The sequence below is a fragment of the Vanellus vanellus genome (genome assembly GCF_965231255.1).
Source record: "Vanellus vanellus genome assembly, chromosome: 7".
Lineage (NCBI taxonomy): Eukaryota > Metazoa > Chordata > Aves > Charadriiformes > Charadriidae > Vanellus > Vanellus vanellus.
In genome coordinates this window covers 24,788,426-25,041,988 of record NC_138912.1, presented here as the reverse complement: position 1 = coordinate 25,041,988, position 253,563 = coordinate 24,788,426, and the positions used below count along the sequence as shown (strand labels likewise).

Genomic DNA, 253,563 nt, shown 5'->3' with positions numbered 1-253,563 from the left:
AAGTAAACACTAAGAGCGGCTCAAGTCCTAATCTACTAACCAGCTAACAAAACATTTATACTACCACCATAATTCAAGGAACACACAAGTGATTTTTAAACAACTGATCAAGTACTCCACCACTTAGCATATAATTCACAGTATTTCATTAATATTTGTACAAGATCTTGAAAGTCTCACATGCTAAGTGTCAAGTATTTTTTCCTCCAATTTCAAGAAATAGTATATCTGTCTTGTAACAGAACGTTTGCTGCTCTTTATCCTTATACAACTTCACAGTAAGATAGTTCAGGTTTGCTCTTCCTCTTTTTTTTTTTTTTTCTTTCTTTTCTTCCCACACCCTCATCTTAGGATGAAAATAGGGGAAGACATCAACAAATTCTCCATCCAAATTAATACCAGAACAATACAGCGAAACAGTGTTTGTTCTTACTCTCCACAATCATTTACAACCTGATCTTTCTGGTCTAGTGATAATCTAGGAGCCTTCCTCATTTTAGATGCCTTAATCACATAAGAAATAAAAAACTTTTAAAAGTTATCTATTTTATCAAATAAACATTTATAATGTAATATGGTCTATGGATCTCAACCAGCTTAGCAGGCTGCAAAACTGAACTCTGTACAAAGAAAAGTGACAGTACAGAGCCTGAAAGACTGCAACTCCCAGGCCATGCTGTGTTTTTAATTGTATACTACCAAAAAAACCCTCAACCAGCCAGCAAAAAGAAGATCACACAGAACAGCAAACAAGATAATTTAAGATTCTTGCTCTTTACAAATCTACAGAATGTTTCCTTCGCATCTAAGCAGCACTTTCGCAACAAAAACTTACAAAATTTCCCAAGTGATTTCCTTCCACTGGGTATAAAAATCACTTTGCCCAAATCCTGTGAGTTAATTCCACCTTTTTTTGATATCACGGAAAGCAAAAGGAAGAACAAGATTACAGGAATTTCCCTAGCCCTGACATCTAGGCAAGAGGCACCCCCTACCAAACATGAGGGGCATTTAAATGCCAGGAAATACCTTTCCGAGTTCTTGCCACTCCAGAGCACAGCACGATCAGCTGTTCTGCGGAGGTGGCACAGACACCCTGTCCAGCTGCAGGAGGCAGCTCTGTGGAGATGGAGCATACTTAGTGCAAGTGGGATCATCCAGCAAGTCATCTTACAACGCAGAATGCATGCTGGGTTTGTATAAAGTGAATTTTGCAAATCAAATCATCAAATACGAAACCGTGGGACCGCTTCAACTCCAGTTACAAACCAATAAACATGTGAACATTGAAACTGCCGCTCATCTGCCTCCTCTTCTATTAAATTACAGAGCTGAAAAAAACTACCCTTTTGAAGCATTATTTTTAAAAATTAGCAATTGGCAATCATTAAGTGGATAGTCTGAGAGGCCACCTAATGCATCAGCAATGCAGATTTGACAGACTGAGTGGATAACAGATCCTGCAGAGTTTCAACTTTCTAAACACGTGCAGGCCTTAAACTCGCACAAAATCTGTCCCACACAGGCAGGCTCCTCCACTGAATCCTGAAACACAAACAGTACACATGCAAACCTGTAACAGCACTTTTCCATGCTGCCTTGCTAATTAGCAAATCCTACATGCTCAAAACTTTTTTTTTTTTTTTTTACTCAAAACTAAGCAATTTGCCCTCAGGAAACCCACCAATTTTTACACCACTGGCAGAGAAAACAGTAACAGAGCTAAATATCTGTTTTGACCCAGTAGGACTGCTTTGGTATGGGACTGTAAGACGGGCACAGAGCCTGAGTCCCTCGGCATCGTTTCCAGAGGCGATGTGTTCCCTCCCTGCGCAGGCAGACACAGCCGTGAGAAATCACACCATCTCCCTCTCCCGCCAGACCCACTACCCCGAAAAGGCGCAGTGGCAGCACGGCCCCGGACCCCCCGACACCGGCCCCGGTCGTCCCCCCCCCGCGCCCCGCGGATCCGCCACCTCCCACAGCAACGCGTCCGCGCCCACCCTCCCCCCACCCCCGCCTCTGCTAAACGAGGCTTTTTTGCCCCCTCCTGGATCATCGCTGAGGTCGAAAATTCACAAAGTTCAGCAGCAAACCGACACAACCCGGCACGAAGACTAAAACCCTTCATCCTCTCCACGGCCGAGGGAATTACACGAGCGAGAAACACGCGTGACTCGGTTTCCCCAGGAAGCGGCCCGGCACGCCGCCCGCAGCCCGCCGGCCCAGGCGGGAGATGTGGACATGTGCCCACGGGAGACACCCGCATCGATGACGGTGGAGCGGATTTCGGTGCGAACGGACGGTACAGGAGGCTTCCCACCCCCCCACCCCCCCCGCCGCAGGCCAAGCCGCTCTCCCCCGACACCGCCGCTTGAGCCGAGCGGCCCCTCTCCCTCCCCCGCGGAGCCCTCCCGCAGCCCGGACCGCGCACACACCGCCCCCGGCCCCGCCGCGACGGGGGCAGCGCCCGGGAACCCGGCCGCTAGCCGGCGGGCTCCCAACGCACGGGCGGCTCTCCGCGGGATCGGTGCCGGGGACGGCGCTCCGCTAACGGGGCGACCCCCATAGGGAGGAGGGGGGCGACCCCACACCTCGCCCCGCCTCACCTGCTGCAGCAGCGCTAAGTGGCGGTGCCGCAGCGCCCGGCCCCGGGGCGGCGGCGGCGGCTCCTGCGCGCCCTCACTCTCTCCGGCAGCGGCGGCGGCAGCGGCCACCGCCACCCCCCCATCACCCGGCCGGAAGTGGCGGCCGGCAGCGCCAGCGCCTCCCGCGCGGCGGAAGGGGCGGGGACAGCTTCCGGGAGGGGCCGCGGCGGCGGGAGCGGGGCGTACCGTCCCCGCCGTACCGTCAGCGCGGTACGGCGGGGACAGGGCCCAGCAGGTCTCTACCGCCCCCGGGCTGACTGCGGCCGCGGCGGGCCGGCGGCAGAGCGCAGGGCCGGGTTGTTACCGCGGGCCTTGGCGACAGGGGCTCAAAGGCCGGAGGGGTTGCTGCCGGCTGCCTGAGGCTTCGTGGGGCTGCGAGCAGCTCTTCACCCCGATGCCCCTTCGTTACCCACCTCCCCCTCGCCCCCGGGGCGCGGCCGGGCTGCTTCGGCCCCGGGTTCGCGGGAATGGAGGTCCTTAATGTATGGAAGAATAGTCACAGCTCTTCGGAGCTGTGCAAGAGCAAATTTTTTAGAGGTCGTAAAAGAAGAAAAGACTAAATCTTCCATAATCCCAACAGAGATCAGCTGAACAGAGAAGCGAGCGTGTCTTGCCTTTCTAACTGAAAAAGAAAAGAATGTGCTTAAAGCAGGGTAAAGCAATCCTGGAAGACCCTATAGTGTATTTTTTTCTCCAGTATTTTTTTCTTTCGATCCATCATTGGGAAGTATCTCAGTACATCCTGGATGTGGGAAAGAGGTGGAAGTTTCTAACCACACTAGATAGAATTTTTGTTGATATTTTTATGAGAAATGAATAAACTCACAAAGTGATCCTGCCATCATTTAAAAACCCACTAGTGTAGTCATGAAAATATCCCCGTTCTTCATTTAAAGGCATATGTCAGGAGAAAACAGCAGAGGAAACTTGAGCATCCTCATACTGTCAATTTTTGTACCAAGAAAATGTTAAAAATCATTTATTTTCTTTTTAGATGCACCATTTTTTGCGCAGTTACTCTTTTCTGATGTCTGTAGAAAAAATAAATGGGAAAACTGGCAGCTGTCTGACAGCACTCAGTCATTTATCCAAGGTGATCCACAGCATGGATAACTTATGAAAGCTTCAACAAGGCACCGTGACTTCAGGAGGTCCATAACCTATAAATAATACAAATGGAGGGGATGGAAGGAGACAGACGAATTAGAAACAAATGACTGCAGAAATAAATGTAGTTTGTATATCAACTGACTGTGGTAGCAGCCAGCCCTTTGCAACAGCATAATGCGGTCTGAAGAACGTTCAGAATTTGCTTTGTTGATGATGTAATTACTATGAGGTCCAAGACAAGTCTAAGTTATAGTTTCATTTGAAGTAAAAAATGGGTGCCGTGTAACTCCATTAAGTTAATGACAATAGCCTTTTCAGGGAATTTGGCTTTGTATTCTTTCTTCAGAGAGAAAAAGTATCCTTTGCAATCCTTATGCATGTGCAGCTACAGCGAAACAAAATTTTGCATTTCAAAATGCTTGAAAGCTATGTCAAATTGTCAAGTCATTGATCGATCTAATGCAAATGCCCACGATTGTACAATCTCTATTGTAATGGGCTGTATACAATTTAAATAGATCAGATACTGGATATTAAGAACAGAAACAAGCAGTAAGAACTCCTGCTCGTTGCCACGTGCCCCAATACTGTTTCAGAGATGCTTATCTCTAAGCAGTCTGTTCCACCCTGCTTTTATTTTTTACACTGAATGATGTGTAGCTTCCCAAATGAGTTGCTGAAGTTGGAGGGAATGTTCCACTTTCTTTGCCAGTTTAGCAGCCTCTGCAGTGTAGGAATTAAGTGCAATTTGAGTCCTCGCAATGTTCCCCCTCTTTCCCTTTACGTGCTCTAGATGAAAAACTGACAGTTCTGAATTCATTAGTGGCAGACCATAGAACACAGACATATGAATCTGAAAAAAATAAATCAAATGGACATTGTTGTCCTGTTAATAATGGACCTGTTGATAAAGCTGGTTGAAAGTTGAGGTAATTTGGCTTACTCCAGGTCTGCATATTCATATTCAAAATAACTAGCACTTATCTGACAAGGGAAACAAAATTATAGGAGAGCAAGGCAATTTAGTTAAACAAGACTTTGTGCTTCTCTACTTTGTGCATTCTTCACTTTTTTGGCCATGAATTTTTCTTCACCCGCTGCCAGTCAATCATAACTTTTTGCACACTTCCAGGTGCCAAGTTGGTACAATTTACAATACATTGCTGCATTTGCTTGTATCTGAATAACTGGTTTAAGCTAAAAATGTAAAAATAAGTAAAAACTGAAATTAAAAGTTGCTGCCAAAATAACTGTAGCAGGCTACAGAGCTGTTTCATCACAGAACCGGTCACCGTGACAGTGTGTTAAGCACAGCCCTGGAGCTAACTCGCCTTCCGGGATCTCATTCTTAGCCTTTTCATGGGAGGTGCCAGGAAAGTGCTGCTTTGTTCAGAGTGCTGTGATTTTGTCGTGTACTTTTTTTAGTATAAACATGCACTAGAGCCCACCAGTTCACCAGATTGCAGGAAGGAAGCAAAAATGAAAGCAGAAGTTTCCTTATCCTGTTTCCCTACACTGTTTATAGCAAAACCAGCAGTCCACCTACAAACGACTTCCCAAATTCAGTCTCCAGGCTTTAGAGGTCCAGGTTGGAGAATAAGCCATAGTTACATATACACGTGAATCCAGGACTATCCGAAGCTTACAGGCCCTAAGGGGTGTTATATCAGCAACAGATTTCCATGCAGTCAACCCCTGGCCAAGAGTCACATCCGCAGTAGAAGTGGAGAAGACAAGCCTGGCCATGGGTCACTGGAGATAGCCCTGTCCCTGGCTATGGGGGCTACTGGGCTGGTTTACCACAGCAATTTGGCAACCTCAGCACTGGAGACAGCCTCAATGGGCAGTTTCTATCTGAAGGTATCACTGCTAATGGCATTTTTCTGCTCTGTCTAGTTTCATCATCTAACAAGTATTTTGAAAATGACCAAATTAGCTTGCACAGAAAAGTCATACAGAGCACAATTTAAAACTTGTAACTCTTAAATGAAAGTAGACATGCAGTAAGTTCTTAGCCACTGCTCTTCAAAGCTGAAAACTACCTCTCCTTCCTAACATTTCATGTTCTTTGAAAGGGTGAATTATCTAAATAATTTGTGCTTTATTTAACAAAAATTTCCAATAAACCTCATTCCGTCACTTTGAGTTATGTCACTTCATGCCATGTGACAGGAAGGCATTGATGTAAGTTTGACAGGCAGTGCCAATGCTGACATGACAGTCTGATGAGAATTTGTGACAAATTATATGCTACAGATATTTTTAAAGCTATTGCCAATAATAAAAAAAAAAAGTCTTTAAAATGTGTAATTACGCTGGGTGCATCTTTAAATTGAAAACAATTTATTCAATTAACATAGTTATATTGATTTAATGTTCAGGCTGACACTTAATAAAAAAAGAAAAAAAAGGAAATTTATATTGAAATTTCCCAAAAAGCTCCAGTTATAATATATTATATAGCAAAAGAAAATGAGATGTGTTAATGTAATGAGTTGTTGTTGGTTTATTTTTTTAAACACTCTCGCATTAAATAATACTGTTAGCATGTAATAACTTGAAATAACCTATCTCAAAGAAATCTCAAGACCATACGCAGGAAAAAAAGGCCCCAGTTGAACAGAGAATGAATTGCTTCTGAAAATTCTCTTCCAGGAAAGAATACAACATGGCAAGGGGGGATTCTTTCACTAGAAGTGCTAATTGATCTAAATCATGATGTTTTCTTTTTCTGGGTTTTGGAGTGGGTTTTTATGGTAATCTCATTTTTGTACAGATCAAGTCCTGCCTTACAATTTTTTTGTAATCTCTATATTTGAGTTGAAGCATACTTAGAACAGTCATGTGTGAACTTTCAAGCATCTATTTTATCTTCAAATTTCTTACTCCCATAATGGAAGAAAAAGGGACTGAATACCTAAGAACTAATCAAATTAGTGAAACATAATTATTTTTCAAGGCAGAAAATAAGCTGGGGAGAGGGGGGAAAAGAAAAAAAAGTCAACCCCATGTGATAATCAGAAAAAATTGTTCCACACATTAAAAATCCATTATAGAATCATAGCTACCTGAACTTCCATCCCGTAACATTTTCACTATAAAAAACTTTCTTCTTTCAGGGTATGTGAAAGAAGTTTGATTTTGGCCCAGTTTTCAGCAGAGAGATGGAAGGGTGACACAGCACAGCATCACTTTGTGCTAATAGCAGTATTTTCGATAGAAGAGCCTCCATGCATGTCCCTGTTTTCGACTGCTGCACATTTTCCTGGTAATGCCGTGTTGCGTGCTACTGGAGCACACCACGGCAGTTTACACTGCTGCCACCTAATACATTATTAGCCAGGGAATGTTTGATTTAGATTATTGCACCAAGCACTACCTACAAAGTAGTCACGAAGGCATAGTCCACTCATTACAAGGATGCCTTCTGCTGGGTGTTCCGAAATTAATCATGCATTAATTTCAACTGAAACAGCAGCTATTTTAAGATCACGTATAATTGCACAAAGATGTATGGCTTAGAGCTGTCCACCATCCCAACGGTCAGGAGAATGTCCAGATTCTTGGAATCTCAGAAAATCGCCTACTGCACAGAAAGCTGTGGCTGAGCCCAGTGCCGTGGGCAGAATGGCGGGCAAGGCAGAGAACGCGGGGTGGGAAGAGATGGTCCCGTTCTGTCTAGTGAGGTTACATCCTGTGGGTTAACATGGAACGGAGGTGGTCTGAAAGCCAGATTTCTGCCTCCTGTCTGTTTCAAAGACAGCTCCTGGCAAAGAAAAGTCAGCAACACAGCTTTACCAAAGTCATGCTCACAGGCTATGAAAAGTTTAGAAGATACTAGGAGCGGAAGGCCAGAGTTTTGAAGCAAATGGACGTGTGCCATACAAATGTTGGAGGCACACAGGGCTTGCAGATCGTTCTTCTGGAGTTCATGTTTTTCTGCTCAGAAGCTTTCATGCTGCAGATGAACTCTGAATTCTTACTCAGTGCATTTGAGGTAGAGGCCAATAAAAGTTTTACAGCTGAAAAGGGCCAGAATCAAAAGTGAGTATCACATTTCTGACAGAACTTGATTGGCAATAAAAGGGCTGGGCTTACGTTTAAAAAAACCTGCTAGTAAAGCCTCAGCTTGAGCCTCCACCCAGAAACCTGAGAAAAGTAAACTAAATTAAACAACTTCACCTGCTCAGTCTGTTAGTTTTCCTCATTCATGAGCACAAATCAACCACCTTAAAAAGCACTAGTTTACCAAAGGAAAAAAGATGAACAAAACAGGGAAACAAGGTAACGTGTTAAGGATGTATACATAGCACTTGAAGTATAACTTTTAATCATTTCTGCAGTTCTCTCCTGGATCTGGCCAGCTGGTTGCCTCACTCACAGCGGAGCCTGGCTGTCTCTCCCACTGCCCCCTCAAAATGAGCACGGCAGCGCTGTAGCTTGCACTTTCTCTTTTTTCCACTTTTTAGGCCAGAGCATCTACAGCAATAGGAACTAACAGCCTCTTTGCATACAGGAGGCTCTTAAACAGTTTCTTCTCTAAATCCACAGAATTTTAACAATTTGGGCTTCATGAGAGATTCAAAACAAGGTCACTCTTTTTTTTTTTCCCTATTAATTTTGCCTTCTGCTGCCGGAAACTATCACCTTGTATCAGGGTGATCCCTTACCCTCAGTACTCCTAAGCATAGTTAACTAGTCCAGACTTTAATACCTGGTTTCAAATGGCTCTCCATGATATGTGTCTTGATAAAATAAAACAAAGCAAACTCTCTCGCCATCATAGTAAATCAATGGATGTGGAATAAAGGTGGTTCAGACCTGATGAAGGGTTCTTCGCCTCTTTTCTACAGGGGATAATATCAGCAGCAAGCTTCTCCTCTTAGGTTACCTTCTCTTCTGGGCTCCTTTGGTAGAGGAACCGTGTTCTGCATGTCAGCTGTCAGGCTTATAAAGAGCATCAGCATTTTATGTGCTTTGCCCTGTAGCTCCATCACTGACAGCTTTGCAGCCACCTGCCAGGAGTCCCACAGCCTGCAGACCAGAAGCACAGGCACCCCTGTATTTGAAAGGGCCCACTGACACTACCATCTCACATGATGCGTCTCCAACCTGTAGCTCACCAGAACTTCCTATATGAACTAACTCAGTGGCTTACAAGTTTCACCTGTCAATCATTATACTCACATTCTTTGTTCTTTCTTCAACAGAGGGAGGTATCGTGCAATATGTGTATTGTATTAACACATTGGTGAAAGCAGGGACTGCAGTAGAAAAGATTAAATGCGTAACATACAATTAGGCTCAGATAATCTTCCTTGGTGAAGAAACAGTAGCTTCAAGAAATACATTTCTCTAGATCATCAGTGACAGGCAAGACATCATCATCTGCTTGCGTTTAACCTCCTGGTGACCACGTTGGTAGGACCCGCTGGTGCATTTCTGACCCTTTCCCAGCTATGTTTTTAAGCACCTCAAAGTAACCGGGAGGCAGTTGTTACTGGGAGATTGTTGCCACTCTTGCTCTGGACAGTTTTGTATTTTTCCTTATCGGGCCTTTAATTGCTTGTGATGAATGTCCAGATCTCGCTGACTGCCGCTGCTGCGTCAAGGACACAGCCGAGGGCAGTCATGGCCGTGTTTTGGTGTGTGTCCTGCAGGCAGGGGGCTGCCACCACACGAGGCCAACGCTCCGGGCGCCGAGGCTGGGGACGAGCCCCGGGGAGAGGACTGGAACCAGTAAGGACGCAGTAAGGCCCGGTTCAGTACATGCATCTGCTTCAACTGGCTGTGCCTGCCAGGGCCATGCACGGGCGAGCGGCCAGCCCTGGGGAGGGCTTCGGGGGACACCGCGGCACAGGGGTGGCACGGCTCAGTGGCGGGAGCTGCTGCTCGGCACCTGCCCCAGCCCATCTCCCGGGCTCCCCCGTGACCGCCCCGGGGTCTGGCAGCACCCCAGCGCACAGCGCTGTGTCTCTGCCTGGCGGGAGTGGGGTCTGTCCCTGGCTCCCGGCATGTCTGGGGAGGAGGTCCTGGGCCCCCAGGGACCCGAAGGCACTGGGGCAGGCACGGGGGATGTCCCCTCCCTTACAGAAATCGAGCAGCTCCTGAACACCGGGCGGCCTTCCTGCAACCACGTTGATGAAGTATGGCCTAATCTCTTCCTAGGAGACCTGTAAGTACAGCTTTACGGACACACCTCCACCGTACCCTCTGCCTGTTAGTGTGCCTCATAGGTGCGGCTTTAGACAGCTCATAGTTTTGCTAATTGCTGTCATTTACACTGCAGACAGCACAGTTTCCGAGATAAAATTATGACTAAGCTGGTACTTGCTTCTCAGTTGGCCCTTAGAAGCAATGAACGGGGCTGACGCTTCGGGGGAGATGCAATCGCAGTGCTTCTCCTGCTCTGTGAATATCTCTGCGCCCATCTCGATCTGTTTGTGTTTGTCTTTTCCTTAGAGTAACAGCTCACAACAGATTTGTTTTGTGGAAGATGGGTGTGACCCATGTTTTAAATGCTGCCCACGGCACAGCGTACAGCCACGGAGGCCAGGACTTTTATGGAACGACCATCGATTACTATGGTGTACCAGCCCACGACCTCCCAAGCTTTGATATTAGCCAGTTCTTTTTCTCTGCAGCACAGTTTATCCACAACGCCTTGAACACGCCAGGAGGTACAAAATTATTGTTGTTTGCATTTTTATGTGAGTTGGCAGCCTCTCGTACCAGGTCAGCGCCACGAGCTCAGTGGTGGACAAGTCACTACATGGTCTCTTGCCAGCTGCTGGTCACCTGCACGGTGGGTGGCGGGAGGAGGGAGTGCTGGGTACATGTGTGTAGCTCTAACTAGGTCCCCAAAAGTTGATGTGAGAAAAAGGGATGAACAGTGCAGGAGAGAGACTGGGGAAGAGAGGAAAGGAGGCACAGAAGAGAAAAGATATCTGTAACGAAAAGCTGATTCAAAAAGGGAGATGCAAAACCATACATTTAAAATGGACACTCTCTTTTGAGACCCTCTTATGGCAGCTGTATTTGTAAGAACAAATTAATAAAGAGACAAAAGTCCTGATTTCTACAGCCACCAACTGTATGAAGAGGCTCATGTATTGCAGATGAGCTTCCTGTCTGAACAGGGCTGTGTCCCTGAGGAAAAGATTTACCTTTACCCAAGGAGATTTATAGCGTGTTGCACAAGAGACTGAGCTTCCTGGCACTGGTGCAATAAAATACTAATTAATCTGTATTACATAAAAGACCATTTCTTAGCATGAGTAAACTGGCATTAATGGAGCTGTCTCAGCCTGTATCACAAATTCTGCCTTCAAAAGAGAATTACAGTCGCAGCAAATTGCCTTATTATGCAATGGTACTAGGCCAGTCATTTTTCTCGGTGGCTAATGTGTTAGTGCCATCCTTTCAGGTCAGATTTTAGCATTCTTCTTCACCTAAGTGAAGACTTCACCCATTGAAATGAGTGGATCTTGCTCACAATAGAACAACTTCATTGCTTCAACAGGGTTTTCTTTGATTTACCAGTGTTTCTGAGATCAGGTTGGGATCTTATGGCACTTCTCGTATGAGCGTAACAATTGCAAATTAGACTCGGTTGTTAGCATTTCATGTGATCCATTGGAAGGGTAAGAAATACTTCGTGTTTGTGGTGTTTCTCTGACCAAGCTGGAGGAGGCAGAAGGGGTTTGCCTTCCCTTTAAATTAAACTTCATCCACTGTACTGCTTCTCTTCTGTGGTTATAATCTATTTCTTAATATTTTTTTAACCAGCTAAGATTTTGGTACATTGTGCAGTTGGAGTAAGCAGGTCAGCTTCCCTAGTCCTAGCATATCTCATGATAAATCACCACCTTCCATTGGTTGAAGCCATCAAAACAGTGAAGGAACATCGATGGATTTCACCCAACCGTGGCTTTCTGAAGCACCTGCGAAATCTGGATGTTCAGCTACGGCAGAAGAAGGACTGCTGAAAGGGCAAACCCATTTACATTCACTTTTCTGAGTTTCGGCCTTCATAGCCATTGTGCATATACAGCTTCCTATGATCAATGCACATTGAAAAAATGAAGAAAATTGTGCATCAAAGAAAAAAGCCAACAGACCTGTACATGGATTAATTCTGATAGCTCAGTTCCTCCAAGACCAGCACAGCCAACATCAGCACCATAAGCACTGTGGGCTGCAGAGCTGCTGTGCCTAACGTGGTGCTACCAGATCACTCCACTGGAGTGGTTAAGATGGACCGAGTTTGTTCATGGTTTGTGCTAATGCCAGAGGCAGGTTCAATAACTGCATCTAGCTGTAAAGTACATTTGAGTCCCCTTTCCTGGGGAGTGTAACATAACCAGCTTCCGCAGTTTGGTTACATTTCTCATGTGCATGTTCTCATAAGAAACGCTTTTGGTGTTTCAGGCCTGGTGATGTGGCGAGGGCAATTTCTTAAGACCCCAGGCACTGCTACAGAAACATGCTTCTTTCACTGATCTGTTAAATATTGCGGTGCTACAGGAAGCTGTGAGACCCTGAAGACCCACACCAGCAGAATGAACTTCTGTGCAGCTCTCTCTGAAGTCTCTGGGTCAGCAAACCCACAAAACTTTTCTTGTGTAAATATGTTTTCAGCAAGATAATGTATATTATGTAGTATATTGAGGACGTTAAAAAAAAAAAAAAAAAGACGTCAGGTCTTCAAAGCATTTTGTAAGCTTGAACTCATCAGCTCACTCCTTCCAAATTATCCCAAATCAGTTCTGTGTAAGTGGCTTCAAATCAGCCCTAGTTTAACATCAGATAGGAACTTAGCTGGCATTGATGGCTCAGCTTAATTGATACAAATTAGTTTTAAGCTGTTTTGAGGACGTCACTTTTCCTATCACCAGTTAATTGGTACTTAAACCAATGTGAGTTTTAATACAGCAATAGCATTTGAAATTCATGCTACCACTCTGCCTGAAAATAAGCTTGTTACCTTGTGGTGACCCATGAAGTGTTAATCAAATCTATTTTTGTCCTTTACTACTGGTTTGATTTATTGATTAGCTGACCTTATAAACCTACCCTGCCAGATTAAATAAATGCATTTCTGCTTGTTTGTTTGCATTTGAAGAATCAGTTCTGATAATTTTCCTCTCTGCTGGAAGAGACCTGCAAGGTTATTAGAAGACTTAAATAACGGTGACTTGTGAGTTGAACCTCTACTCTTCTAGACCCCCAGAATTAAGGATACTCCTTGATTCTTGGAGAGCTTGTGATGTGAATGCTGATTCTGCCTAGCACTTACGGCAACATAGAAATCCCTCCCTATTTCAATGTAGACGGATGCTTTGCAAAATAAGCATATTCATCCTTTCAGAGGTCTGTTTGACTGTTCAGATTTTCCTAAATCTTGCCAAAGAGCTCCACTGACAAGAGAAAGAGAAGACATTGTAGTGTAAAAAGATCAAATAGAAAATCCCATTTAAAACCCAAGAGTGCTAGGACAATCTTTATACCTCACAAAGCAGCAGAGTGGTGGAGGAGGAGCTGGGTTTGCTTTGAAGTTCTCATTAGAGTTAATAGGGATTTATAGGAGTTAATATTTCATTATAATCTATACTTCATTCACGTTACAGTAGGTTTTAGTCTGGAAGCCTTTTGAAGACATGGCACTGAAAAAGCTGAAATTCATGTGAGTGAAATAATGCATCTTAATGGCTTTAGGCTGGGCAAAATTAGACACATGTGAGCAAGATTAATGGAACCTCCCATCAGGATAATGCTTTGCGTGCCCCTGAACATCTGTCCCACAAAGCCACAGCTGTGAAAGCTGCTCCTGTTGTAAATTAGTACCTGCTCTCGGAGATACTGCTCATCCTGGGAGAGTATTGTTTCACCAGGGTAGAGAAGAGAAGAGCACGGAGCGAAGCTGAGTCAGTATGGCATCCATGCCACCGATGACACGATAGTGATCTTGTACAGCAAGACTGACTTACCCCAGTGGAGGGAATGAATTAGAAACTCTTTTCAAGGGCACTGGCAAATCACAGAAGTGTTTTTAATCTGTGGAGTGTGTTGCCTATATTTCCTGCCTACCTGTATTGCTTCCTTCCTTATATACAGTTCAACTTTGACTCCAGATCTGCTCAGGGAAAAAGAGCCCAGTCAACATAAGCAAAATAGGTAGAATTAGTCCTGTAACATCATAAAACAGAAAACACCGTGTGCTGTGATGCGCTAGGAGGAAAAGAGACCTTCTCACCTGTCACTTATGCCACCCATAGTTCAGGTCATGATGTGACATGACATCAGTGCTTTATTGTTTTCCACTATCAGCAGGAAAACTTATATTTCAAATATTGGCTTGGCAAGTCAGACTAAGGAACAAAAGAAAAATACTACCTCACCAGTGGCACTTTGTTCAGAAAATGCACACCTGTCAACAGGGCCTACACAACCTGGGAGACTACCGGCACCGAATGTTAACTCCTAACTGAGGGAGGGTCCCATTTTGAAAGATACTTAAGTACCTAAAGGTAAGCGGGGGTACGTGCTGAGCTGGCCAGAGCACCTAGGCTCGCGCAGCAGCGCCTGGACCCCGCAGGAGCTGTCAGCCTGATGAGGAGCCATTTACCTTCAATCTCCTCTGTAAGAAACAGACGCACAGGTCTTCTGCCCCAGGTTTGCTTTATCGTGGGGTCTCTCCTCAATCTGTTCTTATCTCCTTTATCCCTTTTCAGCTTTTTTCGTGCTTAGCTGAAGAATGCATCTGACGAAGCCCGCAGCAGAGTGCATACAGTTCAGGACCGAGCTCCTCCCATGGGAAAGGACTATGCCAGAAAGAAGAGTTAGCCCTGCTCTGAAGAGGATCTGTTTGATAACCAAGTTTTTGTTCTTTTGAGCCACCTTACCAAGTGGGTCACGCGGGCTAGTGGCAGCTCAGCAGAGGCTGCAAGTGTGTGTCTGGGAGCAGAGAGCACAGTGAAAGGGACCATCACAGCTACAGCTACGGCAGACTTAAATATGCTTAAAGCAACCACAAACCCACAGCGTCACCTGTAAATGTAAAATTCCAGTGGAAACTTCCCATAATTTTATTTTCCAGCACAAGAACTGAGGGCATCAGATGAAGTCAGTAGATCAGTAGAAGCCGGGTCTGAGACGAGAGAAGGGAGTTTAGGTGAGCTGTGTAACGCCTTGCCACAGGACACCGCGGGGGGTCAAAGCCTGTAAATGTTCAAGGGGTAACTGGAAAACTTTATAGAACAGAAATCCATTCAGGGTTATAAATACTTAGAAACTCCATCCAGATCTGGAAGTTCATGACCTGCAGCCAGCTGGAAGCTGGGAGAGTGTTAGAAAGCAGTATAATTCCTGCTTGTGTGTTCTTATTTTCTGTAGGCATCCACTTACAGCCGCAGTCAGATGCAGCCAGATAGTGGGCTCGATAGACCTTTGGTGAGGTCCAGGACAGCTGCTCTCATGGTCTTTATTTTGAACTCACCCTTAATATGAGCTGTCCCCTCTTTCCTGGTAACTTATTATTAGAACTGGGTCACATGAGGCATTTGGGACCGTGTCTCAGTTGCATTGACCAACATTTCTTTCACGGGGAAAGTTCTGTGCTGGCAGACACAGCAATATAGCTTACGCAGGGAGAGGAGTAGCATTTTTTTTGCATAAGATTCGCTTAATGCAGGCTTTTTCATTTTTGTGGCTGTTCCCCTTTCCATCAGGGATGTAGGGCTGAGCTAATCCAGGGAGGCGTCAAGGCGCGTGCCGTATTTAGAGACGGCCACCTGCTTGGGAACATCAAGCGGCAGCAGAGAGCACGCTTCAGCAGAAAAACTCCCCTGCAGATTCTGCAGCAGCCTAAATCTGCTTGTGGCCACCAAAGAGGTATAGCCCGAAGGTGGTCAGACCCCGCCAGCCTAGGAACGCTCGGGGCCCAGCCCTCCCTATGCCCAGGAACTGCCAGATATTTTGGACAGCTGCAAGGTGGAATTAAATCACATGGGTGGAGGGTGGCCTAATCTCTACATAAGCGATACGTAGGTGTTATTTGAGGCTGAGCTGTTCTGAAAGGCTGGGGAATACAGTACTTGTTAACATATGCTGTCCGAGTACTTTATTTAGTTAGGGTTGTTAAACTTCATCGCCTTAAAATAGACTTGAGATTAGCATAGAAGAAAGCAAAAGGACTATCCATTAAAGAGAGAACCTACAGAACAGAATAAAATTAATTGAAAAGAGAATAAGTTTCTTTATTGCTTTGCATTATTTTGTAATTAGTCAACAAATGGATTTTATAGATGCTGCAAACATTTACCATATAAAGCACAAGACAGACTCATGATCCTAAGTAGCCTTAAAATAGAACTATGCTTGTTTTTTACCTTTTTCTGTTTATTTTTAACTAGAAGGGAAATTTTCACATAAAAAAAAGTATTCTAATATTTCCTGTTTGAATGACAACCTGATTTGCAGTTGAAATTTAAAAAAAAAAAAAAAAAAAATAGGTATTCTGAGTGACAGCAGACTTCACTGTTTATTTCCAAAACTTGTGTGGATGGTTGTTTCACTCTGGAGCATGGAGAAAGCACACAGTCATCTGCACTCAACATGCCGAGTACCCAATGTTATGCTAAAACAAGTTCTTTCCACCAGCAGCAGGTTGCAAACTTGTTGAAGTAGCTGGAAAGTACAATTACAATAAATGAGAGAAGCAGGAGGAACTAACAAACCTTTGGCTAATTGCCCATTGATTACAGCTAAAAGCGGGCATTCTTTTAGCTATGAAAAAGCAAAGCCTAAAAATGAGCTAGGTGACTTTGGGGAAATAAAACCAGGTTTTGCAAACGCAGATTACAAATTGCAGCCTGCTTCCTAATCTCACCTCATTTCCAATCAAGAGCGTGGCACCCTGCAGATGAACCCTGTGCGCAGGGGCTGCCTGCCCACAGGTGGGCACCAGTGGGCACCTAGAAATGTGGTTGTGCAGGTCTGGCCCTGAGTGGGGAAAGGCAGGAGCCAGCACAACATGCAGCACTTCACTGAACTTCTGCCTTGGTGATGAGAGTGGGAAACCAACCTTTGCCTTTCCAGTTAAACCTCGTAACTATACTTGGAAATCAACTTTTTTACTTTATTAGAACCATTTGGAGAAATAAGGATTTGCAGAATTGAGGCCAACAAGTAGTAAAAGCAAAGATTTAAGACTCTATAAAAATCACTGAAATTGTATTGTCTTAACACCATCATTCAATTTCAGACATTCTTCTAACTGCAGTTTTAAGACCTCCTTTTAAACCCTGTAGGTATATACGCTCCAAATTATTCTTGCATGTTTATTTTCAATCACATTCTGTCTCTTGGGGAAAAGGAAAGAACGGTGGGAAAAACAGTGTGTACATGTAGTATGGAAAAGGTGAACTTTGAGAACATTCAGCTAACAGGAATAAAAACGTAAACAGGTTTGTTTGCTAATCCAACAGCTGATCACTAATACTGAGGTTAAGTACAAAGAGTTACAGACTGCAATCAGTGAAATTGGAAGTTTATCCAGTGCTTTAGATGGAATTTTCTTTATTCTGCCAACGTCAATAAGACAAATATGAACAACACCTGAGAATAAGATTTCATGGGGTCTTCCTGAGGTAGAAATGGGGAATAGAGGATTTGCATCTAGGGCCCAACCCAATACACAGTGAAGTCAATAAACAGAGGACATTTCTGTCACTGAGCAAATCTGTGCCAGTGCCAGGGCTTGTGCCAGAGCCTGAAGCATTACCATGAATTGTCACTGCTTGTTTCTGTGGAACCAGTTATGAGCAGTTCCTGAGGAGCCACTTGGAAATTGAAGGTCAATCTAGAATTGAAGCTGTATCTATCTATCTAGATAATTTAGTATTAAAGCTGTATCTATAAGGGTGGGGAGACACTGGAACAGGTTGCCCAGGGAAGCTGTGGATGCCCCATCCATGGAAGTGTTCAAGGCCAGGCTGGAAGGGGCTTTGAGCAACCTGGTCTCAGAGGTGTCCCTGCCTATGGCAGGGGGTTGGAACTAGGTGATCTTTAAGGTCCCTTCCAACCTAAACCATTCTATTATTCTACGATTTTATAAGAAATATTTCTCCTTATGACTTTATCAGAAATTTGATGCTCAGCCTCTTTAAATGAGTTAAATATCTCTAGTAAAATAAAGTAGGGATGGTTGACTTTACCTGATGTCTTTCATCCCAGAGGACTTTGAAGTGGTCAACAAACTGATTATTAAATATTTGTCTGGCTATCAGCCATTGCTGGTATGCAAGGCCAAGGCCAAGACCCTTTGGGTTGAAAGGTAAAATATTTTTAAAAGTGCTACATAATAAGCAGCTGAGGCCACAAGATGTAAAATATACTGCAGAAATCAAACTTCATGCTAATTTTGAGCAGGCAGGTTTATCAACTGGAGTCTAGCCAGATTAGCAAGGCTAATACCACTCCAGCAAAGAAACGTCACACAGCTGCAAGATGGTTACAGGGTATGCTAAAACCCGAGTGCGTTCTTTCAACATACGTATTTCACATCCAATTGTAGGACTTCATGAGTTATCTCATGAAGTGAATTTTTGTAAGGTGGTTGGGCTAGTAAATCCCCATGCCTTTGTAGTCAAATAGAGCCTGTAACACTTGTTAAATTTACAGGAAGTTATAGGCAGGAAACTGTCTTTGCAGAAGTGAAACGACTTGGGATTCTGCATTTCCCACATCTAATTTGAATATATTCAGAAATCACAACCTTTTACCTTCTTTTACTACAATACTCTTTTTTTACACAACAAGTCTCAGTGTGGTGAGCACTGCAGAGAGGAACGCATTACAAGGCAACAAGACATGTTGAGTTGTTTTCTGTCGTGAGCTTTTGTATATGACTCTCCACAGCTCCATAGCCCATAACACGTAAGACCAGAGGAGGCTTGGTGTCACCCATGCACTGAATGCTGCACATTTTGCATGGGGAAACAAAGGAGACCAAACTGTCCGTGGCCAGGAAACGCATTATTATAGAACACCTGCAGAGATCTTGGTTGACTTTCACCTTGGTGGACATTTCTGTACCACCTCTGAGTACATTCACAAGGCCAAATGCGTTGTCTCTCTCCTGGTGGTAAGCTGCTGCTCTAACACAGCACTTTCATTAAGCGATCACAAATTACTTTAGCAGCATTAACTAAACCTCACTCAACCACTTGGGTAAGCCTAATTATCCACTTACAAGCATTCTTTCCATTGGCAGGTGGGAAGACAGCAGGATCCTGAAAGATTAGGGGTAACCAACTATGTCCAAATCAGTGGCAAGGATCACACGTGGCCTACTGGTAATCATCAGAATGTATCTTCTGTAGCAGGAGAGGGGAAAAAAAAAAAGCAATTATAAAAGTGAATGATGCTGTATTTTAGTAATTGGAGAGAAAGTTCTGAGTTCTCAGTTGGAAACCACGGATTTTTTAAGCTTTTCTGTATTGATTCATCAGAATACACAATACAAGAATTGTTACTTTCTGCTTTGAGAAACAGCCAAAAGCTGCAAAGAGCTATCATAGAGACATGCCAATTGGCCACTTACAAAGCCTAATGCCATGTGTTTTCCTGTCTTTCTGGACTCAGATCTCTAGTAACAAAAAGCAATTCTTGATTTATGAAAGGGATGAATGTAATACCCTGGAGGCTACTTTATCTCAGCTGCTGTAAATTGGATCTCAATGAGATGAGATGAGATGAGATGCGAGTAAGGCAGAAGTATGAACTTACACAATCTGTGACCATGGCACTATTCCGTGCAGCCTGGAACAGCACTACACGTATTCATTTCTATTTTGAAAGGAAAATCTTCATTGACTGTATTCTTAGAAAAAGGAGATCTGCTCTGGAGTCCCCAGCATAAGAAGGACATGGACCTGCTGGAGCGTGTCCAGAGGAGAGCCACAAGGATGATCCAAGGGCTGGAGCACCTCTCCTATGAGGAGAGGCTGAAAGAGTTAGGGCTGTTCAGCCTGGAGAAGAGAAGGCTCCGGGGAGATCTTATTGCGGCCTTCCAGTACCTAAAGGGGGCCTACAGGAGAGCTGGGGAAGGACTTTTTACTAGGGCATGTAGCGATAGGATGAGGGGGAATGGCTTTAAACTGGAAGAGGGCAGGTTCAGATTAAACATTAGGAAGAAGCTTTTCACTTTGAGGGTGGTAAGGCACTGGAACAGGTTGCCCAGAGAGGTTGTTGAGGCCCCGGGTGGACATGGTCTTGGGCAACCTGGTCTAGTGGGAGGTGTCCCTGCCTATGGCAGGGGGGTTGGAACTCGATGATCTTCAAGGTCCTTTCCAACCTAAACCATTCTATGATTCCCTTGTTCTGGCTTACCTTACGATCTTCTGTCACTTTCCTCTAGGCAATGCTCTCCGAAGAGCTATCCAGTGGCAAGCAATTTCATCAAGCTGCAGGATTTACATATTGAACTGAGACACAGTATACACCTACGTAAACTCTAAACTCTTATGAAATAAAAAAAGATCAAAGTGACAGGGGGAAACGTCAGACAGACAATCTGAATATGAGATAAAGATGAAAGGAACATGACCTAAAGCTTTGGCATCAAACCCATCTTTTCTCTCTATTTAGGGGCTAGAATGTTACTGAATTTCATATGCTCCTCAGTTATTTGGTTAAACGGAGGCAACAAATGTGCTAGATACTCCTCTGGGATACATTCCTGTTTTGTCGTCCATTCTGCTCATTGAAACTCATAAAACTCAACTCCAAGAGAAAATAGGCCCCTGTTTAAAGTTAAAGCTCTTAAGGATATCCCAGGACATAAAAGGATGCTAACCTGTTTTGCCGCATAGGGATCAGCAAATGAAAAGGGGGAAAAACTGTTGTAGTCCAACACATAGAAGTCATCACCCAGATAGAGGACAGAATATTCCCACCCTGGTGACAATAGATGCTCAATGGCCAGGGACTTTCCAGAGGTAACTTCTTCCCGCCCTCTGTCTAGCTCTATCTTAGCTTTACGGACCTGAGATTCACAGCAAAAGTAATACATTTTCAGCCATAAAGTAGCCTTCTTTTCATGCTCAGAATTCCCTATTCCCACCAAAATTCTTTTTACACAAACATCACTGTGTCTCTAGCACTGGTGAACACAGAAAGAGACAAGTTCTTTAATTTCACAGGAATATTTCATAAAGGAACCGGTCTTTCAACACTACTCTGCTTGTTCAGAAGACAGGTTTCTCCCAGTGCCCTCACAAAGGAAAGGGGGCTGCAAAGATAAAATACTAATCAGACTTTTGAAATGACTGCCCAAATTGGCAAGCTAAGCTAGACCATCCTCGGGTAGTTTTCATCTCAGAGCAGGTCCTGGAAAACAAATTGTAGTTTTAGATTGAAGTCCTTGACTTGCAGAGGTAAGATCCCTGGGGAAAGTTGCTGGTGGCAATTCCAGCATCTCGGCAGAACTATGTAGCATTTTCCCAGAGCTCATTTGCTTCATGCGTGCGTTTCCGTACAAGATAACGCAGCGCAACATCGGAACACCAACATTGGGGCCAAATTAATCCTTGGGGATTAATCCCACCAAAAAACAGCAGTGCAACCCAGGGCTGAATTTGTCCTCCTATTTCCAAAAAGAGAAGCCTGCCAAGGACGGCATGGCCGAAGAGGCACACAGAGCTGGCAGGCTCTCAAGTGTCAAAATAGAACCAGCGTAGCCGTCCACGTACATCCCGTGCTTCATAGGCGAGACAGAGACAAGGAAAACAATCAAGTTGCCTGGTGGAAAAAGCGGCTTCCCAGGATCGCTCTAGCCACGGTGTAATTGTGATCAATCCACATTGGCAAGTATCAGCTTTCCATGTGTGTTCCGCCTAACGCAGGCTGCCTGCAGAGAGCAGCTCGGGCAGGCTGATGCATGCTTGTTATCGCTGGCGTAAATATCTCTGCCTTGTGTTATTGTGGCACAAAACAGCTGGACCATTTGAAAATCATTTAAAAAGCACTATAAAATTAGGGCTCCAGTGCTCTTATTTTATGACTTTCATGCGCAGCCATTGCCTAGAGAGAAATTATCCTCTTTATTTTCAAGGCTAAAGGTTCTTTTAACATTCATCAAAATCAAAGTGCACCCTTGATAACACATTGAGCTGTTACTTATCTAGTACAGACTCTTTACCTTCTGCATAATATCACATTTGAGATCTCAGTTCTTCATATACAACTCATTTCATTGTGTCTGCTGTTGCTTTCACCAAATGAATTTGCATAGTTTCAGGAGAGGCTGGCTGATGCCCTGAAACATATTCTTTCCATAATTCCTAATTTTTTTTTAATTTCTAGAACAATAGCCTGGAGTGGTTTTGTTACTGATCCTTCTATAAAAATGGTCAATTACCTCTCCTGGCAATGGATTTGCACAGACCAATTAAGCACTGTAAGTGGAAGATTTTCAAGGGCATAAATAGTACTTAGGTGCATAACCTGATAGACTCCCCTTTTTGCCTTTGAAAAATCTCTACCTCGTATATATATATATATATATATATATATATATATATATATATATATATCAAGTCTTTGATATTTTTCCTTTTTTCCATTCTTGTTTTCACAGACAGCTTCTTTACCAAACTCAGGAAAACGGTGAGTGAACCAAAGCAGCATGACAAAATGCAAACAGTACAAAGGGAAAGACACTCTTTTTAGAGATAAAAAAGAAGCACAGCTGTATCGACCATACTTAAAGCTCAGATCCAAAGGGCTTAGGAAGAGACACTGCATGAAATTCTCAGCCACAGAGGTTGTGAGTGGGCAATGGTAAGGTCCTGCACATCCTCTGTTCCGCAGCTCAGGAAAACCACTGTTTTCCTCTGTGTTGTTTAACCTGCCTTAGGCTTCTGTAAGAGACTGGTCACCTTATTATCCAGACATCAAACACAGTCTGAAGATAAACATTTAGAAAGTCATAACCTTGGCTCTGTTCTCATGATTCCCTCTTTGCCCAGGATTTTGTCTTTATTCCCTCCGGGGGTAGCGGGCTGCATTCCCGTGCCAAAAGGTGGCACACTTTCAGATCTCTGCAAGGGGCGCTGGTTGGTGCTAATAGATCCCACTGCGAAAGCATGTGTAGCCATGTAGAGGAGCTGTACAGTCGAGATGCAGCATCCTGCATGGAGGAGATGTAACCGGCCAGAAGGCAGGCTGTGTGTGTGTGAAGAGAGCCTCGCCACCATGCCAGCACCTCTGGAGTTTGAATCTTTAACCATAGAGGTGAGGTCTTGCCTGTCGTCGCCCAGTTTGCGATTCACCAACAGGATGCTTAAGCTAACAGGGGGACAAGACGGAGTTATTTGGTAATCACAGTTGTTTATGACCCTAGGAAGGCCGAAAACGGGACGGGCATGATCAGCAGAACACGGTACAGTCTGCTGTCACCACGGATGAAGAAAGTGGGATAGGTATTTAGTACATCAGGTTAAGAAAGCACTTCTGCTCTGTGGCACGTTTTTCTGTTCCCATAGTCGGCAAGCCAGTAACCACCTTCCTGGGTCTGACGGTGCCAGAAATCGAAAAAAGGGCCCAACTGAGCTGACCTAGTGCTGCGCTCCTGCATTTCAGACCAGATTTCACCTTTTGGGTTAGGACTGATCCACCCAGACTCAGCCCTTACTTATGGCCATGAAAAAGAGTAAGTGGCAAGAGGAGAGTTCAGTGTAGCCCTCTCAAGACGTGATCCAGCAGCAAAACCATGATTATGTCACCTGTGCAGGAGCTTCCTCCCTTCTGAGCTCACCTGCACATATCTTTTTCCCTCTCAGATATATACACCTCACCCAATAGAATAGAAATAGAAAATCCCTTCCACCCAGAGCTTTCAAATTCCTGGACAGCCCTGAATTTGCCTTTGTTTTAGGGATAAACTGCATGTGCTGAGAGGTTTTTCACTATTGTCTTCACTAAAAAAGACTGCAAATTAACATTTGAAATTAATGCTTCAGTGCTGAAACGGGAGGATTTTCCTTTCAAGCATAGAAGGGGAACAGATGTCTATAGAGTGTTGTTTCCCCTATACACACATACCTGCCAAAGCCTACATATGTAAAGGGTATGTGCTTGCTCACCTCATGTTCAGAGCAGGATTAAGCATACCTTGGAGGTGCTTTTACCTAGATGATCAGTTTTTGGAAGCCTGGCAAAAGGACCCTGGTTGTAGGATGTCCTGGAGGAGGCAGATTCAAAGTCATTTTGTGCTCTGTTAAACCTATTCATTTTCAGGAAGACTTAATCTACCTCTGAATAGCTAGCAGGTGGGATGCCGTAACTCAGAGATGGGCAACCAAAGGGCAAAAGAAAGCTCCTGGATGCTGGCAGTGCTCTTGTAGTGTTGCCAGAAGCCGCAGAGCTTCCATCACTCACTTTGCTCACATGATGAAGCTAATTCTGCTGCTAACTGCAGAACCAAGCTGGGAACAAAGTCATTTTACCAAAAGGAGCAATATAGGGAACAATACCTTAAAAAAACAAGTAGGATCAGAATCCCGAGGCAGAAGGTGTGAGGGCACCGTGGTCTGTGTTAGCATCATCTCGTGGAGCAAGGGTGTTCCTGCCCAGGTGATGGTCATCCATATCATCAGTTGTTTTTTCCTCACTGTCACAACAGTTGAAAGTTGCTTTAAACATTTTTCTTTTGCTTCTTCACTCTTGATCCTTTGTCATCCTCCTTGCTGCCCCTGCGAAATGAATCTTGGTTCATAGAGAAAAATCTATTCCCTGCCTGGGAAGCAGATGCTGGGTGTTTGGTGCTCCTGTTATAGAATTCGATATTTGGTAATGGATAGTGTGGACACCTCATTCATAGGAGATGTGGAAAAGATGCCAAGGCAGCTTAGAGCTGGAGTTAACCTGGCTAGTCAATCATTCTCCATCAGCCCAGAGCAGAGTCTAGGGGAAGCCAGCCTAAGGAACAGGACAACTTGAGAATGATTCTTCCCCTGCGCATCTTCCAGCTTTTGGCCTTCAATAGATCGGCTACTTCCTAAACCTCGTGTTGCTTGTAATTACTGCAGACCGGACAGGTGGTCTGGTCCTCGTAAAAAACCTCCCCAATTGCCTCCCAACAAGCACCCTGCCTCCCTCAGCCCCAGGGGTCGGCTCAGGCTGGGGGGAAAGAACGGCGAAGGGAAGCTGAGCCGGCGGGCGCGGGAGGGGGCTCTGGGACGGCTGCCGTGGCCCTGAGGCTCTCTCCCCGCGGCGGGCGAACCGCAGAGGTACTGACTAATTTTCCCCCCTGCCTCCTTCGGAGGTGAGCTGAGAGCCGGCCGGCAGCAGCCTCCGCCCCGCCTTTCCCAGCGGCGGCGGGAGCGGCGCGGTGCCGCGGGGACACCTGGCGGGGAGCGGCGGCGCGGCCGGGACCGGGACCGGGACCCCACCGCCACCCTTCGGAAGTAACTCCTACTGGCTAATAAGCGCCTGTTAATTTTCACGGACGCCCAATAACCTTTGCAGGCTTTCTTCAGTTTTGATTTTTAGAAGGATGCAGGGGAAGCATCGCTCTGGCTGGGGAGGAGTAACACCTTTGGTTAACTCTAAGCCCCCAGCCAGGCTGACTGCACTTTCCAACCCAGTTTCCATTCTCCTAGAGGGTTTCTTTCCTTTAAGAAAAGTATTTGAAGTGAAAGCAGCTGGGGAGAAACCATGAAGAGCATGGACTCCTCCATCCAAGCCTTCTTTCAAAGCTCCCCCAGCTCCTGCGAAGGGCTCAGCCCTGGCTGAGAGTCCCCTCTGTGAGACCCGTGTGACTGGAGGGTCAGTTTTCCCCTGGAAAACATGCAGGAGAGATGCTGTCCGAGGTGACCACCACCACTAGCCCACAGCCCGGTCCAGCAGCTCGTTGCAACAGGTTGCCAGTGCTCAGGCATGTCCTCCCACCTGTATTGGCCCCTTGTGCCTCCCTTTCTTCCTGAAAGCTGGAGGACGGGAATGTTTGCACTGTCTTGGCTCTTTTCCTACTATGACTGGAGGAAGTGGGAAAGGGAAGAGAAACATATTTGGAAAGTGAGAGAATAAAAGACTATAGGAATCACCCTGCTTTTTACTTTGGCTGATTGCATTATGTCCTGGACTGGTTTGTTCAACAGATTTTGCCAGTGGAGCAAAACCAGGCCAAACTGCAACATGCATATGAAAAATGAGTGCTGTTACAGGCTTTTCTTATACAGAAAACCTGCATGGGAAAGGATACAGCGTAGATCATTTGATGTATACACCCAGGTCAATACCAATTTAATTCATCTGGTACATTTCACACTTTTCTTCCATCCAACCAGTGCAGTTTCGTGTCTATCAGTAACAGCTCCCTGTAAGAGCCAGTCATGAGTATACTGTGTATTTTTAAATCATTCAACATTGCTTTCTTCTGCCATCTTCTGGCAATATGAAAAACCACAGCATTTCGGTAACAGCAGTGTTGCTGTGCTTGTCTGAGGTAAGGATTGTCAGTAAATGCAGTGTGTAATTAGATCAGTGGGAATAATTGGAAAAAAATATATCCCTTCTTGCTTATTTGACAGCTTGCCTAATTCTTCCAGCTCTACCAGTTGACCTAGTAGCAGTGGCTCGGTGGTTATCCCAGGACAAAATGTCTGTTTTGTAGTCCTTGTGTTTTTTGAATGTCTGTAACAGCAAAAAAAAAGTTGCACAATGTGTGAGGCCTTATAATTTTATGACAGAACTTCACTAGGCGTACCATAAATATTTTGAAGAGAGGCCTTTTTGCCAGTTTTGCTCTCGGCTCTTCATAGCTCCTTGACAAAAGACATCTTTGTTTCCTATGCAACCACAGGAAGATCTTGTCCGATAGGTGTGTAAAGCTTTTCCTTCTACTGCAGCAACTATTTCTTTCTGATCTCTCAGCGTAAACACTGCAAATCATGCCAAAGCACCTTACGTTATTTGCTTAATTCTAAAGCAAAATGTTTTCGGTATTCTGTTAAAAAGATATATAAGATTTAGATAAGATTAAAATCTGGTTTCTGGTTTTGTTTTTTTTTTTTCCCCCTTTTCCTGCAGTCATACAGAGGTTCTTGGTAAATGACTACTCATGATCCCCACTCTCCTGTCACAACAGCTTTTCCCACGTAGTTTTGCTAAAAATATGAGAAATATGATAATTAAAAAAGGAAAAATCCCAAAGGAGAAAATGCCAATATTTTTCCTTAAAATAAACTCAAAATTCAAAGCCGGTGACAAAAAACTAGTCACAAAATTCCAGCCTGCAAAGAGAACATAAATAAAAGCTGTTCAAAGCTTTGTTCATTTTCACTAGCACCAGCAAAAACGAATGCTTGGGATGCCAGGCATTGGAGAGAAAGGATGTTAATGCTATTTATAGCTCATGGATGGTTCCCATTACCATTGTACCTGAGAAGCTCACAATCCTTAACATATTCCTGCTCACAGCAACTTTCTCAAGCAGAGGACAGCCTTTCCAGGGCTGTGCTGGAGGCACTGGGGTTTGCTTTGGGAAAACGGACTGTTACATTTGCAGCCTGTTCCCAAACTGTCTATTACAAACCGCCTGCAGCAGGCACAATCTCCGGCAAGGCTGCACCCCTCCCTGCTACCCGTGCTTGATTCACCCCTCCGGGGAGCCGTGAGGCTGCTGCTTTGCTGGAGGCTCTTCCTCCCTCCCTCCATCACCCTCCCAGCTTTGGCATTGATCTACAGTCCACACCAAACCTCAGCAAGAAACAGCGTCAGAAAAACAACAGCAAAAAACCTGACAAGGTAAAGGTGAAAAAAAAAAAAACAACTCCAAAAATTTGCTGTCACGTAACAACCCTTACTCCTGCCCTGCCTGACCAACTGCAAGACTCGGGGGGCATCAAAAAGGTTTCTGCAGCGTGGGGCAGCACCACTGGCTCCTCACACAGACAGCCCAGCAGCCATTGGAGGGGAAACTCCTTCACACAGGCCAGCAAATGGCAAGACAAGCTCTCCCAGTGACCCTGGGGCTGGACATCTTGCAGAGCAGCAAGTGTGTTCCCCCTGCCCTTGGCCCCTCATCCATCACCTCCCAGAGAGGCGGCTGCACGACCCACAGCCCCTGACTGGGCAGCTCCCTGGTTGCTTTGCACTCTGCTTTACCTGGTACCCCAGTACCAGGGAGGAGCAACAGGAAAACCACACCCAGTTTTATTTCTTCAAATTCAAGGTAAGAAATTAGGGGCAAATATTCATCAGACACATAATCAAAAGTTTGCGAGAGAAAGTATACCCCAGTTCTAGGTCTAAGCATCTCCTCTTAGCTGTTTTCATGCACCTCATCAGTGGTCAATTCCTTTGACACAAACCATCACTCTACTTAAAAGATAACTTTAAAAAAAAAAAAAAAATCTCAATTTTAAAGTCAGCAATTAAGAACTCTTAAAAAAAAAAAAATCCTGCCCTGCCCCAACAAAGCTGAGAGTGTCCCTTGAAAGCTCTGCGATTTGCCTGAAAAAACTTAAGTGCCAAAATAGATCTTCCCTTGTAGAGTTTTGAAGTCTTTTTGCTCGATTCCACTGCAAAGAGTTTGTACAGCTTTGTCAACCTTAAAAAAAGGTGCCTTTCTCCTATGTACCCTTTCAAGCAAGGCAAGGCAAGGAGAACACTTCACTGCTTATGTTAAAAGCACAGGGAAAGACAGACAGCTCAAAGATACCACTGCCAAATGACTGAGGAATATCAAAACCCCTTTACTTGTGCCTTCAAATATTCTGAAATCTTGCAAGCTTGACAGCATTGTCAATTTTGTATTGACAGCAGCTGTCAGAGAAAAATCATTTGAGGAGTAAATCAAGGAGAAGAAAAAAAACGCCTTTAATCCACAGTCACACAAATCCATACTGCCTGCAGAAGGGCAAGAGCTTTGGAGCCCCTTTTAATAGCAATATATTAACATCCTTGTTTGTCTTTCCCAAAGCTTGCAAGGCATTTTTTTCCCCCCGTCTTGCAGAGTCTGGAGTCTTCGACATCATTTGTGTCAGACCTGCCCATAACTTACACCTATGGCCAGCCCGTGACACCGACGAGATCTCGGCGCAGCGCTGGCGGGGACAGCGCTCACTGAACTGTTGTCAGTACCAAGGTCACTTTGTTTTTCTTGCTCTGGCTGGAGCTCCTCGGCCCTCGGGGCATGGGCTGCCCAGGGCAGCTTTGTGTCCCCGCTCCTCACAAGCCACAGCCTCTCTGCTCCATTACTGGCGTTATGTAAGATTAAAGCGAAGTTTCTACTATTAGAAGCAGTTAGCTGCATGGTGACTGCGTGCTCGCCTGGTTACAGCGCATAGCACAGCTATGGCTGCTGGCAGCAGGACTTAAAACTGCAGCTATTTTAATTCAGGGAGAAGCATGAGTGCAGTCGAGATGTGTCAAGAAAAACAGTAGTTTTGGGGTTTTATTTTTTTTTTTAATTTCTAGCTGTGATACCCTGGACAGGAGTGCCCCTGAAGGGTATTAAAGGGGAAAGCATCACCCTAGGCTTGACAGATATGCACAACCGAGCTGGAAATTATGGCAGGAGCCTGTGGAGGGCAGCGCTGCCTTGCTGGGGATGGTGCACTGAATTGCTCAGAGATGCCAGCTGCTAAGGTAATACTACTTTTTTTTTTTTTTTTTTTTTAATCTCCTTTGAATCTGAAAGCCGCAGATTTAAAAGCTGTCGTCCTGCCACAGCGTGTCACTGCAAGCGGGACTCCCCGTTTTTCCACCCGCAGCCCCCATTCTCCAAGCATCCTTTCCTGCAGCGTCAGCCCTGTGCGTGGGCAGCTGCCTCTTCCTCGGCTGCGTCGCTCTTAAACGGGAGGCCTGGGGGCGGCAGGCTGGGGCTGGGGGCAGCACAGAGGTTCTCCCCCCTTGGAAAGACACGGTCTTGGGAAAATACGTGCAGATCCGTTACATTGCAAAGGAAAGGAAATGCTCTCCAGGAGCATTTCCATGAGCTATTGATAACATCCTCCCCCCAAAAACCAGCAGGGCACAGGTGAAGCTCCCACCACCAGCCTAAGTCCTGCTGGCAGGACCATGAGCCTGGCTCAGAAAGCTCTGGCCCTCCTGGGGGTTTGCCTTGCCCAAGGACAACCATGGCTGTGTGACCTGGGATGGGGCTGCTGGAGGGAGCTGTGTGAGAGCGAGCGCTGGGACGCCTCGCTGGGGCTCCCCACCTCTCAGGAGCCCATCTGAGCTGAGACACTCAGGCTTCATCTCCACCTGCGCCACCTCGCAGCTCTGCCCGTGCCTGGCCACACCACCCCCTTGACTTCCCACTTCACCCGGGACCTGCCTCACCATCCTGGGCTCTCCTGGCCATCCCAACCCCTGGCTGGGGCTGGTTACCCTCACCTGCCCTGCTCTCTGACTGCTCCCGCTCCTCAAACAGCTTCGCGTGTCCCTGCTGTCCCCCAGGTGCTCGCAGCTCCCATGGGGCACTGGCAGGCTGTCCTGCCCTGCAGCAGTCCCTCCAGCCCCACGGGCAGCCCCGCCATGGTGGGGCTCATGGAGGAAGGAGCCTTCTGCTCTCCAGCCCACTGCAGGCTCCTCGCAAGCAGAAGCTGGCACCTTCCAGCTCGGTTTGGAGGAGTCAGAGGCCCCCAACATAAATGTACAAGCCCGGTCGTGAGCAGAGGTGTCGGGATGGAGAGACCAAGCAGTGAAGAGGTGTGAAGATTCAGAGTTTCTCCCACCCAGTAAAACACGGCTGCCGGCGTAGGGCGAGGGGCATCTGCGAGTGGAGCCAAGCCGAGGGGGCAGCCCTGGAGGAGGCTTGCAGGGCTGCTCCCTCTCCTTCCTGAGGCTGCGGTTAGAGAGAGGGCTGTGTTTTCCAGAGACCTTGATCTGGCATCTTTCCCGGGTAGTAAATTCTCTTAAAAACTGAACCAAACAGAGCTTTAATTGTACATTCTGCTGTTCTCTTCACTCCGGAATAATGGCCATGGCATTAACACAGTGCTGCATTGAACACATACCCGCACTGAGGCTGAGGGACTGATTCTGCTTTCCATTATTCAGGGGCACTGCCTCTGGTGAGGCAGAGCCGGGTTTAAACAGCGAGCAGGAGCAATGAACTTCTACTGTTCCCTGCTGTTTGAGTGTGGGCAAAATAAAAGGCCATAATATATGATGCAGTCAGCCAAGAAAGCAATATTGCTCTGCCATGTGCATGGTCTACACTGAGACGAGTCCAGGATCTCATTTCTAAATTCCCATAGGTGCCTCATTTAAACCATCAGCCATAACCTGCTTCTCATTTTCAATACCACTTGGTATTAGAGCTGCAGTGAACTGCTGGTGAGAGATTCTAATTCCTGCAAACAAGCCCCTGTAGGCTTGCAAGGAAAACAGAGAGTTCCCCTCTCGGTTGCCTGCTAAGTTCCCATCTGGCTGTTTTAACTTTGCTATTGCTTTTAAATGTGCCTGTTTCTGCACACGAGGCTTTCAGCTCTACCTCAAGAGACTCCTGGGTTCTCTTAGCATCGGATGATGGCCAAAATGTAGAGACACAGATTGGGTCTTCTTAACAAAAAGGAAGATCAGATTTCACATTACAGTATCCGAAAGATTAATTCCACTTACATGATCATTTCCCCGTGAACCACACTTCTTTCCATCTGGATTTTTCCATCAGGAGGACAAAGAGCCGTAGTGTTAAGCGCTACCTGAGAGAAAAGAGCAGGGAGGGTAGAAGATGAGTGCGGAGATGCTTGCTGAGAGGAAAGAGAAGAAGAAAACAGAGCAGACAGCAATTTCAAACACATTGAGAGACCTTTTAATTTTCCACGTGAAGTACATTCTGATCTCATGCTTGGGTATTTTGGACCATTTAGTTTCTTGGGTTTTGATTTAGGTCATTTAGGATACTGCAGGAGCTTTCTGTATCATGTTATCATTATCTAGTGTTTGTGTTATTGTAGTAGCCACAGGTCCAGCCAAAATCAGTGCCCTGCTGTGCCTGAGGCTATCAATAATCTCATGCAAGACCTTGTTATTGAAAGACACCCGTCCCCGTGCGGGCCACCACCATAACCACAGGCAGAGCTGTGGCAGCTAGGAAGGTGCTAGCAAAAGGGACAGAGGACAGATGACTTGGGGCCCAACTAAGGCCCTGCCACAGGCTCCTTCTGGGACTTCAGACAGTCATTTAGTCTCTCTGCAGCTCAGTTCAGTGTTTAGGAGACGAAGTAACCACCATGGCAAAATGGCAGGGGCTTTCTCCTGTTACAGAAGTGAAAACTGGGACTAGGCAAGTAAGTGGCTGCTCAGTTAGTTTGTGTTCATTTTTAGTTAAACAAAACATTTTTTCCTCAACCAGGAAAAAGCCACTTCATCTTGTTTTAATATTTTAAAAGATTTTATGCAACGCTAAAGTAAAATTCCAAAACAAAACTAACTTTGAATAGAAAAATAGACATGGTCATTTTTTTTTTTTGAAAGAACAAAATGAACTATTTCAAATCTACAATATTGAACTGTTAGCTTTTTTTTTCAGAACTTTGCTGAGTTTTCTTTCACTGGAATCTGCAAACGCCACACAAATCTGTTAAATGCTTTAGCCAATTCAAGTCAGTGGGGGTTGTGTGTTTTATTATTTTTTTTTTTCTTTTCTTTGCCAAAAAAATCTTCAGTAGAAAATGGCAATTGTTTCCAGTGTAGAGAAAAAAAAAAGAAAAAAAGAAAAAAAGAAAAAGAAAGGAAAAGAGTATTCAAGCGACCAGATAGTATCAGGGAGATACAGAGCTCAACTAGGTTGTTGCAGATGAGGTCCTGGATCCACCGAGTCTCTCCGGAGCTGCACCCAGCCGCACGCAGGGTGCGGAGCCACCCGCAGCCCGGCACTGCTGGCCCCACAGCCACCTCTGCCCGCCAGGGAAATCCAAGCCTCTGTGACACCTAGAGAGGTGACATAGGCTCCACTGCTCAGACATGGAGCCAAGGAGGTCCTGGCCATTTGAGGTGCTCTGGGTGTTTGGGAGCTGATGCATAACGACAAAACAGTTTTAAAGCTTGTGCTGCCTTGTATTCTCCCAGGGAAAGCAGGGAGGTTAATACATCTGGACAGTCCTTAACATCTCTATCCTATCTCAAATGTCTCCTATAGGTAGAAGAGTTTGAGGTTTTTGTTGCTGCTGTTTTGTTTTTAACCAAAAAAAAAAAAAAAAAAAAAAAAAAAGAGAAAGATAGAAAGAAACAATCTAATGAGAAGGTCTTTAGGTACTGCCAGGCTACAGTTTAAAAGAAAAGTAATCCTACCCAACTTGCATGGTCTAGACCTCTGCAAAAAACGTTAGTGACCTTGTGAGACGGAAAATTTTTTTCCCCAATTACAGGGGCTCCTGCAGTCACTGGCTGTTTCCAACTAGAGAAGCTTCTGAGAGCCACCCAGAGGGAGAAGCTTAGAGAAATGTAATCAGTGGCAGCACTTTTGCTAGCTTTGCAGTACCTTAAAGTAGAAGGGGGGGCGGGAGGGGGAACCTTCAGCAGAGTCTCTGGCCTTCAATTAAAAAAAATCATATTACTTTCCTCATTAGTCCAATCACCTGGTATAGCTATTTCCAAGCTTACCCTGAAGGCCCCGCAGAGCAACTCAATTTCAAGGCCAGCACGGTGCAGAACAGAGTGGTGTGCTCGGGAGGAGCTACTCTTCGTGCTGACACCAGGAGCTCACTTGTCTGGCATTAGTCATGTGAAGCAAACGATGTTGACACACCTTCTGGAAAGAGGATTGCTGTATGAAAGGGAGCTCTGTTGCATTGCAGCCAGTGAGGAGCCAAGGCTGGAGTTGCCTGCTAAGTTTCACCAGCACCAAAACAACTCAATTCTTGGAGGCCAAGAGAACCTCCTTGAAGTCAGGTCTTGAACGAGAGACCTCGCAATGTAATTTTCTCTGCTAATCATCTCCATTACTCTAACTAGCTGACAGTTGGGGGTACTAGTGGATGAAAAGCTGGACATGAGCTGACAATGTGCACTCACTACCCAGAAAGCCAACTGTATCCTGGGCTGCATGAAAAGAAGTGTGGCCAGCAGGTCGAGGGAGGGGATTCTGCTCCTCCGCTCTAGTGAGACCCCACCTGGAATACTGGGTCCAGCTCTGGAGCCCTCAGCACAGGAAAGACATGGACCTGTTGGAGTGGGTCCAGAGGAGGGACACAAAAATGACCAGAGGAATGGAACACCTCTCCTGTGAGGACAGGCTGAGTGAATTGGGGTTGTTCAGCCTGGGGAAGAGGAGGCTCTGGGGGAGACCTTATAGTGGCCTTCCAGTACTTAAAGGGGGCCTACAGGAAAGATGGGGACAAACTTTTTAGCAGGGCCTGTTGTGATAGGACAAGGAATAATGGTTTTAAACTAAAAGAGGGTAGATTTAGAATAGACAGATGGAAGACATTTTTTACAATGAGGGCAATGAAACCCTGGAACAGGTTGCCCAGAGAGGCAGTAGATGCCCCAACCCTGGAAACATTCAAGGCCAGGTTGGATGGGGCTCTGAGCAACCTGATCTAGTTGAAGATGTCTGTGCTCATTGCAGGGGAGGTTGGACTTGATGACCTTTAAAGGTCCCTTCCAACCCAAACTATTCTATGGTTCTATGATTCTATGACAGGCTACAACAGAAGTTTAAAGCAGTGGGGGCTAGGACAACCAAAAGTTTAATATACATCTGCTTACCTCCACAACTTCAGCTTTTAAACATCTGCAGTGAGTGAGAGTCATCCACGCTCCTTGAAAATGAGCCTGTGGTCTTATGAATCTCCTGGTGTAGAACCTGTATTATCTTTTTCTTGATTTCCTTTTACTGCTTCGGCTTAACGTTCTGTATCAGTGAAAGTACAAACAGGTCATCATGACGATGCTGGCAGTAGCTCTTGAGCACAGTGCATGACTTTCGCAAGGCAGTAAAACTTGTAGGGCAAGGCACAATATCTTTTCTCTGTGCTGTTCTTCATGCTAATCTGTGCTGGGATTGCACAACATACTCCTTTACCAAAGCTCTTGGCGTTACATGCCCTGAAAAATTCGTAGGGTTTTTATCCCTATATTCCTCTCTACTTCCCTGCAGTTCTTTTCCTTCATCACTAAAAGGAAAAAGCAGTCAGCTTTTTTTCCATCTCTCCCATCACTTTTATTGTGCTTTCCATATTTTGCTTATTAAGTAGTTACCCTAGGGAAACTTCCCTTTTATTGGAACATACAAAAAGCTGTAACTGTTCTTAACATTTGTGGGGAGGAGGAGGGAGAAGGGGGCAGGGGAAGCAAATTTAGGCTGAGGTCACAGAAATATATGTGGTGTGTTCAATAATTTGCCTTGCATCATCTCTACTTGATTTTCCATTAGCAGCAAGATATCCTCCCTTGCTTTCTGCTTACACCCCAAACCAGCCTACACTGTTAAAAAGAACGTACCTGGATATTTGGACGTAGTTGTTGTTGTTTTAGGAGCAACATCCATCTGGCTGCTGCTGCTGTGGGGCAGGGGACGGACTAGATTACTTCCAAAGGTTCCATCTGCACTTGTTTCCTGGAATTGCTGAGCAAATAAACCCGAACTCTAGATTAAGGCATTCAGACATTACAGCGAAAGCTAATGCCACATCAGAATAAACACAGGCCACCCCACTTTGGGAAGAGTTCTAGTGTGGCTCCCATGTTGATTATGGCTTTAATAACAACAAGCAACCAAACAAAGCTCATCAATGTGCTCTGGGGGTGAGAACAGCAATTCAGGATAATGAGATCCTGGCAGGAGAAATGCTCCTCAGGTCTCAGAGAAGGGATTGCTTGGATACTTTGAACTTTTGCTCTCGATTGAGCTCTGTTTCAGGCTGGACTGAGCTTCCTGGGTCTAAACCACTAAACAGCATTGCAAAAGAGATGCCCATATCCCACCCCATGATCCGTGAGGGAGCAAAACAGTCCTAGATGGGATTCTTAACAGGGCAACAGAGCCAGACCTTTCAGCTCTGTAATTTCCCAAATTTCAGATGCTCTTCTCTTCTTACATCCCAGGTAAGTACCCTACCCCTCAGATGAGAGAAACAGCCTCTCTCTGGAGGCAAATAGCTATCACGTTATTTATACGAAGTGGAACAGCTCCCAGAGGAGAGACTGAGACAGACAGACGCGAGTATACCAGTATATCTGAGTGTTCAGGGGTATCCACCTGAGAGAGAGAAAAAAACTGGTTCAAATTCTTTCCATTTCTATTTATATATGTACATACATATATACATGTATATATGCACGTGAAAATTCTTTCATATGTATACATGTGTGTATGTATATACGTGTGCTTAAATACATCCCTATAAATGAAAGAAAATTGTACACACGTACATTTTATATATGTATATACATACACTATATGAATAGATGTCTTAGATACGCATCCTAAGATTTCCACCTTGGCCCTAAAAGGTTAGTAAGTGTATGTCAGTCCAATAATTCATTCTTTCAAAAACTTCCAGTTTTAACTAACGAGAATCAGGTGTGCACAAACACTTTGGTAACTCTCCAACACAAAGTACAGGAGCTTTCCTGTATACACTCATCAGTGCTATCATAACAGAAATAATACCTGCACCTACGAGGTTCAGCCAGTGCTGCATTCGAGTGGCACGGGATGTTCTTTTTCAACAGTGTTACTTGACAAGAAATTAAATCATACCGTCTTATGCTGCTGCTTTCTCAGGGGATGAATTACATGCCCGTAGAGTCCTACCACAGAGTCAGTCCTGCTCTCTGGATGCTTTTAGCAACACCTGCAGGCCCTGCTGCACACCAGTTATAATAATGTACTGCTATTTGGAGGGTAATGAACAGGACTACTTCCTAGGGAACATTATTTCTGTATGAAAATTTTCTCTTAATTCATTTCAGAATAGCTGTCTCTGATACAGCCTGAGTGCGTGCGAGAGAGGAGCGAGATGCCTCACACCAGAGACTCTTCATCTCCGAGTAGCAGCGCAGGGAGCAGAGCTTCCTATGAAACACCAGCGCTATCAGACCTCCAGCGGCTCTTTTGGTTCAGAGGAGGCTCTGATAATCATGTGGACCAAGTCTGGCCAAATATTTACCTGGGAGACGCGTAAGAACACATGGTCCTATCATCAAGCTGTTATTTGTCCCTAGGAGGAGGAGCAAGGGGTGGGTGGTACACTGGGGAGCAGTTTCTGGGTCTGCAGGAGTGTTTTTGCGATACAACCTTCCAAAACCGATACCATAAGTAGCTTGGATGTCATGGGAAATATGACATACAAAATGGTGACTTATCCATAATGTGTCTGAGTTGGGTTTTCTGTATTCTGTGAACCACAGCGGATGTGGCAGGGTAAGAATTATTTGTATTCTAGACAAAAGTCCTTAAAGGACACATCCCAAATTGGCGTCAAATCTGAGATGAGTTATGTGCCCTGTGCTCTAAGGCAGCAGAGAAGCACTGTAGCCCTCACGCTCAAATAGGAGTAACAGGATCAAGAGCCAGATGGAGGAGGACCCAAATGAATTATATAATAGGGATTTTGCCAGTCTGAATCCAAACTTTCTGTCAAAGATGGTAAAACCGAAAGTATCAAACAGGAATTTTCATGCAAATACCTTATTCTTGTGATCACTTCTAGTTATTCCCATTTCCTTTTATTTGGATTACTGCAGATCACACAGATCATCAGCTCATTTTTCCCAACTCCTCCTCCTCGTGAATATATCAGTTAAGGATCACAGTTTAGTGGAATAACGTCAGTCCCAGTTTATGGTGGGAAGGGGGTAGAACATGGCTGGTGAGCATGATGCAGCCGCTTCATGGCCGAACCAGGAACAAGGTGCTGCTACGTCTGTGTGGGTTCTCGCTCTTGTGACCTACGCACACTATGAATGAGATTAGCTCTAGAACTTGCTAAACAACCATTTAAAGGAAAATTTCGACCACTTTATGCAGTAAGCCATGTTCCCAGGGATTAACTGCTGGGAGGCATTTGCTTAACTAACAGTATCCCACCAGCAAGTCTGTGCTCTTGCTGCTCTCCACAACCCCATATCACATTTTTTGCGTGCAAAGCACTATGGGCTTCTCGAAATTTGCTACTCTGTAAACAAACTGCAGTTCCTGCATCCTTCCTTAGCGGGAACAGGCACTAACTTTAAACCATGCTATTTTAGCAGAACGTGAGGAGCGTTGCCAATAAGCCCTTCATGTCTTTCAACAGGTGGGCTGCTAGGAGCAAAACTACTCTTCAAAGCCTCAACATTACTCATATCCTTAATGCAGCAGATGGGCCATATAGCATCAACACAGGAGCCAAATATTACAAAGATCTGCAAATAGAGTACTACGGAGTAGAAGCATTTGATGATCCTTCCTTTGATTTAAGTATCTTCTTCTATGATGCTGCCAATTTCATAGGCAAAGCCTTAAACACTTCGGGAGGTAAGAGGGAGGCAAAGAGATGCTTTGGGAGGAAGTTTTAGGGTGAGCCAAATGGCTTCTCCTTGGAGTAACGGGCAGCAGCAAAGCTCAGATTCAGCATACGGTTCGAGAAGGCACACACAGAACTGCTGCGGGAAGACCGGAGAAGGGCGCCTATGCCATGTGCTGCAGGGAAGGTGGCCATGGCCAGGTTCCTGGGAGCTGGGGAGGTCTGGCCGCCCCAAACCCAGCAGAGTGGGAGGAAGGGCCAATTCTAGGAGCAGAGTGAGAAGGAAGGGCAGAGGTTATGGCACCGTGGGTGCTCCCTCACGGGTCCATCCTGCGGGAATTGGCAGGATCCGTGCGCCTCCAACACACATCTTGCACTCCAGCGGGGGCTGCAGCCCAGCGACCCTGCCCCGGGTACCGCAGCCCTGCGATGATGCACTCGGCTGGGAGCAGCGGCACTGCAGCGCTGCCTTAAGTGCTTCACATGCTTAAGCGCTTCGCAGAATTGGAGCTTTATTCAGGCTGTCTATTAAGCTAGACGAGCAGCAGAAGTTAATGAACTAAGTCAAAAACTACGAGCCTGACCCGCAGCCTGCCGAATTTTTGTCAGCAGAGTTTGGATTATGGCCTAGTTATCATAATTTCCATTTGTTCCAGAGTTTGCTCTGACTCTGACTGCCTGCAAGATCTGCTGCTTTCACTAGAGTGCTTTATTAAATCCTCAGTTATAGCTCACACTGGGCTGCTGAGATACAGTAAATTATGAGTCCATTTTTACAGGCAGACTATCCTACAGAGTTTATGGGACTTGTCAGTGATCAGTCAGGGCTGGGCCAAAATTTTCTGCCAAAACTGATTTTTTTTTTTTATTTCACAGAAAACTATACTAACAAGTTTAGTCACAGAAAGCTGCTCCTTCCATAGAAAATTTGAACTATTTTAATCTGAGGCCTCAATTAGATGCATGAGGTCAGTATGAAATGCCACCTTGCCTGAGATACATGGCACGATCTCATGCTAACTGCCCACGAAAACATGAGTATCCACTAATCATCACCGTTGTTTTCCCAACTTGTTTCTAGTAGTTTTGTCCTCCCTGTGTCCCTCTTGCTTTAGAAACGCTGAAGCCCACTCACCTTGCTGTGCTTCGTCTTTTGCAGGTAAGGTGTTTGTTCATTGTGCCATGGGGGTGAGCCGCTCTGCATCCCTAGTGCTTGCCTTTTTAATGATCCATGAAAACATGACACTCGTGGATGCTCTGAAAACAGTGAGTGCTCACAGAGACATCTGCCCAAATTCAGGGTTCCTCAGCCAGCTCCGGGACTTGGACATTAAACTGAATGAAGAGAGGAAAGGAACCAGAGCATCTCCTACTAAAGAGTTGTAAGAGAGTATTGCTGGAAGAGAGAAGACAAAATGTTATTTGAGTTTCCTATTATCTCTTTTAAATGAATTGCATTTGTAAACTAAGGACACAAGTTGATGATACACCATATGTGTGTGATTACTAGAAGTAGATTTTGCCTGATCTTTCAATTTTGCAAAGCCCTCCTAGATTATATGTACGATTGGTTGTATATTGTATCCTTCGCTCTCCACCTTAAAACATTGCTCTCTCCTGGTAAAAAGGGAAAAAAAAAAAAAAAAAAAGATATCAGGTTCCACTTCAGAAATAGCTGTGTTTCGGCAACTAGTGAAGCTCATATTGCTTTATGAAGTGTTAGGCTATTTGAGGTGAAAGATGGCATATTATTTATGCTACAATAATGCTTAGAAGTTTTCTTATGAATCAGCCCCCCACCCCTTTGCTCCCCGGATCTAAAACAGTTTGTGTTTTGAGACTTGAATCTGGCACTGGTTAGTTCTTGCTTTTACAATTGGTGGAGCCCCTGAGTTGGGGGTAAGAGGCTGTTTAAAGGCAGAGCAGCTGGGAAACAACACAAGCCACTCTCGAAGCAATTATTCCAGCTCTATTTATAGTTTTTTCCCTTTAGCGGTTGATCAGATATAGTTTAGTCCATAAAAATACCTTTGTTTGAGAGGGCATTCAAGTACTGTTCATCTTCCCTAGTAAAATCCATCCAGGGGATGCTGTGGAAAAAGCTTCTGAAGAGGAAGGTGGGTTCCCAGCTGAGGTTCCAAACAGCTGCATGGGCAGTGGGAGCGGGAGCAGGAGCAGGAAAGCATTTGACAACAAAGTTCAAAGGATCCCAAATTTGCCTGACAGTTCAACATTATAAAACTTAGGATTTTCTTTCTCTAAAATAAAGGTCATTAACATTGCAACATCATGTTCTGTGGCATTTGCTTTTGTGAGGGGACTCAAGTGAAAACTGAAGGGACGCAGGAATGGCAAGGGAGGTGCTGACAGGCATCAGGCTTTCATCTTTGTGTCTCTGGGCCACCATAAGAGCACTCAATAGCTACTGTCATCTGACGGATCAGTGCTGCCTGGAAACTATGTGAAGCACATCTGGCTCTGGGTTCCCAGCGGACAAACATTCGCAGCACAAAGCAGCTCAGGGATGGCAGTTGTTTGCATTCCTAGTACCAAACTCAGGAATGCAGAGGCATGAATGCTCCCCAGCATGCAAGCGGGCTGCCCAAGAACAGCACAGCAACAAGGGAAAACATTCCTTGCCATTCCCAGTGCTGTCTACAGGGCAGATTTCTGCCTTCAGGACAGACAACTCGGCACCTTTTGTAATGCTCCTTGGCAATATCTACATCTGCGATGTGGGCCGGGCCATAGGAGTGAGAGCACAAAGCAGAGCATTTGGCACTGAGGACCTGACCCTCGCACCGGGGGCATCTCAGGGGTTTTTGATTTGGACTAATGCTGTGGCTTGGACATCCCTGAGCAGCAGGAGAGCAGCGCTCGGAACTTCTTTGCTTTAGTTCCCTGTGTAAGGAAACCTGCTGGTGAGCTCTGGGGCTGCTCTGCAAGGTCATAGGATCATAGAATGGTGTAGGTTGGAAGGGACCTTGAAGATCATCGAGTTCCAACCCCCCTGCCATAGGCAGGGACACCTCCCACTAGACCAGGTTGCCCAAGGCCACGTCCAGCCCAGCCTTGAACACCTCCAGGGATGGGGACTCAACAACTTCTCTGGGCAACAAGGTCAACAAGAACAAAACGAGTAGGAATGGTCCGCTTAAAAGTACGCTTCAGACCCAAATCAAAATTCAATACGCACTTCTCAGTTACCGGTCAACAAACTGATTTCAACTTACTTACAGAACAAGCAGGGATAAAACCCCAGTGGCTCTGGCTCCAGAGATGCCCCCAGCCCTGGAGCCACATTCCCTTATGCCTCCCACCTGTAGGAAATCTCTCCTGGCCTTTGGGAGGACTGAGGCCAGCCAGCCATTTTCGGCTGCGGGGTGAAGGTCGCAGCTGAAGATGCGCTCGCTGGGGGTTGGAGACCACCTGCAAACTAAACGCATTTCACGCAATAAAAACACATCGCAATTTTAAAATACTGGTTGGGGCAGCTGGACAACCCGCACCTCGCTCTGATGATAAACAACCGCGAACTCCGCGGAACCACCCACGCAGAAGGGGATTCCTCACGGCTGCGGTGTCACCCGCGCCCCCCCCCCCCCCAAGGCGCGGCACCGGGTGGCGCCGCCAGGTGGCGCCGTCGGCCCGGCGCGGGAGGGGCGGGGCGGGGCGGGGCGGGGCAGGGGGGGGTCCGGCGGGACCGGAGCGAACGGCGGCTGCCGTCCAGCCGGCCCCGGGCCGCAGCCCCGCGTTGGTTCTTTTGTTCCGAATTGGGGTCAAACCCCGAGGGAAAAGGAGCAGCCGGGGCGGGATGGGGGGTGAGGGGTTTGGGAGTGCGCCCGCCCTGGCGCTCTGTGCCCGGGGGGGTTCGGGCACAGCCCACCCACACGCGCCCCCTTCCCCACGATGGACCCCAGCGGCCCCACCGGCACCGTGGCCGGCGTGAACGGCGGCAGCCCCAGCCACGCAGGTGAAGCTGGACACACGCACACCCGTCCCGGGGTACCCCCAGCCCCGCACCCATGCACATGGCTGGGGTGGGACCCAACCGCCCCACTGCTGCTGCTGCAAGGATCCCAGAATCATAGCGTGGTAGGGGTGAGAAGGGACCTTCGGAGGTCATCTAGTCGACCCCCCCCCGCCAAAGCAGGGTCACCCACAGCAGGTTGGACAGGAATACATCCAGGTGGATTTTGAGCATCTCCAGAGAAGGAGACTCCACAACCTGTTCCAGGATGAACCCCAACTGCCCACCAAAAGCCACCCCCCAGCTGTGCACGTTTGGGGTAAACCACAACTGCCCCTCCAACAAGCACACGGGGTGAAACCCCAGGTAGCTGGGGTAAACCCCAACCAGCCCACCGCCATTCACATCTCTGCTGCAAACCCCAGAATTGCCACCAGCACTGGCCTGCCCAGTGTCAACCAGCACAGCCCCAGCAGGGCTGGCCGGGACACATCTGCTGACGCCACCTGACGAACGGCCTCTTTCAAAACAGCCTCCCACCGGTGCTGCCCTCCAGTTGCCTTGCTCTGGCTGATGGCTGCAGGTCCAAAGAGGGTAGGGGATTGTGGTTTATAATTAACACAATCAAAAATAGACTTTGAATAAGCTGAACGCAGAGAGGCTAGAAATCTCTTGTGCAACTGGCACATTAGGAGGAAACTAAGTGGTATTATTCAAACAAAGGTAATCCAAGACACCGCAGCGCGGGAGCTTCGACTACCAGGCAAGTACTTTTAAGCTTGTTTACAAACCAACCCCCAGTGAACTCAATACACGCACTGAGCAGCATGAACTTAACCACAGCCCGCTCCGCAAGCAGCGAGACAACTGCAGAGCTAGGCCAGATTATCCTCTCTGCTGTCGTACTCAGAAACTCTAATATTTGTGAAATTCTAGTTTGCTTTCCAGCTGGATTCCCAGGCTGAGGATCCCTCACTGAAAAACATGCTTAAATTCAAGAGGTTTGTTTTGTTAAATACCAGCCCGGCTGGTATTTAAATTTCTTACAGATCTATCTCTAAGATAATAGCCATGAAACACTTATCTGAGTTTCCTTCCCAGCTGATGTTCACAAGAGCCTTTCCTGGGAAGGGAGAAACTGGCCAGCCAGTTACACTGGAGAAAATGTGAAACAGACTATGAATAAGATGCTGTGTAGCTCAAAAACAAAACCTGCGGGGGGGGGGGGGGGGGGGAAGGGGGGGGATTAAGAAATTTGAGAGGAGGGTGAGGCGGGATTCCCCCCCCCCTTTTTTTTTTTTTAAATACTAACTCTTTATAGTTTGGGGCTTCTATGGATTATTTATAACTAGGGTAGAATTTTCAGACAGAAATGGGATTTTTAATATCAGCCGCCTTCCTCAGAACATTTTTATTAAGGAAACATGTTTGTATGGCTGTGGAAGCCATCGGGATGCTTGGAGTAAAAGAGTTCAGAAAGAGAAGACTGGGTTAAATTAATTCCTGCTAAATGCTTACCAGCAGACTCGCTGTCTATATGGGGAGCTGGAGACAGAATTGTACCAGGGTAAAAAGGATACTGTGTCTATTTATAGCACCGCCTTCAACACCGTAGGAATTCAAAGGAAAACTCCAACTCAGCACAGTCTTCTCATCATCTGCTTCTGTCAAGATTAAATCAGGGCTGAGATCACTCCCTTCCCCTGCAAATCCCTGCTAGGAAGGATCTGTTCCTTCCTGCAAGTGAGGGACTGCCATGGTACAAACCACCCCAGAGCTCATGGGGTCTGAGCTCTGGGAGTTCTCACCAGCCAAACCGCACCTCTTTCCTCCTGGTGGGCAGAGGAAGGGGAGAAAAAGAGCCTCATGAGCCTCAGCACTTCAGCAAGAAAGACCGAAGGTGTTTCACCTGCTCTGCACCCCTGCTCCCCATGCGGTCCCCAGCGCTTCTCCTTACACCAGATGCTCTGGGGCACTTGTGAATAAAAGGGTAGCATAGCTCCAGTGCGCTCCCAGTGCCAGGCAGCAGGGAGGGGAAGAGGAACAGGGTCCTGGCACACAGCCATGGTCACTCATGGTGTCACTTACTGAGATGAGCCCCTTACCCTGCAGGGGCACGTGCCACTCTTGCCACTGCAGGGACATCCATCTCTGAGTGGGCTCCGGTAGGTGTGTGGGGCACCTATTTATCCGTAGAAATTATCTCTGATGTTAAGAGTACAAACGAGAGCAGCCTTAGAAAAGGTATTAGCAAAAACCTGACCACCACTCTAAAAATAAGGCAGGCTCCTGGCGTTCCTTAGCTCCACTCTTATTTCAGCGTCGTGGCGCCTCAGATCTTTCCTTCTCATCTTCCACCTCCCAGTTCCTCTTTAATAAGAGCTGCTCTTTCGTTCTTCACAGAGCACTACCTACTTTACTCTCTCCGTGCTCCTCTTTTGTAATTCTGTTATCAAGCTGCCTGCGAGGTGGGGAGCAGAAGGTGCAGGACTTGGTGCTGCCTTTGAGGTACAGGTAATTATTATGTGCATCTGTTACTGTGGTTGCTGCCTCAACAGGTGGAAAACATGCTGTTCGCTGATAGATTTGCAGCACTCTGTGCTCCTGCCTTGTCTTTTCTCTAAAGCCAGTCGTGTGGTGCTCCTAAGATAATAAACACAGCCTCACTGCTGCCACAAAAACCCCTGGTAAATATATTTTTATGGGAATGAAATATTAAAGGATTTGAACAGTTTTTCACTGAAAGCAAAATATGAGCAGTAAGGTTGGGTAAAGATTCAAAGGCTGGTTTGCTTCCTTTCCCTGGGGCACATCAAGGCTGTACTGTTTGCACTTTAGAGATGGATAGTGGGGAATTACTTAACCCAAAATGATGGAAACAATTCAGACTATAATAATACACCATGAGAGTTTCTCACATTACATCTATTCCCCATACTGCGAGCTATATTCTGCCTTCAGATTCACGTGCACAACTCTCATTGGATTCTGGAGGAACTGTATTTGAAGCCAAAATGCATTCCATTGTCTTTCTGAAGTCTCTCTACGGTTTAGTTTCTAAATCCTGAGCTGAAGGACTGGGGACAAAGCTTGTCTAAACATTTCCCGGTGTCTGTCTCTCCGAGATTCCCATCTGCTGCGGTTTATTTTGAATTTCATCTTCCTACTTTCCTGAAAACACAAAGCAGAAACACACGTTTCCTCTGCCCTGGAGTGCAGGAATCACCAAATTTCCCAGCAGGTTCTCTCACAACATACGGTGGATCCAAGTTTGTCTAAAAATTCTACAAGCCCCTTGTGGAGTAGAAAGGGAGGAGACCAGAAACGTGGGCCAAGTTTCTGAGTGTTATGAACACCCCCCATCCCCCAAAGAGACTCTGTATCCTGTTTCCTCTCTCCCAAAAATTTCACCTGGCTTTGGGTTGCATTAGGAGAAATACACGTTGCTCAAGTCCAGGCTCTAAGTCTTCATTTTGTGCTTCCTGCTGACACTACAGAGACTACGAGAGCCACGAAAGCTGAATCTGACCTGGGGGCTTCAAATTTACCACAATAGCAGAGCAAATTAAATGGAGAGCGTGTTAAGCGGCTTGGGAGATTGCTGTTGACCAACAAATCTTCATTAAGTTCCCACACCAAGCTGTGCTGCACCTCCGATGAAGCTGATTATTGTGTCTCCATCTGTGTTTCAACTATTTCTCTACCAGGCTTAGAACAAATTCAAACTTGCTTTAGGTCTAATTAGACACAAACCACAATATTAATCCACCTTGCCCCACACATGCACCTAGTTAGGAGGTGCTGCTGCATCGTTCAAACAGGCCAGGTTCCACTCCGGTCACCACCAGTTACTTACTGCCCTGGTTTTCGCTAGCTCTTTTATTTGCTGCCAGTGTCTCAGAGAGACTTTGTTCACTGTTTTATGGGGACTTTCTGAATTAGTGGTTTGCATTACCAAGCACAACATCTGAGATCAGTTCCTGGCACTGCTCTCCAGACCTTGCAGCTCCAGAGCCACCAGCACGAACTCCAAGAGTTCATACAACTCGCACCTCCCCACAGCAAAGCCTGTGCTCAGCATCACAGCAGCTTTCGCGGGATTAGAGCAAAGCCCTTTTCTGATATTCATGACTGAAGGGAGCCTACCGCAACAGGAGCCTCCGACAGCCTTCCCCACGGGCCACTGCTAGAAATACAGCTCTGCAGGCAAAACTCAGATGCCAAGCTACTCTGCTGTATGGGCTTTAAAAACACTCTGCCCAGTTTAGACCAAACAGAGAAAGGTTTGAGGAAGAAGTGCAAGGAAAGCAAGGGGAATTAAACAGCAGTACTGAGAGTTATACAGCTTTAGCCTCCGCAGCGTACATGCGGAGCAGGGTCTTCTGCCACAGAATGCCCTTGCCTTAAGGTAAGGACAAGAAACAATTATTAGCTATTTCTCTTCTGAATACAAGGTAAGAAACAAAAGGTACATGCAGATACACCATGAATGAGGGAGTTAACCTTTACTATTGTTCTTTGCCAGATAACATTTATGGTGGCCAAACTCTGTGTTGGCCATGGAGACTGGCCATACCCCATACCACGTTGTCCTCGGAATCAGACAACACTTGAAAAACAGATGGGACTCAACCTTTTTTGTATCAAAGAGAAGGCATCGATTATTAGGGTTTCTGCAGCAGCACCTCAGCACGCAGGCTGTTACTGGTTCCCATAATCGGGCACTGCACAGCAACCTCCCCTTCACAAAGCTGCCTCTTGTGTCCGTCCCAGGCACGACTGAGGAGCGCAACCACAGCAGCAGCCTTTTGCTGGGATCTGAATTGTGTTTTGCTAGTGGTTAATTGTTTTCTAGCTCGAGAAGAGAACCTGTTCTGTTGTTTTTGTGCCAGGTGATCTATTACATTGGGGGTACGTATTTTTAACTGCTAGTTTGTTTTAGAAATATGGTAAGAGTTAACCTAAAGGACAAATTAGTAGAAATACCTGTAATCCCAAGAGCTAACACAAATGCTGGGAAATTCTAGACCTCAAATCAGCTGTGCTACAGAATATGATGAGTTCTGATTTTTTTTTTTCCCCTTCAGCAGACTTAGTAGTGAGATTTTTACAATGAGAAGAAAGCAATTTGCTTTGCTGACTTGGATTTCATCTCCTTCCATTGCATCTCTTAGACTATACACACATCAGCAAGCAAGTCTCAGCTCTGTTCAGTCTCAGTCTGACCTCCGTACTAACTTGATTTATTGTTTTTAGTTCTCAAATAGTATATTACGTTATACCCCGAAGGGTCTGATTAGAACTGGTCAGTATTTTAATGATTTATGAGGGGCATCTGGGACTGCACGGGTAGCATACGTGTTGTGTCACTGCTATAAGAGGAGTCTGTATCGATCCATACTAGTGTGCTCCAAGACAAAAGCGTGTCAAATTCCAATAAGCTTTAGTTCACAAACCTGATTTGACAGGTGGCCAAGCTTGCACTGGGACTGACCGTAGTTCTCATGGTGGGAATAAACCAAAACAGCTGGATTTCTTCTAACCATTGCACTATGAGAGGATTTCCATTCCTTTCCCTTGTTCTATTTCTATCTTACAGAGCTTAAGGAGGTGTTTATCCTTCCCAGTTCTGTAGCCAGAAACCTGGGCAATAGGAGCTTGCTGTTGCCGCTGTGGTTTATCTTTCTGCCAGAAGATACTGGTGAGAAATACAGGCTACTGGAACTAGCCTTAGAAACCTCTCAGAGTCCTGTGATGGCTATCATGTTGCTAGAAACTCTGAGATCAGAGAGGCTGGGGTGAGAGTAAGAAAGATGAAGAAACACTTAGAAAGACAATGTAGTTGTTCTGAAGTCGTAATGTCACTGCGTTTAATCAGGGATCATAGAATCCCAGGTTGGAAGAGACCTCGAGGATCATCTGGTCCAACCTTTCTCAGCAAAAGCCAAGATCTAGACAAGATGGCCCAGTACCCTGTCCAGCTGCATCTTAAAAGTGTCCAATGATGGGGAATCCACTGCTCCCCTGGGGAGATTATTCCAATGGCTGACTGTTCTCATTGTGAAAAATTTTCCTTGTGTCCAATTGGAATCTCCCCTGAAGTAACTTGTACCCATTACCCCTTGTCTTTTCCATGTGACTCCTTGTAAAAAGGGAGTCTCCATCTTCTTTGTAGCCATGCTATTTTTTTTTTAGGGTATCTCTAAAGAAGGACTTTGCAAGCACAGGAAGAAGGGTATCAGGAGCACAGCACGGTGATATATAGGGTTTCTGCATCTTTGGTTTGATTTTGCAAGTTCTGAATTCTGTTTTGAGCACCAAAGCCAAAATCTGTCAAAACATTCCTAGGAAACTTGTCCCCCAGCATGGAAGTTCAAATTTGACCATGATTTTCACCTCATAGTGTAAGCTGCCTTTGACTCACTAGAGGTGGGCACAGCTTTTGACCTAAACTAAACTCTTTACACTGGTTCAGCTATCACTACAAGTGTTTGGTAGCACACTGCCCCTGGGTTGCCTCCCAGCTCAGACTTCTGGAGAGATGTAGAAAAGTCATCCAACTTACCTTTACCATCTCCACCTGTGTGGTAGGAACAGCAGTGTCTTCCTCACAGGCTCACTGTAATAACAACTATAAAATGCATTTCTGTGCTCAAGAAACACTAGGGAACCAACCACCTACCTCCTGCTGTTTCCCATCTTCCTTCCTAGCAGGTTGCTCAGCCCTCCTGCCACGCCAGCGTAGGGATAGGTGTCTGCTGTCTCCTGTAAGCTGGGTAGCATCGAGCTATCTTCATAGTGGTGGTAGAGACCACAGGGCAAGAACAAAGAGCAGTGAAGCTGTCAATGCTGCCAAACAGAACAGACCCAAAAAAAGAGCAATATATTGTTTTTAAGATAGAAGAACATACCAGAGCTAGTCACAGGGGAGAAGGGCTTTGCATTGTGCCATCCTTTTGGTTAAATCCTTGGGGCAGAAACCATTCATTTGTAATGGGATTCTTTGAATTCTGAAGCCTGATGTTTCCAGCACTGGGCTGGAGGACACTGCTATATTAGTTATTGTTAAAGTAGCCTCATTCACCTTCAGATGTGGCCTGCTAAACTCTGGTGGGGACACAGGGCACACAACTGGGGTTCTGTGCAGGGCACAGCACAGGCTGTCCTTGGTCTCTGAACAGTTATTGCTGAAGCAAGAAATAAACATGACTTCTGCCTCAGATAATTTTGGAGGTGACCTGGGAAAGTTAGATCAGGCTAGATTAAGAGTATGCAACATGGAGCGAGCCTGAAGAGTAAAACCACGGCTGAGAGACTGGAAACAACACCCAAGTGACGCTTTGTCTTTCATTAAGCTAGATGCAGTGTGCCCAGCAATCCATCTGTGGTGCTGCGTTCAGTTGGAAGTGAGATGTCCAGATTGACATCCCTTACAAAGTAGACAGCCTGCAAAAGAGCATAGCAGTCAGGCTGCGTGGCAGTCGCAGTGTCACCCCCAAGAGCCACAGAGAGGGAGCAGAGAATGTACCCTGCGGTGCAGAGCACTAACAGGCTCTGCATCCCACACAGCCACAGTGCTGAGGCTGACATGCACCACTGCAGATGTGACCCTCCAGTCCACTGGATCTGCTTCAGAGAAACAGACTCAGCACATTTCAGGCAACCTGTGAACAGACCCAAGCTTGTAACTCTCCGCGGGGTCACACTGTACTGATGTCATCCAGTAATGGGAGCACTGCGCACTCTCTGCAACTGCAGGCAGCAAATATTGGTAGAGTGTTACTAAAAGTCATGAAAAAGCAACTAGGATTTGTGTTGTTCAGGGAAGGTTAAGGCTCTGGAGTGGTTGTACCGAGACACCAGTGTCAGCCAGACAACCCAGCTGGTTACTGGCAGCTCCAAGAGGAAGTCAAAGTGGCACACACCACTCCTGATTTACAGCAACCTGCATCAACTTCCCAGCCTGTCTTTCAGAAATGTTTCATCCTTTGAGTTTTTCTTCTGAGGGTGCTTCCAGAAGAAAAACCACTTTACCCATTCAGAGTATACCAGCTTTCACCTTGGACAAGTCATTGCTGGAAGCAATAGAGATAAAGCAATGTAACAACCCTTGTGCATAGGAGAAGAGCCAGCCTTACACAGGAAGAACTGAATTTTAGGCAAACTTGTCACCAAGTTCTCAAGAGAGACTGAAAAATATCATTACTGAATGGAGGAAGGAGCTACAAACTGTCAGAACCGATCATTGGTCAAGTCTGATGGCTGACGTCCATTGCAGAAGAACCTAGCAATGATGTTTGATCTAGGAGCAGTAGCCTGGCAGGGAGCTAGAGAGACTCAAATAAGGGCATGCTGTTGCAGTGACAAATAGCATGGAGATGTGGCACTTGCATTTTCGACCAGCTACTGTCTTTGGGTCATATGCAGTGTGTCTGATTCTCTACCAGATCAGGTTGGGTTAATGCGTAGAAGGATGCACTTGGCAGCTGAGAGGACAGGCGTACCGAGGGGCTCCAGAGGGCCCAATTTTGCAGCTGAACTTCTGCGCTTGCAGCCAAAAGCCCTGCGTCTTTGCTGGGACTAGGGCTGCAGGGGAACAGACTTTCCTTTGCTTGCTTGCCAAGAGCCAAGTTCAGGTCCTTAGAGCTCTACAGTGTTCTTGCTCCAGCTGGTGACTTCATGAACACCTAGTGTCGGGAGGAACACAGCTCCCCGCACAGCTTTAAATGTTTGTGTTTCCCTGCATATGCCGATGACATCATTGCCACCTGAGGGCCTGAACTCTGGTCTTGGCAGGTAAAACCCTTTTGGGTCACCTTACATTTGGGGTTCTTGCTCTTGATGCATATTTATGCAATGATTGCTAGATGGCTGTAATTAAATGACTGTAAAGCACCACCTAAAACACACTAGTAATAAATTCTTAATAGCTGATGCTATAACAAGCGGTTACCAAAAAATATATCGTAACATGAAGATTGTTAACGTTGTCTGGGCCTGTTTAATGCACAGCTTTAAGTAGTTACAATGCACACTATTGAAGTGGCATGTAAAATTTGTAGCTGGTAAATAAAAGGTCCAATTCAGCAACAACATATACCCAAGCTTCAATGGTGAAAAAGCTACAGAAAAACTTGGGGTGGATGAACTATCTCCTCTGATCTCTGCAATGCTTCCGGTGGTGCTACCTATCAGCCATGGTTTCTGTAAAGCATACTCCATGGGCCCACCCCTGCCTGCTGCAGGCCCTGCCCCTGCCTCTCTCCTGACTCAGAAGCATGGTTAGGATCCCGTTTACATTAGCAAAATGCAACTGTCTCCATAAACCCCTTGGTTTTGCATTCTGTGAGGAAGGGGTGGGTCAGGGAAAATCCATTTAGCTGCCCATGTTTTTCACTTCTCTTTTATCCAGTCAAAGTTGCAGTGTGGGCAGTATCTCTACAGAGATGATTTCCCGTGGCCAAAGAATAAAATAAATATACATGCAAGACCCAGAAGAAATAGCAAAATGCGAAGGTGGCCAGGCTTTGCACATTTGGTACCACATTGCTGCACATGAAAGGATGGCTGCTTCTGTCTAGCCACCATCAGGAACCACACCCGTGGTTGGTAAATACAAGTGTACTAACCAGCTGATGACAAGAGAATATTTTATACTACAGTTACAGACAAAAATGAGGCCACCCTGCCTCAGGGCCTGCATGCTGATGTACCTCCTGAAACAGTCAAGATCATCAGGTCTGAGCCCTGCTGGCTGGTCCACAGACTTGCTGTGAAAAAAATTAGACATTTTTGAGGCTTCTGAGGCCTGGCAACCCATAACAACAGTGGAAGCTGTGGTAAATTCAGCATATTTGAGAACCAGGACGCGTTGATTAATTTCTTCCTTACATTTGAGTAGTGCTTTGCAGCAAAAATGTCGCTGCTGATTTCCCTGGATGTCACATGGAGAAAAGTTCTACTTGGACAGAGTAGGTCATGATCCCTCTTCAGCTAGGACAGAAAATTTGGCACCAACACAACACTGAGCAGGGCGGGGAAATAATCTTATGTTTTCCTCTTCCTTGTGCTGCTCAAAGCTGTCCAATACAGAGATTAATTTAGGTAGTCTGCTCCTCAACATAGGCTCTGCATGGTCTGTTGAGAGCAAGGCTATCTAAATGGATTTTGCTAAGTCACACCAAGTGGGTGCCTTACCCTAAACATATAGCTGGGTTAAAGTTGTGGGTCTGGAAGCCTCTACTAAATTTGGAAGTACTGTTCAGATTACATCCTCCAGCTGCTGGTGAGATTTTCTTACAAACAGTTGGCTACTCAAATACCTCATGCCTCCCCGGAAACCGCCTCTATCTCAGCTTTCAAGTCCAGCCAGCCCTACCTCAGTCATCGCTGTATTTTATTCATACCATCTATATCCTGTAGCACTCCTAGCAATTGATAAATTACAGCTCCAGAAAGACTACTGGGTTAAAGACCAAGGAAGAAAGAATGATGACAGTAATACTTGTCATTTGCGTGGAGTTGTAGCAACACAAACCCCTCTCTCAAACATATGTTATCTTGGAAGAATCTTTCCAAGGGATAGGCTTTCTGAGAAACATTTATGACTTTTGAATACATGATCGGCATGAACTTGACACGACCTACTTTGGCCAAGCCCTGGGCTTCAGCCTGGTCTTTTACCACCACAAATCAGTCTATTTGAAATGCAGTCAGACTGATATCTTCACTGAGATGACAAGGTTACAGCACATGCCAGCTTGAGAAAAAACAGGATGTAGAGCACTTTTTTTTTTCCTCAGGATTTAAAAATTCAGAAATACTTTCACTAAAGCCGGAGGAACATGGCTACGTTCTACCCATACACAAAAGCCAATACAATGCCTGGGATGGTTAAAATATTCATTACATCATTGAATTGAGAGCATTACCATCTTTGTGTTATATTCAAATCCCTCTTTTATCTTGGCATTGGAAAATGCAAGGAAAAGCAGAAGATATAAGGGCTTTCTACTAAATATCCTAGACACAAGACTTGGGTTTTCCTCCTGACTTTCCACAGCATCATGATGCAAGGTTTTACGTTGCCCCATCTCAGCTTTCACACCATCTTCTCAGCTTGATCTCATACCAATGTAATGCCAGATTGTCAAATTACACTGACTTCTGAGTTTGTTCTTTTTTAATGAAACACTATGGTATTGCAGAAATTGCATAAAAGGTGGCACATGTTTCCAAGGTCTGAGACACCTGTCAAGGGGTACCTGTCTGTAAAGGCCCTCTCCTCAGCATGGCACTGAACAGCACTTACTGAGTTACAGATAAAGCTGTAGTCACTGAATTAACTGAAAAACAACCAAAGCATCCACAGTATACGCAGTCCACAGGGGCATCCACTGATGGGAAAATAGGAAGTCTAAACATTCAGGAAGGAGATACCCTCTGTGAGCTCTCACAGGACCACTTTCCTTTCTTCCTGGCATATTTCATATATAAGGAACCATTGACCTTGCCACTCTCATAGCCCAACTGCAACAAAGCCACTAATGGGTTTCCAGAAAGGTGGCTACAGATGCAGCCATGGCGTGGTGACAAGTACAGCCTGTGTGACACTCTAGGTCACTCCAGATGATCAAAATGACCTTCTGCTCTGTGATAGGCCTCTTTGATTGCAATTATCCCGCTAGTCATAATTAAGGACATTCTATTACACAGTTCAGATACAATTACAGTTGTAGTACAAACCAATTCAAAATTAATCTAACGGTAAAATTTCTCATATGTGATTGAATAATTACTGCAATACAACTCCAGTAGGGCAAAATTTCATACGAATATCATTCAGAAACTGGCATTTTAAAATTGTATTGCTCATTCATATGACACACATCACAGAAACAGATCCACTACAAAAAGCAAATATAGAGGAATTGAGCTGAGAATCATTAAAAACATATTTTTAAAATGAAGAACCACATTATTACATATAATCATTTTCTTTTCACACTAATTTTTTTAATCTATTCATGCTCCTTCTAAAACATTACACAAAATTTTAATCATAGCATTGTTTTCTTTAAATACGTGCACTTCAGTAAATGACACTTGCATGTATAAATTTAGTGAGCTAAAATGTTAGACTGATGCTAGAACTGAGCAGTCATTTATTTAGAAAAAAAATTACCTTGTTTTCCTGTAAGTTAGCTTTCCATAGAAATTATTTTTTTCAGCGTATTCATTATTCAACCTATTAGTTGAATAGTCCTACAGAGACTTCTCTGCTTTTGAATCATTCACAGCCTGTTATTTCGAATTATTTCACATTCCAAATTTGAACCCCAGTCCTTCATTTTTATTGGACGCAGAGTTTACATGAACTGATGCTGTTCTCCAGTTAAACAAATGTGACCAGAACGCAGATGGAATAAGTTTTGTACACAGCATCAGAGCTCATGTCTGTGTTTCAACAGAAGTGAATTACTTAGCTATTATACAAGATCAATATGAGCACAAGCTGAAAGTCATCTTAGGATAATTCGGAAGAAGCACACCTTAAAGACCACTTATAAGACACACACTTATAAAGACCATGATTTTACAACTTCCAATATCCACGTAGCACATAATGCCTTCTTCTGCCAAGCCCATGCAGTTATATTCCCTTCTGGAAAGACAATTAAAAAATAAATCTCTGAAGGACTACTTTTCCTAAGGTGTGCTATACTTCAGAGTTGTCCACCCAGCTGTTACAGGGATGGAATTATGGATCTGGAAAGCACAGCTTCCAGAAGAGCCATGTGAGTTACTGCCTGTCCCTCCCCATCTTAATGACAGCCTGAACACTGCAACATTACCAGGACTTTTGGGCAGTGCCCTGTAATTCTCCCGTGAGGCTTAGAAAAGCAAGGCTGACAGCATCCTTCAGTCTTCTAAGGCTAGGTAATATGAAAATCAAAGTATTTATACAGTAGAGAGGGTGACAGGAAGGGATAACAGGCAGTAGTAAATAAGAAAAAAAGAAACCAACAAAACAGTTGAAAGCAACTTTATAGGGAGCGAGAAGTGCCCTAGAGTGGTCATTAGCCACACTGCAAAGAACGAAATACATCAAAAAAGGGGAACATTTGCTGCAGATATTATGAGGTAGGAAGGACTGGAGGAGGCTGTTATTCTTGAAAGTATTTAATGAACTGGCAGATGGCCCTGTGGTCAGGACACAGGAAATGCAAGTCCCATTTCTGCTGCAGACCTCCTGTGTGGGATCAGAGAAGTCACGCTGGTGTTTGAGATCAGCAGTGGGAGATGAGCAGAACTGGCACAGTAGGCACTGGGGTGGCCAGTGTCAAAGAAACTATCAAAATCGATAGGGAATGTCTGTTCCAGTATGGGAATTCCTCCGTGCCTCCTCTTGCATAAAGTCATCCAAAATGGGCAAGAACATCTGCTTTTGTTTTCACAGTAAAAGCTGACACAGGAGGAGATATGCACATTTGGGAGGAGAGCACATTCCACAGTGGAGCTTTTTGTAATACAAACAATATGAGAGCATCCTGGGAACATCATTAGTTGGTGAAAACTTACTGTATTCAAGAAGACAAGGCTGCCTGTGGAGGTGGCAGAAGAAGGTGTACTGACAGAAGAGGGGGTCCTTCTTGGCAGCCGGGTGGCAAGGCAAATCACCCAAGTGCACAGCAGAAGGGTGGCTCCTAGTCAACGTTCAGTGGCCTAACACTGACACAACAGTCACCGCTTCCCTCCTTCATTTCTGTGGACCTTTAGGGACTTAGTTTCTCCATTTTTCCTTCAGCAAAACAATGGATTAATATAAAGGTGCAACAAGCTCCCAAAGCAGGCTAGTCTTCAGACTCTCTGTCTTTGTGCACAAAAAGACAACTGTTTTTAAACAAAATTACACCAAAATGTGAGCTTAGGGCTAGTGAAAATACCTTGATGGGCAATTAGGAAAACAATTCACCACAGTTAGTGGTTGGAAAGCAACTGCCAATGGAGGTGCTTGAACATGAATACAACCTATTTGTAAATAACAGAGTTGTTCAGCAGAAAGATAGAAGATTTCAGGTTTGCAGTCCTGGACTGTTCTAGCCCAAACCACCCTTCTAATCATTTATGCAAAAGACATTCCACAGTCAGTGGCAGAGGAAGATTTTAACTCGTTGACTCAACTTCACCCCTGTGCTAGACTGATGCTTCTGTTCTAAAGCTGCCTGAGTTGACAGAGTTCCTAATATCTCTGTAATGCAGGTACTCAACTAAATCTTAGAACATGGAAAAAATATATACATTTTTAATAATTTCTTAAAACATAACGCTGGTAAAAATAGAGCCTCTATTACCCTCTTCAAAAATCCTCCCAGCAGTTCAAATCTACAGCTAACACAAGGAACCACTATTTCAAAAGAAATGTACCACATAGGAACAGAGTAATTCCAGAGATAAATTGAAGCTTAAAAAGAGTGTTTCTTCTTGTAATAAAAGTACTTACTGCAAGATAAGAAATGGGATAGTTCTTGGAGGGGGCAGAGAGGAGAGGAATGCAAATGAAACAACCTATTAAAAAATACATTAATGCTCATATAAATGGCAGCTGAAATCACTGTAACTTACTCATGCAGGTTCTTTCTACCATGAACATTTGTCATCAGGACAACAAGTATGGCTGGCAACTACCACTGGAAAGAACCAAAATTCTCCTGTTGAAGCTGACAATTAAGAGCTAACCAGTGAATAAGATTTTGCATGACCAATTCTCTTCAGCTCAGCTCATTGAGCAAATTATGAAAGACAAATCAGATAAAGTACATACAAGCAAGTCTTAGTTATGTGGTTAAAGGAAAAGCTCAGCATACCAAATTAGTAACTTGTTTCTATACCCACTGCGCAGCTACACTTACACAATACATTTTCTGTAGCATTCTTTCCATTCGAGAGCAGAACTCTCGTGCTGGCATATTGAGGACCCGTCTGTTTCACTGCAGTAATAATGGTGTCTAGAATTCCAAATAGGAAACGGGAAGTTCATACTGCTATGAAAAAAAACTTTAAAAAATAATCATGGAGTTTTAATCGACTGTTTGACATACCTAGAAAGAAGGGTTGAGTAGTCGGGTCAAAATAAGGCTACCGAGGTCCTAAGCCTAGTAGTTTGAAAAAGCTTTAGCTTCCAATTTGCCATAATAACATGAAGCACAGGCTTCAAAATCATTCTCTGAATCACAACACAACACAATGAGCCACTGGAGTCTCGTCATTTAGATTACAACAGTATTCCCAAGTCCAGTCATGGTCTCTGCTGTGATAAGCATATAAACCCACGAGAAGACAACAGTATCTGCCCCAAAAAGCTTACTACTGTAACTGCGGGCAAGCTTTGTGAGGGGGTAAGGGAGGGTTAGAGGAAGAGAGGGTGACCCCAGAAACACGTCTGACTGGTGGTGAATGTCTGCACTCCACCTTTCAGGATGGCCTGGGACTCCCTGTGCAGCAGGGACTTACTGCGCCCCAAGATAAGAAGTGCCTCAAGCAGGACACCTGGCAGCCAGCGCAGCGCCGAAACACCATCCCTGGAGGAGCTGCGGCGCCTGCTCTGGACTCGCGGACACCCCACGGGGCACGTGGACGAAGTCTGGCCAAACCTTTACGTGGGAGACCTGTAAGAGAGAGGGAAGTGTTGAAGGTGTTAATGTAACTCTTAGCCCCCACCTTAATTCCCCCAAAATCTTCCACTCTTTATTTAAAAAGAGAGCTAGGCACTAATTTGGGGACCCCTCATGGCAAATCTAAGTGTTGGGTAAGGGTGAACTGTGCACAGGATGCTGTAGCATAGAGGAAAGCCATTCTAAGTAACCGAAAAGAATATTCCTCCTCCTGATTTCTCCTCCTGCATTAGTACAGGAGCCCCACGCTGTAACAGCCTGGTGGGCTGTGGTGTTGGTACTGCAGGCAGTCATGCCAGAGCTAGGTAAAACAGGAGCAACCTTGTTTTCTCCTCACCTTGCCAGATGGCATCAGTCCCCAGAACTGATGGATGCTCAGCAGAGGTGACTTGGTGAGAAAGCAAACCAGAAATCTCTTGGTTTGTGCAGAAATATCACCGCCACCACCTTTTTCTTTTTTGTCAGTTGAGAAGAAGAACCTAAACTGATGTTTGGGAGAAAAATGCAGAAAATTTAAAAGTCACTTTCTTAACGAGCCACTTCTGTCTCAAAGCATTTTAGTGGACACTGCGGACCCGAACAACCTGTCAGAAAATAGCCACTACAACTTTACGTGGTTTTAACAAACTGCCCCATCAGCAGCATGTTCTACCCCGCATTGTAATGTGGCAGGCAAATATAACCCACCATCCTCCTTCCAGGTACGTCGCTCGTGACAAAGCACAGCTGAGCCGAATGGGCATCTCCCATGTTGTGAATGCCGCTGCCGGGCGATTTCGCATTGACACTGGACCCAAGTTCTACAAAGATCTGCCAGTGGATTACTATGGAGTAGAAGCAGAGGACAACCCGAACTTTGATCTCAGCATTTACTTCTACCCAGTTGCTCAATACATAAGAGCAGCACTGAATTCCCCAAGAGGTAACTAGATCATCTGTGCATGTTACATACCTTCTGCACAGGAGCCAAGTGGGGCACGTTATCAAATAGTATTCAGCAAAAACCAACCAGCTGCAGATGTGCGTAAGAAAGGAGTTACCCAAACCAAGTAGCATCACGCCTGCCTCCTGAACTCCCACAGTGAGTGGGAGTTCCTCTGAAACAGGGAAGGATGCACTGAACAGTCTTTCAAAGGGGTTATCCCTATGCCTAGTGCTATTCAACATCTCTGCTAGCAAAAGACAAAATAGCAAGCATCTTTTATTACCTATACAGACACACTGACCTGGGAGGAGGCACATACACTTGATCTTTTCAAATTTAAGATAAAAGCTGGGATGGGGTAAAAAGACAAGGGCAAGCATCATATTTGAATAAGATGATTCAACTATAATGCTACAAACTGTACAAGTCCTACAAACACAGGATAGGGAAGAACTTTTTGGGAAGCAATTCTATAGAAGAGAACCTAAGCAACCCCACGAGCCAGGAGATAATGCCATGCTGCTGCTAGAAAGAGTATAACTTTGAAATAGGAAGATAACCCACAGAATCCTTGGACTTGCTAAACACAGGCCAGGTACAATGCCAGAGGCCTGGGGCTAGTGGGGGTCATCACTATTAAGGACAAACCTTCACAAAAGCACGTGTCCACTGTGCCACAAAACTGTACAGATGCCCACTCAAAAGTGATCTATTAAGAGAACAGTTATACGCTCGGTAAACTGTTTTGCTTGCATTGTGGTGAGCTCTTAATATCAACAACCATCCTAAAATATTAACTACCCAGCTTAGTCATATGCAGCTACTTGATCTGATCTACACATCTAGTGGTCTACTCCGTACAAGCTAGGAAAGGGAGACACACAACTGAAAACAGTGCCCCTCCATGCTAGATACCTCAGAGTGTACTGCTGTTTGGATGGCTTGATCCATCCCATTAGAAAGTGTTTGCCTTGGTTAAACTGAGGGCTGCATTTTGGATTTCAAAACCACTCTCATATTTGGGGAATTTGGATCTGCACCCATTTATATTACAGCACACACTACTTGCAACTGAAGTAATTATTGGTGATGCTCCAGAGAAAGGTAGGATCCAAAATCTTTCCGTGCATGTGTAAAACAAAGTTCCAAACCAATTGACAAAAGACAGAAAACAACAGATGAACCATGGTGGCCGCAAAAGCAAACAAAACCAGTGCTTTGCAAGATGCATGCCCAAATACTGAAAGTTACGAATGTAGAACAAGTTAGGGCTCAAGGCAAACACAATGAACTCATCATGTCTAGAGTGCATATTTATCCCTACTCCCATGCTTTTAGGTATTGCTTTACTGAACTCCATATGGAAGCAGGGTTCTGGGAATGGAGACAAGGTGAAATTCAATCATATACAGCCCAGCTGTTGCTGACATTCATCATTTTAAGGAAAGAGCAACAGTTTAGAAAATATATAAACAAGATGTTCTGGAAGCGTAATTTCCTGAGGTACAGAAATTTAGTGGCTAAATACCCATGACCTGTCCAGGGATGAGACAGGGAGGGGATTGTTATTCACCTCATTTAGAAGAGGAGAAAAAGCGGCATTTATTATAAGCAGTGATGCTGAACAAGAAATCATACCAGGTGACAAGAGGCCTGTTCATATTAAATCCAGGATGTAACGATGTACTTTTGTTTGATTGAGAAATCATTTAAGACTGCCACTTAACTATTACAAGCAAATTCAACATTTTTTTAAAATGGAATTAAATTATCTTTTTCACCTGGGAGGATAAGTCAAAGTTAAGGCCATATGAAGCACAAACATATTTAAAACTATGAATCAAACAGTCATTCGAATTAAGTAAGAACTGTTACTCCCATCATTCTTGAAGCAGAATTCTGATGCTTTACACCACAGGTCCACAAAACTGCACGGACAAATTTATTCCAGGTTTCTACCTTAGCTGAACAGAATACATCTTTGGTGATGTAAGAAATTTATTTTTAAGGCAATTTCTTCAAACCCGGATGCCAGAGCATGAGCAAAAGGAAGCTGGGGAGCATGCACTCACATGCTTCTAATTGGGAGCTATAGTCTTTTAGGAAGGTTGCCCTTCTCCTCCTGCCCACTATTGCTATTCCTGTCCCAGCGGTCGATGGCTGCAACACACCCTGAATGACTTCTTTCACCATCGTACAGATTGGGAAATACAGGCACTACTGTTGCAGCCATGCCACGTAAGCATTATTTTATGAACCCCGCTTCCTTGGCTGCCTTTCCTTCAGCGCGGCCCTGCTGTTCCTGTGCCCAGGTAACAGAGCTGTTTGGGAAGGCTCAGCCGAGAGCCAGCAGACGCACAATGCGTCCCCATCCCCGCAAGGAAAAACACGGTGTCAGAGAAGTACTGGCCTGCTCCCTCATGCTCCTCCTTCACTTCAGGAAGGGGGCAACACCTTGAATACCAATCTTGCCCCTTTGCATGGCCGTCTGTGCAGTTTGCATATTCCCGGAGAGCAGCAAAACCTAGGCGTAAATCAGCAGGGTTTGGTACAGCCTAGTGGAAGAGGGAGGGAAAGAGGACTTGAGAGCACAGATGAAAGCATGCCACAAAAGATATTTAACTAACACCGTATAGAGAGAAAGATTCCCAAGTACAGAGCTGCTCCTTTTATTGACCTCCAAACATGTTTAATACAGGCAGGTTAAAATCGCCCATTAACTTCCTGAAATTGCAAACCCTCTCTAAGGCATTTCCCTTCTGCTTCACTGGAGCAAAGGACAAGCTAGGCTCCCTTCTGCTGCTGCCTTCTCGGTGGTGGTGGTTATGAAAGAAGCTTAACTTAGGAGAAAAGGGTTCTCTCTCCCGACTCTGCTGTAGGTGTATTACATACATCAGTTTAACTTCCCAGTTTTCAGCAGATGACAGCCCTCACCTGTTCCAGGTGGCGTGGGAAGCAGGGACACGCCACCATTTAAAGCTCTCCGTAGGCTTCTGGCTATTTTCAGCTGCGGCAAAACAGCCACTTGGTTCATCAAGAAATAGACACTTGATTCCGCACCTGGCTACAGGACAGTGACTAAAATGTAACAGGAGATGAGACAACCACGGTGGATTGGTAAGAGCCCCTGGGGCCAACTAGCCCAGCTGGACTCCCCTCCTGGAGAGCAGCATCATTCTGCTGGATTCAATGGAGCGAGGGCAGCTGGGGTGTTCACTCCGGGTGACGGTCTAGAGCCTGGTCTTATGCCAAACTGAATCCATCCTGCAAGAAAGCAAGGGCTAGTTCAGGACATTTAGCTCAGTTAATGATGAGTAGCAAAAGGACAATAAGATATTTTGTGTTTTAATGACTAATTTGTTCAACAACATTGAATTTCCCAACTTGAATTTGGCCAACAAAGTTGAATGTGCAAACTTTATCCCTAGTGAAAACCCTTTGATGTCAGTAGAGTTACAGCAGGCATGAGCTGGATATAATATCCATAATCCGTTGTTAAAAACCAAGTGTTATTGTTCTGCACAAATCCCAGCCAGATGACAGTTATTGTCTGCCTCTGCAAAAAGTAGCTTGAGATGTGCGGTGCAACATTTCAAATAAGGATTGCAAGATTTAATAATGCCAGAAGCTAAGTGCCCCCACTTCTCCTCAGTTAATCCCATTATTCCTAAGGGATCCTGTTACACGCTCAGAGAGAAGGTTGCAACATGGCCCCGCAATGTGGGATCAGTCCAACTTCTCTTTGCACTGTATGTTAAAACAAATGGGGGTGAGGAAGGCAGAGCTGGAGGATGTCGGCTTGTGGCATAGATCCTGAGGTACAGAAGATCTGGCTGTCACCCCCTTGCCCACCCCGTGGCAGGGCCATGCACCCTCTGTGAATGCCGCTTTCCCAGGCGGTGGTCCAGCAGGCAGCCGGGAAGCCCAGCCCTGCTGCTGGGACGGTGCATCTCAGCTGCCTCCCGGGAGAGGCTGATGCAACGCGCTGTTATCAAGACCGCTGCAGGCAGCCCGCATGGCGCTGACGTGCTTCGGGTGCTGGTCAAATGCAGTATATCATGGTGGGTTCAGACTGTCACTTAACCCATTTAAAGCTACTGCTAAGAGGCAAGGGTCTGAGCCTGCAAACAGAACCAAAGAGCAACACAGCTTTTGTTTCCTGACTCAAGTTTAGCATTCAATTTGTTTGCTACAAATAATCACATAGTAAATTCAAATCGGCTTTCATTAGAGCAATTTTACATTAATTAAATCATTTCACATGACTGATTTATCTGCAACAAACAGTCATTTTATTGTCAGTGTACCAGCATTTATCATAACCTCCGTGTGTGGTGAAACAAAGGCTAAAAATGCAGAATAGATATTGCACATGTAAAAGAGATAATATACTCACATCCTCATGGGAACAAGTGTATTCGAGAGCCATGCAGATTAGGTCCAAGGTCAATAGTTGGGGCTTGTACAGGTCTTTGCTGAGACACCTTCTAAGGCTAGTTGCTGATCTAGGAGGACTTTTGAAGTGCAGATAAGCCAGAGAAGCAGAGAAGAAAATTCAGTGCGTCTTTACTCACCACCTGCTCTTCTCAGCCACAGAATTAGATATGAAACGGTAGAGAGCCAGCCTGTACAAGCAGGAGCCAAAAATTTGTTCTTTCTGTGCCCCCAACAAAAACACATCAGGCCACATTTAATGGCAGCTTCCATACCTGTGCTCAGCTCAGTCTTCAGTTCCGGACTGCCAGTGGGGCTGAGCATTTTCCAAGGCAGAAGGCTCCATCTGGGTGGAAAAAAAATGGAAAATAGACCTAAGAACAATTTTACAGAAATTAAGTTCAGAACAGCAAGTCTCCTGTCCTCCATCCAATTTCTGACCAAATTTAGATTGAATTCCATAATATTTAGTGATTCAAAATCAAATCTGACATCAAGGACATCTCTTTTTGGTTGGGTTTGTTTTGGTGTCTTCCCCTTCCTGGTGCAGCTCAAACTATAAATAGAATTTATTTTTTAGTTGTAGAGTGCTAGTAGCTTAGAAGTTTTCAGACAAAACCAAGAAGGTGGTTCTGGATCCAAGAAAATTTTTCAGAACACGTTATTCCTTGGCCTCTGTTATCTGGGGTGTGCATTAGGGCGAGTGTCAGGATTTCCCCAGTCCCTGCCGCTACATTGCAGTTTGGCTGACTGCAAGCTACTAAAGCATGTATTTTCCAAAGACTTTTTGGACTTAGCCCTATTCACAGCATTTCTCAAAGAGAAATTGTGCTCCTGACTCCTTTATGCTCCTCTGAAAAAGTCTCAGACTTGGGTTATTTGGTTCTGAAGTGCCTCCTCTGGGGAATATAATACAGCATACATATCCCACAAGGTTGGTGTGAAAGCTAATGATAGGGCAGCACATTCAAAAAAAAGTCTAGTGAAAATTCAAATGAGCATTGCCTTTTAGCAAGGGTGCAAAGTATTTCTCCACATTCCCATAAAAAGTAAGACTTCACTTCCAAGAATCCCCATGGAGTTAATGGAATTGACAGATAGATGTAATTTAACTTGAATAATGGCATCAGTATCTCAGTAAATCCTGTGAGGGTGTATCTGAATGGGAAAATACAAATAGAAATCACTTGATCTTCTAATTCTGCAAAACTGACATTATGTTGGAAAAACCTCTTCCTTCCCCCAAAGGTTTCGTTGCCCAGTCCAAGTCTACTGTCACAAGAGCTGTTTTTGCTGCTTCCTTAGAGCCTATATTTGTCCCTTTATTTCTGCTGAAGACAAGTCTATCTTTAGGGCTGAGCTCAGATTTCTCATGCCAGGATAATGAAAGGTGGCTGCGTCACATACATTGTGGAATTCAACACTTCTCTCAACCTGCTGGCCAGAGCAGGTTTTTACAACACATGCTCGCACTCTCTGAGCATGTGGCTATGCCATCATCATTAGTCAGAACTGGAACGGTTGCTAAATACATACTCTGTCACAAACAGAATGGGATTTAAGATGAAAAGCTGTGCACAAAGTACCCAGAATTAACACCTGGGGACATGGGGGCAATCAGTCTGAGGTTTTTGGCTGGATCTAGGCTGATCATCCAACAAGGATATTTTTGTCTCACTCCCTGGTAGTACAGAAATTAAGATGCTGTAAGCTCAAACAAAACAACGACCTAGCCCTGAAAAGCTGTCCGTTCTTTCTACCCCTCCTTACATTTTACAGAGAAGCAGCATCTGCGATACTTTATTCCATCTCTAAAGGAAGAAAAGCAACACGGGATGGTTTTTACTGATTTTCATCTTTTTCTGCATATAAATTGTGTTGGTTTTAAATTGTATTCTGTGCAGCTATATAGTTAGTAAACAAGGGACTACAAATGCAACAGTCTAAAAAAATTAAAATAAAAATTGCAGAAAAATATTTCATTTCAAACTTATGAATGTTTCCAGTGAAGAAATGTTCTGAAATTTTTGTGCTAAAAAAGCAACATTTTTTCAGCTGCCTTAATGGGAGACAGAGCTGTCCATTAGGTGGTCAGAAGTTCAAATCGGATTCTAATCACTGGTTACTTCAGTAATGCCCAATTGCTGAGCCTTGGTCTCTGTGAAAAGCCTAGATCTGATTGCAGCAAAGGACAAGAGAGTTTGAAAATCTTCAGCCTATAATTGAGTAGAACAACAGAACAATTTTTTTTCCAATTAAAAATTTCTCTTTGGATCATATCATTTTTGTTAAAGTTGAAACATTTTACAATATTCACAAGATGCAGGTTTTCAGGTTCTAGAATGAGCTCTTTGTTGACATCCAGAGGGAAAGGACTACACACCTGAATTCTTCTATCTGAAAGCAATCCTTTGGACAAAATTTCCTTTAATTTCACATAAGACCATTTTAAAAAACGTTTATCTCCTTCCAGCATGGGTCAAAGACACTTCAGAAACATGGGAAGAAGTCATGATACAGAATTGCCTTTCTCTGGCTGCTTCCATTAGTGATCACAGCAGAAAACTCAAAAGCAGAGCAGAGGGAAGGAGGGAGCTACACTCCTGCGTCCCTGGAAGGTCTTCCCTGAGGCTCACTTATAGCAACGTGGAAGGACTCACAATATTACTTTTAATGAACTCTTAATGAAGATGTACACCTCACGTTGAAATCCCTGGAGAACTCAAAACATTTCATAAATTGTTTTTCTAATGATCACCTAGTACAGAAGGGTAGATAAACGCATTAGGGAAGGATAGAGGCTATAGATATACAGCATAGGCTATAAAAATAATAAAAAAAAAAACATGTAAGTAAGCTAGTGCAAATGGCATATACAAACAGGAGCTGTTTTTAATGGTAACACCCATTTTCTCACATGCTTCCAACAAGGTCTGGGCAACAGTCAGCACCCTCAGAAAGCATCACTGCCCTAAGCAAGAAAAATAAGAGCTTGTGGAAAACCAGGAGTGTTCCTGTAATAGCAGCAAGCACTCCTGTGCACTGCACACTTGAAACCCCAAGTTTCCAGGCCCTCTGACAGCAAACAACCTGCCAAGGCTGCTTCTCATAGGATGGTCTTCAAGTATGAAGGCTTGAAGCTTTGCCTGCCAGTACATCGCTCCCAACAACACATGTGAGCAAGCAGGGACACCATGGACGGCAGGCTGGGCGGGAGGGCTAAGGGCATGCCATGAGGCTCACAGCTAAGCCCAAACAAGCAATCACGGATCCTAGAATGCAATCATGAATTTTCTGTCCCCAGCCATTAAAAATCCCTGTTCCCCAACCAGCACCTCACCGGGTCTGCTCGGCAGGGCTGAGCACAGCTGCTCGCTCAGCCCCAGTATCAGCACCACTCCCATCTCTGCTCCAGCAGGATAAACCCCACCATTTGGCCTCCTAACATATTTGCAGCACTCTCTCCTTTTTCCAGGGAAAGTACTAGTTCACTGTGCCATGGGAATCAGTCGATCTGCAACTCTTGTCCTCGCTTTCTTAATGATCTGTGAAGATATGTCCCTCACTGACGCAATTCGGGTCGTGCGCTCACACAGAGGCATCTGCCCCAACTCCGGCTTCCTCAAGCAGCTTCAGGAGCTGGACCTCCAGCTACGAAGGGGGAAAGGCAGAGGAGCAGAGGCCTGTTAGTGCCGAGGGGGCACGTCTGCTGGCACTGGACCAAGAGACACTGCCCTCACTACAGACAGTGCAAGGATGCTGTCAGGACTGCTCTGCAGCTGCACTGAGAAACTCCTTGGGAAACAGCTGAGCGTGAGCAAGGTGGTACGAGTTTGGTATGTATTTTTTGGATAAGCTCGCTAATTGAAAAGAAAATTAAATAAAGAAGGATTCAAACTGGCAGTTTTGCCCACCTGGGCCTGGTTATTTAACTACCCGTTGGGCGGGGCATAGGGAGCAGTTGGGTTTTCATGCAGAATTAAAAGGCAGCACAGTCATCTTGAAAAAAAAGACTTTTTACTTGCTTATAGTTGCATTTATATGGCAAGAGGGAAAATGGCTAAACTAGTAAAAAGGAAAAGAAAGCATGAGGTTTTTAAGGAAATCTTTAACATTTCACATCCAGCTGGCACAGGGCGAGACTTCAGGTTTCGCAAGCTGACGTGTTCCTTTAGTCTGACATGGTGACACGAGTCAGGATCCAACTCAGACCTTGGGCTCTCTCTATTACAAGCCACAGAGGCTCTTGCTGGGACCTCCACAAGTCCTTTTAGCTTCAAATCTATGGCAAATACTCAGAGCTTAAAGAGACTATGAAATCCTCAGGAGCCGATATGGGAGGTGGCAGCCAGTCGCTGCACCCTGGGGCACGGCTATTGACAGGCTGCCTGCTGGTCAGAGGGAAGGCAGGTGTCCCCTCGCACGCGTAAAGCAAGGGGCACACTCAGGGCATGCTGCTCGCTGGCGGACCGCAGGGCAGCAGCAGTGCCAGACACAAATGTCCTCCTCTTGGCTTGCAACCCAGTGCTCCGAATCACGTTCCCCAAATTTCCCTGTTTTAACGGAAAGCCAGAACCTAGTGTCATCGTGTCAGAGCAAAAATGAGCAATGCCTCCAACAAATCCAAAGCAGCAGCTCTGCATTTCGATTACTCTTTTACGCCCAATTGGCCACATTTAATCTCATGAAGAACTCGAAGCAGATATTTGCTTCAGTGCAATTACAGCCACATACAGAACATTGGCAAATGCAAACAATATAGAATTTCCACTTGACGGCAGATTAATTTGGTGTGATGTTTTCCCTTGAGAGGTCTTAAAGGCTTGCAGTTCTGAAAGTACCCTGCAGTTTGTATTTATAGCACTATGGATGTTGAATAGAAAGAGAAAAGCATATACTCATTCTGAACTGGTTTCTTTTGCCTCCATACATTAAAAAAATTAACTGAGCATAGCACACTTCCACTGCATTTCTCATAACGCAATATGGAAACATGATTTCCCCGCAGAGCCCATAGAGAAATTCAGGTGGTGTTTCCACTTTTATAAACATAGTAAGTAAAACACAAGCAATGCTATGGACTAATTTCCTCTCAGGGAACAGAGAGATGGGTCTTCCCTCCAGAAAGGTTCCCATCCTTTGAGACTGGAGTAAGTGGCCAGAAGGGAGTTCATAGCTAATGATGGAAAAATCAGTGAAGTTATAGCTTACACAGGCCTTTTACTGGCTGCTGCAGCAAAGAGATTAGATTTCAGTGAGCATGGTGGTTGAACCACTCCTGGCACTTGGGTCTCCTCCGCCTCGGTCTGTCTGGGGATCATTTTTTATTGCAGACCACGCTCAGGCTCTTTTGTGAGTAGTCTTTTCAGTTGCCTTACTAACCACTCCCTTCAACTCTCTAACTCAGCCTATGCCAAGCCAAATGGCACTATATTAAAGCACAAGGTTATATATGAAACACAACCGGCCAAAATCTCCATGCATTAAAGCCCGTCAGGACAGCTCATAATTCCCAGCAAGTTGCACGTCTGGAAACATCTGGGGTTGCAGGGCAGAACTGAAAGTGAACAACTTAGAGAGACTGAGTCTAAATTTACCCCAGCTGAGGGCTGAGAGCTGCTGCGGGACTGTTTCAGCTGGCCAGGGACAGCCATAGATTCCCCTGCCATGCGTGACTTGCAGCTGGGAGCAGTAATTCTGGCTGGAGCTGCAGCCTGCCAGGAAAGGCAGGGCACTGGCAAAGCAGGACTGCTGGCTGGATGTCACTGTTACAGGTGTATAGTGGAGGCTTCCTCTTCAACCGGGGGGAGGAAAAAAAAAAAAAAACAAAACAAAAAGACCAAAACCCAACCAACCAACCAACGAAGAACAAGAGGTCAAAACACTGACCCAAAGTCAAGAAAGTAGCTATCCAACCCTAGGACGTAAAATTCCCTTTCTAGAAGAGCCTGGGCTGGTTCCAGCGCTTTGCATTGCTGTGAAGCTCAGACAGTGGGAGGCAGGTCCCCCCCCCTCCCTCCAGCAGGTGACAGTACCTGAGCCCACCGTTACCTTCCCTCTCTGGGAGGGCTGCAGCATCATGGAGGTGGCCCGGCAGGGACACAGCTGCAGGCTCAGTACTTGATGACAATTAAGCAGTCCTAATCTCTGACCCACACGTGTTTCACACTGAGATGGCTTATTGCCCCTGTTCTTAGTTAAGCAAAAGTCTCTTGAAATTACAGCTGGAATCAAGACCAAGAAGATGAAAACAATATTGGGGTTGGTCCCAGGTATATCTTGTGCTACAATTTCCAGATCCAGAGTTGTTGGCTCTTTGCAAGCCGCCAGCTCAGCCCAAGCAATGAGGAATAGTTTCTTTCCACCACAGCCCTCCTCGCTAGCGACACAGCGCTTGGTCCTGGTGTGCAGCTGCCAGTCGTGCCGCTGCTGCGGCAGGAGCCCCACTCGCTGCCCTGCAGGGGCACAGCCGCCACAGCACCAGCTAGAACCACACATTGCCTGGTGCCCTGCCTAAATATTACCTGCCAAAAGCAGTGTCAATTGGGGCTGCAGGCAGGGTGGAAGTGATCAACTTGGCAGATTCAGACATATTACTGGACAGAGCAGCATTCATGCTGTCACCTTTTCCATTCCTACTTCTTGCCCAGAGCAGAGCAAACACTGAGCCTTATTTAGAAACACCTATCCATTCCGTGTGCTTATAGACAAGTGACCTCCAGCACCGTGGTGGAGCCAGTGCACTTCCCACACAGCAAATCTGTGAGGGAGGATGGATCTTGTAGCCCCTTTTTGCAGTGAAGGCACCTGGAGTTTGCCTGCGTTGCAGCAGGGTGTTTGGGGAAGCAGCAGAATTGCTCTCCAGCCTCCAGAATTGGCACAAAAGCCTGCGAATAGTTTTCTCACATAAGATATCTTGCCTTCACCAGCTTTTCCTCCCAGACTTTCAGCAATGATAAATACAGAGAATATTGCTGCGGGCATGTCTGCACTGCATTATTTATCCTTTGGATTTACACTTTGGGTTTTATTTGTAAAAGGAAAGTAGGACCATAAATCTGCTCTGCAAAGAGCCAAGGGAAGAGAGGATAGAAATTTTCAACAAGTTGCATGGAAGGAGATGTTGCCAAGGACAGGTTTCCCATGGAAAGAAATGCCAGCCAGGATATTGCCCAGGTACACACCACATGTGGTGGTGACAGCTAAGAGCATCAGCCTTTTTCTTGCAGGTGCATTAATTCATGCCTCCATGCACAGGTAGCTTTGGGGTTGCTGCAGCAAGGATGGCCCTCCTATGGGACCTTCTTAAGTCATAGCTTTTGTCCATTTTCTCCTACCAAAAAAAAAAAAAAAAAAAAAAAAAAGGAGAAAATCTGAACTGGGACCAGAATAGGCCACAAAGCTAAAAAACTAGGTGTGACCAAGAGTAACTTGTCAGGGTTGAGTAACCAACCACTGGACAAGCCGAAGCTGATCACTTTCCAGAATAACCATATTGTTCATGGCCTTCAGTGTATACACAGCTGCTCTTTGGACACAGTGCCCTAAGTAACACGCAGTGCCTACAGGCGAGGATGCAGCCAGGCAGTCTCACAGGCAGATGCCCTGGTTCTGCGTTACCCCGGCCTGTCCCACTTTAGCCAGTGGCTCCCACTTCTGCTTTAACTTCAGCACTGCCCACCAAGACCCCGTGACTTTCTTCTGTGGGACCCTGGTGTCTAGATTAGATCTGCCCAGCTCCTGCCAGCCCCTCCAGAACTGCAGAGCGCTGTCAAGTCCACTTGCCAGATGTTATCCTGCTCCCATTGTTTTTCATGTCTTGTATTTTCCTGATAACAAGGCTGAGCTATGTGTTACTGGGGAAAGGGGCTTCAAGATAGCTTGTGCTTTGCAAATTTACTTCACAGTCTGAGGTTCAAAGAGTATATATATGCAGCCCCTGAAGCCAAGTCAAACAGGAATCTAGGGCCCGCGAGGCTTTCAACAGTTAAGTTTTCTTTAGGCTACAATTATTTTGCTTAGAAACTAGACCCTTGATCTGTTGCAGGAGGCTGCAGTTTAATAAAGTCAAACAATTTGCTCTTTGCAATGTACTATTTGCGGTACAAGTATCATCGAGTCATCCCGCTCCCCCTCACTGCTGCCTCCTGGAACCTTGGTCTGTTTATATACAGAAAGCACTCTCAGGAAGCACTCCTAAAAATACCCAGCAATGTTAGCTAAGGATCTGGCTTTCTCTCTCCTCTTCCTGCGTCTGCCTCCATAATATCCTTCCATCATCCCCATGCTCAACAACCCCAGCTGTTCAAGCAACCTTATTCCTGTCTCGCCCTCTACAAAATTTTCTTTGCCTTTCTCCTCTGCCAGTAGCCATTCTCCACCCTGTCACAGAGTGCATTCCATGACACTGCCATGCCACATCCCATCTTAGTGTTTTCTCACTTGATAGCTAAATTACAGTGAAGCTCACATCGTCTTTATCAAATCCTTGAGTACACCTGCATGGGGCTGTCCACTTTTCAGACAATAAGAAGGTGCCAAGTCGGGGCAAAAATAGTACCAGAAAAAGAATAACATCTTTTACTAGACTGCAAAACAAGATGCAGTACTCTCCACAGACTAACTTTTGAAACCACTCTCAGGGAAGCTACCCTGCAGACAAAGCATCTCCCAATGGAAATGCCATTGCAAATAAAAATATTTTCACAGTAGTACAAACAGAAAATCTGCATAGCAAAAAATCCAGCCAGCTGACAAAAACATCAGTTATTAAACTTCAGGCAAAATTCAAAAGCAGGTCTGGGGTTCAGCTCTCTGTCTGTTGCCTAAGATGTGGCATTTTTTGTGAGGGGAGACTCTGCCCACTTGTCAAGGGAGAGGGTCTTCCAGTTGCTGCTGGAAGTCTGATCTTGCTTATTGCCAGTCATCCTCATGACCGCAAAGATCTTCCAGCACATTTGGCAGGCACCCAGCACAGACTGAGATTCATAGCAGCGCAAAGGATCTCTGATCCTACAGTCTGTCCACATATCACCAATTGACTTGAAGAACCTTTCTCTTCTGTAGGTGTTCAACAGACAGACCCTAAAAATGAAGGCTCAACAACTCCACTGTTGTAGTAGACAAGATCTACCCTTGTGGTTATTCCCAGGGTAAAACTCTTCTGAAAGGCAGTTGCTGCTCTACAAACCCTTTTCTATGAAAACAAGGCATCTAATTCATCTAATTCCCCCTAATTCTGTAATAATTATAATTCATCAATTCATCTAATATTAAATATCAACAAGGAAACATTCACAAAAATTTACAACCAAAATGATTCAAAGCCCTTAAGATTGCTTTTGGAGGACCAACAGTTCTTAGGCAAAAATTCCCTAAACCCGAGAATCATAGAACTGTAAGAAGCGAGACAGTGATAATTTTTGCACCAAAAACATTTAGGTTGCTTACAATAAATAAATAAATAAATAAGTAAATAAGTTCTTTGCAAAAACCCCACCCGTCATTGGAAAACCATCAGCCAGCGAAGAGCGAGCAAGGAATTATTTGCTCAGCTCTGGTGACAATTGGCTGTTACTAGAGTTATTCTGACACATTGTTTTGGAGAACATCTGTTTCCACTCTGACTCCTTTAACTTTCAGATGTGAAAAACAAAAGCTCATTTTCATGCCATGTCTCCCATCTTCAGCTGGCAACAGTTGTGTGATTATGAAGTTATTGTTATGCTGCATGATCTGTTTGTCAGTTTATATTTTCCTATCATATCTATTTTTAGCTGCTCATTAGTATTACTTGGAACCTCTCCTATAAATCTTAAACATTTATAGCACATCTCGACGATTCATCAAATGGAGCCAACCTCCAAGGAAAGGAAACCCAAACCACTTCCCCCTGCTCAGCTGAATGAGATTCAGATCCTTGTCTTTTAAACTTCAAACTCAACATTTTCCCATCTGCTCTTTATACACAACAGCCCTTTTGCCCCGCACCAGTATTTTATTCTCCATTCATAACTTTTTACTTCCCTCCAGAGGTTTCCTGATGCTTTTGGTCTGCTGGACTCATAGAAGACTTGGATTTTGGAGGGTTTCCCCCTGCCACTCCATTGAAGGGGAAAAATAATCATTCAGCAATGAATGGCCACTTTTCATTACTCATTCACAAGAGAGACACAGCAGGATCCCAGGGCTGGACTCAAAGACACTTTTCTTTGCCATTCCCACAAGAGGAAAACAGCATTTTATCAGAGACTATTCAAACTTAGGCTATTTGGAAAATTGAATTTAGTTTTTACTCTCTGTTCTATTCACTGACTTGCATTTCTAATCCTCTATGCGTGCCTGTATAACTATCAATCAGCTGCACGATCTTTGTAGCTATGACCATGCCTGGAGGTACCAGTACACATGATTTGGCCAGGTCACCCATGCAGGGAACATATCTAAAGCATTCAGTCTATAGAGGCCGATGACAAGATGATTTCAAGAAATAACAACTGGAAGATGTTGCCTGGCCAAGAGCTTTGCAGAAGAAAATCTCCGCTTGTGAAGAAATGCCCCCTGCTTCCCAGCCTGGCAGCGCTCGGCTGCCGGGAGAGGCTGTGTAGCATCTCCTGGCTGCTGGGACCAAATACTGCCACAGGCCAGGAAAGATTGCTCTCCTCCTCCTCCTCAGCTCTCCTGGGGGAATCCCAGCCTTGCACGCTCTGCACATTTGAAGGCTAAGCAATACATTTGTCAGATGCAACTGTTAATTGTCTGTATGTAATCAGCTGATACCCAACTGGAACACACAACTGATTAAAAATCAGACTGACCATCTTTTTCATTTCCTACATATTTGAATTAATCAAAGGAGACACCATATAACAAGAAATGAAAACTGTACCAAGGAAAAGAGTCCTGGCATGCACGTTAGTCTTACAGAGTGGTTTTCATTTGAACAGCTCATCTGATCAGGCAGAATAGCTGTATGTTGCTTTTCAGGGAGGTAGGGAATGCTTGGGAGAAGACAGCAACAGAAAGTATTTAGATTTTTACAACCATAGTTGCTTTCCATCAATTCACACAATTCAATTCACCTGATGTTTTTTCCTACTACCAATTTTCATGGAAGAAAAAAAAATATCTCAGTTTAGACTCAGTTACGCCTCCGTGTGGTTATACCCTGATTTTACCATCACTGTAACCTCCAGCAAGTCCTCCAGTTTCTAACCCATCCTGCTTCACACCAAACATAGGTCAACTTACCTGCATCCCTGCTGTCCCAGATCCTTTTTGTCAGATGTCAAGTATCAGTGCCATAGCAGTCCATCCGGCCAGTCACCCAAAAGCATTTCACCAGATGAATACTAATATGTCTTTTTCAGGCTAGTCATGTTGACGACAGTCATCCCAAGGCTCAGAAATGCCTGCCTGCCCATAAAGGTGCCGGCTTGCTAAAAAATAAAGAAATAAGTTTCGGGTTACATGGAAAAAAAAATCCTGGCAGGCTAAAAATTCTGTATATTCTACTAGTTATCCCATGCAACGTACTGCAAGAGCACTTCTGGAGTGGTGTGATTGTACTGGCAGAATAACACACCACGGAATATCAGCTCACAATGTGGAGTAGACATTTTGTTAAAAAAGCAAACTGTGCAGCCACAATGACTCAGAGATGAGAGATTACAGCAGCAAACCCAAGCAAGTCCAAGAAAGCACGATCATATCAGGATCCCCTCCCCACCCCAGCCACTTTTCCCATGAAAAGAAGTATGCCAAATCCCTTACAATTCTTTCAAATTAAAACATAAGATTAAACTGAAGATTGACACAAACTACAAGGTTCAAATCTTATCCAGATTTCCCTTAGCACTAGACACTTACAGACCTGGGATCTTAAAGTTTATTATGGTAATAGTAACCTCGGATCCAAAATCACAGCTAGACTCAGACACGCATACAAATCACCCCTGTTATCTACCTAAGCAAGAACTGCCTTTCTGCCAGCCCCAGATGTTCAGAACACCTGTATCACCCACCCACCCCTTTTCCATTGTAAGAATGTCTTTATAAAGCACGGGATTACGATTATTATTATTATTATTATTTGTCTTAAGGTTCATTGCTTTCATGATTTTCTTGACAAGGGCAATAAACATATTTCTCCCCCTCCTCTCCCCTGCCAAGGAAAGCTGAGATTCTCTGGTAGACTTAGGAGTGCGTATCATGTTATGAGACACGGAAAAAGCTTCGAGCGCTAGAGTACTGCCACCTGGCCCACCGCAGCCATGTCCTTGGGCTAAAGCAGCCGGGAGCACATGCTGTTTCATTTACTTGGCTATGCCTTAAAATGAGCAGTGCCAGGGAAAGATGTATACATACATATATATTACAGCATCATCAACACCCATGACACTGGGACATTTAACAAACCTCTTCACTTACCAGCAGCTCCAAGCCCTGCCCTTCCTTTGGGAAGGAACAGCCCTCTGTGAGCTGTGAGTCATGCTAAGATCACTACTCAAACCGAGATGATTCCCACCAGAAAGTGGAAATTTGACCAGGCCCTGTGTTATCACATTCGCGCTGATGGAACAAATCTGTGTCTCAATTTGAAAGGAATTGTTTCCTAACAGAGCCATAACCAATCAATTCTTTTATTTATTTATTTCAACATCTGGAAAGCTCATATAATAATAGGATTTATACAAGGCTTTAGCCTTTCGAAGGAAGATTTAGCTACATTAGCCCATAAGATGTGTGGATTGCCCAGTTTTGAAGCTATTCTTTCAGCAGTGTTGCATGCACGTACTCAGTTTGGCTGCAAAATCAGGGAGAAAGTTGCATGTCACAAAAAAGCAAAGATTATAAAATGAACCGCTGCATAGTGCAAAGGAACCCACTTGTAACAATGGAAAAAACATCATTATTTGGTTTTGTCGCTAATGGTATAAATACTCCATAGCATCGAGAAACATAACTCAGAAACAGAAAACACTTGCAATCCACACCTAACACTAGCAGGATGCAAGAGACGAGCCCCACCACACGGCTGGGACCACGAGCTCGCAGCAGGCTGGAGTGGCAAGCAGCCCAGTGTGGGCCAAGCCACCATCCCTCTCTGCTTGCCTTCAGACCTTCTTCAGATGCTGCTGCTCACCCCCGTGGGGGCAGAGGGATGCTTTGGCCCTGAGCATAACTGCTGCATTGGCTGCAGGGTGGCCAAACAGGGGGAGAAGAAGGGGGCAGTACGTAGCGGGGCCACGGGAGGACAGGCACCCCGAGTCGCTCCCCTGAGCCGAAGCTCATCTTGTCTAAAGGACTGAACTCCCACCAAAGCGCTGTGATGCTTCGCACAGGTTGTTTCTCACAAACGTTAATATGGGCCTGAGGTTTTCACTGTTCTGTCATGGCTGCCCGAAGGATTTAGAGTTCAGGCTGAGGACTCTTAGTAATTTCTGCCACAGCAACACAGCAGGGCTCTGGAGACACCGACGGTATTTATAGCAGCCTGAAAATTGTACCTCTTCTCACCAACTGAACCAGTTCCCTGAGCTGAATGCTACAGCTAATTGAGAGAAGACTGTCATACACCATCAGCTAAATTTACTGCTGGTCCTCAAGATCAGGTTGTGCTGACTGCATTGTGACAGCAGTGTCTAAAGGGAGGTCATCTTCATTTCTAAATTTTCCCTCTAGGAACAAGAGTTTCGGAAGAAACAGCATCTGCGCTGCTAGGTTTCTATTTATAGGCTTGAACTCTGTGATGTAATCTTCCTTTTTGTTTCCAAGGAAACAATATTTGATGTATTCTACTTTCAAGTTTTGCTTCCTTTAGGTTTCCCCCCCTGCTCTCTCCCTCCCTTTTTAAAGAGATAAGTCAATAGGTAAAACCTGTACGTACTTATCTCTGCCGTGCAGCATAGTTCTCTCTCTCTAAAACCAGGCTTATTCATTTCACTAAAAAATTCAAGACATTTCAAAAATATGCTTAGCAGTAATTTTACACACTGTTTATACATATTACTTTTCTGATAATAAATGAGCTATAATTGCAATAGGCAGCAAACTCCTATTGATAGCTCAATTTTCTCAAAAACTTCAGTTCTGTAACTCAGCCCCAAGTCCTCTTTGCTTGGAAACATTTTTTGAAATCCTCTCACTGACCACCCATCCAGCTTTCCCACCATTTCAGTCCTCAAGCTGGGGCTCCTGATGGGCAGTCCTGTCCCCTGGGACTCCCTTTCTGGTGGCAGGGCGTCCCCTGGCACCTCTCAGCATGCTCCTCTCTGGCACAGGGCAGTTTTCTCAGGTCTGTTGTGACTCTGAGTTCATTTTCATTCACATGAAAATCCTCTACATGAATGTTCTTTTAGAACAATTGGCTGTCACTTCATTGTCTGTAAATTAGGAAAAAGCAGAGGACTGAATCCATAATTCATACTGAAGTCAGCATCTGTAACAGTTGGATTAAAGTGCATTGAACAGATTCTTGGAGAAATGTGACTGCTTTGGAGTCCTGATGGAAAAGCAATGGGTCAAGCTAAAAGCTTTCTTTAAAATCCTCAGTGCTAGTGCGTTTATATGGATGGGGTAAAAGGTGTGGGAGAGACTGGCTGATTTCACAAAAAGGGACTACTTTAACACTGCATAAAAATTAAGAGTATCAATGCTCATAAACGCAGTTGATTAATTCTGACTGGGCAACACACACTCATTTGTTACTCTCCTGCCTTGCGCCTCTGAGACATAAACCAATGAGCTGGGCTGATGATATTATGCCCTACGTACAATGAAGTTACAGCCAGAATTTTTTTTAGGACTACCCATTTTGGAACATGAACAGGCAGGTAAAATCCCAACCTAAATAAGATGATGTGGACTCAGTAAGAGTTTGTGCGGTGAAAGGTAGAAAAGGTGATAAAGCACATGCTGGATATACAGTCAGCAAATATTACAAATTTTGTATTATCAAAGAAACTATCAAAGCGAACTCGGAAATTATCTGCAGTCAGCATGTCCATTTGGGTCATACGGGTTGTAGACTAACATCCCTCAATTCCTGTGTCAGCTCAAAAAAGGCCAGGCTCTTTTTTGAGGTATCTGATCTTGATTCAGAAGCTCCAAGTCATTCTGCAAATCTCTGACTTGGCAACAGCAAGGGACACGGGATGGGAAGTCTTACATGATCTAGACCTCTGCCAACATCTCTGGCTCCTTTTCAAAAATTCATCACAATTTTTCCTCAAAACCCTAAAATAAGGGTTTCCCACATTACATTCCTACTGGAAGCTGCTCCAGGAAGCCACTTCTCTCCTCCTTCCAACCTCAAAAGCATTTGTAGTCAGTTTTGTCCCAGAGGATCACAGTTGTTATCAAGTCTTCGTATCTCCCAGTCCAGTCATGGCTTAATGACTTGACAACACAGTCTCCTTCCTAGTGGTTACTTCGTCTCCTGAACAACCTCAGTAAGAATCACATTTGACAGGAAAGGGAACAGTAGCAAGCTTCAAGTGTTTGTCACTATGTTTTGTTAGTTTATTTCTGAAGTAAAGCATTCCTGGCAGCTAAAATGCAGAGCACACTTCATGGTCTGACAATGCATTGCTTTAGAGATTGTGGTTCTGTAAAGAAAGAGCTTTTATCAAGTTTGTTCCCTTCTCAAAGACACTCCTTGGCACTGGACAGGTCCAATTGGGTCTCAGTAAATCAAATGCTCATTTGATGTCAGTGAAACTAAGATACAACTGCTGTTTTGCTCCAGGTTGTCAGAAAGCTTTTCAGTAATCACTGTCAGCCAGAATAGATGCTCAATTGTTCTTCTTTCCTGCTGCAAGGGGGGAAAAACAGCAGCTTGCTCTTCCTCAATAATTCCCTCATATTTCATTTTTAATCTCTTAAGCAAATTACAAGTGAAGACCTTTGATGTATGCGCCAGCCAAACTCATTCATTTCTCAGTACTTGCTGGACTAGAGAGGATCTCCCGTTCTTATGCATGTGGATGATAATAACAACTTCAAAGCCCCCAGGCATGTGTTAGCTTTCCCTGATTTCCTTTCTAAGTATGCGTTTCATGGGCCAACACCAGTTAAGACCCATAAACAGCTGCACTTGAATGCCATCTATTAAGGCAGTCTTGCTATCTCTCATAGTGTAACAACTCTATTTCTACTTCACAGAACTACTCGGTCTGGCTTTTGTATTTTTCCTGAAATGGAGTACCTCATTTCCAACATTTACGGTGTTCTCAGCTTAAAAGAGTCTGGAACCTGATCAAACTCAGAGCAAAAAGCCATTAAAAGGCACTTGCCCTGAGGTGGTGTGGAGCATTTCCTGGTGGATTATAAGGCATTGTTTTGCTGTTGTGGGGTTTTATGACACAAAGTGTACTTGATTACTTCTAGGAGGATGGTAGGTCGTAGCCATATGGTACCACAGGACCAGATGTACGGCAGAACAGCTGCACCTGAGCAGTGGTCGGGCAAACTTCCCCTAAGCTTGCGTAGGAAAAATAAAAAAGGGACATATTTCAAACCAGTTAATGTTATAAGTTATAGTTATCATCATTATTTAGTCTGTGGAACTCATTATCAGAACACTTGTAGGCAAAGAGCATAGAAGAGTTAAAGAGAATATCGGATAGTCACATAAATAAGAAAAACCACCACCAGAGACAATTTACATTGGAAGAAAATAGTTTTGGAAAAGCTGTAAAACTTCATGCTTCGGGCTTCCAGCCAAGCTTTATCTAAGGCGGTGGAGTGGGGAGATTAAACAGATTTTCTGTGGGGCAGAAAATTTATCCCATAAGCGGGGAGCACAGATTTCACGTACTTTCCTTTAAGGCGTTTGTTATTGACCACAGTCAGCAGTACAGACCCCGGACTAATGGCACCAGCATGGCAACTCTGGCATTTCTCTGTCTGAACTGTCAGCAAGCCTGAAGCCTGCACCAGGAGGACAGCAAACATCAATCCAATTTCTGGCTCTGAGCTCTATTTAAGTCTAGATTTGGCACTCACCATGAGATTACTCTGATCTGAACCCTACACTCAGCATGTCTGGACAAAGCTTTCTGATCAGTGTTACATACCGAGTATCTATTATTTTTGTTTATTTTTTAAAACACACTATGCTTAGGGAATAGGTTGAACCACACATTTCTGGAATCTCTGCAGCAATATGTTATTAAGGACATAGAGAAGTAGAAGAAAAAAACCTTCTTATCCCAGTGGACCGTAAGAGTAGAAACAGACTGTGGCAGTTTCCCATAATGTCGTCAAGAGAACTTAAGTGCAATCCTGTGCGTGATACTGTAGTATATCAGGGACAAAACCACCTTAAATTTTGGCAATGCCATTTTCTTTGTAGGGCAGTTTAAATGCTATGACCAATTGGAGGAGCCCAATTTTTGGACTTCAAGAGCACGCCAGGATGCCCTGCGTAGCACTGAATGACGTACTCGCTGGTTAATACTCTCTCTGCATAGCATTTCCCTGGTAGGTGCTCTTCTCACAGGGCTTCCTCTTAGCACCGACTGAGAAACAGGGTGGGTGTGTGTAAGTGGTTTGGGCCCCAGACTCTTCCTGTTCCCAGCATTCTTTGGTGAAGGGAGGTTACAAGAAAGCCCTCATCCCTTATTTTCCACATTACTGTGCCTTGGGATCTATACTCCATTTCAGTACAAATCTCCCAGAACGTTTTTTCTGCTGACAGCGAGAGAAAAAGCAGAACAGCGAACAAAACACCTTTCAGAGCCCTGGCCCCAGCCTCCCCCCACAAGCCCAGGAAACCTCGTTCAGGACTGGGGTCCTTTCTCCCTAGCCCCCAGGCAGCTTGCTCCATCCCTAGCCTCAAATACTGTCTTATAAACACAGCCACTACTGCTGGGCTATTAGCCCTGTCAGAGACATAGCGAGAGATACACCAGCCAGTAAATTTGACTCCTACCAGGTCAAATCCAAGTTACCCTCCTGACAATGCTGCCTAAGAAGCTCATAAAATGGTATTTCTACCTGTTATACTACTTGGACAAACAACACCAACTGTTATCTACAAGAACACTTGCTTATTGCCTAAAAATAAAAAAACAACATAAAAAGTAACAGACCATAAGTCTGTAATTTCTGATGGACCTTTCAGGTCCATTGTTTTCAGGATTTCAGAAATGTTCCTAATGTGTTGACTTAAAACCTCCAGACACTGAAATCCTTGCCCTGTTAAGCAAAGATGCCCCTTTGATTTGATTTGCAGAATGGTCTCACAAGTCAACATAATTCTGATTCCCCTGCTGATAGGAGCTAGAACAACCGATGTCTAGCTGAAATGAAGTAATGAACACAACAGACAACACTTATTAAACAATCAAAAATAAGCATACCTCCAATATTTTCTGGTAGTCCTTAACTGGGAGATGAAGACGTTGGAACAAACGCAAGCTCAAATGCTAGGTTACACAGGGCAGTAACTGTCCTTTTTGTTTTATGGGTCTGCAATGCCTGCCTCAGCAGAGCCCCAACCCTTGATGGGGGCCATTAAGCAAAACTTCAGTATAAAGAGAAATTAAACAAGCAACGCCCAGCTAGATACTCGTGCACGCAAGGTATTGTCAAACAAGTTTTATGTAGTGCTGCTTCGACGCCAGTTGACTTCAGCAAGAATCAAGGGCATGCAGCATTTTGTGGGGAGGGTGCACAGTCATTTAAAACATTTCTCTCTATCTGCAGTAATCAAAACAAGTTATAGCCACGCTACAGCTATATGTCTAGTTTGAAGACTGCTTGTCTGTGCAAGAGAGAACCATCTGGATTTACTTTACGGTTAACTTTAAAATATATATATATAAGGTTTCTTAACTTTTGCCAAACAACTGGAAACATAATGGTTTCTGCATGCTGTTAGCATCTCAGTACAGCTGCAAATGTCCATTAGGACAATCTTATATAATTATATACTTATTCTTCCCATGCAATTGTTAAAAACCCAGCTTTTCCAAATAATAGCATATTTTGTAGGAAAGAGGAAATCTTCCAGTCCACCAGGTTGGAATGGGGGAGGGAAGTCTTCTAAAGCAGAACTTTATTCAAAGCTTTTATTTTAAACTAACATAGAAATTTCAAGCCTTAGAAAACAGAGTGTCAGATTTTTCCAACTGTACCTCTAGTGTGGTCTGGCCAGAAATCTATCATTTCTCTCCCTTCTTCTTTTCTTTACCCAGTGTTTGTGGAAGAAATTCAGTCCTTCTAAGAATTTCTTTTAAAAAAAAAGCTTTTGTTTTTTTCCCCCTTCCCACCCCCTCACCCCTAAATGAGACTTTAGCTCTCATCCTTCCAAGAGCTCCATATTCTGTGCCACACAAACTGCCAACTTCAAAGCTGGTCAGTGGCATTTTTTTGAACCACAGTCTTGCTCATTCTGCTTGGGTGTCATCTTTTTTCCCACCTAAGCCCTTCTGTCTTCTATCTAGAATATTAGCTCTCCGGCACAGAAATTGCCTCGTGTCTGAACAGTGCCTGACGCCGTTCTTGGTTGGCCCTTTGATACTTTCAGAATACACATGAAAAATAAAGGGACAATGAATTTTGCCCAGGGTTATGTTCTGGGGCTGGTGTTTTGCTACGACAGGCAGGTGGGGCCAGTGGGTGACCACACACAATAGCTGATCACCGACGTTGGGGACCTGCACGCTGAACAAGGGCAGGCTGGACGCACACAAGGGTCCGAGAAGGGGGAGTGATCTGCATGTTCAAAGCACCATCATCAGCTTAGCCAAGATTTTCAGAAATGACCAATAACATGGCAAACTTCTAGGAGCCCAAGGCAACTATTCAACTTTCCAGAGGGCAGGTGCTCACCTCTTCCAAAAAAACAGCCTTCCTGCTGTGTTCCCCACGTGTCCAGGCTCCAAAGCACTCTGAGTCATTGGCCACTTTCAAAAACACCTCAGCAGCTAGTATTTTTTACTTAACAAAAGCAAAACTAATAGAAACACACACAACTGGTCCCCAAAATAGAACATTTTTCCAGGAGGTGAACGATCCCTCCCTACACGTTCCTGGGACCCTACAGAGAGAGGGGCACAAGGGCTCATATTGTTTTGACAGCCAGGCAGACAAACAAATACTTCTGTTTCAGCTTAATATTCCCGGAACTCAAAATGCCAGCCTGAAAAAACAATACCACAAAACATTGTCGTGCCATCAGTCTGACATCAGAAAGACAACCATGGGGAGTGACAGCCCAACAGAAGCAACAGACCACTGCCCATCCCGGCGCCGTGCCACCCGTGGCACACAGACCTTCCATCGCGCACCTTACAGAGCAGCCTCCTGTCGCCAGCACTGCCCGTCTGCTGTATCATCTTACCCATATTCCCCCATACTGGGTCACCTGCAGGGATAAAAATAAAACAACCGCTGCTAGTTTCTGTTATATGGCGTCTGTATCTCCTCCTCCACAAAGTTTCTCTGTTATCAGTATAGAATTAATTTGCACAACAACCTTCCAAGGTAACTTAGAAGGCACAGCAGGCTTCTAACATCTAAGCTCTTTCTCATTTTAAGAGCCTCTATCTGAATAATTGGCAGGGAGGAGCTTGGCTGCTCTGTAATACAGAAACTTGGCTGGAGCGATGCTGTTAGCATGGAACAGCAGCAGATCCAATGCCCAAAACTTGAACTGAAACTGCATGTTATTACTTCACATCTGTACTGCAGTATTAGCCCTGGGCCACGACCAAGCCTAGTCCTGGTCCTTCTGGGATGAACTTTTGTCTTTTAAACAGAGACGGGATGACAACAGTGGTTAGAAGGATTTGAAGTAACATTAGAAACAACTGATATAGTCAGGAACTTGTGTCCCACTGAAAATTGATGGCACCTATGGTGGGACTTGGATACTTTGGAAAAAACACTTGGGCAACCTGAAACATTGGTCATTTTTTGTGTTCACAGAAGACTGTTTCTGTTCCTACAAGAGATGAAAAACGTTCTGCGGTGGGTATACATCAACAACTGGCTGCTTTTTGTATGCACTGGGGTGAGAGTGGGGAGCACTGTGAGCCTGCAAGATAGGCAAGCAGCACATGCAGGTCTGCTCAGAGAGATCATTTTCAAGATGGTTATCTCAACAGAAGGGGTCAGGAGGCCCCAAAAAGCAGGTGCAGAGACCAATGGGCTAGTTCCTGGTATCACGTGCTTGTCCTGACTGGTCTCTTTGCCTCCTTCCCCCACTCCCAGGCAGAAGACAACAGATCTGAAGAATTTCCCCTGAGAAATATCAATACTCGTGTCACAGCTAGAGCTTCTTATGCCATTGCAAAGCCTGGCTCCCGCAGCACCAAAATCCCATTACTCCTAATGAAGTTGGCAATGCTGAGGCATGGTTTGCTGCAGAACAAAAGTTTGGGGAGAGGGTATTGTGTACCAGCTCCTCAGAGGTGATCACCAATCCCTCTAGCAGACAGCCCCGTGGGCCATGAAGCTCACCACTCTCCCATGGACGGAGTGCTGGAGTGGAAGAGGTGTGGCTACGACACCAGGGAACCCAGACTTGATCCTTGACGAACCTGGCTTACTACAGAAAGTTTTAGACTTTCTGCAATAGGAAGGCATGGAGCTTTTCAAGAAAACTTTTAAGGAAAGTAGGGAGTTTTTCAAAGGTTGGAGAGTGTACCTCCACCTCTTTTTGGTGAGCTGCGCAGGGATGAGCACCACATCCCTTTCTCAGCAGAGAAAGGCATTTCAGAAGTCAGATGGATACAGAGAGTGGCAGCGCTGGAGAAAACCAAGAGAGCAGGCAGGGGATGGTAGCTTTCTGGTGGTGCACATGCAAGAGATGAGGATTTTGTCAGGATGCCACCTCTCCCATTGCCCGTTGTGCCAGTGCCAAATCACTTGTGCACAGCATGACAGAGAACAGCAGCGCAATGCTGCTAACCCACATAGCGTTGGGCTCAACAAGGAGGTAAGAAGATAAAAGATGAGTTTTGTTTTATTATAGTCGACATGCAGGCATCACGTTATCTTAGTCATACTGAGGCTAGGTAGCTAAATTGCCAGGTTTAATGTTTCAGGTCACATCAGGGAATAGTTTTACCAGCAGATGTAAGGATCGTCCTTTGGAGTGGGTAGCACTCAAGGTCAGAGTCAGCAAATCCTCCTCTAAAAATAGACTCTAGTTGCAAAGTTGGTAAGATTTCTTTTGTTGGTTCTGCCGCACTTCACAGGACCCAGCTACCTAGAGCAGCTACCTAAGCTTACAGGTAAGGTAAGCAATATACATTTTCTGCTGTACTTCTTGTGCTCCTTTGCTTCCTTTTATAACCTAGTTTAGTAAACCAGGGAGAGGACTGAGACCAGGCAAACTTTCTAAGGTAACTGATAACTTCATAAACTTGTTGCAGGAAAAAAAAAAAAAAAAAAAAAAAGCTTAAAACTACTGCAGAGACAGACAAAGATGTTTTGAAAATATAACATAATTTTTTAAAAAACAAAGTGGCCATGTCACAGAAATTCCTTTATAAAATAGGAAGTTAGGTGCCAAAGCTATTATCTTAGAGATAATTTCAATTTAAATTTTAAAAGTTAGGAATAAAAATGCAATTTTTCAAGCTTTTGTGACATCTGTCCCAGAATATTTTGCTTATTCTTCCATAATTGCTCCACCCTTCAGTCAAATCTAACTTTTCCAATTGAATTACAATTCTCTCAGATGACGCTGTGTTTTAAGTTTCTTTGGGCACTCTCATAATATTTAATGAAAACTCAGCTTAATCTGTTTTAAATTAACCAGTTCAGTCAACAATAAAGAAAGAGGGCAAAAATAAGTTTTTAAAAAGTCATCTGTGGCTTAGAAATTCATTGAAATAACTGGTTAGTTTTGAGTATTCACAGCAGGAGGGTCTGGGAAATTATTGCACAGAGGTTACGATTCTTCTGGCTTTAAACACTTTAAAGACGAATGCATTGGATGAACTCTTTTACAGTCCCTCAATGCTTCAAGCATAAGAATGCAGAGGTAAAATAAAGCAACTGAAGGAAACGACAGTTTTTGGTGAAGACTAGGACAGGAACAAGGAACACAGGATGGTGTTATTCTTCTCTTAAGTATCCTGCAGGTACCCCAGGGATTTTGGGTGTACACCACTTTGCTTAATTCTTTTAGGGCGCCTTTAGAGAAAGATTTTTTGGAAGGATTTACTCCTTCTCCCTCCCAAAAAGTAGTTGCACAAAATTAATTCTTTTTTGGTCTAGTGTTAGGGAAAAAAACCCACCCAAGGAGCCTTTGCGGCACCGTACCTCATTGCAGCGCCCCGGGGCACAGCCAGCGCCCGGTTACACAGGAAAGCAAACAGCTCTTCACGGCTGTTGCCGGTGTTTGGAGTCTGAGCGAAATGTTGTAGGGATGGCATATCAGGGAACACCATTTTAAATTCATTTCGTTAAATCACCCGACAAAGCAAGCTTTTGCTACTGCAGCTAACCAACTCTCAGCTCAACTGATGTACTGCAGTCATGAACAGCTTAGAAACCAAAGCACTGTTTACCCTCCTCCCAAGTGCAAACACTGCGCTCCAGACAGCGTGTGCATTGGCTTCTGCAAGGAGAATTTTCCAGTTTATAAAACAGCCCTCTGCTTAGTCATACTCAAAAAGGGTAAGTACTTTTTCACCCTGAAGGGAGGTATGTATCTGGCATGCCGGCTGGAAACGGAAGAACAAAACATTTCGTAAGAATTCAGGAACTTGCTCAATAGGTCCCCTCTTGCTATTTCTGAAGACCCTCAGTCATTAGAGTTGATTTTTGCCTGCCTTCAGCACAGAGAGAGTGCTTCCCTGAAAACAGGTTAGTAAACTGGATTCAAGCCTTTTGTACTTTTTTTTTTTTTTTAAAGTATAGAAAAACTGGTATTCTCCATCCTTACCTTCTTCAGGTACTTCCCTCTCTTGTACACACTTGTTACAGACACCGTCTCTCCCCAAAGGTCCAATCTATGGTAGTTATTGAACTGAAAGGAGTAAGTAAATAAAAATAAAAGCATTATTTTTGCAGTTGGAAGCCAAAAAGGTCTCAGGTTTGGACCCCCTGGAAGATAGATGTCCTCTAATTTCAGTGGTGTAGAATTCTACCTGACAAATAAAAACATTAAAAGAAGTCAGCTCTCCATACAACACCAGAAGAGAAAATGGGAATAATTTCTCAGTAACAAGCACTTCATGCACAAAAGTGGTTTCTTAATCATAATTACAGGCTTTTTTTCCCCCTTTATTGTTCTTCTTTCAAATTTAGTGTTCATGGCAGTAGATAAATTCACTCCTCAGACTTGAGGGTCAAACCACTGGCTAATTTCAAGGGCCCCATGTTTATCTCCTACTGCACTGGTGTGTACTGAAACATCATTACTTCTGTAGACTTCTCATGACAGGCCCAGAGCTGACAGATAGTCTGCTTTGGTTATTTTCTTTCCCTTTCTTGGCATCTTGAAAAATAAAAATAAAAAAAAAAACAAACCCAAACCTTAAGATATCACAGCTCCACTCCTTTTTCACAGCTGTCATCAGGAAAGAGGTAGGAAGCAAAATCTAAAAGCATCAAAACAGGAACAAGATTAAAATCTGCCTCCACATTTACAAATAGGCTGTATATTTAGGTGTTTGCTGGCTGCTAAAAACCTTCAATATTCAGCTAAACCAGAAGAATTTGAGATTGCTTTGTATTTTTAGGGAGAAGTAGGTTTTAGACAACTCTGAGTACAAAACCGAGGCTGGTACACTTGTGCACACCAAATTAAATTTAATAAAGCCAGCATCAAAAGCCTCACTAGCACAGGTGATTGATGTCATATGGGCTGGAAGAACTCCCATGAGCAGGAAACATGGGTGGTAAAGAATTTCAACTATTCTGCTATATAAATACGGACTGAAGCGGGCACTAAGGCAAGGCAGCCCTGTGCCCTGTGTCAGGCAGGATAGAACAGCTAACAGGATTACAGTGTTCCTTCTGAAGGAGAGGTGGAAAATTGTCTTCTGTCTCCATCTTTCTTCCCACCTTTTATTTTCTCTCTTTACTTGTTTGTATCAATACCATTGGGCTCTGACTGTACTGGGCATGTGTAGCTTCAGGCACACAAACACAGCTACAAATTGGCAGGCAGAGTATGTACGCTTGGGACAACAGCAGTGATGGAGGAACCCCCCTGGGTCAGAGAGGGGGACAGAAAAGAAGGGGAGAAGGTACATAGGTCCTTCCAAAGGACAAAGGCAAATGCAATCCTTTTCTGTGCATGTCTGCGCTTTTTTTTTTTTTTTTTTTTTTTTTTTTTTTTTTTACAATCTCTACAGCTGACTTGTATCTTAACTTCCAGGCATAAATCTTGCCAAATTGTTTGCATCTTTATACACAGTGCTAAGGCTTGCACAGCACATGGAGCCAAAAATATTAAGCAGCACAGTATTTTTTTTAATGTAGATAATGACTTATAGCTTTCAGTCTCAAAGTACTCAGAAACTTCCACCACATCTGGAAAACCAGCATTAGAAACGTACACACCACCACCAGAGCTCTGACGTTCACCTCTAGATATGAACCTCAGTTTCCCCTCCCCCCATCTGTGGAATTACCAAACTGTAGAGCTCATGACTGATGTTTCCAAAAGCATGAGCTAACCCTCTACAAATTTTGAGGTGCGGGAGGCACATCCCTCCAGTTGAACAAATTTGAAAAGGAGCCACTATGGTCTGTGACTTCCCAGGACTTTCCTGGAAATTTTGGCTTAATTTGGGTAGTTCAAGGGACAAGGCGCAGAAAGAAAATTTTTCACTGCCATATCACTGCTCCAGCCACTAGACTGTGCTCCCTCTCCAAATTAAAAGCAGATAGACTGGCAGATTTCCCTTTTTTTTTTTTTTCCCTTGCACTTTCTTTCCTCCCTCCCCGTTTTGTTAAAAATAAAATAAAAAAGCTAAAGAGCTCTATAAGCAATTCCATTTGGCAGCTGTAGAGTGGATAGTGAACATAAAGAAGAGATTCCTTTGCTGTGCCTAATGCATGCTGCTTATCCAAATTAGCCACACAATTACTTCTATCAATGCAAAAGTAGTTTAATGTTTTTTTTCTCTAGTGCACAGCACTTGAGAACGACTTAAAATGCAGTGTAATTTGCTACAGTGTATGTCCTGAAGTGGCTCGCTAATGAAAAGAGGATTAACTCTCCATTATTCTGAATTACCATTTTGTGAAATCACTAACAATATTTTCATTTATATACATATAACCCAAGGGGGAGAAATATTCCAGCCATCCAAGTGATTAACAAATAAAATTCATTAGATAACATGCACTTTGGTCTTATTTATTAAGAGAAAGATTAGGGTATAAAAATGCAGATGACTGAATTTTTATCATCCTTGTTCTGATAATACACTTCAGTCCATGACAGCATAATTGGTGAGCACTGGCAGTTCAGCGTTATAGTCCCATGCTGGACTGAGAAGCAGGACAACCCACAGGATGTCAGGCTCAGCAGACGAAATCATGCAGGCTTGAGCATCATACTCCAGTGCCACTGAGATGGACCTGGCGCTCGGCTGCCGCCCACCACTGCAGGGTGGGCGCAGAGAGGGAACAGAAAGGTCTCAGCAGCCTGCGCAGACTGATCTCGGCACAGGGCAGCAGAGAGCGAGAGAGGAGCTGTGCCTTGGGCACAGGGCAAGAGCGGGATGAGCCGCAGATCGCCCTGCCTCGCTGGAAGGGAATTGCTGGCCCCAGTGCATGGCTCCGTTCCTCACTATGCCCCGAAGCTGGGCTCAAACCTTCCAGCCAAGGAGAACCTCTCTGGGACAATGGCTGCTCCCACTAGCTGACTCTCTCTTCATTCCTTCCCCACGAAATAAGAAAGGCTGTCCCGTGCTGGAGCAGCACTTCCAGGAGCAAGAGGGGCTCAGAGCCTCTTATGCAAAGGACATGAGGACCATCCCTACCCCAGAGGGCTTTCACATCCAAGGCTGTGTGTCCCCAGCACAGTGCGCTGCCTTGAAGCAACCACCAAACTAGTACGGGAAAGCTGCACTGGTACATCATTCAGCCTGCACTAATTAGTCTATCAGGCAGAGCATTTTAGCCCAAGTGAAGCACTGCAAGGGGTGGGAGGCTGCTTCAATGAGCCTGTTCAGGGGAAAACCTGCAGTCTGCCTGCCATGCCACTGCGCTGGGTGAACACCCTGCAAGGGACCGTCTCCCCTCCCCAGAGGTCTGCAAAAAAATCTGAGCTTTCCCTGCTTGGGCTTGTGCTAGACAGTCATCCTTATATAGAGAAACAGTCATCCTTATATCCACAACAGTATTAAGAACAACCACAAAAAAAAAAAAAAATTCCAGTCCACTTTTTTTTTTTTAAAAAAATCCAAGAAGGCAGGCCAAGGGAACAGTCTTCCCACAGCTCCCTTTGGTGTACACAGAGCAGTCATTACTAGATGAGGTTAGACATCCTTGGTTCCTGCAAAGACACAAGCCTTTCCGTCCTCCTCCCCGCAACCCAGTGCTTCATGGCAATTAATTCCAGAGCTCAAGCAGCAAGCCAGCCCCTTTTTTCCTCCTTCCCACCCCTTCTAGTTAAACTCTAGTTAAAATTCTTACTTAGTCTAGAGTAGCATCTGAAATACAGATTTTATTAGAGGAACTTCAACTGATGCTTTCCTGTGCTCTAATTCAATTTAAAAATCCCTGCAGCAGATAACATTGGCAAGGCATAAAAGAACATAGCTTGCTTGAAAGTTCAGGGAGTGTATGGCTTCCCAGGACAGACAGAAACAAGTATTTCTCAGCAGAGGTCTAACTTTCAGACTGCTAACCAAGCTTCAAACTGAGACGGTGTTACAGTACCACAAACGATTGTTTGCAGATGTAATTGCCCTATTTTGAGGTCTGCAGCCTACAAGCAGGACTATTGGTGTAACAAATCAATGTGCTGTGGCCACTGAGTGTGATTACAGATCACATTGCTTTCTCTTCTTCCCTTCATTTCCTCCCTTCCCTTGTTATGGAGCAGTGAATAAAAGCAGAGTCAGTCCTTCAGCATCAAGGCAACAGGCTCTCAGTTAAGATAATTCCTTACTAGACAAATAGCAGCTCTTATCAAATTCTAGATAACAGCCTATTCTCTTCTAAAGTCAGACTGTATTAGATTTGTATCTCTGACAGTCTAACATTATCTACTCTGTTGAGTCTGCATGCAGAATTAGCATAATTCTGGCACAGGAAGGAAAAAGAGAATGGCTACTGGGGGCACGAAGATGGGACTTGGTGCTACTCAGAGGCAGGCAAGACCAAGAACAAGGTAAATTTGCTAGAAACTAGAACTCTCAGAGCCCTTTACAAATCTCAACAGAGGACCACTTAGCTGAACACCATCATGTTTTAGGAAGCTTGGCTGAAAGATAGATCCCCTTGCCAGTGTAAGCAAGCCAATTTTTGAACAAAGGTGTACGCATACCAAGCAAAAACTGACTCCATAATCTTGCGTAGCTTTGGAGTAGGAAAACAGGAATCATTTCGCTTTTTCAAGTTTTGTGGAAAAACAGAACATGACAGGCATAAAAGCGCCCAAACTGAGGAAACAAACCCCATGGGCACATGGGATGTCATTGAAAAATTGTCATCCTGCTTGCAGGAGAGCTCTACAACAGCTGCACAAACGCACTAGCCAGATTTCTGTAATTAAAAGGACACAAATGTCACCAGCGGCCAACAGCAAAAAATTTGTGGGAGCCACTACAGGATTTGTTGCCTGCAAGAATGGTGGATTTTGGCAGACTGTACTCACACACTTTCTAAGATCAAGCCCAACTCCACATCTTCTTGTTACAAGTCTCCTACAGAACTGCAAGGTTCAACTTCTCCCTTCAGGAGGCCGAGAGACAGGAGCAACTGCTGCCCTGAGACATCAGGCAGTCCAGCGGGAGAACCAAGACAGACCCAACAGGGAGATGGAGCAAACAAGAAAGTCTGCAGCAGAAGGCTGGCGACACGGAAAAAAGTAAACTTGGTTCAGAGGACAAGAGGGAAAGATGGTTAAGTGACAACTGGCAACAGGGTAAATAGGAGGTCAGGTATGTAGCTAGTGCCAAATTCTAGTTCCTAGAGGTTTGCTGTAGCTTAAAGATCAGCTGCACAAGCAGTTTAACTTCTTGCTGACAACCTGCAGAACAAAACATGCTTTGCCTTCAGAAATGTGCAAATCCATAGAAGAAAACCAAAGGAGACATTACAACAACCATACCCCTGACAATAATTCTTCTCCAACATTCTGCCTGGATCTTTGACATGATTATTTGTCTGGTAGTGTGCAGAGTTTCCAGCACTGTTATTTTGGACAGAAAAGCTCTCATGTACACCCGTAGCACTTGTCAGTCGCTCCCTTGTTTCTTCTTTTTTTACCGAGAATACATGTATGTACTGTACCTTAGATCTCCCCCTGCAAAATTTTCTTCAAGTAATCAAAAAATTAAAGTGAAAAACACTTGACCTGAACACATCCAACAGTGCATGTGTGGGGATACCACAGGACAGCGCAGTGCCACACCTGAGCTAAGGAGCGCAGCATCACACTCTTGCAGCTGTACTGCAGCAGCTGGTAGGGTTGCCGCTGGTGCAAGGGTCTCTGTATCACACATATTTCACTGGACTTTTACCCAAGATACTTCAGCTGCAGGGAATTAGGAAAGTTAAACATGGATGCAAAAGACCCACTTGTCCAACTGACAAGAATATTTTTGCAAACCTGTAGTTACTTGCCGTGTACTAAGGCAGTGTCTTCACAAAGGCATGGATGGGGGAGGTGTCAAGACTCAAGTTAGTCTCTGGCCTTTAACTTCACTCACCAGCTTTGTGAAATCTCCAGCCTGCCCTCTGAGCTCCCACTGTTGAATCCACAGCTGAGGGAGGCAAACTATACAGGAGAAAGTCTACGTCAGGGCCGCAGCTGAGGAAATGACAGCAAGCAGGAGAGAATCTGGAGCTTCAAGAGGTGTGTAAAGATGACACCAAAGGATTCAATACTAGCCAATAGCTCAAATACATGAGACACCAAGGTTGTCAGTTCTGAGCAATACAACTCTGACAGCATGACCAGGCAAAGGGTGTTGGTTTTGGCAACATTAATGATACTCTGATTTTAGCTACAGGATAACATAACATCGCTCCCTTCTATATTTTCATCAGTGCTTCTTCCTACCCATTTGGCACGTATACATCTAGGTTTGAACCAAAAAAGAAGGAAGTCCTTGAGCCCATCCTAGCTAAAAATATTTTGTCAGTCAGTCAGTGGTGCTGCAAAAAGGCAAACTCTTATTCCTGCACAAAGCTTACAAGGTTCAGTGTGCATTAAGATCCTGAAGGAGTAGACAAGAACACCCAGGATCCACCTGAACGGACATATTTAATCTCTCTGCATTGCTGAAAATCACATAAAGAAGAAGCCTTTAGGAGATTCACAATTAATGATGAAGTAACATCTTAAATTTCCCCCACTCAGTTCCCCTAGCTGCTCTAGATCCCTTGGGTCCGGCTGCTAGACCTAACATTTTTACCAGTGGATTTTCTAGGAAACTAATTCCCAGTGGAGATCAAACTTCAGTGCTCACAAACCTTTGTCTTTTGCTCCCATTGCTGGTGAGCTTGTCCAACAAAGCATTCCTTGCCTAGTTCAGGGGAGGCAGAAATCCAGGTGCAAGTCTGTGTCTGCCACAGAGCAGGTACATCCATATCATACCATGCCCAGCTCAATCACAGCAGGCCAGTGTTGCTCTCAGCATCCCACAGCTGAAGCAGAACTCACTTGCTTTGTTCTTAACGTTCTGTTTGGATTGCATTCCAGTTGCTGGCACATCCTGAGTGCACTACTTCATGGACAAGATGTCATCAGCAGGTTTGAACGCTGGGAAGAAAAACGCATACACAGCAATCAAAGCAGATCCTAATGAGGAATACTGTACCCCAGGTGCATTCGAATTGGAGCGGCTCTTCTGGAAAGGATGCCCAAAGTACACTCACGTCAATGAAGTCTGGCCCAACCTCTACATAGGAGATGAGTAAGTGCACACAGTACCTCCCTACATAGCAGATGAGCAAGTGTACATATTACATCTGTTCTACATAGAAGATGACTAAGCTGTACTAAATACAGCTCACCAATACAGCAAGGTGTTTATTTCCTCCTCCTACATATTCATTAGTATTTAGCGGTGATGATGTGATTTGATGAGCTACTGACAGATGCCAGAGTTCAGAGCAATCGGAGTCTGGCACGGCCCTTCGGGATATGGGCACACAGTGTTGGTTGCTGTGTGGCAGGGTCTACCGGTAAAGACTGAGCAACAGGAGCAGTTGTGGCACCAGTGTAGGCTGCAGAGGTTGAAGGTAGTCACGAACTATTTTTAAATGTCTCATTTAAAGGAGTAATTTGTCATTTATTTCCAACTGAAAGTCTGGCCACAGTTACACTGACAGAAGGGCGTGGCCTAGATGTGTTGGACCACAGCTTGGGTTGGTTTAAGCCTAAAATGTAATTCTTGAAAAGTGACTGAAGAGGCAGCTCAACCCGCAGCGACGTTTCCGCATTTCCAAGCCTGTGCTTGTGTACATGTACTCTGCATTTCCAAATTGCTCAAGAGATTAAAATAAACAGAACCCCGTGGAAGGCAAAGCTGCAGAGATGCGTCTCACTGATCAGACCAAGTGTGATTTGGAAAAAAAACAAACCCACAAAACAGACTTAGCTCTGCTGAGCACAGGACTAAGCTAGAAACAGCATATTCTGACAAGCAGAGATGACTGCTGCAGCAGGGAGACATGCCATCAGAAAATCCCCCAACCCAAACCATGAGCAGAGCAAAAGAGCTTTCCTTACCCCTTAGGCATTATTAGTCCCCTTCCCATTCTCCTCTACACCCTGCACTAACATCACATTTATTTTACATGATCACTGTATGGCACAAGCAGGAGCCCCGCGGGCTCCAAAGTTCTCAATAATTTTTTAAAAGGTCCTAAAATTCATCTGTTGCCAGCTTATAAAAGAGGAAAGATATACAGCTTTGAAAGTTACAAGACTCCTAATATCATCAACCAATTACTTCTGTGGCGCCAGAAGTAACAGAAAGACACACAAGAGTTCTGGGCATTAACCAAGCTGGGGCCCCCAACTTTAGAGACAGAAAAAAAAAAATAAAAAAATTAAGCTTTGGGAAGAGCCTAACCAAATGACTCGGGAACAAGGAAAAGGGCGTTGAGTTGTCCTCTTCCCATCCAACCCTGCCCCTCCTGTTAGATTTATCCAACTCAAGATTCAGGGTAAAGAACAGCCTCTTCTGACATTTATTTTCTTTGTCCTTGTTCAAAAATAACAGCAGAATTCTTCTGAATGAAGTGTTAGAATAATTTCCCTCTTTTCTCTGTGATAACACTACAGCTCTGCACTCTGAGCCAAGGGATCTGATGAGCCAACAGGTCTTTGGACAATCAGCCTCCAAGCCCAGAACACCAGCCACTGATTTTTCCTAGAATCGTTCCTGACGCAGTGACTTGTCACACCTCATAATTTAATAAATGCTGGGAGGTGTGACTCTGAGCACAATACATGCCTGCCCTTAGTACAAACAAACCACAGGAACAGAAAAACAAGCTTCTTCAGAAATACTTTGAACTACACCCACTTGCGCTGGGCAGTATATTTCTGCAGGGGACCAGTCTAAAATCAGGAGGAAAAGCAACAGTGCTTCAAGGGGAAACAATTCCCCCACATGACTGGGACAAAAGAATGAGAAAGCCAATGGAGAAGGAAAAAGAACTGAGGATGCGGGGTGGTGGTGGTGGTGGTAAACAGAAGTAAAACTTCTCCAGCAAACGGGGCTCCCTGAAAGAGGAGCTATTATCAGCTGGATAAAGGCAAACATGACATTCAGTAGCAGAAAAATATGAGATGAGAACTGGTCTGCAGGCAAGACGCAGCTTTTATTACCAGAATAAAATGTCACTTCAATCAGGCAAAGCCCAGGGACCTCTGTGTCTTTCCTAGGCCAGCTCCACATCTTACTTCTGACCAACAGCTTCCCCCTTCAGTGTGGCAGGGCATTTTGTATTGTTTTATTTTAAGATCTTGCTGTAGCACTGGTCGCCAAAGAGCTGCCATGGAGACATGAACAGATGTTGGGTGTATTTGCATCCTTAGCCATGCTAAATTAAGGTTGATCTTGAAAGAATTTAGTGGAGCTCATCAACAAAATCAAGTGAACACACACATGCAGAGTTTATCTTCAGAGCCTTCACATCTGTGCTTCATTCCTGCGTCCTGCATTTACAAGGTTAACAGGACTTGTGACTGCTTATGGAAATGCTAATTAATTACCCTGACTACGTAACCACATCTTCCTTCTAATGCAATACAGGCTATCAAGGAGCCCTGTGAGGCCACTCAATCCTTTTGTTACAAGGCTTTGCTGCAGATGTTGCCCAGAGGCAATGAAATCTCCATGAGCCTGTCAGGCCCAGAATAATCAAAGCCTCAAAATATAACATGCTGTGTTCAGCTCCAATTGAAATTTTCCTTCAGCAAGTTCCAAGGACTTTTAAAGACCAGACACTGGAACTTGTAGGAGACAGCCCAGTGATAGGAATAAAACACAGTTTGCCAAGGTATTGATTCATCAGCTACCAGGATTAGTGCTTGCATGTATCCTCCTCATGTCTAGAAGCCTTCTAAAGGGATAGACTGTCTTGCTCCTTTCACTGGTCACCAGGTTACTCTGATGGGCAGTCTTACTGGCTAATCCCAAACCTGCTTGGTTCATCACAATCACATGGAAAACCTCTGCCAGTTATGCAGCTTGTAGTTTTCTTCTTGTGGCTCTTCAGTGATCACCTTGTTACCTGAGATACCTGTGGTACCACCTGTTCGTGGTACCACATTTCTGAATTTCAAAGAATATTTTGGCTGAAGACAAAAGCCTCTCAAGATTTTGTTTTCCTCTTAACCATCATCTAGCTGTTACTAGGATTTAAAGCCTGATCACAATTTCAGGTGTTTCTGTGTTCTCAAACTACTTCCAGAGGAAAAGAAGTCTTCTGGAGACTAATTCCTTACTGATTAAATGTGAAAAAAAATGTGGATATGCAGCTGAACTGAGCTTGCACTTCAAGAAAGCTCTGGTCTGTGTTTGGCCCAGTACAGCTCCAGGGCTTATGGTCTTAAGAACTAGCACAGGTAAGCTTCAACAAGACACATGAGTAACTTGAACCTACAGATTGGAGTGTATGATAATTAAAATACATAACTAAACTTTAAATATATGCTTAACTAAAACTCATCCTCTCCCCTTTCTCCAGAAAAACAATACAGCAGGGCTTTTTCCAAGTGACGAAGTAGAGAGACAATTTATACTGATCTAGAAGAGATGAGACTCACTCAGGGTAGCAAATAGTTACCTCCCACGGTTTAGCTTTATGAACTCCTAGCATCTACACCAGTATTAATCACGCAAAAATAGGAGTGTATGCAGATTTAGATTATAACAACACTCTTGAGGACACAGTTTCAACTCTGTTAGTATGAGAATCTGCCAACTGTAACAGCAGTTTAACAATCCAGAAAATCAGATCCGTAACACTAGACCATAAATCTCTTAAAGCAGTAATGGTTTCCAAGACAAGTAACCCTCACCCACAAAACACCCCTGTCTATAGGTGATTTCTAACACTCGGTGAGTGGCTGAAGCCAAGACCAGGAGCTGACTGACTACATCACGTGTTTGATGCCTTTGCTGTATAGAAAGTGGAGAGGTATTTCTTGTATCTAGGTTGCATCACTTACAAAAACAATATTCACCATTCGGGGCTGGAAGAAAATGGACTATTAAGTCTTTTTCTACCACGTATTACAAAGACCCTGTTCAGTATTTGCAGTGGTACCTAAAAATCCTTCTAATTCACACTGAGCAGGAGGTATCTGCAGAAATGGGGCAACACCTCAGAAAGAAAAGGGGATACAATGCTACCCTATCTCTAGATTCCCTCAGTGCTGGAGTTACCGAAGGAAATTGGGTCAGCATTATGGGAAATTCTCACATCTCTCCTCAGGAGGGAGAACTGCCAGATTTTCTTAAGAAAGTGTCAGTATTGCCTATATTCAGGAAGCTTCTTTCTGACACTGACCATCTGGTAAATTAGCATTCTGCATCAAGCTTTCCGTCAGCGTTTAAGAAAACGGAAAATTTTGAGAGAGACAATTCCTCTTCTAGTAACATGTTGCCTCAGATTTCCTTGTGTTTTGTCAATCTGGGTCACGTCAATCTGTGGGCTTTAACAGTCTATACTGAAACATGTTTCCATTGCTCAACCTTTGCACGAAGCTTAAGAGACTTGGCTCTACTCCGAGCTTATAAACATACCTCTCCTCTGGTTGACCACTACCAGCAGAAAGGTGCTGACTTACCTGTGGCAGGAGCTGCTCTGCCCACAACCCCATGAGGTGTTTTGGAGCATTACTTCCCTTCCTTTAGATGCACTTGGGTTTTCATGAGCCGCCTCCTCTTCCCTTTGTTAGCTGCTTTTTATATACTTAATACTTGATGTGGAGGTGTGGGCTGCAGTGCCTCTTTTTCCCTCTCTTGCAACTCCAGTGGTTTGGGCATCTTCCTGATGGAACCAGCTGGGACTAAAGCTTATTATGACACGATTTTTGAAAAGAGAGAGAAGGGATTTGGTACACTGGAGACAGCAACTTGAAAGGACGGATTTTCTTTCACGTTATAACTACTTACATTGTTGCTTCGAGAAGAAGGCAGAGTTTGCTGCAGCACTCGCTTTTAATCCTATGAATCTCAGCTTTAAAACCGACAGCAGGCATAGTTTAAGTCTTGGACAAGCCCTTTACTTGCCCTTGCACAACTCAAGAGACGTAAATAGTCTTTTGGGAACCATCTGGAAACGTATGACATTTTTGTTTGGGTCAGTTCTCCTTGGAGATAGTCAGTTATTATCAATATATCCCTACGTGAAAGTGATTTCATCTCCATTTTTCACCATTTAGGTGACTTTCCCATATCAAAGTGCTCCCCCTTGCCTGAGAACTTTAAAAACATGTTTATGAGTCCATCTGTCCTACAGTAAATGCAGGGTCTGATTCAGCAAAGCGCCGAGCTTTTGCTTAACGTGCTTTGCTATAGAAAGGAGGACTTCTGGGTATGCTTAACTTTTAGCTTATGTTTATGCACTCTAAATTGAAGATCTGATGAGTTTTTACATGGGACCAATCTGCCCAGTTCACCTCTTACTAAACTGAATTACACTGAAATTTTCACTGTTATCTCCCAGTGCCACACTTCACCTTCTCTGCATAGGAACACATTGAAGGCAGACACTGGAGACCACAGTTGCATTGAGTAAAAGGAAATCAAGTGCTAATAGCACAGATGGTGGAGATATACAAAATGAAAACAATTGCAAGAGTACTCAGATGCTTATGGCTTCACCTACACTGGTATTTGTAGGAAATTGTACAATGGCTACTTAAAATTTAACCATAATCACAAAAATGGAAATAATAAATTTCAATTTATTAGGAAACAGCAGCACCCAAGGACAGAAAAAGGAATATTGTTAGCTTGACTATTAAACTCGGCTAGTGAGCCAATTGCAAGGGAAAAAAATCTACGCCATTTCTAGCTGAAAGTGAATTAGAAATAAGAGTTGTAAATCCTCCAATAATGTATATGATTCATATACTGCTGAACGATCCTATGCTATTAGTCACCTCAACCAGTCAGATATTTGCAGATATTTATGCTTGATTTATTCCTTCCTTTCATCTCAAATATTGGTACCTCAGGCATGGTAAAAACTGCAAGGAAGACCAAAAGCGTTCCCCCTTGGGACATAACCAGGAGTATTGTGAATGACAACACACCAAAAAAAAATTAGGCTCTGATTAAAGCAAACAGATAACGAGGGATACTTCCACAACAGCATCTACACTACAGAATCTGTTGAGGTCAGAAAGCAAGCCAGGCCATCACACAAAGCTGAACTCCATCACACTGACGACTAAAGCCAGTCCAAGCAAACACATCAAGGGGCACAGTAACACTTCCATTTACAGGCATATGGGTTCCCCTACACGAGGGCTTAACAGCCTGTTTCTTGCTCTCTGTTAACTGGCAATCAATCTGCTGCAGACCCAGCATGACCTCAAGCTTAACTGCCTATAGTATGGCAGTGTCAAAGTCTCAGCACAGGCCATTCCTGCCCAATGATATTTATGATCAATGGGCAAGGTAAAAAGACAGCTGACGGGAGTGAAAAAGCAGATAAGCCTGGGTCAGTATGACAAGTGGTGGTCCAGCTGGGCTGTCTGCCTAGATTTTGTGGAAAGGTTTTACAAGAAAAGAAATGAGGAAAGTTTTTTGAAAGAATAGTAGAGATCTTGTATGAAAACATAATTATAAAGTGCAGGACTGGGGGGGGGGATGGAGAGAAAGGAGAAAGAGCATAAGTACTTCCTGATCTACATATCAAGTTTGAAACTAAGGACTCTCGCTCTTGAAAAGTCGTGTCACTTCAGCTTTCTTCAAAAGACGCAGATTCTAAAGCCAAAGGCAAGCACCTCTTGCAGTCCAGTGAACCCTATTTTGTATTGCACAATAACTGTTTCCTCAGATCTCTACAAAACATTATGAACCTTAGAAAAATCTTAGAAACCTTAGGAAAAGCTTTCCATAGATCATATTGTCCAGGGTATCTGCTGGAAGAAAAATACCTGACATCCCTTTACAGATTACATGCAATAGCTCATCCTGCAGATGCACAAGCCATGTACCCACAGGACCTACACTGACCACGCTCCACTTAGCCAGGGCAAATGTGTTAGGTCTTGGTTCAACTGACAGGTTCTATAACACCTACACACATCACAGTTTGAGTATCTCCAGGGAAAACATGGAGATCTTAACAGTTTTGAGTGCTCAACACTGAGCATTCATTTTCTGGAAGTTTTCTAGATTAGCAACTCAGTAGAAAGAAGAAAATGTGCATCTGTATTATAAAGATTGCATCAGGCAAGGTTACATTCAGTCCAAAAGGATATCACTGAATCAGTTTACATATCAACTGTAATTAAAAGGCAGATTAATGTTTTGAAATCAGCCTATTCCAATCATTGAGGAAAGCCGTACAAATTCTTCAGTGCCACAAACAGTGGAGTAGATAAGCCTCCAAGTATTTCCTCAGTATGCTTACAATTTACTTTAAAAACAAGGGATTGCACAGAAGATGATTTAGTTACCTCTGAGCATTTACGATGGGTTTTTTGCAACGGCATTCAAGATTGAACCATCGCTGCTTCTCATTCCCTTCCCAGCCCAAGCCATGGGAAACACAGTGAGCTAACAGAGTAACAATGTGTATATTCCCACACTCCAACAAGCCAACGGCCAGGCAATGCTGATGCAAATTGTGATGCAAAATGAACACCTAACTGCTTTGCCTTTAGTAGATTAAATAAAAAGGAGGGGGATTAATTCCATCCTGGGCCCCAACTTCACAGTATGCGAGACTGGGAGGTGGAGGGGGAAGTTCCCAGGAGCTTGGCCAGACTGAGCCAACTGCTTATGCAGTTAGTGAAAGACAGTATTCCTTCTTTCTGAATACCTATTGAAACACTGGGGCCACTGAACACTTAAAAATGAGATCCTAAGACACAGAACAAGGCTGTAAGTGCGACTGTCAGAAACAAATACATTAGATGCACCCACTGTGTCAAAAGGCAATCTCCTGAGAACCTAATCAAGGAAACATGAAAATTGGATTTCAGATGAATGTAAGTGTCAAATGTTAATGATTGTCATGTGACCTATTGTTTGTCATTGTTCTTGCTCGGAACAACTTCGTCATTTACTTCAAATGCTATTTATTAGCCTGAGCAGTGCCTGCAGAAACCCAAGTTTGGCAGGATCTACAGTCCATCAAAAACCTCATTTTTCCACTGACCCTAACTACACTACTGTCCCACATGCTTTTCAGCACACAGGTCTCCACTTGCAAGGGTTCCAGTTGAGCACAGATCTCTGACCTGAAACCATCAGTCTTTCCTGGATTGTTGGATATACACTTTGGGACAAGTCTGGTGAATGGAAAATATATTTTCTCTACCCCAGCACCAGGGAGGCAAAACAAAGTAAGACTTAATTTGAAAACAGTTCACCTCAAGCACATCAGAACCAAGTAGTTATTCACTGCACCTTTACTCTTGGGCCAGGACATTTAATCTGTTTTTTAAGTACAGGCCATCCTTATAGTCCAGAATTGAAGTGCCTTTGCTGGCAAAGCGTATAGAGCATATCCATCTGAAGAGAATCACAAGTCTTCCAAAAGGAGGGAGAAAAAGAAACATCTTTCTAGGTAAATCACTGCAACGAGAATACAAAGGGAAGGAGTGAGCATTATTTAACCTGAGGTGAAGGCGGCAAGTCACAGCACTAGCAGCAAGATGCTGCTGGTTCTCTGTTCTCCAGAGTCTCCCGAGGTTAGGCAGACATCACCACACTAACTGGAGGGTTTATTTATTTTTTCAGTCATCACACTGGGGACTTATGACATTATTTCATAGCAAAAATGCCAGCAGGGTCAAGACATTATCATTCCTGACCAGAAAGGAATTTCTGCAGGGAGAATGGTCAACTCAGAACAGCCAATTACCATGACCTTAATTTAAATCAGGAAGAGCAGAGGTGAGACCTTCAGTATCCATGTCCCAGTTAAATGCTCTGATCACTAGGTTCTTGACTGCTCAAAGGGGGATTTTGACTTTCACAGAAGCTGGGAAGGTGGAGTCAACTTCAAGCTATTCTAAGCTGTCACCACCAGAATTATGAAACACAACAGGTAGCCCACCACAACGTCCTGTGTGACAGCAGCTGCATTTACACATTGAAATGTTCAGGAAACATTCATGGAGAGAGGTATTTTTTGGTTGGAAAAAGCTGTTTCACATCATGCACTAATTCATTTATGGCAGCATTAGTTATGTGAAAATATATTAACAGAATAAATAAAGCTTATGCAATTCTCTGTAAAAAGCTCAGTAGTCTTCCCAGGCACTAATGAAACTTGACAGCTTTTCCAGAACAAAACTTTCCAAAATGAAAAGCTTTCTGCAATGTATCAAAAAAGTTTTTACATGCCTGTCCACAAACTGCACTTTTTGAGGAATTTCGGGCTGCTGGCAAACACTTAGAGTGGGCATTGGGCACACAAAAATCTAAGATTTCCTCTCCTGTCTGCCTTCCCTTGTCTAAGGGAAAAAAGGACAAGAAAAAATTAGAAAATTGGGCTAAATATACGACTTTCAGCTTTCACCGAAGGCTAATATTCAATTTCCATATCTAGTTCTTCTTGCTTTAGACCTCTGGTTTAATCAAACATGACAGTAAAAGGAAACCTGATAAGGAGCTGTGACCACAAAAGGGTGATTTTTTAAATTATTTTTATTTTTTAAAATAGAAATGGAGAAAAAAAAACAGTAACTTCTTTTAGGGATAAAGAGCTTCTTTTTGAATCCCACGTGATCTTACTACTCACATATCACTGACTTATTACTTCTGCAATATCAACTGATGGGACAGAAGGGGAAAGCAGCATTTATGGGTCCTATTTCAAGTTCTGCCACTGATACGCTTTTATGACTTTAAATAATTTCTTCAATTTCTTTCTGTATCTTAAATTTCTTCTTGTACAAGATGGATAGATACCAATATTGCCTACATTACAAAGGTGCCAGGAAAATACATTCGTTTTTAAGGTGCTCTGAGGACTTGTGAGAGATAATTATGAACTCCAGAAGGATCATTCATTCTGAATGACATCATCTTAAGATCTTTACAATGGTAAATGATGCATTTTTGAAGCATTATCAGTTTCATTAACATTTGGAACGTAACAAATTAGTGATTTTTTTTTTTTTCTGGCTTGCTGAGTGAGCAAGAAGCTTCTTCACTTACATGACAGCTCTTGTTTTAACAGGAAAACTGCGTTAGATCGCTACAGCCTTGAGAAGGCAGGCTTCACCCACATCCTCAATGCAGCCCACGGTCAGCGGAATGTGGACACAGGACCAGAATATTATCACGACATGAATGTGGAGTACCATGGTGTGGAAGCAGATGATCTCCCCACTTTCAAGCTCAGCCAGTTCTTTTATTCAGCTTCTAAATTCATTGATAATGCGCTTCAGGATGAAAGAAGTAAGGAGGGTGCTGAAAATGGTTAAAAACAGTACAGTTACTCCATGTGATTATCAGCATAGTTCCATGTCATTCAACCTTGTGGGAACGAAACAATACAGTTTCATGAGTACAGTTTAACAGAGAGTTAAAACTAGTATCAGAGAACTAGTTTAAGAGAAGGTAGTGATGTAACTAGGACCTTTCTCACTGCAGAGCTAGTACCAGCCTAAAAGTCCCTTACCAAGCACTTTTATCAACGTCCACATCACAGCTTGCATTAAGGTCTCCTGTCTGATAGAGGTTTTTTGTTGTGTTTATGAAGGAGTCAACACAACATCACAGACAATCGGACATTGCATAGGTTCCATGAATTAGCTGTCTTTTCCTCAAATTAATCCCTATTAAGAAAGGTTTAATGAATATTGGTTGCAGAGTGGTGGGAGTGGAACACAAGTGCTCTGCAGAGATTCCAGGCTGTCACTCCACAGCTTCATGCTCTGCAGCATTAGATTCACTCTACAAATATAAAAACCACCTTCCCACCTGTCCATCAGATCTACCCCAAGCTATAGCAGATTTATCTCTCTGCCATCTTCCAAGCTGCAGGGGACCGAAACAACGCTGACAGCAGAGATCTAGAAGCATTTCATTAAAACCTTTATAATTTCTCAGCTTGATTACTACAAGTCATTATTTGCTGACCTCCAGCAGCATTCTATCAGAATGCTTTACATTGATGTGAAGTGCTACAGCCTAGGCCTCACACTGCCCTTCAATATTACTCCTACTCCTTCCCCCCGGCTTTTTTTTTTTTTTTTTAAAACATCTTGACAGGATATTTTACCAGAAACTAGCTGAGAAACTTAAGACTTTCCTGCTGACCTACAAAGATCTTAATATCAGAGGATCACATATCAATTTTCTAGCCTCCTGTCAGCTTCTGTTCTTGGCTGCTTAGCTCAGCTGTAGACAGCTACTACCTGGCTTGCCCCCAGTAGCCAGCCAGGTCTTAAATTTTACCCTTTCAGCAAGTACAGTCTACAGCAACAGTCCCTTCCCTTGTTCAGGTGAAAGTCTTGAAAGCAGTTCAGTTTTAAAAAATCAAAGTCCTAATAGCAGGCGAAACTGCTTGAGGAGCTTACTTGCCTGTGAAGAAAGGTACCTGGCATTTCAAAAAGTAAGTTTGAAGCACTGCCTTTGGGAAGGAGCGGATAACTACCATGTACCTGTGTCTAGCCATGGCTGGAGGCCAGAGGTCAGTATCAGACTGGAGTAGCTGAAATAAGAAATGCAGACTTCCTCACTTCCATCACTCTCTTGTTCCTCTAACACCTTTGTCTGCTGCACAGAGGTAAAGAAACAAGCATAAGGGAAGCAGCAAAGCCTAGATAAAAAACTTGCATCCCAATAAATACTGAGGCAGGGAAGTAGGGCAGGAGGGAGGCGGGGGGTAGTATCAACCTTTTTGTTTCAAAACCACATCAAAGTCCAGTAAGTTCTGAGACAGTATCAAGCACCAGTCCAGCACTGAAACACAAGACCAAATCAGAGTGACTGGATGAACTTCTACAAAACAAAACAAAACAAATTTATCTGGACTTAAGTAGGTACTACCAACTGCAATCATTTCTGTAGCTGTGCACTGCCTGCCACATTCACATGGTTTCTAAATAACACAGCTAGAGTCTTTTCTGATGGAGACCAATAAAATAAAGAATTACTGTAACACTCATGAAGAAAAAGAGCAAGCTCTTAACTTTCTCATAAGGGAAAAGTACACTGAATGCACATCTCCTACCCCAGCCAAAGATATGCATAAAGATACATATGCATGGCCCAGGAAGGGACTTAAATGCATGTTAAATGCATGACAATAGCTTTCCAATACACATTTACAGAACAACAGAGTGATTCCAGAAGCTAAACTAAAGGATAGACAGATTTCTCTTACCTTACAGGAGTAAAGGCCAAAGGCAAGTAACTAGTGCTGTCCTCCAACAACATAAAGGCATTATTTGTGAAAGTACGTCTATTGTAGACAGGTGCTATGTATTTCAAGGGCCTAATGAAACAATTATTTGTGTGCACCTTCCTAACTGACAAATAGCATCCAGATTCCTAAACAGGATATTATAGCAAGTAACCAAGTACCTATCTCCAGTGGTAATACACCATGAACTCGGACTTTAGTATATGGCGCTAAATACACCATTACACTCATTTGCAACTTTGTATTAGAATGGAGCAAATGCAAAGAGATGGAAAAGGGGAAAACAAAAAAAAAAACATTTTGACTTTTGTGACCAGAATGTATGTATTTGCTTTGGCTGTATCACATTGTTTGGGATGTGACCTTCAGCCAGCCAAGTGATCAAATTCATTGACTAGATGTCTTCATATAATGCATTTTGCTGGGAAGCTGCTCAATAGTCAACGTTGTTGAAACAAGCTGTCAGGCAAATGAAGAAGCCTCTGTCTTTCTGCAACAGGCCAGAAAGCTTGGCAATTTGGATGCTGTCAAAACACAGCCCTAATGCAGTATTTCTGACTTAAACATTCCAAATCTTTGTGATGGAGAAGAAGCTTCCTGATCAGAGCAGAATTTGCAGACTTTAAGCACAGGTAGATGGACTTAAGAACAGTGAAAGTGGCTCAGTTATAAGCGTTTTAGAGGCAAACTCAGACTGTTCACAATTATGCATGCTGTCATACAGCTGTGCATAAAGACTTCCCAAAACACGCAATTCAGATCATAAGACAGCTTAAAATTTATACCAGTGAGGCTTGATTAACCTGAAAGGAACACATTATTTTAAGAGGTTTTTAAGTTCCCTTCTATGCTACAGATTTAGTACTCATTCCCTTGGTGTCTTAATTCCACAGAACGTAGAGGGGAATAGCATTTTTCTCCTCACGTGAAGATGCCATGGGAAAAAAAGAATACACTAAAGACTGAGAGGATAAAAGCAATGCGACAAGAAACATATGAGACAGATACGAAGATCCAGGGTATTTGACCAAAGACACCCCAACATTCATCACTCCATCTCACTCTGGGAAGAGTGCCGCATCTAGACAGATCTTCAGGAAACACAAGCCCAAGTCAAGTGACCAAAACAGTCACAAGGGACCTGTCACCACTCAGCCAACCTCTGGCTCTGTGCACTTGTATTTTATATTCAGCCACACCTTGAAGTATATAAGTGGCCAGAATCAAAGACTGCAAGAGTGGACTCCCTTCTCGAGGAAAGAGGGTTCATATTGGTCTTTACATCAGAAAAGACTACAGAAGAGACTGAAGAGACTACAAAATAGTACAGAAGGGACACAGTTCTTCATTTTGCTGTAACAGGCAGTTAGATCTTGAATATTAACACACAGGGAAGGGCATATTTCATTTTCCTAAAACCAGGAGGCATTTCAGAAAATTGTACAGCCATTTTTTGCCTTTGTGAACACAGTATAAAACTGTACATTTTCTCCTAGATCCCCTGCATTTGCCACCCACACAAAGCAAAGCCTTCCTTGTCCTATCACGTATTTTATCACCTCAACAGCAACCCATTTAGAAGGTGGGAAGCTCTAAAGAGAAGCATGAAGGGCTGAACAAATGAGAGTTTTCATCCGTTTCAAATATTTGCAGTAATAATAGAGGGGATTATCATTTTCCAGGAGAGGAAGAGGCACTTTTAGTTATCAGAGAAACTGGAATTTTGCCAAGATGCCTCTAAGACTATCTGCTGGGATTAGGATGCAGACTGTAACCATTAATCCTCTAGAGTTGGCAGCTCTTGATGCATCCATTACACAGCAGTGCTACTTGTGCCAAGACATCCTCTTGTGCCTGGAAGCAAAGGAGTTAATCAGCAGGAGTCACGGCTTTGCACCCAACACTTCTCACTAGGCATAGCTAACAGAGATAAACTATTATTGGCCCTGATAGGATTTTTTTTTTTTTTTTCCTGTGGCAATTCAGCTTAGCAGGGTGTTAGAGAGAGTGCTCCAAATCTACTTCCTTCAGCAGTTCAACCCTTTGTGAGACCCCCTCAAGGGCTTTGAATCATTTTTGGAAATCTTTTGAAGTGTTTCAAAACCTGTCAATCAGACCTGAACCCACTTACTGTTCTCTTCCTCCACCTCCCCCAGACACAGCAAATGGGGAAGGTTCTACTTTGGCTTACATCCTTGCTAGTACCTGAAGCCTTTCTGCCTCCCGAAGTCCAAAGTTAAACCACGCAGTGTCACAAACCTAAATCTTGAGGCACATTTATTCAGAGATGAAAACCATCAGCAGAGACTGCATTCACAATATAGGAGACACACCACTGCTGCAAGGAAATGATCATATAAACCAGAGAGCAGGTGATGGTGGGGAAACATTACTTTCATTCAACATGATAGGGTAAGGGTGATGAGACGGGAGATTTCTAAAGAAGCTTTTGTACAGTTTAAGAGGTGGTTTCTTTCTATTCCCCTGGTTATGTGCCTATTAACTGCTATGGCCCTTCTTATCCTCTGCCCCCCAAAATATCACCGAGCCTTAAAAAAGCCTTGTTAGCTATATTTTACAAGGGAAGTACTTAGGCATGAAGTAATACAATCTAGATCTTGAAGGATGTTATTGTCAGAACACCAACCAGAAAAAAAAAAAAAAAAAAAATTTGGTTAATTTTTGTGTCCACCTGGTAGAACAGAAAGTCACGTCTGTGTACTCCATTCATCCTCATGGAAGGATATTTCAGCAGCATACCAAACCCTCCCATACCCTTATGCTTTGGTCATTATGCCCAAACACAGAATTACATAGAAGCTGCCTGTGAGGCATGCAAACTTCGGCTGCAGCAGGGCTTGCCATGTTACTTAATGCAAGGATGCAACCCTCAGGCAGCCTCTGCAGCCTTTCTTCACAAATAAATTAAAAGATACCTGGTTTAGGATTAAATGGGTAATCTCCAATGTAGATGATTGTTCAGTTACTACAGTAATATTTACAGCCTCAGTTTCCCCACCTGTAAAAAGATGGGCCTTACAGAAGTGCTGGTAAGGGTAGTCAAGCCACCAAACAGAGCAGGGGCACTACAGAAACATTCACTGTCAAAAAAAAAAAAGTTTCATCTATGCATCATCTCTCTCTGTTTCCACAGACAAGGTTCTGGTTCACTGTGCTATGGGTCGCAGCCGGTCAGCCACATTGGTCTTGGCTTACCTGATGATTTACAAGAAGATGACAGTGGTGGATGCCATTGAGCAAGTATCAAGACATCGATGCATCTTGCCAAACCGGGGCTTCTTGAAGCAGCTGAGAGAACTGGACATAGCATTGGCACTGCAGAGGAGGAACACCAAAAACAGCCTACCATCTGGTGATGACAAGAACAGCACCACAATCTAGTATTGTTCCTGGCAGGGTTGTGCTACTAGAAAAGAAACTCCATAAAAGGAGAAGAGGGGAAGGTGTAGTTAATTACACAGTCACAAGGATAATTTGTTAGTTGGAAGGAAAAACAAAGTAAATTCAAATGCTGTCAAGATGAGAAAGAAGAGAAGCCAAATTTAAACCCATCTTAGAATGTTCCAGCCTTAGAGTTTTGTGTGACATGAACAAATAAATTTTACCCTCTGTAAAAAAGCTTTTACAGCACAAAAGCAGACACAACTTAAAGAAAACCCTCTTCTACCCGAGTACCTCAAAATCCTGATCCTAACACAGGCACATGGTCTTTAAAAGAGTGGAGCTAGGCATTCCTGAAGAGATTTTGCAGGGAAAACACTGGGATGGTAGCAGCACAAATGAATCGTGAAGTTTAGTCCCAGAGTCCTGAAGGATTTTGTAGGTGTTTCTTCTACAAACAAAGCAAGACCCTGGAGAAGGTCAGATGCATAAGCAGATACAACCATTCCAGGAGATATATACACTAAAATTTCAGCAGTTTCAGTTTTAATTTGTTTTTCCTAAATGCTTCAACTGCCTGAATTTTAAAAGGTCCTATACATTCAGTATCCAAGTCAATTTACTAGTCCACACAAAAAAAAAGAAAATTATGCCTTGTGACTAGTTTTCCTGCACTTGGAAAAACTAACTGCTAAAACAATAAACAAGAAAAACAATGTTAAAAGGAAGTTCAACACTGAACCTGTGCAGCCCTAATAACCCTCTATATAATCATGGATTATAATCAGTTTTCATGAGATTTTAGTTTTGAATAAAAGGGCAAGAGACACTGGCAACACTGGATCTACTCTTCTGCCTAAACTTATTCAATTTACTCTACCTGATAAAAACCATCAGTAACTATGTTTTGACACTATGACACTTGATGACTGCTGTAACTGGAATAGGATTTGTAGCTGATTTACACGCAGAATTGTATTCAAACAAGGTTTTCTAGGGCCTGGAGATGGGTATTTCTTTTGCTGTCTGAGACTTGTGCAAATATACAGGAAAAATTTTAGCTTCCTGTGGCCCAACTGCTTTTGGTGGAGACAGAGAGCTTTCAAACAACAGCCTCCCAACTACTGATAGAAAGCAAAATACTAGAAGTCTTAAGTAGTTCCCATTGATTTTGTCCTGCACAGCAGATCAGGAAATTGGCACACGGCAACACTGACATAGCAATAGAAGAATGTATTGACAATTTCCAGAGGACAAGATTCCAAGCTTTGCAGAAACTACAAGCTGCTATTCTTGCATGGAGATGAAAAATGGCACAAAACTGATTTCTCAAGAAGTAAATCAACAGAACCCTGTATTCCAGTGTTTCTACACATACTATTCGAAGGCCTTAAATATGGCCTAATTAAGTTTATTTATTCTTACTTAGTAGATGAAGAAAAAACTACCAAGAATTTAAATTACTCAACTAAAGTTATGATAACGCCAAACCTGTGATCCTACCTTGTATCTTCTTACAAACTCCCTCCCTACGCCATGAAGCTCAAAACAAGAGGTTTTTATCAATGCATACCCCAGAGCTTCACTGTGGAAGAGCTGACTTATGCAACTATATAGGTCACAAACAATACTGGAAATACATAGTTTTAATACAGAGAAGTATTAAAAGTAAAGGGAAGAGGAAGAAAAACAGAGTCCTAGGTCTTTACTACATTGGTCAGTTTGCTTGCTGCTGAAGGTGTCAGTCTTTACAGAACAGGCTGTATTAGAATCACCCTCAGCACTACAGATACTGCCAGGCCCATTCTTTGTATTTACCACACCGTATATAAAGGGAGTTAGTTTCCATCAACTAGCCTGCCTGATGGACAAACTAAACAGCTTATAAAACTAAAACACTGAGACAGTGACCTAACATGAAAGTTTTCTATGTTTAGAAGCTCGGTTTCTGCTTATATCACACAGCTTCTTAAAAAGTTAGTAAAAAATTGGTTATATTTTGTCCACTACTAGGAGATCAGGTAGCCAGAGGACGACAACACTTACCATCCCTGTCTTTGCTAAAGGGCTAGAGCGCAGTTTTCAGGAGTACTGTGATTTGGCAGCTTCCAGAGGAAGTAGGTTCTGCTCCAAAGACAAGTGTCTTCCCTAGAACCAGGTCTTGCCTGAAGCACTCTGGTAGTATAGCTATGCCAATTAACCAATTCTGAAGTAAACATACTACTTATTTACTTTTTTCCCCCTACCATTCTCCCAGAATCAAGTAGACTAAATAAGAAAAAGCAGTAGTCCTGGAACATGTAGCTTCCACAAAGTAGGCAACCCCTCCAAATTGCTAACTAGGTAACTAATAAGCATTGGCAGCACTGACATCACCTATAAGCCAGGTGTGCAAACAAGTACACGCAGAATGAGGCAAGTTTATTTCCTTCTTGCAAATCACCAATGGTATGAAGTACCCTATTAGTCAAACCGAAGACTAAGATTGCACGGGCATGGAAGCCTCCTGCATTCGCAAGAATCATCTATTGCAACCCTGTGAAGAATTCTTTTGAGACACTAAAGAGTTAATTCTCAGCTAGGATGGTGCTAGAGCACAGTCAAAACTGACACTGCAACAGACACACAATATATACAACAGATACATCTGTCAAGGAAAAGACAGTCACCTTATAAAACAGAAATTTTAGTGCAGTAACGCAATTCACAGCTGAATAGTCACTATAGGAAAAGATGCAGGAGAGCCACTTGTCCTCCTGAAAGGAATTCAGTTCTGAGATAAAAAAAAAATAATTGGAAACTTGCCTGATGTGGACACACAGTACATTACCTTCCACCCAAATTTTAATCCATATATTGCAAATACAGAACTTTTAACAGTACGCTGGAGTCAGGAGATGCTTCATTTCAGGTTAGCACATACTGAAATGGCAAGAAGGTCTGACTTGCCTGTATGTTACAGGCTTGGTAACCTGAAACTAAACAGAAGTGGATGAAGACCCAGGTGCCTTTTTCACTCACTGCAAAAACATATAAATGAAAAAATCATAAAACATAGTGCTACTTTGAGATGCGATTATTCAACAAAGATACAAGGTCCTAGTTATACACACTCAAAGGCTGCATGTTAACTGTGTTGAGTTCACCTTCCCTCTTCCTAAGCATAAGAAAAGGTGACTGACTTTGTGAAGACAAACATGCATGTAGTTTAAGTACTATGAATACTCTTTGCATTCAAAAAGCAAATAAACAAAGATCTTTGTCCTGTTGTGCTCTCCTTGTCAAGCACTCTGAACTCCTAAAACACAAGCTACTCCAAATTACCATCTGACCAGCAATTTTAGCTCCCATTTGGACCCACTATTTTAGACTGCTGCCCCATATTATATTTTAACAGGTTATGCGCATGAACCTGCAGCTTACATGTCTTGATTTGGCACCACCACACACTTGAAGGGTTTTATTTCAAGAAATACACATTTCTCTGACTTTTGAGCATATAAAATATCACCTACAAATGTGCCTTATACACTGGAATGGGGACAGAATTTTCAATCAAGACGACCCACCCTTTCACCTTAGCTAGCAACCTCCTGCAGCGTCAGTGCGCTAGAGGGGGGATTCAGTGGCAACATTCACATTAGAAGCCATTTTGAAAAATTCTTACGATGATTTTCTCTGGTGCAGATTCACAGGCACACAATTTAAACTCGGTCCATTCACGAGCTCCACGTATAGACAGCCTTCTTGATCTTTACTGACCTTCTATTGCTAGATTAGAAGTGTTCATATATGAGTGTATGTGTTTGTGTGCGCGCATATACATGCATATACACAGAACTCAGGGGTTCAACACAAGATTTGCATCATCTTGTAAGCCAGCAATAATGACAAAGGAAGAGATTACAATTCTCTCATTAAGATACAGTTCAAATAGCATGTCTGTTACTATAATACACCCTTTTACATATATTAACGTTTTCTATAGGAAAGAAGTTTCATACATTAAATATTGACAACCTTGTAATGTATTAAATACATATTTATTCAATATTTTATTAAGATTATTAAAAAAAATAATCTTAGATACTCTTTATTTTCACAAAGTGTATGCAATTATGATGAGTAACCTACATGTAGGCTCTAACAGCCTAATCCAAACCCCATCAACTTTAATGGGCTTTAGATCAAGCATGTGAGAGCACTGTAATAAACATGGTTCAGGAGGTAATTCCCATGCAACATCAAACTATGACAAGACACAAGAGGCTAAAAATGGCTCATCATAATTTATTTTATGTTAAAATGTACAGCTTGGGGGGGTGTCGTTTTTTGCAGTTTTTATTTTTGTTTCTTGGGTGGTTTTTTGTGTGTTTTTTTTTTTTTTTTTTTTAAGTGACTGACTAAAAAGGTAACAGATAAATACAAGAGTGTCACTGGGTCCTATTTTTACATGTATCAAGCCTCTTCTGTTCGGCCCTTACAGTCACTCTGTACAGGTACAAAGGCTACAAAAAAGGAAGCAATATAAACAGACACAAATAACTTTTGCCTTTTTACATGCGATCTGTAAGCTTAGTTTGAGCTATTCACACGCTACTGCTCTATTTTTTCCCTTAAAAAATAACTCCAATATTTTATAAAGATAGAAAAATCTACAGATGGAATGAAAATGTAAAGTTAGAGGCATTTCCATAAAATAGCAACTTTACACCAAATTCACTACTTTTTTTTTTTAAATCCTGCCAAGTATTTAGACATATATGAAAATGTTTCAAAACTTGACAAATAAACACTGAGATGTTTCAATCAACAAAAAAACATAACAGTATTTATAAAACAGAAAGCTGCCTTTTTTCCTACCCCAGCCCCAAAGAAACCGGTCACAAAAATGGAAAAGAGTCAACTTTACACTAAACATACAGCAATAAAACCCTTTGAACTAACCAAAATGTGAATAGCTTTTGCAGCTTTTTTATTATTTTTTACAAGTTTTATAATTAACAAAAATATAGTTCTGTTTTTTTTTTTACCCCTCAAACTAGGGTAACCTAATCAAGGCAAAAAAATTAAGAAATGGCTTACTGTTAAGCACAACACTTGTACAGTACTACAAAATGCACTGTCACTAACAAAGACATTAGCGGCATGCGGAAGTGTCACCTTCAGAAACAAAATAATACAATAAAAGAACTGCTAAAAGGCATTTACATGTGGGGAAAGGAGAGAGAAAAAAGCTCACGATCCAGTACTGTCTGATAGTTTTGGAGTCTATTTATCCACATTTTTAATGGGAGCAGGCACATAAAATGGCTCTGAACCATCAGCTGCTGCGTAATTGCAGTTCATAGAAAGAGTTCTTCCTTTCCAGAGAACTTCAAGCTCAATGAAATAAAGAAAAAATGGAAAACCACCTAATTCCCCCCAAAGAAAAGAGAAGAAAAGTTAAATCCCACAAAGCTAAAAAACCAAAATGAAACAAAAAAACCAAAACAAAACAAAACAAGAAATAAAGAAAAAAAGAAAAACTTGTATAAGGCTTTCTGCTGCATACAGCTTTTAAATGGTGCCAACAAATGTTTTTGCATTCACACCAATTGCTGGTTTTGAAATCGTACTCTCCAAAAGATACTTGTGCAGATCAATCCAAAATGCCAGTTTGGTAGTCTGTCTCTCCAAAAGGCCTACCTTCTCATGTAGGATCCATTAAGAGACTGTTTAGACATGCCTGTATTCATGTAGCCATGATGCCCCGGAGGAGTGTACATCATGTTACTGTGGGGTGCTGTCTGCATTGGTTGCTGTGCATATGGCTGAGTGCCCATCATCCCCATCTGCATCTGCATAGGGTACTGGGGCGTTTGATTCATATAACCATGATTACTGTGATATCCACTATTCATCATCGGCTGGGACATACTATAACCATTCATAGCATTAAGGGTATTCATATTCATGTTCACTGAATTGACATTATAAGCTGGGGCTGGCATCAAATTTACACTCATGTTCATACCACGCTGCATTGTTAAGGTCCGCGCAGGCCCTTGCATGGCCACAGTCTGTGAAGCACGCCCATAAATTTGTGGCTGATGGGCTGCAGCAGCAGGTGGCAGGGGCGTGGATTTGGTTCTCACAGAAACATGACCTTTGCTGGCCATCTGAGTCTGCAGTCTTTGGGTGTGGGATATTCCAATATTTGATGAAGTCATATTACGCTGCAAGAGGGGAGGTGGCAAATTCATGGGAGGAGGAGTAAGGTTGGGGGGAGGGGTCATGGTAGCCTGTGCTTGGGGTCCTCCAGGAACAGCATGTGGAGACTGAGAAAGCTGAACGAGCCCTGTATTACTTAAGGGGGTGGACAAAGAGGCACTGTTTGCATAGGAAGTTACAGCAGCTGAATGGCTGTAAGGCAAAGAATGATCCATAAGCGTGTTAGTTAACTGTTGCAGTTTGGCAAGGCTGAAGGTGGCAGATGGCTGTGAGTAATGCCCCGCTCCAAATTCACTCTGCCCCATTCTTTCGTATAATCCAATGTTGGCATTGCCAGACTCGGGGATTTCGGTTAACTGCATAGGTGGTGTAAAATTAGCGGCCATGCTGCACTGGGACAACTGTTGGTTGCTGCTTGGAGGCCTTTCAACAACACAACCTTGGGGAGATTTTACATTACAAGTGGGAGGAGAATTGATGTTTGTTTGTTGCATCATACTGCAGCTTCCATTAATGTTAGACATCTGCTGTGTCACTGCACAGCTACTCTGTGTTAGGTTACTAGATGTAAGGCTACTGTACGAGCAACTGTTTTGGGAAGAGTTGTTTCCACAGATACTACTACCCATTGTAGAATCATAACTGCTTGGGTTTTCATAGTTTTCTGTTGTGCTCTCAATGCTCCCTAAGTCACTAAACCCACTATCCACAACTTGTTGCGAGTGATCAGAGACTGAGGGAACATCCATCATTGGGCTGGTCTCCATGTTCTGTAGAGACGGCACAGAAATGGCACTTTGATCTGGGCTGATCTGAGCATAGCTGTTCTCTAAAGGAGCAACGTTTGGACTATTAACAGAACGAACTGACTGGCTGGGATGAGAGTGCACAGATGAAACTGGGCTACTGTGATCAGACTGCTGACAATCATCCAGTGTAGTCATTTGGGGACTTTGGTCATTATGGGCATAGTTTTGCAAACTCCTACAGGCCTCTTGAGTCTCTGCACAGTCCTGAAACGTATCTTCATGTTCACTTGCTTCTTGGGTTAGAGACTGTACTGCTTGAACCGTCTCTGAATCGATCTCCATGCTCTCAGTACTCTCTCCCTTGAAATCGGAACGTAACTCTTCACCAGCTTTTTGGTCCTGTTTGTTATCTGTATGATCATCATCAGATTCAGGCACCGGGTCTGAATCTGTACCAAGTTCTTTCTGGTCACTTTCACACTCGTCAGCTGCAAGGTCAACACCACAATCCATCAAGTCCTCTTGATTTGAGTTACCAGTTTCAACATTTACGTCTAAAAAAGATTGCTGTGTTTCCATCATTTCTTTGAAAGCTTCACCAGGCAATTCTTCTTTCTCCACTTCTGTTGAACCCATGTGGCTATCGTCTTCATCATCTGCATCATGATCCTCATTGTGAGAAGGTTCTTCATCCTCCTCCTCCTCCTCCTCCTGATCATCCAAATGCACGGACTCCTCTTTTTGCAGAAACACCACTTCTGCTTTGTCTTTTTCTTGATCTTTTGAATTGGTTCCACCTTCTTCTACACTCCTTTCTTCTTCCCCAGCTTTCATCATATCATTTTCTTGTTTTTCAAAGCATTCACTGGGTGGATGCAGAGGTTCAGGTTCTACCTCTTTTACCTCAACATCTGGTGGTGGTAATACTTCAACAGGCTCTTTAATTGCTTCCTCCATAACATCAGGAACTGAGCAGGGCTTGTCTTCAGCTACTTCCTTTGGTTCCTCCACCAGCACCTGATAGTCAGGCTCCATAGGAGTCTCAGGTGGAGTGTATAAATTAAGCTTAAAGCCAGGTTTTCTTTCTTTGCTTTGCCTCCATTTAGATGGACCACGCTTAACTCCCTTGGGCCAACCCTGCTTACTCTTTAAAGGTTCAAGATTGTCTTTAGTGCTTTCTTCCAATACAGCTACATCCTCTGTATTATCTTTGGGAGGCAATAAATAGAGACAAAAGAAAAGTCTTAGCTTGCACAAACTAATCAATATTTTCAAACATAAACCCAAAAGTAATTTATCAATTCAAAATGTATTAAGAAACTCTGGAACAAGAGTTTTAAACAGATCTCAGACCACAACAGAATGACATAGTATCTACAGCTCAAACACACTTATGCAGATATGTAAAGTTGTTCTTGTTTGGTGGCCTTTTAACAGGGACCATCAGAACCACCATTTATGCACTAGAAGAATCCCAGACATTTATATCACAAGACATGTAAACTAAAGCAAAAATATTGTCCAACTATAACCTGTGATTTTAGAATAAAAGTATGCCATTACTTTATATAGACATTGATCTAATGCGTATTCATCTTTCCTGACAGTAATAACATGACTCTGAAGTTTCCTGTTTGACCAATCTCGAGGACAAGCCATAGTAAGCATATAATCATGCTTTAGTACCAAAACTGAAAAAAAAAAAAAAAAAGTTCATTCTAGTATCTCCTCATGGGCAGCATATTATGACACAGCTCACAATACATGGCAAAAGCCAAAAGATAATTGAAATTAAATACAGAGTGCGTCAGAGCACTAAATTTATCCATTGGCTATAAAAAACCACCTATTCACTGCTCCTCTCTCCGCAGATACCACTTACATATACGCCACAAAAAAGGAGAATTCTCAGGATATGATATGCTGTACTTGGGCGTGCAATGGCTTCAGTGATACACTTTTGCCAAATTCTGCCTCTCACTGTAGTGTTATCACACTCCTACAGTAGATTAATGTGATTAGATGGTCCACGGGCAAATACACAGTATCAGTTTAGTTAAAGCAGTGCAAACCTGACCACTGGGATCTAGCCAGAACACTCTGAATTTGCTACTATTAGTTTAATTCATTTCTGTTGAGAAGCGGGGAAAAGTAGTAATATGAGGAATGTTATGAGGAACGACTGAGGGATCTGGGGTTGTTTAGCCTGGAGAAGAGGAGGCTGAGGGGAGACCTTATCACCCTCTACAACTACCTGAAAGGAGGTTTTAGAGAGATGGGAGCTGACCTCTTCTCCCTGGCGACAAGTGATAGGACAAGAGGAAACGGGTTCAAGTTATGTCAGGGCAGGTTTAGATTGGATATTAGGAAGCATTTTTTCACTGAAAGGATTATTAAACATTGGAATAGGCTGCCCAGAGGTGGTGGATTCACCATCCCTGGAGGTGTTTAAGAAAAGGGTAGATGAGGTGCTTAGGGACATGGTTTAGAAGTGGTGGTGTTTTTATCAGGGTAGGTTAACGGTTGGACTCGATGATCTTAAAGGTCCCTTCCAACCTCACTGATTCTATGATTCTAATGGACCTGTGTACTGATTTGTAACAGCACCAACATTCATAAGCATGGTTGCTCCAGTCACACAAAAGCTGTTTAAAATAGAAAAATCAGTTCACGATTCCTCAACTGAGGGTTGCAAAGATTAAACTTCCCATACAATTATGAAAACACTGAATTAGTACCCACTGGCTTTTTAATGAAAATATATAGACCTGAGAATCCAGCCATTCATTCTGGAATTGAAACTTATAAGCATAGTTTGAGAGCCAAGAGGGCAAGGGATGACTATACGTTCAGAATAGCTCATCAGTAGTTTCACCATCCATCCATTAGCTTCTCTGCCAGGAAATATCCTTGAAATCAAACCAGATAAGCAGCTTTGAAAGAAAACAGCTGAAACTATCCCTCTCTTTTGGAGGGAAAAAAATAGGGACCCTAGCGCTGAGGGCATATTGTGCCCCAGAAACAGTAAACATTTCACCAAATTACCAACAATGCTGAATAGAAAGGTATTCGTCTAAATCAAATCTTACTTTTTGCTAGTATCTTTTACCAAGGATACAAAAACAAACCAGGACAAACAGTATTAGACAGTACTTCAGTGATACCCCTGCTCTGTTGAATGTGAAATGTCCTGTTATAGGGACATAAAAGTTGGTTTTGGCAACATGACAAGGAGTGCAGTGCTTCAGACTGGAAAATATTTGTTTTCTGAACACAAAACCAAGATTATAATATTAATGGGTCAGGAATAACAAAAGAAGTGAGCACAATAGAAACAAAACAAAAACGTCTGAAGCCACCACTGAATTCTAATAAACTACGTGAAATTAATGGCTCCAGTAGCACCTCTAAAAAGAAAGCATTATCAAGAGCGTAAAATTTTAATTGGCTAAATGTATCATTAAAAATTTCCAGATTCATAACAAAAATAAACACTTCCTTTGAAGGCCACCTGACAAGTCAATTTTGTAAAGATATAAGAACATTTTCAACTTACTTGTACAATTGTCATCACTCCTGTAAAATCGAATATCTTTCTCTTCCTTGTTCTGCTCTTCCTCCTCTTCCTTCTCCTGTTTCTGCTGCCCAGGTTGATACTCAAAAGCTTTTCTAATCACAGGCTTCAAGTCATCATCTTCCCCATCCATTTCACAGGTAGGTTCCAGCTGTGGCATGGGACGCTCTTCATCTGAGTTATCAAATGGTTCATTCAACACCTCTGTTGTTTCAGAAATTGTCTCTGTTGTAACACTACTATTAATTCTTCTGCGTTTACGGCCCCTTTTCTTTTTCAGTATGAAAGGTCTCTGAAAAATAATTCCACAAATATAACTCTTCCTGCATTCCTGTTTGTTAGCTGACTCTAGACATAAATACATTTTTGGAACCTGCTTTTACAATAATCTATTTACCCATTCAAAAAAATACCTTACATTGCATCGAATTCAAATGCAGACAGAATCTAAAAGTAAAATGTCTAAACAGATTAAATACGTATGTATCTATACATGCAAACAAACCTTTCTGTAGGTAAAAATTAAGACTAGGATTTTCTTCAGATTGTAGTGACTTTTACCTTCTTCTATCAAATAATATTCATAGAATATTACATAAATTGTACTTACACATTTTTCCTCTGTAGATTTACAACTCCCAAACAACCTTCACCAGTATCAAAGTTTATTCTTCTACATTTCTGGTTTCTGCTATTTTAGAAATAATGTATGCATATAGAAAAATAGATAACAGCAAAGGAAGTGAACCTTCACGTGGGTGTCAACCATACACTAAAAGAATCCTACAGTTGGCTGCTATAAAGCAAAAGCTGTTCAACAGTTTATATTTCTATTCTTATGCATTCTCACAGATTTATAGTTACTTTTAAGTTTACTCATCTAAACTATAAACAAAGGGACACTCCAATTCCCTAATTCTCACCAGAGACACCTAAATACAGATGCTAAGGTGAGTGCTTGAAAATTTTGGGATATTTAGTTTACTTATTTAAACAATTCGGATAGTTGATTTTTCAACAAAATTAAGAATTATGTGAACACTGCAGTAACCAGAATTTAACATTTAAATCTCTTGGAAATTAGAAGAATATGGGTAAAAACCCCCAACTTTTGTTTTAACAGTATTTGCTTTTGAAAAACACTATTCCCCTTTAAGGAGTTCCTATATTAAAAACAATAAAGAGACAAACCCCACAAGAAGGACTCCATGTTAAAAATAAAAAAGGAAGATCCATTAAAATATTGAACCAATACCAATGCCAAACAGCAGAGGGCAATCACTAGTTTAAAAATTAACAGGAAATTCTGATTTTCTGGGTCACTAGTATTTCACAGTTCTGTGAAAAATCCAAGAGACAAAAAATTGGATGGAGGGGATAAAACCGAAGACAGTTGTCATTTCGTGTCCAAACAATATAGAAAGGATTAAAACAGTCTAATATAATGTTTGTAAAAAACTAGATTGTTAATTCAATGATAACGATTTGATTGATACCAGAGCTGAATGACCTTAAACCAAACCATTGAAGTAACACACCTTTCTTTTTATGGCCAACGACTGCGGCTTTGTCAGCCGGGGAGGTGAACTCTGCTGATTCTCATCCCCGCCATCCTCCTCGCTGCTTTCCTTAGATTGCTCTGTGGATTGCCCTCGCTCCCCCACCACTGCCACACTTTCTGGAGATCGCAAATATTTATTTTTAGATTGTACTTTTGCAGGTGATTGCCTACTATTAGTTCTCGTGGAGAATATTTCTTGCTCTTCCTTTTCCCAGCAGCTAGCTTGTTCCATCAGACGCTCAGCCTGAAGGGTTGAGGTTAAAATAACGGGTCACTGAAACAGCATTTACTTAGCCATATCCTCTACATCCAGCTAAAGAGTTACAATAAGTCAACCCTGATTAGCACCGCTAGCTAACCTAGCAACAACATTTCAGCTGAATCATCTAGTAGCTCCTTTACAACAGTTAGGATAACAAACCAAAGAAGATTGCATTTCATGGGATATTTAGCACTATTAATGATGCAGCGAATTGATTTAAGTCCTTTACCACTACATTACATGCCCACTGACATGGATCACTTTGAGCAAGTTCATAACACAAAGAATCGATTGACACTGTAGCCCCTGAGCTCTGCACCAAATTTGATCTGATTACATGCTCTTCGACTACCTCGAGTGATAAATACAGCCCCATGACAAGTGATTCATGTTTTAAGTTTTCATATTCACCCCCCTAAAGTTACCATGTCTTGCTGCCCAGCTTCCAAAAATTGTGCATTACAATAATATCAGTACCATCGATCATTAAGCAGTGGTCAAAGTTAAAACTGTGCTACTTAAGACAGCCTAATGTTGAATATTCAGAGTGATGAAATCCAAAGGAAGGGAAATTCAGAATAAGAAGTTTCTGCTATTACCTCCTTTTCTGCTTCTCTCTCTTCTTCAGAAACTGCAGCATTAGAAACTAACAAAGGAGTCCATCTCAAGCTTTCAGGATCTACTTCATTGATACGTGGATTTGCTTTCAGTTTCTCCATGTGACTTGAAATCAGCTTTTCCCTTCTAATAATTACAAATCTACAATCCAATAAACAGTAATTTTAGAAAGTGATCACCTAAAACAACCTTCCTACAGTTTAAATCATTTTGCACTGCACATCACAATAGCCTGTGAAAATAGATGGGTAAATAAACGAATACATCAAACTAAAAATACCAGTTGACACATATAGGTAACACGTTTACACTACCAATTGTTGACTAAGAAGTGAGAAGTGAGTTTATGAAGTGAAGGCTCAATATCAAACACCACTAGGGCAACAGAGAGGAAAGTAAAGGTTTTATAGTTGACTACTCTAAATTCATGCAAGAGGTTTAGTGTTGGCACATCAGTCACTGCCAGAACAATTTCCAATTTTAATATGATGTACAAGCATAAATACAAAACACTGGATCATCAAGTAAAGAGTGAGAAAGTCGTTAACATTACAACTGAACATGGCAGCTAACTGGACAAGAAAGCAAGTTAGAAACATCGGTTTGTAACGAAGCATAAAAATATACCTTAGTCCTATGCTGATGCAGTAGAAAACAACTTTCTAATTATTATGAAATGAAGTAGCATACCAAAAGCAGGTAAAGACTAAAATAATAGCACATTATGCTAATATACTAGCACATATCCCAAAGTCTCCTGTTACAAAGAATTATATAATTTTAGAGAATGAAAAATATGTTGGTTTTCTTAGCAAGGATTTCAAATGCTGTAAAAATCAGGTAGGTTAAGTGATAACATTGCTTTTCATTGAGAAGGCTTTAAAAAACAAGCAAACAAAACCAACAAACAGACAAACCCCAAAACCAAATACCAGAACGAGGGGAACCCTTTTCACAGAATTGTGACAAACTTCTACTTCACTACATGTAAGAAAAATTAACAAGATGTAGGAAATTGGAAGCCGTACCCAAAGAGCCTGGCAGGAATTTGAAAGATGTGATTTCTTTTCCTGGCTCAGCCACTGACCTTCTGGATACCTTTTAGCCAGGTCAGGTCAGTTCGCATCCCTGTCTAAGCTTTACTACCTGTGAAAAAAGACTAACTGACCTTGTTCATAAAGTATTTTGAATGCTACAGATGAAAAAACGTTATGTTCTAACTGGGTGTCAGTATTCAAGGCCTACAATAATTTGTGACAGGGCAGAAACTGCATGTAAGTAATGAATACATATTTGATTCTCCCTTAAAATGTCCCACCAGGTTGTCCATAAATAAGCACCCCAGAAAGTTAAGGTTTAAAATGCAATGACAGCACTCCTCTTACTACTCTCAACACCATCCTGTAAGCCAATCTTCTTTTTGAAGACTTGCATTCTTACTACTTCAAAACTTAGTAGTTTTGAATACCAGTGCACATAAAAGATGCTGAGGCTTAGCTATTCCTAATCTTAATTTTATTTTTTTTGGCAACCCACTGTTTCTAAGGCAGTTTTGCTTGATTATAAAGTTCCATGATTGGAATATCCAGAAAGAATTAAGAAGCTCTTCAGAAACATAAATACCACTGAACGTCATTTAAGGCATTTTATGGAAAAATAAAAATAAAAGGCCAAACTACAGAAATAACCCACTTAAAATCCAAAATACCAATCAAGGTCATTAAGAAAGAAGGTGTTCACAAAACAGGAACTCACCTTCCCAATGCACTAACTGTCAACATTTATCAGAACATTAAATAGACACTTTAAAAAGTCATTTGCATTCCCAGTACCTTGGGCAGGAGGACTTCATGTAGAGTTGGTCAGATCCCATGGCTTGTGTGAATTCAGTAACAATTGAGAAAGGGGGTGTGGAGAGACAGACTGCCACCCACAAACCCAAATTGTTCCCTCACTGGTATTCAAAGCAAGATATTTGCAAAACAAGAGTCAGGAACTTTACTTACGGAAGATGATACTGAATGAAACAAAATTCTTCACTGAAAATATTTCAAGCTGGCTGCACCCTTCTAATAACCATTAACATGAAAGAGGATCCAAAAAACCCACCATTTGTTTAGGGAGAAAAACTCTTTATGCAAGATCCCATTAACAAGACCCAGCTTTACGGACTTCTTCAGTAAGATGGTTATCATTCATTTTCAAGTCAGAATTTTACACAGACATTTTTCACATCAACTGTTTGTAAGTAGAAAAAGTGAATGTTCTGTCTCAGTATTTTTATTTTTTTTTTTAAACACAAGATTCACTGACCTATCTTCTCTTTTATCTATCATGCTATGTTGCTGCAGCGTTGTAGCAATATCATGTGGACACATTCCAGTAGCTCGACTCATTCCTTTGATGCTGATTTGTTTTTCGTGGTGGCAGTTAAGGTATTCTAATATGACACTTTTCCAGTAAGCCAAGTATGACAGACGACCCAGATCAGACAATGGCTTTTCAGGGGATCCTGCTTGACCCTCTCTTCTAGAAAGTAAATAGCCTAGAAGGAAAAGAAACAGACGACCTTATTGAGCTAACAAAACTAAAGAATTTTAACTACCCCTTAAGAAAGCTGGTATTAAGAGAAAGATCAGCGTGACTGATTACATTATTGGTAACTCTTGCAATTAAAGATATCCTACTCACAAAAGAGATTGGTTTCCATCATTATAGTGACATAGAAAAAGATTAAATCCTTGTAAGAGAACCTCATCTTATGTTACAAGAATCAAACATTAACCAAAACCCCCCTTCTAATCATAAGGCAAGGAGGAAAGAAAAAGACACACGTTTCAGAACAGGTCTCATCATACATGATCTCATTTAGAACTACAACTATCTGGCCTTCTGAGAAACTTTTACACCTGAGTCACATCACTGAAGCCAAGAATTTTCATAAGAATCTCAAAAAGAAGTGTCATGGGTAATATCCGTTAAGTCAGTTTTCTTCAAGAAGCCCCAGGTGACATAAGTTTTTGATTAAACAGTTAGTTGTTGTATTTTAGACATGACACACAATTCACAAGTTGAATCACTAGGAAAATTACTTAGAAGAAATGATTAAGAAAAAGTCTCCCTTAATTCACGCTCAAGAACATTCATGCAATTCCAGTTTGCAGTCTGCAAGAAAGTAACTGATCAGCTATTATACAATACAACGTACATAGAATATAAAATTAAGGTTGTGTAACTCCTTTTTAAGTCTCTTCAGCTTTAACAAGCTTTTACAATTTAAAGTAGAACACACCTGCTTGCAGAAAACAGAAGTCTGGTATTTGCCACCATTAAAACTAATTCAGGAGAAAGAAAAACACAACACAATTAATAAAACATATCCTTTCAGAGTAATTCATCACTCCATGATACATGTTCTGCACTATGCCTTTACAAACACTACCAAAACATGGACCTTAAACACCAGGCTTACAAAATGCTTATTCCACCACAAGCATGGACATCATGCTTATGGAACTACATTACTCAAAGTCATTTGGAATCCACCAACATATATTGTTATTTTGCTTTCCAATATTCTTAAATACTTAAAAAAAAAAAGTTGGAATCCCTCCTTTTATTTTTCAAAGATTGCTTTAAAACATATCTAGTACAGCCACATCATATTTGCTAAACAAATCCTCTTGACTTCTTCACAGAGTTTCTCCTAATCGAGTTAGATATAAATTAAAAACATACGATTAACATCCAGCTTTGAGTGAAGTAGTGGCTGTTTCTTTATTTTGCTGTATGCTTTACCATATACAAACATCTATATTTTTTTATACATATAAAAAATATGAAATACACATATACGTGTATATTTACTCAGCCTGAAACAATGATCTTCCCCTTTTGGGGGGCAATACAAGAAGTCACAAGAGAGTCTGGAAAACACATATGCACTGGTCATCATACTCTGACCTCCTGTTTGCATAAAAATGTTTACACAGAAAAGCAGACATCCTACTACATTCCAAGTGATCAGTAACAACACAGATACTGAAATAACTAGTGTACCCTTCATATCTATTAGCACGATTTATGATAAAATGCCAGAATTTCAAGAGGAAGACCATCCGACATCTGCCTACTTCTACATAGCACAGATGCCTACATAAAGCCTGCCTACAGCTGCATGGTACCACTGGAAACTCATCAAGTAAATTTATTCTGTTTTACAGAAGAAACACTACCTTAAAACTTAAGAAAAGGAAGGTGTTTTAACATTTGAAGTTGCAGCATATTATATTTTTTTATAACTAGATGATATATCTTAGTACTACCTGTAACTGTTGTTGACAGGAAAAGCTAACTTCACATTCAAAACCACATTGCAACCTGAACAGTTTGAAGGTAAAGAATTGTTGTTTTACTTCCAACCACACAAAAGGAAAGGTATAGCATATAGCCTATTCTGCATAATTTTAGACAAAGCTTCACTTGTACCAGGAAAGAATTTTGGATCAGCTTGTTTACAACATAGAAAAACAAGTTTAATACTAAGACATCATTGCCTATAGAAAAACATGCAAAACTGCAGCAGTACAAGTAGTGAGAGAAGTCTCAACAGAGGAAAAAAGAGGGAGAATAACCTATATCCATGAGGATAATATACAGTTGCTTCAAGTAACTTTACAGTTTAACATACCAACTTCACATTCAAGAAAACTGGGTGCTAATAGAAAGTGTTTGTAGGCTGTTTGCAAGACCTGAATTTCATTCTTGTATTTCACTATAATTTAAAATTACTTTGACAAGAACTTTATTCCTCCACTTCCATTTTTCCTCACCCATAGCAGCTGTAACTATGCCTCCTTGGTAAGCACCTTATGAGGCTTAATAAGAAACCACTATCAAGAGTTTGGAATCATTAGTTCGGCAACCACAAGTAACTTTAGAGTTTTACTAGTTGCTCATCAGATCCTTCCAACTGCTGGGGATGTTGAGATTAGTTCTTAGTGGTCATTTTCACATGTTTTTACTCTACAATAAAGCAGTGAAGCTTCACCTGCATGGCAATAACATCTGTCAGTATTCTTCTCCCAGCATACTACAATATAACCTATACTCACATTCTGTAGCATCAAAAATGTAAATCAGAGGTAACAGTCTCAGTTACATGTAGTAAGCACTGAATGGAAAGTTTCTCTTAACAGATTCTGTGATTTGAATTATATCTATTAAATTAAACTTACCAAAGAGATGCCAAATAATTGATCTAAGTTGCAGGTAAATAAAAAACACTGATCTTGGTAGTTCGTGTATCTATCCTGAAGCATCTGAAATGAGTAATATATGCCCCTGTTAAACAGATACCCCCAGTGTCATTGTGTCTTAATAATGGATAGCCTCAAAGTGGAGACCTGAAAGAACTTTCTTATAGTATAATCCCTGATATGAGACCATGAACAACAACACCACCCAGAGGAAAAAATATAGCTCCTCCCCACTCTGCCCCCAAGCGTAAACAAGTCAGACTGTATGTTACACACATAACCCCCACCCCCACCCCAACAAAATAAAAGAACTAATCTAGAAAAACAAAGAGTTGTCTGTCACATCTTCTGGGCATATGAGTGATAGTATCACAAAATTAAATTGCCAAAATACCATTAATGATTTTTATTTCTTGCCTTATCTCCAGCCTTCACAGTGAAGCAACATGCCACGTGCAATTCACAGCCTTTGATTTTTGGCATGCAGACCTCCCCAAAACCACTAAGGTTTTACCTTATTCTAGATTTTAAACAATTAGAAAAAAAATCAATTTGAGAAAGGGAAAGCTAATATAATATATATGTATTTTATGCCTTCAACACAAATTAAATAGATAATCAGACATTAAACCATACATTTAAAGAAACTGACTTCAGCAGTATCTTGTCATTTCGATCTACAGCATTCCTGGCATGTAATGCCCCTGAAACAGTTACAGCAGAGTCCACAACACACTTATATGAAAACAACAACTTTAATACATGTGTGTCAGTCTCCAGAAATTTTCAGTTAGTTAACTCCTTATTTTGTTATGCTCAGTTCTGTCTCTTAAAACAAATTAAAACAGCGTGAGATCAGAGGTCCAGCTTGATAGTACCCTCTTCTGAGAGTGGCCAACAGAAAAAAAACATCGAAGGGACAGACTACAACATGCAACCATCTCGTGAAACTCACATGCAAAGAGAATTAGTCTGGCTCTGTCCAAACAAATGGAACCTGCTAGATATGGATCATCCCCACACTTTTTGGCATTTTCTAAGAACTTGGTAAGATTTGTTAAGTATCACTGTCTTTTTCAAGGAGCGCAGAGTCTATCTTCTTCCTCCATTCACTGCATTTACCTATGTGTACTAGCCTTTACTGTCATGTCCCCTAATATGCCTGGGACAGATGTGAGGTGAACCAACTTGGATATCTCTAGCTCCCTCCTGAAAAATCTAAAAATCAGGATCGTATCAGCCCCCTCTCAGTCCTATGGCAGGAAAGCAGTTTTATGCATACTTCAAGTTACAAACTGCCATAAGCAGCTATTTCATTACTAAGTCCCTTTTATCTCCAAACCCCCAAGACATATCCTTTCCCTGCCATACACATTTCCAAACTTCACTACCTTAGCTTTCTAATATTAAGCATTTAAAACCGGGGAGTGATTTATAAGGCACACATGATTTAGCTTGAGACAGCTGAATTGAATTTTATTATCTATTGAAAAAATACAGACTTGTCCTGTTGCTTTTAACATGGTAGCAAAGCCAAGCTAGCCCTCAAAGGTGTAAGAAAAGAGAGATGCAGATTACGTAGAAGCCAGTGGCATAGGAAGAAACAGCAAACAAAGACATTGAACAATTGAATTGGTATACTGAGAAAGACCAAGTGAACACACTAAAACTGACAGAAGGAAGTCAAATGAAGTTTGAAGATATTCTTTAAGGGCTCTCCTACAATTTGTGTGCTCTCTATACATGCTTTATATTCTATAGCAATGAATGAATCAATTTATTGTTTTATTTCTGACGAATGGTCAAAGAAAAGAGATCTAGCTTTTAAAAGTTCAGTTTCTTTGAGTGTGTTTAAGACTGACCACAATCATTATAAAGCCATTAGGTTTTCAAGTAAGCTAAGTAATTTAACTTGATTCGAGTAAACCACAAAAACAAAAACCCCAGTCTTGTTCTCCCTTCCCTCCAGCCCATTTGCGATCTGGATGTAGGTGCCTGAATTACACTTGTCTGTTTGCACGCAAGAGAGCATGGCCACACTGTGGCTCAGTTACACACAGAAGTAGATAAACTGGTATGCATATTGCACAGGATTGAATGAACACTTCATTAGCGGTTTCCTATTACCTGACAAGGATGAGAAGTTAGATAATATAAAGGTTTCGAACAAGTATTTTTTGATATAATTATATTTACTATTTCTATTTTTAGAAAACTTTATATCCTGGAACAATCCTAGAAATGCTGTGTTTTATACTAAATACAAGGATTACTTTGTTTAGCTTAAGAGTAAGCAGTAATCGGTTGGTTAGCATCCACACTTGGGAAAACAAAGAATTGTAACAGAGTAGGTTCTAAGAAGGTGAAATAGAGGGCTATATTTGGATTGTAAAGTAAGTACACTAGTTCTCTTTATACGGAAGTATCACAACATTTCTTGCAATCTCCAATGAGCAATACAACTGTACGTTTTACTGAAAATTCAACATAGCCAGAATACAATCCACCCAGAGCATCCCGAGGCAGTTTCAGTGCCATCTACTCTGGCAGATGCCACCAGTGGAATCTTTAGTATCATTTCCTGGTTCTATTATACACATGCTCCCTTGGAGCACACATGCATGTGTATAATGGAGCATCTGACAGATCAAACTCAACACACACAATAGACACTGTGTGACATGCAACGGACACTTTACTGATCCAATGTAATTCCTCCACTTCTTGAACTTCACTGCTTACGGGTAGGCAGCTTCTTTGAAAACAGTGCCACAGAGAGGCCCTTTGCTCTTATAGGACATCATATATGATGTTTAACTATTGTTCTGAAAATATCTTTCACCTCATTACATCGCATTGCAATGCACTGCATTGCCTTCAGCAGAAACAGACAGAATTAGCAAAAACATACCTGAATGGCAAATACAGTACTGAATCTCATTCTGTACCTGGACAAGTACTTACAAATTCCAGTTCCTTTCTCCTATGCTACTAGCAACAAATCTACATATTTGATTTTCACTTATGCCGGTTAAAAATTAAAGCAGAGTCTTCAAAGTCGACCCTGAGGGTAGAGATTCACGAGTCCTACATTTCAGCTAGGACAGATTTTCTGTTTGCTACAAAACGTTGGAAATAATAGTTTACACTGAAAAATGTAAGAGAGGTTTATCTGAGAGTCTGTTATCTAGGAAGCAGTTTTATGTATCAATCACACAGCACACTGGAGACAAACACAGTTCTGATCTTATTTAAGCAGTCATGTTCAGTATCACTTTCTAGGAAATCAGTAACATTAATCTGTCTGAAAAAGAAAGTTACCAGTACTAGTGAAGAAAGTTCGTTATGTTCTTGTAACTGAGACAGAACTCAGTTTACCAAAAACCAAAAAGACAAATATCTTAAAATCAGGATGCGTACCACCAGGTTATTCCAGAGTCCTCATCTTGGATCATCCTAGCTGTTCATGAGAACACAACTCTTCACTCGAATTTTGTAATTCAAACTTAGATCTTCACTTCGTTTTGATCACCTGCAGATTAGATTGGCTTTTACCTTAAAGAAAACCTGCAGTCAAATGCAGTGTTTCTTTCAAAAACAGAACCCCACTGGTGGCAGTTTAATGCAAGAAAAGAAGCAGAGATTTGCTCTAACGCTTAAAGCTCTCGAACAGGAGCAACTCTTACAGAGCACAAGAATAGTACAGAAAATGCAAAGTAGCAGAGGTCCCCAATTTAGAATAACTCCTAAGAGTCTTTCAGCAGTAACCCTGCCACCATAACCTATTGGACTTTGAAGAGCAGTGGACTTGGCAAATAGGAAATCTTTATTCTGTTCATCAGGGTTTCATCAAGACAGCTTCCTCTCATGCTTTTTTTAGGCTATCGCCTTCCATGCTTTCTAGTAAAATTACTTGATCATCATCATGGTACCTTGCTTCAAAGAGGGAATTTCTAGTGTGCATATTTACTTCATTTACACGGAAGAAAAAGACTCTCCGCCTTTCAAAGTACAAAGGATCAAAATTTAAGAGAAGTGTAATTGCAAAAGCATTAATTTATTGCTTATGTATTAAAATACCCACAAAACAGATGACATTATATTATCACATCTGAATGATCTTCCAATCATTTTTGAACCCAGAAAGTCAGACAGTATTCTTGTACTACATAATGACTGAGAATCAGGGTGGGGAATAAACCATATGAAGAACCAAATTCAAATCTATTAACCTTGGCTTCCAAAATTGTCTCCTTTGCCCCTGTAATTCACCTCAGAGCAAAACACAAAAGCAAACTTAAATGGTTCCAAACTTGCTCAAGCCTTGCCTGCATAGAAAGCCCATTTTAAAAACAGATTTCAACTCACAAACAGGAATGACATAGCTTAGAACAACTGTCAGGTTGTCAGCTCTCAGAGTATCATGAAACAGCTACTGAGCTGCTACAACATACAGCGTGTCATAAGAAGGTAAACTGTCACCAGCTTCAGTTTGCATACGAGACATGTCATCTGTATTACTGGTATTTAGCAGCTGACTTGTAAATGGCTTAACTGCCTGTGAATCAAGGACAAGACAGACAACAAAGATAGAAGCACTGTTGCCATTTTAAGGGACATGCTTGCTCTCCAGCCACATACTAAGGCCACTGCAATCACATTAATTTCAACAGTTACACAGAATCGCTGTCAATGCACAATTAAACTCCATTTTGTCTTTCTGAAGCTGTTCAGCTATAGTAACAAGAGTAATGCACCACTGATCCTATAAACAGGCTTGAAGAAAGCTGCCAGTGTTGAGTACCACATCATCAAGCCCAGTTCAAAATGCACCTATGCAACACAGGCCACAACAAGGTCTCCTTGGAGCCTTCTTTTCTCCTGGCTGAACCACCCCAACTCTCTCAGTCTGTCTTCATAGGAGAGGTGCTCCAGCCCTCGGATCATCTTCGTGGCCCTCCTCCAGATGCACTCCCAACAGGTCTGTGTCCTTCTTATGTTGGGGGCTCCAGAGCTGGACAACATGTCTTGTGCTCTTTTGCCCTTCACAGCAGACTCTTCCAGGAAACCACTTACCAGTTCTCTAAACCAGGTAAAATTCTGGGCCTTAGTCTGCTAGTTCCCTCCTCATTTCCATCAGGATCTGAAACCCTACGACCTCACAGCCACTACCACTGACCAATTAAGTCCTCTTTATTTGCAAGTAGCAGATCCAGCAAATCATTTGCCCTAAGTGTTCCCCCTAACATTTGGACCCCAAATGCATGGTGCACCTCTGCACCATCTGTACAGATTAACTGCACTGCAAAATTGGAGCACCAATACATGCAATTAAGAATTTGGATCATATCAGTTATTCACCTCCTCATGTTATGCACTTAAACAGTCAGCAATGAATTCCACTGATCCAGTCTATCCGCCAGTGAAGTGAGATCAAAAACATCACCACTGACCAGAGCTGCTGGAGGGTAGCAAAGGGATAGGAACAGTGTACTGATGTCATGAAAATGGGAGTCAAATATGAGCAGGTTGCTTGGATCGTAAGCACAGAATTTAGTCTATTGATCTTTCTCTAATTTTAGACTGAATGTCACCTTCACAGCAGAAGTCCATTTAGATACATACACAATACATCAGAAAAATGAGAAATTAATCCTGTGCTAGCAATCTGGACTTCAGTCTGATTTATAAGGATAATAGCTTTTCCTCATGCATTGTGTAACTTAAACCCGCCAATCTCAGGTTCATAGTTATGCATGCACATCACAATCAGACATATAAACATTTACATATGCTTCCATACACAGCAAATGTATCACACCACCACTGAAGTAACTCTGATACAGAGACAGAATCGAGTTACTTATGAAAGCTTTCCGGATACACACTTTAAAGATGCCAATGCACTGCTGAAAATCCTGAGTAGACAAGAGAGCTGTAACAAAATTAAACTACTGCCAGAAGCTGGAAACAGCTTGAGATCTACTTCTCAGAGGACCCTAGTCATAAAATGGAGCCTTTCTGAAAGCTGTAAGCAATAGTTCGTGCTCAAAAGATTGCCCTTATGTAACCAGCACTGTTCAAATCCTACTTGCATTTTGTTATTATTTGTGTCAGAAGAAAAGGTATTAATGAGAATCTGTCCAGAACAAAAGAAGCAACCAGTGAACTATTTGCCCTTGCATGTTCTGAGTTTTTCTCAGCCTCTTTGAAGACCCGCCCCCACAAATGCATTACCAGATTCGGAGAGATGGAATCAAGCACTTTTCCATTAAAATTTGTTTTGTTTGAAACATAACCAAGTAAAGTAAGTCCCTTAATATGGAAAGGAAGAACTCCTAAGTTTTCATGCATTGTTCTGTGTCAAACCAGGGATCTGAAAGAACAGTAAGTGCTAGTAACTGTTTTTAAAATACATTAGTATCTAAAGTGAAGATTTCCCTCAAACCAGCATTTCAAGTTATCCTAAGAGACTTCCTTTTGTCTTATAAGACATTAAATACTTTGTTTTGAAATTACATGAACAAGTTGTGAAGACACAGGTTCAAAAGGGTAGTTTGAAAAAGTCGAAACAGCTGAGTATTCAGACAGGACAGCTCAATACAGTTTGGTCAGCTTAGCATTCGAACTTCAGAGGTATGACCATGAGTGTAAGGCAGAAATAGGTAAGGCAAAAGTGTGCTTATTAAGACTTAAGATTCCTAAAACTGTAATTCATGTTACTGTTTTTTCCATAACTATTCTGTGTGCCTCTGAACTGTTCTTATCTGTGTCAATGGGAGGAAGGTCAAAGATAGAGGACCTTAAATAGGTGTTAGTACCCTCTTTGAAAGCACTTTTGAGGCAGCTTCAAAGGACCCCAATGACAAGATCCACACAAACACTATAAAAAAAAAAAAAAAAAAAAAAAAGAGGCAGACTAGCTGTAACTTGAGATGCTTAGATCAGTGAACAACCTGCTACATTCTCTTTTCTTCTTTGTCTGGCTGAAGAAAAGCTTTCTTCGTGATGAACAGAGCAAGCCAAAGATTCTCTCATTATTGTTACAAGAAATAATGCCAGCTCTCATTCCTCTCCACATCCTCAAGTAAACTCAACCCAGGGGGCCCAAAACCTTTAGTTCCTTTATAGAAAGCTTCATAGAAGAGGTTAGGGCTAAACAAATGCCCTTAGTGATGGGAAGGAAAGGTAAAGATGACTGCATTACAGTCAGACCAACAAAAGGCACCCTCTGAGTGAATTAATTGGCTAACACTTATTTTACCTGTGCCAGTTGCCAATAAACCCCTCGAGTGGAGGTTCTGTGTACCAAGTGGACTACTTATAAGCAGTGTGAAAGCATAAGCAAGAGAAAAGGAATTGAAGTACCCTTATAAAAGCAAGACTTGCACGCACAGAGGGCATCAGCCCTGACTACCAATTGGATGAATAAATTTGTCAGCAGGTTAAGTAGTTCAGAAGATCATTAACAAGGATGGATTGTACTTGATTTTATAAGCGATATTTTATGTTATTATTTAGATTTACATTTTTGAATTATTATTAAGTTATTATTTGTTATTAAATGACACCGAACAGTAAATTGTTTATACAACTGTAACTGTTGAATGAATTTCCTTTAAGAACTGCCATTACCTTCTGGTGTTAAATGTTGACAGCACATGAATACCACTGTTAAAAATGCATCAAGCATGCTCATTAGAAAATACCACCTGTTTGCCACCTTATAGGCTCTACATACTCCTACAAGACTCAACTGACAAGGAAGATGGACTAAAAAAGCTATGTCTAATATAATAAGTACCAAACATGCTCAGAACTTTTACACGGCAGAGGCGAACCAGATGGCATCCATACCATTAAGTTCCAACTCTCAGCTAAACCGTATTATAGTTTGAGAAAACCCACAACAGTTTATTGTCTTTTAGATAATTATTCTGTCACCCGATGACAACTCCTCATCCGGGAAGTGGAATTGGGGAAAAAACAAGGAAACCCAGCGGCTGCAATATAAACAGATTTAATAGAATAAGACTACGTAATTAACATTAATAACACTAAAGAACCAATATTGACCCCAATACCAATATAAAATATACAAGGATTATACTTAGCCAATACTATCAGTAGGATGCTGTGCACTCCCAGCAAAGGACAGCAAATGTCAGGCATTGTGAGAGCTATGGCTGCGGGAGGTAGGGAAGGCGTCAGGGGTCTGTCATCGGGGTAAGAAGTTCTCTAGATCACCACCATCAAGGGAGAGAGAGAACTTCACAGCAAACTTTCTAATTTCTATTGAATGTGACGTTCAGGGTATGAAATAATCCTGTTGGCCAGCTTGGGTCAAGTGCCCGGGTCTCGCTCCTCCTCATTCCTGCACCTGGAGACCTCAAAAAACACTAAGACCTTGAAACCCACATACCATAGCTGGCTATAAAGTAAATATTATCACAAAATCAGACATTAGAGTCTTCTACAAGTGCAGTTTTCCCAAGCATTAAAAGCGAAATTAGTCCTGTGTTTCTCAAACCAGGACAAGCGTTAACCTGGCTGTTAACATAATTCTCCCAGATTCATGGCTCCAGGAAATTGTTATCACATTTGGAATGTTACAGACGCTCTGAACCAAAACTAGATCAGGGATGGTTTTAACAGTTTTGGAGTATAAAATCAAGTTCCAGAGCCCAAGAGCTTTTCCAATCATTGCTTTGTTCATACCTACAAAAGACAGCCTAGTAGTACTAAAGAACGTGAACAAAAGCAAGATGGGTAGTCAGTACTAAGAATTCAAAAGACATCTAGGAAATCATTCCAAATACTGTATTTGCTCAGGTAAGTGGTCATGACACACATACTCCATAAGACACAACAGAAGTGAAAACTGTGTTTGTCTTACATGAGCAGCAAAACATCACTGCAGTTCACTAAGATTTAGAAGAAAGAACTAACAGATGAAGAAAGTTATTAGGGAATCTCATGGTGATACCTGGTTAGCCAGCAGATACAGAAAAGTGTGATAAAAAAGCACACATTATCTACCAAGCACTGAACACAAAAATCCATTTATTACAGCGCACTTCAAAAAGCTAAGCCCAAGACATGGCACTCTGCTAAATATCTACTGTTACTCTAACCAGAAGTAAACAAGGAAAAAAAGTCTTCACAAGAAGTTAGAACTGCCTGATAAAAGTGATGGCTCTGGAAAAGAAAGATATCCATTAAGAAAGCCTCAAGGTTGTCACATTGTGGTGATGTCTCACTGTGCCTCAACAATGGGGTGACAGGCTACAAAATACACATTTTGTCCACTGACTTGCTGCAACAGAACTACACTGCAGTCAAAAGCAGAAATTCCTGATCGTTAAAGATGCACTACTTAATTAAAATCTGTTTTCAGCCACCAGTCTTCAGCAGATGGCTTCTCCTGTTCACTAATGCCCTATAAAGACAGCTTTGTCCAACAAACATTTGTTTTCATTGTTACCATGTTTGGCCTTGCCTTTTAGCTGTTTTCAATGCTATCTGAAATAAAGATGCTCTTCAGTTAAAAGTCTTAGCTTCTGTATCTGAAGCGACATGCCTGATTTCTTTTGCAGTTCTGATAAATGCACAGTGTCTTGAAGCTATATACAAGCAATGCCAAGAAATCCCAAGAGGCTGATTTTCTTGGAATAATCTTAAATCAACAAAGCTTGATTCAAAATCCATCTTTATTCCCCCCTCATCCAAATCTCAGCTTGACAGAATGTTCCTTATTAGTTATTTAGGAGAGGCCAAACTCATGCCTTCAGGTCAGCAACATAATCAATCATCAAGAAAAGAACATAAAATAAGCAGCAGCATTCAGGTTCCCTCACAAATTCACAGCTCCCACAGACAGCAACTTTCAACTCCCTCTTAAAGAAAAAAACATTGAAATACCTGACTTTTTTTCTTTTCATTTTGACACAATACATTTGTAAACACACCAACAAAACTGACCAGAAGATTGACAGTGTGTTCTGTATTCAGGTACACAAGTCAGTCAGTAGTAAAAAAAAACAAACAGAATGATTTAATAGGGGCCACCAGAGGTAATAAATGGCACAGGACTCTTTTACACAGATCCTTAAATTTGTGGTATTGACGTCATAAGTGTAGTTTGAGAATACATTTTTCCAATAAAGCCTATTTAAAAAAATCCTGTTCCTCTCCACCCTCAGCCTCTCATTCTCGCCCTGAGCAGTAACAAAACAGTTCTTTCAAGTTTGTAATCTGAGAAAGGGAATGCTGAAATACTCTTGGTTAAAATAAATTTTATCTTAAAAAAAAAAAATATGGTCCCACTTCATCCCCGTCTCAATTCTGTTTACAGAGCATAGCAAAGTATAACTGTAGACAACTATTTTTTAAAGCATGTTTATTCCTAGATTGTGTTCCTGCTATATTTCAGTATTTGTTACAGCAAACTGTAAAACATCTCAACATTAGACTTCAGAAAAGAACAGTGTAAAGGGTGTTTAGAGAAAGAGTTAATCATTCCACAGACACCCTTGTTTTTCAAATGTTATTTCTACTTCATAGACATATTTGATTGCAGTATTTCTATATTTAAAAAAAAAAAAATCCTTCTGATTTTCTTAAAGTAGTTTTTGCAAAATACTACTTTCTAGCCAATGCATTACTTTCCATGACCAGATTAAGGGATTTAGAGTATCATTTCTACATGAACACATACCAAAAAAGTACATCCAACCCCTTACAACCCACTGCAACTTGGGTCTAGCTCTAAACAGCAGGCAGGTATCACCAGAATTGGTTCCCAGCAGTTTCATAAGCATACCAGAACTTACATGCTGTACATGTGAACACAATTCCTCTGGTCTAATAGAATCACCGAATCATTATGGCTGGAAAAGACCTTTAAGATCATCAAGTTCAACCATTATCTAACTCTACCAGGCCACTTCTAAACCATGTCCCTGAGCACCATATCTAGATGGCTTTTCAATACATCCAAGGATGGCGATTCAATCACTTCCCTGGGCAGCCTGTTCCAGTCCTTGATAACCCTTTCAGTGTAAAAGTTTTTCCTAATGTCTAACCTAAACCTCCCCTGGCGCAGCTTGACACCATTTCCTCTTGTCCTATCAGCTGTAACTTGTGAGAAGAGATCAATGACCACCTCTCTACAACCTCCTTTCAGGTAGTTGTAGAGAGCATAGATTTGCTCCATTCCAGTATCCATGTTTACCTTTTTTTTTTTTCCAGTCTACTTTGTTTTCCAGAAGTTAATTTATGAATTAGTATAAAGAACACAAGTTTTATCAGTTCAAGGTCTGTGTCTTGTTTCCAACTGAACAGAGTTTTAAATCAGTTACCCTCCCCCCCAACCTGTTACTACACAGCAAATCTACACAGACACTTAAAACAATACAAGCTAAGGCTACACAGCAAAGAAATTGTGTGAATTTATCATAATGAAAAAGAAAACTATGTCTTTTTATTACTTCTGCCCTCTTTTGCCCTTTTAGTGCTTCTCTTAACAGTCTGTCATTGTTTCTATGTTCACATATTCTTAAAAGAAGAAACACTACAATTTCCATACTGCAGTGGCTTTGCTCACTTGCTTCATTCCAGCTTCCTACCAAAAAATTAAAGCCCTTCAATAAAGAAAATTTGTCATCTTTCCCAAAGCTCTTCGTTTACTGACATAATATGTTCTCAGAGCCACTGTAAAAATGTCAGGCAGCATTTTTACTCTATTCCACCACTTAATTCCAACACATTTATTACATTTTTAAGTTACTCATCTTCCAAACAGGGATGACATTTTCTCAAATGCTAGTATAATCTATAGCTATATGTTGCCCTAAATGACAGGCCACATGTTAGCCCATTACTAGTTTCAAGTTTTGTTTAACTTGATTTTTTTTCGATGACTGCACAAACATGGTGCTTCACAAAGTCACTGCTTTTCAGGTTTCCACAGAGGAGTAACCTAATTTGATGTTAAAGCAGAAAACCTAGAAACACTATAGCAGGAACCAGAGATACGAGAGTTATGAAATCAACCTTTTCATATAGCAACACTTCCAAACCTTCTTAACATACCAAAGCACCACAATGCCAGTGTGGAAGACTGAACTAGAAGAGCTCACTGTCCAAACTGCAACTAGCCATGGAAAGCTCAACCCGGACTCCTTCTGAAGACATGACAAAAACCCAAGACATAGTAATGGACATGAGTGAGAAAACAAAGCCCAAAATTGTCTAAAAGGAATTCTTATTTTCAATCAAAAATAACCTTTTGTCTGTATCAGAAGAGAGAGCTTTTAAAGTATTGGAGTCATGAGGAAGTCTGAAATAACTAGTTTACCCTGAAAGAGAAAATGTTGTTTGAATTGAGCATATTCAGAAATAAACATTTTTATTTTTGAACTAGATTCATGTTTTTCTTCAAGATTAGCAGAAACCAAACCTCCTCCCTTACACAGAAAAATTGATTTTACAGGCTAGACCAGCTCTTTACCAAACTTGTAGGGATAACAAAATTGCACTAAAAACCAGAAGAAAATCTCATACTTTTCACAGTCTCCATAAACTGCACGCAAAGACCATCCCAGGTTTTATCCAATGCATTTTTTTCAGCTTATTTCAAAACTGTCACAAAACTGCTGGCAATAAGAAATAAACCCATTGTCCCCGTTCTTATCAATACAGGTTTATGTTACCTGTCAAAGCTTGTGGGACAGCTTCTCTGCCTAAAGTAATTATTTGGACTCAATCCACAGTCCTTACCACGTCTGCAGGACTGAGCCCTAAGCAATGAAGATCTTCCACATTGCCACGGAGAGATGCAGATCTTCTGAAACAAGTGCAAACTGGAAAGAATTCAAGAATGCACTTTACAAAAGGTATCCATCCTTTTTGTGCCTATTCACTGCCCCAACACCGTCCCCTTACTTCTCAATGAAAGTGCATACAAGATCATTATGTGATCTGGGTTTAACAAACACCTCCAAGGACATCTGTCCTTACTCCCTACCCACTTTTAGCCCAGAATATTTCACCGATTCAGCTTTCGCAAACAGGAGCCCTTAGACAGTTGCATGTGGACGAGCGATTGTAGGAATTTGTAGTGAAGACAGGACTAGAACTGAGATCAAAGAAACACACTGTAGTTCCAGATCTTCAGACAAGTTCTGCAAAGCTGTAAACAGCAAATGAACATTCCCACCCCACCAAATCTTGTTCACAGGCCTTTACTGAGCCATTTCCCATTGAGAAGCAATATAGGCTAATATTGACTTTGAGCAAAAAAGTTACCAATTTATAAATATCAGTCACGGTACTGACCTCCTTTATCAATTGTTCTCATTCTTACTCATGAGAAGCATTTAGGAGGAAAGACATAACTTCTCTTTAACAGTTTATTTTCCGTTTACTTGTAAAGCCAATTTTCTGTCCTCTCATCCCTTAAAAACTTGCCTTCCCTGGTTCTATACCTAAGCTGTTGCGCAAGTGTTGCTACTGCTGGTACTCTGCTGCTTCTGCAAATCAGGAATTGAAGATTTACTCACCTGTTTAACTGGAACAAGAAAAAAAAATACTTGGGACCAAGAAACAGATACCAGATTTGGAGAAATGAGCAAAAAAGGACATTAAACAGAGTCACTTTTCCTATACTAGAACACAACTCCTCAAGTAATATAAATTCTGTTTCTTTCCTCCACCACCAGACGTGCGCATTGTCCTTCCCTATCCCTAGCTCGTGTCTCACAAACAAACCTGAGCTACACATCCCAGAAGGGAATCAGGGGTTAGTTCAAGTTAATGGGAAAAAAAGCCATTAAAAGTTGCATGCAAGAAATGATACAAAAGGTCAAAAAGTCAGCACTGACTTTCCCAAACATACAGACAAGTGAAAAAAAACCCCACACACTCAAAACAAAACAAAGAATATATATAGCCCAAACAGAATCCCAGCATCATTAAAACAGGTTTCCTCTCTCAGCAAAAATAGTCGTTTCACAATGAACAGATGAACACAACGAAAAGAAGGAATTCTGAAGGGAAGGAAGAAACTGCTACAATCAATTGGACCAGAAACACTCTCAAGATAAATAACAAAAGGCTATCCAGGACTTTGCTCCTCAGCATTGAACCCAGTTGTTACTGTGATGCAAATGAACCATCAACATACTAGACAGCACGGTTAGAAAGGTTTATCTTAATAGTCACACGTGTTTTTTTCCTCCAACTGCTGCTAGGCCTCCAGCATGGAATTTGCAATCCAATAAACAGAAATATGGCTCCGTGATGAGATGAGCTTTATGAGGAAGTGTGAATCAAAAGATTGCTTTAAACTTACAGCAAACAAATACGAAATACTGCAGTATTTCATTCTAGTAATATTGAACTCTGTGTAAGATATGCCAAATAAGGAAATACTCATTTTTTGGCACTGCAACCTAATGAGTAGAAACAGAAAGCATATGAAGATTCTAGGCTTTGTGAGAGCTCACATCAAGAAATACTTCTTGTATAGAGAAGCTGCTGAAGTTTATAAAAGAAATGGGAGCACACATAGAGGAGCAGCTACAACACTGTAGCGTGTGCTTGCACTGTCAAAACCACAGCAGCAATGCAGGCTGAACTGACAGAGGACAAAGACTCGCGCAAATGCAAGTATATATGATCCTTGTGACAGGAATAATAGCTGTGTATCACTACAATTGGACCCATATTCAGAGTGAAACAAACCCAGAATGGAATCTTATACAATAAAAGCCTGCTCTCTGGTTTATTTCTGGATCAGCTTAAGCTGGAGTCTACTTGTCCAAAATTAAATTTACCGCAAATACAAAAGATTCATGCAGACATTAATTATTCTCTCCCAGGTACAACCCTGCAATCACAATCCAGTCAACCTCACAGAATACAAGAAGAACAAGGAAATGAAAACAAAAGAAAAAGCACAAACCCAAGAAGTTTGGCGAGAATTATCCTGTAAAAGGCAGGAAGGTATAAATACAAGAAGCAAATTAAGACCCTTATTCATTTTCAGGAACTGCTTTTCTACATTTAGATACACTCCAAGCAAAATTAGGTTCCCTATATGAAAAAAATCAAATGGTGTTATAATATTTAATAAAGCATACTCAGTATAAACAAAACGAAGATTTCACATAAACCATTTTGTCTTCAGTATAACATGCTTCTAGAAAATAAAACAGGTTAAACTAATTTTGTCTTACAGTACAGTGAATTAAGCAAAATGAGGCAGTATCAAGTCTGCAATTTTATAAATCAACAGTTTCACTGTTTGATAAATATTTAGAACTTAACTTTTTTCCATTTCTAACAACCCAACAAGTCTCTGTAATAGTCAAAACCCATAACTTCCCTACTACAAAAATAATTAAAAAAAAAATCTTACCCAACTTTAAAAAACAGAACACATACAGACACATATATTGTGCTTTTTAAAACAACATTTCTATTTAAATGACCAATGACATACAGAAAACTACACATGAAATTTTTGCTAAAGACAATCAGGCTAGAGAACTCAGGCATCTTACAGCACGCTGTCTTCTCATGAAAGTTAAAGTACCCTTCCTAAAAATCCTTTTGCCATATGTGATATTATAGATTCCTGAAGAGACAAACCTGGCATACAAAGAGACATACAAAGCTGTATGTTGATGTCTACACAGTAACAAATAAGAATATTATCAGTTTCTATTTGAAATATAGGTAAGTTTAAACATAGTTAGTAAAAAGTTAATTGAAAAAAAAAATTAAAAACACACCCAGTGGTCAGAAAACAAATACCTATTTTCCTTTTGGCAAAATAAAAATAATTTATTTTCCCTTGCAAGCTATGGCATGACCACATAGACTCATCTGTAAAGACTAAAGTAGTTCAAGACAGAATAATACATCACAATCTGTACAAATGCATTTCACTTACCGAAAAAGAAGCAAATTCTGTACCACAAACTACATTTTCACCAGTCTGCTGACAAAGCAGAAGTTGTATAGCGGCTGAAGGCTGCGTTCTTTCCAGCCTTTCTAACTGTCAAGTGTCTAGATATATACAAAGCAATGTGAGCAGCCAGGCACTTGCAAACAGTTCTTGAGACCTTCCCTTTTGCGGTTTGTAACTATCATTTTCTGAAAATTACTTGCTCAATTACATTTTTATTATTTTAGTCTAAAACCTGTTCTGGTTACTGTTATAAGAGAGACAAGTACCAGTGACTACTTCACAGAATTGAAAATAGAGCAGTTTAGACGCTCTACCTGCGTGACAAATGAAGACTTAACATTCAGAACATTAAATTTATCTTCTAATAACTTCATGAGAATGTGACAATCTAGATAATGTTACTGGCAACAAATGTTTTAAGCTATGATAAACCTGCTCTGTTCAAGGTCAGAATAATAACCGGGGTTTTGTTATGTCCCATCTTCTCAGGCCAGTTAGAACGACTTATTCTCAGAGACCACAAGTGAACAGAAAGGGTGACTTACAAAGAAGACGTTAGTCAGTCAATTACAATACAGGAGGTAGAAACAAATAAAGTAAAAAATTGATTTTGAAGGTTTTTTGTGAGAAGATAGATTTTGGACTCACTAATCCAGATGAGGCTACGGCTGCCCCATTTGATGGCATTCAGCCTCGATCCTGCAAAAAGATATAGATACAACCTAGGAAAACAAGCCTTGGAGTTTTACCTTCCTTTCTACACCTAGGGAAGACCAGTCACAAGCAGTTCTCTCACTACCCGTAATTTAGTTCGCACCTCACTCTCACAGCAGAGCCAGACTTTCTCAGTCACCTCTTGGTTCTTCATTCTGTTGGAAACTGAGACAGTCTGACTCCCAGTTAGTTAAGGAAACCTCTGTACAGAAAACCAAGGCAAAACACCGTGCAAATGTACAAAGGACTGACTGTGTGCTCCCAAAGTGGGCAGTCTATTAGCTACAGCAGAAGCTAAAGCTGGTCTCTGGACTATGCCCAGCATGTATATATAGCTGCAGCCTACACCTGTGATATGAACACATCTTCAAAGAGAAAAGGCGTAAGAATAGCACCAGATAAGCTTCAAGTTAAGGATACCATTAGGTCATGTGGCAAGTTATCACGGAAACCCTAATGACTCAAACAACCCGATGTACTTCCAGATTTTTCCAGAAGGCTGAGGGACTGACTCTTCCAGATGAAGCAGCACATGGCACAATAACAGACAGACCACAGATCCAGAGAATCACAGCATATCCATATCCAGACCTTCTGTGGAATCCACAGGTTTCATAGCTGTGCCATCAGTTTTGTAGACATAACTACTGCAAACGCAACCAGACTAATGTTTGTTAAGAGTGCTTTTTTTGAAGGACAACAGAGTAAAAACCAAATAAAAAGCCTAGAAGCACTTACCAGATTTGCCCAGTAAAAGTTCCCCACCTCCTTTTGCAAGAAGAGATCCTAATCCTAAAACAGGGCCAATTTCTACCTTAGTAAACTTAAAATTCAATCTGTGGTTCCAGAAACATGCGGTACTTCTCATTGCCTTTCCTAAAAGGTTGCAGAAGGCGCACAATGGAACAGCTGTTGTGTTCCGCTCCAATGATGGCTACATTTCAATGGTGGATTAAGTGGTCCAGAACCATCCTTACCTAACTCACAGGGGTATAGTGAAGACTGTTTATAAAGCCATGCAATGATGAGACATACTAAGTATCTTTATGAACCCTAGTGTAGTCATGCTGGGTAGAACACTACAAGTCACAGAACTTAAACTCTACAGTTACAAATTATTGTCTTTGCCCTGCTGTTATACTGCAATGTATTTTTATTTGCATTTTAATGTTCTTGCATACACCTTCCGGGCAGGAATCCTATTACCTTAACTATCTCTATTGTCATGGAATTCTACGGTGCTTTAAAAAAAAGTAATAGTGAAAACTAACCACATACAACGTACACCAATTCCTTTATCGTCCTCCCTATAAATTACAGTAGGAAGTTGGATTCAGTAGTGCTGAGGACACTTAGCTAGGAAGTTTCTTTGGACGATTTTGTTTGGAGTTTCACTGCAGCTTCAAGAATTGGGGGATAACAAATCTATATTTAAAGAAATGTGCCTGAAGCTTTCTAATAGGTCACACAACTCGGCAAAATAAAGCAGCAAGTACACATACAGCCATGAGCACTTACACTTTTTTGGTAACATTTTCCACTATGGAAGTGATGAACACAAAACCCAAAATACATTTGTTCTATGTAGCAATTCTTTAGCTAAAACAGTTCTTTAGCTAAAAGAAGGCACAAGTTAGAAATATTAGAATGTAGAGAATGCCTTGGACTAACACCTTCTTATCTTTAATCACAAATAATTGCCTCTTATACTAACTAGCAAGGCAAACTGGAAGTAATTTAGACAATTCATTCAGAGTAATAGCTTTGTGAGCTAATATTACTGCTGAGAGATTCATTCTCAATTTCCTCTAGTACAATAACAGAGCAGCAGTAAGTTTTTCACTTCAGGTAGCTGTTCTATCCTATGTAAATATAAACAGAAATCCTATTATCTATTGATAAAAACAACAAAGTACGTTAAATAAAGTTTCATGTTACAATTTCTTGTAACAGCCATCAGCTCCCCGGATCACAAGTGTAAATAAAACACTTACTGAAATCAATGAGGAACCTCCCAAATCCTTGCCTTTGGTATTGGGGCATGATCATTATGCAGGAGACATTGTACTTCTGCTGGCAAAGCTTTTCCTGTGGGAAGAAGAAACAGATCAAGTATGTCAAAGCACTGCTGAAGTGGGCAATTGCCTGCACCTGCCACTGTCCTTGTAAGATATCCCAATAAGGTGAACAGATGCATGAAGTCAGTACCAATGTCAAATCATTCCACGTTAATACTTAATTATAAGAAGGAAGTACCAAACATACCCTTCAAAATATTTATTAGTTAACTACTCAGCATCTTAAAATTTAAATACATTGTCTAAACAGCAAATTGAAGTTTAAGTGCTGTAAAGAAGGAGGACAGGAGAAAGAGGGAAATATTTTCATAACACGTCCTCAAACCAGGACATTCATTGACCATTCTGTTAAGGATATAAAAGTGGAAAATAATATCCATACACATACTGAAGTTGTATTTTCTGCAATTGCTACACTAAGTGCCTGCTGGCTTCCATCTTTGTTTTGTCTTCTCTCTCTGAATGAATATGGGGTCGGGATGAAGGGGAGGAACCCCATACCTATAGAACTAAGTAGTCTTACTTGAAGCATACTAACTTTTTCAAAGCTGAATGCTTCTCACCTGAATCCAAACTGAGGCAGAAAGCTCAGAAACCAGAGCTCTTTCAGACAGAATGAAGTCATGTAACATACAGCCAATGGAGGCAAATATTACACTGATTGTTTTAAGACAACACAGGGAAGAATCTAAGCTAGGAAGCTATTGTAACAGTGTAAGGTTATAGGTTCTTTCAGATTTATTGATAAAAAGGAAGAGTCTTGAAGCCTTGTTACCTTTAAAAGATTACACACACAAAAAAAAATTAAAAATCCCCAAATCAGCACTAGGTAGTTTTGAGGGAGACCAAATAAATCAACAAGAAATATCCAGGTCAGCATTAACTGACAAGAAGTTGTGGCAAGCACAGGGACAGTCTGAGAAACCACCTATCACTTCAGCCTCTACAAGTGACACCAGACCAGTGATGACACTGACAGGATCACATGCCAGTATGTTGGTTTCCCAACATTTCTTCAGATGTAATAACAGATATCCATGCTGTATTTCACAAGGTTTCTTAGTTTCTATGGTATTGTGAAGAATTTTCTCTGTACAGGCTTCTCAGACTCTCAAGACTGCCAGTACAAAGTTCACATCCTGGCAACATACTTGTAATCAGGGAAGAAAAGCTAGAGCATTTCTGCCAGCAAAAGTACACACGCATGCTTAAAAAAAAAAAAAAAAATGGTGCAGAAGGCAGGACAAAATTATTCAGTGAATAATTTCAGTACTTCAGAGTGGAATCTGAGATGAAGTTTGTTTTTTTTTTCTCTAAGTTTTGGTAGATAAAACATTCACAATCATCAGATGTGACAAACAGACTAGCCAAAAGCACCAGGGGTGAAGTGGGGAAAGAAAATGCATCCTTGCAGAAAGAAGGAACATCAAGAGACACTCATCTTAACACCTTGTTGGTTTTGGCTGTAGTAGAGTTAACTTTCTTAATTTCTTCTTATGGGGCTATGTGAGGATTTGTGCTGGAAACAGTGTTAATAATATAGGGATGTTTTCGTTATTGCTGAGCAGTGCTTATGCAGAGTCAAAGCCTTTTCTGCTCCTCACACTGCCCCACCAGCAAGTAGGCTGGGGGTGCACAAAAAGTTGGGAGGGGACACAGCTGGGACAGCTGACCTGAGATGACCAAAGGGATATTCCATACCATAGGATGTCATGCTCAGTGTATAAAGCTGGAGGAAGAAGGAAGGAAGGAAGGGGAGAATGTTTGGAGTGATGGTGTTTTGTCTTCCCAAGTAACCATTACGCGTGATGGAGCCCTGCTTTCCTGGGGATGGCTGAACACCTGCCTGCCCATGGGAAGCAGTGAATGAATTCCTTGTTTTGCTTTCCTTGTGCTTTACCTATTAAACTGTCTTTATGTCAACCCACGAGGTTTTTTTTCTTCCTCTTCTCCCTACCCTATGATGGATGGGGGGGTGTCAGTGGGAGAGGTAGGCAGTGGGGTTGGAGGGTGGCGGGGAGAGTGAGTGAACTGCAGTGTGGTTCTAGTTGCCCACTGGGGTTAAACCACAACATGCCTGCAGTACCGTAAATAAGTATACTAGAAAATACTTACCTATATCAGAGTTGACATATTTGTACTTCCGACTGGCATAACAGACAGAGCAAATTGTGCCTACACATCTCACTGTTACTTTAATCTCAGCAAGGCCCACATCTCAAGAGGAATTGGTCACACCCCCAAGAGATCACTATAAAATGCAGGTACTCTGACATGATTTTTAAATTTCTCCGAAGTAGTATCTTCATACAAATCCCTTCTTAAAGAAAGAAAATTATATACTGAGGGAGGTGGTGATACCAGGGGCAAGAATTACTGAATTTCTGAGTAACTATACGAAGTCATCACATTTCTTATGGACAAACTGACTACTGGAAGCTCTTCCTGTTGCAGACATATGTAATTATATTTCACCATTAATTTTGGTCATCTTTTTCAACACAGTCTACATAAGTAGTGTTTTTGTCTATAGCAGCCATCTATTGTTTTAAAATTTGAAGCAAAACCACAACCTATAAAGATATCCACTCTAAAGAGGGCATCCACCATAAAATTAGGCACTGCCTTCTTACACTCAGTGCAACGAGTACCTGCATTAGATCAGACTGTACACAAGAGATTAACTCAGCTGGCCATTTATATCTAAATAGCCACCCTGAACTGCTAGCAGTAAAACTATGAAAACACACCAAGATTTCAAATAACTGTCGACTCTTAGAAGTTAGACTTGGTACACTACCGCAAAATGGTAGGGGGAGGAAAAAGGTGTAATTTTCAACTGAAACCACAACACATTCTGGGGGAAAAAAAAAACACCAACCACCACAAAACAAAAAACCCAAATGCCCCACAACCAAACCAACAAAAAAACCCCAATGAATGTGGCACATACAATTTCTGAATTTGCATCAGTCTCTGAGACCAGAAAGTACGAGTGTATTTGAAACAATGCACACTATACTTGAGATTTATAGAGAAGACTTCAAGCTTCTGAATTGTTTTTCTTTGCTATTGGCACAAATATTAAGACTGAGAAATTACAAATGTTCAAAATAACCCCACTTTTTTTTTTTTTTTTTTTTTTTTTTTACCTTGGAGAAATATCCAACTAAATGGCAGCCTTTCTCATCATTTTTTGTAAGGACATAGAAGAGGAATGGTTCAACATCATAATACAAGGTTTTGTGGTCCAGAAAAAGCTTAGCTAACAAACAAAGATTCTGACAATAAATTTTGCTCACGTTCCCATCAACCTAGAAAGCAAGACAGATGCAGTTATTTCCAATGCCACCAACATGTTAGGAAAAAACAACTTCTTGAATCAATCACATATCCTAGAAGGAAACACGAACAAGATGGTGTTACAGAAAAAAAAACACATTACGGTTCAGAAGAGAAATGCTCCAGCTTCTTGTTAAATACAAATTCTCCAGCTAGTACTAATTACTTTGCATTTGTAAGTATCCTCCGAGGATCTGGATTTATTAAACAAAGTAACTTCATCTTTTAATTGTTCAAGTGAGACTTACCTCTTTCCCTTTGTTTCTGGAATGAAAATGAATGACTGGCAGACAACAAAAATTTACTAGTTAAAACTACATTAAACTGTAGTTTGCTAGAAGGCAGTGGTGTACAACAATGAAAGAACACAAAACAATGAAGTGTATTATGTTGAATCCTAAAGGTGTAAGGCCAATGAATGAGCTGCCAATTACATAACAATCACAGCAACGTTTCAGATAAATTAGACAAGACAAAATTTCTATAGTAGACTAAAACGCTATTGAACAAGAGAAGTAAATTCTCAGGCTAAGTACTACAATTAGTCTAGGTATGTTATGAGTGTAAAGAGTCAAGCTGTGACTCAGACAGCTACAGAAAAGCCAGACACAGATGCAGATTTCCTAGATCAATTAGCTACTCCCTGAAAAGGAAGGCTCAGTCAAAGGCAGCAGCATTTTTGAAATAATCTTCTTAATGGAAAGGTTTGCTTGTACTTTGATAAAGTCACTAGCTGGATTTCATTCACACCATGCCAAAAAAAGAAGACATACTCTATTCTAATTTGTTTTTAAGTAAGAATCCTAGTTACAAATCTGAGTAAAACCCAACCTTTTTGGATATATTTAGGGATTTCAAGGTGACTTCAGTAGTATAGTTGCATTATCTGGATTAAAGAAAAAACATTTAATGGACAGCTACTGCTCCTAAGGGCTTCAGAATAAACTTGCATATAGTACTCAAGAACCTATAAAATACATTGAGCTCTCATCCAACTCCATTTGTCCAGATACTTTATACTCCTTTTCACACTTATTAGCATGTATGCAAATCAAACACAAACATTAACCAAGTGTAAATCCTCACTGGCTAAGCCATAAGCTTGAAATCCAAAGTTATGTAAGCGATCTTTTCCAGTACAACATTTGTACAGAAATGTAAAGAAGTCCTTAAATTGCAGGCAAACACAGCTTGTTTATCAGTTTTAAATTATGGGGGCACAGGGGGGGGCGCGAAGGACTGCAACTTCAAAAGCAAGCATCTGTCAAAAGTTAGTTCCATACAGCACAGTAGTAAACGATGTCAAAGTCTTTTCTCAAATCTGTCAAAGTCACACTCTGGGCAGAGGTACATAAATCTTAAATGCAAAATTTATTTCTATTTCTCCTAAAAACAGAAAGCACAAAGGAAACTACAAACCCTTCATTCCATCAAACAGAAAATGGGTACACAGAATTCCTGAAAGTATCCGTGAGGAAGGACATCAACTGATGAGTAAGTTTCTACAGTTATCAGAGTAACAACTGACATTAACCTTTGAATTAAAAAAAACCACTTTATTACAGAAGTCTTAACATAAGTGCTCACTGAAGCACCAAAAATAGAGAAAGGGAATAAAAGCAGTGGAGAAAGAGTCAGGTGACTGCTTTCACATGCACATTGTTTTCCATGTGTTTTTTGTATCGATTCCCCATCCACCTCCAGCCCCCTTTCTACAACCTGTACTTTACTTTTATTTTTAGGAAGTTTTTGTTCATGTGTTGCCAGTAGCTAATGAAAATAAACTGGAAAGGAGGATTTGCCTGTGGTATGCTGCCCAGCTCTTAACACCTGCTAGTGGAGAAAATCTAAGTTATTTTGGACTGACTAGGACAATTTTGTTTCTTAATAGGAAAAGAGTTAAGTTTGTTTACAACTTAAGTTTTTGCTGGCAGATCTACACTCTTTATAAAAACTGCCCAAGTCAGGAAGGAAGCAATCTTGATGCAGATAGCTAGGGTTTTTTTTTCATAGCACAAAAACAAACAAGTGAACCAAATATTAAGATCTTTTACTAATTTAGGTGAGGACTTCCAAGACTGCATCTACCATTGTCTGATCAGGTAATGGCAATGACCAAGCACAACAGACGTTGATACAATATGAAAACACTAGTTTCAAGTAGAATCTATCATAACTTCTTCTTAAATGCAGGTATCAATATACATACACATCTGAATACCGCAGTTGAGAAAACAGCCTCAAAAGAAGTCCTAGCAACCCCAAAAGTCTTTTCTGTTAATGCAATCAGTAACGATTCTTGAGACATAGTAATGGAGAGGGTAATGCATACATGCAGTAAGTGCAGGCATGCTGTTTGAAACACAGAATTCTATCGTCCAGGATATCCTTGCAAACCCTAAGCTGTAACAGAAACCATCTCCCAAGAGAATAATTTAGATTAGAAAGGATTACATATCCAAAAGCTCAACTCTGCACTTTCTAAATTATAGGCAGAGTGTTGTGGCCAAAGTTGGACTCAAGCTCTGTCACCCAACCAGGATGTTTCACGGCACGTTTCTCAAACATTCAAAAGGAAGGTAAATGCACGTAGTAGCTACATTGGTATTTTTAGAACAGTACACAAGAAACTACTTTGCTTGCTTTTATACCCTGGAAGCTTCTACATTATGATGCATATTCTCCCTACACCCAAGATACTCAAATAGCCAGAAATGGTACTTTTGCTGAGAAGGTAAAGGCAAACCAGTCAAAGAGCTTCTATTGTGGTCCCCATCCAAGATGCATGCTATACAAGTATCTCAAGAGGTTGGGTAACGCATGAAGTACAACTAAAGAAAGTCCTTGTGACAGAACATGGCAGGGTAGAACAGGACAGGGAAAATGGACTTAGTTTTGCAGTATAAGAATCTCCAAAGAAGTACTGAAGTATGTTAAAGTTTTCACTAGTTCTACAACTGGTCTGTAATGTCCAGATACTTTCAGAAATTTAGAAACTTTCAGAAATTTAGATTTTGATATACCTACCTCAAATACTGAAAGGTCATTTCTTCTGTAGATTTCATTGGCTGGAGGATGAAACCAGCCACATTTCTTTGAATGCCTTAACAAAATGTTTTTACTTTTCATGTATTTAAGACAGAATTCACACAGGTAAAGCTTTGGTAATCTGTATGAAAATTAGAAAGATATTTTATACAAGAAATTTGTTAAATTCAGTAAACAAAAAAGTTACCACAAAATGAAAGGCCCTCCCCATTTAAATACAAGGTACCATGACTAAATGCTGCTTAAGTTTAAAAAAATTAAAAATAAAAATCAATCACATTAGAGTGAATGATTAAACATACACATTAGGCATTAGAAAAGGAAGGTAAGAAAATATCAGATTCAATCAATCACAATGAACCTAATTCAATAGAGTTGCACTGTGGTCAGCTGCTTTTGTGGTTCAGCCTCAAGCAGATCCCAGTTACTTCCCCCTTCCCACATTCCACCTAAGCTTTTGCTGTTGTGTATTAAAGTAGGCACACTGGAGTCATACCTCAAAATTTCACCCTTCTTCCACTAAAGAAAAGGAGGCATGCAACAGAATACAGAGAATCTCCTTGCCTTTAATTATCCTTACTTTGTACGTGGGGAAGGCTAGGAGATGACTTTTCTTTCCACTGTCTTCAAAATATTTGGGTGGGACAGCAAACTGTAGTAGTATTGTACTCCCACCTAAACTATCACTTTATTTTAACACAGAAGCCCACCCAAACAGTTTGCATATAGCCAAAAGTCTCCCTTCCACACATCTCCATGACACAGGCAACACAGATGATTGTAGTCCTCCAGGAAGGATTCAGTTCAGACTACATACAAGTACCCATATGCCCCGTGTAAGACAATGTTGACAAGGATTCTACATACCAGAAACTGCTCCTTTTGGTGAATTTTATGGCTATTTATCTTAATTTTTAAATTACTGAAGCAGCGTAAGACTGCTGCAGAAGTTAATTAGTCTACAAAATTTTAGAGCAGAGAACAACCTTTATCTGCTCTGAAGCTACTGGCACATCCTGGGATCACAGCCACTACTCCAGAATTCTAAGAAAGTTTATCAACAACAAAAAGTAGTTTGAACAGTTCCATGATGTAATTCCACTGCACACAGAGCCAAGAACCACACTGCCTCCTACAGATGCCATCCCACGGTTGCCTCATACTAATAATTATCCATCATTATGCCTCTATCTGGGATTAATTTACTTGATGGAACCAGTAACTCTCTTTCACAATATGATATAGATTGAGGGAATAAAAAAGAACTGAGATAAAATATTAACACTATAAAAGCAATGGTGATAAGAGGAAACAGAAATGCTCTCTACAGTTTTTTTAGCCCTTGATTTTTGTATTACCAATTCACTATTTATCCCTCATTCCCATCATGCAAAGATGACAATATCTAGGACTGAGACAGAGGGAGAGAAAAGCCATTATACAGTAAGGCAATGTAAAGACAGTTTGGAACAGACCACATAATGTGGTTGCTTGCTATAGTAGTAGAGCTTGATAAACATACACTTCTGCAAATCTCCAGGTGCCATAGATCCAATGAATTCATAAAACATTTCTTTTCAGCACATGCAAAAAAATCAGCAGAAATCTGTTGAGCACATATACTAGTTTGTGCTCTCTGCCTGACTCCGAGGTGCACCCTGGCAAAGGAAGCCAGAAACGAGATGCTGTTGCCACAACTTGCTCACCTTGACTTTATTTATCTAGCATATTCAAACTTCTCCCTGGTCCCTAGAAAAAGGAGGTTAACAAATTCTGGACAACAAACGAGATTAACTGCTCTAAATGGCCAGAAGTTGGACATACCTGGTTGCAATTGTTTTAAAAAACAAACAAACAAAAACACAACCAAAAAACCCCACCCAAACAAAACCCAACAAACCAAACAAACCACACGCAAAAAAACCACAAACCCAAACCAAAACCATGCCAATAAACAATGTAAGATTATGTTTATGCAGGACTAGGAAAATTAATCTTCCTAATGTACCTTTGATTAGAACTAGTTAAGAAAGAAGACAAGACAAATCCTTGTTCTCACTTATAATTACAAAAGCATATTTACTTTTTAAAGATGTAAATGATAAACAATTACAAAAGAGTAAGAAAACTACAATTATCATGTTAGTAAAAATTCCAACAATGTATGACAATCTCGACAACTCACTACCTTGCATATTCCTGTGGGTAAGGTGAAGAGTACCAGGTCTGAATCTCATATTTTCCAAACTCAATCACTGAAGGGTATCGTCCACTTGTTTCACCAGTGGTTTTACACCCAATTTTCTGTCAGGTTCAATAAAAGCAATATCTTAGTTACAGAAGAAGTATAAGGAAAGTTAGCTTTGTATCATCAATTTCATTCAGTCAAGGTGTGAGAAACCTGAAGTATTCAAACCAGCTGCTTAAGTTCTTCCATTGTGGACAGAGAACAGCATTTGCAAACACCCAAATATAAGCAGTGAAAATTTATTTCAAGGTGCCAAACAACTAAACATGAAGTTAAGTGAGCAGTGCTTACAAGTAAGTGCATACAAATAGATGGGGCATGGCCCAGCCAAATAAGAGGCTCAACTGCCTCATCCTCTTCTCCCACAGCATCTAGTGAAGAACTTCTCTACAGGTCTGGTTCAAACTCAAAGCTGTCCTTTTGTCAAAACACTGAGGGAGAAGGCATCAGCAGAAACTTTCTAAAGTCCTTAGAATTTACCTCACAGCAGCCACCAGTATACAACCACACAGTGATCTAAACTATTATACTGAAGCTGAGCTGATCAGAAAATGACTGCTAGACTCTAAAGGGCTGGTGAAATACAAAAAAGGAAGAAAGGTGGGGAAAAAAGTAATTTCAATGCCACAAATTTTAGAAATTTTGCCACCTAAAATTTTTGGAACACATATGAAAGACAAAGAAAGGAAGACATGGGAACTACTTCCACAAGCAACTAGAAGTACAAACTAATAAGGAAGTTGAATCTTTAAACTTGGTTTGAGTTTGTTGGTTAACACACTCTGAATTAAGACTATAAAAAGGTCACTGCATTGACACCTTGTACACTAAATCTGAAAAAAATTGACTTCCGTTACCAAAAAAGTACAAGACATACTCATTTATGATGCAATTTTATAAAAAACAGCAGTTGAAACATTACATGCACCTCCCTTCTGACCCAGGTTCTCAAAGACACTGGTTGCTTATTTCATAAACCCGGAAAAATAAAAGTCTGTTTTGCTACAGGAAGATTCAGCTGTCATGTCCCACTTATGGAGGGGGGAGGGGAGGTGATACACACACACACAAAAAAACTAAAAAACAAAAAAAAACCCAACCCCAAAACAAACAAAAAACCCTCAACAACCAAAACCAGAAAAACAAACCAGCTCACTCTCCACAAGCTTTGAGATTGCCACTATATACCCTAAATAGGAGCATGAACACCAGCTGGTATAAACAGTTTTAGACAGATTCAGCTCAAATATTTTCACTGCTAGAAAACTTCTACAGTACTTAAAGCGTGTTAAATCATTGGGTAAAATGAAATTATGAACTCACTAAACCCAGTTTCCTACAAAACAGTATTTGCTGAGACAGACTTAACTTTTCACCGAGGCTGCTTTATCTGCAGAGGAAAATCATCAGGCACATTCTTACCAACTAACATCCTCTTAGTCCTGAGCAGGATGCCAGCTATGCTTAATCTCTATGCTTAATCAGTGGTGGGCCTGTGTCCAAAACACTCAAGTATATCTTTCAAAATCTATGCCAAGTGTCACTTATCATCTGACCCATTCCAGTGTGACGCCATGTCTCCCATCTAGGAGAACGTAACCGTACATACAGTGTCTCCCAAATTAAATTCCCAGCAAGCATGACACATTGGATCAAAAGGAATATATTAAAAATGAAGATGAATAGACATATGAACTGAGTTTTTATTTACAGAAATAACTGCATTTTATGCAACACAACTCTTACCTCCAGGGAAAGTTCTCGAGCCTGCTTAAATACTTCCAAATCCTCCTGTGTAACAGTGTCCTTGCTTCCCACCAGAAATACATCCGTGTTTTCTTGTTTGATGCTTAGTTTGATTTCAGTATCTGTTATTTAAAACCAGCAAGAAGTTTATTCAGACATGAAGGTTACAGGTGCCTTACCAAAGTGATACTCCTAAAGAGGATTTTAGCAACTATGGCTGTTATGACTCCCCATTTTAACTAAATTTGAGATTACTACGTAACAGACATGAAACCTTCCCCCCTTCCTAATTTGTAGTTTGCTGTTGCATGAGCTACTTTTGGTATTCGCTTGTCTGTCTGTATAAGCCTTTACAGTCCAGTTCTACTAAATTAGTTTTGAACCTCATGAAATGGAATATACTCTATCACTAGAGCTATGCCACTTGATAAATTCCAGTATACTTTACAAGGTAAAAATAAAAATAAGAGAAAAAAGGTTGCCCTTAGAAGTTGGAGACCAATGCTAAGCTAAGTCTACATTCAAACATTATAACTATTTCTTTTCTTAGATAAATAATTATTAAAAAAGGTAGTTCACAGCAGTACAGATCAAGTGTTGTGGAGGCTGTAGCAGCATGGATTTGTTCATGAAAAAGCAATGGAGCAGAGGGAAATGAATTGAAATGCCCACCATTGTAAGCACTGACAGCACACAATCATGATGGCAGCACTACTGCCAGAGAAAGGGCAGGGGAAGAATAAGGAAGTAGCATGAACAGTGGCTACTCATGCGGTACTACACAGCCATAAGCAACATTATGAAGGCATCTGGGGCTCCTAGTATCACTACAGATGAAAAAAAAAACAAAAACAAAAACAAACAACCAAACAATAAAAGGGTGGTGTGGTATTAGTCAGAAAAAAAAACATTTTGGAGATTTAGTCAGCATTAGATAAAAAGTCAAAGTTTCATTGCTTTTGTATGAAAGTGAAGTAAGAACAAGAGAAATAGCTAAGACCTATGTGACAATATAAGAATTTTGGTTTTGGACGGGACGCAGGTTTGGTTGGCGCTTTGACCTTTGCTTACCATCATCCTGATCAGGTTTAATCCTTCCGTCTGCCAAGCTCCCCTTCCCTGGTGAGGGGGTCCCCATCTGAGGGGTCACTTTATACTTTAACCTGCCTAGAATCCTGTGCTTTTTAAGGAAAGTTGTTCTCTTGAGGTGAGCAATTGCTTTAAAAGCATGTCCTCTAGACACACCCCATCCAGAGGTACAGGCATGAGAAATAAACCTATTCCTGAACTCTTTCCTTCCATAGAAATGGCTATTAGATTTTGATGTGGAAGATAATTCTGGTTTATGAAGCAAATGCTTGGGTGGCACATAGCTTGGGTGTCCCTTTTTTCGAGACTGTCCCTGAGTGGTATAGATATGAGAGAGTCCATCAAAGAGTCCCTTTAGCTGACTGTTATTAGGAAGACTACTAAAGGAGGGTATGCTTGACTGACTGGAAGAGCTTTGGGGAGAGTTAGAAGAAGTGGAAGTGCTGGATTTTTGCGAACTGGGGCTCTGACCAGAGATGGGGGTTGGGGGTAGAAGTGAAGAAGGTGGAGGTTTTAGCTTTTGTGTGGTACCTGTAGCCAACACAAGAGAAGTGCATGACTGTTTCTGAGAGACCTTTTTCCTTGGACGATAGTGCTTTGAAAAGTCTATTATTTCACCTCGTGATCTGCGACCATCAGGTGATGGTGTAAAGAACTTAGTAAGGCCATCAATGAGCCCTTTGGTTTTCTTGTTAACTTTAAGTGTAGAGGCAGATATGTAGGTGGAGGTGGTGGTGATTTTGGTGGTGGCACCAGGCCGAGTGGGGTCTGTAACAGGCAATCTGCTGCTTGAATCCTTCACAGATGCAGCATGACCAGATGAAGGTGTGGTACAGACTTTAGTCTTTTGACCCCTACCAGGTGACCCCCTTCCTGTGAATGCATTCACGGATCCTTCATCACTGGTTACAGACCTATGCAAAAATTTGGAAAATAAAAATCAGCATTAAAAATCTGTAACTACTGCCAAATAGTACTACAGTTTATAAAAGTTACTTATGCCACTGTACTTAAAAATCTTTCAAGAAATTTAAAGACATATACACTTTGGAAATACATCTCACACTATGACATAACATCCAACTTTTTTTTCCTCCCTTCTTTTTGTGCCCCCTGCCCCATTTTCTTTAAAAGATAGTCCACAGTACATATAAATAGAAGCAGCTGGGATAGCAAAATCTCCCAAGTATACAGCCTCCCTCCCTACTTTTAAGCATGACAAAGGTGTGCTCCTTTGGAGAAAAACATCAATACAGTGTGTCTGAGTAAAATAAACTCTATGATGATGGAGCAGTTATTGTACACACAAAGGAGATGCGCACATTCAGTGTTAATACATTACTGCGTATCAAAACACTGAAATTCAGACTACATTTGCGTAAACTGTAGAGAAAGTTTATTAGTTCTTTCAAGCAATACAGTCAGTTTTCAAGAAACTGCTATGTCTTCCATTGAATTATGTATTTCAACACTAGTTCTGAAAATTACTGTCAAAGACCTAAAAGCAAAATGAGGTAGTTTATGAAAAGCATTAAAACAAAACCAAAGAAACAGACTCTGTCTTCTTCAGAAATTGTATAACAGCAAATACAAAAATAGCAAAGGAAAGGAAAAAGCAAAATTCTAAGACCAGGAAGAGCTGTAAACCAATCAGGCCTAACATGGAAGGTGTTAAGAAGGAAAAGTGGTAAACGTCACTTAAATACTAGGAAGAAAAAGCCCATGCTGGAAGCTAACATTTGTGACAGCAGAAGTACAGGTTTAGCTGGTCACTACTGACTGAAAAGAACAACAACACTGAAGGATACACTAAAAAGTATATAGAAACAGAATGTTTAAAAATATTTGTAGTAAAAGAAATAGGTATCAAGAGGCGTGATCAAACTGCAAATCCAAACAAAGCTATATTATTGCATCAAATGCTTCCATTCCCTTTTCCATCCTGCTCTTTGAAGTTAGCTTATTTACTTTGCAGCAGAAAGTTTTCTTCCACAGATTTTGCCTTCTTAATTGAGATGCTGAAGTAATTAATTCCAACAGGTCACTTCTAATTAGAGATTGAGCAGCCTGGGGCCACCATCTGGTTTACTCAAGGGCCCACCAGTTTAAGAACTATCCCCTTTTCCACTCACACATCCTTAAATTTGGTTAGCTCCTAAGAGGCAACAAAACCAAAAACTTAAGTCTTTTGAATCCTTTGGTGCCATAAGCTTATGTCCATCACAAGATCTATTCTCACTACCAGATGTAGTAATCACCACCAGTGCCAGAGGCCAACACACACCTGGTTTTAGTTAATCCTACACAGTAATTTGCCTGTGAAGGGGTTCCTACAGATGGTCCACAGGCAAAAATGTTATTCCAGTACTAGTGGACAGATTTTCTTTGTACTACACAAAAAGAACCAAATGGCATTAGATAACCTTCCTGTCTTTCATGTGACCACACACTTATGTACGACACAATCATCTTCTGTACCCCATGATTACTGTTAAATAGGATTCCATGAGGAAGTCTCTTCTTATCCCACCTCCTAACCACTATTTTTCCAAAACAAGATTACTTTGTTTTATACATATATTAGACATTGAAGTAATAGAAATGTGCCCACAGTATTGCAAATATTTGTTATAAAAAAACCCTCAAATACTACTCTAACATACTCATGTGGCTCACATGCTACAAAGAAAAGAAAATCTTCATTAAAATAGTCATAAACATCATCCAATGCTAAGAGAACTTCTGCATCATTAGCACAATGTTTATTTTAAAAGTTCTAGCTCAGAACCCCATTAGCAAAATATAACAGTAAAACCCCCACAACCTTTCCCATCTTTCTTTTACATGTATGAGGAAGGAGGAGAAGCAAAATTACTGTGTCAGACAGACATTCCTACTTAATCCACTGTGGGAACCCAAATCAGGGATGTGTATTTAGAGAAGTAAGATGGCAATACTGTATTAGAAATCCAGCTGATGGCTTAGGAGTTTTCAAAGGGGTAAAGCCAGAGGTGTAGTTAGAGATATAGGGAATGTTTTTATTATGCACACTGATATATGGAAATTTCAGTTAAAACACTGAAAGTTGTCTGGCTATTTCAATGACCTTCAAATTGATAAATTATTTAGTTAGGAGGAGGAAGGAGAAGTAAAACAATGTTTCACCCACTCTTCCTTTAACAGCATGCTCTCACAAGCTACTACAACTGTATCTTTTACTTTGACGCAGTGTCACACTTCATCCTTGTCCTGTATTACTTTCCTAGAGCAGAATGCACTAAACTTTAGGACAAGGACTAAAAAGGCAAGACAAATGAACCTGGCATAGAGAGAGAGGATAGAGAACATTGCAAGCTGCACAGCACCAAGTACATCAACTTGACTAGTACACTGTACTCTAGTGCTGTGAGTATGTTTTTTTTTCCCTTCTATTTTTACATGTTGGCTCCACTGGCTCCAGAAATTCTTATTTTGCAAAATGCAAAGTTTTACAGCAGCTACTGTGCAACTCTGAGGAATACCAGACAGGTGTTTAGACTATAGAAAAAATGGTTGGGTAACAGCCACATGACAAAATGAGTAGTAGATAGAACCAGAAAGCTTTTCAGCTGCTGAGTTGACACAGCCAAACAGATAGTTAAACAGGAGTAGAAGGCAGGCGTATGTGCACAGGAACATGTGATGGAGGGCAATGTGCTACTGGAGTTAACACAGGATCTGTTCCCGTTTAACACTCAGTGTAATGTCAACTCAGCATTTGAACGCTACTTAAACAATCCTCCAACCAAGTCTTAAGATGTCCAATTACAGTGTTCCCTGGAAAGATAGATACTAAAAGAATTACAGCACTTTCTTGTCTTAGATAAACACATTCCTGAGAAGCAAGAGGAACTGCAACTTCTTTCCCTAGTAACCAGTGGCAGCTTAACAGCAGAATTCAAATAATATTTTTTTCCAGAGTACCACTAAAACCAGAACTTCTGTAATACTCGCATAGTTTGCTTTTTGGAAGAGGTTTTGTGAGCCGATATTAACTAATAAAGTAATTTTTACACAACTTTTGCAAAGCCTTTGAGTAGAACAGTCTCCTGAAGTTGGATATAAATAACTCACTATTACAGATACACACTTAGTATAGATTCTGTATGTACTTCAATTATTTGAAGTTACACTTAAAAGATAGCTGTGGCATATGTTATCACACATACTTTTATTTGCATTTGTTATTGGTACAAGTTTTGTTAGAAAATTATGGGATTTAGAAGAGCTAAGTTACAGGAAGTTTTTCATCACCCTCTGACATGACATAAAAAGTACCCACTATAATTAAGAAGTTGTTGGCCACTTGGCTGAAAGGCACGTACTAGAATACTCATCACCTACTTTCCCCAACTTGCAATACAGTTAAAAACTGTAGTTGAACCTGCATCAACTCTTATCCAGCTACATTCTCAGAAACTTAAAAAAAAAAAAAAAAAAGTAAAACAAAAGAAAGAAATAAAGAAAAAGAAACCTACAACATTCGTTGCTTTAGTTTATTTTTCGGTCGTCCAATAGGTTTTGCATATCGTCGCCTTATTTGGGCAGCTTTCTCATGAAGTAGCTTTCTCCCTTTCTTCTTTGGTCTACAGACCTGGCAAATCCACATCCCTACATAAAGGAGAAAAAGTTTAATTAACCTGTACTGCGGGTGTCTACCGAGATGCATGCCAAGTACACAAGGTCAACCAATTATCTTATGAACAGGACATAGGGAAGGGGAAGTGGACAGAGAAAAGTGATCCATTTCTACCCACGCTCTGAAATTTTTGAAACTAAAGTGCTTATGGAAAGGGGGAAGAAAAGAGGCAACAAGGATCACAGAAAAGATCATGAACAAATGGGTTCTTCGAAGAATTTCTGTTCTATCTCGTCCCTCCTTATACTACCTAGATCTTTCTTCAGACACAAGTAAGAACGGTAAAAAAATCATGTGTGTTACAAAGCAATCTAAGCTATAGTGGGCTAAAGAAATTACCAGATCACACCTAGGCATGTTTGGTTTAATATATAACAACTTGAATTTGGCATCCTTTTAATGTTAGACAGCCATGTATGAACACTTACTTGTTATAGATAAGGCTGGGGACTTGGGGAAAAAAGGAAAGCTGGAAAAAGTCTTTAGTGTAACTTTAAGCTTAAACAGGAAACACCATGAAGACGCAAGAGCAGAAGTGAGAGGTGCTATATATCAGAAATCTAGAGATTATAGAACCTGAAGACACAGATGTTTTGTTTGTTTGTCTGTTTTTCAAGTTACTTTTACAAGAGGCATGAAAAAGCAGCCTCTTTCACTTGCTCTTTTTCAGTGTACATACTCTAAACATTTTAACAGCCTTCGTAAAACTTCACCTTCTATAAGCTGGCCAACAACTCAATACACAGTGAATTCATCTGGTCGACTGACCACAGACTTTTACTATTTTCCTGAGAAAAAACGTTCTCAGAGAAAAAAGAAGTATTGGCTTTGATGTGACTGAAATAATACTGTTTTCCTAGGAAAAACTAATTAGCATGCTCAAGAACTTCTGGTCACTTAATATGAGAAAAATCTGTGAACGAAAGTCTTTTCATTGAAAGGATTTTTATTGTCACCTTTTGGCATTCGGGAAAGTGGCGGGTCACAGCACTCCATGTGGAACCCTCTATCACAGGAGTCGCAAAAAAGCATGTTATCCTGAAGGGAGAGAGGGGAAGGAAGAGGAAAAATAGACTTAATACAGCATTCCTTGAAGTTTTACATCAGTGATATGTATTTGCACATGTGCTAAGTATAGAGCTATGGTAAACAAAGAAAAGTCAGATAACACTCAACACTAACTTACTGCATTTTTGCCTTGGATCCTACATGCACTGCATGTCTTGCATTCAATACACTGCCATCTTAAGGCCTTCACATTTGTTGTTAACTCAGGACAGAATTTCAAACATGATGGATGTCCTAAAAAAAAAAACAAAAATATTTAAAGCTTGAGATTTAAGATTGGTAAGAGTGACCTTAAGTTCAACAGGATGTAGCTAGCACCACCAGAACCCTGCAAGCACCAGCTGTTTTCAGAACTTTGCAACATATTATTTAACTCATCTACTTCATACAAAGAAACAGAGTAACTGCCATAAAACTCATTTATGAAGACAGATAGAAAGTTGACTTCTATTGTAACTTACAACTGTGAATGGTCTACACAAGCACCTGGAATTGAATTTTTATTTTCATTCAGTTATTTCCATAGCATATTAAACTGCCATTGGTTCGGAAAAAAAAAAAAAAAAAAAAAGTGTTTTTACAAACTTGACCCCACTCCCCTTTCATAGCAGTGCAACATCAACAGAGGAAATCTTCAGATAAAACCATATTAGTTATTTTCCTAAATATACTAAGTATCTACCAGAGAAACTTAATAGTCAAACTAGATGCATTTTTCATTCCAACTTAATCCTTAATTATATACAAAGAACAATTTCAAGGCAGTAAGAAAAAAAAAAAAAATGAAGCAGGCAATTGGCACAAGAAAAGCTTACTGCAAAGGAAGATTTAAAACAGTCGGGGGGGGGGGGGGGGGGGGGGGGCGGGAAGAGTAGCTAAACTACCACCTCCCATGAAACTGTATTTCATTCTGTGGCAGGACCATCCTCTTTTCATGGTAGCCTAGAAGACCTACTTGGCTTTTCCAATTAATACAAGGTATCAGACAACTGAACACATGCAACACCTTAGGCAATACTGGCAATGATATTTTATGTCTTCAACAGTCTCAACAGAAAGTACCTTTAATACAGAAAGGATAAAAGCACTGCTAAATAGGAAGGGATAAACCTTCCCGGGGAAACACTTTTTGCCAGCATTATATTCAGAGACTATCAAGAACATCAACCCACAAGTTGTCAGAGAGATAAGAATCCTCGATGCCATGCTCCACTTATAGATGGCTGCAGTTGATGTGATGCACATGACGTATGCTTTCTTCTCACTGTCAGAGTCAGGATACATGCTATCTTCCAGGTAATGGTCTGGTCATGGTGATTCAGACTTTCTCCATCCACTGTTTCTCAGTCCAAGACTAAGCTAAACCACCACAAACAAGAATACAGGCTAATCCTTGAGTATTTGTTATTTTTGTCTTCTAACAGACTGAGGCATGAATGGCAAAGATGACTGATGGAATGCAAAAGCCACTTTAATAAATGCAAATTTCAGATTTTATTTCCTTTATTGTATGTCCCCAAGGCTTAATCCACTTTTTGTTAAACTTTAAAAGACAACTTAACTTGTGTAAATAAAGCATATTCTCAAAATAAAATGCAGGAATATAATATATTGGTAAAGAACAATTAATAATAAATTCAAAGAGTAGTTTCAAAAGCAAAGATACTGAAAAAGCATTGACATTTGATTTTTAGCATACAGTTTAAGATACATTAACAAATTTTTGTGGTTAAAACCAAATATGCACTTAAAAGTGACTATTTTTCTTGAAAGTGACAAATAAACTCTGTAACTGCATAGTTGAGGAGTTTGATGCTACACTGTTCCCTTCAATAAAGCCTAACAAGTGCTTCATTTAAAAAAATCTGCTAAGAAATAAGAAAAAAAGCTCCCTAGAGTGGCTGACATTAATAATCAATATCACAGAAAGACTTATTTCATCAACCATGAATTAACAACTATATTAGGACATTAAAGTATAATCATAAACCAATTACCTCCATATAAGTACATTTAATTCCAGTTATCTACCCTACACAGAAGTAAGCTGCGGTTCGAAATGTTGATTAACTTTGCCTTAAATAAATAACTGAGAAGTATAAACATAAGAAACATCCATTCTCACTACTTGAAAACTATGCACAGATTAGGTTTAACAGGGTTACGTTATTTCTGTTATCTACCAACATAACATTTCTCATTCAAGCAATTACACAGCTTAATACATTTGTTAATATCCTTAAGTGTTAGATTTTAGTATTTGACAAAAAAATAAAGAAAAAGATCCACTGGTATTAAATATGAAAAATCTGCCTGCAAGTCTACATCCATGAGCCATAAATAACTAGAGGCTGGAAAAGTACAAATGAGAATCATCACTATAGATTTGCCATGTTCTTTTACTGCCTTTCCTAGGTATGCACTAGCAGAGGCAGCACAGAAGTTTTCAGATTTCAAAATACCATATGGTATTGTTCTTTAATAGCTGATAATATTTACACTCTTCAAATTGACATAGTGCAAATGTTGTGGTTTAGTCCTCAAACCAGGGCAGCAAATAAAACGATAACAAGTAGAGGCTAATGCCTACCAGACATGAAGTGGTAATCAACACAGGTTTCACTTTTAAAAGGGACTCTGTTTAACTACTTTTGTAGTTTAACAAATTTCTGTAGTCAGTCAAATGGAGTAACTGTGACCTTCACTGATTTTACAGCTAGTTTCTCTAAATTTGAAAGAGTTGAAGAGGGAAAGCATGTTTCTTCAAATTTCACAGTATTTCAGCTCTAACTGATCTAAACTGAAATCGAGAACATACTATCTTCTCCATACAAGAAGCTGGTATATCTGCCAAGAGGTTTTCAACACTTGATCAATATCTAGTTTGAAGTGTTTCAGATGGTAATTTCTCCTGGTCCAATCACTTGACTTTTAAACCTCAGCAGCATCAATATTTTAGTGTAGCACACAAGTTTAACAGATTACTGGAAATTTAGACCTTGAAAGCTGGCAATTTCCACCAGGAATACATATATAGGCTTACTATAAAATAAAGCTATTAAAAATTAAACACTTTAAAATTCATTATTATCCCTCCCAGTTAGAAAAGGTTAAGATTTGTGATACGATGATATGGCAGAAATAGGTGAGATCAGGAAGTTAAAACAGAAGGTCTCACTCCTTTGTGATTGAAGGCAACTCCTTTACCCTGCCCAATTTTGTTTCATTGTTGCAAATTTGGGCCTTGTTACTCTTCAAAGGACTTGAAAAAGACAACTAGTCTTTTAAAAAAAACAATCAATGACAACAATTATATACAGTGCTAAATTAGATATGCTAATATCTCCGGTTATTTTTAACTTTGATATAAATGTTGGGAACTAATATACAAGATAATTCACAAAAAAAAAACCCAACCTTGTGTAGAAAGCGTTACTATTTAGGGTGTCTTTAGCTATGAACAGAGAGGATCAGTGCATTATCTCAGGCACACTGTAGGCTTTTCCACCTGCAGGTTTCTTAGCTGTTCTTTTCATACAACTAGTCAACATGCTCCCACAGACAGCAATGATCAAGACAATTCCCATAGTCTCTTATCCTTAAAGCATACCCTAAATCTCCTTTATAAAGCAATCTCTGCATAGTCCTTTCCAAACATTTTCTGTTCCTACTCCTCTTGACCCGACTCTGATCTCTTCGTTGTTGTGCTCTCCAGCTTCCCCTACCCATCTTTCATCTGTAACCCTCTTACCTTCTCAGCCTAACATACTATTTCCTTGAAAGCACAGTACTCACAGGTATTCTAGTTTTACCTATTTTCTCCTCCCTAAAAAAAAAAAAATAATATTTATTATAGCTCCCCAGTAACCCAACTTTTTCTCTCCTCTTTCTAAAATTTAAACTCCTGTTTAAAATCTGTCAGTGGCAGCTCTTTAATTGCTTCTACACCTCTCAATTGGGAAAACAGAAAGAAGAGTTTGATTCCAGTTCTCAAGTTTAGAAAGGAGCAATATTTGCTTTCGTAATAGGATTTGCTTTCTTACACCTGACATTCCTCATTTTACTTGTATCCAGATACTTTCTGCCTTCAGAACCCAGAAGCATTACCTGAAGAGACACAAGCAACTGACACAAAAACATAAAGGAAAGCAGACATACCAGTAGTGGGCACTGCAATTTAATCTCTGATCAACTGAACAATTTGCTTGCTGTGCACAACATGCAATTTCTTTTATGTTTGTTAGACAGCAAGACCAGCTTTGAGATTCACAGCAATGTGCAAAATTACAAATCCAATTACAATAAACCTCCACTTGAGTGAAGTTTTGTTATTTATAAATTACACTGAGATTGGTTTTTATTTTAGTTAGGCATCAGTAGTTAAAGTTTAACCAACCAGCAATCTGACTGGCAGTCTCAACATTTCATTCTTTATATCCAATACATCTGAGGAACTAATTAAAGATAATTTAGTCTTAATGAGGCAGAGAGAATGTATCAGTGTTAATTCAAATGGAAGCTGATCCATGAAAGTCAAGACTTTCAGTTCTAAAGCATCTTAGACCTACCAGGGGATTATTACACAACAGAAGAATAGCTGATATCTAAGATCACCTGATTAATGTAAACTCTGTGTACCAGAGTCTAACCAAGCACAATTCCTATTAAATTTCCAAATATTAGAATACAGATTTGAAAATACAGGAAACCTGTAAACCATTAAAGGAAGACCATTTAAAAGCTATGGGGTTTGGTTTTGTGTACTGGGGTGAAAAAGCCACTTCCTTACTTCACTGTTTAATCACTTGCTTAAATAAACTAAAAAATACACTGGCTAAAATACAAAGAATCCATCCAGGGTGACAGATTCTGAAGCACACAATCAAAAGCACATCACGATTAACTGAAAACACATTTTTGATCCACGCTGTTATGTTTTTACTTAAGTACTTATGTAGCTATCACAGTACCCAAGACAAATTGTCTTCAGCACACCTACAAAAGGATGACACACATGGACTCTGAATTCAGGGACACTGAAACGATACTTTCACTTCCAGCCTCCTCAAAAGCAGTGCTGGCTTACACAGACCCTACCTCTTTTCTCTGCTCATTTCCCTCCCAAGCACTTCCCGCTCTTCATTCTGACATAGAAGTTGGTATGGCTGTGCAGTGAACTGGACTCGGGAACTGATCAAACTTCTTGTCTTTCAACTACATTTGTTCCTTAATCCAGTTTATATGCAACCAGCATATAACCAGCACAAAGGGGTCACACCAAGCAGTTGGATGTTGCAGCCTGTGACTTTAAGCAGCACTGCTATTTTGTCTTTGAGGTGGGATGGAATGGTCTACATTGCAAAGCTTTACAAAAAGTACTTCCCAATGCAGCTGTAAGCTTATAGGAGCAAAACTTTTTTTACTGGCACAGCTAAACAAAAGCAGTCCACTCAACTGATAAACTATACTGGCCAAATAACTCCTCATCCAGCATAAAGCTATTTTTCACAGGGGATTTTTTCAGAATAGCTACACTGATCAGAGGATTTTCACATCCAGAACACTACAGTTCTGCCAGAAAAAGCTTTATGGCATAGATTTGCCCAAGTTTCTCAGCCAAATCCCAATGTGAATCAGGAATAACCAAGGCCAAGAACACATTTGTTATCATCCATGCACAAGCACTGCACAGAGCAACAGTGTGCTACAGTATTTCATTTTCAAAATTAACCTAGTTGCTCACTTTAAGGGAAGCACCTGCATTCAGAGTCCACGCGGAGTCTGGAAGAGCTGCTGCAACACAGGAGCAAGGTATGTATGATCAGTAGAGAGTCACTATCTTGTGCCTGACAAGTAACAGGTGCCTAACAGCTTTAAGATGTTACTTGAAATATTATTCAAAATCCCACTGCAGCAACAAAAGAATTTTATTAAAAAATGAATTGGATACATAAGATACACAACGGCAGTGTTACACTGTCTTTATTATTATGATTATTCCTCAGCTTCTGAAACACTGCATATCAGTGCAAGCAAAATTCTTGATCGTCATTTGATGTCACAATGCAAAACTGAGTTTTCAGATCAAACAGTAACAGAATTTCTGTATTTTACACGTAGGGTTTCCCTATTAATTTACTCAACAGATCTATACTTTTGGCATAAAGATGAATTCACACCTCCCATCTGACGTTATCCAGATGACAAAATTTAAGTAATTGAAAAAAAAAATATATCTTCCACCTCCCTTTAAGTTCTCAATCTATGTCCAAAGAGAGGATGACATTCAGAAGTTTAAAGTATTTTTAATACCTTAAAACCAGATTTAAACATAAACATCTCTAGTATTTGTAAATTCAACCAACTTACCACTGCTGCCACAGTCTGCACAAGACAACAGCTCTTCTGGTTTTTTTTCACGGTTTGATTCTTTCGTTCCCAAACAAAAGCTACATATCGGGATGGGATCAGCTCGTGGCTAGATTCAAAAATAAAGAGACAGAGTTAGCTAGCAAAAAAAAAGTTTTACCTGACATTTTGTTGTACCACATATCAATTACCAAAATTACCAAGACAAATGTCAATTTTACTAACTCTGGAATAACAAAGCTTATTATCTTAACATATTTCATAAATATTAAGTTGGCCCATAATAAGCAACCTTGTGTACTAATCCCATGTAAACATCTCCAATAAGACTAGTGCTAACAAAAATGAGGAAACATTAAAACTTAGGGCACTATCCTTGAACACACACTTTCAGCTCCAGAATGCAATCACTTGTTCTTCAGATGTAATACTGTTCAAGGATTAAGATGCAAACTGGTCTTTTTTACAGATGAATACAATTCGTTTCCACAAGAAAAAACAGTAACTTTTACAAAAATTCTCAGATTTAAGACATGCTTTATTACTTTTTCATCCAATACAACTCACACCTCCCTTTGAAACTACCATTTTGGGGTAAAAACATTGGATTCAACAGATCGACAGTTATCCATTCCAGTCTGATGAGTCCCATCAGCTATGATACACAATTGGAATATAAAAGACATACAGATCTTTCAGTGTCTAGAAGCAATACACAGAATTTCACAGAAAAAGTCTTAAGAATTGATACAAATTTAATTCCCCATCTTCCTAATCTGTTATGTGACCAACTATCAGAGATTAAATACCCCAAAACAGTTTCTGCAGTAAATTTAATGAAACTACTTACCTGCATCATCCAGAATATTCATGTATTAATGCCTATATAGAAGTGTCTTTAAACAGATCTGTAACAAATAATATGATATGCAACTATTTCTTCAAGTGGGATACTCAAATAAGAGTATCCTTCCATACTGGCTTCTACCAGCTAGTATCACAACAACTCAAAAATTAAAATCCTTTCTTTCGCAAATTCCTAGTTTCCAGATTTAGCTAGGCAATGCTGTTAGGTTTATATACCAAAGTAAAGATTTGTTGTTTTCAATTGTTTTTCATTTTTTACATTTCCACTCTATGCCACAACACTTCAAAAGCTGACAGACTACCTCCACTTGACCTACAAATCCGTATTCCATTATAGTTCTGGGAAGTAGGGAATGCTTTTTTTTTTTTTAAAGGGTATTCTTGAAGAGGCATCAGTTCCACATAGATATGCCCTTACACCTTAACACAACATAATACAGAAATACTGAAACTAAGTCTATATTATTGAGCTTTAAGATCATCTTAAATCAAGCAGCAGATTGCAAAGAATACTGACACCAGCAAGGTAAAGCTGTCCTACCCAGCCATGAGGAATATACACATCCTTACCCTAGCCTACAACCACTTCCATATAAACATACCCCGAGGCATAGTACTTTTTCTGAAAGCTTAGTCCTCAGAAGGTCCGCTCACTGTTCATCTCTTCACAATTTAGTTATCGGAATATTGACATACTTGTATACCCCAAAGAATATACATAAAAGATGACCAGAGCTGAAGACTTTTCGTAAGTATGGAGATGTGTGCTTTTTTTCCATAAACTACAAAAGGAAACTGCAGTATTACCTTCTTATAACTAATAGGAACAAACATTAACTGTGGTCCTTAGTCTTACTAAGACCTCTATTATGGATTATATGGATAGCTGAAATATTAAAGTGCTACCTGGACAAAAATCATTGTCGAAGTTGTAAAACTGGCAGATTTCCAATTTAGTCATGCTTCAAAACATTTAAAAAATTTTATTGATATTGTTGTCAGTTTTGGCAGGATGGCATTGAACCAGATCAGTAATTCTATAGGTGGGAAAGGATATACCAATTACCTGCAGAATTTTTACTTGCAAGTTAAAAACAGCGCATATACAAAGAAAAGAAAAAGAGTTAGTTGCTATTCTTGCCAGTAAGATGATTCAACAAATCTGTCCCGTCATTATATTTTTTAAACAGACTTGTATTTGGAGCAAAATGATATTAACAAAAAATACATAAACTACACCAATAATCATCAGCAGAGAAATGATCCAGAGCTATCCAAATACAACTGTTCACTTGCAGCATCTTGTGGACGTTTCTTAACTGCTACTTAAAGTTTAATACAGACAATTTTAAAAGAAAGATTATTGTTTTAGAGGAATCCAGTAAAAATCTCCTCTTGGCAACCGTACCATTATACCATTCTCCTTCCCTTTAATATAACAGTGCCTTAGTCATTTCAGAAAGGCTCGCTCTGATAAATAATTTACAAAACATCACATATCATTCATGTAATGAAACAAATCCAGGTCCACAATCTCATTTATCTTTCCAAGATTTTTTTTTTCTTGCTCTAGGAAAAGACATGGCCATTAGCCAACATTCATTTACTTCCTTATTTCATCCCCCCACCCCCTTTCTTTTGTTTTGTTTTTAACTAAAGGTAAAATAAAGGACAAAGGTTGTTGCCAGTTCAGGGCTACAGACTGATGTTCCCATACAGAACCTAATAATAGAGAGCTTGCAAATCCTCACTTCACACACAAGTTTTCAAGAAACTTACAGGCTCCAGTATATATTTTGAAGCCATTTATGTTAATAACTGTATTACTGGGTCTGATCTCTGAGCTACTGAGAGTAAAGTATACACACGTTCTTGTCAGCACAGTAAACAAATGTAGTTTCATATTGCTTTAGCTTGCACAGTCAAAGCAAAACCATATTCATACTGGTAGTATTATTTCTGGCTCACAACTGTCTCAATCAGGATAAACTAAGTGGGTTTTGGTTTGGGTTTTTTTTTAGTTTGTGTTTTTTTTTTTTTTTTTTTTTTTTTTTTTTTTTTTCCACTGAGTCAGAGTATAATCCAAACAGGAATGCATCTCCTACCTGCATCTCTTTTCTTAATCACTAGTTTCTCTTTTAAAATGTAGCAGTCTAGTATCACTATTTTCTGAAAAACAATGATTAGTCATCAGGAAGGTTAATTCCATTTAATCTCTTACAGGAACTAGTATGGTTAGTTATTCAACACTGCAATATTTTATACCAGATGAACCAGTAATATTTTTCTTATTGTTCAACCTAAGTTTAAATGGAAAATAACTTTTTCATCTAATATTTAAGAACCACATTAGCAACTGTGTTACCAAGACTTTAAGACTATGGTGTCTGCTCTGTCACTGAAGATAGGTCTGGAAAAAGAAATAATAGTATGTTACTGGATAAGTGTTAACAGAACTAATAAACTGAGAAGAATTTTTCATTCGTTTAATTTTGGGAACATGGTACATTACAACTTTCAAAAGTGTTTAGTTTTCTAGGTCAATAGAAATTGTACATCCAAATGTAAAAATTTGCCCTGTTGAAATAACTATTTCCAATTGAAGTAGGGGTAATTCGTAGAAAATTCATACATTATGCAAACATGCAGTTGCACTCAGAAGCTGAAGCTTCACAAAAAGCAGTCAGGGAATAGGATCCAGATTTCTCTTTTTAAAAAGAAAAAAAAATTATGTACCATAGAACAATAAACAAACCATCAACTCAGCACAAGTAAACAGGTTGGGTTTTTATTTTACTTTCCAATTAGAAATTGAACGATACTTATTTAAGCATCATACATCCAACTGTCATAGTCAATCAATTCTTTAAAACATCATATATCCAACCACCACAGTCCATCAATTGCCTAAATAGCATTAAAAGCAAGTACCGTATCATGGTATTTCCACTGTCATCAGTACTTTTGGCTCAGAAACCCTCATAATGCATACTGTGTGATCATCTGCTCAAGTTTACGTTCTTAGTTTCCTACAATAAGTAGGAAAGAAAGGATTATGTTGTAAAATACAGTATATACATTTCTCAAATGTATATAAGTTTTAAATAGATTGTATTACTTTACACTGACAAATTAATTATTAGAGCTTGGTAGGAGATACCTGTTAATCCTGCTACACATACAGTACAAATGTTAAACAAGGCATTATTTTTAACATTCACAATAGGAAGTCTCAAACGTATAGCCCCCCTTCCCTTCAGGCAAAAATGCAGAGGCAAAATTATAAACAACCACCAACTGCAGCTGATCAGAACACTGTCATAAAAGATGCGTGAACCAGAAAAGCTATGCAGCTATGTTTTCAAGAGACTGGGTTAATAAAAGAGAGTATCACAGACTATCACAGGCCACAATCAGTGTCTCTCCTTGAGGCAGTATATAAACCCTTGCTCTGACCTCAAACACACCACCTTCCTAAAAAAGGCCAGTAAAGAGATGAAGGAAGAATTATGGTCTGCAGTTCAGTTACTCCCAAAAAAATTTGGTAGGCCATATACACAATGGTTTTTTTCTTGTGCTACATAAAAGACCCCACAAACAAACAAAATTATCAGAACAAGTATCATATTCAAGTGCCTGCCATTAAGTATCTAGAAAGACTGAAGACCATCAGACAGTCAAGTTTGAAATCTACTGCCTTTCATGAGGAGGGCAATGTGAACCCATTAATGGTTTTACCTCAGTGTGCCTACATATCCTCAACCTGAGTGATGGGAGAAGGAAGATTTCTGAGCTGTTAGCCCACCAGGCAAAGCAGGAATGCATGAACAGCAGAACAAATCACGGGGACCTGAGGGGCACAGGGGGAAGCAAGGGGAGACTGCGAGTTGGTGCAGCAGGTGAGGTGGAGAAGGACAGGATTGCAGCTCATCCTCTTGCCTGCATTTGATACAGGGGAGAGAAAGGAAGGAAGAGCAACCACTCACATAACAAGGGAAAAGAGAAAATGCACAAGTGACATCCTTCACCATAAAGAATCTAAATTATCATCCAACTTTAACATCTGGCAGAGCAGAAAGAACAGGGAATTGAAGTGCAGAGATTACTGTTTCCAGATTTCCAGACAACCTACCTGAAAGGAGGTTGTAGCAAGGTGGGGGTCAGTTTCTTCTCCCAAGTATGAAGTGCTAGCATAAGAGTAAGCCACATAAATCAGCAATGTGTCCTTGTTGCCAGGAAGGCCAATGGAATACTGGGCTGCATAGGGAAGAGTGTGGCCAGTAGGTCAAGGGAGGTCATTCTCCCCCTCTGCACTGGTGAGGCCACAACTGGAATACTGTGTCCAGTTCTGGGCTCCCCAGTTCAAGAGGGACAGGGAACTACTGGAGAGAGTCCAGAGTAGGGCAACAAAGATGACTGAGGGATTGGAGCATCTCCCTTATGAGGAAAGGCTGAGAGAGCTGGGACTCTTTAGCCTGGAGAAGAGAAGGCTGAGGGGAGACCTTATTATGGCATACAAGTATCTAAAGGGTGGGCTGAAGGAGGATGGAGCCAGGCTCTTTTCAGTGGTTCCCAGTAACAGGACGAGGGGCAACAGGCACAAGTTGGAACATGGGAAGTTCCATTCAAATACAAGGAGAAACTTCTTTACGGTGAGGGTGACAGAGCACTGGCACAGGCTGCCCAGGGAGGTTGTGGAGTCCCCTTCTCTGGAGATTTTCAAGACCCGCCTGGATGCAGTCCTGAGTAATGTGCTCTAGGCAATCCTGCTTTAGCAGGGGAGTTGGACTAGATGATCTCTAGAGGTCCCTTCCAACTCTGAAAACTCTGTGGTTCCATGATAAACGGCCTCAAGTTGTGCCAAGGTAGGTTTAGATTGGATATCAGGAAAAATTTATTCACCAAAAGGGTTATCAAGCATTGGAACAGGTTGCCCAGGGAAGTAATTGAGTCACCATCCCTGGAGGTGCTTAAAAGACATGTAGATGTAGTGCTGAGGGACATGGTTTAGTGGTGGACTTGACAGTGCTAGGTTAATAGTTGGACTCAATAATCTTAAAGGTCTCTTCCAACCAAAACAATGTTATGACTGGGTTACTGCAGTAATTAAAAAAAAAAAAAAAAACAAAAAAACACAACAAAAAACATGGGCTACCCAAGGAATACCGTGAGGTTTTCAGGCCTAAGGATTCTAGCCCCATGTCCACAGACTGACAATGATTATAGCACTCAATTATAGCGCCGAAGATGTCAGTGGAGCACTGGATGCTGCAGCAATCTTACCTTAAAAAGTTTAGGTTCCTCCCCACACCCTAATCTTTATTTCAGAATAAGCACACCCCAAAAAAAAGTAATTTCATAATGTTCATAGTTTTAAACCCATTTTAGACAGTAATTTTTTGTGATTATCCCAACACTTAAGACCATTTTCACTAAAAATTATATGAATACGTGTGAATTTACAGTATAGCTTCATCATTTCACTCACTTCAGAAAACAACAAGAAAAACCATGCTTAGTAAGTCTGTGCTACAGATAAAGACTAAAAATAACAAAAATACTGTGTTTGGTGACTTAATGGAATGTTTTGTCATTCATTTAAAAAAAAAAGGAAACATGAGTTTACAAGGAGTTACAAAGGAAACACAGTTTACAAGTTCTGAAACATTCTCACATTCTTCATATATACTACAAACTCTGAGATTGGTCTACACAAAAATCATACTCATTTAGAAATAACAACGTAGTGTTAGCTTTAGTTAAACTAGTGCAGCTTCCATATTTAAGCAAGACTTGTAAGTCATTTATGCAACCAGTAAATTATTTTATTTATTTATTTTAATGAATCACAGCTAGTTATTCTGAGAAACTCATAGCCTGTTAAATGAATCCTTGGTAAAAATTCAGCTGGACATCATGCCAGAATTTGTCGCAAAACTGACACAAAATACCAATTTTTTTTTCATACTGTAGTTTCTATGCTTGTGGAATTTACATGCTCATCTGACTACATTTATCATTCCCATGAAATTCTTAAAGCATTTAGCATGTTCTAACATCCCATCCCCCAAAAAGTCACATTGATAAGTCCTGAAAAGTCTTATTTTTGAGTACGCAAAGTTACCCACAACTACAAATCCCCGTGAAAGCAATGAGATTACTATTTGCATTTCTATAGTACTCTGAGGCTTTAAACAGATTGTCTGAAAACTGTTCGGCATTAGCTGTGTACACACAATTATGGTTTTAAGTGCTAGTTTCATTAAATGTTACACATACATTAAAAGAAATGAAGAGTTTCACACACACACACTCCGAAGAAATTTAAGTTTGAACAGTAAACAAAACAAAACAATCAACTGTTCACATTTGCAAGTGTCTCTCACTGCCTTTTCGGAAACACCTCAACATCATCTGACAACCTGCTGGACGACACATCCTTGTGCGTGATACAAAAATATTGGATCTCTATTATCCTATGAATAGAAAGAGCATGCAAGTAATCTCAGGGTTAACAGGCTAGAGAAGCAAATTTTACTGAAAATGGGAACTGCCATGATCTTCACGATCCACTGTTCTGGTCCCAATCTTCACCCTACTTCAATTACTTAATTATTTACAGCCTTAGGAAGGACAGAAGCAGCAAGCTTGCTACCTCAGAATACATACATTTTCACAAAGCACCTTCATGGGCTATTTGCCTTCTTATTTTTTTTGACCATCACATTGTAGTTTGAAAAAACTATGAAAATTCCTTGTCTTTGAACAAGAAATACCACCAGGAGCATGTCTAAATACTGTTTTTTAAAAAAATATTGAAAAACAAAAACTGAATGTCCCACAGGTACTGATTTCTAGTCTCCGCTACTGAAGCGGTTGCTCTTGGTCACAGTCAAGGCTAGATATTATGAGTACTTTCAGCTGCAATCCCCTTACTGCACCCATTCTGTGGGTAAAAAAAATTGAGTTTACTTTCCAGAAAAATCAATCATGTTTCAGGAATTAGTTATTATAAGGTAAGTCAAACTTTGATTTTTTTAAAAACAACTTCTTAATGACAACTGTCCAGTAGGTCCCATGTTAGCTCTAAAATACCACACAGGTATCATAGGGTAAAAAACACACACTAACTCAAATGACGTCAAAAACATGCAACAGGCTATTACTGCAGAAGTGTGAAAACATTACACCTACTACAAACCTTAATGTAGCTCCTATACATTCAGAGAGCACAAAGAAAAAGCCAGCACAAGAGCTGTTCCAAGAAAAGAGGACAGTCCAGGGTGCCAAAGTTTTTATTACACGTTCAAGTCAATAAATTACATGAACAGTGTGTGTTGAGGAAGAACTATAGTCTGAAGCTTCTCCTCTTCCCCCGAAACAGTATCTTCACAGCTGGAATATAGGTTCGTGTTCTCTTTTGCTCTGTAAGACTCCTATTTCCTTACTACACAGTGGCTTCCTCTGGTCACATCCCCCTCCTGCACTTTCAAAGGGTATGTCTGTATGGGAATATGATATATGGTATAACTGTCAGAGGTACGTAAACTACCCCAAACTGATAAATTTAAAACCCTTTGTGTCCTCCTGGATTCACAGACCCCAAAGGCATCTAACTGCAAAAGTGATACTAGGTTTCAGAGTTGGAAACGCATTCTTGCAGGTCTGTGACCTCCCCTTTGTGTGCACTCGCAGAGCAATCAGCAGACGTCTGGTGAAGATTGTGAGGGCACACATATAAAGACTGTCTCTCACATAGTGTTCTTGAATCGTCTCTTGAAAACTGGAAGTCTCACTTCCATCATGCACTGCTGATGAGGTGGGAAACGCCTGAAAGTGCATCCAAATTGATATATTTCTACAGGTAACAGCAGGAGGGGGAGCACTTTCCCACCTCAGCCCATAAGAAAACTATGGTTCCTTAAAGAGGCATAAGAACTCTATTCACCTGAGCACACCAGTTCCCTTGCAAACCTGAGCTGAAATTATGTGTGCAGAGCATACAGTAAGTTATTCCTATCTTTTTCGTTGTTCTTCAGCTAATAATTCCTTGTAATATCCTTAAAACAACTTAAAAAAAAATAAAACAAAACTGAAACAAACACTTGCCTCTTCCTTCTCACTCTGAAAAATATGGCCAAGCCTACAATGCAACCTTGGATGTTTAGGAAGTTCTCTCCCAGAGTGTTTTAACTAGCTCTTACAGGAAAATACATCATCTACCTCCCTGGACACATCATGTCCCACTTGAATACAGCTCCCCTGCACCTCTTTGTGTGCCTTTTAACCTCATCAGGCAACAAGCATCACTACAGCTGATGGAACTGGACAGACAAAAAGCTAACCTGAATCTTGTTAAACAAGCACTGTCATGAGGAATACACGTATGAAACGGCACACACTACTAGACAGTTTTCTAATTACAGTTTCTATTTTTAAGTTATTGAAAGGAGCATTCCTGCTCCCTCTTCCAAACTCTGAAACAGTACAACCTAGAACAGGGGGAACTCACAACAATTACTGCTTAGAAAACAGAATGCAACTTCAGGCTTCAAAAGCGTATTTTCCTTGCAATATGGAAAAGAAAATAAAAGTCAAATTCTATTTCAAATTAGACTTGTGTTAGTTCATATAATAGTACAAGGTACCAGAAACAACAATAAAACTGATTTCAATTTATTGACTTTGCTTCAGCTGTACTCAAGAAACCGACTAAGATTAGTACTCTGCACAGTGAATATTGCTAAACATGCAATGAAGAAACAACCTTGATCAAAAGAGTCACAAAACCCTCACAGAAGTACACACACACGAACCTTTTCTAGAAAGGGTTTTATTCATTTGCCCTAGTCGTCTTAAGTTTGCATAAGTCAAACTGCATTCATGCTTTTGTTTGCTGTTTATATCCACTGAAAATTTTAAAAATACATTTTCTGTTGAAAAGCCATGACCCAAAGCATGGTATACATATGGAGAAGGGTGCAAAGCAGTAACAAAAAAGTACAGATAAATCTCCCAGTCCTCTGGAGGCTCAACTTTCATTTTGAACAGAATCAATCTAAAGCCTCTACACTTACAGAGGGGAGGCTTTCAAACCGTAACCCAAGTTTAATAGACACACAAGACTATTGTAGACAGCCTAAAAACACATCTGGTATCTGTAGGCCCTGCTATCATTTCAAAAGTTACTGAACTCAGGTACTTCACTTATTTAAATTGTACCCCTTCCATGATTTTTGTTAATTCCTATGGTAGCACTATAGGAGAAAGGAGGCTCTTCCCTCCTGATGGGAGGGAATTTGTTATGTCATGTGTGGGTTTCCTGCTTTAGTCCCACACCTGGAACCAAACAATTAAAAAAATATATTCACCTTTCCATTATTGTAGTAGTAAGATTGTTTTCAAAATAAAAAGTCCTGTAACCAAGGCTATTAATATAACTGGGCTATGAAGAAGGCTACCCACAACCCCCTTCTTCATTCTCCATTGTGAAGTTAGAGTCCAACTACAGATCTTGCCCCTAAGGGGTACTTATGCTTACCAGCCATGTTTTAAATAGCACAAGCTGTAAATATGTCCTATATACACACACTACTGTTTTCTAGTTGCATCTTCCTGTGATTCTGATGACCATCATCTACATTGTGAAAATCTAATCTGGGGCCAAGCAGTCTTGAAGCTTCTTGAAACTGTCTCTTCAGTGGTTTTGAAGTGAAAAGACACACACCAAGTGTGTGTGTGGAAGTTAGTTTAGTACTTTTCACCTATGTTATTGATGCTCTCTTCAGGAATACACATTTATAAGTTGTCTCTATCAAACATGAGACTGAAAAGACCATGCACTATCAGTACTGCATATAGACAATGTTACTCAATTCCACATTCAACTACTATGGGTTTGCTCCCTTCTTTCACCTTCTGCAAGATACCCTTAACGCAAAACTAGTTAACGCAAAACTAGTTAACGCAAAACTAGTTAACGCAAAACTAGTTAACGCAAAACTAGTTAATGCAAAATATTTTTAAATTAGATTTTATATAAAGATAACTCAGATCCATTTTCTTTACACCTAATATGTAAAAAACTGATGTCTTCACACTCATCCAAAGGGATATTTCAATAACAGTTAAAATTAGAACGGCTCCAAAACTTTCTCCTTTTTCAACTCCAAACTTCATCCTTTCTGTTCCCTTACTTGCCCATTATGAGACCAGCAGCTGGTTCAAAATCTACATATCTTGAACTCCACTTTCTGGCTAAAAAAAAAATATTTTTGTTTTTTTTTTTGTTTGGTTTTTTTTTTTTTTTTTAATTACACTCTTCAAACAGGCAAACAGAACAACTTCAAGTGTACCAACAGGCTTGCTTTTCTTCATTCCCTCTCCGAAGTAGTCCATTGACTTCCACAGATAAAAGTGAAGTCACTACTGCAAATCCAGCCAAGCAGATTATACCTAAAGTTGCACTATTCTTTACATAGCAATCATTAGTCAAAGTATGAGGTCATCTTCCAAGTGACACCTTTGCTTTTTATGTAGCTCAAATTTTTCCAAAGTAATAAGGAGTTTTCACTCTTCACATCTCCCTCAAAACTCAATCCTTTAAATCCATCTAGATGTCTTAACAGCATCATACATTTCCCACCACAAAAACAATGCACTTAAGCCGTAAACCAATGACCTATCATTATCATGCTTCATCATGACCTCATATTCTACACCATCAACCACAATGCCATCCACTGTATTTGACTACACATAGTCAAAACCACACAGCTTCCACATCACTAGCATGTAACCTTTCCAAGACTTTCACCTTTAAGGTATTCATTCCAAAGTAAACTTAATTGCACAAGCATTTAGCTTTCTACGACCCTGCTCACCCCTTGCGTCTTACTTTCACCTTTTCTTCATATATCTCAGTTTCTTCGTATGCTCAGGAGACGGCCAAACTTTTTGGCACGGAATCCATTGGGTTTTGTCTCATGTACATACAATTGTTTGAATGGGATTGCATTTCCTAACTCCAAATTCCACCTGTTACTGCAATGCAACTAGAATGAAGCAGGTGGCACATGTAATCACAAGCAGCTAAGCAGAGGTGCAATTCACAGACCATTACCCCATGGGCATGTCAATTTTTACATGCTTTGAGAAAAAGTATTACTTTTAAGCAGATTAAAAAAACTCCAGTATGAAAAACACACACTTCATTGCCATAATATTATGTTTACTCAGATGTTTGTATATATGCATATTTTTATTCATAACTTATTACCAAAGTCATCTTACATAAATGTGTATAATATGTTTGCAGTGTGGCACAGGATAATTATTAGTTGTCTTGATGCTAATTGCTCAGGGAAAATGTTTAATTGCATATTAAATTGATCATATGCATATTTTATTTAGTTTACTCTTTGGGGCAAGTTTACTGTCAGCACTGTCTAGATTTGAGTAGCACTATACTAAGAACAGAAGTAGGGCTTCATGAGACTGGGCTAGTTTTTGAAGTGCAATTACAAATAAAACAATCAGAGCCCCGTTCTACTTCAAGATGAAACAGCTGAATTTCAGCACAAAGTCAAGAAATATCCTGCCTAGTTGCCTCACATACCTGAAGGGAAAATATTAGGACCAAAAAAAATTACTAAAGCTGCAAATTCTAGAACCTGATAAGGGATTACAAGACAACTATTTCTTTAGATTTCTTCCACTGATGTGATTGTGAGAGAGAGCACCATGTTTTGGTTTGGTTGTGTTGGGTTTTTTGTTAGTTTTTTAAAAACAACAGAAAAAAAGGATTTAGTTTACACATGCATATAACATATAATGGTATACGCATATAGCATGCATATTTATTTTTAAATAGTCATTCCTGGTCTCCTCGCTCAACAGGGAGAAACAAATAGTCGATTAAATGCTAATAGCTTCATTTCCCACCACCACCTACCCCATTCCCCCCCCCCTCCCCGCCGGCAACAGGAACTGAACTTTATTCTTGAGAGAAGAAAAGCAGTTTATTCAACAGCCAAGACACTGAAATCACTTGCAGGCGTTTGCTTTTACAAGCCATCACTCAAGACACAATGCCACTGAAAATCTGCCAGATCCCTAAAGTACATGCAGCATATTTTATACAAGACCTAGGAGAATAGCAGTTTTTCACTTGATCCAAGTGCTGAAATCCATGGCAAGGGGATAATAAAGGTGAATAGGCAAAGTAGCCATATACCCTAAGAAGTTACCTAAGAGGCTGGCATTTTGAACAAATGAAACAGATTGCTGTATTAGCCCCTGCTTCTTTATATGTACAGGTGATGTTCAATATTGACATACTGTGAAGAAATTACCCATCCAATCAAAGCGTAATTTTATAATTAAAAACCCAGATCACTGTAGTTAATTTTACAAATACAGTAATCTCCATTAGAATTTAATAAAGCACTGTTAACTAGTCATTCCATGTAAACCAGAGCTCAAACAGCTCAGAACAAAACCAGTAAATATTTCACAGAAGACCAGCTTTTCTTAGAAAGGTTTCCAAGAAGGCCTATTAAAGTTAAATGAAAGTCTCTTGAAGGAAATGGGCTTGAGATTAGCCTTCAACTATCACATTAAGCTGGGGAAAAAAAATATTGCAGCCATTTGTATTGTATGGCTTCTGGAAACAAATCTAGTCAGATTAAAACCAGGGTTTGAGAGGCTATCTTCTACATTATTTCAAAGTCTGTAGTATCAAACAAAACCCATGAATTCCAAAAGGCCATTCTCTGTCCCACCAGTAATATAAAATGGCCATACTACTCAGGGAAAGCACGTGGCTAGTATCAGAATTCATACAACAGAACAAAAAGGACAGCAGAACAGTCATAGCAAAGTTCATTCATCCAGCAGCTTGCTTACTGTAATTTTGTGAGGGTTTTTAAACAGTGCTCCAAGGTGGTTATGCTCTGCCTCAAAAATGGCAATTGTATTGCTGATAGCCTATGGAAGGTGGTAAGAAACTTGTACTCCAACAAAAAGACATAACTGAAGGAAAGAATATATTTAAAAAAAAACCCACACATATAATCACTTGCAAATCAATCTAACAATACTATTGGACCACGCCCAAGTTTGAAATTGAAGTCTTCAAGCATCAACCTCCCTCCAACACTGCCAGGATTATTTAACGTAACAGAAAGCTGTTCCTGTTCACTTCCATTCAGTAACAGAACTAAGTAATGAAATAACCTGTACCTACAACACCATCCACTGTTAAGAACCACTGCCCATTAAAACTGCAGTTTTATCTTTAATACTCAAGCTACTTTCAATGCAAGTTCTCTCATGCAGTGCAACCACAAAAATAGTGTCTTTGATCTAATTCCAAATGAGTGCATAACTGGTTGGGACAAGACACACAAATAATTCTGATCCCTACAAACTCCACATATTTTAGGCTTCTTTATAAACTAGTGTGAGGAAAGTATCTCCCTTAACCAGTCAAAAGTAGCAAGTAGACAGTGGATCCTAAGGCACAAGCAAGGAGATGAGCTACATACTGCTATTTCTTAACAGCATAAATCAAAGTATTATTTACAGCTCTTGCCCTCTGGTGGCTTAACCCAGTGTTTAAAATACTTACAAATAAGAAACTATGCTTATGGCATAAGAAAGAATGCCATCAATTTAGTGGGGGAAAAAAAATTACATGTGGTGTTCTTTAACAGCAAAGCTAATTTAAACAAGTAATTACATTTAGGATGAGCATAGCATCACCCTCAGTTTTGCAAAAAGCAAGGATTTGTGAAATACCAATTAAGTGACAGAAAACAGAATTTTTAAAGAGTAAAGAAAAGGTTTTGAAAACTACTTGTCTAAAACACAGATCACTTCAATAACAACCTATAAAGATTTCTACATAACCCAACCCACAGAAGAAGCCCTTTCCCTCTCTCTACTCTGATGCTTACAACATAACCTAAAAGCTTTCACTACTAACCAGAAGTCTTGCTAACCAAGTCAGCATCTGAAAGATGCAGCATCTACACCTTGGAAATTTTGGAACATAATTTAACTGCACTGGATAGATTTCTTGCAAACAAACAAAGCCCCAAAACAAACCAACCAAAACAAAACCTTGCATTATAAATTGTACAGAAATCCCTCTCAAGACTTAGAATTCTGGTTGAGATATTGCCTCCAGTGCTGTCTGAGAGCTGCGCCACTGATGTCAATGAAGTTCGGATACAACATATAATTCCCCCGATTTTTAACTTCTTGAAAAATTTTCTTTGAATATGCCATTTAAAGGGTGTTCAGCTTTAAGCAAACAACCATAAATTTTACTAGTCAGGAAATAAAACATACTTGCAGGTCAAGTTAGTTTCCTTTAAAGTTTATTCGAAGCCAAAGGCAAGGTTCACATTAACTGACCAATAAAAAACCCCATACATTTCATGTTCCAATGGTAACCAGGTAATGTATATAATAGTTAATAGAAAGCATTCTGAAGTTTCTTGATCTGACCAGAGTGCCTTCTACCACTGCCAAATAAATAAAAAGTATGATCTGGTTATTCCACACACACCAAAATAGTTTCATGATAGGCTAATTAATCATGAATATAACTTTTCAGACATTACATAATTTCACACAGACTTGCTTGTAGTGCCTGCCAAAGAAAACAACAATTTGTTTGAGAAATATATCTACACTTGAAGAGAGATGACAGTGACAAAACATGAGGAGGGAGGGTGGGGGGGTGGTGGTGGTGGAAGGGGAAAGTATTAATATTGCACGAAACCCCTTGTAAAATTTTATTACTCAAAACATAGCAAAGCTGGAAATTTAAAAGCCAAAATATATGAATCAAGTGAAATGAGCAACTGAAAACAACTTCTCATTCTAATCTTTCTTACTTTTTTAAAATGACAGACTATTTCTTGAAATGATGTTTGATAGAACTTCAGAAACACAAACCTAAATCACGCAGTTTATGCTATAACACTTATGTGAGATTAGGAATCTCCTTCTAGTAACAGTAGGTTTATTTCTCATTTGGGATAAATCTAGTAATACTCAGATCAAACAGAGATCACTTATATTTCAGCAAAAACCTCAGATTTACATTTCCAACCTGCCAATAAATTAATATGTGATTAAATCAAATTACATGTTCAGAACATATACAATGAAAGCCAGATATCAAGACAGACAAAAATCAAGTTTTCCAGGTAACATATCTCTAATCCCCATTTTAGGCCCCTATGATAATACATTCAAACCCCAAATGGCCAAGGCACTCTAACTGATAAAACAATGACCATGAAGGCAGACAGAAGAGTTGATGAGTTGATGGGGGGGGGGGGGGGGGGGGAGAAAGGGTGGTGGTGGTGAGGGAGTAGAGGGGCAGGAATCAAACTGATGTTCCAGAAGTGTTAATTTCAACTCCCCCAAGGGTTTACAGCAGCTACCTAATCCCCTAAATCACACCACAGACATGCAAACATGGGACTCTGCTCTATGACACACAAAACCCCCACAAAGTAAATCTATGAAACAGCTATATATTAATGCATACATTTATAAAGTGACCAGTTTGCTTTCTTCCATTAAAAAGGGCAGAAGGGGGTGGTGGAAGAGGGCATGTCTCCAGTCATTTAGGACATCTCTAAAGGTATTATATTTCTACCACCCTTATATTCAGAATCTTCTATTACACAGAGAGAACAGCTCATTCTTGATGCTGGCTAGGAGACTTGAAGGCTGCACACAACATCTGCCAGGTTGCACTGTAGCAGGAGTTCCATGATTTGCACACCAAGTGAGTTGAGAGCAGGCAGAAAGGACAAGTACTTTTGCATCACAACAAATACTATTTTCTTTACAGACGGAACACTTTAAATGTTACTGGCCACTCAGTACAGATTTCAGTTAATTTAGGCTGAGTTTGCTTAGCAAGATCACAAAGTTCATACTAAGGAACAAACTAATGCATTCTGCAGAGGATTTTCCTTGAAAGACAAGTCAAGCCATGAATGGTTTATGACATTGGCTGACACAGTCTATTCTCCTTAAATGCTTTTGAAGTTTCCTTATACTCGAGAAAACAAATGTGCACTTGTATGATATTTGTAAGATAATACTTAACACTGCTGGTGTTTGGCAGAATTAATGAGCTTGTGGTAACAGAGGTTTCTTCGCAATTTCTCTGCTACTAAGTACTAAATGCTCTAATTTCTCTGCTACTAAGTGCAAAGCGTTTGACACTGTCCCACACGATATCCTGGTCTCTAAATTGAAGAGATATGGATTCGACAAATGGACCACTCGGCGGATAAAGAACTGGCTGGACAGTCGCACTCAAAGAGCTGCGGTCAACGGCTCGATGTCCAAGTGGAGACCAGTGATGAGTGGCGTTCCTCAGGGGTCGGTACTGGGGCCTGTACTGTTCAACGTCTTTGTTGGCGACAAGGACAGTGGGGTTGAGTGCACCCTCAGCAAGTTTGCCGATGATACCAAGCTCTTTGGCGAGGTAGACACGCTGGAGGGGAGGGATGCCATCCAGAGGGACCTGGACAGGATGGAGAGGTGGGCCCAAGCCAACCTCATGCAGTTCAACAAGGCCAAGTGCAAGGTCTTACATCTGGGTCGGGGCAATCCCAAGCAAAAATACAGGCTCAGCAGAGAATGGCTGGAGAGCAGCCCTGAGGAGAAGGACCTGGGGGTGCTGATTGACGAAAAGCTCAACATGAACCAGCAATGTACGATCGCAGGCCAGAAGGCCAACCGTATCCTGGGCTGCATCAGAAGAAGTGTGGCCAGCAGGTCCAAGGAGGTGATTCTGCCCCTCTACTCCACTCTCGTGACACCCCACCTGGAGTACTGCCTCCAGCTCTGGAGTCCCCAACATAAGAAGGACATGGACCTGCTGGAGTGTGTCCAGAGGAGAGCCACGGCAGGGGGGCTGGAACTCAATGATCTTCAAGGTCCTTTCCAACCTAAACCATTCTATGATTCTTCGGGACAGCAATCCCCTTCCTTCTGCTAGGAAACCTCATGGGTTGTAGTTCTGCTGCTACTGACTACTAAACACAACTCTCCTCTCTTCCCTTCTCCTGTCCATCCATGAATCAATAAAAATACAGTTAAAATGCACTCAGGGAGAACACCACAACTACAGTCTCTCTAGCTTCTGCTTTCGTAATAAGGGCAACAGTCCCTCCTCTCTCAGTGATGGCAGAGTAAGAAAACTTATCCCCACACACATCAGCAAAACTCACCTCACCTGGAAAGATTCAGGAATTCCTACTGTTAGAAAAAAGTGGCTCTCAAAAGGTCTCTCTGCAAATCCCATATCAGTGACAGCCCACACAACCTGCAGATTTATATACCTTATAATCTTTTATACCATTGCCATTTAATGCGTCTGTGTTCATATGAGCACAATTTTAAGCTTGACAGTTATTCACTTAAGTAAATTTTATTGTCCGAAGTGTGCTGGACACTCATGAGAATATATAAAACTTTGTTATATATTATATCCCACACCCCTTGCCACATTAAAAATAAGGCAAAGAACATCTCCATACCAGAACCCACCAGTACAGAAAACAGCAGCTGTAAGCCAAATTTGCTGTTAATAGCACGACCCTAAGTGTTTCCTAACATCATTTCTCTCCCAGAAGCTCAAGGGAAAGAAGCTGCACTGTAACATTCATAAAACATCAACATCAATGATGAGATCTTTCATGCATTCACAATATGAAATGTTGTCTCATGGATGATAGGAAAAAGGAACAATGGATACAACTAGGTATGTTGTATATTGTTGTTGTACGTTGTATTCCTAAATACTCCATTTTAAACACAAATACATTTACAGCCTGGAAAATTTGAATTTAAACTAACAGCATACATTTCTGCTTTAAGATCTGCATCTCTTCAAAATAATAATTAAAAAAAATACCACTGACAAAGACAACAGCATCTACTCCTTCACAACAACTACAGATAATACCCACAGGTACAGAAGGAAGTACAAAAGTTAGGACATCTGGCAAATTCATATTTGCTACTTTTTTTTTTTTCCCCATCTTGTCATGTTATCCATTACAACTGCAGGAGAAAATATATCGCAAGTGTCTTTTTCTACATTCTAAGACTTCTGTTTCCTGGGAGAAAATGCTGTTCTCCTGCCCATAATCATAGCTAGGCACACAGGATAGTCACTACTTCAGCACCGCTTTCTGGGAAAAAAATAAAGGCTTTCACTAAGACACGTGCCCTCTTCATCAGAATCTGCTAACACAACATCCTCTAGAGCATCTGCACTGCTTAGATGAGAAAGGTGGAGTGCAAGTAGAATGGAATACCGACGCCACCATTTTCAGGAAAAGATATTCCCCATACAAATCTATACAGCCTCCTGAAACCAGTATCTCCTAAATTCACTGTCTTTTCCCCAGAACACCTCTGTTGAATCATTCTTGTTAGGAAGTACAATGAACTTCTATGGTGTGTCTGGAGAAAAAAAAAAGAGACAAATTCACAGTAAAAAATAATTTATGTCAAGTCAGACAACAGGGAAACACAGCAAACCAATATCATTGAGTCCTGTGCACTGCCAAGGACGGAGGTGGTTCTCTCTGGGCAGCCTCCGGACTTCTTCCAGGAATAAATCCTTCTACTGTCACAAGCATACTCTCTAACAACTTGAAATATCTCAATTCAAAGATAGATATAGATACACACACACCCCTACCAGTCAACAGATTACAATGGTACAACCCGACAGAGTCGCATAATATGTCAGAGCCATAGTTGTAACTTTTGCTTATACAGAGGCATAAATTTATTACTGCATTAATTAATGCCCCATTCCCCCACTTCCCCATTTCCGCTCCAATACCAAACAATGTACTAAGGCATTTTTACAGCTCTCTCAAAATTCCATTTAATTGAAAGCATCCGAATTAAGCTAGAAACAGCTGCTAGACTACTATTTCAATGAAGAGATCAGCTTCTCTTTTGGACCTGTGATTTGACTTCCTTCTCACTGTCTTCAGATAGCTGATAACAGTATTACTGTTTTACAAGAAAAAGAAAAAAGACTAGAATAGAATGCTACTTATAGAACTTAAGGACTATTCTTACCTCTTCTAGCAATACTTAAACAGCATCGGAGAGAATCCGGCACCTAGGAGCTCTGACCTTATCCCTTGAACTGGGGCTGAACATGCAGTTGGACTATAGTTCTGCATGCACAGAGTCAATGTGTCACGGTCAGCAGAGACACATATCCCCTAAATGATACAGCACAGCTTTAGTCAAAAGGTGTCAGCTCTGAGAAAGTAACATAAGAAATTAATAATAATTCATTCTCAGCGTACCAAGAACTTTTCAGCTTCTAGAGTGTAAGTTTACAGAGACAGCGGAAACCTCCTCCCTACCCCAAATGCCCAAGTACACAGGAGACAAAAGTGAAGAGACTGTGCAATAACTGTCAAAGTGAAGAGTTTCTGGTTTACCTCCAATATAAAGCAGTTTAGAAGTGATTATCAGTCTTCATTCCATGCTCTAATTCAGCAGAGTTAAGGAATGTGCATTCATCTGTACTCGATATGCTCAGAAGTCAAAGCAAGCATACTTTCTCTGAAGAAACTTCACTATTTGCCCTAGACATCAGTTTAGTATTTTAAAGCAATTCTATTCTTAAGACAACATATCCATAAAATAATAAGCTACTGATAGTTTTAGACTATCCCACCTTGTTTTACACCAAAAAATGTAACACCTTTCTTAAACTAACCCTTCCATAATTCTTCCTGATATATCTGAATGATTGGGAGATGCCTTTGTTTTATTTCAGTTTGAAAAGTGATCATCTGACAACCAAACCCTTCCATTTATTTGTAAGAATAGATGCCTATTAGGTAAGCATAAAAATTGTATGGACTGTGCTGTCCATAAAGGAAAATCAGTAAAAATATTTGGTCGTGTGATTGGCGAGGCAGGGGGACACCAGAAATCCAAAGTTTCAGTTTTAGCCAAGACAGGGGGAAAGGAAATTTCTCAGTGTCCCCAAAATACGTTCCTGGGCCCAAGAATCATCCAGCATTTGTCACCTACAGTGACACATCACCTCAGCATACACAATTTATGTGGACAGCAGTACTCAAGTTTAGCTTAGTTTCAACAAGTAACTAATGCTAGAAAGAGCATTTATGTGTAGCGATAAACACATACAGTAGTCTTAGGCCATTATGTTTTTGAAAATAGACTTGCCATTGAAACAGGGTTGTTTTGGGGTTTTTATTTTGTTGTTTTGTTGTTTGTTTGTTTGTGTTTTTTTTTAAACAGCATGCAGCTCTAACACAGACCTCTCTTTTGTGTGAAAGAGCCTTCTCCAGAATTTGATTACAAAAAAGGTTTTGTCTATACATTTACAGTATGAAGTATGCATAATATATGTTGAGAGCTTAAGTGCATCAGTATTTTCTTCTAAATGCTCTACCCATCTCCTCTCTAAGAGAAACTATAAAAAGAAGTTACAAGGAAATAACTGAAGTCTCATGTATATTATTTTGCCTCCTGAACAGTTTTTAAGCCTACATCTTTCCCAACAGTCCCTCACTTGTAGCTTTACAAAAGGAACAGCAGGCCAGAGCTGCAAACTCTTACAACTGCTGTCTAACCCCAGTAACCTAATCACAAATCAAAAGTTACAATACTTAATGATGCTAGAAATAAAGCAGCTGAACACATTCTGTGAATGTGCAGGCTTAACTTATCCCGAACTGATCTAATGTAGTGTTACTGTAAATTCCCTGACTACACACAACAAATTGTGCTGGAGCAGGAAAATATACAACATGGGCAACAGAACTGGTTTATATCCAAATTAGCAGGGAGGCAGGGGGGAGACGGGAAAATGTGTACACAGGTGCCTACACTTAAATTCTCCACGTAAGACAAGTAAGGAGACAACTGATGCAATCAGGTTCTGTTGCAGTATCATCACAATTTTGATATTGAAGACAACAACTACAGCCAAGCACTTGAACTGATTTGCCACTTCTAGCTTCTCAATTAAGTACATAATCATCTGATCACAAGAAGCGTATAAAGCAAGACTGAAGGATAAATATAAGACAAGATCAGCAAACGATCATGCTTTAGTAGCAACTTCAAGGATAATGAATGTTGTAGGGAGGTGGGGGTGTGGTGTGGTTTCCCTGTCAACATTAACCTTCCTGGAAGACTTAGAGCTGACAGTTGAGCAGCAGAGAAACACACCAAGATAAAACAGCGAGAGAACATACCGCAGAATAGCAGTAATACCGCAATAACTTTCACCTCTTTAAAGCTTAGTACCACTAATTTCTATATGAGGCTACTACAGTTTAACACAAACACAACTGCCCCCAAACAAGCCACTAATAAAATGGCAAGATGTGTCTCTTGGGTCCATCTTTAAGGAACAGTTTAAAGTGAAGAAATTCTTAAAATAATATGTGATTCCCCTCAAACACAAGCACAATAAAAAAGAAAAGCAGAAGTGACAGTATGAGTCATGTTCAATGCTTAGGCTTTCAAAAAACATCCCAATTCGGAAAAGATTTTACCCATAGTTATTACAATGCCTTCCTGGAAGAGGTAAACATATTTAAAGAAGTAAAATAGGTGTTAACACTAATTAGCTATCATTGCCTTCTGTTTCTTTATTACTTATTATACCTAAAAGGCATATCGGTCAGGAAGCAATGCAAGACCAAGAGTAAAAGTACGTTTTTAATAAAAATACATTATTATTGGGAGGGGATATTTTTGTTAACAGATAAATAATCTTTGCATGACACAAAGAAACCGATGACATCAAATGTGAAAATATGGGACTGAGTTAATATGTATCCTGACCCTGGATACAAACACTGCAGTAAAACCTATGACCTTCCATATTTACAATCAAGTGTCTAAAAAGTGAATGCAAGGGTAACTGTAAAGCAGCTTTTTATAAAACAAAAATATAAAATGCTCCAAGTACCTTAATAAATGCAAATAAATGCACAGTATATTAGACAACATTACTTCCAATCAGCTCTTTTCCAGACCTATTTCTCCCCCCAATTTTACTTCACTGTCAAAACCAAGTTCCTCTTTTTTGTAAATGAAACGTTTTAGAAGTTTAATTCAAAGCACTGAAATTATAATCCTATTAGGAAATGCAGTAAATAGTTTGAGCACTTTCTTTGGTCTCATCATCCCTACTGGTAGGTATGTTCAGTAGGGTAAAAGGAGCAATGATAGGCAGATACAGAACACAATCACCTTATGCAACTAAACCAGGTGAGTGGTTTTATGTCTGTACTGCTAAATTCTGGGAAGTGATGAAGTTGATGCAGTAAGTTCCTGGTGTGGTCCAGCTGATGAAATTCAAATCCCCTTCTCCAGCTGCTAACCGAAACAAATATGAGCAGCATCTGTTTCACTAGCCTACTGGGCTACAATTTTGCACGCTACAGTTTGTGGTCTCCTCTTTTCCTCCCTCCCTCTGCTTTCTATCTGTAAGAGGAGCCTGGGAGGTTTTGGTTTCCACTCAGTTTTACTATACAAACATCTGGATTGACTCCCTTTTTTCTGGATTTATCAGAGAAGAGTAACTGCTTTCTGACAATATATGCAGGACCACACATTACAAAGTCATCTGCTTTCCAAATAAGCCACTGATGTAAAATGTAGACCATAATCAAACCATTTTCAACCAGTTCAATCAAAAACCTCTTCCCCAACCTCTACCTTGTGCATTGTGTATTTGTGACAGCTTCTCTTCAGTTGCACTGTAATAGCTATCGGATCTCCTGCACTAAGGACCATTTAAATTTTCGAAGAAATTGGATACAAGTTGGGACAAAGGATTCTTCACCAGTTGTTTAGGTTTATCTAACTAACATGACCTGCTCAAAGTAAGTTACAGTGCTGAAAATCCAAGACCGTGACATTCTTGTAGGAGAGAGTTCAGACTTCTTGTTTTTTCTTTTTATAAAGCAGCCGATCATAGATCAGTTTTCTTCAAAATTACTTCACTGTCTCTAAAGTTCATGCACATAAACAATTTCAAGCACCTCGGAGACTAATCTTTTATGGGGATGGGAAAGGCAGAAGCAGACAGGGAAGGAGGATGGATTTCTGAAAGTCTGACCTGCTGTCTGTTCTGCCAATATAATTTCATAGTGTAAATTACAGTTGGCACATTTATTTGGACAAGGCTCTGTGGACCACACTGAACAAAGAAATTAAGATCTCCACATGGATCTCTCCATGCTGGTTTTACAGAAGTGCATGCAACTGTAGCTTTATGGAGGTAGAAAACGAGTACACAGTGCAACAAAAAGAAAGCCCCTTAATCCTACGGCCTAGTACCACTACCCTATAAACCAGTGAGCTGCAGTCGTAACTGGGAGTCAAGAACATAGTGTTGCAAGCACAGCCTTTTGAAATGCTGTCACCCCTCAAAGCTAAATCAGGTTGGATCCAAGGGTGAACAAGCAACAGCAACACTTAGGTAGCCAGGAACAAAGAGGTCCAGCCATTCACCAAAACATAGGGTAAGCAATGAAACAGTGACATTTAATCCTCCCCTTAACTGACATTTATCAAATACTGACTGGGGAGGAGGATCCTCCCATCCCACATTCAAGATGCCTGTCCCATTCCTTAAGTGAGCTGTGTAAGAAGCATCCACCCCAAAGAAAAAGACTAGAGTGCAAAAGTCAAAGACAACTCAAATCCCAGAAAATATTAACACCAGCAATGCCACCTCATTCATCCATTTTAGCCTAATATCTGAAAGTCAGGAGATCAAATATTGGAAGGGTCAGCTCAAAGTTAATATTCAACACCCCAATATCCCAAGATTCTTCATCTCAGGAAAAAAAAAAAAAAAAAAGAAAAAAAAAAGAAAAAAGCTTTACAAAGAAAAAGCTTCACAAAGAAAAAGCTTCAGATGTAACAGGGGGATGGGATTGGGACAGGGAGATGAGACTTAAACATGAATTAACTGACAGTGGCTGCAAAACACATGTATATTGTTTCAGAGCAGCTCAGTGCCAACATAACCACCACACACTAAAACACTGGAAGACTAACTCCCCACCCTCCAAGACCAGTGAAGATATCGGCATTACTTACAGTACCCCAGACTAGAGAGACACATAGAGGACAACTATTTGGGGGATTAGAGAGAGGAGACATATGTCCTTTAACCACTATTTACATCTGTTGTACAGAAAGATCTGTTTCATATTTATTAGTTGCATTTAATTTAGTGCAGATCTATATAATAAAACATCTATTTTTAAAGTATCATTAGGCTATTATTAGCTACACAAAAAAGTATCGAATTCCTCCCATGCCCCCTTCCCCCAGCAATACTTCACTTGATACTCATTCATCTCCAGGATTATCATATAACTACCAGTTTAAAGCTGGATCAATGTTTTTTCACTTCACTGAACAACCCAATCAATAGCAACAAGGACATTCTGCTGTCAAAAGCAAACTGCTGCTCATGCTGCTAGTCCCCCCTGGGCTTGGTGTTACAGAACCATGTTAGATAGATCCTCCCATGCAGCACTCAATGTGACACTGATCACTCTGTAGGCACAGTGCAGGGTATTGATACCAAGTATACAGCTAAATCAACACAGCTAATTGCTTGCACCTTCAGAAAATAAAGCTGTAGCCGTGACTAACAAGTTGTGAAATTATTTGTACCTCCTACTGAGGAAACTAACCTAGTATGATTCCTGTTTTAATTACATATGCATGTATTTATTTTTCAGGAAGACAAAGCAAATGGAGACACAACAACAACAACAACAACAAAAAAAATCAAGTGCATTTCACTAAACAGTACTATGTAAATAAGTTTTCAAATTTTTCACTCCAACCACTGGAAAGCATACTGCTCTTTTTACAGCTCTCCAACTTCTGAAGAGCTCTGCATATCAAAAATACCACTGTGTACTTTTGAGATAGGAATCATGGTTTGGACTTATATTACACAAGTTCTAAAAGGATGGGGGGAGTTGTATATACAAGAGATTCCAGGGGTAATCTCTTAAGAATACATGCCAAACAGTGTAACCAAAGCAAAATCCACTCGCTGGGCTGCCTACTTTGTATTCAGTCTGTCAGTAGCCAATAAGAAAAAAGAAAAAAAAAAAAAAAGCAGCTTACATCTGACTCCTGGATCATCTTATTAAATAAATTAAGTAGTTCCTAGCTTTGCTGCATCTTCCATTAAGGTACACAAATGGAAAAAGGTGTTTCTTGAAACTAATTTTGTGTCATGGGAACAGGATGGGAGAGAAGAGGACAGAAATGGCAGAGACATCACACAAAACAGAATGAAAGTATTTCTTTACTATGTTTGGCTATCCTAGCTGGCTAATTCCACAGCCTATGCTAAGGGACAGAATACGCAGATCCTTTCTTTAAACAAGATGAAGAAATCTGCATCTGTTGCTATAAAAGCAGAAAAACACTTGCAGATTTCCCTTTTTATTTCAGGCTATGAAATATCCCGTAAACCCATGAGATTTCCAAAGTATTTACTTTCACAATAACAAAGTTAGCCTATCCTAGAGTCTTGGACCTTTATGAACATTTCATTTCCCAGAACAACACATCTAGTGAAATTTGGTTTCTCACTGGATTCCGTATCTTCTATTTCCTTCACTGTCTCCTCATCTCCAAATTCTCAAACTATATCCCTCATGCTCACACTCACATCGCCAATATTCCTCCTCTCTATTTACCATGGGAGTCCAGTTTACCAAGAGGGAACATACACCACATCTAATCCAGCATCATATATGAATTGTCTAGCTGACTACCACCTCTACCATTATCTGAAATATCACCAACAAAGACGTAGATAGAGCTGTCCCTCCCTTTCCTTCAGCAATAATGTTTCCAAAGGCATCTCTCCTTGCCACTCTTAACTTCCATAGAACTTACTTGTCATTTTTGGTTGAGTACAAGCTATCTGTTGGAAACTGGTCATTAAGTTAAACTTTACTGAGCAAAAATGGGTAAAATACATCTGACTGACAGTGACTGCAGTTGCAATGTAACTGCAACTTTTTTTTTTTTAATGAATGTAGGAAAGCAGAAAGTAAACCAGCAAGCAGGTAACCTTGTCAAATGTTTTTTCCCCTCTCATGGAAATTTTAGCTCCCATACTTTTTCTTCTCCTGTATATTGGGCAGCCTCACCTTAAGCACCTCTACTGATTCCAGTAGTATATACCCATCTTGGATATACTTAGAAGAAACTAGCACTGTTGAAAGATGCATAGAAACTAGAAACTTCCCATTCAAACAAAACCTGTCAATCTGCAACAACACTGGAACTGTTGGGTTTTCTTCCTGTCTAGTTTTACTGGGCTGCATTTTAAAACAATCTTACACAAGTCAGAACTTGGGACACCTTCTCCTCAGGTCCAGCTATACCAAGAATTAGCAAGCTGTCAATTTTTAAATGTAGTTAATCTAGCTTTTAATAACGACAGGATAAAGGAAGTACACAGTGAACATTCTTGTTAACAGCAGCATTCATATACTGCAAAGGCATGTAAAGATGTGGCCTGGAAGTTTCTTGGACTTTTCACAGGAACCCAATGAGCTCACTCAACTTCCAAGGAAACATTTAATACCTCAAACAGCATTGCATCTTCATGAATTATGAGCCTGTTTTGAGAGAATGAACCCTGTGTTCCCCTTTTTGTTATATTCAAAAAATAACTAGTAACAATTAGTCTAAAAACTCTTAAGACTTTCATTTAAAAAAAAAAGGTAAATTAGATCTTGAGACTAATTTCTTCTGTTGGCTTGGGACTGGGCAAAGCAGGGTGGTGGTTCAATCGCATCCAAATCAAGTAAGCCTAAGTTCAAGCCTCTCTCCTTCTATTAGCAAAATGAATTGTTACAGAACACATCTGCCAAAAGCGCATCCTACCTCTGCATCTTGGGTTTAAGCAGCAGCCACGCTTGTCCCTATAAGTCAAGCAGCAATTAACAGGCAGCCACCTGCAAGGTCCTACCAGGAAAGTGAGACAACTGAAGAAACCTGCCAGCTTGCTGTGGTATCATGCTGTAACAGCCCTGGGAAAAGGACTACCTATTTTTAGCCTGTAAAACAAGTACAGCCCATGAAATTTCCTCAAATGTGTTCATCAGATGGCTTCAGACACATTATTAAAAAAAATAATCACAACAGGGATGACTGCATTAGAGGGCAACACCTTCACATATTTCCTATGCTACAGGAATTCAATAGCCCAGACTGTTGAAACTTGCAAGACCATGAAATTACCCTGATGAAGTCTAAAATGAACACCTGTTCACGAAGAACTGGACTGAGACTCCCTGTCATTTACATAAGCCTGCAAGTAGCCAAGATAACCTCCCATAGTAAAGGGCCTGAACCGTATTTCAAAAAGTTACCTGGAGGTGAAAAGCAACTGGTCATCAGCATTCTAGGGTAAACTCAAACAACAATAAACTGCCAAAATCCCATCAGCTAACATTTCAACAGCCAAGCAGAATCTGAAGAAGATCCACAAAAACACAGACTGAAACTGAAGCCAAAGTCTTACTAGGTGTTCCCAATACTAACGCAGACTTGACAGCCACTTGCTATCACTGGTGTCCTTACATTCATGCTAGAGTTTTAGTAGAAATATAAGCTTTAGAAGAAGCAGGCTACTGCACAAAACAACTGCGGTTACAGATCAGAGAAGCAAACTCTGACAAATCATTATCAAGTTCTCAAACCACAAAAGCAGTTAAAATCCCAAAACACAAAGTGTCAATAAAGTCAGCAACTATAAGATGAAAGAACACTTATTTTACATTTGTTTTCCTTTCTTCACCCACATAACTCAAAGACCACCCACAACAAGCTATGCCTCAGTGAGGTTTAGCAGAACTCTGAACAGTTAGTTATTTCCTTTTAATGCCTTTGAAAAAAGTGATGATTGAAAAATATCACAATGTGCTGGATCCACTCTGAGGCAGTCAGTCAGTATTAGCATATTTCTTTATAACGCACCGTCAAGCCTACCCTGATGCACTGCTTGATTCTAGAACAGAAGTCTTGAATGCATGCATCCATATGTATCATGTTTATCAACTGCATCCTACAAATACAAAGAAAGTTGTAATGTAATGTCCTGTATCAATGTAAATTCCATTACATTAAAACTGAAATTATTCTCACTGAACTTGAGAATAAAAGTCACGTTTTGCTAGAGTGAGAGAAAGGGGGTTTAATGAATGATTATTCTGTTTGGTTTTGTGAGGCACATTTGTTACAACATGTGATAGCTTTCTATGAGTATATGCAGCCCTTGCCAGTACATGCTTTCAAACTATATTAATACTCTGGAAACAACCATATGATGCAGACGACACTAAACTAGGGGGGCGTGTTGATCTGCTTGAGGGTAGATTGGCTCTGCAGAGGGATCTGGACAGGCTGGACAGATGGGCTGAGGCCAATGGTATGAGGTTCAACAAGGCCAAGTGTCGGGTCCTGCACTTGGGTCACAACAACCCCATGCAGCGCTACAGACTGGGGGCGGAGTGGCTCGAAAGCTGCCTGGCAGAAAAGGACCTGGGGGTGTTGGTGGACAGCCGGCTGAGCATGAGCCAGCAGTGTGCCCAGGCAGCCAAGAAGGCCAACACCATCCTGGCCTGCATCAGGAATAGTGTGGTGAGCCGGACTAGGGAAGTAATCATCCCCCTGTACTCAGCACTGGTGAGGCCTCACCTCGAGTACTGTGTTCAGTTTTGGGCCCCTCACTACAAGAAGGACATTGAGGTGTTGGAGCATGTCCAGAGAAGGGCTACAAAGCTGGTGAAGGGTCTGGAGGACAAACCTTATGAGGAACGACTGAGGGATCTGGGGTTGTTTAGCCTGGAGAAGAGGAGGCTGAGGGGAGACCTTATCACCCTCTACAACTACCTGAAAGGAGGTTTTAGAGAGATGGGAGCTGACCTCTTCTCCCTGGCAACAAGTGATAGGACAAGAGGAAATGGGTTCAAGTTATGTCAGGGCAGGTTTAGATTGGATATTAGGAAGCATTTTTTCACTGAAAGGGTTATTAAACATTGGAATAAGCTGCCCAGAGAGGTGGTGGATTCACCATCCCTGGAGGTGTTTAAGAAAAGGGTAGATGAGCTGCTTAGGGACATGGTTTAGGAGTGGCGGTGTTTTTAATCAGGGTAGGTTAATGGTTGGACTTGATGATCTTAAAGGTCCCTTCCAACCTCACTGATTCTATGATTCTATGATTCTATGTTTCATAATAACACTGTAGCATAAATAAGTGTAGCTATATTTCAGAATGAAAATTATTTCAAATGAATTATGATTTTACTATTGTTATTTAAACTACGCAGCCTCTAGAATTACTAAGACACGTGCCTAACCTAGGGAAGCAAGACAGTTAAATAAACTGTCAAATAGCAGATCTGATGGCAAATTTTAAGAGAAGCACAGTTCTGCCCAGTCACTCTTTAAGTCTGGCACAGTTTTATTAAGCCTTTGAATATACACACAGAATTAGAAAGATATAGATCCTGATGACGTAACCATCTAAATTTCTGTACTTCAACTTCTTCCCTTTTTCTTGTTAACTGCCAGTTCCTTGTCATTTCTCTCCTATTCTTCTCTATTCAAACCTTAAGTTTCTAGGTAATGCTCAACCTATGCCTATAATATAACTCCAGTTTTACTCAAGACTGCCCATAGACAAATGTTTATTTTTAATTTTAAGTGATTTGAGAACATTATTAGGTATACCTCAAAAAAAAAAAACCCAAGCAAAACTCCATAGAGGTGTAAGCCAAGCAGAAAACACGGGGGGTGAGGAAACCCAAATGCACGCTACAGAGTATTTCTCCATTTTTGACCTAAATGTTGCTGTAGAATTTGAACTGACATATTGGTCCAATTCCTTTGGAAAAATGAGACCAGAGAAAACAACCACATTTTCAGCATAGGCAAATCATATTTAGCAGAACAAAGATGGAACTCCTCTGTCTCAGGACCCGTCTATCAATATTACATAGCCTGCTTCATTTAGACCCCAGATACTATACTGAAACCTACTCTGATGCTCACCAGTTATCTTTCTTCTATCCCCCTCTTTTCACCAAAGTTTAACTAATAGAATGACACTTGTTCACAAGCATTCAAGCACTTGTTTCCTGGGTCCCATTGCTTTGGGAAACATGCCAGTTTAGAAACATTTTTACAGGCACAAGTGAGGAAAATAATTAAGCATTTCCTTTGCCTTAAATTGATGCAAGCTCTACTGACTTTACTGAGGCCAAACCAACATATACCACTTGAGAAACAGCTTCCTAACCCTAAGAAAATTTCTGGCAAGAGATAAGCTACAGTATAGTGATTGCCATGGACCTGTCACGAGAGAATGCTGGATGACATGTGAAGAAAGTATGTATCTTCTGGAATCCTGTCTTTAATTATAATCTAGGACCAACTCTCATACAAAACTTCTTTTGCTATTTATTTCACTTTTATTACTTCAGCTGATTAAAATCTTTTTAAAAGCAGATAGGAAGTTTTTCCACTGCAATAAAAAGCAATCCTGGCCAAGAAAGGATTTACCCATTAGGCGCACTATCTCCACAAAGACAGCAGCCTTATTAAATTACAACTGTTTGAACAAGGTCAAGCACTCAGGGTTTAATTCAAAGTGTTTCCAGGTATAATGCTGTCAGGTCAACTTAAACAAGCCAACAGAGGCTTTGAGCTTGATTAAATATTAAAACGGAATCTTTCACATCTGTTTTTATCCAAGGATGAAATTACTGTACATCACTTCAACCAGCTCATTAATACACTAAACACATATCTTGCCTCAAAAGGTTACAGGAATATCAATGCTTTCAGAGTGCCTGCAGTGAAACCTACACAACTCAGCTAGAAGTGAGGTCATTGCATACTTTAGCAGGATGTCAATATTTCTTTATAAATGTGAGAGGTAATCAGTTAGACATAGATACATTTTAAATTAAAAGATGGGAGCCTCCAGTGAAGCTAAATCAGTTGCCTTTGATCAGAACCTTCTAATCACTCATCTCATTTTCTTTGATAGATAACTTGATAACAGACATAGAACAGAAAGTTTGATCCAACAGTAATTACTTTTCAAACTGGAGGGCTGTCATGTCCAACTAGAAATCTGCTCTTTTTATTACTTTTTTTTTTTTTAAATTTGCACAGCACAATTTTTAATTGAAACAGTAAAAGGTCTATCAGGATTGTCTATTTCAACACCTATCATTTCTAATGATACTCTGATGCCACCTTAGGGTAAGGGAGAAGAGAATGCATTTGAGGATACAACTTCTTTGACAATGATACATACACTGTATTAACTACTCCACATGGCATATGCTGGCCTTTAAAACACAGCCAAAAAAATAGATACTCCTCTAGCATTATCTTTGCATAAGACAGGAGACATTAGTCAAATCATGTTTCCTGACTGCAACCCATTTGTCTCTGTGTATTTTATGGAAGTCATCTATTTAGATCAACAGATATAAGATGGGACTTAGAAGGGAAGCAATGGGAAGTGCTTTGCATCTAAACTATGCTTATACCAAATGAGAAAATGCTCTTTAAATCTGTATACACTGAAAGTGAACCTAAAGATCTTATCACATGTAAAATAATAATAATATTAAAAAAACACCACCTAGTGAATTTGCCATGAAACATTTAAACTTACTATGCAGTCTTAACATTACTCTCTTCGGGCAGGGTAAGGAGAAAACACTGCTTGAATACAGATGTTCATATATAATGAATAGGAGAAACACACTAAAAACACTTCTGAATGCCCTAGCATCTATTCCAAGAGTCAGAACTATACATTTTAAGCACTGGTAGTTAATAAGGCATGAGACAATTTGCTTAAGACAAAATAAAATTCCAATACAACACAGTCTTCTACCACCCACTAATTCACACTTGAATAATATAATCAACTAGACCAAACTATGCTTAATGTAAAGTCAATAAATTCCTTTTTGGCTATTGACATAAAAACCTACTGGGAATTAAACACTTGAGGAAATTAATCATTATAACACTCTGGCTCAATGCACATCTATATTGAAATAATTTGGTCTTTAATTCACTTTATTTGTAGTTGAGTTTAAAGCAGTAAATTTGATAGAAGCAGGCCTCATTAAACCAGATCCAGTTCAAACTGCCTTTCATTAAGCTTGGTGTATTTAAACAAAGTCAAAAGAGATTCATTTCCTTTAAAACAATTGCGCATTATAAAGTAACCCAAACAAACCAAGACCATTAATACATAATACAATAAAGGCATTTACATTTGATCTGAGCAAAAGCCAACCTTAATGATCTATTTGCTTTCAATACATTTTCTTGAGGCACAGAGATACTGTTTTCTTACTGACCACAGAAACTTACATTGACAAATAGCAGGAAGACCACCAAAATAAAGTGTCTAGAAGCCCAGGCTATTATGACAACCTCCCAGCTTCCTGTTTTAAGAGTTGTGTTTAACTCTTCTAACACAAATGTGGTTTAGCATTATGGCTCCCAGACTTGGTCAACTTGGAAATCAAGAGCAGCAACAGGTGGCTTGCACAAAGCTAGTTTGGAAGACATCACATCCATGGGCTGGGAAAACGTGCAGAGTCACCTCACTGCACATAAGTGACAGATCCAGCTAAGAGAACTATACCACCGCTCCTCTCTACGTGAAGTCAAAAGCAGCAGCAACTCTGCAAAAGGTGGCAGCAATCACAGCTCCATGTGTAGCTGCCAGGACACACTAAACAGTTCAGCAGTCTGGGCATGTCTCCAGCTCGAAGTTTTTACCCCAGTCTCTCCCAGGACAGGGCATGATGGTCACTGATGCCTGCATAATGCCGTATGAAAACTTCTGGCAAAACAGAGATAGTTACACTAAAAATGTGCTTAAAGACATGTGCAGTAACTCAAGAGCTTAACGTTAATCACTTCCACACATTTACCTTTCTACTCTGTTCTAGTTAAGAGACAAGACAGGCTCTCCCTGTCCCTTTATGCAAAGGGACTGCTTGCTCTCAGGTAGGCACTCAAGCAAAATCCTATATTATATGGGTAAACTGATATACCTAGTGATGATTCATATTTTTTTCAAAGTGCACACACATCATCTACTTCAGGAAGAATAAATCTTTGATGTGATTTCAAGAAGTGGAGAAGTTAAAGTTTTTATCTTCCCAAGATAATGCTGTGTCCTATCCCATCCCCTCTGCTTTTTCACTATGCGTAGCTTATGCCTCCGTGTGCTCTCTTTTGGAAACAGAAATATGCACCCATCAGGCCTTACTATGAGATACAGTGCAATACTTACATCACAACTGAGTTGTAAATAGCAGTCACATGTTAGATTGGGGTGGGAAGGAAGAGGGGGATAACCTAGCATGAAATACAACAGTATTCTTAGCAATCAGAACACCTTGAGCCCTTATGAAAAGGTTTTCCCATTCTTCAAAACAAACAACTACCACCATCCAAAGCTAGTCCCAGTTACTACTACATGCAGGCAATGAAACTACTCTGCATGACAAAATACAGGACACCACAAGTAACAGAGAGATGTGCTAGAAAACATGCCAGCGGGCAGAATCCTCTCAAACTTACATCCTGATCCTTGCAGCTTTATAGCATGGTTTTCATCAGTAATAGTCTGAAAAGCATTCTACACAACGGCAAACTCTACAGCCTGAAGGCAGAGACACCACCTTCCAGCCTTACTCCCCACCTCCTCTTGCAGGATTAACTGGAAGAGGAAGGTCATCGTCTCCTCCATGCCATTTGCATGTCAGCGGCAACAGCACTACCTATGGGGAATGTAGATTTCTGACTCTTATGAACATGGGACACAGAAGACACATGATAAAGACTGGCTGCCAACAAGCTAGGATGGCAGAAGAAAGTCTTCTGGCAGCAGATTAAGTTTGGAAATTAAGGCCCTTTAGATGGACCAGAGAAACAAGGACCAGCTCTGCAAGAAATATAAAAATATCTCAAGGCTTAATTTTTCAACAGGGAAAGTTCAGTAAATGCAAAGCTTTATTGCAAAAAATAAATTTGAAGGTGGAAAAAAGCAACAGTTGGTAGACTGAAGATCAGAGCTGGTCATTTATGATCTTTACATGTTATCTAAAGATTTCAGCTAAGCATCACGGGTAGGCACTGACACAATGACAACTCTGAAAGTTCTCAGAGAACGCCTACAAAGCATCAGCTAATTCTCTATCACTTCAACCAGCAGAATACTTAAGGTGTTCCAGGTAAACATGTAACTTCACAAATTATGAATACTAGACCAAAAGGAGGAAAGGACGTAACTAGTCAGTCTTCCTTATAATCTTTAACTCTCCATAAGGCTTAGTCTGGTATGCTATTGTAACTCTGAGTTCTGAATTGGGATTATAGTACCTAAATCCAAATCCACATCCAAAAACAGACATCATAACAGGGTTATTTTAAGTGATGTTCAGGCGACTACCACTTATTCCATAAATGAGCACTGAGGAAGTGTGACAGTGCAAAGACCATTCCTTAAATTCTTATGACAAAAAGAAGAATCCATAATCACCTAAACTGCTGTCCTACTGAGTTTCTTCCAGCCCTCACATGACTTTCTCATAAAATAATCTCACAGGTAAGGAATACACTGACACTACATGTTCCAGGACAATTTTGTGAGTGTTTTCAGAAGGCTATCAAACAGCATGTCAGTAATAAAAGCCTGGTTTATTGTAGTAGAATATGGTGCCATGTCACTTGTTACAGTAACCCTGCATCTTTTGGCTCAAGCATCTGCAGCTGGCTGCAGCTATCACCAAGTTACTCAACTAACTTGAAGACAAGTGAAAAACATCAACACTGCTGAATGGCTTCCAGTACCTGTAGAAAGCAAGTTGCTCTCAACAATAAATGCCACCATTACAAAATTAACATTACACAGAGTATTTTCTTCTTTCACCTTTCTTTAATACCCTACAGTCTTCTGGGTTTTTTTTTTTCCTTCATCCTCACAGAACCTTGCACCCTATTTTTCTATTTTTAAAATCAAAATCTGACAGTATTCACGAGATGAAAAGGTTGGTAAATCACTGTATAAATGAGGGTGATGCAAATAAAATCTTTATATATATATATTCATAAACAAATGTATACTTGTATAAGATACGTGTAAAAATAGAGTACCCCAAGGCACACAGAAATCCCTTCTCAGAAGAAAAAAGAAAAAAATCTCTTCCCTAGAAGCTAAAAGTTATTTGCATCAATTCCTGAATCACTACTGCTAAGCAGTATTAGAATGTAAGATCATAGTCCTACAGTTTTCTCCTCTTGAGATTTACAGTTAAATTATAAGAAAAATACTTCCTGGTTAAATGGGACAGACAATGCAATACAGCTTTTATCAAACCAATAAATATGTTACAATACGCAAACCTCTGGCCCTAAGAGACTTCCTTCTTCAGGTGCTGGCAGTTTATAAATTAGCTCATTTGTAGCATAGAAAAAGCTTCACAATTAGTACCTAGTTTATCATTAAAACCTTGCATTCACTGTATGATGTCACAGACTAATGAGTCTGGCTCCCATTTACACACGCAATTATTTTCTGGCATCTCAGTACAGTCAATCCCATTATTTCCTATGTAACCGACCAACTTCAACAGCTGCAATTCTTCTCTTGTAAATACAGAACACATTGCACAAGACAGGATCATAGTTATCACTCTTAAAATAATTCCACATAACGTACAGTTTAAGTTTGACAAGGCTTAAGATGCTTTACCCTGCAGCCAGCAAAACTTTGATTTAAAAAGCACTGTACAGTAATTAGATTTAAACCACAGAATTGCTTAAAGTACCACACTCATTGACTGGTAAAGCTTTTACTGCAATAGATTAGACTCATTACTTAGAGACTGAAAAGCAGCTCAAGAGTCATTTACCTCTGGTACTAGAAATTAATACATTTACTTCTGATTATAGCAGCAAATGCGACATGCAGATAGAAGTTCTGCAGGTCCAGCCATGCCAGATATCCTCCAAGACCAAAAGGAAGCAGGAGCAGGAAGTGTCCTAGCTGACTCAAATCTCAATTAGTGACCAACGTGTTAAATTCTCCTAAATCCTTCTGGGAAAACCTAGAATGCATGTTCTCAGAATTTCTTCTGCCTAAACAGCTTGAAATGGCAAACCCCTGTAGTGTAGACATGGAAGACAATGGACAAATCAGTAAGTATTTAATTGCAAATAGCCATGAGAAATACCAGAATTTCATCTACTTCTACAAAATCTTTATTTTCAAGAACAAGAAGATCTGAGGAAACACTTGTATCTTGTTTATCATAAAAGGTCTGCAAGTCTGAAAGCCAAGAGGCCCCCTCTTATTGGCCCTCAACAGATGTCAGGAATAGTCTTCAATGAAGCAAAGAAGAAAGTAGTAGAAAAGAAAGACAGTATTCAACAGTCTGCAACTGTACTGTACAGTATCCTGTATCCCTACAAAGCAAAAACCAATCAGGAAAGCACACTTTCCAAAAATCTAACAGTTTGTATACTACCGTGCATATGCACAGAAGACAACTGTCATAGGACACTAGTATTCCCCCCCTCCCCTCACTTCTACCCTTTATTTTATAGCAGCCTTTTCATAAAGCTTTTTGTTATGGACTTTTAGGGTTTTGTTAATACTGGTTTCACATCAGGCATATTTCATGATGGTTTGGGATTTCAGACAATTTAAAGTATTTTATTTTGTATTACTAGGAACAAAACAAAAAAATACAACAAAGAGCAACCAAGCTGCTCCTGTTAGAAGGCAAAAGATGCTGCCTTTTAGTTGTTGCCTTTCTAACATGTCACTTGTCAACTCTCACAGCCAGGCGAGGCATCTCCAGCATCTGCTGCTATGGTTGCACTGTCTGTAGCATCATTCAAATGAAGCTATATAATCCACAAGGAAAGGGAAAAGAGAAGATTCCACCTGAAAACCTGTACACTGCACTTAAGTTTTGATTTGGCTTTTTGATTTGATTCCTGGTTTACACAAATAAAGATACTTTTTTGCCCCATAAAAGAATGATGATACTTAAGGTTTCTATGGATCTTGCACATAAAAATCTGTACTGATCAAATTCAGGAAGTCTTCAAAATCAAGGCAAACACCTCACCCAATTCTACAGGATGGCCACATGATATAATAGCATAGCTTATAACTGAGCTCTATAGCACAGCATACTTTTCTTCTGGCACAATGTTTTATCATTTAACATAAACGATTTAATCATTTATCAACGTATCAATTATGACATTATATTTGTGTTTATCTGCTACAAATACAAAAGGAAACCAGCAGCAAAGCCTTACAGCAAAAGGAGAGTTTTTTAGTTATATGGCATTACAATTTCAAGTATGCTCTAACTTTTGAGGAAGAAACTGACCTTTGTGGTAGAATGTTAGGCACCAAACACAAAGTTTTTAGTACTCTATTTAAAAGATCTGAATATTTGTGTTCAAGACAAATTCAAACATGACAACCTTAAGAGAAATGTATTCTTTAGACATAGATAAGGTGGCTAGTAAGGCTAGTCTTCAGATTCCTGTAATCAGTGACCACAAAACAAATTCCAAGTTAGTTACCAACTTACATTTGTTAAAATCATATATGGATAGAGTTGAGGATAACAGCTTGGTCCTCTATAAGGAAACATTACTTTATAACTTGTTATGTCCTGGAGAAGAGTTAGGATCTTCTTAAATCAAGTAAATTGTTTCAGATGTTAAACAGAAAAAAACCTACAGTACTACAGAAGTGCTTCTGCAGGATAAATCAGGCTACTCATTTCTGAGTAATGTTCATTAAAAAAATTCCATCTTTTTTTTTTAATTTGTTTGCAGAACCATTCTCTGCTATAATTTAGTTAAAAGCCTTTCCATCCTTAAATAAAACATCTGCATGATGATCTGTCTCTGAAGACAGAATCTTCTCCCAAGTCAGAATAATTAAGCATTAGGCTCTAAAAAAAAAAAAAAAAAAAAAAATCTTCACTGCATTCATTTGGTCTTTTGATTCTACTTTAATGGATTATCTATTTAACTTAGTCACAATTTAATCCAGTGTTGTAACTCACGATCAAAGAAAGATTATTTTAATCCAGCTATAAAAGCTTGAGCTCTTGAGCTAACACACAAGGCAGCCTGATTCTAAAGCTTCACCTGTGCTACTACCACTGCAGACCCTGCAGCACAACATACCATAGATGGGACTTGTCAGTCCCTTACCACAGATTTGGAAACTTAAGCAGTGCCTTAAGCCTGCATTTTCTAGTCAGTTCTACTCTAGTCAAAAAATACAGACATTGTAGCCTGGGCCTCAAGTCAGCTATTTTATTTTTTTTTAAGCTGTGTGAAGTGATGGTGGAAGGCACGTAGGTGGGTGGGAGAAGCTAGTGCCAGTAAAATAGAAAGGTGAGAAAGAGTATTTTCCCCTCCTTCAGCAGATGAACAGTCCAACACTTACCATGTATGTTTCCCATTTCCCCAGATTATTTTAAACTAAATATTAAAATATTTAACTCGACAAAAGAACCTAATAAAGATTATGACATGACAGGAAACAGCATGGACTCTACTGTGTCCTACACCACAATGGTAAACTCACATAGTTGGCTTTTTCCTTCCCCTAATTATAAGCAGTGAAACCACAAAACCCATGTTAAGTTCTTATCAGTTAAGGTCCCCTCCTGAGAAAAGTTCAGGAACGGCTGTACAAAGCAGGGAACACTACTTAGCTTTAAGTTTCTGAAGTAGACACAAATTTAGAAGAGAAAGAATGAAATCCGTTCATCTGGACACAATATTTGGGCTTCATCTATCACTTGTGATATTTGTATTAGTGACTTCCTAATTAGCACTCTCGAGAAGCATTCCAAGTGACTACAAAAGTAACAAAAAACCCACAGTATACTGTTTTCACTGATCTGACAGCACCTCAGAAGTATAGAGTCAGAATACAAACTGGTAATTTGGGACAAAAACCCCTGAGAATTTAGCTGAATTGTACATAGTGTGAACAGGTTTTATATAGCTTATATGTTACTGCCTCCCACTATATAACAGGACACTTCTTAGTACCTCCATGGAAGCTGCTAATCAAGTACTTACTATAGCTTTTCCCTCAAGCTTTACACTGATGAGACTAAACAACAAACACAAATCTTCAATGCATTTCTACTGTCAGCATAAGAAGCAATGTTTAAAAACAAACAAAAAAACCCTCTGTTTTGCTATCGCTTTCACTAAGTGGGTTATCTGTTCTAGATCATGCTGCTCTTAGGAAAGACTAAAAAGTGCTTGGAACACCAAACCTAGGAAACAGAAAGCCAGGCATAGAGCATAAATACCAAATCTGTCTCCTGTGGTAATAATCACAGAGGGAATAAGTGCTAACAAGCAAGTATAAGGTCTATCAAATAGACCTGTGATGGAATTTAATAGACCTACCAAGGAAAATATTTTTGTAGACTAAGTATTTACTGTTTTGTGAATACAAACTGCAAATAAAATATAAACATTACTTTCTTGTAGAACTACTTTAAAAACTCTTAGCAAAACTGGTATTTTTACTTCTATATAAAAGTCAACATACCAACAGACTACAGGAGAAGAAACGCACATTCATATCGCTCTTTACAAGCAACAGCTGCTAGTGAAATGTAGTTCTAAGTCATGCTTTCCTGTCGCTGTTTTGCTTGTATCAAAACATTTGTCATCGTACCTCTGCTAATATCAGCCCCAATTAAGAATTTAATTACCCTCTCTTACTGGCTTTATAATCTAACAGCCTATTTTCAATGAAGAGTGATATAAGAAGGTAACATACAGTATTCCCTTTAGTACGTCCTCCTGGTGGAGCTCCTTCACGGAAATCTGTTTTAATTTAATATTAAGAAGTCAGGCTTTTTTTCCTCCAGCTGTAGCATTTTTCAGTATTTTATTAAAAAGCTACCCAAAAGCAAGCACCCTTTACTACAGGACTTGAGGTGAATAGGACTGCTAGATCACACAACCAAGTAAAACTTCCCAAGTTGTAACAAGTATGCACAATGCCTACCTGTGCTACTTTGGGCCACATTACAGCACTACCAAGAAACAACAGTGCTGTAACCACATTGTGCCATAAGCTGTCATTTTCAACTGTGATACTAGAAGCCGGTACTTTTGAAGTTGTCATGAAGCCTGTGTATCTTCATCCTTGTCTCCAATGAGGCCACAGTCCCTCACAACTGAAAGATACCACAGCATAAGCTATTATATTTTGCTTTACCTGAAGAAAACATTAATAATCAGATTACCTTAGTCACCCAATATATTCTAGGAAAGGTTGCTAAAAGATGAAAGATTTACTTTTCATATATACTATTATGCAATGGTAAGTTTTAACATCGGGCAATCACCCAGATGCTAAGCAGACCATTTTTTAAAGCTATTTCTCTATGACAGTTATCACAGATTTTTATACCCTATGAACATGATTAAATTTCAAAACATGAACCAGGTCACAGAAGAAACCTGTTAGATACTTAACCGAAGTAGAGTGGAATTCTTGGAAATGTACTGGACTTAGATGTCAGCATTTCAGTAAACGAGGAAAAGGGGGGGGGGAGGGAATCTATAAAAAATTCCACTAGCTATAAAAGAAGAGTGGTTTCTTCAGTCTGAGAAGCTAATTCAAACATTTATAATAGAGTGTATGCCATCTAAGTGTTAACACTGTATTCAGAAATGTAAACCGATTTTATTATTAGGGCAAAAATATATTGGGGGTAATCAAACAAATATGAAGTCACTTCATTTTTCCATGATTTCAAAACTGCATCATTTGACTGCAAAGATTTCTTCAGAATATCATATGCCCATCTTACTATAGTTTTATGTAACAAATAAAACTCATTCAAATTAAAAATACTTATTTTTAAATTATATACTTCAAATACTAATTTTTAATCAGCTTTTTCATTATAATCCTAATATCAAAATAGACTTTCTAGTTTTTGAGCAATGTAGTTTTAACATAAACAGCCAAACCATATTTCTCAAAGCTGCATGGAAGATAGGCAATTATTTACTGACAGAAGTCTAGTCAGTACATAAGATTCAGAGATTGGGAGGAAATGTAAGAACCCATTAAAACATTATATACTTGATAAAAAATAAAAGTAAACTCTTCACACTTTCAAGAATGAAGTCAAAGTTACACTTCAGCAGAGCAAGGAAAATGAACCTAAACCGGATCTCAGAAACATCTTCTCCTATAAGGTGCATTAGACAATGACCCTTAAAACTCTTAAACTTAAAACACAGCCGTCTTCTCTTTACCTCTTACCCTGGAAAAGAGGTACTGTAACACGAAACACAATTGCTTCTAATCTATTTCTAAATCTCACTCAGAGGACCATAACGCCTTGAGAAAGTGGCTCTCTAAAATATCCCTTAAATCCTCAATCCATTACAATATTACAGAAGAGAGTACATTACCCCCTTCTATACAGCATAGTATACAAATACAACCCTTTATATATATTTGCTGTAACAATAGCTTATTCTAGTTCTATTTTATCCACTGTCTTTCCGAAGCAAGAGAATGATTCCCAAAAAACCCCACCTTTCAGATCCTTAGAAAACAGAATTTTCTTGGACAAAACTCTATTGATCTAAAGACCTTAACTGTTTTTTGAAAGTCTGTAAACACTGTCTAAGAATCCAGAAGTGTTTTCGTTTTCTGCAATCCAAATAATTTAAGCTTTACCTGGGGAATGCTCCGATTCCTTCCCCAGTCCCTTTCCAAAATCGTTCTAGAAACTAAATATTTTATTTAAATCTTGAAAATAGTCTTTAATAAAAGCAATCTAATTGAAAACCCAATTCTGACTACTAATTTGTTTTCAAAAGGATGGGGAAACAAGTTTACAAGCAAGTTTTAACATGACAGTGACCTTTAACGTGACATGACCTTTAAATATACCCCCCAACAGATGAGGTGCACAATCACAAGTGTAATCCAAAATAAAAAAATGTATTTACGAACTTTATAATCAACAGATTGCTTAAACTGGTTTTGAGGCAAGTCTCATCAATGAGCTATGAACTAGTTTTAAGTGAAACTAGTTTTAAGTGATGTCTGCCACCTGAGCTAGAATCAAATCAGACTTCCCAGGGGAGGAAAAAAAAAAATAAAAACCAAACACAGAAAGCCACAAAAACAAACCAAACAAACTACACTAGAACAAAACACAACCCAACAAAACTAGTAATACAAAAAGCAGGTAGAAACAAGACATATTTCCCTTTGCACCACTTTAGGAAAGGCAGAGGGAGAGAAGTAGGAGGGAGGAAAAAACATCTCTTTGCAATCTCTTTCTGACCTACTTCCGCAGTTTTAAAATATCAATGAGCATGTGGTGACAAGCAAGTTGGAAAATGCAGTTTAGTCAAAATGTTGAATATACTGTCTTATTGTATTGCCCCGATTACTAATATGCTGAAGGTAGTACTAAATTAAAAAAAAATAAAAATCTTGCAGTGGTCCAATGCTCAGTACCTGGAACAGGACTAAATACCCTTTAGCATAATCTTTGTATTCACTAAATCCAGAATTCAGCAGTAGAGCAGCTGCTCAGTGCCTGGTCTGTAGAATTCAATGAACGACAAAAGGTTACCTTAATTCAATGAGATAATCAGCACACATTTACCCACTACCAAGAGTTTTCCAACCATCTGCAAGGCGGCAGAGCTAACTGCCTATAAAACAACTGGTAGCATGCTGACGTGTCCTCACATCCCTCATGTCAATGAAAATTTATCTCTTAGCAACAGCTAAAAAGAAGCTGAACTTCCAGAAATATTTTAGACACATCATGAGCCAACAATTTATTTCTAAGTGATTTTGATTGCTACTGATCTCCAAACAGATGTCTACTCTAATTGGTAAAATCTATTAAATACATACTTTAAAAAAAAAAAAAAGTCAAGTTGTCACAGCTTAAGAAAGCCATAACAATGGCAGTCATTATAGCTGTGCACATAAAAGACAAAAGCTAACCTTATTTAAAGCTGCTGGCCTCACAATGATATCCGTAACAGTGAAGTAAACAAAATGCATGTGTTGCGAGGAGAGGAAAAAATTTGCTATTAAGGCTGCTGTCAGAAATTGAAAGGTAAGACGTAAGTCTGCTAAAAACTAAAATGAATATCTTTGAGAGGAAAAGCAAAATAAGAGATTCAAGATTAAAACCACTTTAGCTACTAAACCTGTTTTAGGATTCCCTCCACTACTACACAGTGGTGAGACAGTTACTTTTGTTCTCTTCTCCAATTAAGAACACAAAGATACAAGTATCCTAACTAAGTTAAAATACAAAATTTTAAGGCATCAAGCTTTACAAGCGAATTCCATATAAGACTTCGAAGAAAATTTGAAATTCACTTGTTTCAGTGAAACTCACTTGTAATAGCAAAATATCAAGCAAATTAGAATTTTACTGCAAGACAGAGATCAGGAAAGGGATAAAGCTTGTCCTCAGCCATATTAGTAGCTCTTCTCTAGAAATCCAGCCTTGCAGAGGTCAAAATACATCCAAACAGAATATTGTGAAAGAAACAACATAAATCATTAAGATCCAGTTTCATATTAGAGATTATGGGCAGTTCAGTTCAAAACTACATACAGAAAGTTAAATATGGCACGTTAACACAATGAAGCATGATCATCCAGCTTTTTTGTTTTCTTAGGCAGAAAGAGGCTGACAGCTGTCAGTCATTTTCTCAAATAAAGTCAATGCCAGCAGGTTTATTAACATAAAAACAGATATATCAGTTTTATTTCTAGTCTAACTCTGAAAATTATCAATACCTTTTCCATAACAGGCTGAAGGTGACTTACACACATGTTGAAAACGTTACTTAAGAAGACAGAGATATCAATGAGAAAGAGAGGTACCGAACAAAATTCCAGTACATCCCTCTCCCACCACTAGTATCTTCTAGGAGACAAAAAACAAAATCTGTTAATCCTGGGCTGAACAGCAGCCGCAATTATTTCCTTAAATCCACAGGCAGAACTGAGGTATATCTTGAATTCAGAGCAGTATAGGAAGTTGGGAAGACAGGGGAAGATTCCTCCAAATAAAAGACTCCTACTATTCATCTCATGTTCAGATCTGAAAAGACTTCTGAAACTCTCTACTTAAAAGCTAAAAACATACCTGCAAGATAAGCATCTACTCACTGGTGTTTTTAAACACAGGACACAAATGCATTAAGTGAAAACAACTGCCAATCACCACATAAATTCCAAGTGGCAAAGCCCAGAACAGAACTCATGTTTTTGAATTCCTAGTTCTTAAATAGTTTTCAGTGAATGTAAAGTAGAGGGACTAGTTTTTTTTTTTTTAAAAACTGGATTCCGTGTTTTATCCAGGGTAAAATATCTCTGACTTTTAATCAAGAGAGAGTAAACGTAAATGCATAGATGTAAACAGGAAGAATTGCTTGACTACAGTGGAAGTTGTCACCTTTACAATTGTAGTAGTTTAAAATTTATTTTAAGAACATTTAGAACCATTAAAAGATGTATGTACCAATAATCTCCTTCCTCACAAGTACAGCAGACAAGCATGTCAAGTGACCCAACAAAAGGAATTCTTTAAAATGGCCATGGAAGAACAAGTCATGGGTTTTTAAGACACTATGAGTGCCAATACTTTTTCATGTAGTTAAACATACGCATATACAAGCACAGTAGCAGACCACTCTGTATGAACATAGCACACACTGCTATCTAAAACTTGACAATCTACCCTGTAAGTGGTTTTCTCTAGTCATTTCTTGACTGATTTATGTATAATTTTTAGACCTTCAGAAAATATCTGTAACATCTGAATGAAAGCTCACTTTGCTAAATCAGCAGAATGTATGCCAAACACATCAAAATAAATAGATATTGCTTTTACTATACAATTTTCTAATATTAAAGTAGCATTAATATTTGTAAAACAGCATTAACAAATTTTCAGTGACATTCAGTTTTCACAGCTGGATAAAGAGGGAAGGGAAGAGAACTGGACAGTCCAAGGCAGAGCAGGAATATTCAGATCACAAAATACCATGTTTATGTATAACTCCATTGTTTATTACATAAACCTCCATGTGTATATTTATAAACTGACTAATAACCAAATACTTGCAGGAGTCAATACACTGTCCTCTTCCTCTACTACTAACATATTCTTGTTAACCTAATTCCTACAGTAGGCATAGTAGCGTTCAGGGGACAAAAGAGAAAAAATAGTAGGAAATGAAAGCTGAGTATCTTTTAAATTTTTAACAGAAAGGAGGGATAGGACAGCCTTTATAAGCATAGTACTTGTTAACAACTACTATTAATTTCAGTGGTTATAACCAAGATTACTTTGGAGAATTTTTTTAGGCTCAAACTGCCTTTTTCATCACCCTTTAACTGAATTTTTGTACAGCCCCTTTTCTAACTGCTCATTACCCACTAATCCTGAGCGCTTTAGAGAACTCCACAGTACTTGCAAGTTAGGCGTTACTCATATTTTTACAGTTCAATAGAAAGGACAACAGTTCTCCAAGCAGGACCAGATAACATATCCACACAACATAGTGGTGGAACCCAAATGAAGCCTAGCAGGCTTCAGACCCAACCTCCTGGGTGTGGTATATAAAGCTAGAAGTTCAGTGACTATGTTCTTATTTTTCCAGATTTCAGGGAGTCTCTAGAAAGCAGAAATCAGGATGTTCACTATTCTTTAAGCAACACACAGAAAATGCACTCATACAAGAAACCTTAACAACAACAAGAAAACACACCTCCACAAAAATAAAGACACTGAATTCTCCAGCAATAGTTTCCCAGCTGATGCTTCCACCCCTCTTAAAACTTCTTGAACTTACACTTTGGCTATTTGATGCAGCTGCCTGCAAATTTCATCATCATGGTCTTGCATAAATAAACTATACGTTCTGTTTTATTAGCCGACAGAAGAAGCAGACAAATTTTCAATTCTAGTTGAAATAGAATACTCTAGGCTGGGAGAGACCTCTGCAGCACGTACCCCAACCTACCGCTCAAAACAAGACTAGACTCAAATGTTCCCTCAGGTTGCTCAGGACCTTGCCTAGTCAAGCTCTGACCACCTCTGAGGATGGACATTCCACAGCCACTCCAAGTGCCTGTTCCATGCATGTCTCTCCATCCTCACTATAAAGGATTTTTCTCCTTCATCTATCCGGAATTTCCCTTGCTGAAACTTCTGTCAGTTACCTCTCATCCTTTTGCCATCTGAGAAATAGCAGTCCCCATCTTCACTATAACCACCCAAGTGCTGAAAGAGGTGCTTTAACACAGCAGTCCTACAAAGACAAAAAAACCCTACATATCTATGATAATTTTATCTTGATTATACTCCTTTCAACTGTTACTTGAAACTACTTACTTGTTAGTTAAGAACTATGTGTACTCAGTGTTTGAACATGGGTGCCACTGACATTTGTCTCTTATTAAGCCAAATGCAAACACTGCTAGTTAACGTTGCCACGGATACATAAGACATTACATAAAAAATTAATTCCTAAAATTACAGTCAGTCATTTTCACCATTTTGGAAAAAACAGAGCTGTGAAATTGAAGCCAACTTCAAAGCACCACTGGTTATGAAATTAAATGCTGGAGAGCATGTGGAAAATGTGTGGCAAACTTATCACAGCTTATGCTAGCCCCCACTTCTATTAAGGATTCTTCCTAGATGAGGAAACATCAGCCATGCCTCCCAGACAACTTTGCTGAGATCATACACAGCTTTTCTCCTGTGCCAGAGTCCTGCTTGTAATTAAAAACAGAAGTCTCAAGCCTACTCCACCTAGTACTGCATTAGTTGGTAACTGATGGGCTATACCACCACAACCACAAGGGGAGATAAATGAGGCTCTGCCCTTCTAGAGCCAAAACACTTGAGAAAGCAGAAATTCCTGCACATGCATATCTATTACTGCAGAGACAAGGCACAAGAGTTGACAATTTACAAGTCCGCAGTTTTCCTCCCCCCCAAGGACTTTCTCCTTACGTAATCTGAAGTCACAAACCTAGAACTAAATGCAGCAACCCTGGAGTTGCCTACACAGACATCCTTTTAACAATTCACACCATTCATATTGTGAGAAGGCTGCCTGTGCCTGCAAATTAGAAACTTTAAGCTCTTCCGCAAGAACCAGAGGGGGATGGGGGGGGGGCGGGGGGGGGCAGTGGCAGAACACACAGAAAAATGTAAGTGACACCAGTTATAATTTCCCTCAATGAGGGGGGGGGGATATAAGCAGATGGAAAAAACAACCACCACACACAAGTGATTTTGCAACCGAAGGAAATCAAACTAGTTTAAACATTTGTTTGTCTCTTATCAGGTAACCACAAAGGACAGCAGTGGATCTTTCAGCTAAGTGGTGCCTGATTTGATGAGTGTCATCCTCAAAATTCTGCAGCCACAATCTGAGCCCTAATAGTGTTGTTCCAGTACACAACAGCAACTCTCTCCATTTGGTTCCACAAAGTCCTAGTGTCCTGACTTGAAACAGGCCCTCACAATGACAGGGACTATGGGTCTGTCCTTATACCCAGGCAAATACAGTCCTGAATACAGAGAAGAGAGCTGCCCTTTGAAAGAAGATGCTAATAGGACCATAAATAGATTCAAAGTTGTAAAGAAAACTTTCACACCAATTGAGTAATTGTTTTCTCAATGCTAGCCTGAAGTTCTTTCAAAAGTGAGTCTTTTGCCATTTACAACCACCAAATTGGAAAGCTACAGTTGATTAGTGGTTGATCTACACCTGGGGATCTTTATTGAGAAAAAAAATCATCTGTCAAAAAACAGCAGACAACCTCAACAGCAAGCTATCAAAGTTTTTCATCACCTGTTTTATAACAAAGTTCCTGCAACAAGAAACAACATGGAATTGTTATCACATTTCAACTGCCACAGAAAAAACACTCAAGAGTCAAGACACTACTATTGAACACAGAAGAGGAAAGACTCTTAAGATAGGTAAGGATACAGCACTGAGAAAATACGCAAGGTAGTTCTCCTTATATCTAAGGCAGACTTCTGCTAGTTCTATATTCTAGAAGGAATCTTGACAAAGGAGATATCCAGGTAGTGAGTAGTTAAAGAAAAAATCTTGGAGAAAAAATGCAAAGAGTAAAACCTCTAACTGTAGTTTAGGAATCAAATGTCACTCCCAGTTAAGACAGAAGAGTTCACAGAAAATAGCATAGATGAACAAACACAAACAGAACTGCTAGAACTACACATGATTTCTTTAACTCATTGCTGTCAGGTTCAATGCAGGACTCACTGCAGTACATCACAGAGATTAATTTTTAAGAAAAACTACCAAGAGAATCTAATTTTAGCAAGCCTTAGGTTTAAACACCTTGCAGTATAAGGTTTGGAATCACTCCTTGAAGTAAACAAGGATCATGAGCACATCATGCAGTATATGTTCCAAAATATCTACCTCGGGTAAAAAAGGTTAACTAGGGTCTTCCCTGATGGTTCTATAGGAAACTGCAAACAGATGACCTCTTTGAAGTCACTGACATTAGAAATTGGAACCCAACCCCCCCCCCCCCACACACACACACACACTCCCCCACCCTACCTTATGAAGGAGCAGACCAATCTAACTTAGGAAACAGCAGTTTTTAATTCCCTCCCACCACAGAATTCAAGAAAACTTTTACAAGCATGCTTCTTGGTTTGATCCAAATGTGCCAAATAGTAAAATACAAAAAAGCTCCAAAAGCCTGATATACCTATCTACAGTGGTATGAGCTGCTTCTCCAGAATATGGGATGACAAACCTTTTCCACTTCTGTTTTAAATGCTTTAAATCTTGTGAATTGAGATAATGAGAAGCACAAACATGAGAGTTAGTTTTTGTCAAGTAACTAACATTCCTCAGTCTTTTGTCACCGTGAAGATGTCACAAGGGGAAAAACACAGGTTGTCTCTAAAGACAATAATATTTTATGGATTGATATCAAGTCCAGATTTCTTTTTTCTTTTTTTTTTTTTTCATACCCCTGTCTACAGTCTCTTCAACTGTAGCACTGCAGAGACTCTTAAATAGCTTACCTATCACTGTATTTTGGTGCTCAGACTCCCCCTCAGGAGCACACACTCCACATAAAGCCAGCTCCAAAGTTCGGCATTATGAACATCCCCTTATGTGTAAATCAGTAAGATACACTGTGTAGCACTTCCTTTCTGCCTAATTTTTCTGTTTCTGCTCAGTGGAAAGCCTAAAGACCAGAGGGAAGAAGGGAGAGCAAGCAAAGAAGTCTCAGCCAACAGTCTCTTGTTGCCTACCCACAGGAAGGCAGGAAGCCGAAAAAACTGCTCAGGGAGGAGCCTGGATGCCAAGAAAGCAATTCTCTATAGATTGGCCCTCTGCCTGAAAGACAGAAGGAGGAACACCCAGTGTCTGCACTGGCACAAACCACATACCAGAAAACTGAAATTCAACCCATGCCAAGTTACACTTTGAAAAGCTGAATGTACGTAGGCCAGTGAAAACAGAATTAGGAGTTCAAAGTATGAAAATTAATAAAACAAGTTTGGGTTTGCATGAAGTCAGCTTAGAAAGACAAAGTGAAAGTGAAAGGGGGATTAATAAAAATTTTCATGCCAAGACGGAAACAACTACTAATACAGTTGCTGAGCTGTTCAAGACAGTGTTCAGGAGAACCAAGAAAATGCAGTATGGATCAAGTAATCTCCATTTGCACTGCATCTTTTGATGTATACTCTAAGTAGTAATTATTCTGAACAGAGCAAAGATGAAACCACTGAGATACACTACGTATTCCGACAGTCCTCTGAAAAATGCTATAATGGCCATTACTTCTTCACCTTTTAAAGCTGGATTTGTCATTTTAAATTATATTTTTAAATAAGTAAATAAAGGGCTGTCTACGGCCTACAACCATCTGCTTCTTCAGGTTTATAGTCACACAGCATTTGTGCTCTGGAGATGGCTAACTCCTAAGACCTAGTAGATCTCATGCAGTTCCCAAACTGCAGAACCTTCCTAGTGCTTGTCCAAGTGACAAGGAGAACAAGGAACAACACAGAACACGCACGCACACAGAAACCACCGCCAATGCTGCCACTGTACAACTGACACCGTTAAAGATAAATGCCCATTTAAAGACTAACCATAAATTCTAATTACCACTTCACTGCTGCATTTCCAGAAGTGTATTTTAATGCATCAAAGGCTTATTGAAAAGCTAAGTATCACTCAATATGTTCAGGTTGATTTTCCTCCCTGTTCACACCCTTTCCTACTATGTTATCAGTTTTTACACTGCATTTTCTGATTAACTTACTCATACAGCCCTTTTCAGAAGATGCTGGGTGAGAGAAGGTGTGAAGCACAAGATGGAAGATATCTATGCAAGATACTCTGAACATAAGGAAGAACACATAAGAGCAGTTAAATTGTTAAAACTAACTATGCACTGCGATATAGTGAAGTGCACAAGCTCAGACTGCTGAGCAACAAATTTCCTTCTTCTGCTGCTTCGGTGGTGGTGGGGGGGGGGGGTTGGTTTTATTTGCAGAAAAGAGAAAAATATGAGAAGTCTTCATCCTAAACAACACCACTGTTTTCAGTTTCTCTTCACTGTTAAGGCAGCTGGCTGGTCCTTTAACACACAAATTTAATACTTTAAAACAGGCATCTTTTGAAGTGCTTTGATTCAAGTTACCTGTCCATATCAAGTAAGCATCTACTTTAATGTAGCCACCAGAACATTTAGGATAACTAGGATTCCTTTTGAAATGTAATTTATATTACTCATTACACTTTATATGATGTATAGCCTAGACACCATATAGCTGATGACAGCTACTGACCTTGCAGTGGAATCTGTCCTTCCTATGAGTCTTGTGCTTGTACCTCTTCATACAGAAGTGAAAACACAACCCCCCCACACACACTAGAGAATGGAGAGATATGGAAGAAAAGAAGATTTAAACAGCTGCACTGCATACTTCTTCCTGTAACTTGGAGTGGACATACCTTTCTTTGCTCAAATCCAGAAGAGTCAAGATAACACTTGAAGGAAACATACCATTTTTACACAAACACTTCCTTCCAGGCGTATGGATAATAGGAGGAAACATGGTAATACAAGCTATACTGCTGTAACTAACTGCACTTCTACATCTAATTAAACAACAGAACTACATCTAGTTGTATTGGATCACCCAGTTAATACAAAGACAAGAAAAGCAGCTCCATATCATCACCACCAAGAGGAAAATTTGGCGCTTCCAGCTCCCTGTTCCACAAAAGTATTTCCTCACATGCAAAACACTTAACACCCTCATAACGTAGTCAAGGCTCTAGGTCTGCAAAACTAACTTCAGTTGCACTGCACTGCAATAGTACTTATCTTCTCACTGCAGTAGATACTCTGATGGCTTTGGAAGGGGTTGGGGAGGAAGGGAGACTAGAGGGTGGAGAAAGGGGAGAAAAAAAAAAAAAAAAAAAAATCAAGAAAACCTACACCAAAACAAAAAACACCAAAAAAAAACCCAAAACCCAACATGCACCACACCCACACAGGCAGTACTGTATCTCTTCTGATCACCTTTTACTCAGGAAGAAAGGTTCAGTCTGCATTTGGTACTATGAGTGTGAAGTTCAGATTGCCAGAGAGCTCTGATGCACTTCTAATACACTGTATCTTTTAACTGTCTCACCCTGATGAGATGTTAATTATGCATTAAAAAAAAAAATAGTCAAAATTACTCAAACTTCCACAGTCATCTAAACAGATTTCTGCACATCCTCCTGTTCTTTCTGCTCCTCAAGGGAAGTCAACAGAAGAGATATTTGAACTTCACCTCTAGTATTTAAAAAAACAAACAAACAAAAAAGCAGCTCTTACTACTGCTAGCTATATAAACAGCCAAAGAAACCTTAAAATACACCAATCTCTTCAAAGACTAGCCATTCCTAATAGATGCCAGTTGGCCACATTTTATTGTGCAAAATTCAGTAAGTAATCTTGACATGCCCCGCACTGCCACTTAAATACTTCAAATAAAAATAGGCTAACAGTTTTCCTGCAGTGTCGTTCTGCTTATTCATGAATTGCCATCTATTACAAATGAACAAGCAGTTACATCCCAATAATAGACACCTACTTACAGTTACTTTCAGAACTGTTTTTTAGGTGCATTTAAAGCCATACAGCCTGAAGACCAGTAAAAATCCCATATTTAAACCAAGTCTATATTTATTTGCCCAGTAACCTGTGCCACAATTAGTACAACTAAGCAGTGCACTACACTGATACCCAACTACCGATTTGCCAACCCCACATGAAAACTATTTTTGTTGGGAAAAAATGTATGCTGAACAGTTTTTAAACCCGCAAGTCACACTGCTAATTTTGAGACATCCAAATGAAAGCTTATTTCTTGCCAAAGCACTTGCTAGAGAACAGATTTGTTTGGCTAACTTCTAAAAGACAGATTTATCCTTATACCAGTATTTTAGTATGACAGTAATGGCTTCTTCAGCACCGTGACCCAACTAACATTCCTTGCAAGGGATGCCAGTCCCAGTAGGTAGCCTAACAAAGATTTTTGTTTCCACAGAAGTCACATGAAGCGTCATAGTATTAAACTGGTTTGGTTGCTCAGTACTCCAGCCTTCAAAATTTTCATGCCACTAGAGTATCAGAATTACAGAAGAATCTCTGAAAGTACTTAAACAACAGACAGCTTTATCAGTACATGTAATGAAATCTTTATAGTGTATGGCTACAGCAGTAATCACACAGTAAGCAATACTTCTGAATTTCCATTATGATTATTGGGCGAGAAGTTCCATGCATCCTTCAAATACCCAAGAAGTTCAATCTGACAGACATAGATAGATATCCACATATAAAAGAAACCATATTTAACATATATTTAGAGAAGTTCACAAAACTTAACCTACAGCTACCAACATTTGTAGTGTCACCTCTGAAAGTTCCACAAACAACTGTTCCTGTAGACTTCAGTAAATATTTCTAATGCAATCACTTTCTGCTCTGCACCCTCCAGCGCCTTAGAATCAGCTGAAGGAAAAAGGCAAGTGAAAACCATCATGTAGTTTCTAGAAGGTGACACTAATAGCATCTTTACAGTGGCAAAGTTGTCTGGGTATTCCATGACAAAAAAGAACTGCCACCAAACTTTACCACTGAGAAGTGAAAGGGGGAAAAAAAAAAAAAAAAAAAAAAAGAGAGAGAGAGAAAGAAAGAAAAACAAACCATCAAACCACAAACTTAAAAATATTCTAAGTAACTCAATTCAAGTAGAACAGGTAGCTACCCCCCCCCCCCCCAGTACACTGAAAATTCAAAACACACTTCACCATACTAAATAGGGAATGATCAAAGAATGCCTACAGACATGTCTTTGACACTATCCTTTCATAAACAAAACACTAATTGACACCCCGTTCTCCCTCAAGGCTTAAACCCTGTGAATAATTAACCTGACAACAAGGCCAAGTAATAGCAAAAATAAACCCATGTAGGAAGTCCGACAAAACTGAAATAGGAGAAGGATTGTGCTGTTTAGCTCAATTTGTCACTCTGACACCTTCACCTATATTCATTCCTAGAATATTTACATTAACTCCAGTTCCTATTAACTGTAGTTTTAAAGCTAAGTATCTACATACAAATATATTTAAAAATAAAAATTCTAACAGTCTTAAATATCAAGAGTTCTACCGGTAGTATTTTGAATGGTATTCAAACTACATGAAAATCAGTATATCCAGGCGTAAAATGAAGGTAAAAGGCCACAAACAAATCACACTGCAGATTTCAGCAACACCAGTCAGCCAGGCAAGACAGAACAATCTCACACCTAGAAGAGAGCATACAGCTGTACCCTTCCCTGCTGCTCTGCTTATCTACTGAAAAGCCAAAGAGCAAACTATCCAATGCAGAATGGCAGGACATAGGGAGCTAAGTAAACTTCCTTCACCAGAACTGATTCTGCATGGATCTTTGACATGCATCCTCAATTATATGCATTTAAAAGGGTAAATAAAGAACAAGACAAATCATTATTTTTGCATTAGGCAAATAAACAAAGAACGACAAGAATAATTTTTACATCACTACATTTGCTCTCATTTTTGAGACTTACCTGGTCTTTTTCATGGGGCAGAAGGCTGACAGGTGGAAGAGAAGTGGGGAAAGTGCTGGAGTATTTTGGAGCTCCTTTGCTTTCCAAACTGCCATAATTCACTCTATACTGAGGTCCATCCTTCAGTAATCTCCCATTGTTCACAGCACGTTTGGCCCCCAGACGCAACCTCTGCTGAAAGGCAGGATTGTTGAAAATATTTGCTAGGTCATTTTGACTTCTCAAATACTTCTCTATGTTTTTCAGGGAGGAGCCATTTGGTTCTTGAAGCCCTTCAATTGCTCTTCTCAAGAGTTTATTCCAATCCACATTACGAAGCTCATTACAAGCTCCTCTAGATCCCTTAACAGATTTAGGAATAGGGCCAGGTTTAACAGATGAAAACCGTCCTGGATTATCTGGGTCCTTGTAGGATGCAAGGCCTTTGTTGGTAACTTTAAGAATAGAACCATCTTGAACACTAAGTTCCAACTGTTCTGAAACAGTCTTCTTATCTAATCCATGGGAAGCACAAACAGCATGACATATTCTCTCTTCAGAAGGCCTTTGCTTTTGCTTTTTAACTTTTTGTATAGCTTCAAGAATCCACTCCGTATAAAGAGGGTTGGCAAGTTTTACCATGGTTGACCAGTAATTGTTTCCAGCCAAGGGTTACCCATAGAGGTTCCTCCTTATCCTTTTAGCAGATCTTTCAGAGATTGTTCACACCTCAAACACAAATCAAAGGATTCCAAACAGTGCTTGGACGCATCTCAAAAATATCCATCCTGAGGAGTCGGAAAAGGCAGGGAAATATCTGCTGACCAAAACTTCCAATTACTTTACCGTTACAGAAAGGTAGAAAGGATTAATTCGTGATGATACTGGTATACATCCTTAGAAGAAAGTTTGTTGCAACCTTTTAAAAGAAAGAAGAGGCAGGGAGAGAATACAGTTAATGCTGAAACAGTAAAATGAAACAGAATGCATTCAGACATGCATTCACACTGTAGATGCTGCAGTGTGCAAAAATCGTTGTGAGATCATATGAAATGTTCACCAATTCCCACCCTGCACCAAACAAGTCACAAAATCCTTCCACTTCTCATAACATTCAGTGGATTTAGTTTTCCTAAATTCCATCACCCCACTACTTAACCTACTAGTGACTTGTTGGACAATTTTCATTCAGCCAGAAATCTGAAAATATTCTCCAGAACAAACTGCCCACAAAACATTTCTACACCCATTGGTATATGAAAATTACTATCGGTATTGATTATACAGGCCCTTAAAAAAAAAAAAAAACCCAAACCAAAAAACAACAACAAAAAACGACCACCACCAAAAAACAGTCCTCAAGTGATGAAAGTCAAATTATTAACCACTTCTATTTCTTACAGTATGCTGTTTGTAAGTGCCATGCCATATGTTGATTACACAACTCAGATAAATCAAAAACAAAACATCAGAACTGAGTTACTAGGATTACATATTTCATTAATACCCAGGTGCCCCACAATACAGAAAGGAATCACAAAGGTACTTCTCATTCTAAGGTGTGCAATAAAAAGGCATGCGTTTTTGATATAAACTCTTTGGAACAGAAATTAAAATGAAGTAACAGGAGGCATTTTCACATAAATACACTGTCAGCATGAAGATGTATAGAGAGGTCACAATGACAAAATATGTTTCGGTGACTCACAGTTTAACAAACAATTTACTTATTATTGAATAGATCAGTCCACTAGAAAATTCAGTGGCTATAAAAACTTTATATAACAAACCTGAAAGAAAATATCTATCAGGAGTTTATTCATTCTGCGGGACTATATATGAAAAAAATATATATTTTAAAAGCCACATAAGTTAAACTAAGACCGTAGGCACCTAAAATAAATATATTTGAGGTATTAGTTTTTTCTGCCATGAAATGTGAGGGAGAACTTTTGAAGACATTAACAGAACTGTATAATTACTCCAAATCAAAGGAAAACAAATAACAACCAGAAGAGGAAAATCTTCATTCTCAATAAATGGGTTGTCTCGTAAAGTAGAAGATTCACCAGTTTCACAGCTAAGTCTAAAAGCGAGTTAATCTGAAACTGCATTTATAGATCTATGGTGAGCAGCCTACAATCAACAATAATATATACGATTATAGAAGTCTCAGACCTCATTTTTGTTCATTTATTAAAGTTGTCTTGCATTTCAATCATGTTTAAAACTTGAGTAAATTATAAATAGGAAAAAAAACTCAATTGATGCAGTAATCTAAATTATTTTCAACCTGTTAAAAAGATTCCTCTGCAACTGTGAAGATAATGAATACAAAAAACACTTTTGGTCCCACACCTTCTCCTCCCTCTACCCCTCAAAAATCTCTTTAAATATAAACTGTAGATCATGTTTCACACATTATTACGCTTACACAACAGGATTAGTAACAAAAGAGCAGCTGGTTATTGGTGAATAAAATTCTTCCATACCCAAATAGCAGAAATATTAATTAATTTTATTAGTTTGTCATTCTTTAGGTTTATTGAAGCTTAAGCATTTTCAGATTTATAAATACAAAAGTTCAACTGACTGCCAGAATGAAAAGACACATTCCCGATAAAAATGCAGGCCCTGGATGTTTAATTGGTTCTCATACTGAACCCTACTGATCTACACAGATTGGATCCTGTTTCTTGCTTCCAGTCTGTACTCATGCAAGTTATATTTGATAACAGTTCTGTCTATTTCAAGTATTTGTACTAAAACAATGTCTGTAAACAGACATTTCAATTTAATCCAGCTAGCAAAAGCCATTCTTTCCCGAACAGCACTGTTTATATTCACTGTTTTCAGATAATTCCAAAATAACACTGTAGCTGCAAAATGGAGACAAATATAGGGAAGGAAAAAGTTTCCATGGTATTATGAATGCTACAACTCTGACACTGAAAATACAATAATACCACAAAGCAGAACTCTATATATAGTGGAGGCTCACTCGCATTGAGACTATTTTATACATGCTGCCTAAGATGTGGAAGTTCTCTGTAGCTACATATAAAGTCCCAGATTTCTCGAAAGCTACTTTTAAGTTTAAAAGTTAGTTAGTGAGGCTGTTATACTATGAGTCTTCATGACGATAGTGAGTACTTAATTAAATGCTAAACACTGCATTTGCTGAGTCAGATGTACTTGCCTCATTTTTAAACCTATTGCAGTATAGTTGTATTAAATTTCGTACAAGCAACCACATCACTTCCATTAAATTCCAGAACACACAGTGCAGGGTCTGTTCCAAGCACCTGGACATCGATGAATATTTCAACATAAATGCTGTAACTTGTGGGTTACAGGAATTTTTATTGGCCAGTGACTGTGGCAAAAGGTGAGCATAAACCTGTATCCTCATGCAAAGTCTGCTGCTTGGTACAAGAATTTCACAGCAATTCTGTGTGAGTGTGAGCACTCTGAAATAGCTCACAATATATGTTCAGAACTACATTTTTACTTACTTAAGACTCCCTATGTGTAATACAACCTCCTGCATAGTATCGCCTACCAAATCAACACTAGTTGAGTGTATCAGCAGGAGCACAGAGTTTCCAAGAGACAGGGCAGGATATTTCAACAGGAAAATCAAGACATCTTAAATTCACACCTTCCAACAGAATCTAAGTTCATTCTGCTTTAGGAAACCACGCAAAGCTCATCCGATCCAATTTTGGAATTGTTTTACAACAACCTAGACTTTCTGTTATTCTGCCACTTTGACTGTATATGTACTTGAAGCACGCTAACCTCCACAACTGATATAACAAGTTCTACCATACGTAAAATTCAGAATAACCTCTTAATAACAAACATCTTTGCGAGCAATATAATTCAGCTCAGTGATCCTGGAGCTAAGTTAAACAGGTCTTTCATAAATCAAGTTAAAACAGTCTGATCCAAGATTGGCAATACAGAGATATATACATATACATGCTGAGTGACTGGTTTAAGACAAAACAGATTTCCAGATTCAACATAAGAGGATGCACAGAAGTTCAAAATGACATTCTGGTTTTTAAGTTTGAACTTGATTTCACTAAAACCACAGAAAGGTGGTCATATAGTATTTAATATAAAAAGTGTGATGCTTACCCAAACAGATTTTGAGGAAATACCAATTTTTAAGAGTGATTATAAATTAGTAGCAGCCACTCATGTCTATTTATAATTTTCCTTCCCTTGTAATTAAATAACTTTTAATCAAACCCTCAACAGTATCCATCCAGTCATAGATTAGATTTTCCAGACTGTTAAGTGCACAGGACTACTTCCAAGTTTCTATGTCATATTTCAGCTTCTACACTCTATGCTATCTTATTTTGAAAACAAGAACATTTGAGAAAGTTTGACTGCACTATATTACTGGCCAAGCCGTTTAACAAGTCTGCTACTGAAGAACTGCAGACTATAAGCATTCAAAGGGTTAAGTACATTACCTTTAAAACATGAAAAGCCATTTCTAGTCAAGGCTTGTCCCTTTACTTAAGTCATAAATTATCAGATAAATACAGAGAAGTTGCAAAATTGCAGCCTGGGATTTAGAATGAATGCAAATATGTTATTTATAAAGCACACACCTATTGTACAGCTGATTGTAATTAAAGAATGCACTGACTGAACATGTCAATCTTAGGTGTCATCAGTAATCCTATAATCCTGTAATAAGGTCTTTTTTAGACTGAACTAGTAACTGGAATTATTTCCAAGTGATCCAGATTATGAATACAAGCTTTCTAGTCAGAAACACCAAAAAAAAAAAAAAATTAGTTATGCTCACCCCCAAGAAACAAAACTAAAGTTATTGTGCAAGTATCCAAAAGCATTTCACAAAATATAACCTAGCGTTTTTGTTTGGGTTGGTTTTTTTTTTGAGATATTAATGAAAAAAATTTGCTTTGGCTGTCTTAAATGTAAGTGGAATTAAACTTTCAAAAATTGATTTTAACACAGATAGCAAAAAAATAAAGGAGGGGGTGGGGAGAAAAGAGATGAGACCAAACTTGTGCAACCTGCTGGTGACCTGTGAAGCACAATTTCATTCTGCTCCCTCCTACCTGCTCTGCACATACTCAGGAGAAGCAACAGCAGGCCAGCTCTCTGCTGCAGCATCAGGGTCAGGTAAGGATTGCAGCAGACACGGAGGAAGAAGAGAAGACTGCCATTGCATTCGGTAAGCTTTTTGCCATTTTTCTTTCCTCCAAGCCATTACTTAGAATTCTACAGCTAATCAACTCTCTATTCCACCCCCATCTCAATTAATGATGCCAAGGAGGCAAGATACTTGTTTTCCCATTGCAAAATACATGCACCTACAAAGAGACGGAGAGAAAACAGATCCTGGCAAGGACTCCTGGCACACATGACACTCTTAAAATTACTCAGATCACGAAGCCAGCTATTGTATTATGCTTTATACAGCATAGTTTTCAATTAAACAAAGAAGGGCAATGACACTTGCACATACTTTAAACAGACAGATGAGGAGACATTATGGTAACTTCAAAACTACACCAAAAGACTTGGGGGTGTGGGGAGTAAAAGTGGTACATGTGAATCAAACTGATGAAATGCCTGCACTCTGCAATAGCTCACAAGCTACTTTAAGATCGTATGCTAAAAAGCAGTTCACAACATGACAGCAGCACCACCAGAGGAAACAGCACCAGCACAACCCAACACCAGCAAAATCACCCAAATTCAGCCCTCTCACCCTCTTCCATTGTAGTTCTGGGTACTTCAAAATATGGTACTAGAGAACACCAGGGAGCATGGGAAGGTAATATTCACTGCCAGCAGTTAGGCTGAGAAGAGGGTTTCAGTGAAAACATTTCTTCTTGGGATAGTGATTTTTAACAGAAGGGGTATCTGCTTCTTGCAGAGCAGGTTATTTTCAGTGCTCAGTGACAGAACGCTAAAGGTGAGGTCTGGGCAAAGAAAATAAAAGAAAATACGGTGTGAACATCACTTCCGAAACGTGGCTTTAGAGGCTTGAATATTCCCCTCCCCAACTTACTTAAAATTTTTGCAGTATACCCAAGCCACGGAGATTTGCAACGCCTAGAGCCTAGCGCCAATGCATTGTTGTATTTGACAGGGGCCGAGCCGCGGCTGGCTTTTGAACCCTCCGAGCCTTACTCCGGGATTTTTCATTTCAAAGGCAGAAGCCCCAACCCCGCAGGCTCTGCTCCCCAGGGCACGGCGACCCCGCAGGACAGGGCAGGGCAGCCGGGAAAGGACGGCGACGGCGCGCACCTGCACCCACCCCACAGGGACAGCGGCCGCACCGCCCGCCTCCCCCCCCGCGCCCGCTGAAGGCAGGCCGAGCGCCCCCCCCCCCCCCCCCCCCCCCCCCCCCCGGTACCACTCACCTCGGCGGGACCGGGGCCGCGGGGGGAGGAGCCTCCTCCAGGCGCCGCAGCGGCTCCCCCTGCTGCCGGCTCTTCCCCTGCTCCCGCTGCCAGGCTGCGCCGAGGCGGCTGCCCCCGCTGCCGCGCTGCCCCCCTGCCGGCGGCCGCCGCGACTCCCCCTACCGCCGCGGCGCGGCTCGGCTGGGCTCGCCTCACCTACGCCGCCATTTTGTTTCGCCCTGTTGTACTTAACGTGAATCCGACATGACACTGATTACAGCCCAATGGAGTCTCATTAAAACCTTACCTACCCCCGCGCCCCGCCCACCGGCGCCCGCCATTGGGCCGCCCTGCGCACGCCGCTCCACGCTCACAGGCCGCGGGCCCGTGTCCATCAACCGCCCACACCAGCCCTGATCCGCCCAGCAACCGGCCTGTCTCTCCCATTGGAAAGCGGGGCGTGTCAATCACGAGGGACGCCCCTTCCCTCCACGCGCAACCCCGCCTACCTGTGTGAAAGGGCGGGGCCGGAGGCTGCTATTGGCTGCCACCGCCGCCACACACCCGCATGGCCCGCCCGCCCGCCACGGCCCGGCCTGCCTCATTGCTGGGCCTGGAACGCTAGCGATTTGTCGCCCGCCGCGAGCAGAGGCGAGAGTTCTCCCAAGCCTACCCTCCCGTTGGCTACCACTGCCGTCCGTCAGGTCCTTCCCCCCCGCCTCACCACCCTCCCCCACCCGCCGCCGCCCCACCCGCTCCTGAAGTTTGTTCGAGAGGGTGATCGCTAGCAAGAAGCACCGGCGGCGGCCGTCGGAGCCACCCCGGCGGCGCGGGCGGGCGCGCGACACACACTAATAAAGCAGCCTTAAATACCGAGCGTCACGCGCGTGCCTCAGCTCCTGCCGCTCGCCCGGGCGGGCGAGATGGAGCAGCGTGCTCCCGGCGTAACCCTCCCGAGGTGCCTGGCACCGGCAGCCGCGTACCGCGCACACGCACAGCCCGCACCGCCGCGGGAGGGGAGGGGAGGGGAGAAGAGGGGAGGAGAGGAGGGGAGGGGGTGGGAACGGGGACGGCGACAATGACTCCCAGCTCTACGGCCACATGCAAGGTCCCTGCAAGTTTCGCCATGCGAAAGCGCAGGGACTCTGTCACCCCGCCTGCGAAGGAACAATTGTCGCCTCAGAAAGACAGGGTGGGAGCATGCAACACAAAAAAAAAAAAAAAAAACACAAAAACCAAAACAACCTCAGCCATCCCCTGCCTCCCTCCGCCACTCCATTCCCCCGCTCCCCACCCCAGCCAGCCCAGCCATCGCCTCCTGCTGCTGCTCCCCCTCCCCTGCAAAACGCAGGGCATTGCAATGCATTTACCGAGCACAAGTGCCTGCAAACACGTGCATCAGCCTCCAATGCAAAAGGAAAAAAAATAAGTACCCAGCCTAGTGACAAGCCCCCTGCACTGAGGGGAGGGGAGGGAAAGGGGGTTATTATGGCAAATTGCAGCCTGTCACCCAACGCAAAACAAAACCCACCACATGCCCCCTGCTACCCCCCCGGCAGAAACTCCTGGGAATCTAACCTCCGATGCAGGTTTCCCCCCTCTGCTTGCAATGACCTCCTTTCTCTGCCTGTGTGTGTGTCTGCAGCAGCGGTTCCTGCGGAATGTGCTGCCCCTGAAACGCGATCGCGGCTCCTCTCTCTCTCTCGCTCGCTCTCCCCTTCTCTGTCTCTCGCTCGCTCTCTCGCTCTCTCTCCTGGCTGCAACCAGAGCCAGGAACACAACAACAACACAACCTCCCCCCACCCCCTTCCCCAAACACATACACTGAAGAGACCCAGCCAGGAGAGCCAGACGAGCCGGGGAGGGGGTGGAGGGAATCCCCAGCCAGCGGATTGATTGCACCAGTTACCTTCTCTAAGCCCCTTCGCAAGGGGGGGGGAAAGAAGATGAATACAGAGAGAATACCTTGTCTCCCCTCCTCCTCCGCGGGGCTCCTCTTCTCACTCCAAAACACTAAAAGGTGGACGGGCAGATCAGAGACGAGCCTTCAGCCCGCGGCGGGGGAGGGGAACCGCGCGAGCAATTATCATTAATTTAGAAATTAAAACAGGAACCCACCCCAGACCTCCAGCCTTCCCGATGCCGGGCGGACGCGGATTGCGAGCACTGGTGCTAAGACACAGGACCTGATAACAGCTAATTGAAAGGTTAATCTACATAGGCTGTGACAGAAGAGGTCCCTCCCCACTTTTTTTATCTGCTGTTGGCAAGTGGGAAATTGAGCTCCCCCCACCTTTTTCCCTCAAAAAAAAAAAAAAAAAGGGAGAGAAGCGGGGGGGGGGAGGCAATAAAGTTTGGGGGGAGGTGCGTCCCCGCGGCGGCAGGCCGCGAGCGCGGCGGCGGCGCGGGGCTGAGGGACGGGGCGCGCGGGTGGCCGTTGCGGGGCGCGCTGGGCGGGAAGGCGGCCTGAGGGAAGCGGTCGCCGCTGCCGCCGGGGGGCCCTCACGCCGTCCCCGGGGGCTTGGGGTTCTCGTCCGGTATGGGGCGATTTAAAACGTCTCGGTGGCAGCACCGCCACAGGGCAGGCTTTGGCAAGTCCTTCCTCAAGGGCTTGAACAGTTCCTCGATCCGTAGGAAGAGGGCTGTGTTTGAGGCAACCATAATTAGCCAGAGGGATGAAAGGAGGGTGAACAAATTACAGATGTTGTCCCCCCATTGAGTTTGCTGTAAATATAGCAAGATGTTCTAAAGAATATATTTTAAAGGACAAGGTGATAATGCATGTGGACTTAAAAGTCGTTTAAACGTCTTGAGCTGTGCTGCTAAAGGCCCCTCACCACGTCAAAGTTTTAATACTCGCGATGATTTTCTCAGCTATGTCTGGCACACACTGCTTTTCACCAAAGTATGGCAAGACGAAACACCGTAGGGTATATACCATACATAAAGTACCATGCAAGGGAGGAAGAGGTAATCTGCCTACCTGAGCATCTACTCAAGCAAGCACCAACTAGACACCCCCACCTTCCCACACCTAAAATGTGACCCATCTCAGAGGTCTCCTAGACATCCTCTTTTCCATGTCTCGTGGGTGATGTGTTGCATTAGGTGCCTGGCTGAAAAGTTTTCTAAAATTAATATCTGGTCCTGAAGAAAAAAGATAAAAGAAAAAAAAAAACTCAACTCCTTTTATAGTGGGTGGAAAATGACCTTCTACAATAAATTAAGAAGGTCTTTCCTAGATCCTGTACTGCATGTAGAACAGCAAGCGAACAAAGTTTCTGTAATAAAATACTAAGCGCTAAGGTTTAGTGCAACTTTTTCAGCATCAATTGCTGGAGATACTGTATAAGGAAGCTCTTTGGTGATGTTTTAGAGCACTATAAAATTGAATGACCTACTTACAGAAACCTACTGGGTGGAAATAATATTCCAGCGTGTATCTATGATACCATACCTGTTGACTGAGGTTTTAGTCTTTTAAGTGCCAGACGCAGCCTTTTAAACATAGAGCGGGAAATTGAAATGTGTAGTGACCCAATATTTGTTGGAGAATCCTTCAAGGTTCATGTATTATGCAGGACTTGGCTGTGATTGAAAATAGTTTTTAAATTATTGGGAACAATATAAATCATTACAGCACAATTTGCAGCAGAGCATCACATTCACAATACTATTCTGAATGTTTTGTCAACATTTCCATTATAAACTTTGGGGTTTTTTTCTTTCTGGGAAATTTACAACTTGGTTAGTGGTAAAAGCGAAAAATAATCTCTTGAACCTGAAACTTGGCATGGCACAATCCCGGTTCAGGGAACAAAACACTGGAGAAAACTTGACAATCTATTTGGCCATTTTGAAATTACCAGTGTGCTGAAGACGTAATTAATGGCACAGAGAAAAATCATAAAAGTCTCTGCTTTAAATACTTTCATTCTTTCTTCTTAATTTAATTCTTTTTCTAAAAATAAATTTTATAGGACAATATGTCATTGAGCGTTGTGTTCCAGTTTTTAACATATGCAAGAACTTTTTGTTTGAAGAGAAACTCCCATGGATCTTGACATTTACAGGTGTGGCCAACACTATGTAAATTGTGAAGTTAAGCACATGAACCTCTTCATACATGAATCATCCTCCAGCAAACTTAGATCCACTATCACTGTTAATTATACTATTTCCAAAAATAATAACTTCAAAAGGATTGCATCATGTGAATTTAGGAAGTTCAATTTGAGGCAGTGCGTGTTACACAGACAAGCCATAAGTACCTGAGACACTTTGTATCTAATTGAGAATGTCTCATATGTTGTGTGCATTTTAGTTTGTGGTCTAGATAAGAAATGCTTTTGATTTATTTATGAAAAAAATAAAACTACATTAAAAATATCCATGGAAAAGTTATAAGCCCATCAAGGAAGTTAGTGTAAGCAAGAAAATTCCCACTTTAGCATGTCTTCTACTGTCAGACTTTAAGGGATTTAGCCTCCCAAGGCCACCACAAAACTGGTGAAGCACAACAGTTAATGCCCCTGTGCAGTAACAGGTGCCCAGACACCTACGCATTGAATACACCCATCCCATCTGTTAAAAAGATGTCCTTGATATTAAAAAAAAGTATCTAAAATCAAAACCACTGTCTCTCATCTGCTTTTAGAAAGAAGTACTATGGCCCAGTTCGCTCTGTTCCATTAATTTCCTCACTTTAAATGTAGTTTAAATATCCTTGTTTAAAGGATATCCCCCCCCATGGAAAAATATATTTGATCACTCATCTATATTGTAGTGTAGGTAGTAAGCGTATCCTTCTCTCCAGAAGTCCTTAGGATTATTCTAAAAATGCATGTACAGATGATATTTTTGGATGACAAGTGAGAGAAAGCACAAAGTTAAGGGCTGAGCATGGTCTGAGTTAAATTCAGTTCTCAAAAATCTTAAAACTGCTGTATGTATAGCAGTGGTGTAAGACAAGCTGGAGACTACCGCTTAAGTGAAGCTCAGCCATATGCAGACCAAATTCATCAGTATACAAAAAAGAACACTAAATTAGAGTTTGAACTCATTTGAAATCAGTGAGAAAATTCTTGTGCATGAAATTACTGCCATATATAAGAATAAGAATTTCCCTATGAAGGCTTTAATCGCTGGTGCTGTTCCATTAAAACTGGTGGGGCTGTTCCATATTTTTTAGAAACAATTATATAGTTGTCCATGTTGGTATGGTGGCAGATCCCTATTTATCTTCAGAGCTTCTAGAGGGTGAAGTCTTGACCTGCATCAAAGTCTGGCAAAACTTCTTACAACTTCAACAAAGCCAGGATGTTCCTTCTATTATTACCATACATAACACATATATGACTACAGTTCACCTGGAAATTGCGTCCCCTGGCATACACTGCTGAAAGAAGTGACCCTGGGGAGAAAAATCATCCTAAGACCGCAGCACATTTTTTTCCCAGCCTCTACAGTCACCCTGAGCGTGTCCCTGCTGATGAGCTGAATGTATGTATGCTTTACCTATACCACCTCCTCCACTTAGCTCACCTGCCATGGGTTCAGCAGCTTCCCTGTAACCCTAACCTTCAACTTCATATTCCTTCTGGATTAAAACAGCCTTTTCTTTTTTCACTTGTGAGATCTTTTTTTTTTTTTTTTGCAGCCTTTTATACTGTAATTTGATCTGAAACATTAATCTATGTAACTAAGTCTACCCCTCTGAATACAAAAAGAATGTTTCTTGGTTTATGTATGAGGATATGCATTGCTGCACACAACAGAGTGTCACTGCCCAATTTAAGCACTATTAATAAATACTAATATAGATTATAATAATATATACATGCATATATTTGTACACACACAGACACACACAAAGTGAATAACCTGTGGGCATATTTTCTGATCATTTGCTGTCTCATCTATTGCATTTAATAAAATTAAATAATAGTTTAAAATAGTCTCCTGCTGCCATCTTACTGATTTGGGGGCTTTTTAATTCTTGAAACTAACAGTTTATAAGGTAAATGCTATAACAGTCTCAACTCAGGAGTTGTAATTGGCATAATACTGTAATTTGGAAATAAGTGTTTGTGGTAGATCAGCTGTTGTCCCACAGGAATGAAGACAGTGACTTTTTATAATAAATCCCACATGTCCCATTCTACTCTGGCAAATACACCACACTGCTATATCAAAGTACTTTACAATCCTTAATTAATTAGTTCTTATAAAGAGCTCTATAAGGTGAATGTATGTTATTTCTCCTGTTCTCCATCCAGAGATATAAAGCAAAGTGGTTAGAAGAGGATGCCACCTTAAGGAAAATCTGGCCACCTGGGTTCCAAGGGCCTTGCTCTAGCCACAGGAGATCCAGTTATGGCGTAGCTGCGCTAGCCATGGAGAAGAAACTAGTGGCCTGTTAATGCATATTTCAAACATTAGCAGGAGCATGTCTTTTTGCTGCATTAACTATTATACACGTTAAAGAGGCAACGGGATGAACAGAATTTAGGAGTGCAGAGGAAAAGGTTAAAAGTAAAGCAGAAAAACCCTGATGGCTCTTATACATTATAGTATCCTATAAGATGGTGTCTTTCATATACGCAGTATCTCACAATACGGCATACGGAGGTTCTATTTATACAAACATGACAAAGGATTAGTAAGTGATTAACAGATGTTTTAATAAACGGTAATCAATTGTTATAAGTCCAATGGGTCAATAGCGTTTTTTATAACAATAGCTCATCATCATCTGAAACACCCTACCGATGTATTTAAACTCTATATGCTTTACAGAGAAACACCTGCTAATCTTGTGTTAAACCTCACAAATGGAATTTTAATATAAAGTGTGACTCAAAACAAATTTGCTGGAGAAAAAAGGATTAGCACCTAGGCTCCACAGTAAATTGTTAGTTATAACTATACTGGATTTAAGTTTCTCCTTTTGCCATGTAAAACGCACTGATATGACAGGAAACATTTTGCTGCTGTGTGCAAGAGTAGTGTTTTCTAGGCTAATCCCAAGAGGAAGGCCTGGGATATTGCAGGACTCTATATCAACCAGCATCACTGAACTTGATGCAGCTTTGTGGTTTTTTACACATTTACGGTAATACTTTGTGAGGGCAGCTGATGAGATGAAGGATGGAATTGAAAATTAATAAAGATCAGTTTGCCCAGAGCTAGTGAAAGCTGCGGTAATCAGGGGCCACTCATGTCCTTCTTGCTACTGTCCTGCTGCGATTAGTTAGTCTAGGTGAAAGGGGAGGATGCTGGTGTTTGCAGGAGCCATTTTAACACCTCAGCTTGTCTTTGTGAGCTTTAAAGTAATTAACTCTCCAGTCATTATCGGTTGACTTTGTCCACAGGTTTAGGTTTCCCTCCCGCTGTTCCCTTTGGGGATATTGGGTTGTCGCTTTGTGAGAGGGGGGGGATTCTTTTTAGAGTTCATACAAAATCCCTTTCACAGCTTCCCAACAGCTTTTTGTGATCTCCAGACTGCTGGAAGACTCTCTCGCTCTCTGTTTTAATGAACATTACTTTTATAACTTTCTCCAGATCCAACTGGACAAGAAGGGGGGGGGGGGGGGGAACGGGAACCTCTCCAAAAAGCCTGGCATCACATTTGCTGAGCCCTTCAGATGAAAAGGCGGCCATCCTCAGTACTTAGAAGTCAATAAAAGAGACTGCAAAGGCAGTTTTGCTGAATAAGGTTACTTTGAGCCTCTAAAGGATCCTGACAGTCCTTAATGTAACTGAATGAATCCTCACAACTTCCAACTGTGATGTGGGTGTTCTACATTCTAGTTCAGTTCTAGCCAGGGGAAAATTTCCAGACTTGGAGCTGTTGGCAGTCTTTTATTGGTCAAACATTGCCAAGAAACATGGAGAAAAAGGGGGAGGAGAGAGCTTGACCATATTTTGTTAATCCCATTCTCATCCAGCTTCAGTTATATTTTTAAAAATCCTATTAATAATAAGAAGAAATTGAAATGACTGGAGAGGCTGTTACCAGCCACATAATTTGGAGACTGTTATGCTGCCCAACCCTTGGTGTACAGCAGCACTAGACAAGCAGCCAGAGCAGTAAGAAATATGACTGAAAGGCACACCCACCACAGTTCAGACTCAAGCAACAGTGAAAACCCTCACCTAGTGCAGAGCTGGTTGGAGCACTTCCCCTTTCAACTGCTGCTCAGCATCTCCTGGCACACCCACCTTTTCATAAAGGATCGGGATTTGGGAGATAACCCATGTGACAAACCAGCTCTGAATGTGCTGAGCCCAGGCTTAGAAGAACCTGAGGTTTGCTCTGTATTGTTTGAGAACTGAGCAACCTCCAGTCTAGTCTTTTCCTATTGCAGCCTGAACCAAGAGGAGTTTGGCTGGTCTCAAGAACTAAACTGCTGACTCCAGCTGGAGTTCTATCTAGGTCTGTATGTTGTTTTCTTTACTTTCTTTGTTGGCAGCCTTAGTTGTGAGGTTCCCGTGCTAAATAAAGCTCTGGCTGCACAAACAATTTATTTCAGTCATTTCCCATAGCTGCCGGTACTAGAGCAACTCTACCTCTGTTAGCTAGACTAGAAGGCCTGTCAGTCAGGTGGCAATATATCACATCATTTCAAATACCTTTCAGAAACCTTTAGATTTGTTCAATGCTGCTTTAAAAATAGCCAGTGGCTTGCTTGCATTAGGGCTCCCAACCTGACTAACTGTGGTTGTTAAATTATTGTCACGCACAGTAGGATTTTGTATTAAATATCCTTTGGGAAGGAAAATCTGAGTGAAAAGGGATTTGAGGGGCAGGAGGGACTTGTTTTTCTGTGTCAGGTAATATGAGAATGTGCACGACTGTAGTAGCTAGGAAGAGCTAAGGTAATAATATACCGGTGCTGGAAACATGAAGTATCTTCTTCATACACATTGAACTACACAAACTGTCTCCTCAGTGGTACATAGGATAGGTAGCTGGTGATTTATCAAGATGCCAGGGAAGGAGTTGCAGTATCCAGCATAATGAAGCCTTTTGTTTATTTCATTACAAAAAAAAAAGAAAAAAAAAAAAGAGGGAAGTTCTACCTCTCAGCTGATGGCAGGACCTGGGCAAGCAGTGAGATTGTCAGAATTGTTTTCCTTAAGCACTGGCCAAAATCCCCCTGTTATCCTGATATTATTCCCCTTTGTTATTCGATATCCCACAGTGCCAGCTAAGTCAGGAGTCGTCACACTCCTCACTGGTGCAGCAGGATACAAAATAGCTGGGGGTGGGGAGGAAGACTGGAATGGTTAGGAGGTGGAAGGGAAAAGGCCTTTTTTTTTTGTGAAAACAGTAGCACCAGCTGCATCCTGCAAGTCGCTAAATTAGCCAGTCAGTTGTTTTTCTTTTAATTTTTGTGTGAATTCAAGAATAGGTTGTGGATGTCTTGGCAACTCATGAATGAGGCTCTTTATGAAAGAATTCACCTTGCAGAGGGGCTGCTGTCAGATGCACAAGCCTCTTTCCATTAATTAAGCTGCAGAACATCCCCTCTTTTTTTTCCCCCATGCCTCTCAACGCCTGGATAATCAGACCCTGTGTCTTTCCATAACATCCACCGCTGTCTCACTTGCTCCTCACAGTATTTCACCCACTCTGTTAATTCGGGGCTGCCAGATTTTTTTTTTTTTTTTTTTTTTTTTAACGCAGCTTATTGCTGCTAAGTGAGATATCATGCTGCCTGAGCTAGGATGAATATTCTGTTCCACCGCAACCAGTAGCACTCTCTATGCATTATTTTCAGCTTTAAGGTGGCCTAAGAGCAAAGTTGGATATTTTCAAAAGCTCAGCTGGGAGTTAATCAACTCTTATTGTCTTTCGACAGGAGCTGGGAGCTTAACTTGCATCCAGTGAGTCATCCCCTGAATTGTCGCTGGCTTACACGCAGGCAGTCCCACAGAAGGTGCAGAGAACTTTCAGACATCCTAGAAATGTCCTGCCATTAAAAGTGCATAAGCTAAACTTTAGCACATTAGGGAGCGATTACAGATGTAGTTATGCCTGAACAGACAGTCTGGGGAGAAGGTGGGCAGTACCAGGAACCTCAATCAATCCTCAGCCAGCTTTGCTGTGGTCTGAACAAGATGTGTGACTGCAACTGAATTGCCTTGAGGTTTTTTGTGAGAATACTCATGTGTGTATTTATGAAGTTATACACCTGCTTCAGGGAAGAATCCCAAATCTTTTAAAACCAGTGACAGGTTTCCGCTGACTTACGAGCTCACTATCATAACTTAACTGTTTGGGCTTAATTTTGTATGGCTGATTTAAAACCCCAGTCACTGGGAATAGAAAAATACAGTATATGGTATAAATGGCAGGCTTTTAAAAATGATCTGTTTGTTTTGCTTCACTTCCAAGTAATGGTGAACATTAATTTCCTGCAAATGAAGCAATCTGAAGTAGAATGCACAAAATAATTAATATTTGGAAACTCTGGACTAAATTAAAATAATTTAAAGTTAAATAAGGATCTCATCTGTGGCCTCTGGTCTTTCTGGGAAGCAAGGGATACATAAAAGAATCAAAAAGAAAGCAAATACCAAATTGTCTAACAGGACAAGAACCTACAAATATACGTAATAAATTCCCACATTACATCATAAAAAATAACTTTCTCACAAATGTTATCATTGCAAATGCCATCATTGCAATTGCCAAGGCACATAGGAGACCATTCAATTAGTAGTAAAACTGAATAAGCAATTGAGAAATTATTTACATTGAAAATATGCATTTTCTAATTTCGAATGCATTTCTTCTAGAGATTATCAAATTCTCTGTTATACTACAGGTTTTCCTTACACTAAGAATTGGATGTGGTAGAATTTGAAATACCTTTTAAATTGTAAACTTGTGGAGGCAGAAACTCTCTTTATGAACGCGGGCAGCATCTCAATGAATGAGCATTCGCAATAAACGCAATGCTTTTATTCGCAAATGTTGACTTTTTAGTCCAACACCATAATTTGCTTAAAATTAAAACACGAGCATAGATTAATAGTTATCTGTAAATGGAGAACATTCAGAGATATAAGAAAAATAATTCCACCTTCATTAGATCCAGGACAAGTAAGCCTGACCTTTTTGTTTGTTTCTTGCCGTATCCTCTGAAATTCAGGACCTGAATTTCTGTGCCTACATGTAGCCATTTCAGGAAAGACAGTAAATAAGATATTTTTATTTACCTTCTGCAGAGGGAATCCGTAAAAATAAATCATTAATATTTGTAAAATAGCAGTGACATCCTCACAGAGAAATTATACATAGTAACAACATATTCCTAAAGTACAGCATTCTTATTCACATCCCTTTGCCCACTCGGCCTATATGTCCTTTGTTTCTTTCAGGATTTCACTTGTCTTTTTTTTTTTTTTTCTTAAATCTTTCCTTGGCTTGAAATCCACAGCTATCCAGAGCTATTAGAGGCAAATAGTCTAATGGAAAATAATATGGCTGAAGAGATTAAGTACAATAGTGAGCAGCAGGATCTTTTGAGTTTTAAACACACAGTACTGTCTCTAGTCTTGCTGAAAGCTCCTTGCTACAGTTTTCTTGTTTGTTAAATAGGAAGAATATTAACCTGTCTCTTGATGAAGCAGACTTGGAGCTCAGAAATGCTCCTGTCTGTATAAATGCTGGGGGTTATCGGAAGGAACATGTTCAGCTTGGGAGGGGGGTTCTGAATATAATGATGAACCCACTCAATTTCAATTGCTGCACATGTTTTTTTTTTCATTACAATAATTAACCTCTTATAAAAGAATTAGCACTGAGTTTACATGTTGACTCTATAGACATTGCATAATTGCTTTTAAAAAAATCATCTATAGTCCAGGAAATTACATTTCTCCTTTTGCTTCTAAAATTACAAACTTCTGACTTCCCAGCTGGTAACGCAAGCAATCAAAATCAGGTCTCTTGAGTGCAGTTGCATGACACACATGAACAACAATCTCATTTCATAAAGAATTAACCCACAACCAGCCACATTAACTGTCTCCAATCCCTGCCACAAAGCCCATCTGAGCAGAGCACTATAGCTCCCACTTTGCATAGGTAGTAACATCCTGGTCAAGTAACACCAAACCCTCTCCCAGCCCCTACTCTGACAAAGCTCCTGACAGAGGCAAAGAGTTTGCAATAAAGCACCAACTGAAACTCAGCAGCTTTGGCTTCGTTTTCTGTCTTTCTTACAGACTTCCTATCAGTAAGTCACTTAACCTCTCAGAGTTTCATCTTCTCTTCTGTCATATAGGGACAGTGATATCTCCTTTGACTGTCTTTTTAATCTAGAGTATAAAGAAAGCTACATTACCCACCCATCCCCCAATCTCAGCTAAGACATCTAGGCACTACTGTGATTCTAATCAGTGACAGCACTAACCACCATTTAAACAGAAGGGCCTACTTCAATTTGGAATTTCCTTGATTTTATCTAGTTAAAATTCTCTTTGTAATTTCTCTGTGGTTATTTTTCTTCTTTTTTGAGAGAAGGTAGGAGGAAAGGAGTTACTTGTTTTGAGTTGATGATTTAGTTCTTTAAATGCTCCAGGTATCGGGTCATAGAAAGGAAGCAGAGAACCTAGATCCAAATGAGGAAAAGCTGGCAAATTTAACTTTTTTAATTTTTAGCAGGACTGCTCCCTAAAGTTTGTTCTTTAGACCTTACAGATGACCTGCAAATGAAAGTCCAGGCAAAAAGTGTAACTCAGTTGTGCACTTTTCTGAATGCGCACCCTTGAAGTGACCTGGCTGGAGGCTCCCTCAATACCTCTCCAGCAGTTCATAGACTAAACACCTTGCTGCTTTCAGGTGGTTTTCCTTGGTGTTCAGTATAAGTCTTTCCCTACTGGGTTTTAAGCCATTGCAACCCTAATGATAGTCCTAAGTCAGTTATTCTCCTTTATTAGCGTTTACTGCAAATCATTATCTTGGGTAAGCAATTGCCATGTTCCTCATCAGTAATCAATTAAGCAACCTGTAGCCGCTTATCTTATTTCTGTTTTGAAATACTTTTCAGCTGAAAGATTCAAACAAACACCACCACATCCAGTTGTGTCAAAGACTGCCATTCAGAGCGTTTTATGCTACACTCTCCAGTCTGGAGAAAGGTCATTCATACATTCAGAAGGCTGACTTTGCTGGTATATGTACATATTTGTATTAGAAATTTCTAGATTGACAACCCTTCAAAACCAATTGCCTTCTCTTGGGACAGGAACATGAACCTTTATTTCTTTTTGATTTGAGAACTGACACCACTGTGATCTCCATCATGAGTCTAGCAATATTAAGTGTGTTGTTCTTTGCAGGCAGGACTGACTGCTTGAGTTGAATGACTACATGTTAACCTTAGGGGAGCTGCAGGGGGGTGTGTATTTGGTTTTTTAAATTCACCTCCTCCATGGTGTGGGGAAAGAAGCTTTTAGGCATTACAAGATCCATGTGGATTTAAACAACAGTTGATTTCAGCAGCATCTTACATTTTTCAACACAGCTTTATGAACTGTTGAGGCTTAGTACAGGATTTTTTTTTTTTAGATCAAAAGATGTGACAGGCCACAAAATGTGCAATGTGCAGTGAAGAAACAAAACCATCCCCCATACACACCAAGAAGCACCACTACATACCAGATTCCCCTGACGAAGGTGTCTTTAGCACAAGTCCAGAAAATTCACACTCCAAACTGTGCATATACTTCAAAAGAGACAGCCGTCTGCCAGGGACAAAAGTCTGTCTTCTTTTCTCGTGATGAATTACAATGGAGCACAGCAGTCATTGCAAGTTCAGCGAAAAGGGAGGCTGCGTTGATGTGCTGCTCAACTGAGGGGCACCAGAGGGACTGAGAAAGAGCTAGAGCTGGCAGGTTGCCCAGGGCTTGTGCCTCCAGCCCGTGGTTCTGCTTCTGCTCTACCTAGGCCCCTGCTGGAATGCTAGGCAGAAGTAGCCTGTCAGCTGTTCTAGGTACAGGACTTCTCTGGAACATGGGGAGCCTTATGGCTGTATTTAAGAAGGCAGAATTATTATCATAGAATCATAGAATAGTTTGGGTTGGAAGGGACCTTTAAAGGTCACCTAGTCCAACCTCCCCTGCAATGAGCAGGGACATCTTCAACTCAATCAGAGCCCCGTCCAACCTGACCTTGAATGTTTCCGGGGATGGCGCATCTACTGCCTCTCTGGGCAACTTGTGCCACGGTTTCACCACACTCATTGTAAAAAAATTCTTCCTTACATCTATTCTAAAACTACCCTCTTTTAGTTTAAAACCCCTATCCCTTGTCCTATCGCAACAGCCCCTGCTAAAAAGTTTGTCCCCATCTTTCCTGTAGGCCCCCTTTAAGTACAGGAAGGCCGCTATAAGGTCTCCCCCAGAGCCTTCTCTTCTCCAGGCTGAACAACCCCAACTCACTCAGCCTGTCCTCACAGGAGGGGTGTTCCACTCCTCTGATCATTTTTGTGGTCCTAATTATCTCCCATTGCAAGACAGATTTAAAACCCCCCGAAGACTGAGGTTCTCAGAACCACATGTATAATTTTAAAATCCCTAATGAGGGACAGTCTGAAACTCAGGAGGCCCTGAGTCCAATTCAGAGAGAAATTCAAGCACTTTCGACAGAGACAGATGAGTTACATCCGTTCATGGAAAGAAAAACAATTTTATGATCATGCAATTGAATTGTTTCTAATTAATTCATGATCTATATTTCATACTGCTGAAGCAGGGTCTGAGACACACTAGAAAAAAATCCTTCATGTGGCACATCCTAATGGTGGCAAGGGTGCTGAGTCACTCATTCCATTATTAACAAGTTTTCTTGAGTTTGTAACTCATCACTAAATTTCATTCTCTTGTTCCTGGACACACACAAGGAGTTGTTAGTACAGCGTCAGGGAGCAGCGAGGGTCAGTTGCCTCGTGTGGCCCAGGAGCTGAGGGGTATCCCAGGGCTGGCAGTGAGGGAGCAAGGCAGGGCAGACCCTGAGATCAGGGCCAGGTTTAACCAAAAGTCAAGCTCACCGGGCAAGTTTGTGGTGACAAGGCAGGTCCAAGGTCAAGCCGAGCAGTCAATCCACAGGTCAAGATCTGTATTGAACACAGTGATGACCAGACAGGTCCACGGTGATGAGACAGGGCCAAAGTCAAGGTCAAGCTGGAAAGCTAGCCTGCGGTCTGGATAAACAGGGCCCATGGTCAGGCACAGGCATGGCTGCAGCTGAGCTAGAAACCATCTAGGGTTGAGCTGAAATAAGGCTCCTGGGCAGAGGTGGGGGTGGCAGGGAGGCCTCAGGTGAGGCTGGTCAGGGCTATTAATGCTTATATGCCCTGGTATATAGATGCACTGCGTTTTCAAGTTTTCTTTATAAATAAACACCATGAAGAGTGCCATACATTTGCCTACCACATAGAGCAGGACTTTATTTGTACACAAATAATAACCCGATCTTACAAACCCTTGTATATGTCATTGAGATCTTATTACAGACTGGCTAAGAGGATGCCGGGTGTTTGCACTGATGAAGCTATTTCAGTATGATAAGCTGCACAAAGTGGGCTCAGTTTTGCATCAGTGGAATGTATTTGCATATTGCACTGCCAGGGAGAAGAAAACCTTCCATATTGCAAGAGTCTGCCACGCACAAAAATGCTGCTGCAAACACCTGACTATGTGAGCAGTTCTCATGAAGACGATACTTCATGGAAGTGCTGTGTTGGTGCTAGCAAGGCTAAATTAAAGGGTCTGTGACATTTCCAGTTTCTTGGATGATTACTGGAAAACTCGTCCATATACTTTCAGGACTTTTTGCAATATCCATTGACTTTTGATTTATAAAATTGCTCATGGGAAAAGAGTGGCAAATATTTTTGGCTATGAGAATTCCAATAGTCAAATAGACTTTTGGAAGAACCATTAGAACCAACTTTAACTCCAGCCACATATTCCCATGATCTTTCACTTCAATCCTTGATATATGCTTTCCTGTTGAAAGGCAGCCTGGAAGAGTTATCCGTATTTCCATTCTATACAACACTTTTTTTCTATCAGCTGCTGATTTCTGATATTTTTGGTTTATTTCATATTTTTTTACATTTCATACTTTTTAAAAACTGACAGAAGCAGCCAAAAATATTTCATATATTTTCCATTCATTTAGCATTTTGCAGTTGTGTCTTAAAATAGGTCCAACACAATCATATTTCTAAATTAATACCATTATTTTAGGCTAGGACCTTGAAAAAATGGCACAACATTTAAAAAACTGAGAAGGCAACTTTATATTAAAAAACCAAATTACTTCATATCTATATAAAACTATAGACACATGCTCATACATGCATATACACACAAACTTTTAGTGTAGTGTTACATTATAATGAGTTTATATCTAGGCTATTAAAATAATGTAAATGAACAAAACAAAGCAGATTACCAGCAAAAAGTAGAGTAACAAGATTAAGACCAAAATTATAATCCCCAAGTACGTTGAGAAGAGAGTCATAACATAAACAATTTCATTCTGCTCCTACAACATTTGTGTTCACTAATTTATCTACAAAAGAGATTTGGGGGAGGGCAGGGATCCTGAGGCTCCAAGATTGTTCCTCCAACCAGATTCAGGCTGGGTCTTGTTTGATTGAAGTGGAAATGCACATTTTGCCACAAGTGCTGAGTCTGAACAAGAGCCTCACCCCATCCGTTCAAACAGCAGAGACACCAATGTGGGAAAGTCCTTTAGGGATATGTCATGCCCTGGAATTTGAGCCAGGACCTCCAGCAGACACTGATAGTCCAGTACGACTGCTCGTCTCTCTCTTGGCCATCCTGCAAATGCTGCTAACAGTATGGACATTCTTCAGAGAAGCAAGTTGCAGTTTAGGAGGGCCGTGCTGGTGCAGAACAAAGCATTACCTTCAGGCAAGTTGGTGGGAAGGAATTAATAAACAAAGTTACCCATAAAGTGAGAATGCCACAGTAACAAAAATGAAAGTGATTGTAAACTGCGTTAACACATGGATCATTCACGTAGTAAATAGAACAGAAGAGAAGGCACACAAAACATTGCTTTGGTGAATGGAGTAGAAAAACCTGTCAGCAATAGATGTCAAATATATCCTTTGTAGCTTCACTGAGGTACTTTGCAGTGAAACAATCAAAACAAACATGCAGAATCCAATTATGGGACAAGAATCTTCTTGTAGTTTGATGATGATAGGAGTTCCCTGGCAGTTTGCTTTGCAACACCCAGTTTTTGTGCTATGTTGGGACTGGCTGAGAGTACAGGTCCAAAGAAAGACCCCAGCCCAGCTGCTAGGTAAGTTTATGCAGCACTGAGAGTACAAGAGCAGCTCTGTACCCCTACTACGTGGATGCAGTGAAATTGCTTTCCCACTTAAACTGTGCACATACAGAAAGCATTTGGGTTGGTTTTGTCTTTTTTTTTTTTTTTTTTTTTAATTATTGTTCAACTGTAACAATGTGCTTCATTTCTGGCTGTTCAGCTTCTGCAGTTTAATATTTATGGCTCTGCACCTTGGACTTCCCAGGTGGTCATCCATCTCACATTGTTCTTAGGGCCAGAGTCCTCTCCATCCCATATCCACCAGAATGTTCACCAGCACCAGCAGGTGCAGAGTAGCTTCATGATTTCCTCAGACTCCATAGGGTTGGAAAACCCATTTGCTGGACCACCAGGCAACAAGCAGCAGTTATATCTGGCAAGCTTAAATCCAAAAGGGAAGATTATGGGTTTTAAAGCCATCAGGGACCATTCTACATCACATAGCAACTTTCTGACATTCTTCCATGCTTCAGCAAGAGCAAACACAGAGAGAGGAGGGCTGTCTGAGGGTCCAGAGAGCATCCCCCCCCCCCCCCCCCCCCCCCCCCCCCGTCTGTTTGGCTGCCTGGGCTTAGGGCCAACTTGGAGCTTGTGCAGCTGAGAGCTCTCCCACCTCCTTTGCTGGCCTTGGACACAGCGCTGCAGGGAGGCCTCAGCCAGGGCTGATACCGCTCCCTGCGGGACCTATTTTTAAGCTAAGCCCCTTCCATTTGGCCCCCATTTGATCTAAAGCTCCTGCTGTGTCGCAGTCATGCCTGTCCCGGGGTTTGAGCCCATTGCTCTGGACCTGGACCCTGACCTGCAGTGGACTTCCAGCCTGACCTCAGACCTGCCTTATCACCATGAACCTGCCCGGTGCTCACTGGGCTGTGCCTGATCCTTGTTACCCTCACTGGACCTGCCCTTCTCGCCTCATCTGGGGGCTGTGGGGCTGGTGAGACTCCTGCTGTCTTACCGTGCTCAGCTCCCAGCTCACCTTCCCTTGCAGAGAGCCAGATCTTGCTGCTCCCTGACAGGCTGTTCCTCTCAAAATCTCCACAGCTTTTAAAGACCAATCATGTCAGGAAAAATGTCAACCCATTTTCCTTCACAGAATAACAGAAATGGTGGAATCAGCTAGGAATCAAACCAGCCACATATACTACCGAACTGTGGAAGGAGCAAAATTAGTAGTCTTATATTGTTTTCCCTGTCTCGGCAATAACAACTAGGACTAGAAACTTTGGGAACACTTTTTCATAGCCCTCTAGCTTTTCTATACCAAAAGTATAGAGATATCCTGGAAATAAATGCCATTAATTCATAAAGTAGAAGAAAACAACTTGTGTGAGCAGTGGCTTTTAAAACTCTTGGAGTCCAATGGATCTTTCAGTTACATGCTCTTCCCTCCTGCACCCTAACCAATCTCAGCTGCAACCTGTATCACAGTGGCACCACAAAGAATATCACCGCACCAGCAAGCGTCATGAGACTAAAAAAACATTAAAAAAATCCTCTTTGAAGGGTAAGTCAGAGGGAGTCCAGGGAATCCGTGGTCAGCATGTCAGGATGCTCTTTTCTTCTTCCCCTGCTTTCCTCTCAGGCCTTCCTCCCCCCCGCCCCAGCTGATTTTGCTGGAGGCTGGGGCCCTCCTCCTGGAAGAAGTCTTTTTGTGCCTATTGCTAAACTCCTGCAGCAGCTGCTCAGCCCTTTTCCTACCACTGTGTTGTGATGCAGTCATGATTTTACCACAAAAGTGGTGTTCACCTGCCATGAACCCCAAAGAGTTCAGCCCTGATTAGGAAGGCAGGCTGGCTGGCTGGCTGGCAGCATGACTGACTAAGCCTGGTTTCCTTAGGAACCCAGCCTAAAAGAGTGAGAAAGTAAGAGCATGTGTGTTCTGGTAGGCAGTGAATAATCCATTAAAACTCTTAATTAAAAATTTAAACATGTGTCTGCTAATTACATCACCCTTCTCCTGCCCTCAAAAAGCAGCAAATGAGCATGGTTGCACACCTGCCTGCGTGTTTATTTCCTTAGGATGCTGCTCACTTGCTCAGCAACCCAAATACCAGCTCAGGTAGCAGCTGCCATTGTAAAAACATTCTGGGGAAGAGCGATGACAAATATTTTCATTTTGGTAATGAAAGGCAAAACTGTTCACAGAAATCCTACTCACTGTTGCTGCATGCCCTGAATTTGTTGATGTTTTTCATATATCAATCCTGACACTATTAGTTCTCATCTCTCAGACAGGGCTATTTAATGCCAGCAATGCACACTCTGCTGACCAGCCATCCGAAGACCTGTGAAAAGAGAAAGAGATGGAGTAAATGGTTTAAAAAGTAGGCTCTAAGGATATCAAATGAACATGGACATTGTCTGTAAACTCAAACACTGCAGAGAAAGGTCTGCCAAAGCTCTAGACCCTCTGGAGTTTCTCAGTGCTGCAGGGACAGATAGCGTGGCGCTCCACATTTCAAGCACACAAGGGGCGAAAAGCCTCAGCATGGTAAAGGGACAGCTGATTAGCTGTTGTCCGTCCAAATGAGCACTCACAGCAAATGAAACTCGCTTCTCCCTCCATAAGTTACCCCGCAGTGAATCTCCTCTGGTATACATAGCCTCCTCAGCTGCTCTGAGTTGGCTGGGTTGCAGCCACTTGACATCGGGCCACAGCCTCTGAGTTGGGAAGGCTGTTTTATTCACTGCCTAGAGGAGTAGGATCATGTTCAACATTGCTGTTGTTATTTATTACAGTCATTAATTTGGCAGGAATTAACCAAATTCTGGCAGGTAGCGTATGTCTCTGTACATTAGCATAACTGTGCTGAGCTACAGTGGGTACACTGGGTGAAAAATCAATTCCCTGATTTTTGGCTCCTGTCAAAACAGGCAGAGGCCGGAGCAGGAGGGCATGTGTGTCTGCTAGCACATATATGGTCACTCTCACCAGATGTTTATCCCATATGTGCTCCTCGAGACCTGCTGTTACACAGTGGTCCTACCACAGCCTGCTGAACCTCTTGGGAAAGGGTCCAGCTGGGATGTGGGTCTGTTTCCTTGGGGGCGCTTGGAGCCACACTGGTATTGCTCAAGGCCTTCTCCAGCTTGGACCGGAAAAGACTCAACAGACAGTGAGAAACGCTGAACCCCTAAACCCTGACACTGTGCATCACTAACAGAGCACTGCCTCAAGACTGTAAATGACCCTATGAGATTATCTTTAAAGTGATATGTTAATGCATCCAATGACTGTTTTAAAGCTTCACAGGTAATTTTTTGAGACGACATACTGGAGAAGGCTTCATTATCCTGGGGGGTACAGACAAGGAGATGGCTGCCCTGCTGCCGAGTTTCCCCATGTTGAGGTCACATCCACCTGAGGTGGCTGGAGTCGGGTGACTCAGCTCGGGGGTTGCCAGAAGCACTGAGTGACTTTTCACGTGAGTTGAAGCATCTGCTATTGCAGGGTAAAGAAGTTAACGGGTCCTTCCTTTTAAAAAATGGTTATTTGTTAAAATCTGAGGTATACGCAGAGTTTAGGATGTCATATGGCAAACCAAGGGGCATATGAAGTCCCAAGCAAGGCCGTGAGGATAATTGGCGCTGATCAGAAATATTGGGCCTGGCAGGTCTGGGCGCTCAGCATGGAGGAGGGAACCCAGATCTGAAATTCAAAAATTGGCCTGTCTTTACAGGGTGTCAGCTCCAAGTCCCAGAGTTTGGTCACACCCTGAAATCCCGAGCTCACCTCTGCTCCTTTTGCCTTTTCCTAGCTTGCCAGGAGGGTGACGCAAGCATCCGTGTGGTTTAGTGGCAGGACCCTGCTGTCCTGCACTGCCCTGCTACACGGGGGCCGTGGTAAGTGTGCCAGGAGGAGAGAGTAGTTCACACCGAGGTGGCTCTTTGATGTGGACTCATCTGCTCCAGTAAGTGACCACAGGTGACTCTTATGGGTACCGTTCACCCTGCTGACCAGGTGCCAGGCTGAGCTCTCTACACTGGTTTTGCCCCCCAGGAAGACTGTAGCAGCA

The 253,563-nt window shown here is 41.2% G+C and overlaps 4 protein-coding genes and 1 long non-coding RNA gene across 6 annotated transcripts; 3 read left to right on the top strand and 2 right to left on the bottom strand.

Moving 5' to 3' along the window:
• Positions 1-9,751: 9,751 nt before the first annotated feature.
• LOC309674160 (dual specificity protein phosphatase 13B-like) lies at positions 9,752-39,633 on the top strand. Its single transcript, XM_082486128.1, is given in 6 exon segments — positions 9,752-9,933; positions 22,399-22,427; positions 36,696-36,697; positions 36,701-36,903; positions 38,021-38,241; positions 39,390-39,633. Coding segments are annotated over 6 exon segments (843 nt in total). The 5' UTR covers positions 9,752-9,772; the 3' UTR covers positions 39,617-39,633.
• LOC309674161 lies at positions 26,032-35,718 on the bottom strand. 2 transcript variants are annotated; one of them, XR_014269366.1, is made up of 5 exons: positions 35,223-35,718; positions 34,488-34,632; positions 33,381-33,528; positions 31,395-31,477; positions 26,032-26,140 (listed from the first exon to the last, which is right to left on the bottom strand). It is a non-coding gene; the product is annotated as an uncharacterized lncRNA (long non-coding RNA). The 2 variants fall into 2 exon arrangements; XR_014269367.1 differs by lacking the exon at positions 26,032-26,140 and adding an exon at positions 26,235-26,456.
• An 18,025-nt stretch (positions 39,634-57,658) lies between the features above and the next one.
• Positions 57,659-67,134, top strand: LOC309674609 (dual specificity protein phosphatase 13B-like). Its single transcript, XM_082486695.1, has 3 exons — positions 57,659-57,870; positions 58,576-58,796; positions 66,709-67,134. The coding sequence occupies exons 1-3, from the start codon at positions 57,680-57,682 to the stop codon at positions 66,921-66,923; spliced, it is 627 nt and encodes a 208-aa protein (XP_082342821.1). The 5' UTR covers positions 57,659-57,679; the 3' UTR covers positions 66,924-67,134.
• Positions 67,135-85,456: 18,322 nt separating this feature from the next.
• On the top strand, positions 85,457-110,265 carry DUSP29 (dual specificity phosphatase 29). Its single transcript, XM_082486694.1, has 4 exons — positions 85,457-85,485; positions 94,090-94,303; positions 104,280-104,500; positions 109,627-110,265. The coding sequence occupies exons 2-4, from the start codon at positions 94,119-94,121 to the stop codon at positions 109,872-109,874; spliced, it is 654 nt and encodes a 217-aa protein (XP_082342820.1). The 5' UTR covers positions 85,457-85,485; positions 94,090-94,118; the 3' UTR covers positions 109,875-110,265.
• Positions 110,266-113,599: 3,334 nt separating this feature from the next.
• Positions 113,600-226,529, bottom strand: KAT6B (lysine acetyltransferase 6B). Its single transcript, XM_082486586.1, is given in 16 exon segments — positions 113,600-118,033; positions 120,400-120,702; positions 121,949-122,215; positions 122,833-122,992; positions 125,165-125,396; positions 146,794-146,887; positions 150,030-150,191; positions 153,247-153,388; positions 155,456-155,571; positions 157,262-157,383; positions 158,333-159,264; positions 162,868-163,000; positions 163,985-164,066; positions 164,215-164,330; positions 170,466-170,574; positions 225,782-226,529. Coding segments are annotated over 16 exon segments (6,066 nt in total). The 5' UTR covers positions 226,403-226,529; the 3' UTR covers positions 113,600-115,558.
• Between the last annotated feature and the right edge of the window lie 27,034 nt (positions 226,530-253,563).

Excerpts from the sequence above, each read along its gene's own strand:
- DUSP29 (XM_082486694.1), top strand. The coding sequence starts at position 94,119 with ATGGACAAGATGTCATCAGCAGGTTTGAACGCTGGGAAGAAAAACGCA. Across the intron at positions 94,304-104,279 it reads AACCTCTACATAGGAGATGA|GAAAACTGCGTTAGATCGCT; the intron begins GTAAGTGCACAC and ends TTGTTTTAACAG. Across the intron at positions 104,501-109,626 it reads TGCGCTTCAGGATGAAAGAA|ACAAGGTTCTGGTTCACTGT; the intron begins GTAAGGAGGGTG and ends CTGTTTCCACAG.
- LOC309674609 (XM_082486695.1), top strand. The coding sequence starts at position 57,680 with ATGGCCTGGGACTCCCTGTGCAGCAGGGACTTACTGCGCCCCAAGATA. Across the intron at positions 57,871-58,575 it reads AACCTTTACGTGGGAGACCT|GTACGTCGCTCGTGACAAAG; the intron begins GTAAGAGAGAGG and ends TCCTCCTTCCAG. Across the intron at positions 58,797-66,708 it reads AGCACTGAATTCCCCAAGAG|GGAAAGTACTAGTTCACTGT; the intron begins GTAACTAGATCA and ends TCCTTTTTCCAG.